At 37.8% G+C, this 274,396-nt stretch overlaps 9 protein-coding genes and 2 long non-coding RNA genes across 19 annotated transcripts; 6 read left to right on the plus strand and 5 right to left on the minus strand.

The window, feature by feature from the left end:
- Positions 1–19,892: 19,892 nt before the first annotated feature.
- On the minus strand, positions 19,893–125,984 carry SNX29 (sorting nexin 29). Of its 4 annotated transcripts, XR_008747358.1 has the most exons (21): positions 125,881–125,984; positions 120,080–120,144; positions 119,156–119,208; positions 115,498–115,622; positions 110,018–110,198; positions 108,084–108,154; positions 107,023–107,271; positions 104,626–104,995; positions 103,761–103,879; positions 100,580–100,658; positions 100,020–100,102; positions 91,506–91,569; positions 90,614–90,742; positions 81,897–81,979; positions 77,612–77,718; positions 64,375–64,491; positions 61,579–61,634; positions 60,552–60,633; positions 42,024–42,164; positions 26,474–26,590; positions 24,323–24,461 (listed from the first exon to the last, which is right to left on the minus strand). XR_008747358.1 is itself a non-coding variant. In XM_005241023.4 (20 exons), exons 1-20 carry the CDS (start codon positions 125,885–125,887, stop codon positions 24,318–24,320), a joined length of 2,325 nt encoding a protein of 774 aa, XP_005241080.3. In that variant the 5' UTR covers positions 125,888–125,984; the 3' UTR covers positions 19,893–24,317. The 4 variants fall into 4 exon arrangements, 3 of the variants coding, with proteins under 3 accessions (XP_005241080.3, XP_055660938.1, XP_055660939.1); XM_005241023.4 differs by lacking the exon at positions 26,474–26,590 and having other exon boundaries at positions 19,893–24,461; XM_055804963.1 differs by lacking the exons at positions 24,323–24,461; positions 26,474–26,590; positions 42,024–42,164; positions 60,552–60,633; positions 61,579–61,634 and having other exon boundaries at positions 64,375–64,504.
- Positions 125,985–127,408: 1,424 nt separating this feature from the next.
- On the minus strand, positions 127,409–129,966 carry TNFRSF17 (TNF receptor superfamily member 17). 2 transcript variants are annotated; one of them, XM_055804968.1, is made up of 4 exons: positions 129,863–129,966; positions 129,281–129,415; positions 128,813–128,944; positions 127,409–127,987 (listed from the first exon to the last, which is right to left on the minus strand). In XM_055804968.1, exons 2-4 carry the CDS (start codon positions 129,393–129,395, stop codon positions 127,731–127,733), a joined length of 504 nt encoding a protein of 167 aa, XP_055660943.1. In that variant the 5' UTR covers positions 129,396–129,415; positions 129,863–129,966; the 3' UTR covers positions 127,409–127,730. The 2 variants fall into 2 exon arrangements, with proteins under 2 accessions (XP_055660943.1, XP_027647601.1); XM_027791800.2 differs by lacking the exon at positions 129,863–129,966 and having other exon boundaries at positions 129,281–129,834.
- Position 129,967: 1 nt separating this feature from the next.
- Positions 129,968–148,031, minus strand: LOC114013104 (uncharacterized). Of its 4 annotated transcripts, XR_008747359.1 has the most exons (8): positions 144,622–145,955; positions 143,979–144,092; positions 141,934–142,025; positions 140,322–140,383; positions 135,737–136,296; positions 135,345–135,407; positions 134,134–134,251; positions 129,968–130,013 (listed from the first exon to the last, which is right to left on the minus strand). It is a non-coding gene; the product is annotated as an uncharacterized LOC114013104 (long non-coding RNA). The 4 variants fall into 4 exon arrangements; XR_008747360.1 differs by lacking the exons at positions 143,979–144,092; positions 144,622–145,955 and adding an exon at positions 147,768–148,031; XR_008747361.1 differs by lacking the exon at positions 143,979–144,092 and having other exon boundaries at positions 144,622–145,952.
- A 454-nt stretch (positions 148,032–148,485) lies between these two features.
- On the plus strand, positions 148,486–175,944 carry GSPT1 (G1 to S phase transition 1). The gene is made up of 15 exons (XM_055804965.1): positions 148,486–148,983; positions 159,828–159,875; positions 160,286–160,327; positions 161,071–161,298; positions 162,323–162,356; positions 163,905–163,982; positions 166,263–166,443; positions 166,814–166,968; positions 168,290–168,430; positions 169,164–169,257; positions 169,592–169,672; positions 171,361–171,534; positions 171,988–172,077; positions 172,421–172,589; positions 173,309–175,944. The coding sequence occupies exons 1-15, from the start codon at positions 148,683–148,685 to the stop codon at positions 173,359–173,361; spliced, it is 1,869 nt and encodes a 622-aa protein (XP_055660940.1). The 5' UTR covers positions 148,486–148,682; the 3' UTR covers positions 173,362–175,944.
- Positions 175,945–178,130: 2,186 nt separating this feature from the next.
- On the minus strand, positions 178,131–181,112 carry LOC114013105 (uncharacterized). The gene is made up of 3 exons (XR_003555963.2): positions 181,047–181,112; positions 179,378–179,482; positions 178,131–179,154 (listed from the first exon to the last, which is right to left on the minus strand). It is a non-coding gene; the product is annotated as an uncharacterized LOC114013105 (long non-coding RNA).
- Positions 181,113–181,128: 16 nt separating this feature from the next.
- On the plus strand, positions 181,129–187,167 carry RSL1D1 (ribosomal L1 domain containing 1). The gene is made up of 9 exons (XM_055804967.1): positions 181,129–181,248; positions 181,357–181,496; positions 182,192–182,330; positions 182,981–183,129; positions 183,306–183,407; positions 183,974–184,067; positions 184,155–184,283; positions 185,047–185,247; positions 186,641–187,167. The coding sequence occupies exons 1-9, from the start codon at positions 181,144–181,146 to the stop codon at positions 186,971–186,973; spliced, it is 1,392 nt and encodes a 463-aa protein (XP_055660942.1). The 5' UTR covers positions 181,129–181,143; the 3' UTR covers positions 186,974–187,167.
- A 137-nt stretch (positions 187,168–187,304) lies between these two features.
- On the plus strand, positions 187,305–197,563 carry LOC129784515 (transmembrane protein 238-like). Its single transcript, XM_055804969.1, has 2 exons — positions 187,305–193,285; positions 197,026–197,563. The coding sequence occupies exons 1-2, from the start codon at positions 192,876–192,878 to the stop codon at positions 197,033–197,035; spliced, it is 420 nt and encodes a 139-aa protein (XP_055660944.1). The 5' UTR covers positions 187,305–192,875; the 3' UTR covers positions 197,036–197,563.
- Positions 197,564–200,387: 2,824 nt separating this feature from the next.
- Positions 200,388–216,009, plus strand: RRN3 (RRN3 homolog, RNA polymerase I transcription factor). Of its 2 annotated transcripts, XM_055806193.1 has the most exons (18): positions 200,388–200,545; positions 200,647–200,755; positions 201,169–201,225; positions 202,285–202,374; positions 202,460–202,589; positions 203,019–203,078; positions 204,102–204,165; positions 204,657–204,726; positions 206,363–206,461; positions 207,064–207,159; positions 207,604–207,739; positions 208,681–208,811; positions 209,968–210,098; positions 210,949–211,133; positions 212,288–212,396; positions 212,802–212,954; positions 213,959–214,046; positions 214,754–216,009. In XM_055806193.1, exons 2-18 carry the CDS (start codon positions 200,663–200,665, stop codon positions 214,910–214,912), a joined length of 1,851 nt encoding a protein of 616 aa, XP_055662168.1. In that variant the 5' UTR covers positions 200,388–200,545; positions 200,647–200,662; the 3' UTR covers positions 214,913–216,009. The 2 variants fall into 2 exon arrangements, with proteins under 2 accessions (XP_055662168.1, XP_055662169.1); XM_055806194.1 differs by lacking the exon at positions 212,802–212,954.
- A 1,059-nt stretch (positions 216,010–217,068) lies between these two features.
- On the plus strand, positions 217,069–224,383 carry NTAN1 (N-terminal asparagine amidase). Its single transcript, XM_055806195.1, has 10 exons — positions 217,069–217,287; positions 218,404–218,506; positions 218,594–218,659; positions 219,273–219,381; positions 220,399–220,472; positions 221,724–221,777; positions 222,594–222,647; positions 223,168–223,265; positions 223,777–223,890; positions 224,074–224,383. The coding sequence occupies exons 1-10, from the start codon at positions 217,207–217,209 to the stop codon at positions 224,251–224,253; spliced, it is 933 nt and encodes a 310-aa protein (XP_055662170.1). The 5' UTR covers positions 217,069–217,206; the 3' UTR covers positions 224,254–224,383.
- A 247-nt stretch (positions 224,384–224,630) lies between these two features.
- Positions 224,631–256,854, minus strand: PDXDC1 (pyridoxal dependent decarboxylase domain containing 1). The gene is made up of 23 exons (XM_055806192.1): positions 256,535–256,854; positions 249,197–249,270; positions 248,576–248,641; positions 247,208–247,291; positions 246,204–246,350; positions 243,706–243,895; positions 241,875–241,943; positions 241,259–241,337; positions 240,366–240,450; positions 239,477–239,525; positions 239,268–239,369; positions 238,953–239,078; positions 237,623–237,673; positions 236,329–236,392; positions 234,883–234,971; positions 234,132–234,237; positions 232,855–233,026; positions 232,082–232,200; positions 231,110–231,231; positions 228,880–228,972; positions 228,697–228,793; positions 227,336–227,440; positions 224,631–226,504 (listed from the first exon to the last, which is right to left on the minus strand). Exons 1-23 carry the CDS (start codon positions 256,553–256,555, stop codon positions 226,242–226,244), a joined length of 2,373 nt encoding a protein of 790 aa, XP_055662167.1. The 5' UTR covers positions 256,556–256,854; the 3' UTR covers positions 224,631–226,241.
- Positions 256,855–258,226: 1,372 nt separating this feature from the next.
- On the plus strand, positions 258,227–266,146 carry MPV17L (MPV17 mitochondrial inner membrane protein like). Its single transcript, XM_055806198.1, has 4 exons — positions 258,227–258,591; positions 260,429–260,499; positions 261,727–261,756; positions 261,924–266,146. Exons 1-4 carry the CDS (start codon positions 258,282–258,284, stop codon positions 262,101–262,103), a joined length of 591 nt encoding a protein of 196 aa, XP_055662173.1. The 5' UTR covers positions 258,227–258,281; the 3' UTR covers positions 262,104–266,146.
- The last annotated feature ends 8,250 nt before the right edge of the window (positions 266,147–274,396 follow it).

A 274,396-nucleotide genomic window follows, 5' to 3' on the forward strand; every position in this document is an offset into this window, starting at 1 on the left:
AACAAACCCCAAAACTGCTTCGAGTATTCCACAGAATCATAACTCTTTTCTGGAAAATATGTTAGCAATAACAGAAGTGAAGAACAGTGCTTTATGGCAATCACTCTTTCTGGGTTTTGTTTGTATTTTTTAAATACTAAGGGCACCTTACTGCACTCCAATAATAAGCTTGATACTGATAGTGATCCATGACCTAAAAACTCAAAAATATAGGTCTTAATCTCAACCTTTAGGAGCTTTTAGATTGTTCTTAATTTTAATCTATTATTTTTAGTTTCCCTAAACATAAAAGAACCAAACCAAACAACACAACAACAACAACAACAAAATCACACAGAGTTGCACAGCACATAGAAAATAGTGCACATGGAAACATAATCACAGAGAGAGAACTGAGACTTGGCATGGTGGAATTAAACCTGTACTCTGAATAAACAAAAGTAACCAAGATGGGAAAATATTTAAATAAAGTACAGAAATTAGTATTGTCAACAAAACAACCAGGTAAATGCTGACTTTGTCCTTGGCAATGAAGACAAGGAGTAATGTTTACATTTAATCCAACACAGAACAGGAAGCTAATCAAAGAAGGTATGACATTGCCCAGTAAATGGCTAAGGGAGCCAGCTTGGGATGCAACACTCTTGATTGATTAGACGGAAACTAAACAAGCACCAGGCTGTCCAGCAAAAAGACGACCACAGTATTTGGCACCCAAAATCACATTTTCTGTTTAGTCAGATTTCCTAATTATTTACTCTGTAAGAAATGAAATAGCAATGATAAATACAGGCTCATCTTTTTTTTTAATTTCCAGTCTAAATTAGGCTAACAGGAAGCAAAATTTGCTACTGACTCCAGTAGGACCTAAATGCACAGCACACTGCTAGCCATGAGCTCCTGAAATTTGGGGTCAGTTCTCTAGGTATCATCAGATTCAGAATCTTTAAAACATGTTTCATCTTGGTCCCCCTCTAATGCAGGTAACAAATTTGCCAATGGGTTCAAATAAAAATAAATAAAATTTGCAATAAGCTTGCTCCTTGCCAGAATATTAAAGAAAAATCAATTGCAGAAAGCCGTGATCAGCTGTGACTGTCATATTGCTGGCACCCATTTAGGTGCAAATCCAGCACTGCAGCTGCGTGACTGGCAACCAGGCAGGAGCAGCTTGGGAGCTACTGGAAGTTCTCAGTTCTCAGCTACACAGAGCAGCACGAAAATGGCTGCTGCGACCCAAAGTATCTGCTTCTGTAGCACAGCTTTTTATCCCATAAAGGAAGTTACTGGATCACAAGAAAGGCACTTCCATCTTTTACCTTTGAACTCACCAGGAAGTTTGTCCTCTCCTTGTCTCTCTAAGTTTTGTGGCTTTCGACCACATGAAGATTCTGGTGTTAGGAAGACCAGCCAACCTTGACACAGGACATTTTATGTGTCTGAATAAACTTTGAACAAAATGGTAACTGAAAAAGCTGCTGAGGTACCAGTTTCCCTGGTTTAGAAACAGATCAATGAAGCATCTGCATGTGGAGGACAATATTACACATGACTACAGTACCAGAAGGCTGTAAGATGATGCAGAATTTTATCTTTGTTAGGGTAGCTCTGCTTTGCAAGCAGCAGGAGAAAAGTCTTAGAAGACACCGTATACAGCATGTGCCTACAATTCCTCCTTGCAATATTACTGTACAGGCCTGAAAAGCAAAGAACTGATGCAATGTGAAGGCTATTTATGCTGTTTGTGGGTGCATAGGTGATGTACATCAACCTGACTGCAGTAACAACAGCTCTGCAGTTAGACAAGGAGCATTTTTAATCATACATACAGCCGCCCTGTGCTTAGAAAACGCTGAGCACTGGGTTTTGTTGGAGCCTTCAGGATTTAGATGCATTTGACTCAGCTATAGCACTAACAGTAAAAATATGGTAAAATATTCAGTCTGCCTGACAATGCAGACCAGCCCTATTTTATTTCCCTTTGGTCATACCTAGCTATTCTCAATAGCTAGTGCTTTGGGATTTCTCTCTTTTAATATGTAGGAGTCTTCTACTGGAAGATTTTTAAAGGAGCCAGACATTCAGAGCTGTTCAGTATTCTTGATTTACTCAGAAACTGTAGTAAGACTAATAAATTAAATCTCTTCTAAAGAATTAATTTATGAGTTCTTAAAGGTTAGAATAAAATTTCAGCAACAAGATTTCAGAGTTAAAATAGACATGGACTAGTCAGAAACAGGCTCTTTGGCTCATTTCGCAGTTCCAAAATTAAGGGATCTTATGCAAGCTGTTTACAAGGCACAGATTTCTAACACTTTCTAGAGGGAACAGCAATCCCTGCAGACCCACATACTAGTGCTTCTCTTTCTTACTATATATCATGCGTTTCACTAAACTCTTAAGTGTAAGTGTTACACTTTAAAAATCTTAATCTAAAAGTAAACCTTCATACTGCTGTTGGTATAATCAAACTCTGGAGGGCTGTGTAATTAATATGTGAAGATTTGAAAAGAAATTACTCTCGTCTACCTTTGGAGACCGTGACATCAGCCATCCCAGTACCAATCATTCCTGTAATTTCTGTCTAAGATTGGGTTATTTTAGCAGGAGTCAACTGAAGGAGCCTATTTCACTATGAAGCCTATCTGCATTACGAAATCTGCAGCTATTCTGACCACATCATCATAGGCAAGAATAGCCTGATGTTATACTTAGACCGATGTTGTAAATACGCAAAGGACCCCAGTCACATCATCCCTGGGTTAGGGCCATACTGAAACAGTATGTGAAACGAACGTGGAAAGGGAATCTAGGCAATCTCTGCACGCTGCAGATGAACCAGAACTGTGTGATGAAGCTACCTCTATTACTTCTGCACAGACCTCAACAGTTCAGGTAACTCTGCATTTCTAAACTGCCATTTGGCCTAATCTGCACCTACAGAGAATGTATTTGGAGACCTCTAAAGCAGTGTAAAGAATATTCCTAAAAATATAGCAACAAGCACTTTCTTTACTCATTTGTTAACGACATGAAGTGATATGGCAGGGAAGTATGCGTGCATATCATTAATTTTTGTTATTAATAGATGAGTGCCTATAATTACACCAAGTTATTCTAGAATCCATCAGCTAACTGCTCATGGATTCTGCTATCACCACAGAAGTGCCAAACATATTAAAATACACCACAAAAATAGCATCTGAAATACAACAGAATTGAATGGACTATGTTTATAGCTGGCAGATTAACAAAACCAAGGAACAAAGCTTCTGTAGGATGTTTTGAATTTCAGTGATGGCCTGTAGCTAATTCATGCTGTTTTCACACGAGAAACTGATGGCTGCTGAAATATTTTTCAATACAAGTTCAAATGAGGAAAAGAAATAACCCACCTCCTTTTGAAAAACTGTGCAGTTAGGCATAAACAAACTTGTTATGGTCTGGATTAAAGCCAAGTACATGCACAAGCACAAAGATACCTCCCTTATGAAGATTATTTGCTTCATGTGTTTGAATGGATGCATCCATTTATCCATTACTGTCAGTGCTACACAGAAAGGAGAATGAATAAACACTGGAAGACTGCAATATAAGATGTATAAACAGATTTTTCTAAACTATATTTTCATGAGTACTCCTTACTGTTTCATCTGCTAAGAGAAATGAATAAAGCTTATATATCCATCTCTCAGCAAAGCCTCGTCCACTCCTCAAAATCTTTTCCACTGTGGAAAAATTAAACTTAATTTTCGGGTTTATTCCCAGTGAAATAAGCATGACAGAACACTATACTCCAAATCTAAAAACACATGAAGAGAAAAATTTTGAAGTCATGTTATGTCATTAGCAAATTGATTTTTTAAAAAACCTGCCATTCTAGTAATTATGTGAAATTTACATATGGGAGTATATTTACGCACAGTGTGTTCTGATGTAAAGAACAGTGTATTTTCAATACTCGTTCTCCTTTGTTTTTCTCCTCCCTAACAGATTCCTCAAGGGCAACTGAACTGAGACATTGACATTTCAGGAGATCCGTAGCAAACAACAAAACCTCATGTTTGAGTTTAGCTTGCATACTTCCGACAATGGATTACATAAATACACTACACCAAAACTGTTTGCAAATGCCATCCTGTGCCAAAATGTCACACAGAACCACCCAATATGAAAAGGGCCCTTTCCTTAATCTGCAGTGATTACTTCTGCACAAAGGCCTGATCTGCAGGCTGCAGAACACAAAGTGCTTGACTGAGGCTTGCTGTGCCCCTCTGTGACTCCCATCAGCAGGAAATGAAAGCATGCAGTGACTTACAGGAATCGTTCATTGTTTTTCTGCATCAGGTATCTTGAAAAAAATACCATTTTCAATTTCACAGAGGATCAGGAAGACAATTTGGTGATAAGACAACGGGTGTTTGGGAACTGAAGAGAGAACACAGGTCTATTGCCCTGACTAAAAGGAGATACAGCTAACCTGTTAGGGCACGTCGCTCAGACCCTGGTTCCTAAACAATAAATACAACAAATCATGTGCTCACTGGACAGTGTTGCTTTTGTATAACAAATAGACACTTACCGGTCTGTGATTTTTTCCATTCTTCCACATTTTAGAAAGTCTTGGAATAAAAGTGATTTTTTTAGATGGTCTACATTGTTGGCAAATATCTCAATCAAGCCTCCCTTTTAAAAGAATTCCAGTTGAAAATGGCAAGCCAAAGACTTTCTCTTGAACATACCCTCTGAATTTAAGCCACTGTTGTTTGTACCAGGATTTACCCGTTATAAACTGTGTCTCTCAATTTCATCACTCTATATGATATTTCTCTAAGTAGGGATTATCTCATTGATCTCCAGACTGAGTTTTGTCCAGGGCATGTCACCCAGGCCCGGCTAGTGTAGTTTTAAGTGATGTATTTTGCCATGCAGACTGGTCGAAGTTAAGTCAGAAGCCCTTAAGTTCCTTTCAACACATCAGAGTCACTCATGAGTAGAAACAACCTCACCCTTTGTTAGAATAGTAGGGCTTCAAAAACCTCTTAAAGTGCCACAGTTGCATGGTATGCAGCTTTCAAATGTATTATAAATACTATATATTATAAATAAGATTATTTGTGATTTTTTCAGTTCCATTAGTTTCTATTCATTCTGTGAATTAATATTTAAATAAATACTTCCTTCTTCAGCTGTACATTTTGAATTTGAATTAAAATAAAAAATCACTAGAAATTATTTGGGCTGTGAGACTCTGTCAATAAATAAAGTACACAATCCCACCTACTCAGAGTCCTCATACTGCACTACCTAGCTGAAATCTGCTTTCAGCTGTATGTAGAATGTAACTTTGAAAATTTCTCTTCCTGGAAATGTCATGGGCTTTTCCAGTGCTCTGCCATTCCAAAAAAGAGATCAGATTTTGGAGCATTTGAGCTATCACTGTACACAGTGGAATAATACATCATCAAAAGGGGTCTCCTCTAAGGCATTGTTTTGAAGATCATGAATGGTAACTAAGGGTTATGGATCCCAGAGCTCTCATATCCATCTGCACTTGCACGTAGATTGCTCTGACTGACCAGATGGCTTCTTACAAAACAACGTGTTTAGATGAACACTTTCCCAAACACTTTCTGGTGGTACACTTATTTCCTGTAAGAGACCTGCAGATGGTTCCCTTCTCCTACCTATACATTCTCAAAAATATATCTCCTGAACTAGCTATTATGCAATCTTCAGCTACATATGTGGATATTTGACTGCGAATATCCAAAGCTGGCAATTTTCTTAAAATAATCTCCACAAAGAGAAACTTAACAGGCAATTACAGATCAGCTAGTTTAAGTGCAGCTGTAGAATAAATATTACAAACTGTTTTGCATGATTTAGTCGGCCAAAAAGTAAGATTGAAAACGACAATTTCATTACAGGGAATTCACATATAGTTGGGCAAGGGTGGTCTTGTTTAACTTGCGTTCTTTGACAATATTGCTGCCATGGCAAACAAGGGTCATTAAGTGGATATCAGTGCTTTAGGTTTATAACTGTCATAAAGTCTGATACCAGATTCTACTAACCAGAAGGTAATGTAACTCAATGGGCAGGAAACTGGCTCAAGAAGCAGCAAATTTTGTGAAAAGAAATAAGAGATATCAGAGGTGTCTGTGGGGTGTACACATGACATGAATAGTGAGGTACCTGCAACAGTCCTGAACAACCATGCAATAAATTGCTCTTATAATCCGCATTTACCACTACGTATTCATTCTAGTAACTGTCACTACAGAGACAATTCTCACCTGCTGAACAGCTTAAAAAATTATACTGAGAAAAAAATTATCTTCATATCAAATAAAAATACTCTATTCTGGCCTGTCTGCTGCTCTCTTATGACTTGAATGCTACATAAAAATATGTATTAGGATGTAACATAATATTCTACGTGTTTACGGACCTTTTATATTGGAAATTCTGTGCCCATTTTAAAATATTATATTAATATCTAGGACTTTGATTGAAAAGGGACAGAAAAATACAGCTTTGGTAGTTTAAAGCATGAGAGCTCCCACATGTTGACAGTTATGTCCCATCACACAGCAGGGACAGCAAATACATCTAGGCATCTGCACTTGCTGACAATCCCAACATTTTAGAACATTCTTAATATTGATTGTTTGCATTGCAAACTCCTCTGTGCTCTCCTCCTCTGGAAAAGTCGGCTCCAGCAGAATAATGGGGCAATTATCATGGACAAGGGATAACTAGGAAATAAAGTGTCCAGATGCATCTAGTCTCATTTACTAGAGAATTTAGGAAACCATAAGGAAAACAAACCACTTTTTCACTAAATTCAGTATATTATTGGAGCAATTTTTCAAAAAGAATCCTACTCGAGTAGTCATGCCAGAAACCGTTTTACATTTTGAAAAGAAATAACTAGACAGTTAGAAACGAGAGTATTAGACTTCGCTTCTTACACAAATCATGCATATTTGTTAATAAGCACCAAAAAATCTGAAACACTGATAATTACTGTTATTTGAACAGGAGGAGGAAAGGAAATGCCCTGTAAGATTTCTTAGCTATTCAAGTAGAAATATGTTCTACATGCTTACAAGAAGAGTTTTTATCAGTCCTGTAGAGATGTAATCTCTTTCAAACGTAAAAATTTCAAATGTCATTATTTTACAACTGTTAGTAATCAGACAGAGACTAGGAGGTTAATGGGAAGCAGTCTTCTACATTGTTTTGTACTTTAACATTTTCATGGTTCCTTTGCAACTCTTGATTATCTTTTGTATGAGAACTAAAACATACATTTGTTTTATTCAAGATTTAAGTATAACACTATGGCATTCCATCTGGAGACAAACACAATACAAATAACAAATTAACCCACTGCAGAGCCTGCTGAACTGAGAATACACCTACCTCAAACTCTCAGTGAGACTTAATTTAACAGAGACTGGTAAATTGAGTTGACAGGCAGACTTCGAGGCTCTGGGCAAGCCTGGGTGAGCTATGCAACATGCACAGACTGAGCAGCGCATGCAACTGAAAGACTAACAATGCCACAATAAATCAGAGATACAAATATGGTCAGAATCAACCATCATATTGCATCTGGAAGAGTTGCTGGTTAGCTTACCTAGGCAAGTGTTTCAGTTCCCTGTATTTTTCCATAGAGTTCATACCTTAGGCCTAGAGAATGAGCACAGTAGCCTGATACAGAAGATATCACAAACGCCTGTATTTAAAATAGTATTAAAATTGCCATCTAGATTTAATTTTGTGAGGATGCACATATGCCCCACACATGCACATTTAAAGATTTTATATATCCATTTACAGTATATTGATACCAATAAACAGAGACAACAGAGTTTTAGAATTGTACAAAGAAAATGTTTCTTATTGAGGAAATACAGATATGAATTCAAAGGTTTCAGGATGAGTGGTGTATATATACTGCTGCATGGGGAAAAAAAAAAATCAATATACGAACTACCATAGACTCTGTTGAATGCTTACATAAGCAAAAATTCATTTAAAAGTACACAGACAATGAAGTTACAGAAGATAGAAGTCATTTGTTTGTGCACTTTCAAAGTTTCTAGTACTAAAAACCAAAAAGTGGACTTTTACACGTAGACATCCTGCATTATGCTGAAAGATTCCTCAGAAGTCTAAAATATGCATGGCAGCATTTTGGAGATCTTAATTTTTAGTTAAATACAAACATAATTTCTTCACTGGAGGTAGACAAATATAAAATAAAAAGAACTTGAAATAGTCTGAATAAAATTCAGTTTTAGTTGCCCTTTATTGGTGATGCTATATCTCATTAACTCTCAGCTTAGCTTGTATATTCAGGATATGCTTTGCACCACTGGAAAATAGTTTATAAAGAGGTATGAAAGTTAAATGTGAGTTAAGCCATGTTGGCTGCAATTGGTGAGTATCATTTGGCCTGGATGTAACATGGACGATATTCTGAAAAAACAAGGATGATTCTTACAAAATTCTCAACTTTAGAACCTGTCATTCCTTAGTTTAAAGGAAGTTAATTATTTGCTATGTAATGAAAAAACAGCATTTCACAAAACTATATTCAGGGTATGAGAAGATGAGAGTGGGAGCTTATAGATCTGAGGACTAAAGGAAGACAGACAGTTTTGGCCCAGTACCCAGAGACCAGGTACACTGAATGATCACCCAGCTGGTCAGACTTAGCAGAGGAATCTCTTCCCAGTCACTTACTTGGCTTCATACATGGGGTAACAACGAATGCAGAATATTCCTTACACCAGATCTTCTCATACCAAGATCCTAGGTGGAGTTGAATCTTTTTACCCAATAAGCATCTATTAACATACCAGATTCACCTATGCATATTTTTTTTCAAGGCTTACTTTCAAAGGAAAGACAAAATACCTTCTAGTGTGTAAGTAAAGATTCTATGCCCATGGTGAGCCTCTTCTTTTTTCACTATTTCAGCTACCATTGACATGTCAATAAATGAAAGCAAATCTCAATCACTTGTAATGAAATGGACTCTTTTCTGCCTGCACAAAATCCAGTAAAAGAAAATAAATCCCCTACAAGCGAGCGTTGCCATGTTTCCGTTTCATTCTTTCCCACCATCTTCCTTTTGCACCTCATTTTCACATACATTCTCTTCGTTCAGTCCTGTCTTAGTCTCTTGCTTCTGTTACTTTTTATAGTGCTCTTCTGCTCTTAATCATTTATTTTCATTCCCCACCTTCTCCAGTTTTTCTTTATCAATTCACACCAACAGCTACAATATAGTTTATTACCCAGGACTTTCCCAGGTATTGTTTGCTTCTCTTCTTTTTTTGCCTAATTCTTCTCTCAACAAACTCCTGTGCTGAGTTGATTCTACACAGCTGAGTGAAACTTCTGTTGCCCAGAAGTCAAGTCATTCTCACAGCTCTCCATCTAAACCAATTCTCCCCTGAATTAATGACCTACACATCGTTATCTCTTTTAAATCAATTCACCTACTTCATGTTTCGGTTTGCCCTCATTTCACTTTTTTCGTTATTGCCATACAGACCTCAAGTTCCAGTTGACTCTCTCAGATCTTCAGCCACCCAGACCTCAATCAGAGCATGACACTGGGCTGCCCAATCTTGGTGAGGAAATCCTGTCTTTGGCACATTTGTATTCTACTGTTTTACCTTCTGAAACATATTTTGTGAAAACTACCGGTTTAAGGCTTTTTTAGTACACTTCTCCAGGCTGAAAAACCTCACTTGAAAGTTCTTACTGGACAAGTCACTCCAATTAAAAGAATGACTCCAGTGAAAAACTGCCTACTGTTGCAATTTGGACTTTTCTGGTTTATGCACTGTTGTTAAATTAATTTAAACGAGAACCTAGATACTGTGCTCCGCATCCTAACACACTATGATAATGACATTCTTGGGTTAAATTCTGCTCCTACATGTCATTACTTAAATACATTAACCAGTGCTGACCGACAGTAAAAAGAGGGTTAAAGTGAGCATAAGCTTATATGTACAAACCCACGATGCTTACAAGAAACATACATTAGTTCTGTATCTGAATGGCAAGTAAAGCTATCATATGGCTAGGCTGACAAGAACAACTTTATTCTTTTATTCACTTAGGAAAATCATGCCACATTACAAAGAAAAGGTTTCAAGATAGTTGCCAACGTTGCTGAAAGCAAAAAAAAGTAAACTGATTGTTCTATACCTTATGCCATAGTAAAATGCTTTCATGCTATCAAAACTGAGGACAGTACTTTGAAGTTCTGCACACTTAATAATATTAGCATTTCTAGTACTCCATTTTTCATAGCTAGGATGCAAAATTTGTTCCAGATTCAAAAGCAGTATAAGGAGCTCTAAAGAATATCAGATCTATTATTAATGAATTAGGTATGGGGAAAATAGAAGTAGGATTTTTCTGTGTGTGTTTAAAATTAGAAATACTTTATGATTTAGCTAACCAAATCCACTTTGGCAAACACGCAGTAAGCATACTGGTAGGAATTAAGTGGTTTTGTTGATGGGCAATAGAAAACAAGTTAATTCACATTTAGAACCTAAGCTATAGAACTCTGCAAAGGGTTTTATACATTCCCTCAGTGCAATGGCTGGATGTCTAAAAACTTGCTAGTCACCACTTTCTACTAAAATAACAAGTGATCTCCACTTTTTTTTTTTAAATATCTGTCTTGCCCTACAAATTGACTTCATATCTGTGTAAGATATATTTGGGAATGGATGGTAGCTACACCTTACATTTTGCAATTTATAGTCTTAAGCAGCATTATTCTAATTTACTGGGCAAATGTGTGCTGTAAAAATCCCAGCACAGAAAACTGACAGCTAATTGAGGTTTTTTACAAACGGACTTCAAAGGAGTGGGGCTCCTTTGTCATTGCTGCCACTAGAACTGAGGTAAAAAACCAATCTGACCTTCAAGGCAGGACTAAACCTTCCAACCACAGGAAACGGAAAGAAACCTCTTTCTCAATAAAAAGACACAAGCATAGAAGCAAGACTTTTCCAAGACAGGGGGAAGGTGGTGGAGAGTCTGAGGAGTCACAGTCACGTGCAGAAGTAAGACACAAACAACTCCTTTCCTGTTCCACAAGATTTTTCCTGTCACTACTCATTGTGGAGTATCAAGAACTAGTTCTCAAATGCATCAGTCTTCCAACTAACTTGTTTTTATTCAAGATAATCTATGATCTCAGCTTTTTGGATATCATGCTGAAACCTATAAAAGGTTTGACTTTATTGGTGGTAGCCTGTACTTTTGAGTACTCAGCATTAAAATTTGTTGTTTATTTTACTAGCTCATTGAAAGAAATGTGAATTTATAATAAGAGCTGATAACTGTAAAGACAGAAAAACAGGGATGGCAGAGATTAAAATTATGTTTCTGTAAGACTGGTTTAATTTTATGCTGCTTGCAAAGTGAAGAAGAGAATTACAAATGTATTCTTCCTATTTTGCTCTGCCTCAAAATTTAAACATCTTTTTTACTGGCTCTAGAACCCATTCTTTGATATCAATTTCAGAAACACCTGCTGCAGTAAAGAAATGCCTGAATATATAGTGTTTGCTTTTTAACAAGGGAGTCCATGTGACTTGCTTGTTACCAAGGAAACAGGATCACTGCTGTAATGACACAAAACTTTAACTGGCTGTGTGCTCTTTTTATGAGAAAAATCTTAACCACTTCTTGCACTGCTATAAGTTTAGCATGTTAGGGACATAAACTGCACAGTTTAGAAAATCTGCCTCTTGCTAGAGACTCGCTGAGTTTACCAGCAAGCAGTGAAAGAGCAAGAGAAAAGGAAGAAGTAAATCCTATTGAGAACAACTCTTCTCTCAGAATGATCTTTCATTACTAAACATATTGTTAACTGGGAGGGAAAATGACAGAAAGTGATGATCCAATTCCAGGGGCCCACTCAAAATAAAGTCAAAAGTATCTTGATCCAGCCAGTTCCTTAGTGAGGCTGACCAGCATCCCATCTTGACCCAAGCTGCCTACGCTAAGAAAAATGGTTATGCAAAATAATTACCTCGTACAAACGGGTAACCAGGCATAATCAAGAGTAATGAAAGGGACTCAATCTGACACTGAACTATTTCTGCATGTTATAAAGGTGTTAAATGAAAATATATTAGGTAAATTGATGATTTCGTATTTTCATGGTAGGCAACTTGGCATTTTTAGTAACTCTTAGAGCCTTTTCTGTTATCTGCAAAAGGCAGACAGAAACGGACCCATCAGAAAATGAACTGCACAGTTAAAAGCTCATTTTGTATAGCACCGAAGTTTGCCCTTACATTGAATGTGGCTTTATTCAACATACTCTCCATTTGTTTCAGAGCTTTATAAATAGTGTCTTTGTAAAGGAAACTGATATATACCAACTAGCTACCAACAGCAACATATAAAGTGCTTTTTGACTGTTACTGCCAATCCACTTGCTTTAAATTTTTGCCCCATTCTTTTAAACTATGGAAAGGAGAACATTTTTGTACATGTCTACACACATGCGAGAAATATCATACCATATCCTCTCCCTCATTTAATTCAACAATTTTAGACACAAAATACCAGGACTGCCTGATTTAACCTTCTTATTTTCTCTAGCAGCATTAAACAAGAGTTTGTTCTGAGGCAACCGTAAAAGATCACAAGCCCTCAAATGCTTCCAAGGGTGACTGGAGAGTATTCAACTCTAATACAGTATACACTAAACTATTCTTCTCATAAGCACTGTAAAGATCACTTTGAATACAAAGAAGCACAACAAAAATCTACTTGATGGAAATCTGCTCACAAATACCTATTTCTGAGGTCCGTTGAACAATTCATAGCAATTAACTTTATAGAGCAAGTCTCACTGTCTTTACTGAGAAGGCAATCGGTGTAAGAGTCATACTATTTGAAAGTGAAGTTAATTTATATTTTTTTAATGGAAGACTCAATAACGAGACAATAAATACAACACATGAAACCCTTCAGTATTATGGAGTTGCTGTATGACATACCAGTTTTATTGCACATCACACCAAGGCAAATGACAAACACCTTTTCTTTGAGGTGTCTTAGTCCTGGAACCATACAACACCGAGGTGTTTCATTAGGGTGACTTTAGAAGGATATGTTTCTGTAACACTTCCACTACTACCCATAATCTGCAGGAGAAAATGTTTTCAATTGTACTTATACTGAATACTGAAACACTTCTGGCTCAGTACTGCCTTAAAAGTGAAAGACAGAAAATGCAAGTGAGAGCAAGAAAGTGTAAGCAAGCGCAAGAATATAAGCAGGCAGGAGTCAGACATGCACATGAACAGATTCTTGCACCTGAATAAAAGCTATTTACACTGGGTACTGCTGGCAAATTTCTCTTAATAAGACCAACTGCTGGAAAAAGAAATACTACCTATAGAAATGCAGCTGAGAGGAATAAAGAACTAAGAAAACCAAACAGTTTCTAGTCCTTTTTACTTTAACAATTGAGAAAAAGATTAACTACAAAAATAGTTTTGACAATATAAAACCATACATTCTGACTCCAGTTTTTTCCTTTGCTTATATTTTGATCTGAAATTTAAAGGATTACATTTGTACATAAAGCAGATCTTATTGATAATTTTATATGCTTACTGTAGAGCATTAGAAATTATGCATAATATTCTTCCTGATTAAAAATTGTCATTTAAGCTGTAGCAAGTAGTTACTTGACTGCTAACTTCTGTAAAACTAAGAGCAAAACTAAGCGGAAGCTGGCAGATATCTTGAGTGCTGACAGGTATTTGGAGTATATCTCCATCTACAGCAACTGTCTAAAGGCTGTGAATGCTGCTAGTAGTATTGTCAGCGTAACTATCCTGAAATTAGCACATCATGGACAGAAAACTCTGACTGGAATGTCTATATATTAACTCAAAAGGGTTATAAAAAGAAAATTGCATATTAAAAAAAACATTGATGGGGAAGATGTCAATTCTGTCAGACATGAAATAGAGAATGCCACACTACAGGCAGGGCAGAGGAGGCGGCAACACAGGGAACATGAAAACAAATGTGGATGTATCATCACTCTGTTCACAAATCAGATTAAGGAGCTTTTCTTTCTACAATACTTTTAATGGCGTCTCTGTACTGCAAACTGCCCCTTGGGATCAAAAGGGAGAAAAGCAAATAAAATTTCTTGTTAGTACAGACACATTATTCTTACCAGCATGGGTGGCATCGTCCATAAGTATTTGAAGGGAGAGGTTTTCCATATATACACTCCTAACTGACATGAGTGTGCTGGAAAAATCCTCAAAGATAAACTAAGATTTGGTCAATTATGTACTCAAGTTGAAACAGAGCTTCCATAACTCTCCTGCAATGTCTTTCACACACAGCAGAATAAAACTATGCTATGCTTTGCATTATGGAGGCAATCACCTTCCACAGATAATTGTCTTCTCCCAGCTCAATTTACAGATTTTTAGCATTTTTTCAGACCATTTAAAAAGACTAACCACTGGTAATAAAGGAAGAAATAATTCTGCAAACCTTAGGTCTGAATGAAATAAGAGGATGCAGGGCAGTACCACATGGAAAGGAGCAGCAGAGTTGCAACAAATGCTATCTGACAGACTTGACACACTTTTCCAATGACTATTCAATAACCTGCCAAATCCCAGACAGATCACTTGTAAAATCAAAACCGACAACCATAACATCACCTTCATTTGTTTGGATAAAACTAGCTTTATAAAGCCAAATGCTTCTAGTAAGCCTCAAGTACCAGTATTTCCCTGTACTTCCTTACTACATTCAAACCACCCTTCCTTCTAACATTAAGCATTCTGTGTGTCTTTCTCCCTGCTTGTTTTTGCCCTCTTTATCACTGCTTCTGCTCCTCCTGATATATTTTTTTCCTTCCTCATTTTCCTCTAACATTCATCAACCCTCCAGAGCAGGGAAAGGCAAATTTAATACATTCGTAGAATGGCATGTAATACCCATCTTCAACGTCGATATGTGCCAGAACACAGAATAAATGACAATATAACATGATAACACAATTCTTGCAGAATGAAGAGACATGAAAATATGAATTCTCATATACTTTGACCAAACAATTTTTGCCCTACTTCTCACATTTCAGTTAGATCAAAACAGGCACAATGCTTTTTTGAAGTTTGATGTCAAGCCTCATAGGTTATGAAAGACTAAAAACAAAACTGTCAGTTATGAAGTGAGGAATGCAGAAAACAAGAATAACAGTGAGACAGCTCTATGTTTGTTAAGAGCAATCCACTCCAAATATTTTAATTCTACCATCCACAAAAATTCCACAGAACAGTACTTTTTTGCAATGCAACTTCATGCATTATCTGAACAGGCTAATCAAATTTCAGATATCAAAGATATTTTTACTTCAACAATCATCAGTGCTTGGCAACACAGTTCTATTGAAAGATAAATACTGTGTAATGTCTCAACATAGTTTTGTAAGTAGATCAATCAATTAACATAGCAATAAATTAGTTCTATTAGCATGTTTCAGGCATTAGGAGGTGCTTTACTAATTAAGTCACATATTTAAGCAAATGCTATTCCCAGTTTGTTCATGTAAATTATATTCCTCTCTATCAGAGTGCTTGCTTACTGTTACAGAATGCAACTGAGATCTGTTAAAGTTCAGTGCCAAGTTGATAACACAAGCTGCTACTTAAGGATCCAACCAGGTAAAAATCTGGCCACTAGCCACAGTTCTTAGGATTCGTTAGCTGAATCCTGCCATCCTGCCATGCCTATTAGAAGGCATGGATATGTACACAGATAGCTTTAAGAACTGTTATGCCATCGACACCTGTGTTTTTGAGAAATTAATCTATTCAAAACTTAATTTAAAACTTTACTTCCCATCGATATTGTTTTGCAGTATTTCAGGGTTTAATTACTTACTTTTAATCTTATTGTTTATCTGATCGTGCCCTAACAGCAGAATACTGGCACCACGTACACTGCAAACTGAACGGTCAGGACAATTTTGCTGCCTCGTTTCCAATCGCCCCCAGAACTTCTGGGCTGCAACTGCAGATCCAATGTGTTACAGAATGTGCAAAACAAAAATTCAGTATAAAAATCATATTATTAGTATTTCCCAAAAAACATATGTAACTGAACACCACATATCCTACATACGTAACTGATGCAATGCCTAACTAAATATATAACCATATTCTAACTATATGGATGTCAAAGAAATCATCTCAATGAGCATTCAGCACTCACGTGTAAGTATCAATACCTGAAAATACTCCAAACTTTTTCTGCAGAATAAAATTATAAAAAACATTCACTGCTGCATTGATACAGGTGTATGTGTGTAGGCTTTTGCTTATTTACGTTATATATAGATAGTATGGAATTCAAATAAGAGGTATTCCCATTCATTCAATGTATAAATTCTGTATTAACGATAATTTCAGCTATTTTGTTTATATGCTCGAGAAACATTTTTTAGAATTATTTTGCTTTTTCATAGACGCATCTGTTGTAGCTTTTCATCCGGAAGACTAGTTAACTGAGAGCTATACTGCTGCTATAAATACAGTACTATCAGCCCAGCTAAGCAAGTGCTAAAAGGAGAAAATAATTAGAATATTTTGGAAACATTTCTGTAGCTATAAAACTTATTTCTTATATATCTAAAAATGAGGCAGAGAACATAACATGACATGAACAGCATAAAGCATAAGACTACAAAAACATTTTTCACCTTATTCGAGATTGAAATTACAAGTCCTGCAAATGGAGAAATTTATAAAACTAAAGTTCCTTTAAAATGTTGATTAGTTTATCAAAACCTTATCTCAATACTGTCACTGGCCAAGAACACAGTAAAAGCATTGTTTTAAAAAGTTCTTCTCCTCTGTCTTTATTGTAAATACATTAATGCCTATGTATTCAAACATCTTATTTAAAATAATATTCCACAAATATTTCCGTGAAGCAATTTTAGTTCATTCTTTACACTAGAACAGTGCCTGTACCTGCCATATAGTAAACCGTCCCCTGTTGAGAGATGAAGCTATTGAATGAAATACAACTGATGGACCAGTTTGCAGTTAAGTACGAGGAAATGTTTTTATCCCTCTAAACTATTTGAAAGTAACTTTGAAAGGGTAAATTTTCAATTTCTTTAAAATGAACTCAGAGATACAATATCCATAGGAACCTCACAGTCATTTTCTTAAAAGATTTCACTTATGCTTAAAAGCAACATTTTAAGACTAGTAATGGTATTGTATAGAAATTAACACTCTTTTTACCTCTCATACCTTTAACATACACATTTAAATGTTCTCAATAACACACTGACAATTGCAACTGAAATGCAGATAAGAAAAACCCCAAAATCCAAACCAAACAAGAATACTTTGACACACTAAAACGAAACATTTATTCTTCCACATTATTTTAACTTTATGGCCCGCAACATCAAAAGACGATTCCTGGCTTTATATACTGTTTAGTGCTAAATAAATCTTAAAGAGGAATATTTCCAGGAAAACTTTTTTTTTTTTTGAGTGGCTGACTGGTTGGTACTGAAATTTGCCTGTCAGTTGGTACTGTGTCTTTCTACCATGCGTCTTGTAGCTACCTTGCAGGAGGGAGGAAGCATTTACAAAATGAGAGAGGTAGAAATAGTGAATTTTTTTACTACAATTTAACTCGGTGACTCAAAGGCCACTGACGCAAAACATCTAAGAACACAACATTTGCTATCAAATATGTTGCCAGTAACGTCATCAGGTGAAACGAAGACAACATATTTTTTGAACATTGCAATCCTCTAATCATCACAGAGAACTGATGACTCCTCTGGTGTACAAACACATACCACAGACAACAGTTCCTCAGAACTTGCTCTAGCCTCTCTTCTGATGATTTACTGAGCAGATTCTCTGCTTTCTTTGAAGTGTATGTTTGAGCAGCTATCACACAAGAGAACAAACACTCAGCTCTACAACTTAACAGAACATAAAACTTATAAATATCTGTAACCTGTTGCAGCATGTAGCTGTGGCCTAGAAATGAGGTAAAACAATACCCAGCAGAGTAACCTCTGAAAATATTCACAAAATTCTGTTTATATCATTCCTGCATATATTTTAATCCAAACATTGGCATTGCCAAAGCAAAACAGTCAATAAAGTGGCAGTATTCTTATTTGAATAACATTGCATAGCTACAAAGTGGAGTACATTTTAGTAGTTTCACACTGCTTAGGCTTTTTTTCAGTTCATATATAACATCTGTTTGGCCAGCTGTGTATTTAGCTAACACCTCTGCCTGGGTTTTATGTGAAACACAACTCAAGTTAAAATTGCAGGTTGCGATTTTGGGGAATCACAGATTTATAGTTAATTTGAGGCTGGAAGGCACCTCTAGAGGTTGCCCAGCCAATCCCCCTGCACAAGGCTGCCCAGGCCTGTGCTCTGTCAAGTCTTTCATATATGCGAGTGTGGAGTGTCAATAATCTCTGGGCAACCTGTTAGAGCGTTCCATCACCCTTACAGTAAAACCAGTTTTTTCTTATTTTCCTTGGTTTTCAGTTTGTGCCAGTTATGAGGATGATGGGAAGAAAATGTTCTTCTAAAAAGTGAGAACATTTGATAAAGAAACCAGAGAGATAGAAAAGTGGAACATCGCAACATTTTAGTGGGGTTTTTATAACTTTTTACAGCTTTTAGCTTTCTATATACTTGAAATCATATAACCTATTATGATGATTTATGTTGAAAGACTCAGTTATATGGTCCAAAGACTTGTGATCCTTGTTGCCAAAGATCCCTCTTGTTCCTCTATATGTATTTACAAAGAGCTAATATGTGTGATATTTTTCCAATAGACTGATAAGAATGTGATTAAAACACAAGTGTACTTGTTATAACAAGTTTTATTTATCTGTAATGTACCAATCATGAGTGTAAATAAACGTTAATTTAAATAAGCATTAACAGATAGGCCTTCACCAGCTAGCAGATGCAGCAATCTAATTCAACAGTGTCAATTCTTGATTTAGGTTTTGCTCTGCATGGACTGGAAAATTTAACTTGTGATGTCAATTTTATTATGACAAAGAACTTGTTATTCAGCCGACAAATTAGCAGAGCTAGAATCTCTTTTTTACATGAAGGCATGAAAGTGGACTATAAAGAAAGCTATTTGACCAAAGCTGTGACTGAGCTAATGCAGCATTAAAATTGGGAAATACGAAACCCGAGATTACAAATGATAGAGAATGACAACAGAAAGAATACATTAATGGCAGTTCACAGCATAAGGAATCAAAACAAATTAAATTTCCATGATTAACCACTAACATTTGATACAACAATGAAGAGAAATGCTTGCAAGCTGATCCATATTATTTTACTGCAAACTGTTAACTGTATCTGAGTTTCAAAATACAATTCTTTCTTTATAACAGTGGCAAACTATTTCATACAGATCAATTAAAATGTTTTGCCTCATCAGAGCTATGCTGATTGTATGAAATTACTGCACTTGGAAGGGAGAAATCCCCAAAGGAACAACCTCACAACAAAAATCTTAGGCAGTATTCCTTCCAGCATTTAATAATCAGTGCATTCACTCTTAGAGACATTAATCTTATTTTCTGATCACCATAATCCTATTCTAGGACCTAAATCAGATCTTAAAAGTGATTAATTAAAAACTGACCCTCTAATTTGTATCTATAGGATGCCTAATCAGACATAACCATTATAGGATTTTTCATTTTCACACTGAAGTGTGGTCATTTAATTTTGCAGTGAGAAGAAACCCAGAGAGAAGACCAGATTAATTATTTTTATTATTTTATATTACATTTCTTCCTAATAGACAGATGTAATGCCCCAGAGACTTTTTATGCATATTAAGACTGTAATTTTTTTCTCCTAGACTGAGGTATCCCTACGTTCTACAGCATAGTCCTATGACTAATATCTCAATGTTTCATAACTGCTAACTCTTCCATTAATAAAGATGTAATTAGCAACTATACACACACCTGTACTATAAAGCACAAACTAAATAGAATAATCATATGTATTTACAGTGTTTTATATTAAAATACTATTAAACCAAAATATTATTAAACCTATAGTATAGAAGTATTGCAGGTAGTGTCCTGGTTTCAGCTGGGACAGATTGAATTTTCTTCCTAGTAGCTGGTACAGCGCTGTGTTTAGGGTGAGAATAATGTTGGTAACACACTGATGTTCCTCGTTGTTGCTAAGTAATGTTTATACCAAGCCAAAGACTTTTCAGTTTCTCAGGCCTTGCCAGCGAGCGAAAAGGCTGGTGGGGCACAAGAAGCTGGAAGGACACAGCCAGGACAGCTGACCCAAACTGGCCAAAGGGATATTCCATAGCATAGGATGTCGTGCTCAGCATATAAAATGGGGGGAGTGAGCTGGGGAGTGGGGATCGCTGCTCAGGGACTGGCTGGGCATTGGTCAGCGGATGGTCAGCAATTGTGTTGAGCATCATTTGTCTTTTTTTTTTTCCCACTTGAGTTTTATTTCTGTTTCTCTTTTTGTTATCTCCCTTTCCATTACTATTCTTATATTATTATTCTTATGATTAGTAATACTCATATATTTTCTATATTTCAATTATTAAACTGCTCTTGTCTCAACCTCCCCCCCACGCCCCGATTCTCCTCCCCATCCCACTGCAGGGGGTGGGGTGTGAAGGAGGCTGCATGGTACTTAGTTGCTGGCTGAGGTTAAACCACAACAGTAAGGTACAGAGGTTACCACTGAATAACGTAATAAGCACTTCAGAGTCCAGCACGTTCAAGATCTCCTGTTGATGAAGCTGAAAATCCATTAAGAAAGGACAATACTGGAGAAGCTGGCAACATGAAGTGAATCTGACGTGCATTTCTTTTAGATGCTTTTTCTTACCAACAGTGCCAGGTCATGACTCTCAGAAAATAAAGGGCATTGAGAATTCAAATGATACCCTAGCAATGATGATACTTTCTAAAATGGGATCCTTCTATCATTGCCTGAAAGATCTTTATATTAGTTTAATACTGCTGCTCTAGCTGCTGAGGAAGTCTGGTATGTCAGTAGAAAAATGCATTTTAAAACCCACTTTATCTGCTGTAGATGAGGTATATAGTAATTTTGCTCAACAGCTATGCTTTTCTGGAATCCCACTAATATTCCAGTGGAGAACTATCTAGCTAAGACAGAATGCCAATACATCTATTATTCAAGAAAAATATCCAAGGAAATAGTTCAGAGATACATACATGAACAGAACCTTTTTGTCATAATGTCCAGATATTAAAGAATATTCTCGAATCCACTACAGTCCATTGCTTCATGCAATGTGTTGAGAATTATGAAATTACCAAATGCAAAACAAGCCTCTAAAAATAAACATAGTCTTTTTGCAACCTATTGTAACGCAAAAAAGGTTAACATCAATGCAGTGTATCGGATTTGTGTTTACAAATTGTTGACAAATGGTGTTGGCAAGTTTCCTTGAGCATATTCCCTTGAACAAATTTCTTTCCTTAGAGATAATTGCTTTATTTTGTATCACAATGTTTCACATACTAAATTGTACTCATACTAAGAAAACAGGTTACTTAAGTATGCTACCTTCTCAATAAAACTTTGCTCTTTCTGTGAAATCAATTGTATCAATCTCATTCAGCTCACTGCATTTATTAGAAGAAAACAGGTTTGGTTTTTGTTTGGTTTGGGTTTGGGTTTTCTTTACATCAGCAAAATAGTGTAATGGTGTTTCTTCTAACCTGTGCATCATTCGTACAACCCATTATGTGGGTTTGCGATTTTGAATATTTTCCTGTGCAGGTCCCTCATACCTGGCTTTTTTTTTTTTTTTAATAAGCAAAAACATGAGAATGTTTAGGTCTCAGGAATAAGGAAATTCTTTTCCCTTCCTCTTTTTAACATAAGTGGCTAAGAGATCATAAACAAACTATGCTTGAAATGTCATTTCTCAAAGTAGAATAAAAAGGTACTGTAATAAAATATTTCTGTAACAACAATGTATTAGGATGAAAAAAACACCTGAAAAGTGGTATCATTGTTTTTAGATCAGTGCTGTATTACTCATAGTTATAATGTCACAGTATGGTTACTGTTGAATTGTACAATTGATGACAGATTTTTAAAAAAATACGTGAAATTCTGACAATTGAAATTTAAAAAAAATCCAAACCCAAAACAATATTGGTTAAAGCAGGAAAATAATACATCACAGTTCAAGTAATGAAGTGCTACTATGAATGCATTTTCCATTGATTAAGGCCAAATTTTCAAATTAATATTGCTACCTAGAGTATCCACAGTATTTCCTAATCTAATGGCTTCTGGTTGAAACCGTTGTCCAATTTTGTCATATTTTAGTATTAATTGTTTTGCTATCTTTATGACTGCTTGTGGAGGTAATGATAATTACTCCAGCAACTCAATGTACACCTGAAACCATAATCATAACTTATTAAAATATCTTGGTATCCCATAAAGCTTGAAATTGAGTTTCTTTCATAATCAAACTGGTTGAGGAGGAGAAACTAGCTACCCTTAACTTACAGATGTTATACTGCATTAACACTTGTTTGCGTGGAACTCAGGATCATCAGTTCTAACAAGCCAATGAAAAGATAAGACCTTAAATAGCACACTGTTTGGAATTTATTTTCCTGCTCTATGTTTAAAGCAGCAAGTTATGAAATGAAGTTGACAAGAAGTTATCAGTTCACTACTTCACATAGCTATATGTAACAGTCTTAAAATGAAATATAACTGGACAGGAAGAGCAAAAATTGAGTTAAAAATTTAATTGCAAATGTATTTTGTAATTTCCCCCTTTTTAAAAAAAAACAAAACAAAAAAAAACAAAATTAAGCACAAAATGAAGGACAATTTCTTTAAAATGACTTAACAAAAAGCCACATATGGGCCCCTCAACTTGAAGTACTTGAAACCATTTTAATCTTCACAGCGCTTAGCCAAATTCTACAAAACAGGTTCTTAGGGAGAAAAAGGTAAGTCTCTTGAGATGTTTTTCTATACAAACATAATTTTGCCATTTATTACATCATCATCATCCTCAAGATGCCTCATCAAATTGATATTTGCTTTTTCAAATCCAGGAAAAATCAAAAAGACATGAAGGCCACAAAATACATCTTGGCATTCTTCCATTTATCTATTACATTTCCCAGTACATCTAGCTTTCTTGAAAAAAAGTTTCAACTTGAAAATCAGAAACTCTGCACAAGACCATGCAAATAGTACAACTAAGTATGTACACTTCTACTGAAACATATTGATTTTAAATTGGGCTGGATTCTGCAAATTGATACATCCATGGACTCACAGGTATGGATGCACTATCCCTGTGCAGAGGCTTGTGGACAGCAAATTTAATATGACGGCTTACTATGAATGTGTTTTTCCAATCTATAAACAATTTGTACAGGTGTAGTACTGAAAAAACATTGTACTGAAAAATTATTAGTGAAAGAAGTTAACACCGCTTTCAAAAACAAACACTCATCAACATTACTTCTTAAATAGTTCTTAATATCATTTACAAATACTCTAGATAATTATGTTTACAGCAAAACGGAAAGATTTTAGCGGATTATATCCATTGTATGATTGTATACCAAAGGGTTTGTTTTGAGATTTTGAACAGATGACTGTATTAAACTATTTCTGGACATATTCAATGTTAACATTAATGAAAGCAGCACACACAGCAGCAGATTGCAAAATTCAGCAAGAAAGAGTTCAATGGCTGGACTTTTTAATTTGGTTGATAAATACTCTAATAAATAGTGCTTCACTGTCATCCCCCCAAAAAATTTAAAAACAAAATACAAACCCCACACAAACAAAAGCAAAACAAAACTAAAAAAGACCAAATAAAAGAAATCAAAATCACCCAATGTTTGAAGAAATGTACGGATGCAGACTTTGAGGTCACTTACATATTTCTGAAAGCTTTACGCAGTGATTTTTGTTCAAATTTAAATAAATTAAAATGACTATATATGTCATATATTCCTTTAAAACATAACAAATACACTTGTAATTTGAACAGGAACGTTCTATTTTAAAAAACCCACTGTTTTAAAGATTTTGAAGAAGTTGGCATTATATTTCAAATTAAATTACGATGAAAAAAGCTTAGTATTTTCTGGACTACTTGACAGATACTTACACAAAAAAGGGCATCAGCTGAATAAGAGTCTCTTTTTTAGGATTGGCTGTGAATTCTGGCACAGTTTGAATAATTTTGTTCATTACGTTCCTTAAGTAATTTTGTAGCTGCTTGCGTCGCTCTTCTACAAACTTTGCATCCTAAAAACAGAAAGGAAAAAATATAATTGGCACAAAGTTTGTTTTTCAACTCTACAATATAACTGAACAGTCCTAATAAGCATAAAATTTAATCTGTTTATGATCTATGTTTATTATGTCTATAGAAATGCATTGGCAATATGTAAAAACCCCTTGACTCAGTCCTCAAGGGAAAAACATGCAAGCTAATACAAAAACATCCACTGTAGGATGCCAGATTTTCTCCTAGGCAGAATGTCTCTTCCATAGACCAGAATTCTTTTACCAACAGTAGATCTCCATAAAATACTAGTGTCTTAAAAAGGCAGTGCATAACAGCAGCATAGGCAATTTATGCGCATAACAATTTATGCAACTCTTTTTGAGATCCAGGACTACCAGACTTCGCAGGAGGAAACACCAACTTATGCCCACCATTTCTTCAGAATTCATACTTTTTCAATATTTGGCACACAAGCTTCAGAATGGATTAATATTTCTCCAGCTTTTTTATTTTGTCAATAAATTATTATTTTGTGATGGAGCTTTCATATAGTAGATTGCTTTTTTAAAGGCTATCTCACAACTCTCAAAAATGTTTTATTGAAGTTCCTATAGTAATTTGGTCTCATGATTTTATACTATATTGGCCCCAATAAACAAAATAATTCTATTAACTCCACATTCTGCTGAGGGACTCACAAATTAAAAGTCTAACAACCATCAAATGCCATGCATCCTGTAATTTACATTTAACTTAAATTATTTCCTGTGAGGGATCACAATCACAGTGACCTATAATATCAAGTGTATGTATTTCACACTAATGTAAGACTATAATAGGTTTACAATGAAATCAGGCGCTGACTGGTTTGTGCTACAGCCAGCACGCTATATCTCAGGAATGCAGGCATCCTGATCACCTAGTTTAAATGTCAAAGTATGTTCTTTTGGCATGAAGCCAAAACTATTATTAGACAACTACAGCTTTCAAAGGAAGACTATTAAGTGTAAGATGTTTCTATCCAACCTGTATTATTTATCTGGGTAAGAAAAGCTGTTGAAACAAATTCTTGTTTCTTGGGGGCGGGGGGGCGGGGAGAGGAGACAACCCACCAATAAAACCACCATAAATACATTTGACTACACTGAATAAATTCATTGTATTAAAAAGGTTTAAACCACGGTGCCATGAATGGGATGCAAATCTGAATATTATCCCTTCCTCAGACAATAGACACTAATTCATCATTAAAGCAGGGATGCTCCTTCGATTTCAGGAGGACTGCTGTAGAGTTCCTAGAATCTTGATTGACATTTCATTCTGTTCTCTCTCATTAGGAGAAGTTAACAGGAACAGCAATATTTTAGGAGACATAAGAAAATGAGGAAAGATTCTGAATGACATTTCACAAAGTAGTAATTTAAATTCATAGAATTAAAAAAAAAAAAATCAACCAATGTTAAGTAAGGCACATTTGCAAATATTGGGAACTAATTCTGTATACTGAAAATAGCCTATTTTTTTAGAATTTATGTAAGTCTTTCTGTTCTTTGACTTATTTGCATGTGATTACTTAATAACATGTAATTGTAATTATTGTAACATTTATAAATGCTGAAAGCATTCATACTTACAGGCTTCAAAATCTTAGGCAGTGCTTGTGTTAATTAAGTTCACAAAATTCCAAAACATACACAGATTTATTTTATTATTTTCTGGATATGAACTTACATAGATGTCCAGCCCTGTTTCACATTCCAGTTTTATATAATTACATGTAATAATCAAGATCGGTGTGAAAACAAAAAGAACTTATGTATTCTATGGTCTACCATTTCCTTTTTATAAGTCACATTGGTTTTTAGCAACATACACACACTACACACAAATTGTATAGCAAGTGATTCTAGTGTTGATTTACTGATAAATGAAAAAATGAAGTCTGAAAACTCTTGGAAACTGGTACTTTATTAAGAAACAAAGCTGCATTGTTGACACTTCATGCAATCCACTCTGCAGAGTCACTCACCCAGTACTCCACAACTGAGTACAGTTACTATTCAAACAGAACAGAGCAACAGCTTGCTCTGTGCCCCGCTTCACTGACGAAGTCTGGACAAATGTGTGGAACAGAAGTCTATACAAGCTGTTGGGAAATGTTAAAGCAAAAATTTTAATATGTGGCGACACACAGTATTAGAATAAAATGGAATGCTAATAATAAATAAAAGTGTAGTGCAATACTAATTAACTAATTGACTAATGCAAATTTTAATTCTTTTTCCTCTTCCCAACTAAGATTTTTGTTCCTACTGGATTCTTTGACTAGCTAAAGGAACAGCCCTGTCTTCCCATCTTTCCACTCAAAGGATTTCAAGTATCACATCATCACATTGATCGGGACACTAATTTGCTACAGCCAACTGTGTGAGGCAGAAGACAAGAAAGTGTGGCACAAGAGATCTCACAGAAAAAGAAGTTGTTTGTGGAACAGCTTTGGTTCTGAAAGCATTAACTATATGAGTAATGGTGATGATTGGCATGTGAGACCGTTTCAATTACGGAGTAATCCTCTCCCCCAGTCTTACTTGACCGTATAATGCAGGAAGGAGGTGCGCTGCTTTGCTCAACAACCCTGCTTCCAGTGCAGACAGCTTGGAGCCATTCCAAAGAACCAGCCTCGCCCCCACTACGCTTCTTTGGTTCTACTTTCCTCACTTCTATCAATTATGTTTTCAAGCCCCCAAGAAAAATCTCCATTTTTCAAGTACCACATTTGTTAGCACTTTTTCAGTTCTTAACACTTTTTGGTCATAAATCCTCAACAAAAGTATTTTCAGTGAAATAATTTCTATTATGTTAAGATTTGCTCTTAAGAAGAAGCTGCATTCTTTTAGCATGACTTCTGTACTGTACATGTATTTAAATAAATACATCTTCCTTCACAGGCAGGACCACTTCGTTACAAACACAGGAGCAAAATGCTGAATGTAGGTACTTTCTAGCCCTCATGTTATTGTAAAGAATCTCATTAACTACAGATAATAACGGCACAAAGGAGTTTTCTAATTAAGACTGCCAGAACATGTTTAGGGAATGCATTGTTGCTATTTAAAATGCATCAAATTAGTGTTTATAATATAGATATTTTTCCACCATTTAATCAAGCGAAATACAGAAAATCTCAGAAAGTAAACTCAGCCTGAAAACAGTCAAAAATGTTCTTTTGGCCTGATGTAAATTTGATCTCTAAAACAAACACTGAGCGATCTACCATGAAATTCTGTACCATGTACTAAAGCCCATTGTCCTTACCAGAAGTAATGTAAACCAAGGTCAAAATGATTCAGCTGTAGGTCTATACTTTATCATTAAATGTGCATTTTCCAACAGCAGGTCAGCTACTCAGAGGACTTATTCTACCACACAGTTGTTACTGCCAAGTTGCTGTAGTAATAGTTTTTGTCACGAAACAGTAAATAGAATAATTGGTAATAGAAAAACACAACTGGTTCCAAGCCTGGCCAATTTTTTCAGTCAGAAATTATAAAAAGGTAACTGTTACCCTCTTTTTATGGGACCCAATTATCTACAACTGAAATCTAGTTAGTATTTTATAGTCCGACTCCTAAATGGTATTTTTATTTATGAGCAAAAAGGGAAAGATTTTGATTTAGATTTGTAGCTCATACTACATGTAGAAAAAACTCATACTTTCAGTACCTATCTTTGGTGATTATATGAGATTGCATCTCTACACAAATCTACACTTGCATATCTGTTCACACAGGAAACAGCAAAAATATTCCCCTAAGATCCGATACACAGATTTATGTATGCTTGATATGAATGTACTCTGGGAACAAAGTAATTCTGTTAAAATTACAACTACATATACTTTTGCAAAAAAAAATTTACATTTTCACAGTATTAAAGGTTAGATTACATAGTTTCATTTTTAGGTAAATGCATGCATGTATGGGAAGATAAAATAACAGTACTAAACAAACACACACTTTCAAGATCTCACTGAAGAGAAATCCTGCTTAATATGGTTGAAAAAGGAGACCTGCTCTCAAAAATATGGATTGGTATTATTTCAAAGATCAAATGTATTTTCTGAAATTCCGGTAAGAAAAATGTATATAAGAAATGGAATGCTTATTAACTTTAAAATGAAAAGGCACAGCTACCTGGCCCTTTCATTTCTTCTAACTGGGGCCAGTAGCAGATTGAACAATGCCACCAAACTTGATGATATTTAACTCTTTACTATTACTTGTAAAAGATCTCCTGCTATATTCATTGTAAGGCTTGTCCCTGATCCCGTGGCACTACAGGGGGCAAAAGAGTATGCAAAGAAGGCAGGAGGTCTGCTTTCAAGATTTGAGATTTCTTTTCAATTCAAAAGATGAACTCTACGAAGCCATATATCCTCAGTGTGAAGGATTATTTATGGACAGCTATTATCACTCTTTGCAATGATGCTGAATTTACCTTACTGTACTTGAAAAGCAGCTCCAATGTGACCAAAGAGAAAGCCTCACATATTCAACACCACCTGATTAACAAACCGTGAAAACATTCTGTGCATAGAAGAGGAACTCGTATGTGCAGGGATGCATTGCCTATAACCATAATCCACTGCGCTTCCTAACTGATCCAAGAATCTCCCAGTTAAAAAAAGGGTACTATGTGTAAAGGGACTCATCGTGGCCACATTTACAACCAATTCACACTGACTAAACTTATATTGTACACAAATTGTTAATTGAGACAACACACTGGCATTCACCTTCAATTTGTAAGCATATTTTCTGAAAAATAAAGCTACTGCTGTTTCTGCACAAACTGCTGAAGTTATTTCTTAGACACAGTTAAAAAGCATATACTTTTGATTAAGAGTCCACAAAATTTCAGGTAACATGCAAAGCTGCTTCAGATTGCAGAAGCATCAAAACACATCTGGGAAAATACTTTTAATCTGAAATTAATGTCTCCCAAATTATTTTATGAAATTTTTTGGCAGAGAATTTGCCAAGTTTCTGCCCACAGCAAAATGCTAATATCAAATTACAAATCTCTAAAAATGAGAATACATAAAGGAAATCTTATAGACTCTCAACAGATATTAAAAGATGACGTTAAGCTGTAAAACTAAAAAGCAGAGTCTTATGTACTGTATTTTACATTACACTTTTTTGCAGGTTTTCATCACAAGCCAAGTTCATTCCAACTTGCAGTTTAAATTGTTTCACACAACTGCTGGTCTTTCATATACTCTGTTAGTATGCAACAGATGGCAAAACACTGATATTCTTCATTATTAACAGGACAGCTCACTTAAGATGCTTCAAGTATTTTCCATGAGCTGTTGGAAATTGTATGATTGCCATGGTTACCTGCCATGATTTAGGTACAGATAAAACACTTATATTCTGGGTTTGGTGCTGTTGCAAGCAACATAAAATGCAATGCTTCTGATGTTCTAAGCATTATTTATCATTCAACTACCCTCCTATTGTTAGTGTTGGGGAGAAAAAAAAACCCAACAAACAAATGCAAACAACAAAACAGCTCAGGGCTCAATCCAACTCAATTAAAATAAAAGGAAATGTGGCTTTAGGACTTTAATGAGAGCTGTATCAGCCTCTGATACCACACAATGCATTCTATCCTAAATAAAGCTGACAATAGCGCTATTCAAAGATGAACCTGCAAATGCAGAAATAAGCTCAGGTTATTCTACTGTAGCCTAATATTTTTCACCATCTTGGTCAACCAGTCTTAGCAAAATCATCTTATCAGTTTTTGTCTATTTACATGGCATCAAATGTTTAAACTCAAAACAAAGCTGGAAATCAGAAGCAGAAATGGGAGCTAATTAAACACTGAATTGCTGAGTCATCCTCACTGTTCTATGATTAAAGAATAGTTAGATAGCAAGTATTAATTTTTACAGGCTAATTGACACCTTTGCAAAGGTCACAGTAAAACATGACTTGAATACACCTGTCCTTCAGTAACTACCGCATCATGAAACAGTTCTACAAAGCTACAGTTTTGAAAACTAAATATACCAAACACTACATTTTATACAAAAAACATCTCGAAATTACTGCAATTACGGAAGTTTAGATTTCTATCCTACCTATATTACCCATTTCTTTATGGCAGAATCAGGCTAGCGTTATACAACAACACAAGGTTACACAAAACTTGAAATTGCCATTTTTGCCATCCCACTGTGAGATCTTCTGTACATTCGCTGGTCAGTGGAACCAAACAGGAATTTAAGAGGATGAGATACAAAGAAGAAATCAGGGAACTGTCAGTTTTTAAAAGAAATCTTTCTTTGAACAGAGATTTACTACATAATTGTAATTACCACTCTGTGTTTCTCTACTCAAATAGTTGATCCATCTCCATTTCCATCTCCAACTATGGGTTCCTTTCCATGATACCAGAAAGTAAGTGATGCTTTTAGATAAAGTCATTTGAAAAAGGCATTGCTGCAAAACCACCCAGCAGCAGACATGCTAAGGGTGAGCTACAGTCCTGTCAACGTCCTCAGTCCAGCACAAATTTCTGTGGACAACTGCAAAATTTTTTCAAGACTTGAGGCATCTCCTGCCAGTACTATGCAGAGCTGCTCAGCACAGCCTACCTGTTCAGTAGGGGAATGGCTCTCGGCAGCTGGGCCAGCCTCCTCAGGTCACCAGAACAGCTGCAAGCTCAGTCTATGCCTCGCAAATATGGGGTTTATTCAAATGTTATTTTTTTGAAAAAAGTCTTACCTTTTATTTTGAGTAAGAGGGTAATTTATTTATCACAACATTACAGCTACTAAGGTTTAGTCTTAGAATACACTGTTGCTGTATAGCATCCTCTAAGCAAGTCCAGAGCACAAGCATGTTAACAGACACATAAAAGCTTGTAGCCCCCCAGCCCTATGGAAACAACAGACAATCCCATTTTGCTGAATTCTTCCCCCATGCAATAGATCTCAGCCAAACTATGTCTTGTACCTCTCCAAATTGGCTCAGACATTTAGAGAATCCTGGAACAAAGTATGTTTCTTAAGATAGCTGGTATTTTCAAGCTAGCAATACCATCCATCCAAAAGGCTAAACTTTCTCAAAACCATTTTTGAGAAAAAGTGTTAAAAATGAATAAATAATAGGAAAAAAAGAAAGCTCATGAATAAAACTAAAAATAATCTCTTTTTAGTGTTGTGTTCAATGGCACTATTAGAAAAAGAACTCGGTAACATTATGCTAACAAAATCCAGCATCATTTAATATTCCATTATTTAAAGACACAAATGCCAACCATGTATCAATTTGTCAACTGGTCAGGAATCAACTGTTCATTAAAAAGCATCATAAACTGCAGTCCATAGCAAGACCCTTAAGGTTTATCTTTTGCTCAGCTACTGAACTGGGAAATTCTATTTCTGTTTTCTCCTCAGACCAAGTATTATCAGTCTATAATCTATATTTTTATTCAGGAGATTCAGGAAACTATGGCAACAGTTCAAGAAACTGAGATCCATTTTTTCACTGGCCTATATTACCGTAATAACTATCAACAATATTAGTTAAAATGTGTCTCAGTTCAGTGCTTCCTCCCAACACTGCAGTTTTCTTACTTGATTTCTTTCTTTCTTTTATCAGGTTTCAAAATGCCCTGAAGACCAGCAAAGACAAATTCTACATTTTAAACAACAGAATAACAACCCCAAAACTCTTTAGAAATGTCATAAATACAGTGCTTACAGTGTACAAGCTTATATATATGAGCTTAAAGTGATGCTTTCCAATAAAATAATAAATTAATTAAATAAAAAAAACCAAAAAGAAACCACAGCAAAGAGCCAAACCCACAAACCAATTAATGAAAATCTGCAATTTCCCTTTCTATTCTCTCAGCAAGTAAAAGAAACTACTTCCAAATTCCCCACAAAGTTCGGTAACAATCATTTCTTTACCACATTTCAGTAAATATTTTCCATTCCCAGTAAATATTTTCAAGCAGAACTTATGCCACTTCTCTCCTGATGGATGGTTCCAGCAAGTCAGGAGGGGGGATACTGAGAGGATACGGACGGGTGCAGACTGCCACAGAACTGCTGAAAGAGGACGGTTACAGGGAGCCACCCAACGCCCCAGATCCCACTCTCTTGACTAACCACTCCTGGTTAAGATTACAGCACTCTTGCTTAGTCTGCTGGAAACCAGAAACATCCAAGACATCTAAAGGAGATCTGCAAGAAAGCTGCTAGCTTCTGACTACTGTCTACACCTGTGGGCTAACAGTATCCAAATACGTTTATTAGAAATGTTTCAACTCTAGGAAAAGTGTGATTTTCAGGGGGAAAAAATCAGAATAATTAATAGAGCAGTTTACCATCCCAACAGCCAAACACAAGGATACAAGATGGTCTTTAAACTTTACTCTCACTCAAAAGACTAGATGCTCCTTTAATAAAAAAATTATTTAGATACACTCTGACAGGGAGATTCCTTTTTCTAAAATAAAAATTGAATGAATGAGGAATATTAATATCAAATGCCTGTTACTTGTAGTGCTTTCAGGTAAAGATATTTAACGTGGCACAATGAGGTAAACCAGATTTTTCAGGCAGGAAGTGTCCCTAGCATCTCAAACAAATATTTAGTTTCTTCCACTTCTTAAAAAAATTAACACTGAGTATGTTTAATACTAGCAATTGCCCAAAAAGCTGTAGAGCAAGTAAGATGAAAATTTACTGATATTTATAAAACAATATTTTGGGAGGGGGGATAAAACCAAGCATATTGATAGGTCCAGAAAGACAGAAAAATGTGGGTAAAATTTCAAATTCAAAGAAAGAAAATTTTAGTTTTATTTCTGTAATCAGGTGTCTCTGCCAAGATCTCTCTGAAAGGAAATTTATTAATCCAAGTAACTTGGTAATTCAGCATCACCATCACAATAAGAAATAAATTTAGAAAAATATTTTTATATTTTTGCTTTATACCAGGAGGCTACTAGAATACCTAAATAATGCATAAGCAGTTATAAAACTGCAATACTTTATCTAACAGTTGTCCAAGCAGCATGTAAATTACATTACTTTTTTTGTCCCCCATAATGTCATGATGTAAAGCAACACTATCTGAACTGTTTCTATGGGCGCTATCTTCAATAATTTGTTAAAATAAGTTGCTTATCTTAACTACGAAATTACAAGACAACAAAAATAAAAACATCTCTTGACAGGCAATTTTTTTTTTGTATGCTGTAAATAGTCTGCTTCCCTTCTTCCTAAACTTCAGCAATTAACAGCAAATTTCTGTGACCTGAAAAGACTCAATATTACACTTCAACACCAAATGAGCACATTAATGAATGTATTAATTCAGTGAGACATTCTGAAAGAGATCATAGAATCACGGAACAGTTTGGGTTGGAAGAGACCTTAAAGATCACCTAGTCCCAACCCCCCTGCCATGGGCAGGGACACCTCCCCCCAGCCCAGGCTGCTCCCAGCCCCATCCAGCCTGGCCTTGGGCACTGCCGGGGATGGGGCACACACAGCTGCTCTGGGCAGCCTGGGCCAGCGTCTCACCACCCTCACAGTGAAGAATGTCTTCCCATGTTTAATCTAAATCTACCCCTTGTCCTGTTGCTTCCCACCCTTGCAAAAAAGCCCCTCTCCAGCTTTCCTGCCGGCCCCCTGAGGCACTGGAAGGTGCTGTAAGGTCCCCCTGGAGCCTCCTCTGCTCCAGGCTGAACCACCCCAACTCTCTCAGCCTGGCTTCACAGGAGAGCTGCTCCAGCCCTCTCATCGTCTTCATGGCCTCCTCTGGGCTCGCTCCAGCAGGTCCATGTCCTCCTCATGCTGGGGGCCCAGAGCTGAAGGCAGCACTTCAGGTAGGGTCACACCAGAGCAGAGCAAAGGGGGAGAATCACCCCCCTCAGCCTGCTGGCCACACTGCTTTTGATACAGCCCCGGGTTCGGCTGGCTTTCTGGGCTGCAAGCATGCTGTCAGGCCATGTTGAACTTTTCATCCACTGGCCCCGCTACGTCCTCCTCAGGGCTGCTTTCAATCCATCCCCCACCCAGCCTGTATCGATACTGGAGAAGTATGAGTTGGCAAACCGTTTACCTCCTAAATTAAACCACCGAAAATGAAATATACTACTCTGCACTATGCTAGCTTTAATCTTCATGCTGAGTTTCAGGTAACCCAGACATTTCATACCACAGAACTTGAAGATGAATTGTTTGCTATAAAGTATTTGTCATATAAAAGCCAACCAATTCCTACTGACTTATTTCTGTTCTCTTAGATAGTGATATGACAAAAAAAATGGAAATGAAGAAGAACTGAATGCTCTTTTCTAAGTGCTGTATACATGAAACATCAACTGCAGTCTTTTCCAGTAGAAACCCCAGAGGATCTGGATTCAAAATCTGGAATATACTCTGTAGTCCCCCTTAGTGTGTAGGTGACAGTGTCAGAAAAGAGGTATGTTGTGACTAGAAATCTTAATAATTATGCCAAATTTGAAATTATTTTTTTTTCTGTCTGTATGGTACTTCAGCTAAGGTACCTATTTGAAAACTAGATTGTATTCATTTAATCTCAACAGCTACCTAAAGCTCATACTACTTTGAGGATTGAATTTTCCAGTTATGAAGTAACTTGGTGAACTTAGAGAACAAAATTTATTTTATGGCTTTAGAATGCCATAAAACACAGTGTTATAGAACTAATGCATATGGCTATACATATATGATTAATTTGATTTCCTTTCCAGATTTGAACACAATACAAATGGATCCCTTTGTTTTCTTTTTAACCACACTACAGCACAAGTATGTCTGTCAAATTTATATTAGCTACATTTTTGTCCTAAAATCCACAAGGCAAAACAGCATATGAAAATAACTCAATATATTAGTTACATCCACTAAGAGCACTGAACATTAAAATCTACTCACTTGGAAAATCAAGAACAATACAGAATTTAAGCACCTATATTACATCATCCAAAAATCAAATTAAGGAAGCATTAATGAAAGCAATCCTTAACTTCAATTTTTTAATATATAACTTAAGGATTTACATTTGCAAAGCTTATCTCCTTTAATAAATGTATTCCAGTTCTGAAACATCAGTCATAATTTTCTACTAATTCTACTTGAAGACATCGGATATCAAAGCTTAGTACTAAGAAATATTATTTAGCCCACTGCCCCAAAGGCATTAGCTAGAAGTTTTGCTTTCTTCTCTGCTTTCTAAGTCACAGCTCCCTCTGACAATATGACTTTGACAAACTAATTTGATGAAGTATAGTTTCTATGAGCTACTAAACCCCATAAAGTACAAAAGCACAGATATATGTATGTCTGATTTCAATGCAAGTCAACAACACAAGTTGTGCATCACTTGGGTTTTTTCCCTTCCCTTTGGATTTAATTCCTTTTCCCTTCTCCCTCCTTTTCATTATAACTGCTATAATTATTATTATTATTGTGTTTATTTTATTTATTGAAGTGTTCTTATCTCAACCCTTGAGTTTTATATTTCTTTCCAATTCTCCTCCTTATCCCTCTGTGGGGTGAGTGAGCGAGCAGCTGCACGGTACTTAGTTGCTGGCTGGGGTTAAACTATAACAGTACTTGTCACTGGGTGGACAGGTCCTGCTGGCCCAAAAGGGCAGATCAACTTTTTACAGTAAGGAAATGCATAACAGGGCTTACACGTCAACAGCATAATGTGAAACCCTTAAGAAAATATTAAAATTGAAACTCTAATTTGAATGGCTTCAAATTACATCATGTATATACGTATACACACACAGAGCTAGACAATTCTTGATAAACTTTTAAAAACCAGTATACATTACAAGCATACAACACAAGCTATGTTGTTTTCTTTTCTTCTAAATAAAATCTTTACCTGCTGTACCTTTTAATGCTAAAACAGTTATCCTGCAGACTGTCTTAAACGCTTCACTATCTTCAGCAAAAGGCAAACAGAGCAGACACTGATAAAAAAGCAGCTGTGCTGAGGGGGTGGGGAAGGAAGCAATCTCCACTGACATAAATGGGAGAAAGATAAAGTCCCTGGTAAATAGAACTTTCAGAATTACAAGATACATTCCAGAAACCAACTTCATATATATCCTAAATGCTGTCTTTGATATTGTCATATGCATATGTGTATATATGTCTATACAAATATATAGCTTTTGAGAAACATAAACGCATTTACAAGCTTTTAAAACAATTACGCAGAGTAACGTACAATTTAGCTTAGTTACTGATAGGTGAGAGGGACACATATACTTTATTGCACTAACACTTGGCCATGAAACAAGCTATGGCTAGAGAAACTGCTCACAGACTTCAGTTGCATGGGATAAAAATGATGAATGATGTTGCTCTCAACATTTTCTCCTAGACAGAAAACTCATTTTAGATTTCTGTATTGTTCCTCCTATGCAGCTGAGGAGTCATGGCAAAGTCACTCTCTCCTAATCTCAGAAGAGTGCTGTATATTCTTTCCATATGGGGTATCCGATGTTTTAAAGGAAAGCAAAGGATATCATGCAGTCAAGTCAGCACTCAGTGGAAAACTACCTTATTCAATTTCTACACACTCAATCACTGAATTCACATTTCCAGTGGAAGCAAAGAACCATTTCTATTTTGATATGTCCTCTATTGGGACAATACCCTTGCAAGAGGAGACTTAATTAGGTGTTTACTCAGTTACTAAAATCCATTCTTTAACTGTTAGAATCTGCCCAAGGCAGAAGTAGCAACCGAGATTTTAAGGACAATGCAGTGTTCAAAAATTAAGAGTAATAGGTCCAGTAAGTTCTCCATATTATTATTTAACCATTAGTCTGAAAGAAACATTTCAACAAGTGAGACATCAACACAGCACTGACAAACTTCCAAAGCTAAATGTAAAGGCTCATTTTCAATGAAAAAACCATAAGCTATATTTCTATGCAAAAGCATGCAGGGATCTCTTTGCAATCATGTATTAATACATATAGATGAAGCTTCTCTTCATGAGCTTCACCTAACTCAGCACACTCTAAACTAGAGCGTGCTGGTTTATAAACCAAACCAGTCCTTTGGACATTAGGAACCTGACAGGAAGGCAGTAGTCACAAGGACTTAAACAGTGGAAGTATGAATGCAAAAGATCCAAAGTACCTGAAGGCTAGCTAAAAGGCAAAAACCTATTTCATGCAAGAAAACCAGCTTGAAATTACAAGTCTTGGTATATACACCTACATTTAAAATACTTAGCAAACCACAAACCAGGCTGATAAGGGGGCACAGTGGTTTAAAATTACAAAAATAAACAGTTCAAATCTTAAAAATACAGTTCAAATTTTTAAGTTTTAAATAAAGTGATCTGCACTTTACAAAAGAAGTACAAAAATATACAATGAATATATGACATTTTTCTTATACATGCAACAAAAGAGAACAAATACATTTCTTGTTTTCACTCAAACAAAACATTGATAAACTGAAGGAAGACACTTATTCTTGTAAGGAAAATTTGTCAACTTTTTGCTACCAGCACTGAAAGACCATTAGTAGAAAATATACAGCACGGGAACTGGTATGTATGAAACTTCAGACATGGTGTCTTGCAAGCATTATTGTTACATGCTCCTTCAGTAATTAAATTACCAGTTCTGGGTTGATTCAAAGCAACATTTATAAATTAATCTATTCTTTTCATTTCTTTGCATTAGTTCTAACTGACTTTATTCAAATGTTTGAACTGATACACTGAAAATAAGGTTACCAACCTGAAAGGCAAATACACATTCTTGTTTGTAATCGGAAAAATGTTACTTTTTCAAAGCAGTGTTCTTCCCTCTTCTCTGTTCACTTTCTACTAGTTGGTGTTCTGTATATTAAATTTATGCTTTCCTCAAGCATAAAAGCTAGTTTCTAATCCTACATACATAATTTGTTGAAAGATCATGAACATGAACTGTTCAGATAAACTGTCCCAACTTAAGGCAAAAACACATTAAAACATAACAATTAGAATATAAATATTAGATTCTTAATCCATTGTTTTACAATAGTCAAATATTTTCAGATGTAACTGCTACTTGATGACAATATATATGCAGTAATAAACACTTGATTTTCTCACTTTTAAGAATCCTCATTCAGCTGAAATTCTGCTTTTGTTCTGCATTTTCCCTGTGTCAAACTCTGCAACTTTGCATTTGAACCTGACCTCCCTGATTTCTATTGCAGTAAGCAGGAAAAATACGCATGTAAATTAATAGTTTTTTCTACATTATTCTCTTCTAGCCAAGTTCCCTCCTCAGGGCTCAAATATTTTGCATAGCAAAACAATGGATAGTATTTTGTGACTCTGCAGCAGTGGTTCTAGGTCATTCTGTAGAGCATGGTGTCCTCTTGTGGTCTCGGAGGTTCCCTCAATCTGAGACACGCAACTGAACACCAAATTTAGTGCTGGGTATTTAAGGGAGAAATCAGTTACAGCAAAACCCTCTTTCAGTGCACTAATATTTAGATATTTACTAAATATTTACTAATATTTAGTAAAAAAACCCCTAAAATTAGTTTAATTTTAGCTAGCCTAAAATTAAACTAATATTTAGAATAAGCATATCACCTTCATTAGCCTCACAGTACCAAACACAGTGTATTGAAGATATGCAATGAGTGACATCAGTCAGGTACAGACCTGAAGGATATAAAAGCACATACCACCATTTTCCAAAAGCTGCAAAATAGTCATTTTTAGCCATTTACATACGGAGGACTATGTTTTACCACTGTGTTATCTGGGCATCTAGTAGCACTGAAGATTTGTGAAGGAGATGAAAACCACAGACTGATGTAAACTGAATAGAGATACTTCTATTAGCAGAATTTAGCTTCTGAAACCGCTCTTCAGGCACTGATTTAATATTCTATTGATTAATCTAGAAATGGCAAGGCAGATGCAATTCTATTAAAAACAGTATAACATCAGAGCGAAAAACTTTCTATGGTAATGTAACAGTATACATAAAAGGGAACATACTTTTGTAGCCACTAAAGTTAAAAAAGTATTGAAAACAGTAGATTGATAATATCTCTTCTACTGTTTATTACCAAACATTTGCACGTCTAACATCCTGCACAAATCCCTCATCCTAAACTGAAAGTTCTACAGAATTCCAAGACAGACATTCCCACATGAATTAATTTTACATGGAGTTTTTTAACATTCCATTTACTTCAACTTGCTCTGTCACGGAAAAAAGGGCCATCTCAAGGCCATTAACTCATCTCATTCAGTCACACAGTGCAATGTGTTCCAAGGAGCTACTACTTTTGCTGGATCTGCAGGGTAATTGTTCCTGAAGCATGATTCACCACGCCACAGAAAACCATGCAATATTCCTAAATGCAATATGTACCATGACATGGTACTAAAAATAGTACCACTAAAAGGACCAAAATTTGCCTACGCAATGTACTGTGGAAATAAACTCTTGTGTGATAAACTGAGGTAAGCTCTTGCAAAGCTGATGTGAAAGCACTATTTTGTGACTTGTAAGATATTTACAGCAGGTACCCAGAAATATAATCACTAATCAATTCCAATTATACAACTAGCTTATGTCTCATCATAGGAGTCTTTCAGGAGTGCAATGGATGGCACCCATTTCTTTCTGTAAAGAACAGATCTCTGAAAAAGTATCTTATATGACAGAAAGTGATCGTGGGCTTAAGCATGATTACGGTAGAATTTTGGCCCAAAGCTAAAGCACTGAAAGAATAAGCAATGCAAATTTTTTAATGAGTTGCTCAACTGATAATTTTGTACGCATCAGTTGTGCAACTGAAATTGTAATTCAATTAGTATTTAAAGTAATTAAGGATGAAAGACTATCAAAAAAAGCTTAAAAGAAGGCTTTTGTAATTTATTGAAGAGGCTGATACTCCATCACTTCAAAAAAGAATTCATTATGTAACAAAGAAAATACATTGCTTTATTACAAAACTATCCATTGAAAATGAAATGAAAAACGCATGATCTAATATATAGAAAAAAGCAGAAAAGCTTTCATAAGTACTTTCATTTACTAGTTCAGTGGGCAATGAACAACTACATTAACTCTGGACTTTATGCCAAGCAAACAGACTTACAGATTTTATTGAAAAATTCCAGATATATTTGTATCACCACCGCTTATTCCAGATTATATGCATCACTACTCCCTTCGTATCATGTGTGCCAAGCTTAACTACTCATTTTTATGGAACACATGGGAAATTATTTGAAGTCAGATCAGAGTTACTATTTTTAAACATTCACTGACATCTGAATGCCATTAAGAAGTTTATATATATTATTTTTTCTATTTATTTTTTAAATTTTGTATTACTTCATATGAATCATCAATTATGATTTTTTTCCTATCATGGACAAGTTGCAACAGATATAATTACATGATTCTGGCATTTTAGTGATACATGTATTAATGTGGTCTTAGGTCAAATAAAATGTCATTAAGATCTTGAAGTATTTCAGTCATCATGTCAGCTTTCTTTTGATGACTTCACTGATCACTATGGTTGGTGCTTCTTAGATATTTGATACAAGAACTCAGTGATAATATGGCAAAAAAAAAAAAAAAACCAAAGGGGAAAATCCCATATAAAAGCTAACAAATTTGATTAACATTAGCAATGTTGATTTAAGCACCCAGTGGTTTCATAGAGATGTTTTTAGTCATAAGCATGTTTTAAATGTTTTACTTATGATAAATAATTTTTTCAGATCATTCTTACACTTTGATTACTTCTCAATCCTTACTGGTTTTATGGTATATATTGCAATGGGTATTTAAGCTCTTGAACTTCTTCATGTTTTGGTGATTAAGGACTCAATTACATGATACTACATATTTACTACATACTTAGTACAATATTTCCTGTATTTCTTGCAAAATCCCTGTGAAAGGAAAACGCAGGAAGGCCCATTTTAAAATGGGAGAACTAAAACACAAAGACACAGATTATGGGAATTAAGAACCCAAATGCCTTCAAAAAGCTGGTTCAAAGAACTTACAACAATTGGTGAACAGCACAGGAAATGTAATGAGTTTAGACTGATACTTTTTAAAGTTTACAGAGATATTTAATTAATTACTGATCGGTGTTAATAGCTGACATTTATTGAAAATAATGGAGTAAAAAATTACATTTTACATATACAGCTGTCCGGTACAGTTATGGGGGTTTTGTGCATTTGTCTACTGTATATGTCATCAGTATTTCATTTAACCAAAAGAGTTTCCTTTTAAGTGAGTAGAAAAATCAATGCATTAACTATATTATCAGTGAATCTGCAGCTGATGAGTGCTGTCTGTATAAAAATAGCAGGGACTGTCTAGCACAGTGTAAAAATAGTGTAAAAAATATCTATGACAGTCACATCTTTTTTGTGTGTGTGTGGACAGGAAAGGTTTTTTTTTCCCCAACTCTTGCTGATACTATAAGTTCTTTTAAGTACCTTGTTTCCAATGGCCTTTTTTGGTGGAAAGTTAAAAGTCCTCACTTGCTGGTATTTATTCTGTAACTTATGATGCAAGCTTCTGAACTCTGCGTATCTTCGATAAACATTCCATTCATCATCCTTTATCCTAATATACACCTGCAAAATACAGATACGGAAGGAAACAATTTAAAGACAAACCATTGAGCTAATATATTCCCTTTACTCTTTACAGCTTCATGGCTTAACACCTTCACATTCATGATGAAATGGTACCAGCATTTCCAGGATTACTTACTCATAGATACATCTCTGACTGTATATTTGCTGTTTCTGTTGTACAGGTCAATCTTCTCCCTTCGTCCTTCTCCTTCTCTTTTCCTCTTTTTTTATTATATCAAACAAGACAAACATAGCTTGCTCATTTTAACAAGACTCTGGGGCAAACATGGTAGCACTTTTTGTTACCATGGTTTCCAGCATATTCTTTTAGCCAGTGACCAAAGGAAAAAATATTTTTATACCACTATAAAATTGATTTCTATGTACTCAAAACAATTTTTCAACTTTGTAAATTAGCTTTGCAGCATCAGAATTGCAAAACATGATTTTACCCAAAGTATGAAATTTAATTTACTTTCTAAAAAAAATTACATTGAAAACTAAACTAGAAATTTTATTGTTTGGAAAATAAACACAGTTCATTCTTTCTGTTTGTATAGGACATTAAGTATAATTTAACACAGCTGTAGTTTTTGTGATTTTCTGTTTTTGTTTGCCACTGAATTATTTCATGAGCATATTACCAATTACATGCTAAATATTCATGTTCTCTAGGAACATTTCATGCAGAAGTGAAATATACTTACAGAAAGCTGAGATTTCATTCATTACTAGGCAATAACCTTTCCTCTACTGAAACAAGCCCACAGTTTTAAAGAATGCTGAAATAGCACAAGTCAGAAACTATAAACCAAGCATCAAAACTCAAGATCCAGACTGACCCTTTCCTTAGCTGCTTCTGTGGAATCTGTAGCTCATTCATTCTCATGTGTGAGTTTATCTCAGTATTTTGCATCACAAATTAAGCTGGAATAGTACTGATGACACTGCATTGCCTTGCTTCTCAAAAAAACCCCAGTAATTTAGTAAATTGTAAGGCAAGTATCAGGAGAATGCTTATGTAAAAAAGCAACAAGATCTACCACACACAGTGGGCAGTAACTGTATTTTCATGAATGCTAGGAAAAAATGAAATTTGGATTTTGAATCCAACATGGAATTGTAGCTTCTCGTGATGACTGAAACATTAACATGGTCCTTTCTCCTCTAGATTTGCCAGGTGCTTAGGAAAAATAAAATTTTACTAAGGACTCATGGTATTTCAGAGATCCAGTGATGTCTTGTCTTCTCCCACAGAAGCAGCTTACGCAGCCTTCCTTTGGTTTGGTCTCAAATTTATAGAAGGCTTCTGTCTTGCCACAAAACAAAATACACCATGCAACTTCTGCCAAACTATTTCACTGTAGAAAAATATTCATATATTCATATATTCATATTATTTGATTCTATTGAATAACAAGTGTATTTTGGGGTTACTATATATTTCATCATGTTTCATGATGATGACAAAAAATTAAATTAATATAGTAATTCCAAAATTAGCACTTCTAAGAATACAAAAGATTCAGAGTATTGTGTGAAGTACAAATGTGTATCTAAACACAAATCCAACTAGTTTTGGTACAAGAATTCAGATAGTGTAATGATGGAACCACTACAACAGGTCTACAAGAAGTATTCAGACCTCCTTTCATTTTGAAAGTAAAGCCTGGATAAAGATAATTAAACACCTACAGGACCACCTGTTTTAACAATTCAGTTCATCTCTGAAAATCCATGAAGGGAAATATGAAATGCAAGTATTTTGCGTATTTTCAATAAAGTTAATTTAATGTAGTAAAAACTGTATTACATATTCTTTATTCACCCAGCTCTAACCTTTCTCCCTCCCTGCGCTCACTTCAACCAGCATACTGACTGAAATTTTTTATACATTCCCAAGATTCATTTCAGCTTCCCTGCAGGGGGCAGGGATGACAAAAAAGCTTGAATTATTTTTAACCAAGTTATTTAATATGGAAATCCTAATTTAACTGAGCAGTTATCTTTGCACATGTGATGCAGTGAATCACACAGTTCAGTATTACCTGATAATCTGTAACCTACAGTTAAATAATTAAGGAATCCAGTACACTGTAATTGGAATTTTTAAGGACTGCAAAAACATAGATTAATTTCTTAGATAAAACTGCTAACAAAATTCTTCCTGTTCTATGTACATCAATATTGATTTCTTTTAGACAGTAAGAAATGAAAATGTAACAACTGTGCCATATTGAATTTATTGACAATCACATAATAGAGTATGAAAGGCATATTAAAGTTCATGATGCAATACACATTTAAAGCTTTGTTATCTCAACAGGGAATACTATTCACAAGCCGAGATACTTCAAGACACTTAATGCAAATTCAGTTGGGAAATCAAACAAAGTAAATCCTAAATATAAAACTGCTTGGATAAACTTATTCTAGGCTAGTCATATAAGGCATATAGTTAGTCTCATTTAAAACAAATACAGATCATACAACTTAATCACAGGAATAACACGGAACAATTATCTTTGTAGACAGAATTTAAAAATAGTACTGAATCAAGCAACTTGAGATGCACTGTTTGAAATTGTCTTAGAAGTCATTATGACTATTCCTACTACCTTTAATGTATCCACAATTTCATTCATGCTGTTTTAATCAGAAATGGAATCTGTAGCTGCCAAGTACATTTTTGTGCATGTTTGTCCCAAATAATTATGCTGCACCCTAGGGCAGCACTACTTTCTACTACTGAAAATACCTTAAAAAATGACACAAATACAGAACAGTATTTTAAGATCATGTTATAAGAAGTTGAAAGGACTACTCTTAGGCTCACTATCTGATCAATTTAAAAATCAATTCCAAATCACCACATTTCCTTTCAAATGCCCATGTTTTCCAGAAATCCACTTCCTAACCTAATTAAGTAATTTTCAAGGTAAAGAAAATTTACAGACCAAATCGAAATCACCACTAGACTGCTTGTTGGACTGTAGACAAAAGATACTACTTCAATATTCTTTTGTATATAAAAAAAAATTAATTCAGTAGCTTTTGCTTGTAACTTAGGAGCACTTTCCAATTGGGTCTGCTATATAAAGTCTGATAGGTAACTTTTTTGTAGCTATGATTTACAGCAGCTGAAAATAAAAATTTCAGTTATTAAGTATATATAATTAATTAGTCTGTTATTTTCTCATCACAAACATGTTTAAAGTCAAAGACTTGAAGAGAAATAGCAAAAACAGTAGTAATTTCCTATTTTGTTTCTCAGCCAACTACCTGCTATCTTAATATTATTGAAATGTCAAAAAACTTCTGAAAACAGATTTGAAAACACTAGTTTAATGACTGCATGCTGAAATGAATAAATCCTACTCCCATGGTACTGGTTTTTGTGCCAAAAGTTTCTTTAATATGTTAAGGAATCTTTAAGCAGTTGAGTAAAAAATGCTGTTAACAAATCCCAATAACAGACTAGTAATTATTCACACAGTTCATCACTACTTGTGTATAAAAGCCTGAGGAGTAGAAAGGACAAATGCCAAAATTCCAACTCGCTTCAGTTCCATTGCACCTTCACAGATTAAATGCCTATACTCAACACTCGTTCTTCAGGTGTGCAGAAGTCTACAATGGGCTCCCTTCATTTTGGATGCAAAATATATGTTGGTATATTTAGGATTCACTTTTTGGGTCTCAAGCATTGTAGATAGAAAGAGATACTGAATGGAATATTAGAGAATCTTCTGTTGCAATGACATTCATTGTTATAGAAATATCAGATTAAGTAACAGAAAGGAACTTCCCTAAACCAAGTTATTCCTGAATCTTCCCTACAAATGTGTCACACATTTCCTGGTAAGATGATCTGAATACATAATGAAAAATGAAATTCTAGCCAGAGAACTCTGTGCATGGGAGCTCCACAAATACAAACCTGCTGAAGTTAAAGACCCTGTGAATCTATATCCCATTCCAGAGGCAACAAAAATGTCAGGAGAGAGAAAATGCTAATGGAAGGTAAGCAGTGAAACTCTACTAAACCGTATACAAAGTTCAATGGCACAAGGTGCGAGAGAAGTCAGAACATTTCAGCAGTAGAACACTTCAAAGGACATAACGAATACAGAGAAAGTTTGTAAAGAATCAGTGATATACTGGACAAAGTCATAGTTTTTCTTACCAGAATGAAAAAAAACTATGATGGGCAGTATAGGGAATGTAAATGAGACTGATCAACACTAAGGAAGCTACTGTGACTGCCGCTGAACTCAGCATTATTGGGGTGGGTGGGAGGGCAGACAAAACAGAAGGAGCTGAGAGAAAAACTATTATTTCTGCATTATTGTATTTCTAGTGTATTACTGTATTTCTAACTTCCTTTCCCTCATTAATAAAACAGGGTTTTCTAGAAATCCTCTTGTTTGTTACACAGGCCTTTAAAATCAATGCCCAAGCATGCAACAACAAAAACAAGAAATCAGCAACTGCTTTGGTAGAGAATGCAATCAGCATGAATACAAAAACGTAACACACAAAGTGGCACCATACTTTTTTCTGAACTTGACTGGTGAAAGTTTTCTTTACATTTGCTTTTAAATAACACTTCAAAAAATTCTGGAATATCATTGGTCCATAGTTTTACCACAACACTTCATTACTCAGTACAGAAAGAAAAAGGAAAGTAGACATGAAGCAGCAGAGATGCTTTAATTTTTTTGCTAGAATTTCGTTCTTGGTAAAGGAGCTATAAAATATTTCCATAAAATGGGAATATTTGCTTCAGATACAGGAATATCTACTTAGATAGAACAGATTAAGATAAAAAAAGATGAGAAGATTAATAATCAAACCTGCTCACGCTAACAGAACATATATATCTTAAGCAGCATATTGCTAGGACTCAGCAGGATAAACCAATGAATGAATGACAGTTCTTAAATGGATTTTATGCATCTCCTAAGACTGGCAATGTGAACATTATGGGGGGATGGGAGAAGAGATTGTACAGGGAGGGACACGTTATGTGCTTAACTTTGCCTCTTTTTTTTTTCCCCTAGACAGGACAAAGTGAGGTTGGAGCAAATAAAAAAGTTACATAGAACAGACTGTTCCTCTGACTACCTAGGTTGATACATCTGTTCTAACACTTTGTTGGGTTAGAAAAGCCAACAAAAACCATGCCAGGAGATGATATGGATGAAGTTCAAACTGCAGTAATTTCAGCCTTTCCCCTTCTTATAGGCAGACTCTACCACCAAAATCTTGCATCTCCTTTACCTCTCACCTTTGAAATACTCAATTTAAATAATTATATATTGTATTATATAATCATAATTTCATGTAAGGTCCAAACTGCAAGACTTGTAATGTCCCCAAATTACCTTCTAAACTACTAAAATTATTTTCTAAAATACCGTAATCCTACTGTGACCCACATTATCTTCTACCAATCTTAACAGTAGGGATAATTTCTCTTTTATTCTTGCAAAAAGTAATCTACTAAACAGCATAAAAAACATCCTCTTCTGCTACAACTACTGAGAGGGAACATCAAGCACGAGACAGGGACTTGTAGAAGTCTAGTTCAGAATTACTGATGGAGAGCTGGAAGTAGTAAGAGGGGAGACAAGATTTCATCTGCATCTAAAGTTCTCCTCAACTACCTAACCCACTCATTTTCACTGCTTTCGCTATGAGTTTCCCATTTATAAAATAAACCCACCTATTTCAGAATGTCTGTTCAATTTATTTATGATATAAAGGAGAGAAAAGACTAAAGAGAAATAATTTCAGTGCTCGGAAATATTAGGCAAAACTTGTTAATATCAATAAAATTTATCTACTGATTCTCTACATTTACTGAGTTTGCTGTTACAGACATTATAGAAGCCTGGAATATTCATTGCAACAACCCCCAAGTAACTGTTAATGTAACATTTGGTTAAACAAACCTTATAACCCATGATATTTCCAGAAAACGAAACTGCCAGTACTTCCATAAAGTATTGCTAACGTAATCTAAGAAAAATGACAGACCAGTCTTTCTGTGGAAAGAAGAAAATGCATTCATTTTAACCTGAGGTGCAACAGGTTCTGGGATGAGCTTCTAGAACTACTACTTGTTCTGTTTCTCAAATATTGGTTTATGATGATAATAAAGTTTTAAAAATCCTTAAAACTGACTCAACTGTAATGTATATCTTAATTATTCAGGAACACTAAGCTAAAGAGATTTTGATCAAAATTTACAATTTAAGAAATAATTGTTTTCAGGGAACTGGACTTTCTTTTTTTCCTATTTCATAGCATGCTTTTCTGAGAGGAGTAATGTGTTTCAATTTATTTAGGAAGCTTTTCTCAAAATTATTTCTGCACTCAAACCATATAGAAGTAGTAAAAGGTATGAAACCGAAGGGGAAGTAAATAGCAAAAAAGGAAGAACCAGTAATATTTCTTGACTTTATAGGACAATGGGATTCTGTTTAGAATATAAATTCAAGCTGAATTCTCCAAAGTTACCTTTGAAGTGTGAGAAAAGAATACAAACGCAAGTTATATTTTGACACAGCTGCAGGACTGCATTTATGGTTAAGTTCCTGCTTTGAAAATGATCCAATTTAAGAATTTCTGCATAATGAAAAACAAACGGAACAATGAAACTTTTCAGCTGTGATATGAGCAGCTTTTTGTGTGCCTTTCTATGTACAGAGAACAGAAATTAAAGTGAACAAGCTTTTATCTCAATAAGACCATTTTACCTACTTGCGCATAGACTACAAATACTGTATTTTCTTATGTTACATCTTCAAAGTTTTGATATTTAGTTCATAAAAATGAACAATATAACGTCAAATATATGAGAGAATGCACATGAAAGCATGGACCTTAAGAACAACCAATATTGTTCTACTAAACAGAAATATGTCATGCATTTTAGGCCTATCCACTCAATTACATACGTGCAGAAGTATGTTCACTGTGTTTCTGTAGCCACAGTTCTGTTTCTATTCACCAAAAACAGCACTAAAGTGACAAAAGCAGTATGCCTATGCTTTTGCTGGAAGAAATAAAAAATGTATTTATTCCAAATACAAAGCAAATCAGCACAGAAGACTTCATTCAATAACATAATTAGCTCTTTTTGACAGTGAAATGTTACTTATAATACCAAAAAATAATTAACACCATTTCACAAACATGCACTTTGAACTGATACAGTCGCTGCAATGCATGACAACCACTGCAGTGAAAGAAGTTTCTGCAGGGGAGAGTATAGGTAAAACGACAGAACTGCTGGCTTTTTCTCCAAATATCGTATTTTGGGTGCTCTGGCCAGGGAAAGGAGGATACCTCACCGATCAGTTTGTAAATACGGTAACTATTATTTATTCTAGATATTTATTGGATAAAAATTATTATCTTCTTTCTGTAGTAGGTATGAAGTAAATTGAAAATTTAATTTCTACTTTGATTTTCTTAGTATTTTTTGCATCCAGATTAGCATATCTATAAGCATAACAGTGTATTAAGTTGTATTACGATTTCCTTTACAAAAATAAATAAAAGTCTCTGAGGACTGATCTCACCTTTGTATACTCCCTCCATCCCAGCGATTTGAATTTTTTTCTCCTTTACCTGCTTTTATGCTTCTCTGATGCTTCCTCCTGACACAGGTCCCATTACAGAAAAAGTGGGACATTCAACTTTTTTGGTTCATGCACTCTCAAACCACTCTCTTTCAAAATGCCACATGCCTCATCTTTCTCTCAAATTCTCCCAATCATTCTAGACCATTTTCTTCTCTGCTTGCCCTGAGCTGCTCTGAGATGGAATATGATTAGAAGACTATTTCCTTCTCCTTTTTGCTTGCTTCGTACTGCAGCTGCTGAAGTAATCCAATTCCTCATATATAAGGGAAACGAAAATCAGCTTTGGGTTTGAAATGTTGCCTACTTTTCAACTACTTTAACTGTCTATCCACTGTCTTCCATTGTTAAGATTTCTACCTTTGATGAAATACTAAGGCTATGCTGGCTCATGTATAAACTAAAGGTCGACAGTAACATCCGGCAGATCCCAGACTTTGCTTTCACTGTTTCATCTCTCACCCAAAGAATTTGCTGGGCACTCTCCCCTTCAAAAACTGTTGAGCATCAGATACTGTTCTCTTCCGTGTCTTTTATGATGCATTTCTGTGAAAATTCTTCCCTCTGTTTAAGCAGGAGCATTCAGGTACTCGCTGTAAGAAAGACACTGAGGTGCTGGAGTATATCCAAAGAAGGACAATGAAGCTGATGAAGGGTCTGGAGCACAAGTCCTGTGAGGAGCCACTGAGGGAACTGGGGTTGTTTAGCCTGGAGAAAAGGAGGCTTAGGGGAGACCTTATCATTCTCTACAACTACCTGAAAGGAGGCTGTAGACAGGTGAGGGTCAGTCTTTTTTCCCAGTTAACAAGCAGTAGCACAAGAGGAAACAGCCTCAAGTTGTACCAGGAAAGGTTTAGATTGGATATTGGGAAACATTCATTCACTGAAAGGGTGGTCAAGCGTTGGAACAGGCTGCCCAGGGAGGTGGTGGAGTCACCATCCCTGCAGCTATTTAAAACATGTGTAGATGTGGCACTTAGGGACATGATTTAGCTGTGGACTTGGCAGTGCGAAGTTAATGGCTGGACTCAATCTTAAAGGTCTTTTCCAACCTAAACAATTTTATGATAATAGCCCCTTCATAGGAAGGTATTATGCTCTTCCATCAGAGAGGAAGCCGAGAGGAAAAACAGCACATCATTGAAAGTAATAGAAAAAGAAATATTTTGAGAAGAGATATTAGTCAATATTAAACAGTAAGACTGAAGAGACTCAAAGGAATAAAAAAGTTGTAAGAGGAGTATGTTTATTGATTATGATCTTAGGGGGTCCTATTCATATGCAAATAGCATCAGTCTTGTCTGATTAGCATATTTCTCTTTAATCTTATTTGGCATAATCTAAAACGTTTATTGCTCCACAAACAAGTAGCGATTCAAATATTGGTATCATTTTAAGAATCACAAAATCTCGGTTTCCTTATCTTAAGTGTCAGCCATTGGTAATTGTAGCAACAAAAGGCATGACTAATGGCATTTGTTGTGTACTTCACAGGAAAGTGGAATCCGAACATATGCAGAAAATAACAAAGATATTCTACACTTGAGAAATAGGATAAAATAATATTATTGCAATAATATATTGCTTCACAGGCACTAAAGAAACTGCAATTAACTATCACCATCTAGAGGTCAAATGTAAATGCAAGTGTTTTTTTTTTATTCTGTCTATCCCGGTGGATATACTAGACAAAAAATTATTTTCTAATGCTAGGCTGACTGAGCAACATCAGCCTCACAAAAAAGGTTCACAAAAAAGATGGGCAGCAAAGTGCATATATCACAAATAACTAGCTGCTTTCTGATGACTGCTAACTAGAGAAGAGAGGATGTGTCTAAGAGAAGACTTGACTTTTGCCAGCATGACCCTGATTTTACAAAGCCACCTAATATTTAGATTACCTGTTTAAAGGACTAGACTTTCTTAACTGTTAGTTAGTACAAAATATATTGGTTTCTTCACACATGGCTAGGTCCTTTAACACTTTTAACTAATCAGTTTACCACTTACAAATAGGCTCACAAAATTTGTAAGAGAATAAACTTTTAAAGCTTCTTCTGGGCTTCAAGTGGATAACTATAATTGTTCTAATGTTCTTGCTAGAAGATACTGTTATGACTGTCTAGTCTGAGCTCCTGTCACAGCCCAAAATTTCATCCAGTATCATCTAAATAATCCTTACAATTTGTTGATTCACAGTAAGGACATCAACTGGTCATCTAATTAATCTTTCTACTCATATGCAAAATTAATTATACTAGTAATCTGTCAGCGCTAATGAATGACAAGACAGTAGTCAAGACACAAACTTTAAGCAAAACAAAGCTGAGCAAGTATAAAGAGAAAGGATGTGCTTCTGAAAACATTAGCGTGAGCTTGCCATGCATAGAAGATAAACACTAGTGGAAGGGAGGAGATTTCCTAATTATACCTATTATTCCTGTTTCAGGACTGAATTACTCATTCTTAGCATAGCATTAAAGACAAGCCATGTTCGGTTAATCCTACCCCATGACCTCCAAGTTTCTCCCATTGTACTGTTACTGCCAAGTATATTGATTTCAACAGTTTAGAAAAATCTTGGGTGAATTATGAAATGTATTTTATTCAGTACACTTAAATATGAACAAAAGGTGTAGTTTTATTTATGCAGAAAAGTTATCTATCATCCGTAATATTGCTATACAGGGATTTCCTCAGAAAGAAGTCACGTCCTTGTGTTTGGATTGATTATTTTTTTTAACTTAAATTAGCTCATTTATTTTCTAGACCCACATAAACTTTCAGTATTCTCAAGACCTGTGGCAAGACGTCTTGCACCCCAATTACACGTTGTGGAGAAAACCGCTGTCACACACTTGTTTTGAAAGTGCAAGCTGGCAGTTTCAATGGATGCTCCAATTTGCATTTTGAAACAGTTAAAAATCTCTCTGTGTCTTTCATTATTTGAAAGATTGCTATCTTACTCCCCTCTCAGTTTTCTTTCTTGCAGGCTAAAAATTTTTAATAAGCTCCTCAAATGAAAAAGCCTCATTTTTTCACCATATTCTTTCCAGTTCTGATATATTTCTTTGGAGAGGACTAGAACTGCACACAGATAAACCAGAGATTATACATGGCATAACAGTTTTCTGGTTTTCTGTCCCTTTTCTAATGATTTCTAACAACTCTCGTTTTAGACTTCTCTAAACCCTTTTAAAAATTGTGTCAGATTACCGACTTTAAAATCTTCTGCTACCTAAGACAGAAGCTATTTATCACTCAGTTTTCAGCTATTTCACCCTTGAATTCCTGGTGAATTGCATGTAGAGATTTATTCTTTATTTGTTCAATAAGATCTTCTACTGGTATTTCATTTAAAACAGACACTCTGCTAATTCTCCACAACGAATAATCCAGAATAGGAATCAGAGTCATAGAATGGTATGGGTTGGAAGGGTCCTTAAAGATCACTTAGTTCCCCCATAACAGCTCCATGGTGAACTGAGATTTTAAAATATGCATTCTTCTGTTACTATTTTATGTTCTGAGACCTTCTTCTTCAGCTTGAATATTTGTCCTGCTGACTTTAGCAAGTGGCCTTTTCCTGACACGTACAAAAGAGACTATTAGATTTTATGCCTTTTGCAAGTTGTAAGAGGCCTGTAACACTGTATCTACTTTTTTCCTCCAGAATGTGTACATTCCTCTATTTTACTTTGGAGGCAACTTAAATGCTTTGATATTTTAAAATTTATTTTATTTACTGCTACTTAGCCATCCTTCTCTTGGTTTTCCCCTCTGTTTTTAAAAATGGGTTACGCATTTCCTGTGAGCAATATCCAAGTTTTTAAATAGTCTCCATTATGCCTGCAAACCATCTTAGCTACCCTTTTAGGGTTTTTTTTAACCATCTTCCAAATTTTTTCCCTCATTCTCTTTTTTCCAGTTAAATATTACAGTAATGAATTTTTGCTTTTGTTGCTCCTTTTACAATAGAGTTTAAATTAATTAGGTTTAGTTTATTTAAATACCTATTCCCATCTCAAACATCTGATTTTCTTTATATGTAAACCTTCCTCTACTTTTCAGTTTATAAATTTTATGATCTTCAAGTGCCAGTAACTGAGTCCTGGCATTTAAATGCATCCCTCATGTGAAAATTTCCTTTATTCCAGAAATATATCCAAATCTTGATGAATCCAAACCCATTATTTCTCCAACATTTTTTCATTCATGCAGCAAAATACTAGATCTCCACCTCTCTGAAGCCCTCATAGTCTCCTTTACCCTATATCACTGGAAACCAAATGGAACATTATCTTCCACACCACAGCTTAGTAGCCCATCTGGAAACACGAAGTTTTCCCACCTTTCTATTTGTCAGGTAAAGTCCCAGATGATACCCGAGGGAATGACAAAATTGAACTGCCCAAAACCTAAAGCCACCTCTTCTCAGTAGAGATCTTTGTCCTCAGAGGACTACTCACAATGCAAGAGAAAACAAAGCCCTAACTGGCTATTTAATTTTAAAAGCACTGTATCACAATGTTTATTTTTTTGTCTTTATTTATTGTAGTCACCATTTATTTATTGTACTCATCTGAAAGTTCAATTATGTGAAATTAAGTTCAATTAAGTGAAATTGTGGTATTTCAGAAAACAAGTGAAAAATACTGAACTTCATAACTGCACTTTAGTGCACATCCAATTCTAAACTGCATTTTCACTTTTTTTTTTTTTAGATTTATATACCATCTAATTGTTGTAACATCCACAGCTGAATGATATAAGTCTATGGCTTTTAATTTTTCAGGCAGTATTAGATAGTGCTGAACTGTGAGCACCGATTAATCTGCTGCTCACAACTGTCCCTTTGAACTCAGTCATTCAAATTGAGCGTAAAATTTGGCTACATTTCTAGACCTTGTTTTTAAATTCCTAAGATTCATAACCAGTACATTCTGCTAGTTAAACATTACTGCAATAGTGCAGTGTAACTCTACAAGTACAGAAGTCTGATTAAAATTTCCACATCTAATAGGATTCATTATAAAATGTTTCTTGCTTTCAGAGCCCACAACCTTATTTCTGAGCTTGCCCAGAATCCTTAATCCTTAACAGAAATTAAGGAAACTATCTGATCGTTGAAACTATGTGACAAGTATGCTGGAGCTGGAAATTCTCCCTTCTGTATTCACCAAAGAATAACATCTGGGGTTTTTTAGGGATAGAAGTTGTACTGATTTTGAACATGACATCTGGAACATGCTGAAATATTAACATGACACAAAAATGCTTTGAAACACCCTTCAAAACAGCATTATAAATCTGCATTAAATTTAAAAAAAAAAAACAAACCAAAAAAACAAAAAGACAAGCACTGTAACAAAAACAAAACTGCTGGAGCCTACTCTTATCCTGTCCAGGTCAGGCCCTCCCGATAGGCAAATTAACATGTGATTCATTTATTTTCCTTGTTTAAGAAGTACAAATGCAAAATTGGCTACCCAGATTTATTTCTCCTAATTCTTATATTCTTAATAATAATTTATAAGTCCACAAAAAATAGATTACAGATATCGTGGAACTGACAGGTTCTAACTTTTCCAAACTATCTGAGGTGCTCGGCAATTCTTTCCACCCTCTTTTGGTCATTCTCAGGGCATGTGATATGTATGCAGTAGTTTATTTACTGCTAGAAAATATGCATTTATAAGCAAAAAGGGACAGAAGAGGCACAACAGTTCTGAAGTGCATCAACAAGAAATGTGACATAGCAAGTGTCCACTGGCACACCACCTTCCTCTCCATCAAATGAAATGCTCCAGAGAGACATAATTTCAAATCAGCAAAGGTTAACAAGGTGGCTCATTAACAGAAGGGTAAAGGAGGACAGTTTCTTTAGCTTTCTAATAACAGAAAATGCAGAAGAAATCAAGCCATGTTAGAAATACATTTATATGAACTGCATTTGGAAAAGCAATGGTGGTCAAGGTCCATGCCCTTTTGTAGTATCTTCATTTGGCAGCAACATCTTACCTGAATAGTATTACGAATGTGATCTCATTTTCAGGAAGGCTAAGCATCTTAAGAATAATTTCCAATTAGCTTTAAGTACAGTCATAAGTGTTTAGCATATCTAAAAATTTGTTTACCTGAACCCAGTTTCAAGCTTTGCCTGTTCCCATCAGCACACTAGCTTTCTCCAAAGTTCGCCTGACAACTTTCTCTCAGAATTAACCAGCACAACCAAGAGTCAGTTTTTACATCTCAAGATACAGTTACTCAAGTACCCACAGAGAAATCTGAACTCCAAAAGGTGTTAGTAATGATCTCGACAACATCAACATTCTGCAATATTGCTACTTTCCTTTACATTGATATACTACAAGCAATTTCTCATGTAGCTGATACAAAGAGTTATACATGGATTTTAATTCTCTGCCATTGGAGAAATACATGATAAAGCAGCAAAAATAATGTTTATTATGAATAAGAGGACTCTCAGAAATTAAATCCATCATTTATCCTAATTGTCACTCCCAGTCCTTGTCTGTTCATTACATACTGGTAGCCTGGTAAATATCCTCTTCCATAATTTCAACATTGAATCAAATTCCCTGTAATCAGGAGCACATGTTTTGGCAGTGATTTAACAAGATAAATGCACAGTGCTGTTACTGAGGCTATTCTGAAGTTTTATAAATTAATGCTTTCCTGGTAGCTATAAAATGCAGAATATATATTCAGCAAGCACATAAGTGTTTCATCATAGTGCTATGATAGAGAATATAGGTCTATTTAGGAAAATGTCTTTTAGCCTTTTTTTTCACATATATGGTGGTTTTTGCTAGTTATTTGCTAGACAGGTACTCTTCCCAGTCATACTCCTAGTTACTGAGATCAAAACCTGGTAGGAATGCCATTAATGTATTCTTCCATAAGGAAAGTTCCCAGCAGGTAGCCAAGATCAAAGTTTAATAAGAACTACGTAAGTTTTAGGTCACTTCTACAGGTAATTCTTGCTCTTTTTTTTTTTTTTTTTATTATTTTTTAAAGTACTAAAAGATAAAGTTGAGAGAATACACAACTGTTCACCACAGGAATTCTATGATATTCTGTTCTGTCCTTTAATTAAAGACAAACTACTCTGACCATAGATACTCTATGCCTATTGTAGATAAACACTTCTAACTTTCCACATTACCTATGTCCCATAAATTGTTAGTGTGAATAGATAATGAACAGAGCATATTCAGAAGAACATTCATATTTTTCAAATACATATACCAATACACAAAATTTTGCACACTACGGATGCCCAACATTATAAGTATATATTGTAGACATAAAGAACTTAAAAGTCTAAAAATTTTCTTTTTGTAAAGTTATAATTTTCAATCTTAGTATCTTGCAGTGATATTTGCTTCCTTTTTTCCTCTTCACAAGAGGTTTAGCTGCCTTTGTTTTCCATTGATGATGAGTAATAGATTAAGCCTATTAAAACCCACTCTGTACAACATATTTTCTAAAATGCCATGCCAATGATAAATAGAAATAAGGTGCAAAAGCACAATAAAAAAACTTATTTTTTGTTCACGTCACTGTAGTTAGGCCCTTAACCAAAGCAAACTGAAAGCAACATCTACCTCTACCCACTTCAGCAGATTTTGGATAAAGCCCTGAACCTCTTACAAATTGGGAAGCTTTGTATATCTCAGTATTGTTCCTATTGAAAAATAATATGCAGAACAACTACAGTATATATGATTTCTATAAAATTTCCAGGTTTTGATGATGCCATTTATATAGTCAACAAACAGTCAAACCGCATGGAAAGTATGGAACTCTTTACACACTAAATTTGATATTGAGTTACAAGTAAAATTAAAAATAAACGAAATTTTTCAAAGAATTAATTTTTTTAAATCCAGTTCTAATAAATCTTAAAGAAAAGCACTTCACTACTTTTTTAAATAAAGATACATTTGGAATATTAGATAGCAACCCTATAAATAAATTGTTTCCGTTTCATGTCTTAGTAGTAACACTAACAAAACTCGAAATACAAAAGCAAGTTTAATAATAAAAAAGGATTCTTTCTTCCCAGTCAACCAAAGAGAATGCAACTGAAAAAGCAGAGAAAATAATTGTTGATAAAAATGCAACTGTTTGCAATACACATTCTCCATAACACCCTTTTTCACGCAGATACATGCCTATGTGCATGGCCTCCCTATGCAGTAATAATGTTACTGTTGAACTCAACCACCTTTAATAGTATACAAAGACAGTTTTCCTCCGACATTCCTTCATCTATCACATCTCCTCTTACTAAAGGGCTGCCCCTATCTAAACTCTGCTTATCCACAAGCAGCTGCAACAACTGTTTTGTTTCTAATTCTCACTAACTAAATGAGGAGGACAACCTGTGTGAGCAACAGATAAATCTGTAAATATAACTGAAAAAGCCATAGTTTACTTCTTATTCACGACTTACACAGAAAAGATTTGAGAGTCCTTTTCTTCACAATAAGACTCCCACTGCAACAATTCATGCCCACAATTTGATAATTAGAAATTATGTTAACTTGTCACCTATATGTGAAAGAAATGTGGAACTGTGTACACTGCAACCATATAGGCTTTCCTGAGTATCAGGAAAAGATATGGTCAACTACTGGATCATATTCCCCCTCTCCTGTCTTTCACGTAACAGCAGATACCAGTAACATTAAAAAGACACAAAATTGAGACTGTACAGACAGTACTGTTACACGTCATATCTCACCATCGTTAACAAGCGTGCCAAGCCTAAACAGTCAGAAATGCGCTTAAAAATTACAGGCATATACACTTAATGCCTTCATTTCAATCTGCACTGCAGATATAGCTTAAAAAAAAAAAAAAAAAAAAGAAAAATGAAAAGCCAGAGAATGTAGAAAGTAACATATTGTTGCAAAGACAACAGACTTCATTGTTCAGACACCAAATATCTTACAGAATGGTCTTATTTTGTTATTTGCCAGAAACTCCAATTTACATGCAACTTCAGGAGGAAAAAAACCCACAAACTACATTACATTCCATTTTTTTCCCAATCAACAGTCTAGATGTAAAAATCCTTGAGGAAAGACTGAACTTTAAAAACTCAAAGCTTTTTAAACAGTACACGATAGGTACCCCTTATTATAACCCTTTAGTACTCATCCACATAGGCAGCAACATTAATTCCAGACAAGACAACTACCAAATCAAGGGCAACCAAACAGCACTGGGGCAATGATGAAGTGCATAGGGTCCCAGCTGGTCTTCTGGATCCTGCTTGGGAGGTCAAAGGCTTGGCACAGGAGCACATGGGTCCTGTGGATCAATACCTGGTTGCACAGCAGGTGCCGCTGACAGATTTGGCTTTTACAATCATGGGACTATCTCCAAGGGTCAAGGACTGCTGGGAGAGATTAAATCCATCTCAAAGAGTGGGACAAGATATCTTTGTCAACATGCTGACCAACCTGGTGAGGAAATGGTAGATGGGGTGGAAAGCAAATGGTGTATGCTGATAGGAACATGAGAAACTTAGATGACAAAGTAGGATGAAAAGAATAAAACAGAGCAACCCAGGAGGTGAAACCAGAGTTTCTAGTGGTCATAGAACTGCATCATTAGATTAACAGATGTAGTGGGGTGGTATATTGATGCTTTGAAGAATTTCTGCAATAGCAGACTCTAGTGTCTGGGTTTGAGAACATGTAGCCAGTGACAGCAGACTGGAGGAATATGTGAGAGCTAAGACACTTGTCAATAAGTTAGGTTTCCACAAACACTTGTGCACCTGAATTTTATCAATTATTCAATGCTTTTGAGCAAATAACTAACTGTTCAGTATTGTTAGCTTTCCTTTCCATTAGCTGAAGTCTTATTTTTCTTTGTCTTTTACTGGCCAAAAGGTGGGTGTTTTCCTGTATTTTTCAACTATCTGCCAACACTTCATAAATAATTCAAAATTCTACAAAAATCATCAGAGTGAGAGGAATATTAAAAAGCTTCAGAAATCTTGTTCAGAGCTAAGTACACGTGGCTGAAACAAAAGTGGAAAAAATTTGCAGCTGCTAATAATCCACAAATAAAGACATGCAGCCTAGGACAGAATATTAAAGTGCTTAAAGTTTGCCCTGCCATTCTATCCATGGAGGGTGTAATTGTTCTGAAGCCAATAATCCAGGAATCAAAAAATAGTATAGGATTTCAATGCTTCAACTACAAGACAGGCTAGAGTGCAAACCCCTAAATTCAGACCCAGCTGAAGAAGAGCACACTATGAACATGTCCAATGACACATAGTGAAGACCTGTTGCACAATTCAAAATATTTTCAAGTGAGCTACTACAGTAAGCCACATATGTCTGTCAAGCAACATTTCTGGTCACTGATACCCCCAAAATTGAAACAGAATAGGTACATGCATATTGAAGAAGGCATTACTGATTAATATTGAATTGTTGTACCCCCTGGCCAATGCACTCATCTTACTAACATTTTTTTAAAATATTAAACTATGAAAAGCCACCCCTCAAAATACACTATTTGGATTATCAACACAATCCTATGGATGAATAATATCTATGAAGTTACTACTGTTGTTCATTACCTGATCTCTAATGAAATGATACTGACATCTTTGATTTATTAAAATGTGCCATATTAGTCAGAAACTTTTTCACAGAATGTGTTAAGATGTATCACTTACCTGATAAACATGGAATGCATTAGCAGCTTTTCCACGCAGAAAGACTGAGGGAATCCAAACATTAATAAGAGCACGATTTGATCTGAGGATGAGAGAGAAAAAACTCAAAATAGGGAATCATATTTATGTATAAGAATTGCAAAGCAACTACTTCCAGTGATTTAGATAATGATCAAAGTGATCAACAAAGCAACTTAACATTTCAATTGCAGTATCAGAAAAACTGTAGTTGTCCCTGAACCTTTTATATCTGCTGTATCTAAAAGTGTTCCTTAAAATTAACATAACTGAAAAAGAGCACTGGAACAATTCCATCTACAGTGGTTTTGGTTTATTTTACAGCAAGCATTTGACAATATTTGATTATATGCATGAAACAAAAATTATTCATTTCAATAAACTCAACATTTTTATCCACAAAACTCAGCAAAAAACCAAGTTAATTAAATAACATAAGAGCACTGCACAATTATGGAGAAACCATTTCCATCCACTCTTTGTAATTAATCTCCACACTTCTATGATTCAAAGACACCAGCTACATTTTTACCCCTTCACCCACAAAAAGCTAGACTCATTAGTCAACTAATGCATGCAAAACTCCAAATCACAACACTTTAGAATGATCTGGGATGACCAGCTGGGATTTTTGTAGTACTATTTGTATGCACTGAGTAGGAGTTATTCTGCAAAAATGAGAAAGTCTATCACATGATGAATAGCATCCAGCATCTATCAACCCCAGAGCAACGGAAAACTAACCTTTTAGTGCTTTGTTAGAATACCAAGACCTAGTGCACTGAAAGAGAATCCTCATAAATCTAAACTCCTTGCATTCAACATTATTAAAAACTACACTGGGGTATTGACTGTGCAGCTCTCCACACTTTTTAACAATAGAACACCACAGCTGAGAATTCAGTTATTGGAAATAATATAGGAAAAGCAAACTACTGAATCTGTTTGCTTATTCTTCTTTCCCATAAAGACATTACAGAGAGAAAAATATGTTTATTATGAAACTTACATTTCAAAATCTGACAAACTCTGGTCTTCAGATGTTTGACTCAAATCTCCAGGGACCTATATTTACAAAAAAGAAATGATTCCCACACACTGGTTATTATGCTTTCTATTAAGGAAGCATAATATTATAAGGAAATTACAATTCAACATTCAATTTTTTAAATGCCAATAAAAACTATTACTGAGAAACAATAAAAGAAAAATAAACAATCATGCAACAGGATTATGAACATATCACCCTTGTGAGTTCTTCATGTTAGAATTTGCTAGTTTCATGAAGAAACAAATTGGCATTTGTAAAAGCATGTAATTTTGAAAGGTATAGGAAACCCAGAAAAAAGTATCATTATTAAGTCTTTATAAGAAAGTATGCTAAACCAAAGTACACTGAGTGTATAAACAATTTATGGGAAGAGACGAAGCATATAAAAACTAGCAATCACTTTATTTTACAACCAACATTTCATTAAGACAGATACATGATCCTTCTATTTTAGCTTAGTTCTTACAAAACATTATATAGCTACAAAAGTTCATAAAGATGGCAATGATGGACCTGCAGAATCAAAAGAAGTAGCAGTTGTGAGAAAATAAGATTGAAAGAGCATTTAGAATTGGAACAGCAATAGCTTTTTACCTTACTTTAAAGCTAGTTAAAACATAAAAGGCTATCTTCTCTCCTTTAAATACTGTAAAATGTAAAAGCGTAAACCAGAACAGTGTTTTGATGGAGAACAGCTAGAAGTTGTGAACTTCCATAGACAGCTTCCACATTAAATTCTGGTTCAGCGTAACTCTATACTGTATGTTACATACATATTACTGTTTTTCAGAATATTTGCTGCCTAAGAAACTTATTGCTAATTGTAAAACAATATATATTTCAAAGGGGACTAAAGAAAATCTACTTCCCACACATTTTGACAGACCGGTTCAAGACCTCCCAATAGACAAGGCATAACTGAATTCTGCCTTCCTAAGATTAAAGGGATACGGCTCAGGAAAAGCTAAGTCATTTCTGCCAGAGAAAGGAAAAGAACTGTGCAGAGCCAAGACAGCTCCAGAGCATATATACAGGGCATATATATGGAAGCCTGAATAGCTCTGCTGTCCTTTTTTAGAGGAATGAGGTGGGAAGGGCCAGTATGACCTCTCTCTCAATTACCACCATCAGCTACTATCTGTTCACAGTCCAGCCCACGCTCCAGTGGCAGCACACAGCCTGGCTTTCAGGGCTCTTGTGCCTGAACAGACATTCTTCTATCTTGCCTACAACCTGCACCCTCTCTTTGCCTGTATCTGAAGTGGCAAATCCTACCACCAGATACATACAGCTACTTTAATTATCTTCAGTAAAAATTCTGCATAAAAACCTCAAAAACAAAGTGCGGACTTTGGAAGTAAGAAAAAGCATGACATTAATGAGTTCCAGTGCTTGCACATCTGTGTTGAAACAGATTGGTTACTGATTTTGAGATGTTAATTGAAGTGTTGCTCATTGTAATGCAAAACAGAGTAATGGAGACATTACATCGAAGTACTTCCTCATACACTTCAAAGCACATTTTTGTTTTTTTTGTGAAACGCTTTTTGTTCTAATATTTCCCTGTTTATTGTAGAAGTTCTGAAACCAAATAACTAGAAATTTGGAAAGATCATTATCAACAATTAATTTATAAATTACAGCCACAAAAATTTATTATCAGCATTAAAAGGAAAAGAGAAAATAGCAAAGAATCATGGAAGCTATTTTTATAACTGACTGTAAATTACATACTATTTTAATAATATATTGCTAAGAACCTGGCTGATATTTTCAAACAAGTCCAAGGGGGATCAAATATTCACATCCCACAATTTTTGACAGTTACACACTTTACCAATTTTCAAAGGTCTAATTAAGGTCTATTAAGTAACAGATAACACTTTCAGCATAGAATTCTGTTTACTAACATAGAAATAAAGTATATCCACTTCTGAGGATAATGCAAAAGTCTTTAGGACTGTATTCAACTTACACTTTCATTTTGGACAGTAGCAACAAATAACAACTAGCATTTAGCTAACCCTTAAAAATATAGTATCACTTCCACTTCTTCAGAAGTTTCAGGAATTCATTTTCTCTCAGTATCTGATACATTTAAATATCATATCAATATCTAACTACTGGATTAGAATATGGAGATAAATGGTTAAAAGCAAATTCTCTAAACAGGGACATACAGCCAAAAATCTCCCAGTAAGAAAGTACAGCTACAATATGCATGTGATTGATTTATCAGTTGTCATCTCTTAGCACAATAATGTGATTGTTTCCATCTAAAAGGCTGAAAATTATAGGTGAAATCCTGCTTCACTAATGCACACAGAACTGTCATCAGCCTCTTTACATAGACATTATGAGAAAACAGGCCTGAATGCTTCCAGTGCAAACAGAAAAGTTAGGAGCAATACCACGTAATCATATGAACAAAAAACTATCAAAATACACTGCTCTCATATGATGGACAAGTAATAGGAACATTCTTGACTCCTGTTTCCTCCCTGTTAATTTCTGAATTTCAACCCAATCTTTCCTTTTAACACAAAAAGCCAAAGTGAAGCAATAGGTGGTAGAAAACAATTTTATTGTCTGAATATATTTATGTTACATTCAACTCTGCTAAAGAGAATCAAACACTATCAAAAATACCAAGTAAGGTGTTCTTGACAGATGTGTTAGTAGCTGTTATTTCTTAATTTCATCACGAGTAATGGTTTTGGGCTTATTCCAAAATGGCAATAAACAAACACTTACCGGCCCTCTCAAATCAATTAGTTCTTGTCTCATCTGGGACACAAGAGCTTCTTTAGCCATCAGAGCACGATGCAGCCTTTCATTGAATTCAATCAGTTCCCCATGCATTTCAGCTACCTGAAAAACAAAGCTAAGAGATAATTGTGCTCTAAACTGAAAAAACCCACACTATGGAATTTCTTAATTGTGTATCACCCTTTATTTATATTTTTTTTTTATTTTACCATACTCTCCAAGTAGTTCATCTCATTGCTAATGCATTAGTTTGAGCTGACCATTAAGAACTGACAGTTACAATAATTTTGACTCATGCCTTGAAACGTAGATACTGATACTGAATTCAACAGGACAAAATACAACTCTACGCCCAATTTTATTCCTATCAGAGGAGATCCTATGGCAACCTATTCTAACAAAACACCTACTAACTTCTGCTCTCCGTTTAATTCTTTGATGAACTCAGCACACAACAGTTATAAACTAATCACAGTATTTTGAACTGGGAATAAACCAAAATGCACAAACTGCATTAAACTTCGTCAATAATTCATGAGTAATATGCTCTGCACTCTTACTTGGGAGTTTTAATAGGACTGGAGCTAGAAGTCCACTCATCAAAGGGTGTCAAAGGAATATAAATACCACAGTTATGCTGTGGCACAAGCTGCTATGCACAGGAAAACAGTATGGCCTCAAGCATGGCCTCTGTGGACATGAAGTCTAGCTATATCTGTGCTCTCCATTTGAGAATCAAAGTGTCAATACAGTACCAATTGATGCATAATGTTTATGAAAGTAAACAGGGCTGGATGAATGTCAAGGATGAAAAGTATACCATTTTACAGAGCAAACTATGTTTAAGTTGGGTCCCTGCCAAGAGAAGCAAGAAACATTAAAACTCAAATCAAGGTTAAAGATGACATTGAGCTCTTGAATTTTTCTTACACGGAAGTGTAAGCCTACAACTTATGGGAGAACTTCGAAAGGACAAGGGTTCCCAAACAGCAAAGATCTAAATAGTAGTAGTAGTATGTTATCATCAAGAGAATGCAATGGGGAAACTTGCAAAAATGAGGAGCAAAGCTAAAATAAACTTAAAATCTGCATTAAACAAGATTTTTAGCTACTCCTATCAGAACCATTATACTGTAAAATTGAATTAAAGTTTCAATTATGATGGATGATCTATCAGTATATAATATACCTGGCAAGGGAGCTGTCTTGAAGTGATAATGCCCCTTGTAGCCTTATAGCACAGAAATTTGAGCCAAAAAGGGTTTGTAGAATTATTTTCTAGAGAAAAGAAAGATACTGCAGAAAACCCCATTGTTGGAAGGTTCCAAGAAAATCCTCCCTATATGACTCCTGTATTAAAGAAAAGGATACTGATGAGGGCCACTATCAGAGGTAAAGAACCAGATGAGCAGTCCCAGGACAGAGCAAGAAAAGCTACAGTTTTAACAGGAGTATTCAGATGAAACCAGCAGCAGTGACTGGTTGGCCCCTCTAATGGGCATAGCAGGCTACCACAACAATATTGTTAAACAGGTTTTTCAGGTTACAGCAGCTCTTGAAATGCCTCCCCATATGGCCATCCAAAGTTAGAACAGTAGAGGTAATGGTGTAACATTATGAAAGCACAAATGAACAAGATGAATATCAATAAACTACCCTCAAGCACAGCACAGGGACTTGGACTACTGCCAAATCTCTTGAGAGTTCACAGTTCCCCTGCTGGAGGCACTTCACTGCTATCTATGAATTTCATGCTTTCCTTTTCTTGAATTACCAACATGCCTTCTCTCTCTTCCCCTGGGAAATTCCCCAAAACAAAGCAGTTTAATTCAATTTGTTTAATTTAGTACCTGCTTTTACTTTAGTGCTTTGTTCCAGAAAACCTGTATCCTACACATAATCAAACAGAAATAACAGCTTCACTTTGACAAGCTAGGAGCTGACATCATTGATAAAAATTTAAAAAATATATATATATACTTGAGTTGAACTTCAAGTATTCTTTTCCAATTTCTTTCTGTATTAGAGGTAGTCCTTCAAATCCAGTAATTCATCAGTGTGGCAATTACACAAAAAGAGCTAAACTAAGCCTAGATATGAATTGTCTAGACCGGTATCTCTCATTAATTCTGAATTTACAAACGATTCTGAAATGCTTAGCAAATTACAAGCTAAAAACCAGTAAAAGTAATTGAACTAAAACCCAACTTTCCTTGCAATGGGACAATAAAAAGTACAAAAGTTAAAGATTTCACAGAGAGATTATTTAAACCCAAATAGACAATCATATTTGTTTGCCTGATTACATAACCAGTTTTAGATTAATATTGATGCTTTATCTTACACATTGCAATACAAAAAGCTTGTAACATGTCTGAATTACCCATTTAGTTGCACCCCTCACTTTCTGAAGTCCAAAGGTTTAACATAGTATTAATACAGTTTCAACAATCAAAAGCTTTTATTATTATTATTTATAGTGTACTAAAAGCAGCTTTAATCTACTGTTTCTCATTTTTTCTTGTCAAGCATTTCTGTTGCACTTAATTCCATTAGAGAAAACAACTTCCCAGCCTCATAATTACTCTCTTCTGCCACCTCCTGATAAAAATCAGAACATTAGGGTTCCCATGTTATCAATGGCACTATATATTCATATCTTAATCATTCATTCAACATCATCCTTGATAACAAAGGTTCTTTGACTTCACTTGTTAGGAATTAGTAAGCTCATTTCGTGAAAAAAAAAAAGATACCTAAATCTGTATGAACTTCTGCATTATGACTAACGTAGTAGGTGCCACTTAGCAAGCAGGTTGGCTTCACAAATTTCAGAGTTATGCACCAAACAAAACTGTCAACTTCACTAGAAAAAAGAATGTCATTAACTCTGTATATATTATTTTCCATACTAGCTTAACCAATCATTTCAATTCAAAGTGAGGGGTGTAATATTTAAGAATATCATAAGCCCATCTCTGATTCAGGTTAATATTAGCAGGTCATTGTTAATTACAGAGAGCCTGGGCTGGGAGGCAGAACCTCCTTGTATTTCACATACAAAAAGATGCAGTACACTACTAGTTGCAAATGCACAGAGAAAGTGATTGATTGGTTATCAAAAGCAATAAACAAATTTATGAATGGATGCAAAACTCAGTAGTTTACATATTTGAAATCATGTTTGATTTTCCAGTGCCTTTCTCTAGAAGAACAAAATCCAATCTGATGTAATATCTAACTCTTTTCTTTCCCTCTAATTTGGATGTCCTTGAAATAACTTTCTACTTGCAGACTCAATTAATATGTAAATTCAACAGCTCTCTCAAAACACTGGAAGTAACATAAAAATTTGTAAGTGTCCCTAGCAAAGTTAAATAATAAAAAATTTAACAGCAAATAAAACAGCAGATCACTTGCTATATATTATCAAAAGGACAAATTGGCAAGGATGTTACTTGTGAAAATCACTTTTATTAGTAATTAAGCTAATTCAACACTTCTTGTCAAACTAAAATGTATAACCATCACAGCAAACCAAAAGGAGCAATGAGATATACTTCTGAATAGCAATAGGTTCCTCTAACTTTTCCTGCATCAAGGTCTGCTAAAAACAATAAAGAGGTCTCCTTATAATTACATCCTTTCAGTTATATTTTATGTTGCCACATCTTCCTTTATTCATTCCACTCTAAAGCTTAAGCAACAATTCTCTCTGTTGGGACTTCAGTTATCTTTACAGTTGTTTTTCTTCATGAAAATATGTTTAAAGCAGAAAATTTAAGTACAAATGAGGTAAGTTTCCTTTGGCCAGATGATCATCCAGATTTCATCCTGGTCATATCAGAAAGCATGCTTAAAGAGCCTAAACCCTCATCATGAAGGGAAAGTGAGGCTAATGTAAAATATGGAGATTCCACACTAACAGAACTCTAAAGACCTATTGTCAAAAGAAAGTCTAAGTCTACTCCTCTGCCTGATAGCACAGCAGCTATGCTGTCCAGCATGACGGCCTTTAAGAGGTACCTCCAGAGAAGTGACAAAGGTAAATACCACTTAACGTTCCACAGCAAAATACTAAGCTGTTAACTTCAAAAATAGAATCACGGAACAGTTTGGGTTGGAAGAGACCTTAAAGATCACCTAGTCCCAACCCCCCTGCCACGGGCAGGGACACCTCCCCCCAGCCCAGGCTGCTCCCAGCCCCATCCAGCCTGGCCTTGGGCACTGCCAGGGATGGGGCACACACAGCTGCTCTGGGCAGCCTGGGCCAGCGTCTCACCACCCTCACAGTGAAGAATGTCTTCCCATGTTTAATCTAAATCTACCCCTTGTCCTGTTGCTTCCCACCCTTGCAAAAAAGCCCCTCTCCAGCTTTCCTGCCGGCCCCCTGAGGCACTGGAAGGTGCTGTAAGGTCCCCCCGGAGCCTCCTCTGCTCCAGGCTGAACCACCCCAACTCTCTCAGCCTGGCTTCACAGGAGAGCTGCTCCAGCCCTCTCATCGTCTTCATGGCCTCCTCTGGGCTCGCTCCAGCAGGCCCGTGTCCTCCTCATGCTGGGGCCCCAGAGCTGAAGGCAGCACTTCAGGCAGGGTCCCACCAGAGCAGAGCAAAGGGGGAGAATCACCCCCCTCAGCCTGCTGGCCACACTGCTTTTGATACAGCCCCGGGTTCGGCTGGCTTTCTGGGCTGCAAGCATGCACTGCTGGGTCATGTTGAGCTTCTTGTCAACCAACACCCACAAGTCTTTCTCTTCAGGGAGAGGAGAAACACGCTAGGAATGTTTCACCAAGCATATGATACAATCTGTCTTAGAAGGACGTGGTTTTAGAGTAGAGAAACAGACTTCTGACAACTGGCAACAAGAAAAAAATAGTAAGTTTTTTTAAAGGTTGTTTGAGTGGAACTCAGGTTTTCTTTAATATAATTTCCACCTAAAATTCATAAATGTTTTTGCACAAGCCACATCTGAATTAATGACTTTTTGTCGGGTATACACATCTTTCCTCAATTGTCACAATATGAAAAAAAATGCGTGTCCCAAGAAATTCTAGACAGAACTGAAAACTGCTTCCATTTGCTCTCAGTGGAAGCACCGAGAAGGAAGGTATACTTTTCCCATGAGGATGCCCTTTTTCAAAAATCAACATACTTCTACATTTTTCACCAGAAATAAAGCCAAAGGTCTTCATAAAAAGAGCAGGTATCCTACTAAATACTAGTAATTTCATTTTTCTGTAAGTAAAAAACCAGTAAAACTCAAAATGACAGACAGTTCAGACAAAACTATTGATATAGCTGTTACAGAAGGATAGAGATTTAATCTTAAGAACTTACAGTTCTTTAAACTTAAGAACTTATAAGTAGTCATGCATCCTAGGTTCGAACAGTTAGTGTTAAGGTACCTCATTTGTTTGAAACTAATCTTTGTATACTTGTAAGCAATAAATTCAGGTTCTAACAAAGAGGTAGCCCTGGAGGATGAAGGAAAACCAGCCCAAGGCCAGTGATTCCAGGGCAAGAAAGAGTAAGAGACCAAGATAACCTGGTTTAAGATGATATATTGGGACTACAAAGGAGAACTCTAGCCAAACTCAACAAAGGAGAACTCAACTGAATAGAGGAGCAGGTGAATTTGCAGACCCTGAGACAACCAAAGACCCCTGCTCTGGACAATTGCCATGCATGAGGGGGAGTGGGAATATTGTAATTTGTTTTGGGTAATCTCATAAATATTTATGTCTTTTCCTGTGAAATTTGTTGAATATGTATACATTTACTGCATAAAAAGAGCTACCTGAGATAAGGAAGCTATGCACATTACGTGGAGCGATCCCCTGTGCATTCAGCACTGCAATAAAGAATGCCTGCTTCATAATGCTACCTTGGTGTTAAGGAGTTTCATATTCCTGATTTCGGTGACATAACCGTAACATGCTTAGTCATTGCTTTCTTTTTCAAAACTTCTATTTTGTATTCTTGATATTCCATCTGCAAGCAAGTTACTTGGTTCAAGGCACACTGAAGGTCCATTTAAGAGTAAGGTTGGGTTTCGGTTGTTTTGGTTTGTTGGGCTTTTGATGTGTGGATTCTTCTTTGGTTGGTTGGTTGGTTTTTTACTATAGCTACATAAGGTAAACACAAGCCACAATTCATCAAAACCAACAAGAAGAAAATAAGCTGTAGCTTTCAATTCAAAATACATTGGAAACTGTGCACATCAGATGAACTACATATTAATGCTTGCAATATTTCACAGGTTTTGTCAATTGTTCACAGTCACCAAGACTAATCCTGACATACAAAAGAGCACTAACAGAAAAGGAAAAAACACTACTCTGACAGGACCTGTGCCCGGCCATAGAAATTGAAAGTAACCAGAAAAAGCAAAATCAGATACACAGGATAATGAGTTTAATAAGCTTTAATAAGAGGGGTAAAAATGACTATGTTTCTACCTGCTGCATCCTTTCATGTATCCTCACAGCAAAAGCCAAACCCAAAACAAAAGTTCTAACCAATAAAGAACTACACAAATCTCTATAAACAACACCATTAACTTTTGCTAGATCTTTTTAGCTTCCCATTTCACACCTAGAGGAAAGTTTCACCTCATCTACTGTGCTGAGACAGCTGTTCTGAATTGCAACTCATTATCCCTTTACCAGGATTATTTTCATGAGCTAACAGAAAATAGTTCGAATGTGCAACCAGCATTCATAAGATAATCTGACATAAGCAATGAAGTACAGAGACACAGTTATTATCAGGAGACCACTTTTCATATACGTTCCATAGCCCACCTCCAAGAGAACAAGAATTGGAGCTAAATTAGCTTTATTATTGGATACTAAAAAGCATGGACTCTTAAAAAAAGTAATTTTGCATGCCACAAAACATCTAGTGTAAATAACTTTGATGATTCAAATTTTTTCAAAAGAAATGTTGGCAGACTAATTTTTACCTAGCAGTTTGACACTAGACCAGGTATTAACTGTCCTCCCATAACTTGCACAAGTACAACAAAACCAAACTGGCACAAGTTTTTATGCTATAGCTACACAAATGCAGTTGTGGTTCCACACCTCATCCAAACCAATTGGAGCTCAGCTGACTTGACAGTGTACAGATCCAGTATTTATTAAAGACTGTGGAGCCACAAAAGCATAACAGAAATGTTTCTTTTCTTGGTCATCACAGTTTTATCCTTGTTATCCCCCATACACTGTGTTTGGATTGCAATTATAAAAAGACTTCCAGCACCATCAGCCAACACCTTTCGGACCCCAGTAGTCCCCCTCCTGGGAGAGGGCTACTTAAAGTCACATCAATCTGTGCTTCACTATTCCAGATACTAATTTGCTGTCACTTTGCCCTTGCTAGTTAACTCTCTGTTACTAAGCTGCTAACCATCCTTTTTTCTTTTAAATCATGATAGATTAACATAGTTAGGTAACATATTCAGCAGTTGTTGCCATCCTCTAGATGCACCTTGGTGTTTGCTGTGTCCAAGGTTTTACAATAAGGAAATCTTCAGCAGTGACCAAAAAATACTGCTGCTCTTCATGTTCATTCATTTCGGTAGACTGTCAGATGAGTAAAGTGATCTGGATGAAAGAAAATATGTAAAAAAATAAAAAAACCTGACCAATGCGTACATTAACAAATGGATCACTGTTAAAGTGCATGATGATTCATGAGCGCATCATTCTTGCCACAGAAAACAAAACACTTCATCTTACTCAGCCAGGACCAGTCTGTCAATGAGAGAGATGCTATACACATCATTCAGCAAACTATGTATTACATTTCAAGAGGTGCACAAAAAATAATTCTTGTCAGCTGACTTTTTCTAGTACTATTGCACTTACTAACTAAAACTGTGCATTGCACACCCTTGGGAGTAAACAGCTTATCAAAGTTGGGGGGGGGTGGTCTTTTGGACATAAATTCTTACTGAGAAAATAAATACATACATATATAAAAGCATATTTCACAATTATGAAATAAGATAAATTCTTTTAAGAAATACAAAAAAAGTCTATCCTTGTACCAAGGTGTACTGCCCAGATGAAAGCACATCTCACTGTATTTCAGTAATAGTTTAATTGGCAAAAGCTACAGAAGGGCTTCCACAGAAAAAGTGCTGGCCAATTTACTAGTTTAAGACACGTTTTCTATAATGACTTCAAACACAGCTAACATCTAGTAACAAAGCTGCATGCCAAGCTAAGACCTTTAAATAAGAAAATAACAATTTCCAGAAGTATCATTGTCTGCTGATGCACTGATGTCATTTGCCTGCTGAATGAAATCTCATGCTGAATGCAAGCATGCTAATAAAGTCAATGTCAGTAAACAGTATGACTGACTCAAGAGATACAAACAAAAGAGATCAAACTTGCAGTGTTTCTTCAATGCTAACAAGAGCCAAAGATTTTTTTCGTTTGTTTCACAAAAGCGTGTTTTTCAATCGTGTCCTCTGAGAAAATGTTAAATCTAAGCAAGCAAGCACTATTATTTAATAATTTTATTTGTACACACTTTACTATCTAGGAGAAAAAAAATCCATGTCTTTACAGAATCCTGTCCAAGAAACAAAACTTATCTTCATTGATTTCCAATAAAAAGGGTCATGCAGTTCAATGAAATGGTGCTCAGAGAAGTCTTCAACTACATTATTTAATATTTCAGAGTTTTTCTTAAGAAAGGGTTCTTTTTATTCCTGTCTTAGAATGTCATTTACAGGTAAGAGCACATACTGTTAATATAGTGGAAGGTTCTAGGTTTACCAATACTTTGTAGAATCACTTGGGGATTGCAAGTAATAAAAGAAGAAATCAAAATTATTATTAGAAGAAAAGCATGAGAAGAAAAGTGACAAGCAGTGAAATAATTCTTCTTAGAGGTGTTTTCATTTTTTAAGCAGGTAACTAAGATGCTCTGTGGCTGTCACAGCCTTTCCACACAATCGTTTCATGCTGAAGAATAAGTAGCACTTTATGCAGACATTACCAAAATTGCTATAATGTCAAAATTCCCCATTTCAGGACCTCAGTTCAGGACATAGTAAGGAAATTGATTACAGTATATTGTTACCTGTTACGCTAAACTGAGAGACAATTCTCCAAAGATGCTGAGACTTTTTGGCAAAGCTTTTAGTGATTTAAGGTACCTTCTCTGACCAGATAGCTTAGTATTTTGAGATGGGATTCTGTAACAATAAAACCCCAAACCCATGCACTGCATCACGAATAATGCCATATCCTTACATTTGAAAATCCTCCAATATTTAGAAACTTTCTTTAATTATCTGATAGGATACTACTCAAAAAATAAATCTGAGGAAAATTAATTTACAATCTATCTCCAGACTTTTTAAGACCTAAAGGCTTCTTTTGAACTTCCATTTACTAACAATGACAGCAGCACAAAGAACCTTAAAGAAAGTCACACAGCTGCTTTTCACATACTATGCTATCTCCTTAATCCATTATATGTGAAAGGAATAAAATTCATCAAAAGGTGTTTAGAAAAGCCACCTACCCAACAAGAGTGATACACGGCATAATTGGTTCTTTTTGTGTAATTGCTGGCTCAAAACCAATCCTCAACACAACTTGAAGTCATTTGAGAAGAAATGAAACTAAGGACATTAAAGTCGAAAATCTAGAAGGCAGTCTGAGTAAAAATAATCAGTAACATGGCCAATGAATTACTTGTTCAACAAGAAAGAGGCCATGAAAATTCATGAAGTGAAACTCTCCAGAATGGTGAAAGCTTGGCTTAATACCCAAAATTACCTTTCATAGATATTGTTTCAAATGCTTGAAACAATTCAACTTTTCAGAAGAGCTGCATAATTTTTCAGGAATTTTTAAAACATTAAACTTAACCTTTTTGACAGATGGCAGATCTCAAGAATATCTAATATTCAGAAATAAACGTTCAACTCTAATCTACTGAGTGTACTTATTTGAACAAAGTGACTAAAATTTTGAGTTCACATGACCAGCATTTGCACCTTCCATGTCAGAAAACTAATCTCCCAATCTCATATACCAAATGCTCAGAAATTATTTTGTCAGGCCTAAAAATACAGTAGTACACCTACCACACAAAAAGGTAACTCTATGAGCTTTCCTATGAGTAGGAAAAGGTACAAGAGCATTTTCATGGTCATTAAAAAGCTAACTGCAGGTTTCTATGGAACTTAAAACCTGAACAATTCCTAGTTAATTTATGTAGAAAAATTCCAGCTCCTAGAAATGTTTCTTGTACAGGCTTCTACATGGAAAACCTTAGAGAGCTGGAAAGGGTCTTTCCGTTTTTTAACTGTTTTTCTCCAACATTCCTGTAAGAGTAAGTGTTTCTGCAGAACAACAAGGGATTAACATACTGTGATACAAGTTTCAGGACATCAAAAGCCTGTTACTCCAGCAGAGGAGCTAGTCTCCTTATTCCCTAGTTTGACAAGAACAGTCTATTCCAGGAAACTGAAAATTCAGTGTCATTGATTGAGTCTTTAACAGAACTCTCTCATAATACTACTTAGTACATCGTGAGCATAACCTACAATTTAACTTTGATGAAATGCAGGTTAAAGTCCATCACTAAAATTACTCTTTATAAAAAGTACAAAATCATCAAAGGCTGAAAGTGCAAAGAAAGTTTAAGTCTTGTTCTCTCTAGATACCTTTACTAGTTCATTACAGCCACAAAGAGAAAGTACAGAGCAACTGGAAACAGTATCTTACAGGTAACAATCTGACCACAATTAAATTTTGTCAGAAAATTTACAAACACTCCAATTGTTTCAGGTTTTTTGTTTGTTTTGCTTCATTTTAAATCCTTCGTGATATCAGGTCTAACACGTCAGCAAGTTTTTAGTAATTGTTTGAGCTTAGTTGCAATGCAAACTATGAAGAACTGCTGCAAGACAAACTATGAAGAATTTGTCTCCCCCTTGGTGCATAACACAGGAAAACGGTGATGTTACTCTGACAAACCTTAATAAGCAGGACAAAGCAAAGAAACATATTTTACCTTACATACAAACTTATGCTAACAATGGATAGCAATGGACCAAAACATAACTTCTGATTACTTGAAGCACACTTTATTATTCATGGCTTGAGAGTTGTAGAATTCAACCTACTTTCTCTTCGAAAACAAACAGCATTCAATTCCCAAAGAATATGAAATCAGAAAATGTGGGAATTGCTAGAGGTATCCAAAGACCTATCAATACCCCAACAAGTTTCGAGTTGGAAGTTAGAAGAAATTGTGGTAGCTAAATAGACGTTCCACTACTATTTCTAAGGAAATAAAATTATGCAGATTTTTTTGTAAAAATGTTTCTAATATTCTTTTAAGCATAACAAGTTTCTTTAAGTTTCTTTACTCTTTCAGAATTCTTAGTTGCAACTTTTCTCCATCCACTTGGTTAAACCAACTGATTTACAGATCATTATTAAATAACTTTGGTAAATACAAACTTTTTTACAAATATGGTAAGAAACTAAAAGTTTCTTCACTATTATGAACAAAATCACTTTCAATGCAAAAGCAGGAGGAAAAAAAAAACCCTACTCAGCAGAACTTTTTTGTCTTTTTTTTCTCTTGACAGCGACTCATTTTTCTGTGGGGAGACTTCGATATCCTGATCAGCTAACAAGAAACTCAAGGGAAACTTTGTCTTCAGTTGAAATAGTCTAATAGGCACAAAGTAACAGTTACTAAAACTGCTTAAAGTCTGAACATTTTTCAGACCAAATTCTAGCTGAATGGAACTGCCAGAATGGCATTCAAAAGTGGTATCTATCCTAGTCCTCAATCTGGAACACCACGCAGGCTAACATTTGAAAGTAACACTTCACATCTTCATTTGCAGAGAGAAAAAGTAGTAATGACTTTTGTTAAATACATCTGAATTGTTATGGGAGTTAAATGCTATTTTGAGTACGTGAAAATACTTTTACAGACTAGTGAGACTCAGATGCACACTTCCTCTTTGGAATGTGATTTGCAACAAGGTTTTGCAGTGGTTGTATCCACTGCTGTGTCATCAGCGCTAGTGCTAACACTGTCTTCCACAAATTCAGAAGTGTTAGCAAGAAATTTCTGAACATGCAGAACAAACTTAGTAGAACTAAGGAGGATGCTTTTAAAGCTGAAAGATAGTTTACCTGTGTTCTTAATTAAGATATTCTTTTGATAAGTACAGAACAGAGGAAAGGAGTCAGAAGAACCCAACCAAAGGTATGCATTAGGGAGGGAATTAGTTTCACATGGTCCTATGAGAAAAGGATAACCAAGTATGAATGTTTTAGAAGAACTGTATTAATCTCTTTGATGCATGACCTGCATTTTTAGTCATCTTCATGTTAATCAGTTAATATGAGTATCCAATTTCAGAGTATTTTGGGGAAGAGAAAGACATAGATAATTGTTTTACTTTTTATAAAAATGTTCATTTAATATTTAATAGGAGATATGGGTATTAGATATTAAATTTCATTACTTTTGTCTGGAAAATCATTTGTATTTAAATATAGGATGAAACCCTAATCTTTCTTTTTTTTTCCTTTTATGAATTTTACATTAGTCTTAAAAGTGAATCTTGCATCAAGAACTTTTTCTAACATGGTCATATCAACAGAACTAGTAGATTCCATCATCCATGTCCATACTGCAGTATTCAATAAGCTACACAGTAAAGCAATATAAAAATGAAGCACAGCTTAGCAATCAGAAAACAATACGAAAGCACAGAAAAAGCTATGGATTTGAGTATGTCCTCGGTTCAAAGCTCAACTGACAAAACAGCAATGCCTGTAATAATGTACTGTACCTTGTACATGAAACCTGTTGTCTGTGATGCTTCCAACTTCACCACCATCACTCACAACCTTAAGGAACTTTTATTTATTAACATCTTCATTTTAATATCGAACTATAAACATGTTCCCTCATTAGAAAAAGTATTTTTAATTATCTGAGTTGCTTTAAACATGCTATGAAATTAAATGAACAAATCTGTATTTTAACCACAGAAGCCTGAAAATCAAATCTTTCATTGTTTTCTTTTTAAAGCGAAAATCAGACATCTCTTTTACACTAACGGGGAAAAGAAAATATCAACTAAGCAAAGAAACTATTTACAGCTTCAAATGTTATGTTACAATTATGATTCCATAAAATTTGTGCAGTACAAACTTTACCTCAATCAATTTTCTTTCATAAGAGCTGGCTAGTTCCTCATTGTTTTCTACTTGCTTTTGCTCTGGAATAGTAAATTCACCATCAGTGCTCCAAATGTTTGACAGAACTAAAACAAAAAAGACACCTCAAATTAAAAGGTTAAATTACATAAATATCTAAGACAAGCTATTTAGAAGTAATAGCTCTAAAAGAAACAATTAGAAGTATCAAAACAGGATGAACTATTAAACAGTGTTATAAGTGCTAAAATACAAATGCTGCAGGGAGCTTTCCCACGAGCAATATTTAGACAGGAACTCTCAACAGAAAAAAATGCAAACTCGAAGCATTTGGTTGTTCTGTGACTACAGCTACCTAATATATTTAGGTAGTTAACTGCAGTTCCTCCCCAAAGCCTTTGAAAAATATGACTATGTTTCAATCTTAGGTCTTTTTTTCTATTTCTCTTCCAAAATACCACTTCATATTACTTGTACAGACTACTTACATATCATAAAAATTACAGAAAATAGGGCTGAGAATGGACATTCCATACCTCATCTAGTATTTCATGGTTTTGCATAAAACAGAATCAGCTGTAGTTATTTCATTCCTGGCAGTTAATTGTCTAATTTATTCCTAGAAACCTCCAATAATGGAGATTTCATGCTTCCCTGCACAATCTATTTAAATTTAAGTATTATTCTCAGAAAGATTTTCTTGATAGCTAATCAAACTTCCTTCACCTGCCATTTAATCCCATTACTTCTTTTCTTATTCTCAGTGAATGAGAACTACAGTTTATTCTATTCCTGTTCCTAGTTCTCATTTATGTATTTGATGAACACTTTAAGACATATTCTAAGTATCCTCTTTTCCAAGTAACACAAAGTCCAATTCAACTTCTCCTCACAGATCATGAATTTCTAAAAAAAAGTTAGCATATATAAAGTAAAGAAACCCTAATAAAAAAGATGTTTAACAAATACTTTAACCATTTTTCAAAATCTAAACTATATATACAACAACTATAAGGTAGATAGAAAAGACACCATAATTCATATGACTAAATACTCTTGAGCATGGGAAGTGACTTTTGCTTCGAATAAGAATATATATATTCAGAAGTTTACTATTATTTTAAGTGAATTTTGAAGCTATTTTAAGAGCTATTTATTGTAAAACTTGCTCAAATTTCTTCAGCTGAAAACTTCCAAGACCAGCATTTTCACATACATAACATTATTGTACCTAAGCAGATCTGAAAAACGGTACACATCCAACTCCTACTGGTGGCTGAGAAATCAGCATGCTCATTTATTAAATACTTAAATACCAACATCATTTGTATATGCTCAGTCTGTTGCAGTGATCAGTCATTTTGAAAGCTGCTATGACATTCTGAAATAGACACAGTTCTGACTTCTGGGCAATTTATTTATAATCACATTTGCTGAGTGTTTTGGGGGGGTTTTAAGTCACTGCAAGGTGAAGTATTATGCCGAGTTTCATTTATCAGCTTAGGAAACTGTTTAAAAGTCATACTGAACAGCATCTGAGCTGACTATTTTAGCAAACAGATTCTTCTCTATTTATAGTCATAAAATAACAGCAAAACCTCAATTTACTTTTACTTTCAAAATAGTTTCACAGAAACTTTAAACACAGTGTTCTAAAATCTACAATGCATTTAAGACTTTTGTTTTGATACCATCTGGAAGAAGATTAAGCATTGTTGAAATTACTCATTATAACACAGGGCAGCATTGAAGTAAGTATGCAACAGTTTACACTGCCCTGATGAAGACAATTTCCGAACATTACAGCAAGAGGAAAATTAATTTTTCCAGATTTAAACAGATCAGAACTCTATGTCCCTGTCTGCATGCAAGGCTGAAAGTCCAGAACCTTAACATATGAGCATGTAAATTAGTATATAAGAAACCAAGAAGAATTTTAACTTAAAATGACAAAAGCAGAGAAAACACTAACTTCTTAATCTTTATTTTCTTCACAAAATTGTCATAATCTCAGAACACAGTAATAAAACAGGTCTTGTAAATATACTCTGTAATCCTTCTAAGCATGTAAGGTAACTAAAAACAAAATTACTTAAGGCAAATTGTTACAGTCACTTTTAAGTTATACCACAATTGGAACTCAATAATTTGCCTTAAGTTACACAATGATATATGTACTGAAAAGTACAAATACCTCTTTGTAATAATTCCAATATGTTTAATTATGGAGGCTCCCATCTGAAAAATATGAATGCCTACAATAAGATACTGCAAGTTATGTATATAAACCATGGGTGCAAGTTTCTATAAATCTTGTAAAAGAAAAAAGTTTTTTTTGTTTCACTCTCCTTTGTTCATGTGTATCTAAACATATTAGTTCTCAGGGATTATTTACATGCTTAAGTATGTTTTTGAGTCAGAGGCCCCAGTACTACTAAAAATTTCACATAAATCACCAAGAGCAGCTAAGAGGAAAAAAATACTGATTTTATAAAAATATGTGTGAAGTTAGAATGTAAGAAAAATAACCACAAATAGTGCATGTAGCTGAAAATTATTCCAGTCACCAATGATAAGTGTTACAGAAAATTACTGTGGATTGATTAAATATCCTTTGAGCATAAAGCATACATGTATGTATTCATTTTTAGAAATGTTGGTACTGTTCCATCCCCCTTTTTCATCTATAAAATCTGACCATCCTACTCAGTTTCTATTCTTATCACTCACTAATTTGCATAATTTTAACATGGCAGAATATAGCTTGCCTTGGAATTTTTTTTCTTTTCCTATAATTACACTCATCATGGAAACTGTCAGTATCTAATGAAGGATAATTTCTGCTATTATAAGAAGCTTAAGCGATGGTTTTCGTGAATAATTCTTAATATGAATCACTACACTCCAGCAAAGTCGGAAGTAAAAACATGTGTTCTCACTAACAAAAATCTTTTCAAGGATGAATGAAGTTTCTAAACTACAGAAAAGTATAGTAACTAGCCCTTAAGAGCAGAAAAAATATAGTATACAATTCATACAGCCAGTTATATGACCACAATATTGACAATTTTATTTTTTTTTACATAGACAGACAATACTAATTTCTGAAAAGCCACCTCATCTCTCAAAACATCTTCTGTAGTCAGTGGAAATACAGGTCCTACCAGATGAGTCACAATCAGGACTCCAATTCATCCTGTCATGGACACCTCATCACCACAGAAAAAAAAAAGGTAACACTGCTGGTAACTTAACTTGTTATCTTTCAGATACATAAAATAAAAAAAAAAAAAATCTGCTTATTAGTCAGAGCAACTTAGCAAAGAAAGTGAAATGTCTCATCTTAAACAGACTATTTCAAACAGTCTGCAAACACTGATCTCCAAAACAAGACTAACTGTATAATTTAGAGATACTAAATTTTCTCTCCTCAAAATTATTACTTCTCTGTTTCAATAACACACTAATTTCCAGGTTATTTTATAAATTACATTTTAATCTGATACTTTTTTTTTTTCAATAAGAAACTTTCCAGAAAAAGCTAAGCCCACCTAATCTACCGGAAAACATTCTGTAAAAGTACAAAAATGTACATCAGTATTTTTCTAAAAAGGAAAGATATCAAATATGTTACTTTCTCTATTGGGAGATATTACTCTACCATAGTTGGAAGCAATGAATAGGGCTTGTAATTATCTCTCGCTAGCCCCACTTTCATGTAAATGATTTCATTTGTTTTGGTGAAGACTCAGTAAGGAAAGCAAACATTTCTCCATTGTTTCCACTCAGCAGTAATCTGATAGTATGCCATCCCATAACATTAATTTTTTTTGTTACTGATCTGCATTACAAAACTGTTCACACAACAGCACACAGCCCAGTTAGAGATGTATTAGGGACAGCTCCCAAACATAACTGTCATCTTTTCAGATGCTGATATTTTCCAGCAGGGGGAGGGGTGATGACATACTGGGTAGCATGTGGAAGTACGAATGATGTCCCCAGCCCCACTAGATTGTTTTGTGTAGCTGAAGTGTTGATTATGGACCAGGGCTTGCACAGGATTGTGTGGCTGGTCATCTGCACACATCCACTCGAGGATCAATCTTGTAAACCAAAGCATGCCTGTTCACTGGTTTTCTTATATTGTCAGTTTTGATACAAGTCTAGGAGTCACTTCCATCATTTGGTTACTATACCTATGCTTCCAATAAACTCTGTCTCAATGGTAACACAAACCCTGTGCATGGATTTATTATTTTTGTTTCCTTCATTTTATCCTTACCTTCCACTGTTTGACCTTCTCTTCTGAGCATTTGGACAGCTCCTACATACTTCTTAAGCTGCACTTTTAGCACCTCATTTTCTCTATTGATAAAAAGAATAGAATAAACAAATATTATTGTTCTCTCAAAATAGATGAAAGCCCCTTTCAATGGAAACAAACATACTATCTGTAACAACAAGCTTTATCTAAGTTGTGTCATCAAGATGAAAAAAATAGTGACTTACACATTAAACAATACATCAACAGCAGAGACCCGGAAAACTAGTTTTCCAGGGCCACAAACACATCAGTAAAACAGATTATCCCATAATCAAAAACTTTTCATTAATTGATGGCAGAAAAATGATGCAGTCTTATCTAAATCAACAGTTGATCAAAAAAATAAGGATGGGATACTAGAGAAGGAAATTCAGAATGGCCAGTATAAAATTAGATAATAATTTTATTAGTTGTCCAAGTATTTAATGTCAAGCAAGTAAGAATTCAGCTTTAGAAACAGACTTTACCGTTGTTAAGAAAATACCAGTACTTCAGCAACATTATTCAAGGTTAGAATTTTCCACATACCATTTCTAAATGAAAACCGTAAGAGAAGAAATTAAGTTAATCTCTTCAACTGTTATATTTCAGTGCCTGTATCACTTTTCTTTGGAATGTACAAGTATTTAAACCAGGTACTACCACAGCTCCACCTAACAACATGAAGCACTTTAGTTTATATTTGCAGGGGAGGAGGAGGCAGGAAATAAAAAGGATTCTAACCAATTGAATTTTAAGTAAAGCTAACAAATTGCATGTCTGAAAATCCAGTTATCTGCCTAAACCCATGCAGTTAACCAAGCATGACAGAAGTGTTTATACAGAAGAAACATAAAATGTGTTGAAAAAGAGTGAATTCAGACAACTTTTAGTAGTCTTCAAGAAAATACCAGAGTAGAAATACATAGGTGCTACAGATACAGCACGTAACACAACAAACCTGCAACTGGTAAGAGAGAATGGGCAGGTCAAAATCACACCAGAGGAGCAGCAGAAGCTCTAGGAATTATGAAAGGCTAAATATGTAACAGATTACAGAAAGCTGTAAGCAGATTATACACAAAAAGGTATGCATTTCATTTACAGGAATGTATTTCAGAAACACATGCAAATATGTTTGATGGTCCTTATTATACAATATATATACACACACACAAAATATACATTTATTATATACATATATACACACCAAAATGAACTGCTGCTGTTAGCAATGCCACATTTACATATAAAAGCCCTAGACTGGTACTATATTCATATTTTTATGAATTTCAAATTAGTTTTCTGAACTACCTAACCTCAATTTTATTCAGTCCTTTATCCAATCTTAGTAGGAGATTGCTAAATAATTGAGAAGAAACTATTGATTACCCAACTATCAAATTTTAACAAAGTCCTTGATGATGTTATGCATTTTGTAATATTTTTCATTTCCTAGACTATGAAGAAAAAGTCAGTTTTTCCACCAGAGATGGACACTGATATTCAGATTAAGGAAAAAAAAATCAGAAACACAGTTTAATTCTATATACTGTACCAAAACAAGCCCAAATAATTCATTCATGAAAAAAAAAATGTATGACAGCTAGACAAAAAGATTTCTCACCAGAAGCATAAATATGCCTGCACAGAAATAACTGTATACAATGACAATATATTAAGCATTCTCATAAAATAATCACATACCATATCATTTCTACATTTGAGAACAGACCAGTGCCTTCTGTCTGTACTGAGACAGCATTAAAAAAAAAAATCCAAACCATTTGTTACTATTGCGCCTATCGACTTAAAATTGTTACAGTACAGATGAACTTCAGAGAGACTTAAACTCACTTAAGGTTTTTGATTCAAGACTGAAATTCAAAAATTCAAAGCAGGATACTATGCCCCAGTCACAATTTTCTAATGTCTCTTTATCATCTTATTATTTCTCATTCTTTCATTACTACTATTTAGCTAGATTTCAAAGAGGGCCCATCCTGATATACATTAATTTATAGAGGTCTTTTTATCAGGGCATGTTTAAAAAAATTTTTTCTTCAAATATTCATGAATGGTACAAGCCACAGAACACCTCAGCAACAATAAACTTGCTTATTTTTTGGAAAGCTATCTGGAATGACAAGGTATGATCAATTATATAATAAATCTAAGTTGTCAAATACCTTCAATTCCCTGCATAATTTTGAAGCAAAAATAATTACACTTCCTCTCTATTCTATTATTTTAAAATTAGCATTTAAGGAAATCCTGCCTAGAAGAAAATCAAACTACTGGAAGAATGGTAATTTTTTTTCATACACTTAACTTCTATGTATGTAATGAATGAAAAGATATCATGCAATACTACTGATAAATGCATATCCTCACCCACAAGTTAATTCATGCCAGGAAAACTAGCAACTGTTCCCTAAGGACTCTCATATCGAGAGGATAAATGTAACAAGCAGCATGTTCTCACATCAAAGCAAGGACAACATGGAAGAGAGCTGTTATTCATATGCAACACTGCAGTGGAACAGCCCCCCAGCTGGGACTTCTGCTGTATTCTTGGAGAAGGACCAAGGGCCCACAAGTTGAGATCTCCCCCACCTTCCTTGTGCTATAGCATCCCTTTCAAAAACCATGGGGAGACAAGGGGAACTGAAGGAGATTCGTTATTTTCCAGTAATGCCCACAAAGTTTCTGTGATAGATAGTCCTGCTTACTGACGCATGTATACATACACCAAACACATATATATATATATACACCAAGCACAGTTAAAGTCTACTATGCAAGTCAAATTAAATACATCTTACGTTTGTCAAAATAAGATTTCTGGCCGTTAATACAAATGAATACTAGTAAGAAAGTGTTTTATGAAAGCTGACTTCCAAAAATTTTATTTAAAGAAGAATATACCTTTAAGTTATGATTTTTGTTGCAGAGCAAGAGCCCTTATAGGACTTATTTTCCTACACCTTAACGGGGCAGAGGGGGAAGCCAACACACCACACAATTGCTTCTTGAAAAAGATACAAAAATTCCTCTAGGGCTTCTGTAAAATCAGAATCGTAAAAAAAAGAATTTGAAAAAAAGAGTACTTTCTCACGTATCTCAACCATAGTGGCGTGAAGAATATTGTAATTAAGTTTCTGGCACAAACATCAGATACTAACAAGTGTTTTCTGTGGAGCTTACTCTTAAAAACATCGTATTTCTAAATCCAGGCTTACAAAACAAACAAAAAAACCCACAAAACCCAACAGATGTCTATGTCTTGATCAAAACTATAAAGGTAATTAATTGAAATAAACAGTGTGCTCCAAGAATATGTAGAATCTATACACAGAGGTTGGTTTAGATGACTTCCAGAGATATCCTTCAACCCAAATTATCTTATGATACTGCTATGAGGTGGTGCAAGATCACAGTTCATTGTAATCATATATACCCTAAATGAAATCAGGAAAATGAGAACTATTAGTCATAGAAGTGGAAGTTGAACTATATACAATATAATGTGATTATAGTATAAAACCAATCTCTGAAAAAAACTGTAACAACAAATAACTTAACTGCTTGTCATGGGCAAAAGGCACTGCAGCTGAGTGATAGCGGCACAGTTGGTTCTTTGGTTCAGCCACAGTGCCTGTCACTGGGGTTGAAGTAGCTGCAATGTCTGTCACTTTGTCATCAGACCCAGAAACCTTCTCTTCCCCTTGAGGGTACTGAACAGTGTTGAACAGGGCTCAGTAGGCATGGGCCAGGCCCCAGCACATTGCAGCAATTTGTGTCTGTCTGGAATTCCCAGGGTGACACCATACATTATCCAAATTTTTTACTAGTTTTTCCAGATTCTGCACTTGTTCACGGGTGAAAATCCAAAACACTGGAGGCGATCATTGTCCTAGGCACTTGCCCATACTATCCTACACACCATGCCACTCACAACTATCCAGCCTTGGGGCAGATCTCTGGGTGGTACTATTAAATAGTTGTTTAACCCTAAACAAGACCTAGAACACATTCAGGAGACATAGCAATAGGAACACGCTGGTTTGAACATCCCAGGGATGTTCAGAATTCTCAAGGGCTATTGTAACTAGCCTGGCGGAGAAGGGGAAGATGGAAGAAGGTATTTCCCCCATAAACTGGCTGTCCAAGGAGAAAAGGTAGAGTGCCATTATTAAGAGTTTCCAAGAGATGGTTCCCAAAGTACAGATGACAGCAATGCTGAGTATAAACACCAGATTAGTATCTTGACCAGTAATTTCATCATAAGCTAGTATTAACACAGTACAGCAAAATGATAACTTCAATCCAGCCCCCAGAAGTGATACAGAGCACAACAGGGAACACACAGAGCAAGTAAGTGTTACATAATGCAACTCCGAGAGCAAATAAATCAACACTGTGACCAAAAACTATTAATACAATGAATGCTTATAAAAAAACCTGTTTTAACACGCTTTGGTCAGATCTGTCACCTCAACCCTTCGTGCCCAGTGCTGGGCACCAAAAAAGACTGTTCTGTTGTGGTTTAGTCCAGCAGACAGCTAAACACTCCCCCAGTGGGATGGGAGGGATAATTAGAAAAAAGTTAAAACTCATGGGTTGAGATAAAGGCAGTTTAAGACAGAAAAGGAAAGGAAAATAATAGTAATGATAAAACAATACACAACAAAAGTGATGTACAATGCAATTGCTCACCACCCGCCAACCAATGCGCAGCCAGTTCCTGAGCACTGGGCCCCAGCCAGCTAACTCCCCTCAGTTTTTATATACTCAGTATGACATATGTTATGGAATATCCTTTGGCCAGTTTGGGTCTGCTGTCCCAGCTGTGTCTCCTCGCAACCTTTTCTGCCCCTCAGCCTCCTAGCTGGTGCGGTGGTGTGAGAAGCTGATAAGTTGTTGACTTAGTGTAAGCACTGCTCAGCCACAACTAAAACATCAGTATGTTATCAATATTACTCTCATCCTAAACCCAAAACACAGCTCTATACCAGCTACTAGGAAGAAAATTAACTCTATCCTAGCCGAAACCAGGATAAACACTGTATGTTCAATAAACTGGGAACTATTCTCATGATAGCTTTACAACATAGACATTCAAGTCTAAATTATGGAAGGATTCTATCTTAGCATTGATATCATACCGAAAAAAGTAAAAAATGATTTTGTGAATAAGAAATATGAGGAAGTTGTTACCTCACAAAATAATGTATCTGACTTTTTATAAAATGTTTTTGTAACTTGTGACATGTCACGTCAACAACTAAATAAGCAGGAAGGAAAAAAAAAAATCACTGAATATAGGAATATTCAAATTAGTTTTCACAAGCAGGGACAAGAGATAGTTTTTCCTCTCTCTAAGAAGCTTATTAAGGTTAAGTGATGTAATCATTTCAAGATGCACAACACATCATTTCACTCATCACTGAAGCGCTATGGCTCTGAATGAAGTGTTGTACAACAGATTAATATAAAATACTAAATCCAAAAGCAATGTGGCTTAAATAACACCGACATTAGGTAAGAGGAGGCTGATTAGGTTACAGAATCTTCAGTAAACAGAAGGTACATAGAAGTGTAAGATAAAGTACCATCAAATTCTCATCCCCCATTTCCCTACACAGTGCATTATCATCTTCTCTTCCTGTCTGCTTTCCTTGCTACAAAGCCTGTCCTTTGTAAAATGTTTTCCTCCAACATTTCTGAATATAGTCTAAGAATATGCAATCCGAGATTATGCAATTTCACAGTCAACTTCAATAAATTTCTTTGCCTTGCAAAGGAATGTAATAGTATTCCATACAAAAAAAAAAGAATCTCAATTAAAAAAAGTCAGCACTGCCAAGAAGTCACTGCCACAGTATGTCCATGCAATCTGAGAAAGGCTCATTGACAAGGGGCAGAGGGAAGCCAGAAGAAAAAAAAAAAAAAAAACAGCTTACAAAATTACACTAGTCAATTTAGTTTATTCTATCAGAAGGCTAGGAAATAGGTTGAATGCTGAGACTGCTCCTTTTGAAACAGTATCATAACTGTTATGAAACAGTTATTCAAATACTTCACATGGAAGAATAAGATTGCCAGTACTTGAAACTAAAATGACCTAAGAATTTTTCTATTTTTCAAAAAGAACTTAGGAAACTCGGGAAAATTCCTCTAAGCTTCTAGAGGTCGGACCAGAGACTTTTCAGAGAATCTAGAAGACCAGCTGAATTAATCAATTTTGCAGATATCCAGAAGTAATCACTTCAACACTGACTGATGTGTCACTGAAATTTGTGTTCTCAGAGCTTTAAGGAAGATATTTACATCAAATTCTTAACAAGAGCTTTGGAGCCACATATAAATATCAGCTCTCATAATGTGAAGCATATTCATTCATCAAATTACAATAGTCAGACCATTACTGAATTATTTTCCTTGCCTTGAGATGTTCAGAATGTTACAGTTGAGGAAATTGCTCTACTCCAGTCATGTGATCAATTGTTTTCAAGGTAAACAGTGCAATTTCACTACCACAAATTAGCTGAAACTTAGTTTCCTCTCACTCACTTAATCTATTATGCAGCACTTAAGAAGCAATTCCAAAATTTTTGTTTCTTCAAATTATTCAGCTTACCCAACTCCTGGTATAAGTATTATTTATTAAAAAAATTTACTACTCTTCCTATTGCACCGGCAACGCCTACAGTGTAAAAAGTGAACCAACAAAAAGCATTTAGAAGAAAAACCTATATTCCAAAATAACTATATGTGAAGTTTCTTATGTTCTAGAAAATGAGTTGCAATTAATTATTAAAGGAATGTATCCAAAGTCCAATGGTGACACAAGAATTTGTTGTACCTAAGCAGCTCCCAACACTGTTTTTACCATGTGACAAGGTAAACTGACTTTCAGAAGAACTTATCAACGCAACATACCCAGCCACTGTAACAATAAGAGAAATTAAATAAACTTGTTTAAAAATAATTAGCTTAAGTGAGCATCTCTTTAAATCTTGTTATAAAAGCTCCTTATCTATTCTTTAAAAAGGTATGTGCATGACAAATATCTGATTCACTCATGTCACTGCAAATTCTAAAACTGTGGGGGAAGTGAGTCAAAGAAATATGAATATACAATTCCTATAACCTGAAATGTGAATATTAAATGATGAAGTATTTGCATTGTCTCCATTGCCCTACATCACATGAATGTCAAACCCACTTACCGCCTATCTTTCCCTCCCTCAAAGTGAGTAGTTCAGTTTGATGTGTCATCAAAAGCTCAATTAGTAACATTCTAAATACTTTTTTTTAAGAAAGCTTTGTATTTATCATTTTCAGATACTAGTTCTGCTGTGCAATAAAAAGCTTATAGAAATCTCAGCTGTGGTAATTCACAGTTGACAAGCACTCTGCCTGCACATGCAGAAAACAAACACCTCTCTGCAATAAGACACAGTTTACTAACTTCAACATTTGGGATAGGTTTGTTGTTTATTACACATGCAAGTGATTCCCAAGATCTCAGGCATTGTAAGTTACTCTAGAGCTTATTTAGAATTTGAAAAAGAAAGTCGCGCTATTACAACTGCATTTACTTTCAGAAGTCTTTCTTTAGCCAAATTACATTTAGACAAGGTGAGAGTTAAAATTCTTTTCAGCATAGCTGCAGCACAAACTTAAGCTGAAGGCAAGTCTCTACTGGGGCCAATGTTTTTTTAACACCTTCATTAACGACCCAGGTGCTGGGACAGAGTGCACCCTCAGCAAGTTCACAGACAATGCAAAACTGGGGAGCAGCTGATACACCAGACTGGTTATGCTGCCACTCAGAGGGACCTGGACAGGCTGGAGAACTGGACTCAGATGAATCCCTTAAAGTTCAATGAGGGGAAGGAAATGCAAAGTCCCGCACCTAGGGAGGCACAGCCCTAGGCACCCATAGCACCTAGACACCTGGGGGCTGGAAAAGAGCTCTGTGGAGAAAGATTTGGGAGCTCTGGTGGACAACAAGCTGACCATGAGCCAGTAATGCACCCTTCGTGGCAAAGAAAGCCAAGAGCGTCTTGCACCACATTAGGAAGAACATTGCCAACAGGTTACTGCCAACAACATTCCCTAGAGGGGTTGTGGAGTCTCCATCTATGGAGATATTAAAAACCTGACTGGAAATGGTCCTGAGCAACCTGTTCCAGTTCTAGACCTTCCTGGAGCTAGGGGGAAGCAGTTGCACCACTTCAGAAACTGGTACTGTTGATACTGTTCAGCAACAACTGTTGCTGATCATACAGTGGCTAATAAAGTGGTCAGCCATGAAAACCTGACAACAGGACAAGAAAAAAAAATCAGCCCAAGGAAAAAAGTCATCCTTAAACAATCAGATAGAAGGAAGATGGATCGGATGGAATGTCACTAAAGAAGATGCATAATCCATTCTTTACCGCTTACATATATATGTGAAGGTACGTACAGAAGGGTATCTGTGTCAGCAGCAGCAGATGCTGACAGATTCTCTATAACTGAAAGCAATAAAGGCACAAATATGCCTAGTCAATTTAACTGACACTAGGACCTCTAAGCACAATTTGTACTGACTGAAGTAATAACCAGCTGAGAAGAGAGAAGGTCACCATACTAATCTCAGTGCGGAACTATACACTTTTCATGACACTTTCAGTGCTTCTTACCGTGCCAAGGCTTGGACTTTTGTGGCATGTCGTTCTTCCTGTTCTGCTACTTTCCTTCTCCAGTTGTCCATTTCCTGCCTTAGCGCTGCAGAATGCTCCATCTCTCCATCAAGCAGATTTCTCAGAGATCTGGAAGAAGGCAGCAGCCTCTGTTAGAACATTGCAAATACTGCTACCTAGGAACTAGAGGATACTCTGCAAATCACAGACTAGGTTGCCCGAATGATATCAATAATGTCATCCTAATATTTCATTATTCAACATAATAAATTCACTTGATTTTATTATACAAAGATATGAAAAGCTACAAGGAAAAAGTACCCAAGCAAAACAGTTGTTAAGTGCTTACTGTTAATTTGTATTACAATCTCATCAACGCGTCCAAATCACAACCTATTATTATGGTATCTACTGTACCACCATGCAGAAAGAATTTATTTCAGAAAACAGTTTATAATGTGATTACAGTGCTTCAGCACAAATCTATACACCTCAGGAATAATCTATAAGCAGTACACTGACACCAGAAGGGGAAAAAAGGAAATTTTCTGACTGTTTGTATATAGACAAACTTTTACTCATTTGGAAAGCTATCTTAACAATCTTTTGGCTACAAGTTTTGCTTTTGGAAAAAACATAACTGGCAAAAGCCTCCAAGATAGGAAGAGTTTTATGTGATTCAAATTCAAAGGAAAAAGTTGACCTGTAAACATTACTCTTCAGTATCAACAGTTGAAAACTGAAGTATTAGGCTTAAATTTCATGGAAAAATAATATATACATAAAAAAAGATTATAAAAAGATTACACATAGCTTTACATAAAGGACAGCTTGTATTACAGAACACATTTTTTTAAATGATAGTGTCTCTTGACTATAAAAGGAAAGCTACCTATTCTGTTCTTCCAGTTCATCCTTTCTATTCATCATGGCCACAATAGCTTGACGAAGTTCATCTAAAGAGAAGGGACACAAAAAGATTAATTTCTGCATGTACTTCTGCTCTTTTCAGATCTAAAAGTCATGGCACTAATTCAGTAACATGCTTAAATGATGTCAATATCTTTGCTACCCAGCAAAGCCATCTTTCAAAAGTGGTATTTAACACAGTGTCAGAAGCATTGATCAAATCAAATTAGTCTGCATCTGGATTTAATACAAATGTTTACAAGTTTGCCTGTAGTTGCAGCTGTTTTGTTTTAATCACAGACATATGGGACAATGCACCTTTTCACTACATGTATATTAATGAGATACATTATTACTTGTTTAACTTTTTCAAATTGCTTGTTTCCTTCGCTATAAATTCCACCACAAGAAATAGAGCTATTACACTGAGACCAGAGTAGAGATACTGCCATTACTTCATGCCATTTCTTCTCAAGTTCAGTCTTCAAGATTGCCTTAAAAATGATGGGATTTCTGAATCTTGTAATTTCCTATAAATAACTTTTTATTTCCTATAAATACCTTAAAAAATACCTTCTGCCATTACATCAAGAACAAAGTTTTTTAAAAAAAGTATGACAGAATTTTAGATTTTTTAAAGGCTTCTTTAGGGTTAGGTTTAACAGTGATACCAGAGCAGCTGAATACCACACAAAGTGCCACCTCAAAGCACTGTCTCACCTAGGGTCCTTCTGCTGTTGTAAAGGTTCTGTCCTATAACTGTAGAGTTGTACTACTACAGTTTATTATAAATTTAAAGAAAATATTAGGACTTAGTCATCTAATCTAAAACAGATGCTGACTTCCAGACCTTGCATGAATACATGAAATACAACAGGTCCTCAAAGATCTGAATGGCTTCCAGCAAACATCAGGATGGATACATAATTTCATTAACTATCTCACATATGTTAATCAATAATTTTACGAGAGCTTCCGCAGGGACACAATTATATTAAAACACCCCTCCCAATAGTTACATGAAACGCTCCTATGTTTATATATAATACATCAGCTAATTCTGTTCCACAAGTATTCAAAGTGATTTTTTTGTGTTTTACTGAAAACATACTAACTGAACTGGTATGACTTAATCTATTCAAGTAAGCAAAGCCACTGGAAAACTTTTTTCTCCTTTACATTCAGTTCACTGATGTATCCATATCTTTCCTAATATTTTCTAGTCTTTCTTAATTTTTTCAATAGTTAGAGAAATTAAAAAAAAAAATTAAGGTTGTCCTGTGGACCAGATTAAGTCTGCAAAACTCTAGTAATGGACAAAATGTGGAAGTTTTTACTGTGTCTATCAAACGTATCAGTCAGTGCAGACACCACAGTTCTAGTCTGGCATTGGTAACCTGCTGGTAAATCCCTCCTTGCAGGATTTGGCAAAATTCTCGTATCACTTGAAACCAGCCAATCCAATTTCTTCATGCTAGATTTTTTCCAAAACATTTCTACTTCTTTGGCCATGGAGAAAGCAGATGATTATTTTCATACCCATTCCACATTACAGCTTGAGAACTAATTGACATTAGCAAGAAACATTTCAGTAGGTCATTAGAGGGATTTTGCACCCCATTAATTCAGCACAGAAAGAATAATTATTTTTCGACAGTAACTTAGCATCTTTACATGCATTCTCTATACAGCTATCAAAAACAACAACAACAGATCTCAATCTTGTCGAAAAGCCAAAAGTGAAATTTGTGGGTATTAAATACTAACATACAAGGGGGATAGGGGGGAAGTCTGGAGACCTGCTTTCTCCCTTGATATTTCTCACATTCAAAACCTGTACACATCAAAAGCTGTGATTATATGACTACTTTAATCAGTCTTCCTAAGGCTGTGCTTTCTGCAAAAAAGACATTCCAGCTTTACCCATCATTGCTACCATCTCCCTTATTCTAGCACTGGTGTTTACACAAATACAGCGTCCTAGCAGGAACTGATCCAGCTCAAAAATGGTTTTGGCTTTTTCTCTGTTGGGCTACTTCTCAGACAAGCAGTTGCCAAGTGATCTTACTGTTGAGTTTAATACTGTTGTTGGCCCAACGTACATAGCAGAAAGCAGTCAGAGCAGAACAGAACACTTCTTTAGTCAATAAACGTGAGGAATAAAAGGTGGAATATCATTTCTGGCAAGAGTGAAGTTCATATTGCATTGAAATGACCAGGTAACCACTGCAATTTACGTAGCAATTGTAGAAAAATTTAGAATGGAAAGATTATATATGACAAACTATGCTGTACTCCATTATTTTCGTATCTGTTTTTCAAAAGGTGGTCTATAATAGCTTCTATTGACTAGCATTTATTGGGCTGGGGGGGGGGGGCGGGACGGACACGACGTGACACAGACTACAATGACACAAAAATCCCCACAAAACCCTACATTCTGAGGATTAAATATTATATTTAGCTATAAAATATCAAACTTGGTGATCATGAAACTCAACACACGATTAGTATTCTTTCAGTCATGATGAGACACTGCCACTTTGAGGGCAGACTGGAAAGGTTGGGGGTTTTGAGTCGGTTTTTTGTTTGGGTTATTTTGTGATTTGTTGGGGTGGGGGGTGGGGGTATGACAATAGAAAACTGATGGGTTATAACAGTTGTGAAAAAAAATACGTAGTGTTGTGAAAATGGACCACGATCCATCAGCCTATCTATGCAATAAAAAATCATGCTAAGGTTAAGGAAAACAAAATAATCCAGTAAGTGTTCAAGCCTTGGACAAATGTACAACATAAGCAAAAAACATCCGTAAAAAGCTTTCAGTACAGTAATATTCTATAACAAAATAAAGATATTTAACTATAAAGCTGAATTCAGAATCCTCCTGAAGAAAGCATCAAGACAATGGCATTTTAAATATTTCAAGAGTATCATTAAAATATGATAATGCACGATCTGAGTTAGTTGCTATTATTTCTCTGACTCTGAATAAATTAAAGCCATTGCTACTTAGACAAGTTATTGTAGCACTGGCTCTGCACTTACATCGGGATGACTACTCTGCAGTAATTGCCTGTATGCATACTCAAGTCTGTTTAAACGTGTACTGATTTATTAACATTTAAACAGTAAAGCTATTATAAATTGTCTCCATTTTTCCAATTTTACCAGCCTATTCAAACTGTAACCTTAAGTTGCCTAATAACTTAATCTTCTTTCCCTTATTTCACTCAGAATCTTCTGTGTGAGTACAGTTGAAATCCCATCTTCTCTCACTTCCTTCTGCAACACACATAAGTAAGCAGAGCATGAAAGCATGGTTTTGTTAAAGACGATGTTTTGCATAAAAGAAGAAGAAAAAAAAAACCTCTTGAAATAAAAGATGTTAAAATGTTTTTTGTTTCCATTTGCCTCATTTTTTCTGAGTCATGGAATTGACAATACTGTAGAGATACAGCAAAGCAGACTCCAAATTTCATTATCACACATAGGACAAAAATCAATGCTTAATTTAGGACCACAAAAGCAAATACACTTCATTCTCAGTATTTAGTTCAACTACAGATAGCAGTTGAGATGTGGAAGGAAGCATCAATGCAAACAACTAGTCTAGGCTAAGAGCTTAGGGTTCAAAGAAGGCCTGTACAGCCTGTGCTTACCCTAGCAGCAACATTGCTTCATTGCTATACCTATGTCATTTCTTCTTGAACTGATGAGTATTAAGGGTCATATTCAATTTTATCTGTTACTTAAAACAAACACAAGAACTACACAGTTCAACACTGTATATCAATACTTCTTTACCCTCTCCATCCACAGTAAATATAAAGGAGTCATTCACTAGTGTAATAAAACGAAAAAAAAGTTACCAAGAAAAAAATCAGAAACTTTAATTTCATAATCTGTTGATGTATGTAACTGAATATAACTAAAAGGACACCATCCTATTTAATTAGATATAACATTCAAAAAATTCAAAAATTGTAATTTCTTCCTCTCACTTATACTTCTTGAAAAATTTTATCACCATGTCGAAACAGTCAGCCGAATGAAAATAAAGTAAATCCACTACCATACACTGCGACAGGTTCACTTCAAATCTGCCAGAACATCCACAGTTCATAAGCCTTTGTCTCTGTGTTATGCTTGCCTCTGAGACAAGTGTATGATCATAATCTAATTTTTTTCAGCAGACTTCTGTCTCATTCATTGTGTGGGTTAGAAAAATAAATAAATAAATAAATCAGGCTTGTAGCAGCAACCATAAATTTGGCATTTTCTGAATTCTGGACTTCACAACCTCAATCTTTCTCCCCCTCCTTTTTTTTTTTTTTTTCTTTTTTTTTTTTAACATAACACAGTGGGAGGACGGCCAAGTATACCCACTTCAGAAAACTGTTTGATGTTAGAGTTTATGTCCTACTTCTAACTGCTTTGCACTTGATATGCCATTTACATTTTGTAAATTAACATTCAAGGAAAGAGCTACACTACTGTTATTAAGGATCAGCATTCAACGCTAACATATGTAAAACTCAAGTGATAATCAGCATTTCATAAAGACATCGGAAGATAATTAGTGAAGTCTTTCAAATTGTGGAATATTAAAATATATTTTTCCCATAACTTCTTACATAAAAGAGTCTCATGTGCAAACCAATAATTCCAAACCAGGTCTTTCTTTATCAGTAATAAAATATAAAAATCAATGAATGTACTAATTAAATTTTTCATATTAAACCTCACTTTTTAAAAGACAAAAAATTATTTTTTATTACTGAAATTAAGCTGTAGTGCCTAATTACTAAGAAAGTAAATATCTGCTCTAAAACACTTTTTAATTCACTTGCATACTACATGCAAAATCTAGCTTCTAGAAGGCTTTTATAAGGTCATATTTAGAGCATGAAATACATTAAAGCACCATGCTTTAAGAAACACCTGTCAATTTCCCAGCAACCTCCAGAAAAGTCATAAGTTTCACAACTCTTCTGCTGTTTAGCCAAAGATTGGGTAAGTATGACTTGCAATCACCTGTTATGAAGAATGAGCTGTAAGTGAAATCATCTCTCAGTGTACACAAGGTCATGCAGCACTCCTCTGCAATCCTGCAGATAGAATATCAGGGTGGGCTGGGAGCAGTCTACAGGAATGATTTTTTTTATTTTGCCAAGTGCAAATTTACACAGATATTTTCAGAGACAAATAAAACTTCCAGCAGACTAGTTACATCTTAAATCAAAAGTCTGACCTCTAAATACATGCTCCCTAAGCAGCCTGCATGAACATTGGCTATTAAGGCTTTATTTAGTGCTTCAAAAGCTTGTAAATATTATCCTGTCACATCATTATTAATAGGGCAAATTTCAGTAGGAAACAAATTTGACAATACAGTGCTGGCCTTCTACTGCATACTAGGGTCCTGACCAAAAAGAAGTCCATAAGATGAAGTGCTGCTTTTTTCTCAACGATGAATTTTATATACCCTATTTTCACAACTGTGCTTTCAGAGAAGTCACAAGAATGTTGTACGTGTCAGTGACCAGTGGCAACCAAGTTACAGAACAGGTCAGAAGCTCTTTAGGGGACAGAGAAAGTACAAAAACATATATCTTATTTATTCACTTACATAGTCAGGACAAAAATACAATATGTAGGTTTGATTATTCACTAAAGTTCTTCAGTGATCATGAAAAACTGGGGGCTTTCTCAAGAATATATGAAAAAATATGGTATAATGTACAATGCTACAACCTTTGCTAACCTTTCTGGTTAAGCTGAACTTTAACAACTGAGGAAAAATATAGTGGAAAAATTAAGTTCCCAATTATTTACTAAAAATAGCACTATAATCAAAGAACCTTGTAAAGAAGGACACAAGTACCATCCTTCTATAATGAAAGTTTTGGATCTTCCCTTTTTTTCCACTGAAAAAAAAATATAAAAATAGGGAGACTTGTGCTGGTAGGACAGATTTTTCTGTATAAAACAATGTTGGAAATATAATCTTCCAATGACAACAACTAGAGGAGACAATTGTTTGTGATTCAACTATGACAAGACAAACACCATTTTTTAAAAAAGTAGAAAATGACATAATGAAAAAGGCGCATAAATATAAAACTAAAACTTAATTGCTTATAAAATTGGTTATAAGACAATCTGTGAAGTAGATCAAGTTTTCAAATGATATCTAATATACACGGTGAAACCAACTCTACAGATTAGGATTTCTCTTGAGGGGTATTAATATACTTTTTTAATGTATCTGCTGATAAGTTAACCTAAAATGATATCTAATATACACAGTGAAACTAACTACAGATTAGGATTTCTCTTGAGGGGTATTAATTATTTTTTTTTTTATGTATCTCCTGCTAAGTTAACCTACACCTTACAAATGCATGGAACAAATTCAGGAAAATCATTCAAAATGGCAGGAATATTTTGAATTAGAGCTTTTTATAACATAATTTTCTAGGCTGCATATCAAAAGAAACAAGAAAAGGTTAGTACTATACTAGTAAATTGGAAAGGAAGCAGGAAAGGAATAGATTTTAAAAAAAAAAATCATTTCAGGCTTTGTCTTCAGAAGAAAAAAGCACAAAAATCCAGCCACTGGAGACATCATGAGCTCTTCTCACTCCACTATTGCATTCCATTTTTCTTTTTTGATGTGTTAGATTTAGTTGCTATGCAACCAAGCTATAAGCCTCAACATTTAATAATTCTTCTGCTAATTGCAATAGAGAAAAAAGAGCTTCAGTGTCTGGCTTTGTCATAGCACTGAATTCTTCCTGTACGGAGAATCTACGACCAGTAACAATGAACTTGAAAAAAACATTTTTGTTGAATGTATCCGGGATCAGCTCTTATAAAGGTATTAACTTATATGTATAGTCAGGTGAATTTTTATTATAATGATAATTAGATTATTTACTAAGTGTTCTGGCTTTACAGATAGTTTTGATGTACTTCCCCCCTTCCTTCCACCAAAACCTTCTCTGAAATGGACAACTAATGATAGTGTGTATGCTTCTGTTGATCCTGTGGTTAATTTCTTTTAGAAATTGCTAAGTATCGAGAATTGAAAATCTTAAGATTTACTTCCTATTTCATAGCTGATTTAACTACACACAGGAACTAACAGAGAAACTGAAGGAGACCAATTGCGGCCCCTGCCGGTACCTAATAAAACCTACGAACAAAATCAGTTTTTGTTTCCCATTAAAATTCTATTACTAAAAAATGAAATAAAAATGTAAGAACGAAAGGATATCATAGTTACAACATAAGCAGAGAATATCTAGTGACGAAAGCATCACAGTAACTACCAACAGAAGAACTCCACCTTCACCTTCAACTACATCACTTACAAGTCTCAAAGCTAGCTCCCTACTTCATAAAGTACTTTGTAAGAAAGGATTTTCAGCTTTGTGAAGCTCAGTCAGCAGATTCATGCCAGAGTCTGAAACAGTACCCAGTTAAAACGCATGGTCTACCTCCTCTAACAAACGTTGACACAGATATTGTTTGAACATGACATTAGAACATAAGATTAGAATATTTTAAGGGTTCATTCATTTTGATGATTTCATAAATCAATTTCAGAAAAAGATCTTGGCTGCATCACTTCTAACTTCCCAAATATCATAATTTAAAAATTTCACATATTTAAATTTATAAAAAGAAACAGATAAATACACACCCTAGAGCTTTAAGAACAGAGTCATATCCACCAGTTCAGTTACAAAGCTTTCTGTGCAGTGAGGAAAATAAAACCATACTGGCTTAAATGACTAGCTGTCTAAACATGTAAGAACTAAGTCCTTGTTCTACGAGTTTATTGGGGGGGGGGGGGTGGAGTTAAAGATGAGGCAAACAAACTGCCTTGCTTCTATTAATCTCTTCCTACAGCAAAGGCTACTCTATCTTGTCCAGCTCAACCTTTAACAACACTGAAAATTTGACTGTCCTCCACCTTAATCTTAGCTGAAGTTTTAGCTTAGGAAAGCCCATACCCATGTTTGGAGCAGATTCCCATATCAAAACTACAGACTGAATATACATAGAAAAAGCTCCAGGTTTTTTGGGGGGTTTCTGTCCAACTAGGCATTAATGAAAGTAGGCAAAATAAGTAAGATCACATCAGAACCAACCATTAGTGTCTTCAGAGCTTGCAGAGATTTAAAGATGTTAATCAAATTAAATCCTTATTGTTCATTTAACTACTCAAGCCACATCTAGTATAAGGATGACATTAGCTTCTCTATGGAAAGAGAATCTAATGTCATACCAGTTGCAATGAACCATGACCCGGGATCTGTCAATTCAAAAAAATTTTTAGAGCAATCATTTCTAATTTGGCCAGCATATCAGAAATCAATGCTGTATGCCTCTCTAAACAGATCTTACTGATAACAAAATAGAAATGAAGAGTTACAGGAATTTCAAAGTTAATTCCATCAATCTAGATACATCAGGAAGTACTTACTAATTGTCATGGATTCTGGCACAGTGGCTGAAGGCAACGTATTGCTTAATGTATTCACTTGAGCTGGAGGACTGACTTCCACTCTAGTCATAAAAGCACAGTATCATCAGTAAATGAAAACAAAATCCTGAATTCACAACTTAAGGAGAAAAAAAAAAGCATTCCAAAAATCAGAATTGTCATCATATTCACCCATATTCAATCAACTTATGTTTAATTATCCTTTAATGTCTCTGTTTAGAGTCTGATTTTAGAATACACACAAAGATCCAAATCAATAGGCCATGGAAAATACAGTAAAAAAACAACATAAAAAACAACATTAAACCTATTTTCAAAACCAAGAGGCTAAGTCTGCCTGTTATTTGACATGACTACATGACTTCAAGCTAATTAGGAAAAGTTCAACATATAAAACTATGCAAAAAGGGAAGTGTAGGCTTTTGCATCTGTCTTTCCAAACATTTGCAAAAGTACCCTGATAGTTCGTTTTCCAGTACTGACTAGCTATGCTTGGGTATCAATAATAAGACAAAGTAAAAAACATATTTGACACGTACCTGTAAGGAAGATCAGATCTTCTCGGAACCAGTTCTACTGCATGAACATGTTCATGCCCTTCTCCATTCTCCAAGTTATCTAAAGTAGAATGCACATACATTACCTCTCTTCAGTTAACAGTACTTAAAATAAAGTAAAAACAAAACCAGAAGGAAAGTAGTTAAGTTTTTTATTAGAAATACTCATCCTTACTAAAGCTTTTAAACACTTTCTTTCTCTAAGGTTGGCTTCTGCACATTCACCCTGAATGGCAGCAGGATTGTAAAGTCCCTTAGAAACACAGACATCAGTTTAGAAAAAGATTACCATTCCTAAATTGCAATTTAGATGTACATTTTACATTGATAACAGTGTTGCAAAGCTATGAGGAGACTTCTTACTGAAGCTGTATTTGCAAGCCCCAGGAGTTTAACCACCACATAGCATCTGGTCCTCATTACAAATCTGTTTGTGACTTGCAGGAAAAGAATTTGTGGTTAGTCACCGGTACATGAAACCTTGTCATATAATATATGGTTTATTATTTATAAACCAATCCTTTATACATTCTCAAGAGAGCACCACAACTTTTCTCTGGCTCTTTATGCCTGTTACCAAACACCAGGAATCAAGACAGATGGTATATTTTTTAAAAAGCATAGATAATATACATCTGTCCACAGATCCAGAACTGTCAGGATCACAATATACACATCACTAGATCCGTCGTTAAGGTAGTTCAGGTGGAAATAAACAAAAAACACATTTTATTGATGTTTTCAGCATTTTTCTATGTAAGAATTACAAAGTTACCATAAGCCAATCCTGAAATCATGAACTAAAATAGCACAGAACATAAAAAGCAAGAATTCTAGGAAAAAAATTAATGGAAAGTAGAGTTATATGAGAATGCCTATGGAGGAGAAAGTTAATTTTATAAGCTATAGAGTTTACTGAAGCTCAGTTCCTAAAATGCATACTCTATTTTTGTTCCAAGGAACTGAATTTTGACTCAGACTTTCTTGTCTCTAGGTACCTGGAGATATGATACACCCTGACACATCCCTGAAGCACTGCAACAGACTCAAACTGAAAACACAGATATTAACATACAACATTACAGATTATACTGTAATCTATTTCAAATACATGTGTCTTGTTATTGAACTGTATTAAGACCTATATACCAAAATACTGGGTTAAACTATGTATTTTACAAGAGCTCATTAAGTATGTTTTAGAAAAAATGTTGTCATAATAATAATAATAAGCCTACCAGCTACTGGGCTGAACTGCTGTCAGAAAAATCTAACCCACGTTCCCTCCAACATAATTCATCTAGTGAAAGTGTAACTTCCAAAGTCAAGCAAACAACTGCCTAGGGCAGCTTTCAGTCTCATTAAATTTTTGTGGCTGGGGAGACGGTGACCATACCCATGTGCATCACTCCCCCTAACTGGCTGGCATTTGGGCTGCATGATGGGCTTTTCAGTGAAGACTGCTTGCCTACTCTGTCAGTTCAAGACTGTTCAGAAGGGCCCACTGACAGCATGGAAAGCTGAAATCAGGGGATCAGCAGAATTTGTGTTGATGTAAATGATGAAGATGCGTTTCACTAGCCTGATGCCATATTGTTCTGGCTTGCATGCTGAATCATAGGGTTTACCACAAAGACAAAGAGGGGCAGGAGGAGAACTGAAAAGATCTCTGTACTGTGCCAGAAGGGATCTGAATGGGCCTGATCATCATTGCTAGTAGTCTGAGAATTGTCTTCAAAAAGTTCTGAGATGAAGCAAGATGAAACAATGGTCTTTGGTATCTCCTTAATAAAAGTAAGCCCTGTTACACTTATTGTTGTCCTCTCTGGTCAACTGTCTACAGTAGGAAGTCTTGGCTTGGTCTCCTGACTTTTGATTTCAGCTACAAAGCTCTAGCTCCTGATGCCTTGTGACATTTGAGTGGCTACTAACTCCCACAGCTCAACTTCAAGCTCCCATTCCACAACCCCTCCTCCATAAATAGGAATGTTTACTTGTATTACAGATTTCGACCTGTTGCATTCAGCAAACACTTATAAACCTATTAACTTTTTCAAAGTTTCTGTATAAAATTTAAGATAACACAATGCCACAAACCACCTAATATTTTTCAAATCCATTCCTTCATAAATTAGAAAATGTGGGAGCACAAGGGAAAAAAAAAAATGAAAACATACTTTCTACTTTTTTTGAACTACTGACATTTCTTAAGATGTACCTATCTTAAAATACAGCAGAGGGCAGTACAGCATTATTTTACGATTCACATTATTTTTATCACTGAACTTACAGAACTGAATTATTCAATTAACGGTCCATTTAAACTCTTGACCACATATAATATATAGGAAAAAATATGACATATTTTACAATTAAAACATTATATGAATGCCACTGAGAAGATTTTAAGTGGTCACTGAAATCAGAATGCATACCCAAAGTTTTATCAAAGCAATGTTTTATAAATACCTAGCAAAATATTAACTTCAGGGGGACAGAGGAGGAAGTTGGCATGGCGTGGAAGTTTTTTTGGTTTTGGTACCAATACAGATACTGGAAAAGCACCAGGTCTTCCATACCTTTGACCATTTTTATTGCTTGCTTCGAGATCTTTTCAAATGGTCCACTTAATTCCTCAAGCGCAGTACCTCAAACTGCATACAATACTGCCACATTGAGGCCAACTGAACCATACTGCCAATTGAGGCCACATCAGAGCCAACTGAACAGAAATTTACAAATGACACTTTCATTTATGCACGTCCATATGAAGTGTGCTTTTACTACAGAAGCACAGCACAAGTAGTTCACTATCAGCTTGTGACCCACTGCAGTGGGTTTCCTGCAGTGCTTGCAGCCCAGAAATCCAATCTAATACTGGGCTGCATAAAACAAAGTGTGGCAAGCAGGTTGAGAGAGGTGATTCTCCCCCTCTATTTTGCATTCTTGAGACCCCACTTGCATACTGTCTCCAGCTCTGAGGCCCAAGTACAAGAAAGGCATGGACCTGTTCGAGTGAGTCCAGAATAAATTTCAACTGAACCTCCCATTCCAGTTGTGCAATATCTCCTATGTCCTTACAATCCCATCGTTTCTTACCATTGCTGCATGTCAGAAATTCTGTCATAAAGTCTGCTGGAATTTGGTAAATTAAAATACCTACCTGTTTGGGAGTAAGAGCCAACAGCACTGACAGGAAATAGAACATCTGAGTCATCGTTCAGGACCTGCAGAGGAGTCCAACTGCATATCCGAGAATTGCATGTTCCTATTTCATGTGGCCTAGATTTAAAACAAACAAAACAACCTCTTTATACAGACAATATTAGTGTTCAAAATGCTTACACTCCTTTCAGAGATATCACTGCAAGAACAAATAATCCGTATTTAAAACTGCCTGTCAACTTCTTAGTCTAGACATACATAAATTCCTTAAAGATCAGACCATTCCAAAGCAGATGAGATAAGCAGCGCTTGCCTCTTTTTCTCCAAAGGGACTTCTGTGTCAGAAATAAAGAGGCCATATTAGTATCCAAAATTATTCCTTGTCTCTCAGTTTTGTCTTGTCTTGTTTAACTACCTACTCTGATGATAATAGGCTAACTCTATTTAAAATATGCAGTTTTACTGTGAAGCCAAAATAGATCTGGTATCATACTAAGGAAACTTCAAATATGCCAGAATTATAGCCTGGCTGTATCATGCAACAATTTCATCAACTGAGAACTTCCAGAAGAACAAGTCTGAAATCTAAAAATTTTGGTTTTCAGTGGAACATAGAATCAAAATACCATCGCCACAGTGCCCCAAATGGTTTAAACAATGGAAAAGAAAAAAAAAGGGGGCAGGGAGGAAAAAAGGTGAGGGAGAAAACAGGGCGCGGGGGGGGGGGGCAGCGAAGAATATCTATGGTTCAGTTAGTTACATAACTTTACTAATACCCGGGGGGGGGGGGGCGGGGGGAAGAAGGGAGGAGGGAAAAAAAAAGCCGTGGAAAATTTACCCCTGGCTCCTGCAACATTACTTACTTTTCAGAAGCTTCTGTTTCACCTTCTGTGTCTTTATTTCCACATGTTTTTCCATATAGTTCATCCTCATCTGCGTCTTCATCATCAATGCTCTTCACATCTAGTTTCTGGTATTCATACTCTCCGTTCATGAATACTGAATTGCTCTTCCACGAATGGTTACTTTCATTCCCATTCAAATTTCTTCTGAGAGTGCTTTCAGATGAGGATAATACAAAAACTGAAGGTCTGTCTACACTCTCCTCTGAACTTTCTCCTGTAATCACAGTCTTTGTGGCATCCCCCAAATTTTGCTCATCTTCCTCTTCATCAAATGAGATAATATTAGTCACTCTCTTCTTCTTTTTCCGATCTTTTTTATATTTCAAATCTAGTAGCAACATAAGGGTTTACATCATTTAGAAGAGAAACAATGTAATGATTTTCTTTTTTTACTGAACATTTAGTACATGAGTTTTTAAGAAAAAAACATTTAGATCTAAAAGGCATTTAATGATTTTTCCATACACAGGAGCTTTTAAATCTTTAACTACCATCTTTATTTCATATGCCTTACATAATTCAGATTTTAGAAGATATTTTGGAGGTGCATTTATATCAGTATTCATTTGGAACTGCAAAAAAAAGTTCAAAAAACTCATAAAATTACATTTAAAATCAAAAGTTCGCCTTCCCATCACTTTCTCCCGTGGCATATGGCTAACATATGTTGCAGAGTATGTCTATACAACAGAGAAAACTTGAAACACTTCTGGGGAAAAAGAGTTAAAAAGATCAAACTCACGAACAAAATCACAGTTTGCAATCAAATTAAGTTAGTTTTGTCTACATTCTAGGAATTGAGCAGTCAATTTTCAGAAAAAGAAATTAAAACTTCCTCCTTCCCTCAGCTAATTAGCTCTTGGTCTAGAAATACACTGAAATCCTCTCTGATTACATCACATCCACGCTGTGACAGCACTTGTTCTTAAATTATTACCTATTCTCACTGATTCAAACATGCAGATGAAGCTAAATGATCTTGTTAAGTTGAAGCACTGTAAGAAATATCAGAAATTTACTCACCAAGACAATCACAATGGGACTAAAGTGTTTTGTTTAATTCAAGTCCAGATGTTATATATCCATAGAACACATTAACATACTTTTAAGAGTAACAGGATGTAAAACCCCATTCTGGATGCAAATAGAATTCCAGCAAAGAACATAGAATTTAATGAAAACATCTGACTTGCTTTAACATTCCACATATAATGGCATTTGAACAAACCCAATTTTTTTTAGAATATAATTTTATTCTAAGTTGTACATTACATGTACTGTATACACATGTACGGTACACACAACGTACATTATGCTGTAGAGTCATGTGCAGCATATGGTCAACTATTCTGTTATTTAGTCTTGCAAGCCTATTCTATATGAACAAAGGTTATCCCAAGTCAAGTATCACCTACTATTTTAATCTCATTCAAAGTGCTAAACAACAAAAGTTTTACCACAAGTTTGTTTCGAAAAAAAAGTCTATTTTAAATGCCAATTAAAAAATAGATTTTATCTCAACTTCTATTCCAACTTCTATTCCAGATAGCAGTCACATGTGAGTTTTCTTTCCTTTTTCTCCTAATGAAAACAATTTAAAGCCTAAATCCAAACTTTGTTTCTTAATCAAAAACCACATACATCCCAGAATCTTCCTGCAGTTTTGTACCTTTACAAAGCAAAACATTCTTTCAACATAACTTCTGGAAATAAAGATGGTAAAATATTCCTTTGATTTTTTGGAATGGGAAATGTATAATGAATATCACGTTTTACTATATTAATTTCAAATTATAAGAGATTAAGACTTTAGGTCTTTGTTCTTAAGTAACATCCTACCAACTGGTTGTAACACTAAGAAGAGCGTATGATTAAATTGTCATTTGTGGTAGTTATCTACTTCATATAGGAATTCAGACTGTAAACATGGGTGCTGCTTGAGGATTACAAGCTAAGATTTTTACCTGATAATATAAATGGCAGTGTATTTCTGACTGTTAATGTGCTAAAATAAAACATACTAAAACCAAAAAATCATTACATCAGAAACCACAAGGCATAATCTTAAGAATACAAAATTGAAATTCAGGTCACAAGCAAAGTACTTTTCCAGTAAGATGGTTTATCTTCCCTCTCATAGTGATACAATAAAGCTAAAATACACGTTTACCATCCACACCTATATTTCTAAACAATTTCATACTTTTTATTTCACACTCAACTAGTTTCTATGTGTAGTGCACTTATTTTTAAAGTTTCTGTTCCATAATAGCACATGAAAATTAATTTTAAAAGTTATTTAAACACACTTGAATATTTTATGTTTCTAACTTACAACACTGCAAAAATGCTTACCAGAAATTACATTCTTTGAGAGAACAGGAAGTGGGTCAGCGTCTTGATCAGGTTTTATCAGAATCGAGACAGCTGATGATGCAGTTATTTCTCTAAGGAGGCTGCTAACACCCTGAGTGGATTCTTTCAGTAACGAGGTTACATTTTGTGTTGATTCCTTTAATAAATCAGACACCGTGGGTGTGCATTTGCTCTGTCCATTTAAATCCTTATTATCAATGCTGATTGCAAAAAGAATGGAGTTCAGACCTTCAGATAAAAGAAAGCAGAAAAAAAGACCAAAAACCCACTATATATTTCATACAAAAGTTACGAAGATAGAACCTAAGGATTAACAAAACTATGACGTAAAACATTTTTCCCCAAAAATTTCCCACAGTCTCCATGCATGATTTTTTATTCTTTCACGTACCATTCATTCTTTTTTAGATTATATCCAAGCTGATGCAATCAGTTCTGAATTTATCTTGATGTCTGTTCAGCTGCACATTAAACAAGCAGTAAGTGTGGAGAACTCATTTATTTATAACCTTTTATCCATTTCACTGCAACTTTAAGTTGGTTCCTATATTCCGTTAAAAAATATTCCTGCAAACTCTATCTTGCAGAACAAAGCATGTGACCATGTACCTGAGAAAAGAGCACTGCTGCGGTCAAACTCTAGAAAAGTAAATTAACTGTTATCTTACTCTCTTTCCATATATTTACCTATAATTTGGGTCTTACTATAAAAGTCTATCATTGCTCTTTCTAGTCAGAAATAACTTATTTTGGTTTCTGTGCTAGTTTTTTAAATAAGGTTAGCCTTGACTGATGAAGAGTTAGAAAATTATGTGAAAGACTTTTGCGCTGTAGGAACCCAGATCTGGTGTTTCAACAGTTCATCAATTCATAGATTTAACTGGTGTAATACATTGACTATTCACCCTGAATGTGCATCTGGCACAAATTCTCCACATAAGCAAAGAGTGTATTAGAGAAGCTCTCTGCAACCAGAAACATATAACATCCCAAAATTAAATAGCTTTCCAAGAACAGTACCATTTAAGAGAAAGTCTTACCAGCTGCCATTGTAGGGATCATGCTAGAACGTTCTTCATCCATCATAAAAGACCAGTCTTCATAGAAGACACTATCATGTGAAGGGGGGAGGGGGAGGGGAAGAATATACAGTCCTATATTAACATACATTCCACTTCTAAAAGACATGAAAACTCCGAAGTGTGAGTACACCAATGGATTAAATTATATGCCACATTAAATCCCTGAAGCCCTGAAATATATAGAACTGTCTGAACACTTATCCAAGACATGCTAAATAGTATTTTTTTTATCTTCAGGTTTAGATCTGCATTTTTTTTAATGGGAAAAAGCCACTCAGGGCAAGGAGGTTCATTACGTGACAATAGCAGTCACAATATTTCTCTACACCTATGCTGCATATATCTGTTTTTAAATAACTACAGGTGACCATAATAACCAAGCCATTTTGTAAAATATTAGAATGCATGAATACAAACAAAAAGATAAATTTCATCATGAGCAACCTGATCTGGTAAAAGATGTCCTTGACCACAGCAGGGGGAGTTGGACTAGATGATCTTTAAAGGCCCCTTCTAACTCAAACCATTCTATTATTCCTGATTCTATGACCTCTTTCAGTATCCAAATCCACTTCAATTACTCTGAATAGTCAACTAGGAATTTGGGTGCAAGAAAAAAAAGTTTACATGAATTTCACTGTGAACACATAAATTTAGTTGTTCTAAACTTGGTGCTTTTTAGTCACAGGATGCTGTATTTTTACTATCAGCATTCAGCCAACGAAACATAAAAACAGATAGCAAGAAAACCCTCAACCTATATTGAACAGTTTTGACAGATTCATTTTAAAGTTTCCAAAACAGATACAAACTGGGGATGTAAAGTAATTCTGCAAATCCCATTTGAATTTTGATAACATTTAAATCTTAAATATTCTGGAATAAGCATTTTTAGAAATAATATTACATGTACAATGCAGAGAGTACTGATAATCCTGATACTGCATAAGTATTGCTACAAGCATGCGAGTAATTAGTGACACTGATCCAAGTCACTAATTTCCTCATAGTGGTTTTCAGATTCTTTTTCCTTTGTTGTTTCATTTGTTTTTACTTGATTTCATATCAAAATCTGTTGCAAGAAAGCTACAGAGGACTGTAACAGACTGAAAAGAAAAGGATATACTAATGAACTCAGTTCTGGCAATAATCTTGTCCAATACATCCATTAATTGATGCAAATGGAAAGAATGCCTTTCTGCTGAATCCACTGGACTTATCATGTTCAACAGTTACTACTAATAATAACCCAGATTTTCAAAAAGAAAAAGAAAATTTCAAAAAGAGCTGCAGATGTATGAGAAAAAAGATAGGACCCAGTTAAGTATGAACTTAAGTGCGTTTTGCACATCCAAAGTACCTTAGAATTTCACACCACATAGTAAGTTATTCTCAGTAACTCTCTAACAAGAAGGTTCACAAACTGCTACAAAACACTTCCAAGTGATCAGCTACATATTACTTGACTGCTGGAGCTTTTCAATTACAGCACAAGCATTTCCAAAAGGCAACAGGCAATTACCACTGATACACCGGTAAGATCAAGGCTGCAGCCGTGTACTATTTTAATGGAATGAGAGGGGCACCTCAAAGCTTGGTGTCAAGGTCTCAGTGAGGAAACTGTTGAAAGACTAAGGGAATTGAGAAAGAGGATGGAAATTAAGATGAGGATAGAAATGTATATTCTCACATGCTAGAATGAAGCCGGTTTCAGGTCACATGTTGATACAGGCACAAGCCACTATCTTCAGAACAAAAGTATGAGGTTAAGTGGCTTAACTAGCACAGCATGGTGTACTATTACAGATGGGGTTTGGTTGGTTGTTGTTTTTCATCTCAGCACTTCATTTGTCAATACACTTCCTGCATTACAAAGATAGCAAATACAGTACCTGAGTCGATTCTTATCTGCAAGCAGCATATGAACGTATCTTTCCAGGGAATGTTCATTTAATGCACAGCGCAACCAAGCCCGGCCTCTACCAATATCTGTAGTAATTGTCTTCAGAGAGTAAAAGCGCTGTAGTTCATGTTTATTCAGAATTTCTTTCACATAGTACCAAAACACTGGCTCTAAAATAAAAATAAAAATATAATTGTAATAAAAACTCCACCAAAAAACTCTAACTCATACCTGAATGCATTTACATGCAATTTTATAAAATAAACAGGTAACTGTATATAACTTCGAACAAAGGTGAATCATTTACCATGTTCATAAAACTCTCCAGTTAAATAGGTTATTTATTTCTACAAAACTTAGAACTTTTCACTTCATTGAAAAAGCCAAACACACGCATTAAAGGATTGTCTCACATTTTTTAATTAAATTAACATTTTAAAGCACATTTAAGCTATTATTTCATCCACAGAACAGATTCATATGTTCAGCTGGGAATATATTATGCAAAGGGAAAAGATTCTTTGAGATTCCATCTTACTGCTGATTGCAAAATGTTATAAACTAAGTCCAAAGGAACAGGTAGCTGCAGAATTTGCAGACATGCAAATGACAAATTCATGTTACTTGAAAAAACAAGTGTGTTACATTTAAAAGGCAACAATACCCCTTTCCACTAAAATATTTTCCTTACCATCCCCAAAAACTGATAGAAAGTTTTTCGGCAGTTGCCTCAAGTTTCTCGATTGGACATAACAGAAATCTATATCAGTAACTGTAAACGTACAAAAGAATACCTAGTATTTTACATATTCCTAACTGAATAAGAACATATTTTAAGGGCATATTATTACAATTCACCTCTTACCATTTTCTCAGGGTGAAAAGAACAACCAAACATCAGACAATTCATCTGAAAGACTTGAATCATGACTATATGGTATCATTTGGCAACTGTTAGTCACTAATGTTGCATCAAATACATACTGCTTGAAAGTATCTTAAACATTAACAATAACAGACATGTGGCTTTGGCGTTTTTATAAATAGAACTACTCAAATAACTAGAACGGTTTGAAAGCTGTTAATGTATACAGTTAGTAACATATTAGGAGACTGAATTTAAGGCAAATAGGATATTTTTAAGAGGAAAAAAAATCTGGAAAACCCAAGCATTAAAAAAAAAAAACTTTAAAACACATCAATCTCTCAAGGAAGACATACTCCTCTTGACAGTTTAAGGACTGTGTTTGCTCAACTTTTTTTTTTTTAACAAAAAAAAGGAGAATAATTCTATTGTACAAGTGAATGGTGCACTATCACCTCAAGTATTACGCTGGCTTTTGATCATAATCTCAATGTAGGCAGCATAAAGCAGATGTTTAAAGACAGGTAAAAAATTTCCTCAAAGACAGAGAAAAAAATGTACACGAGAGAAAATATATTGATCCTGCAATTCCTTGCTTATCACTTTTCTAAATATTTTTTAATGTAGTAAGAATGTTAAGAAAAGGCCATCCATGATGCTTCTCTCTCTCTGCTAAATAAAGTGTATGCAGTCAGAATTTTAGTAGTTTTTCATTACAGCTTGCAACTTCTTTTGGTGAAATATGCTCATGTGAGAGTACAGGGGATTTTATTCATATTTACATATATATCACGGATTTTTAAAAGCTTTTAAATTTGGATTATTGTTAAGTTTTTAATTAAAATCTATCCAATAGAAATAAAGTAAGAGCATTCCATACTTCATAAAAACAGTAATAAGCAGCATTTTCAAATGACTAAGTTCTCTTCTGTGAGAGTACTGGCAAATGAAAATTAAGGTCTTAACTGTTGATATTATTTTTCATAGCAAATAATCCAATACTTTTTATTCAGAAGTAAGATCATTTTATTACCATAAAATATAATTTGTACAATTATACTGTGGGCAAAGAAGACACTGGCCCAATTCACCCAAATATAAATCACTCTGTGAAAACAGTTTATTTAATTTTAATAATGTCGTAGTTCCGATAACTGCAATACAATCAATCCTTAATCAGCACCAAATAGCAATCATGTCTCAAGCTGAGAGCATAGAGATCAATTTAAAGTCTGGTTCATTGCCACCTTATGCAAAATAAAAAGTAGTAAACAATTTAAATGTGCAGCCATTGTGCATTTCAGTGTCTTTCTGTCAAGTAACTAATGAACAATTTCATATTTGTCACAAGTGTCTTGGAGTACAACATTCTTTGCTATAGCTAGAATATTTGTTCTTTCAATTCTAATTGAGAGTATCACTAAATTAAGTTTATATTCCATAAGCCTCAGTCTATGATTTTCACTTCTAACCACAGCAACTAATAATTTTACTATATTAGCTTTCAGCATTAGTCTACAATATCCTACTATTCATAAGCAAGCTCTAAGGTGCAAAGTAGTAGAACTATAAACATATTGTGACTTTGCAACAATTTTGAAATACATTTCCATTTTTGGTATTGATGTGCCATGAGGCTGTGAACAAATCACACCCGTAATTCTGCCATGGTTTACCTATCTGTAAATAGATATTACTATCCTACAGTTATAGCATCAAAGCATATACATCAATCTATGGCAATAAGCAGCACCAGAACTACTACTACTTAAAAAAAAAAAAAAAAACCAAAAAACCACACACGCAAAGACAAAATGTACTTTAGCTTGGAAAACAGAAGGAGGAAGAGAGACACCTAATAGCAGCCCTCTGGTACCTATGAGGAAGTCATCAATAAGACTGATTTAGGCTCTTGGCATCAGCATATAGCAGGCCAGCACACAACAGGTGTAAGTTAAAGCAAGAAAGGCTCAGACTGGATATTAGGAAAATCTCTTTCATCATGAGGACAGTCAAACGTTGGAACATGGTTAACCAAAGAAGTTGTACAGTCTGGAGGTTTTCAAGTCCCGAATGGATGTAGCCCCAGGCAACCTCCTTTAATCTCGCAGACGATCTTTGTAGGACTGCAGACCTCCTGAGGACCCTTCCAATTTGAATTAGCCTATGATCCTCTGATTGAGTGCAGAAAAAACACTGCTATGAACTATTACTGCTACTACTGGCAGAAAGGTTTCAGTGAGTTTGGAATCCCTGATAAAACAGTAGAAAGAGCAGCCAGAGGCAATGGAATCTATGTAGATTCTTTCAACAACATTGTCCTAATAATTTTTAACAAATACTACATCAGCTACAGTGTTCTCACATAAACTCACCTGGAGTTAAATGAAGACACCCTCATATTGTTAAAAACTAAAGACAGAACACAGTTTTATTGTTTGCTGATTTTGTTGATTGCTTAATATAAATGAGCTGCACATGCCTGTAATGACCATGCCATCAATTGATACTAAATCACACTGATATTAGGAATATGTTTACTTGAATATATATTAAAAAATTAAAATATTTTAAATAGGATTTTTAAGTCATGGTTCCAAAGAACCACTACTGGAGTTTTTGTTTAAAACTTTTATTTTAAGAAAAACAAAGAAAAAAACAATGAAGCTTTTAGATGCAAAATGATGCTACACTGTTTACAGTCATTTGAAAGTACAGTTTATCCTGAAGTACCTGTAATTTTCAAATAAAAACCACTGCTGAACATTTTTTTTTTTCAGTTGTCAAAGCCTGAAGGTATAGCCTAAACAGCAGTATTCCACTATGTTGAAGAAAAAGACAACACCTGTGATTATGTTAGAATGGAAAATAAATCACAACAGGCTCATTTGCCTGAAAGTGATAAAAATGTAAAAGCACTTTGCAACTGCTAACAGGAATTAAAAAAAAAATAATAAAAAATATAAAAACAATACACCACTGTAACTCAAAAAGATAAATGCACCAGAACCCAGTAATTTCCACTAAAAAAAAACAACTTCTCTGTCACAGTATAGCATTCATTTTGCTGCAAGGCAGCCACATTTTTGCTCTTGAACTTCTTAAGTTTCTTAAAGATGACGTTTCTTACATGATGTTTTCTTCTTCAATTCTACTTCCTCAGTACCTTAGATAACTTTCCTGACTCTCCTCTTCTTCCACATCATCTCACTGACAAGGCCCCAAATTAGAGACACAATCACACAAACATACAGCTAAATTGTTACTAAGTTCCCAAGCATCAGAGATGTACCTTTGTACATATGGCCACTAAAAGACAGGATCAAAAATTCCATGCACCTTGAGGTTACTAACAGACAAGAGAGAAATCATAAGAATTACACACAATGTCCTCAAATTGGAAGGCACACTACTTGCATAAATCTGAGAGGGTAACAGTGGAGAACATTCTCTGCAACAAAGCATAAGGCTCTCAGTTGCAGTCTGCGGGGGGATCACAAGCAGATAACCAAATCACTACTCATTAAAGAGATGGAAACTACCCAGAGCTGAAAAAGACCACAGAGTACCAAATCCTCAATTACAAGCACACACATGGGAGAAAAAAAAGCATCCAGAAGAGCTGAAAAATCTGTAAAGATTATGTAAACAGCTGAATTTTGCTTGCTTGTTCATTTAGTCTGCAAAATGTCAAGTCTCGCCCATTACTAAGTAAAAGAGGCAAACATGGGAAACAACAAATTCCCTAAAAGCATAGCTATTTTAGCTCCCAAAAAAAGCTAAGCCTGCAGGCTCTGACCCATTAGCAGGAAAGTCAGCATGCAAGACCCAACATTTCACCCTACCATCCACAGCAAACACAGTTACTACAGCAATTTTAAACCACCATTGTATCAAACTACACATTTTGCATTAAAGTAATACCCATTATATGCAGTTATCTGGTGTAACTGGAAGTTATGCTGGAGATCAAAATGTACTAACTGTTCTAGTACTACTGAACATATTTAAAAAACAATCCCCCTCTATGTGTTACATATCACAATTATTTATAGCATGTGTACCCTGTTTAAGAAAAAAAAGATACTGTATGTCAAACTTCACAGCAAAAGTGATGAAGATTAACACCTTCATGTACTTTTGATAAAAAAACAAAGGGAAACTTCAAGGTGAAGAGAAGGCAACAAAAATAAAGGAATCTTTCCTTTAAATGTGGAGAAAGTAATAAAAAACAACCCAACCAATACAGGAAATGTAAATTTGCTTTTAAAATTACATCAATACTTAAACATATGTGATGCTATAGAACTTAACAGCACAATTACACAATGTTTATGCCTACCAGAATTTAAAAGACATTTGCCAATGATATTACTCATGACAGAACTGTAGGAAGTACAGATTTCCAAACATCAAAATTTCTAGAGAAATTTGGTGTGAAAGTTAAACTACATTAAGAAAGCAATAACCATTTTCATGCTGTATTGAGTATGCTACAAACAGTCGGCAGTTTGGTGCATTGCTTAAAACCTCCATTAGAAATTATATCACTTGCTTGTGCTTATCAACTGTTTAAAATACAATAGTTGCATTTAACAAATTACCTGTTTCAGTTTTACTGGAGAAACCTGCTGCTTGTTTGATTGCTGCTGCTGTTAATGCTAATCCTCGGCTCCTCCTCAGACCATGCTGTAACACAGCTTCAAACTGAGCACACAAACAAGTGACTCTGCAACAGAATTTTTACAGAAATCACGTGAAAACAACAATGAACTATGTTTCTACAGAGCAGGTTTATTCCAAATCTCTGAATAGAGAATGTAAAGGTGAACCATGATCTTATATGTAGTTAAAGACCCCTTGTCTACACTAATCTCATTATTTGCAAAAAGTATAATCTACTTATACCCACAGTCTCATCACGACTATCTAAAGCTGGGGCACAAATTACATTCAGAGTTGGCAATCAATGTGAGAAATCATCCTCACCTGCTATAGTGGTTGTTAGCCATGTTATTTCAGATTACCTACGGTTCATGTAATGCAATTACATTTTCATAAGTTTGCTTTGTACTACACATGCAATGAATAATTTTCTGAGAATATACTGCAACTTCCTATAAAATCAACAGAAAATTTTGATAACTCACATTAGTCTATGTGTCTATAATAGAACTATAAGTCAAGCCTTGAAAAACAATAAATCATACATTTTAATATCCTCCAGAAATCCTAGGCATAGGAAAATAAGAAAGATTTTTCTGGAGATGTGTTGAATCTTCAGGTTTTGATGTTGTTCTCTACAATACTAATTATAAAATTCCTGATTTTTTTTAAACATAACCCAGTTAATAAATCAATTTTCACACAGGTACAAACACTGTAAAAACAGCAAGGTTTTAAAATTCAGCCTGCCAAAGGAGTATTATTGTAACCTACAGAAAACAGTACGGCTTAAGGTTTAACAGACATGAATGCCATCTGTTTGTTTGAAATCTTACTTTCTCCAAGTTTTATTTTGCCATTAAACAAACAATACTTAAGCTTTGAGAAAGTTGTCACCTGGCTGCCAAAGTTGATTATTAAAAGGACAGATACTTTAACTAAGTTCAAGAAAATAAATAAAAACAGTTGAGAGAGTGGCTCAGGACTCTGCCCCAGCATTCCAGAAGTACAGAGTTCTATGCAGAGTCACAAAAAAAGCACATCTCAGGAGAAGCCTGACAGAAAAAGAGGTCTACTTACCATAATTGCTCTGGACAGAAGAGCTTTTAACGTGTAATGCTTTCTAGTACATCTATGTTAGGAAACTTTACTTTGTTAGGAAAACTTTACTAGTAAAGCAGAATATAATTCAAACAATACTCAAGATGATTGTGGAGCAGTTGATTCATTTTTGCAAAAAGACTGCTGCTGTTGAAAATGGAAATTCCTGCAGATATGTGACCCCCCCCCAGAAAAAAACCCAAAAGTACTTGAACTTTTCAATTCAGAAAAAGCAGAACAGACACTAGGTTCTGTGAAAGAGCTCATATTATTAAAAATCCATATGCACTGAGAATTAAAGCTGTGCAGCATTTTACAGGAAAACTTAAGCTACTAGTAAAACAAATTAAAAAAAAAAAAAATCGGTATCCTACAATGCCCAATATATGTCATATATTTACTAGATAGCATCATGGGGGCATGTTAAAATTAACAATACAGAAAAACACTGAGAAGTCTAGTGTACATAGACACAGTAGAACTCTGAACAATTATAATCTCAAAGACAAAAAAATCTGCTCGGAGAAGAAAACTTGGAGAATTATGGATTTCACTGGATTTTGATCTAAATTCTCAGACTATTCTCTTTTTTAAAATTATCTCACAATATTTAGCATAGTAACATCCTCAAATATCATGGAATTTAGGGAAAAAAATCTATTAATGTAATTTCTACTTCCTTTTCAATCCTGCAACTGACTAGTTATATTCCATTATTTCACACATCTACTTAATTCTAAGGAAAATATTTATAAGTAAAATTTGGCCAGCATTGTATCTTTGGAATCCTAACCCAGAAGACAAATACTACAGTTCATCATTCAAATTATTAAATAACTGCAGTAAAGCAGTTGTTCAAGCAAACTGAGCCACAAAGCATAAATTTTAGATCCAGGGAATTTGCTCTGCATAGGAGGTACCTCCTTCTAGGCAAGTTCATGCCATGTACTACAAAGGCAAACATCATCAAAACATTCTCTCACATAAACTAAACAGTGAAGATTAAATAACTACCTCTAGTTGGTGCTTCTGTGCCAGCAGCTGTAGCTGCACAGCCAGTCCAACTGCTAGGTGCTTCAGCCCCACCATCCCTTTATCCCACCTGCACCTTCTCGCTTCCTCCCTCGCACTAGCTTCTGTCCAACAACCCCTATGCTGAACAGACCATGTACTGAACTGTTTCCACTATGCTATTTCAACAAAACACTACTTCTGTTTCCTCAAAACACTGCAGGGTGAAACAGCCAAGAGTAGGACAGGGTGACAGTAATAGCTGAAAGTCGGACAGGCTTCAGCTGCCATGAAATAGCATTAGCCTGGAGTTTCACACACAGGTAATGCGCAGGAGCTGCATTACAAGCTCCTCCCAAAACAAGATGGGTTTGCCCTCTCACCCCTTGTTGCTTCTTCCTTCTCATCTGCACTTCCCACAACTTCTAGCTGCACCCTTGCAGCATCTCCAGCATTCACCAGATGTTTTACTAATTTAACTCACTAAAATGGCAGAAAGTTACCCCTTTTGCATTATTTCTTCTTTTATTAAATTAATTCAGAGGGAACTGGATGATCACCAGGCATTGCTTAAGAAGGTGGTGCAAGGGAGCAGTACTGAAGTCAGGGACATTGAGGAAATACATTAATCCCAGCCACCCCTTCAGTAGCAATGAATTGCTATGTTGGCTCTCCAGAAATCATGAAACCATACCCTTAGACATGTTCTTAAAGATTGAATTGGGAGGGGATTGGAGAGAATTTTATGCATCGCTTATAAATGGTCAACAAATAATTAACTTCTTCCTGAAAGGCCAAGTCAAACTTCAAGGACACAAGAAAAAGGACAAAAAAGCAACTGCATTTAATCCTGGTGTTTTATTTATCTGAGATTCTTCAATAGGACAGCTTCTGACAAAGACTCAGTAAGACACAAAAAGCACTGCAATTTTCTGTCTGCCAGTCATCTTCTTAAAAGCCTTAGAAACCAATATGCCATATCCAACAACAAATGAAACTAACAGGAATTAAATGACATTTTTTAACTTACATTACTAAAAAAGAAACATCTTACTGTACAGAAAAAGAAGAAAAACAGGTTTAAAACATCAGGAATAACAAAACCTAAGAATGAAAATTTTCTTAATAACTATGTTAAACACATTTGATGCTTAAATGTCAAGATTCAAGAAACAGGTGTATTGGTAATAAATATGCCTTCATTTTTAAAAGATGTTATAGGGAAGATAAGCTTTCCCAATCTCTGTTCAGACCTCAGAATTCAGTGCTTTTGTCATGAACTCTGCAGCCACTTAAACACTTGTAACTTCACAAAAAACACTCCTAAGCTGTCAAATTTGTAACAATGAAGAATTCAGAGTCCTATGTCAGTGTGTAAACAAAAGGAACTGGGGGTTATTTAAACATATCAAGTGTTTTGTGCCATGTTTTATCTCATTATGATACATAATCTAAGCATGATAAAAGTTTCTTAGACTATTTTACCTGCTATCAGAGTCTGAAGCAATTTCTTTTCTTCCTCCAAATCGTATTTGACACTGCAATAAAGAGATTTTAAGAAATTTCTGTTACACTAACAAACTCGATATTCTGAAATATTTCCAAGTAAGAAACAAATTCATTATTAAAAAAGGAGGAGTACAAAATAAAACATTGGAAAATATAGTCTGCAACCAAGAAGTGCTTTACAGCATCATGTTCTACTAATGGGCTGCTCTTGCAGTTCAAATACGTTCTTGCTAGCCAGAACAACATACCTGCAGGTCCCTCAATAAATTTAAAATTGAGTAAAAGTTAGTACTTTTGAGTTTTAAATGTGCACCCACAAAAACAAACATGCTCCTATTCAGCTCAGTGCTACAATTACAGAAGAATTATTTTTTATAAAACATGTCATTTGCTTATTTTTGAGGCATTCTTTTGCTTCCCAAGTTCTCCTAAACTGAATGCAGTCTATGAAATTCTACTTGCGGAACGTCACATTGATCATATTTACCTGTATTTTGATCATTCACTAAAATCCTAGTGCGAAGAAAAAACCTGCTACTGTAAAATGTTAACAGTTTACCCTCTGCAGTAAGCTACGATTTAGTTCAGTCATAAGTATTACAAATACATATTTGTTTTCTAATTTAGATTATATTTATAATATATAACATCTATTTATAATGTATAATTTATATATTTATAATACAAATATTACAATTACAATTATAATCTGTCAAGAACAAGAACTTTAAACAAATACTGCCCAATAGTTGTTTGCTAGCAGATACAACTCAGTAGTACAGTGTGAAAGACAAGATTTCTCCTTTGTCTGGTAAAGAGAAAAAAGGGGCAAAGATAGTTCCTGCTAGTACTGACAAGTCAGAGTACGTATACTGTGGAAATGCATATCACATTTCTCACCTGTTTAACTGCATCCAGTAGTCGTTCTAGAAGAAACTGTCTTTTAGTGTCACTGTTCTGTGAACCTGAAATACCACAAAATGGTATCATTTTAAAATAAATATTTTTTTAAGAAAATACATTCAGGCCAACACCAGGACCCTGAAAACTTTCTTTCCATGCCAATTATTCTGTTAGATTTCCTAATGTATTTTCTCTAAGTAAAATGATGCAGTGTAAGTCTGCGTTTGATGTTTCAAAGTCGCCTTTCTCTAATATGCACGAATACTGTTTGAAAGAACATCTAGAGTCTTATTCTAGTAAGATTTTGGTTTCATGATATAAGATATATTGCAGCAATACCAAATAGAGTATAATTGTGCACAATCATCACAGCTTATCCCTAGCTTCTTAGCACAACCACCTATGGGGCCATATTTCAAGCCTGAAACTGACCTAGTCTATGTTTTTGTTGGTTTTGAGGGTTTTTTGGTTCGGTTCTTTTTTGTTGGATTAGGTGTATGATGGAGCTTGCACTGCAACCCCATAAATGTTCATACTGGGACAACTATAAGGGTAGTGTATCATCATAGCACAAGAAAAGAATGGAAAATGAGACACAGCAGGAATATCTTCTTATTGCCACACAACCTTACTGCAGGAGTTTTAAGATAGGTGAATGGAGAGCAATTGTTACAATAAATCCCTTAAAATTTAACTACCAGCACAGTTCTTCGTGATAATCTAGTTTGTTACTGCACAAGCAACTATGCAAAACAGTCTTTAACTTCTCATTCACTTCAACAACAAAGAGCATACTACTTTGCTTGTCAGAATATGCTTTATATACTCCCATGAATATGTATAAAATTTATTGTCTAGTTAACCTACATCACCTCTGTTATTTCTTTATTCTGAGCTTAAATTCAAAATATCCTTAAAAAAAACACTATGACCTCTCTGGAATTCAAGTCATTCTATTCTTCTTTTCCTCTCAAAGAACACACAGCTAATACATGCATAGACTAAAAGCCAGTTACCAAAACTCTGCATGACTAAGTTCAGATACTGAAAATCGAACACCATGTAATAAGGCCTCTAGTAAATAGAGATGACATCAAATATACATGTCTCTTCCTCTTGCTGTCCAACACTGTGAGGTCCCAATCCCAGTTTCCTATCTTCATAATCCCATTCAAAGCACTTGCTCCTAAACCAGCAGGAAGGGGACAGAATTTGTCCTACTGAAATTATTCTGCCTTTCATGTTAAATATGGGATTAGGAGAAGAAAAACCCCACAGTAAGTCTGTAACACACAATATCAGAATAAAGAAAACAACAGGACAAATATGCCAATGCAGCTGCTAGCTAGCTAAGCTTCACAGTGCTTATTTAGCTGTTTACAGTGGATTTTCAAGAAGTTGTACTTCCGATTTTGAACTCTGACTCAAACTGCAGACATGTGATGTATGAGGTTTGGTTCTATTAGTCAGATATTTCAGTGCATGCAAACGAAGATGAAGATCAAATGATGTTCAATGCTACTAAAGGACTCCAGAAAATACCTCCATACCAAGTAGGTTTTAACTTTCAAACAACTATGCCAGTTATGCCACTGTGAACATAAGGTTAAATTCATATAATCCCTGCTACTAGTCTTTGTGCTCCTTCAGAGATTACAATTTTATTGAATTATATTCAGTGTTCTTACCACGCTTTCATTACCAAAAACGGAGACACATGTCTATGCATCTAAATGCCTTATAATAAATCACATAACTGTAAAATAAGGAAAACAATTACGTTCCAAATTTTAGTACAACACTTCATGCACAGTAACACTGAATATACACAAATCTGCAGATTTTTTCTACTGTTTCAAAACCCATTACTTCTAAAGTCTTATGCTAGCCACGTACCTGCAAGAACAGACATAACGCAACATTTGTCTCTATATTAAGAATTTGAGACTACTTCAGGAAAAATGCATGGACTTAATAATATCATGATCTGAAAAAACATATATCAAATGAAAATACAAGTATGTGAGTTAAGCTTGTCTTCCAAATGCAATACATGTTAGTTTTTAAATTCACATCTCTTTGGCATCTTTGTATCTATCTGGTAACACAGAAATGGTTTGGAAATAGATACCAGACTGTGAACAATATAAAAAAAATGCATAAATACAGAAAACCTACAGACAATCACTATGCTAACTAATGTTCTAAAACACTAAACCCTGTGATGTCAAACAGCTTTAAATTTACACAGACCGAGTACAGCGTAATGCACATTTTGTCTTCATTTTACTTGTAAATTTGTACTCATAACAATTATGACTACACATGCTTACAGCCAACAATTTCCATAAACAGCTCAGATCACCTTCACCATTAACAGGGCTATGAGGCCACATAATGTATATACGGAAGGCTGGCCGAGGTTTCTGCTCAGTGCATGTCTTCAGAATTCTTCTATTGCTCTGCTTACCATAGAAATCTTGCAGGTAGAAGAAAAAGAATAATCACAAAGTCTAACATTTTTTAAAAACTGTGATATTGTGTGTTTTTTCAATCAGAGGACATATTTTCCTTTGTAATAATCCTAGAAATATTTAGTACTATTTAGCAATGGTTTTGTTTCAAGTAGATGGAAGGTAAAAATAAGTCTTTATCAACTTTATTTAAGATTTCATTCTTTTACAGTCTTCATTTTCTAAAGTAAGTCCTAAAAAAAAGGGCATGTTTTCAGACAAGAGCACCAATTAAGTGTGATCAACTCTAGTTGATTTAAAGACTAATAGTGTATTACGAACTGACCAAAATACCCGTCTACTGATTCAGAATAGCAGTAAAAACTGCAGTAACGCACACACAAATTACAAAACATAGAATGCATAAAAACCACATTACTCAGAAAAAAGGCTATAATTAGACTATTGCAATAAAAAAGGAAGTTCCTACATGAGTCTAAAAATAATTGTGAAAACATAAATATAAGGTTGTGAAACCTAAGAAACTTAAAGAGACTCCTCCTCCCATCAAGTCAAAAAGGGTTAAAAATAGGCTCAGGTACTGCACCTGCCTCTGTGACCCATGTCATTTTTTGTTGTTCAGGGTCATGCTTTCCTATTTTTAAAACAAAATCCTCTCTCTACCCTGACAGAAACGTCCACACCTACAGCAGAAGAAAACTGAACATGCAAATAAAGGAAAACAGGATTTTCATCCAATTCTTTGTAGATACAGCTCTCTTCAGCACTACATGTAGCATATAGGTTAAAAAAAAAATAATAATCTCAGATTGCTCTTACATACTTCTTCAAATCTTGTATGCAAAATTTCAGACTGCAATTACTTTTGCTTGCTCTAGTACAGGTTCTGAGGTTACAAGTTTAAGACAAAACAAACACAGACCTAATTTAAATACTACCTTGTACTACATTATTATGATTATACTGCCTGATCCTGAATTAGTCACATTTTTGGTTTTTTAAACTCATGAAACAATTGACAACACCTCTAAATCTTGACAACTACATAAATGTAGTTTCCTTGTGTTACTTCCCTTTAAAGTTTAGCCTATGCAACACTGTCCAATGCAAGTATGTAATTAGTAAGTAGCATTACTAATATTAAAGTAATACTCTAAGCAACAGGACGTTACTTTCACATCCACTAGAAATACACTGTAGCTAAAAAACATACATTACAAATAATTATAGCTAAGCAACAGGACATTACATTAACAACCACTAGAAATACACTGTAGCTAAAAAAAATATACATTAAAAATAATTACAGCCCTTAGGAACAGCCCTTTTACTTTTAAGGGCAAAAATTGGGCAGGGAAGTTAAGTGTGGACAGTGCTGTTACAGCCACTAAAAAAAAAGGTCAGGGTTAAATTTTGTGATGTTAACATCAGCTATCTCCCTTATCTGAAACAAGCAAGACAACAATACACATTTCTCTGTCTTGATCTGTTCCACTTACATTATTCTGGAAAAATACTTAAAATATTCTAGAAAAGTACAGTACTGTAAAGCAGTAATGTCTGGCAAAGTGCAAAATCAGTGTTCTTTTCATTATCTTGCTGTGTAATCAAAACTGTTGGAAGAGTCATATAGGTCTTGGCAAGGGCTACACATGGGTAGGTTAGCCATGCAATTGAACTATTTGCCTTAACGTCATCTTAGGCATTATTCTATTTTAAGTAATTAAATGTCTTCTCATAAACCTGTATCTCTTTTTTAAAAATAATAATAATTAAAATTTAAGGTATTAAAAATAACTATGTGATGAAGCTTCATGCCCCAAGAAGTGCCACCTTGCCTTTTGAGTCACAGAATTCAAATACAACTCCCAAAGATGAGTCTCTTAGGAAGATTTAGGCTCTGATTTGCACAAGTTTGCATAAGGCTAGTCCCAGTCTGAATTCATCATTGAAGGGCTGAGGTTTTCCATGTGAAAATGCTGACTCAAAAACTTCAGAATTCGGATTTAGTCTGTATCATATCAAGATCTGACACATGTAGAAAACTTTCTTTTCCCATGGTTTGAAAGATTCGACTGTTACTTGCATTTCTCACAATGCTAATGAACAGGTTTCCTCACAATAACCTTTTCTTTTTTCAATGTCATCTCTTCTTCCATAAAAATCTTTTGTTTTCTTCTTACCACAAAGGTGAGAACAGAACAGAGAAAAATACAACTGAAGCGTTTTCATTTTTTGTTTCATTTTCAGAAACAACTGCTATCTGTAAAACATGTAGCATTTACTTACTCTGGTTAACTCTTCAATTTTTTCTTACTATCTTTGGTAACAGATCTCACCATGTATTAAATCAAGGCAGGAGATAAACATACAGTCTAGCTTTCAGGTTCAGAGTGTTGTCTGCAACTTCCATTACTGAAGTTGTATAAGCAGACCCATGAAAGCATTCACTAAAGCACCTCCCTTCTTAAGGAAAACCCAAACAAACCTTGCCAATCTGTTTTATGACATATTTACAGGAAAAAAATATTAAAATTTCTTCCTCCATCCTACCAAATAACTTTCCATGCTGGCCCATTCTTCCAGCTGGCTACGCTTCTTCCAGCCCTTAAGTTTATGGGTCCCAAATCTCATGCAAAGCTTTTAAACGTTTCCCCTTACAAAAAACTCAAAAACCTCAGGATCTGGCACACCCACCCACCACTGCTTCACTCTTACACGCAGGCCAGAAACGAACACATTCACAACCGACTGGGTCCTCCTCAGGACCATGTTAAACAGCAACCGTACACCCTAAATACTGGAAGGGACAGCTCTTTCCACTAGTTGTGCTTCCCACCTCTCACCAACTGCATGCTGCATATTAGTAAGCTCGTATAATTTTTTATTATTATCATTATTGCACAGCTGAGGCAACGGAGACCCCCGAGACCGGCATCGCTTGTGCTGAGCCGGTGTCACGTTCAAGGGCAGGGCTTTAGGACTTAAAACGAGGTAAAACACCACTTCTGGGGTGCTTGGGGAGCCGACCTGAGGAGCGGGGCGTAGTGATGCAGGCAAGGGCTGTGCCCTGTCCCGCGCCGCGGGGCCACAGAGGCCAAGATCCCCTGCGTCTCGCCTCGCCACGCCACGGCCCCCAGCCCCGCCGGGGGGAAGCATGGGGGGAGAAAGGGCCTCGGCCTGCAGGGGACAGGGCCACACCTGACTGAACAGGCAGCGGAGGAGCGCAGAGCCGCACCAGCCCTTACAGTGCCCCAGAGACCCGGCGGCCCCACCGAGCACGCCCTGCTAGCGGAAAGGACCCCGCTGGAGCCCGCCACTCACCACTCATGGTGGCCGCGGGGCTGGCGCCCTCCGTCTGCTGGACCCTGTCCCTCCTCCCGCACAGCCCCACACCGAGCTGGCCTGCGCGCACGCTCCGCCCCGGAACTCCGCCCTGCCGCCCCGGAACGTAAACACCGCTCCGCACCGGGCTCCGCAGTCTTGGCGGGGGTGAGCTCTCACGGCGCCGCCGGCGCCTTCCCGCCTTTCCTCACAGGCGCCGGGCGCGGGCAAAAAGGCGGGAAGCTGTTCGTTTGCTCTGCGGGTGCCGCGCGGGGAAAAAGGCGGGAAGCTGCTCGTTTGCTCCGCGGGTGCGGCGCCAGCTGCAGCCCACCCTTCAGGCACGCGGCGGGCCCCACGCTGCTCGGCCCCGGCGGGAAACGCGTGGGCCAGGCCAGGCCCCCGCCCCCGGGCGCGCCCAGCAGCCCGCACCCCGACCCCCCACCCCCACACCCGCTGTGCTGCGGGGGCCTGAGGCAATACCGGGCAAAGGAAGGGTGAGGAAGATGGCGATAAAGTGTGCTAAGCAGTCCCGTGTCCGTTGTAAGCCAAAAGTCCTGGAAGGTTCCTGTTTCAAAAAACAGCACGGAAATTGTGAAATCTCTTAACGCCAAAAAACCAGCAAAGGAACAAAGGCATTTTCTTAAATGTCGTGCATAGTCTGGCTGGCTTGTGTTTGCACACTCAGTAGAGCACGATGTATTTTCCATATGCTGTGGCATGTGTGGTGCACCGGCATAACTTTGTGAGTTGCCAATAAAGTAATAATAATGAATTTATTGGCTCTGCAGGCCTGTTTCAGAGGGTTTGGCTGTGTGTGGCCAGCCCTAACGCAGCTAACGCACAGCTGGCCCAAACTCCAAACTGGTCAGCCTCCTTGGGGTGCTGTACTAGCAATTGCTCCTAGATCTTGTGCAATGATTTATTAGTCCTAAAACATCTTAATTCATCGTTCATGCAATAACCTGAAATAGACAGTTATCGACAAGTAAAAAGATTGTGGTTTCTTCTGTTCTTGTTGCAGCTTTCCAGGAGTAAAACTGGCCTAATATTAGAAAAATAACTTTAATGCATGGGAGGCCAGGTGACGAAAGTACATTCCTAATTTTATGCTACACAGTAGCCTAGCGTGACTATATCTAATCAGCAGTCCTTGTAAATATGACAAAGGTAAGTCAAAAATTCAGTAAAGTACAAATAAATCTTTATAGAATACAGTCTGAAAAACACCTGGCACTTAAAGGAAAGTCTGCACCATCAGGAGATAGGTTGGGATTGCAGGTGTAGCACCACAACCTCCCCTGGCATGGACCCAGAGATACTATCTGAACTGGGGGGGGAGGGGGTTGGTCTGTACTCTACAAAGATATTAATCATTAGAATGTTCCTATTTCAAGCATCATAGGGGCTATTTTAAATTATTCTTTACAACATGGGGGGTGTAATGTGAGTCTTCCTTTCTGCCTCTTGGAACATTCCTTTTGTACCATCAAGCAATTTGGGGCACAAGATCAGAGTTTAACATAAAATGTATATTTGCAAACGTGTTTATTGATGGGTTTGTGTATATCTGACATAAGTAGATACAATCTCTAAAGGCAGAAAAAGCCATCCTATGTAGGGACTTTCAGAAATTAAAAATTCCAGTAACTAGATTGGTACCTGAGAATCATGGAGAAATACTTGACCAAAGAGATACTAGAATTAGAAATATATGACAATATTAATGAAAGCTCAATGGAAGATCTACAGAGATGATGTACTAGCCTTCTCCACTGACTGCAAGTATTAAGATTAATAGCTATACTGGAATAACTTATTTATTTTATGCAATAAAAATATACTTCTCATAGTCATCCAGCACCCAGAATATAGTTACAATAATCAAAAGATTTTGTGGTAACTAGAACAGTGGCTCCTTCTTCTGTAGCTGGCAATGGAAATGAAGTTTCACAACCAGTCTGAGGTTTTACCAAGCCACAGTCACTGCAAGTGCATTCTTCCACTGAATACATTAATGTTTCTCTTTGAAGTGAGTGTCTGATTCCTTCTGTATTCACACTTCTTTCAGTATTAGCCTTGACAATATTATTCAGCTCCACAGAAGAGTCTATAAATATACAGAAGTTCATTTAATACATACATCATGCTATACCAGACATACAGTTAAAGACCACATTTCATTGTATTCCAACTATGTTCCTAACCTTAGTGAAAGTTTTAAGATATAGTGAAAGTTTTAAGATATAGTGAAAGTCTTAAGAAGTAGTTATAGACGATAATCTTTTGTTCTTTGATAATATACCCCCTATACTTCAGGATAAGCATTTAAGTAATCTAACACATATTTTCTAATTGGTTATTATTTATTGGCTGAGCACTCCACGAATATTAGTATTTGTAAACCATAAAAATAACGTAATTCTTTTCATCTTCCCAAAATACACCACATCTGCTTCTCACAGGCTAGAATATTAAGTAAATTATATTAAGTAAAAATATTAAGTAAAAATACGTAATATCTTATAAAATGGAAAGCTAATACTGAATTTGTATCCTGATTCTATCTGGGTAGAATTCCTTTTGCATTCAGTTAAGAAGAGGATGAAACCCTTATAAACATCTTTTACTATTGAGGGTTCATGAATGATTTCTCAAACACCAGCAAGTAAGCCAGGTATGAATATGCAACAATCCTGACATGATCCAGAACCAACAAAGAGAGATCGCTGCTTTTACAAGTTATCGTCTGGGTATTTTATTCCCTTAATAACTTTAATAACTTCGTTGAGACTATTTGAGAAATACAAAACAATGCAACAAAGACAGTTGTCAGGATCTGGAATATAAATTATATGCAAAATTTATACATGGTAAGAGTAGCTAAAATATACAATGATCTAAAATTATTTCATAAAGAATCTTATTTATTCACCTGTGTTCTTCAGATTTCCTTTTAGTTGCTTTAGGTGCTTCCATTTAAACAAGACCATAAAGGTGAGCAGAGTGAGCATTAAAATTACTCCTAAGCCCAAACAAATCCAGAGAACTCCACTTGGATCAGTACCTTATGGAATAGAAGAGATGCATTAAATTAATTGTAAACAATAATCAATAAACAGTAAACATGTCCAACACATAAAACTTCCATTAGCAAAGGAGCAATTTCTATTTCCATTTTGAGTGACAGCTCAAGTAAAGCTTGAGAGCTTTACTCTTCTTAACACATGTACTCACGTAGGACACACTGCATATGTCTTTAATATTTTTGAGCCCATATATTATTCTGATAAACTCTTTCCAGGTTTTACAGTTCTTTAAGTTTTTATGTTTACAATTCTATGTAAAATACAACGTGAAAATGCCCAGCATAGCCACAAAGTATTGCAGAAATATTACTTACTCTTATCACAGTAGTTTTCACAGGAAGGCGGCGGTGTACTAGAACATCGAAGATGACAAGGCTTACAAGAGAGCAGCAAATTATCATAGTATTCATTTTTGGGGCAGCGTGCCATCAGCGTCAGTAATTATGGAACTGGAAAGCCACAGAAATTGTAAAAGAGTGAGGATCATCTACAAAGGGCTTTTCAGTTCTCAGTTTTAGCAAATCTAAGAACAGCTAGCAATGATAGTTAGACTTTGATCGCAGCTCTGCTACATAGTGTCATGTGTAATAAATAGGATTTAACTCTGAGGCCCCCAAGGAATTACTGTTCCTTTTTTGGCAATTCACAACTGTAGAAAAACTGAACAGCTGCATCAAGATAATTTTAAATGTAAATTTTGTCTGAAACGGAAAAGGGTTATTTATAGAAGACATTTCTTGAACAGGTGCTAAACATTACAAACTGTAGAAAAGCAAGACCTCCAAACAGAAGTTCATAATAATTGTTCTTGTCTTTAGAATTTGGTGGGTTTTTTCAAAGTGATGGGCCACAGTAATTATATTTTCCCTGTAACATGCAAACTATGCAATGCTTACTTCTTGTTCTTCTTGTCCCAGTCCAAGGAGCATAAGATGAAAAAAAATAAAGGCAGGAGGCATAGCAGTAAGAAGATAAAACCAATTCCGTTTCTAGGTTTGCCACTGACCTATTCTACAACTTCAGACAACTTCCTTCATACCCGTTTCCCTGTATGGACAACAATATTCAGAACACAGATGATGAAAGAATTACTTTTTGTAAGTTAATGGTTTTCTGATTTTAAATGAGGTACTGTTAAAGTACAAGTTCAACAATTACTTCATAATTGTGTTGTACAAAATACATCTAAGACCCTCAGTTATAACAGAAAGACAAAATCCAGAGATTCAGTCACTGGGGTATTGCTCCTCAGTTCCAAATTAGCCTTATTAATCCAGTCTATTAGGTTTTGGTCGGATCTTTTGCTTGGTTCACTTTTGGGGTTTTAGCTGGTTTTTTGCTTATAACTATAGTTATGTGAGAAGCGTAATAGGATTACATTCTAATCACAAAAGAAGAGCTATATGAATCTTTCAGTTTTGATTCAAAATATTATCTGCATTTTTTCCCTTACTTTCCCATAATGCAGAACTGTTACTGTACTAAAACTGCAGTACCCAGCATGGAAAAATAGATGAGCCCTAGATTTCAGTGTTGTGGTAGAGGGTATATGAAACCTCCTTGCCAGCCAGGTGATGGGGCACACTGAGCACGCCTAGGTTTGTCTGGGTCAAGGTAGTGAGTTACACTCACTGTGTAACACTTCTGAAAATGCTAAGGTCTTCCTGGGTCTTCTCCCAGGAAAGAAAAAAAACACCTTCCATGTCAGACTGCCACAATGAAAATTATTTACACAGCTTACTTATATCCTGACTTTTTAATCTAACAGAATTTATTTTAAATACAAAGTTGTCCAAGAATATCTAGCAAGTTGCAATAACTGCCTCTACCCTGTATCACTTCCACAGGTAGAGTTACAGGCTTATTTATAGTTAAATTTCTCCTTGACATAATTAATTGCCTTTTTGACTATAGAAAGAGAAAAGAAAAATATTGTATAAGGATTTGTAATTTCATACCACATTACTATGTATGAGACTTATTTTCCCACAAAATGGACCATGTGGGAATACACGAGCTGGTTTTAGTGGAACAGTCTAACAAAACAATCTGTATTCTAGTCTCTAGCAGATGGAACTGCTTCTTGTGGCTTCTGCACTTGTTTCTGTAGGCCAGGTGCACAGCTGTAGGCTATTACAGACTGTTCTCCCTATTCAAGATAAGTGGATAAACAGGAATTGACAAAATCTGATTTAGGCATGACAAAAGAAAATACAGATACAGACTGTGGGTGATGCCAAATATTTCACCAGCAGTCAATGCTGGTTCTGAAGTCATAAAACTGGTTCTGGCTTCCTTCATACATTCACCATCCAGGGGAACAAACCTAAGTTATTACTAGAATATCATTCCTATTTCTGATGAAGCAGTATTTGGTAGCTTATGCATAAAATGATTTCAGGTTTTGCTTTTAAGATGCTGCTTAACCTTTTCATTCATGGAGAAGACAATCAAATTCTCAACTGTGACCTGAAGAAGGCAGATATTCATCGCAGTATCTTCATGGTACCCACAGGTAAGATAAATGAATTTCAGACAAGCTGAGTCCAATGCTTTAATCTTTTATCAATATAATTCCATTAACTTTAAATGAAATGCTCACTAATTTTACTTATTTTCCTTTGCCGTAACTTCCCATTCTTCTTGCAGTTTTATACTCCTAACTGTAACTTATACTAAGACCCCTTATTATTTTAGAAAAGAACTAGCTGACTAATTATATACATGCCTTCTGCATCTGGTTCCAACACTACATATCTGCAGCACAAGTACAGTCTTTACTGTTGTAAAATTCCTTATGAAATCAACATCTCTCAAATTCCAAAACTTTCAAACTATATCACAGCTGCTGACTGTTTCTAACATTATTTTAGTAGTCTAGCAAACTCACATCTCCACTATAAGAGATGAATGAACCAGTTCCTTAATAATTTTCACACTTTTTTTTTTTCCCCAGTTGCACTGAGGGTGGGGGAGAGGACTGTCTTTGTTTCAGCTGCTTTTATTAGTTCTCTTTCCTCATTTTTTATTGTATGATAATGACACTTTTTTTTTTTTACTGAATTGTGTAGGTATATTTATTTGGAGCACTAGCCTTCTTCAACAGGTGTTTTGCTAAACAGATAGGTTTATAGCATTTTGGTATTAATTCACAGCTTCACAAAGAAGAGAAAGAAGTTCAGATTGACAGTGGTGAGTATTTTTGCTGGGAGATAGCAAGATTCTGTTGTTAAATAGCATGTAGAATTCCCAAGTAGGCAACACATAATACTAAGCTTGAACAATGACAATTAATAAACCCCTTAAAGTTCAGTATCGTTACCATGAAGAAAGAAACATTGAAATAATTGCTAGTGATAGGTTCTGTTAGACAAAACACCTTTATGTGCTACTTCAGGTGGTCTTCAGAATTTTTTTAATGGAGGAGGGATTCTACTGAGATGTATTTGTGACTTCTCCCATATGCACCCACATTCTGTAGCACTGACCAAAGAATAAAAACCAATGCTTACTTACCACTCCAGAAGTCAACACATGTAGTTCCTTTACTGTTTTCAAAAAAACAGGCCTAAGCCAAAAATGCACACAGACACTTACAAGGTATCTTCAAAAGGTATTGGCTGAAGGAGGTAGCTTTCTTTGGAAAATATTATTCTTAACTTTCCTGCATACCTGCATGGATAATATTTATCTGCTTCACAGGAACCATGGAAAATAATTGTATTCAAATTCACTAAGTACTTTCAATGAAAATGATTAAACCCATGCAAAGTATGAGTTCATAGAATCACAGAATAGCAGGTTGGAAGGAACCTAAAGGATCATCTGGTCCAACCTTTCTTGGCAAAAGTATGGTCTAGACAAGATGGCCCAGCACTGTCCAGCCAAATTTTAAGTGTTCAGTGTTGGGGAATCCACCCCTTCCCTGGTGAGATCATTCCAATGGGTAATTGTTTTCATTGTGAAAATTTTTCCTTGTGTCCAATCAGAATCTTCCCAGGAGTAACTTGTACCCATTACCCCTGTCTTTTCCATGTGACTCCTTGTAAAAAGGGAGTCTCCATCTTCTTTGTAGCCACCCTTTAAATACTGGAACATGGTAATAAGGTCTCCCCTAAGCCTTCTTTCCTCAAGGCTGAACAAACCCAGTTCTCTCAGCCTTTCCTCATATGGCAGACTTCCCAGTCCTTTGATTATCTTTGTGGCCCTTCTCTGGACCCTCTCCAGCCTGTCCACATCTTTTTTGTATAGCTGGGACCAAAATTGAACACAGTATTCCAGGTGTGGTCTGACAACTACTGAGTAGAGTGGGATAATGACTTCATTACCTCTGCTGGTGATGCCCTTGTTGATGCAACCCAGCATCCTGTTGGCTTTCTCTGCTACAACAGCACTCTGTTCACTCATATTGAGTTTGTTGTCCACCAGGACCCCCAGATCCCTCTCCACAGAGCGACTCCCCAGCCAGGTAGATCCTGCTCCACTCCTGGATTATGTTTTCCCAGGTACAAGATCTTACACTTGTCTTTGTTGAACTTTGTCACATGGTCCTACTCTACTTATTACTGTAATGTATTCTACAACTGATGCATATTTTGTATTATACGATACTATTGGTAAACACTGCAAGGAATGGGTTCAAAGAGAGAAATGCTGATCTAAAAGCAACACAAGAAGTAATAAGATAGGTCTAGAAGGGGTGTACACACTGCTTATAACATTGCTTCTCTATACCCACTTGCTACATCCAAATATGATTTCTAAATTCCAGGGGAAATGTATTGAGGTTATCAATACAACAATGATGTAAATTAATGCTCAATGGTAAGAATACTTTCTCTGGTGCAGTTGATGCAGACATGAGTTCATCCCTGAAACTTAGAAATTTCACTTCTGAAATGTAAAGTGATACCTTTAAAGGGCCTTCTAGAGAGATGACCAGTTTTTAGCTCAGATTCTTCTGAGGTTCAAGACTAAGTCTGAAATCAAACTCCAGGCTTATATGCTCTACTAAAGCAAATAAAAATACATTATTGATAATTTACAAGTAAGATACATTCCAAAATACACTCTTATGCAACAGATATGAGGAGTATTTTCTAGAAAACCAGATGGCTCTCAAAACACCACTCAAGAATTGTTCAAACAACTGTCTTAAATAACTCACGTAAGTCTAAGGTAGCCTGGACTGGTCTGAATCTGTTTAGGATGGCCTGATGAAACAAAGAACTGTAAGTTCATGATGTGGACCTGTGTTTTTCTTTCACAACATCTTTCTGGATGATCTGAAAAAGCCAGAAAGAAAAAGAAGAAAAGGAATAGCATTTCAGTGAGGTGTAAAATACACATTCTATTTCTAAGTTTGAAACTCATATGATTAAACCAACATTGTTTTGCTCAAGCAGATTACGAAACTAGCATTTGTGAAAAAGTAGCTGAAGTGATATATTCAGTAAAAAGAACCCACAGCTGCTGCCCTTGCTGAGGGTGTCACTGGTAATACAGAGCAGTTCAGACTGGTAACGGAAGCAAGTAGATGATGGTAACTTTGTACAGTTTTATGTCCTCCAAGCAATGTACATTCTTTCCCTTTCCATAACCCTCTCTCTGCCCATGTTTTGACAGAGCAACACTGGCAGTTGTTTGGAAGAAATTGTATAGTCCTGATGATAATATTAAAAAAAAATAAAAAGAAGATTCTCAAGGCATACTGTAAACTCAGTGCTGTTATATGGGACATTTTTAAGATGATCTATTGACGCAAGTTTCACCTTGAGGCAGGGATGCTTCCCAGTAGATGTAACCCAAATATAGGATTTCTGGGAAAAATATTAAAGAGAGGAGTGGAAGACTTGACATTACTTTGAGAGACAATTAACAATGAAAGGAACTACGTGATAGAACTTCTACTGTAGGTAGTACTGTTAGAGTCTTCATGACTACTTTACTTTTTGCTGTTAAATTCTTTCCTCTGTTTTCCTAGTCCAGAGGTGCATCTGGTTTTACTTATGGGCAATAGCTTTTCTTGTGTATGCAAAATACCTCTTTCTCCAATACAGCATGCTGTCATTGTACTTTAATACATCTGCCGTATGATATGCATGTGTTAATACTGTGATTCCTAATTGCTAATAACAAGTGTTAATATTGTGATTCCTAAATTATTTTGCCACTCAAATGTAATGATATATATTCTATATCAGACTGTTTTGGCACAAAGATGATTCATGTCTTAGTAAGACTGGTCTGTAGGTCACCAAAGATTTGGTTAGATTATATATGGCTAAGGTGATTAATTGTCTTGGTGTTAGTGAAAGGCGCAGTCCTGCTTTTCACTCTACAGTATTCTGAAGCACAAGAAAAAGTTCTAGGGCTTACCTGACCACATGGCAGCTTTAATTTGTTAATCCAGTCAGTTCATGAAGTTTTACCCCCTAGGGCCTGGAAGAAAGGCCAGAAAGAGAAGAGAAGAGAAAAAAAGAAATAGTTGATTAGCTAGTGGGGATGTGAAACTAAGTCCACCACAGAAGTAAATTTGGCAAACTAATGCACTGATGTCTTCAATTAAAAAGTCCTGTCAAACACTGAGTATGGTATAAGTTAATTTGTGTCTAATTATTTGATGTTGTATATATAGGATCATAAGATATTGTGGCAGATATGCTTACACTTTCTATAACCAGCTGGCCAGAAACAGTTTTCCTATGTGGCTTGTTAGAGTTCAAACACATATATCATAAGACACAGAAGTAAATACAAAGAAGTCTCACCTTTTCAATCAAACGTGTAGATGCAGTGCTTAGGGACATGGTTTAGTGACGGACTTGGCAGTTCTCGGTTAACAGTTGGACCTGATCTCAAAGGTCTTTTCCAAACTAAATGATTCGATGATTCTAAACCTCCCCTCAAGTAAAAGGCTAAATACAGCTCATTTCATCACAGCTCTGGAGAATAATGCTGTCTCTTATAGCAGTAATTTTCCTCCTACAGTTGGACTACTATTTCCCAAAGCTTACAGCCTTTAGAGATAAATGAATTTTTTTTTATAAATGTCCCCCAAAACACAGATTGTGGAGTATTAAGCAAAACATCTTTCACACATAGGAAACTGGGGAGCAATGATAGTAAAGGGTCTCTAATGTGTCATTCATATAAACAACCACCATACAAGTCACAGTCTTTTCTTAGCTATATATAGTTTTATTGATGTATGTAATGACAAAACAGAGGTGACAAATGATAGGAAAAGTATGAGGAATTACAGTTGTCACAGCCCGTTGCCTTTGTTTTCTGCACATCTTAACATTCCAAAGTTCTACTTCCCAAGGATCTGAAAGCAAGCATATAATCAGAAGATCCAGATAAGCAATAATTCTCCATGACAGACCTTGTTACATATCTAAAATACACATTATTTCAAAATCTATGTCCTGTGGTTCACCTACTGTTTTCACTGCCTACATGAGATTCCCCAGAACTTCTGAAGAGAAATATCTATACGGCAGTTTGGAAATTACATTTGGGGGACTATTTCTTATCATACTATAAATATCTATTTTCATAGCAGAAATTAATCTAACATAACTGTTTATCAAGTCAGTAAAACACTGCCATGTTCACTCTCAAAAACACGTGTCAAACTGTACAAGAAAAATTCAACAGAGGATTACTTGCTGCAGTGCGCAGAAAATGTATTTTATATTTATTATGTGTGATGAGTGATGGCACTTACAATAAAACTGATTTGGGGTAATGATGTGCTACCAGGAATAAGGAAGACATTTTCTATCTTAACAAGATTCTTCTGCAACCTTCATTTTTGAGTAATTTTGACAGGAGGAAGTTAATATTTAAAAAAAAAATACAAAAACAACAAACCATTAAGCACTTTGTTGGGAGAAGTGTACTATACCAACTGGCTTTAATTTGACAGATGTAGTACCTGAATTCAGAAGCTGTTTATAAAGTAGAATATGGGATTCAGCCAACCAACAAAACAAAACCCAGAAGCATTAAGAATAAATTCATTAAGTGACATTAAGATAAGGATATTGTTACTTAGAAACTGTAATTATGTTATGTTAATAATTTATCCACTGCCTTGTATAATACACATTAAATCCTGTAAGCGGCACACCATTTTGTTACATGTAGACTATGCACAGACACAATAAAAAAAAAAAGTCTGAGAGGACTGGATACTGATGTTTCTCCTATAGTGATATTTACCTTTAGGGAATAATAAATATATGGCTTATTTACCAGTGAAGTTACATTTCAGCTTTTTTTCAGTTACGGGATTTACAGGGTTTGCATTGGCTTTTCACAGAATCACAGAATGATCAGGGTTGGAAGGATCTCTTGAGATCATCCAGTCCAACCCCCTGCTAAAGCAGGGTCACCTAGAGCAGGTTGCAGAGTCACATCCAGGCAGGTTTTGAATGCCTACAGGGAAGGAGACAACACAGCCTCTCTGGGTAGCATCTGCCAGTGCTCTGGCACCCTCAAGGGAAAGAAGTTTTGCCTCGTGTTCAGATGGAGCTTCCAGTGCTGCACTTTGTGCCCGTTGCCCCTTGTCCTGTCACTGGGCACTGCGGAAGAGAGCCTGGCCCCGTCCTCTTGGCACTTGCCCTTAAGATATTTGTATACATTGATAAGACCTGTCTCAGTCTTCTCTTCCCCAGGCTGAACAGGCCCAGCTCTCTCAGCCTCCCCTCACAGGGGAGATGCTCCGGGCCCCCCATCACCTCCGCAGCCCCCGCTGGCCCCTCTCCAGCAGCTCCCTGTCTCTCCTGACCTGGGGAGCCCAGCACCAGACACCGCACTCCAGACACGGCCTCACCAGGGCAGAGCAGAGGGGGGGGGGGTCCCCTCCCCCGTCCTGCTGGCCACGCTCCTCCTCATGCACCCCGGGACACCACTGGCCTTCTGGGCCACACGGGCACGCTGCTGGCCCATGGGCAACGTGCTGCCCACCAGCACTGCCAGGCCCTTCTCCGCAGAGCTGCCCCCAGCAGCTCAGCCCCAGCCTGCACTGGGGCGTGGGGTTGTTCCTCCCCAGGTGCAGGACCCTACGCTTGCCTTTGCTGAACTTCACCAGGTCCCTCTCCACCCAGCTCTCCAGCCTGCCCGGCTCTCACCAAATGGCAGCGCAGCCTTTGGTGTATCAGCCACTCCTCCCGGTTAGGTGACATCAACAACTTGCTGAGGGTACGCTCAGTCCTTCATCCAGGCCACTGAGGAATAAGCTGAACAGGACAGGGCCCAGCACTGACCCCGGGGAAACTCCACGAGCTACAGGCCTCCAGCCAGACCCCGTGCCGCTGACCGCAGCCCCCTGAGCTCTGCCATTCAGCCAGTGCTCAGCCCACCTCACCATCCATCCACTCACCTAACCCAGGCCTCCTGAGCTGACCTGTGAGGGTGTTAAGGGAGACAGCATTACGAGCCTTGCTGAGGTCAAGGGGGACAACACCCACCACTCTCTCCTCATCTACCCAGCCAGTCATTCCATCATAGAAGCCTATTAGGTTGGTCAGGCATGATATCCTCTTGGTGAGTCCATGTTAACTACTCCTGATAACCTTCTTTTCCTCCCCATGCTTAGAGATGACCTCCAGGATGAGCTGTTCCATCACCTTCCAGGGATGGAGGTGAGGATGACTGGCCTGTAGTTTCCTGGGTCCTCCTACTTGCTCTTTTTGAAGACTGCATTGACACTGGCTTTTCTCCAGTCCTCAGGCATCTCTTCAGTCCTCCAAGACCTTTCAAAGGTGATGGGGAGTGGCTTAGCAATACCGTCTGCCAGCTCCCTCAGCACTCAGGGATGCAGCCCATTGGGGCCATGGATCTGCAGGTGTCAGGTTTGCTTAAGTGATCTCTAATGTGATCCTCCACGACCAAGAGAAAGCCTTCCTTTCTCCAGACTTCCTGTCTTGCCTCCAGGGCATGGGAAGCCTGTTACATTACTATAATTTAAGTTCTAAAACTCCCCAAGATATCCTCTAAGAATAATGCAATTCAGACAAGTTAAGCTGGCCTGCTGTAGTTGACATCATTATAAAGAGTAATGGAATATAATTATAAGAAGAAAAGTGTCAACTGTGGAAACAACAGAAAAAAAGAAAAGGAAAAACAGTTCTCAGATTTGCTTCTGAAATGTTTCAGTCTGACTCAAGAGTGACACCAAGGGGCAATTTATAAAGACCACTTCTTTGCTCTTCTAGTGTGATGATATCAACACTGACAACTCCTCTCTGAACTTCAGAACTCCATCTGGAAGCAGTAAAACGTCTGTTTGTTGTTTAGAATAATAATTTTAGCATATTGTCAATTCTACTAGGGTCTCAAACTAAGGATTTCAAGAAATCAAATATTTTTTACTGGTGAAGGGCACACGGTTAGGTAACAGCACAGCACAGACCAGTAGGTAGTATTTTGGAGCTGTGACACACACACACACACACAGACACATACACACAGACACACACACACACGATTTACAACCTTTTATCATGTGAGCAGAAGACCTAGAGTTACATGCTGCTTTGGCAGAATACAGGCATACCAAACAATGAGCATCCAGCCAAAGCATTTCTTGCTATGAACCCAAATTTGACTGTTGGTTTCCTTGAACATCCGGAAAAGCCTAAGACTTCCAGGAATCCTTGTCAGTGCCCATTCTTAACATGTGTTAAATTGGTATTACTTATGTGACAGAGATCAGTCACCTGAAAAAGGTAAGGAGAATTTTATCTTTCACTAATTTGAAAAAAGCTATTGTGAGTTTCAACACCGAAATAATAAAATGAAAAATCTCACCAGAAAAACAAAGAAAGTAATACTATTATGTCAATAATTAAACATATAGATTGAAATTCATCTCTCAGAACAGCAGCTTAAGGTCTTTTACCACACAACTTCAACAACAAAGCTTTGTTCTAACACTGCTTTGGGGTTTCTCTGCTCATGCTTGTGCCAGCTTTTTTGCCTGACTGTACTTCAGAAATTCTGCTGGCATAATTACATAGCACTTATCAAGAGAAAGAGAGTTTTCTGCTAGGACTATTACATTCCCTTCACAAACAACATTAGCTAGGCTGACAAAGGAATTCTTCTGGCTGTATAGTTGATTCTACATAGGTCATTTTGTGCTGGCACAGCTTTCTCCCCCACCCCCCTCACTAAGGCAACTGACCTACACTGTCAAGTCTTACAGTACGGGCTTGGTCTGAGTCCTCTCCAATTCTCTGAAGTTAGTTACAGAAAAAATCCAAAGAAAAAAGCCCCTTATAAATCACCTCATCACAACAACCCTAAAATTCTGAGATAGCAACGTATGTGTAAAAAATTCACCACTTTTTCTTCCCAAATGTTACTGTACATCAAGGAACAGCAGTCTTACAGGGAGTTCCCTCCTAAAAAAAAATAATTAAAACTTTCTGAAATGCTTATTATCAGAAATCCATATTTTGGTAAGTGCATGTTTTAACTGTATGGCTGGGAGGAGATAAGCTGTTCTAGGAATGAGGTACACACTGCTAATAAACAAAAGGAAGGGGTTATTAAAGGATTCATTGTGTTCTTTAACTTTTACAGGCTGCACAGAACAATGCTCTTTTTAGACACAATATTGTATAATGTCATTTGGGCACAGTGCAAAATCAAGAACAATGTGGATTTTGCCTGTTTAGTTCAGCACATTTTTTAATTAGACCACTGCTTTGAAAAGAGTGATGTTGCTGTTGCTACATCTGGTATTTCCAAAAAAGATTAAAGAACAAAACAACTGAATAGAAAAATGTTCCTTAAAAATAGTAATCAAAACGGCAATCGTATAATCTTTGTCAACTAAATTTCAGACAACTTCTGTATCCCTTACTACATTCAAAGTTTACTTAGCTAGGAACAAAGTTATGGAAAAGATTAAGTGCATAGCACAGACAAGCAGTGTTAACAGACTGTAAACCCTTTGGGGAAAGAAGATACCTTTTCATTTGTCACACATTCCACATGTGCCAACATGGTTATGCAACTACTAAGGACAACGCATAAACCAATAATTGTATAAGCAAGTTTGGATTAAACTAATACTTGTTAGAATGCCTGTGACATTTTTATGTTGGTGTAATAGTTTTTACAGAATATAAACTTCCATTTCTTTCTTCATTTCTTAATGCAAGCACTTACGTTTTGTGTTGGAAAAAATAACCTCCTACATACTACTATTTTAGTAACTTTGAAGATGGGCAAAACAAACTCAAACTGATCAGTGGCATAATGCCAACAGGAGTAAAGGAGTTACAACAAAAATAAACATGCACGAACACCTATGAATGATGTGAAATGCTTGGCATACACTAAAGTCTAACAAAAGTTTTTCTTCTGATAATTTTAACTGGATTCTCTAGCCATTCAGTGTTCAGGACAAGTTTATGTAACACACAATTACTTTATTTCAAATTCCCATCTACAGCATCACAGTGCCAATATGTGCTTTCTCTCAAAACAGGAGGGAAATTATAACTGACTTAGCCATCTCTATTCCAAATAACTCCCCATGAAAATTGCCTTCTCTGGAATAAAAAATACTGGCACAGAATAATTCTGGAGTAATCAGTCCTATTTAGAAACAAGTTCACTATTTCATTCTCACAGTTTCATAATGAAGTAATTATTTTCTGCAACAATATTAACGTGTTAACTATCTGTAGAAGAACAGCTTTAAAAATCTGTTTTTCTTTCTGTTATTCTTTCTTCATAGCAGTAATGCCATTTTGCTATTTTGCTTTAGTCATTACCAGAACTAAAATCTTAAGGGATCTCTAATGGACAACATGCTCCCTTCAGCTGGAGAAAGTGCATGAAAAACCCACATGGAACTAGTTATCTATTCCCACCTCCCTGGAGACAGAAAGACAGCATGTAAAACTTTCCATATGAAACATAACTGTTCTAAAACTCTTACCACATGTATAAGGCAGAAGGATCTGGCCTAGAGATGTTATGGAACCCAACAGTGGACATGGCAACTCCGAGCTTTTCCATGTCAGGGAGTCACTGCAGTAAGACAGGGTGTGAATAAACAGCATGTTACATGCCCTGCATTAACATCCTGTATTGATATTTTCAGTGCTAAGTTCAACATTTTCATTATCTCATAAAAACATTCTAGAAAAATGATATGAGGCACAGCTGAATTCTGTTTGATAGTGAGGAGTCACTTTGTGCATCTGTGTTAGACTGTAAGACCCACTTTAAATACCAGCCACCTTTTCTGCATTTTTTTACCTCTACATCAAGCTATAAGACTGATAATTTGATGGTATCCAGAACTGCAGATTCTCTCTGTTACTTGTCTCCTGCTAGAACAATACTAGCTTACAGCAATGGAAGATCATCTGAGGATCTGGCACTGAAGAGTTATCATTGTTGCTCAGTCAACTCTGCATCCTAGCCCCTGAGGTTCTCAAATTTGCCTCACTTCACAGGGAGCAAAATACCCCGTTTCCATTTATCACTTCCAGAGAATCTACATATCTTAGGCTTGTAATATATACTCTCCACATCCAACAGATTTATAGGTGAAAACAAATTTAACTTTAACAAAGCAGAAAGTTAATTTTCTTTATCAAGATGAAAGCATAAAAACAGTTGAACAGAGGTCTGGATTGTACTTAAAAGATATTTTCAGCTACTTCAGTACCTTAACTGACATAACTCCCACCAGTCCTACACCTGGCTTTCAGATCTCTAAAACCATACAGTCTCTGACCTTCTTCAGAATAGGTTCTCTCCTGTCTCTAACCTTTCCAATCCTAACTCAGTCACTGTATACATCATTAAAGTGATTTCATTCTTCCCTTCCTTGCATGAGCGTTCTTTGCTCAGCACATTCCTTCCACATTAAGCAATCCTTCTGCTACTTACAACATTTTCAACTGTCATAAGGTTTATAAACTATGTATAGATTCTTCAGAACGCACACACCTAAACCCCCATCTTTGTTTATTTTGAGCTTTGATAGCAAAAAACCCCACACATAACAAACAGGTTTGATAGCAAAACTATTTCTCTAAACCACCCTTCCCCTAATATTTCAGTCTGGAGGCTCTCGGTATCAAAACCACAGAAAAAATTCTGTATAAGGAATAAACTTTAATGACTGTGCGTTCAAAAAGAGGCATCTTAAGCAAAGAACTTGCTAGCACCCAACGTAATGATTTTTTCAGTCTGAACAACAAGCTAAGTAAGTAATAGGTAACACAGCTGAGAACTCTGAGCCTCCAGTTAAAGTCACCTGAAAAAAAGGGATAGCACTTGTAAAAGTTGACTGTTCAGTCTTCATTTCTAGAGATATAAAAGCAAGAGAAAGGTTGTATATACAGGCAAAAGTGAGAGACACATCACTACCTTGCAAAATAATGAGCTGAGCTTATGAAGTATCTGAAAGGTAAGGAGATAGACACAGAAAATTATAAACTGGTATTTTAGTCTATGGATCTATGTATTTCTTTTGCTATCTAAAGTAAAAACAATTAATGTTGTGCCCTTTTGGAAGTCTGCAGTATGTGCCTTAACTGTTTCAAAAGACAGGCTTTAACTTAGATTGGAGACCTTAGAAAGAAGAATCCAGCTCAAAAGTACTCATTATCAACCCACAACGAGATATGTAAGAATTAAGTTGCTAAATTCCTTTGAGGATGCCTCTTTGCAAGAAGTAATTCTACAGCTGGACTGTGGAAGAGAGCTTATGCTATGGTGCTACATTCAGAAAACCAAAGACTTTTATTTGAATCTCCTCCAATCAAATAGCTTAAAATACATTAATGTAACACAAATACAGCAATTATGCGGGTGTCCAGCAGAGGGAAAGTAAGAGGTCAGAAACAGCATTTGTTAAATAGCAGGGTTAGAACAAATTGGTGAATAGATGTTTCCAGGTCAAGATATCTTAGTTTGGACTGCACGTGGTCTTATGCAAATATAAAACCTGCTTTATAATTCACTTACGTTTCCAGGAACCCCAGAAAAGCTTAGGATAGACTTGGCTCTTGAAAAAGCCATCATGCTGAAACATAGTCTGTTTTTTGTTCTCTAGTTCTCAGCTACATCTCTACAAGCTACCTGGAAAGAGATTTTGCCAAAGTTTAAGAATATTAATTTATAATCTCCTGGCACTTAATCAAACTTAAACCTAGTTCAGTATTTTCAGTTCTTTGTCAAGCCTTATTAATATTATGAAAGGTATTTAGAAAAACTCTTCCACAGCCTTCCTTCAGGACAGATATGTCACTTGTTAGGGTGCAACCTCAATTCATGTTTTCCACAAAAACTTTCTGGACTCATTTAACTCCACCTACTTCTTCTATGTAATGCTGAACCTAATTTCTAGAATGTCTTTTAAGATTATTCCTTCACATAAACCTCACATGAAGAGGCATACTTCTAGAATGGCACTCTCATAGCCAAGCACAGTTATCTATATTTTTCTTTTAATAATTTACCTTGTAAATTATTAAATTGTCTTTTTCCTCTTTCTAGGTAAATAACTTATTCTTTACACTTTGTTTTTAAAGGCTCATTCTGACTTCAAAGCAACTCTAAATATCATGCTACTCATCTAAGTGCATAACTAGCATATATATTTGAATACCTTTACACTTCAGGATATGTCTCACAGCGCGTCTCCTTTCCTGCTCCTCCTAATCTCAGCCAAACACTTCCTCTCCCATCTTGCAGCAGCTCAGGAACTTATCTGATCTCAAAGTAAACTGAGTCAATTCACTCATAAGCCAGCACCCTAACACTACTCTTCTTCCCCCTTCCACTGCTGCTATTTTATGGAGTTTAATAAGCTTACTCATTGGTGGTGAGCTGTTAAATTCTTGAAGTTGTTAACCTGTTTGAAGCCCTCTAGTGAAATGTATCTTTCTTTTCTGCTTCAGTTCACATAACTAAAACATCAGTATTTCATAACTATACCTGCTAAGCTGTAAAGTGCATGTGAGAACCTTGGAAGAAAGTTACTATATAATACAGCATAGTATTCCTAATATTACATGAATGAGGACCTCCATTTCACTGCTATAGGATTGACATCACAGGCTGCAAACTAGGGGTGAAGCTATCTTGAGATAGTTCAATAAGTTAATAGCTTGCTCTTATTGAAAAAGGAAGTCCTTTTCCCCCATTCTTACTTTATACCAGCTCTGGCATTTGTCAAACGCCTCTTAAGAGTTCATTCATCTCAGTAGCACAGGAGGAAAAAGAAAGTAGATTGTTCTGTAGCTAAATTTAATGAGATGGACTGACTCAGCAAAGGGCCTAGCAAGAGCTAGAAGGCAGCATGAGGATGGGTAGAGCTGTGACTGTAGGGGAGACTGTTTCTCTGCACCCCAGTCCCTCCACATATTAACCATGAGGTGGTCCAGCCTCTTTTCTAAGCAGTGCTTTGATACTTTAAGTCAGTCATGATGTGACAATGGATTTATATGGGTGGTTCTCAGTAAGAAAAGCTTTTTAATATTTATTAAATTACGAGGCTTGTATATTTATTCTAAACATTTTGATACAAAAGAGATTTAAACAAGAAAAGCTTTTATAATGCTTTAAAACCTCAAGAGAATGTGACCATTTACATCCCAGTAGCTACTTTGCCAGTAAAATTATCATCATTCCACCTACGTTTTGTTTTGAGTACCAGCTGTTCATAAGTGGAAAAACAAACTACTAGCCCTGTTAAAAAATGTAGTGTTTGAGTTTACACAATATCTGTGTGCGACACAGCCTGCAAAACAGGTTTGTATGCTCTGAAGGACATCTGGCATCTTCTGAAATGCTGTGGACTAATTGTTTTTATCCTAGCAAGTACCTAGGGAATAAGTACCTGTCAAGGAAGGAAGGAGTGTTGGATAACACAAGTGATTATTTTCCCATGAAATCAGTGGTAATACATGCTTCCATACCTCTGATCAAACACATATTTGGCCCCACCCCCCTACCCCCCCCCCAAAAAAAATCACAACTCAGTACTTTAGGAGCTGACAGAATGAAGCTCCATTTCAAAAACCTTCAAGAAGCCTTTTTAAGGAATGCCAAAGTGTATGTAAGAATTGCTGCCTACATGTTCCATGTGCTGGTAATCTTAAGGTAAGTTTTAATTGCTCTGAAAATATAGTACCTGCCTCCAGTTAAGGCAGGTACTTCCTGACTTGTAGGCTGTGTCAAGGCTCAAACAAAGAACAAGCTTGCAATACGGCACTGCAGTCATAAACCTGAGCTATTAAATGCTCATGATGGTAAAAAGTGTACAATAACAAGCCACCTATCAGCAGAATTCATGAAGCTTGGTTTCCACTGGATTTTTATCTATTATTCAACAGTAGTAACCCATGAGCTCCTTTGTTCCAAATAGTGTTATCTTGTTTCCATACTAAAGGAAATATATCAGATACCTACCGGTTAATAAATATCACCTAACAAGCAAAGGTTAGTATTTAAAAACAAACCAACCTACCTATATTGACGTGTTCCTTATGATGCTTAGGAAACTTATTTCTTACTCCTGTAGCTTTAATTCTAACTGCTTTTCTCTGATAAAAAAGGATCATATCCTATTCTTTCTTCTATCCCAGCCCTCAGTGGGACTGCATGTGACCTTTTTTTCTTTTTTTGAAACAGAAAATTGATTGCCATACACAGCTGAGAAACTTACTGCTAGTTTAACAGTTTAACAAAATTCTAAACTTTAGAACAGTAACACCAGTGAGCCTCTTCCTTAATTATACCCAACTTTGAACAACAGAGGTCCTGGCAATGTGTCTGAAAACTGGAAAGTAACTTGGCACTAGAGAATAACCAGAGTGTCTTTCACAGGGCCTTTAAAACTTATTCTTTTGGCTCAGAGGAGGGTAAACTCTTGGTGCTTGAAGGAAAGGCTTCCACTTAGCAGAGGTGTATAGTCTTTCATTGTGAATTACGTATCTTTTTTCTTTCAAAATGAATTCTCTGTGGTGTTAGTGGGGATTCTTTTTTTAATTTTAATTTTAGAAGTGTTGGCCTGTACACTAGTGTTTTCCCTGAATATGATCAGTTGGAAGCACATTTTTCCATTAACATATGTGCATTACCTGCCACATAGAATTTTTTTGCTTGTCAAGGGCATACATGTTGCTGGTGGTGTGCGGCCAGAAACCATCAGGTTCTTGTGTCAGGATCACATCACAAAAATGCCACTTCAGGAGCATTTGTGTAGTTCTCAACCAAAACTACACTGGATTTTGTACTGAATGGAGACCTTTACAGTTGAGTTTTAAGCCCATTTTCTTTCAAAACAACTCCATAACCTGCCCTGCAGTGTTTGAATACAAGTAATGCTGCAGATGACTCAGTCCTCACATGTAAGCACTCCAAGAAGCTCCCTTCTCCCAAGCACTCACTTTGTCTAGTTATAAACACTTAGGCTGAACCTTCAAAGATAAAACGCTGCCACAGCCATGGGCAGCCTACTAACCAAAATCTCCTTGTTTGCCCTCTGTTTCTCCTGGTCTCCTCCAAATATACCTCACTTCCAGCAATGCTTTTTTGTGTTTGTTGTTTTGTGTTTTGGTTTTTTTAAGTACTATTAGCCTTACCAGTCAAGGGCCTCAGTACTTGACAAGTCCTACCGAACCTGCCTGAACAGGATTTTTTTTAATGATAATAACCACGTCACGGTGTGCTGTAGAGGTGCCAAAATTGGAACTTTTAATGCATCCTGCCAGCTTACGGCTGGACACGTACAGAAACACTTGCTCTCACCTCACGTCAGAGCACAGCTCCACACAAATCTTCATTTGGGGGTTTCCTGACCCAACACCGGTGCCGTCACCGTACTGCCACCGTACCTACGCTTTCTAGGAGTAGGTAGGTGCAATTTCGCATAGATAAAAGCTAAAACAAGCACGCCTTCACCAGACTCCAGCCGCTGAGTCCTTAGGGGAGGCGGGAAATCCAGTGATGGGGCAGCGGGCGCCGGGCCCTGCTCCCCCGCCCCGCCGCGCCCCCTGCACAGTGCCCGATACAGGCCCGGCTCCCCCGGCCGGGCAGCGTCCCACCCGGCTGCCGCCCGTCCCCACCTGGAACGCCGAGGGGACGGTGAGCCGCCACCCGCCGCCGCTGCCCCCTCGCAAACTGCACTTCCCAGGGACCTGAGGGGCGAGACAGGCGCCGCCCGAGGGAGCGCCGGCGCCCGGCCTGCCGGGACGGGTAGTTCTGGCCCTGCCTGAGGCGTTTGCGCCAACTACACGTCCCGTCCATCCCGCGAAACGGGAGGCGGAGACGGTAGAAACGACAGGCGAGCGCAAAGGCTGACAGGAATTGTAGTTTCCTCACACGCAGAAACCGCAGGCAACTACATTTCCCATCTCTTCCGGGGAGGAGGGCCGCGAGGGGCTGGCGCAAGCCACGATGGGCACCGTAGTTCCCGCGCCTGGCCGCGGCCGTACTACGGGGCGAGGCCCTGGGGGGGCTGAAAACTACTAAAATGGCGGCGCGGGAGGCGGCGGGGAGGGGGTACGGCAGCCCCGGGAGGCCAGACTGCGCTCGCGTCGGGGTGGTGGAGTACACGCGGAATCGCCGGAGCGAGTGCTGAGTCGGTGCCGCCGCCGGCTTCCCCCTTACCCCGGACGCTGGGAGACGCTTCGGGGCCGCAGAGGCTTGTGGGGCAGCCACAAAATGGAGGCGAACGGGAGCGGCAGCGGGAGCAGCAGCGACTCGGCTCCCGACTGCTGGGATCAGGCGGACATCGAGCCGGGCAGCGGCGCCGGCCTGGGGTCCGCCCCGCCGGCCGCGGAGGCCGAGGCCCAGCAGGAGCTGCTCGGGGCGGCCTTCAGCCGGCAGCTGAACGTCAACGCCAAGCCCTTCGTGCCCAACGTCCATGCCGCCGAGTTCGTGCCGTCCTTCCTGAGAGGGGGCCCGGCGCCCGGCCTGCCGCCACCCTCGCCCCCACCCGGCCTGCCGCCGCCGCCGCCCCACGGTAACGGCCGCGCCGGGACGGGGCTGCGGGCGGGTGGGCGCCGCGGGCGGAGGGATGGGGGCCATGTTGGAAGGGCGCGGGGCCGCGCGGCGGAGGGGCCGGGGCGAGGCTGTGGGGCGCCCGCGGGGGAGGAGGGCAGGGCCACGCGGGGCCGGCGCGCGGCGCGGAGGGCCTGCGGCGGGCGGGGGCCGGGCCGGGCCGGCGGGCGGGCGGCAGCCCGGGAACCGGGTGAGCCGGGGGGCGGGGGCGGGCGGGGCGGCAGCGCTGGAGGGGGCGCGGAGGGCAGCGCCGGGCCGGGGGGGGCCGGGAGGCGACCCGGGCCGGGCTGGGGGTTGGGGCCCTGGGTGCTAGAGGCAGGAGGGTCTCGCCAGGCGGGGTGGGGTGCTGCGGGGCAGGGGTGCCGCGCAGGAGAGGGGTTTGGGGGAGGGGGGTTGCGGCGCAGTCCGGGCGGAGGAGCCGGTTGTGGCGGCTGAGGCGGCCCCGCGAGTTGGGGGGCCTGGGAGGGGGCCCGCAGCCGCCGTGGGCGCTGGGAACCCTGCGGGGGGCCGAGCCGTGGCAGCCGCTTCGCGCTCTGGGTGCGCGGCCCCGGTGACTCCCCGGGCCTCTCCCCGGTGCCGTCACTCCCGAGGGGTTGCCCGTGGCGAGGGGCGACTGCGCGGCTCTCGCCCCCCTGAAGCACTAGAGGAGTTGTCAGAGGGTTTGGTGGTAATAAATTAAGCGTTGCTGGGGAGAACAGCACTGCTTCAGCCACCAGTGGCTCAGGTGGATCCTAAATGTCTCTTTGAAGCTTCTATCAGGTAGTTACGATTTTCTAGTACAATGCTGACAAGTTATTATTAGGAAAGGTGGGGGTTGTCAGCTGGCCTCAGTCAATGGAGTAACTTGAAATTCACCCTGCTTTTAATTTCAAAGGATCTTTGTGTACGCAACGTTTATACTAGATTTGCTTTACATATGGGGAAATGAAAGGAGAGCTGCTTTTTAATTTTCAGCTTCAGACTGAAGGTCCTTCCAAACATCAGACATGCTAGTTAACTGCGTGGTACTATTTTCATGTCCCTCTTGCAGCTAAGGAGTTTGAGACCTGATTGAGTATAATAGTTTTAACACCTTCCTATTTTTTTCCATGATTTTCTGTATTCCTGTTGGTACAATATGAAACAAGCTAGCATTTCAGATGTTGATTCTAGTAATTTAATTTCACTAAAGCAACTGCTTGTTACATTATGTTTGTCAAGTTTTCCTGTTGATTGTGGCTTATTTATTGCATTGAGATTTAATATGTTAATTATGTAGCTCTCCCTAGTATTTAAAGTTATCAGATGTTAACAGCTAAAGTCTGGGGTTTTTTGATTTATGAAGGTTTAAAATTTTCATAACAGAATATTAACTTGTTTTTTCTGTTAGAGCAAATGTTAGCTTACATGTTCTCTACAGCTATTCAGCAGTCCTGATTTTTATCAAAAATTGTAGTTCATGCACTATGCGGGCAGGCAATGTCTAAGTGCATTAAAATATTCATTCTAGTGTGTTTTTCAACCTTTGCAACCTGAACATAAGTCTTTTTTTTTAACTATGTAATCAATACTGTGACTGAAAACTTTCTTAGGGTTTTGAATGTTATTCTGATAACTTCGGGTTTTCTCTGTGGCTGCTTTGTAAGGTTTCTTCTAAGGCTTCCTATATTTAATTTTATAATTTTTTTTTGTAGGATTTGAACTACATTTCCTCATCTGCTCATTATATTTATTTCTTCATGCTCTCCTTTTCGCCACTCTTTTGCTACTTCTGAGGCCTATGATGAGCTTTGTCTTTCCAGAGACTAGAAATTACTTACAGTTTCCTGGTCATCTGGAGTGATGAGGATAGCTCTTCTTTCCATCTTAGTTGCTGAGTGCAATTCTTACATAGTGCTATAATCTACCTGGTTTGAATTCACCTTGCTTCTATATCTTCTTTAAGGTTTAGAATTTTGAGTTTCTGTAATTTGACTTGGATGTCCCTAAGATTAAGCAAACAAAAATCTGCAATTAAAAAAGAAAAGATGAGGGGAAAACCCCAAAAAAACCCCATACTACAAGCAAAAAACCCAAAACAGTTTCTTTTTTAACTGCAGTGCTATACTTGTTACATACTTTTCCAGGTCCGATGTACTCTATTACAGAAAGTAATTGACAGGCTTGCCCTTGCAGATGTTTGTCTAAGGTGACAACTACTTTCCTGGCTAGAAGAACTAGGTGGAGCTTGCTCTGGAAATAAGTCAGAACAACATGTGATTAGACAATGGTGCTGAATAAGTTGCTTTTCAGCAGCCCAGTTTGCTTTTGCTTCCATAGGGAATTAGGTGTTTTGTGACACTCATTCTTCGTTATTGTAAGAAAAAAAATACTGTTTGTCATCTGTATTGAGGTCTGTACAAACACTGATTTTACTGGAAAGGCTAAATTAATCTTGATTCTTAGGAAGAATCTAAAAAGCTGGGCATAAGTTTGAGGAATTAAGTGGCCTAAAGTTAACTTCTAGTAACACTTCTTGGAACTTTCTCTTGGTGAGGTTTTGTTTCAGTTATAATTCCTTAGTAATTCAAAGGATGTTGTAGGTCAAGATAAATGTGTAACAGCAGCATATAGAAGAATTCCACAGAACTCCTCTCCATTGTGTGGCTGCAGTGTGTAATAGTGTTTCCTTCTATGCACACTAACTTAATGTTTTTAGTAATTTTTATGAAATTCCTGTCATGTTTAGAGCACTGAAATAATGCTCACAAAAACCATTCAGAGAAGATGTGAACTTTTCAAAATTGGGAAGCTTGTGAGACCTGCATTCCAAGTATTTGACTTAAAAACTTCTGGTATACATGATTTCTTTTGATTGCTAATTGTATATTAGGGAGAATATCTGACCAATGTTTACCACTAATACAATTTTTGCTTGCAGATAGTTTCAGAATTAGTTTGGAATTAAATTATCATTTGATTATATGCAAAAGGCATATGTTGTTTAAATTTTTGAACCTAAGGAACAGATTAAAACCAACATGTTCCAAATGTTGTAGCTGCCAGGACTTGCATTTATCAAATTGTGTCCAAGTTGAAACTCCTTTCTGTAGAATCTCTCTTTGTTGGAGTCTATTTGAAATGTAAAATAGAGACTTCTCGATTTTTCTGTCTGCAACAGACATTGCTGTACCACAGTGCCTTCCAGTGAGCACGTCAAGTATGTCATGAACAAGTTGTGCTTCTAGGGAAACTTACTGTAGATAGCAGTTGCTGGACTAGCAAACTCAACTAAATTAAGGCAAGGTGTGATAGTCAATAAAATGACATTAGATTGTGTTAGGGCATCTAAACATTCTTAGTCACAACTGCACCTTGCATCTTTGCTGTTCTGTAGCATCTATGAGTTATTTTTATACTATGGTTTATTAATTTTGTAAGTGTATATAAGATGTAATTACATTTGGATGGATTTTTGTTTGGTTTTGTATCAAGGCATGGTTCAGAGCTGTAAGGGAATAGTTAATACACACACACACACATATACCAGATTCATAAGATTTCTACTATTGAAGTTTTGTTTGGATCTCAGATATGAGAGAAGTGAAACATTTCAGAAAATGTGTCAACCTGCATTCTTGTGGTTCAGTTTTTGTCGTAGTTCTTGAATATTCACAGGCTTGGTAAAATTGATCACAGCTTCCTTGTATGGGCTTTACTGTATTTTACATTAGTTTTGCTTCTTTTAGAAGTCATTTTTAAGTACTCACTGTTGACTTTGCCTGGAGCAGGAGACTGAACAAGGTAACTTTCTGGGGCCCTTTCCAGCCTGAACTATCCAATGATTTGAGGTATGCACTGGTTGTGGTAAGAAAAAAAGTGTCAATAGTACAAAAGTAACAAGAACAAAGTGTGTGACAGCAGCTAGTGTAAGGAAAGATAGCATTTATCCTTTTGATGGTATTAGTGCTACTACTTCCTTTAGTAGCTCTCTTGACCACTTAAATTTCTGAACATATTTGTTAATGACTACAATTTAGACAGCTTGCACCTGCAGTCTTGAGCCAGGCAAACATCTGGCTTAAGATTCAGTGCCCTTTAGATTGCTTCACTCCCTAAATATCCTCACTTGCCTGCTTGAAATAGTTATGTTTGAGCAGCTGGACATCCTCAGCCTTCAAATGCTGTAAATAAACGGATATAGCATCTATACGGCTTTCCCTGCCCTCATTTTTCTTGACCTTGTAGCTAGCTGGACATCCATATATTCCCCCCTGCCACCAATCAGAAGCAAAAGAAGGCGTTTCATTATCTTCTGCTTCAGTTCTGAAGCCTATAATCTCCAGAGTAGGATGATGACTTATCTGTATCATAATGTTCCCCAAAATTGGTCCTCTCTTGTTCTATACCATTCTCTGCAGACTGTATTTTAAGACTCTTCAGCAATTCAGAACTTAAAGAGACTTCACTTTGCATATGAACTTGCTAAAGAAGTCTTGTTTGTCTAAAACTAGTCCACCATTCAAGAAATTACCATATTAAAGGATTACATAGTTTATTCATATCAACATTTGAATAGCCATATGCTGATGATTTCCTCACAAGTAGGGTGTTAGTAATGCTGCCGTGAATACTTTGTAACTGTAAACTTGACCTGCTTACATGACAGCGAATCAGTGTCATATTGTGAATGCCAGTGTATGCTATAAATTCTTATTATAAAAAAATTATAATCTTGATTTGAGTTATTTGACTGTCTGGAGCAGTGTTCCTCTGTATCTGCTTCTCTTGACAGATGAGCTGCACGACCTCTTAAAACGGTCAGTGCAGAGAAAGGCTGTATGTCTTGGCACTGACTGGTCGGATGATCAGATGTAATATACCTGTGTGATGCAGTCAAGGTGCCAGCATCCTACACAGATGTCCTTTGTCTACATCTGAACTGTCCCCAGGAAGGCAGCCAGGATTGTGTTGCTCCTGTTAGAATAATTCATAATGTTTGTGGCCTTTGCTTGACTCCGATAAAAGAAGAGACAGACCACTGGGAGCTGGCTGTGGACTAGACAAACGGTCCTGGAGTCTGCAGGTAGTCTGCTGACAATGCGTTTAGCACCCTGGTTTGGGCTACTGATTTATTATACTTGAAAGCATGATCTTAAAACTTGACTGCTCTATCAAAATGAACACAAAAATAATTTGGGATAGTTCTTGGATTCTATTAGCAATCTAATTGTACAATTCCACTTTCAGAATTTGGGGATTTTCTCCTGTTTTGTGATGAGACACATACAAGCAAGAGAAGCAGATGATTGTATGAAGCCAAGATAGAAAAATGGGTTTATCTTGTTTTTTCATTATGAAGAAATAAAGCAGTCAGAATTTTATCAGTGACATTTATGACTCTTTTGAAGAGGTCTATATGAAAATGACACCGATTTTCAGTACAAAAGTTAGTTTAGACAGGTGATGCAATATTAAAAACGTGTTCTCTACAACAGTCTGAGATTTTATGTGTAAATTTTACTCTCTTTATGTGTAAATGTTAAGATCCTGAGCTTAACCTGCTAAAAAATCCATAGTACTTAGATTTATTTTGTGTTGTGTTTTGTGGGTTTTCTTAAATTTCTATTCCCACTGGGTTATGAGGGATCTTTGGTACAGAGTGGAATCCTTAACTGTTCTAATATAGAGCTTGATTTCTTGACTGTTTGTCTCAAAAATCAAGTTATCAGCTGAGCACAACTACTTGGCCTTTAAGGAAAAAGGTTTTTCATCATATTCCCTGAAAATCCCCATAAGTTTTCTTAGACTTGGTTGTGAAGAAGCATGTCAGTTTTAGATAAAGAGAACTTAAGGTGTGTCCTCACTGGGAAAGGAAAAAGGTGGGTATTTAATTAAGCTAACATCTAGTAAAATCCTATGAATACAAAGCAAGTACTAATTTTTTTGTTAATTTTACAAATTAATGTTAAAACTATTAAAGGTGCTCTTACAATGGTTGTTTTAAAAACTGGGTGCACATCTCAGTATCCACTGGTGAAGCTAGGGCAAAGTCTCTGAAGCAGGTCATAGACCAGAAGAAAATAATTTTGGGTTTAAGTTAACTTACAAAACACCTCCCTTAATTACAGTGAACTCCTCAAAGCCTTTTCTTGATGTATATTTTAAAATATTGAATATTAAATACTTTGTTTAGCTCTAGCACTTACTTGTGTTTAAAGTAATTTTTTGTGGGTTTTTGTTAACTAAGAATCTCTGGTGTTGTTTTAATTCTGATTCTCATGCTCTGTGTGTTTGACTTGGACCTTTATTTTTTACTGTGGTGTAATTCCCTTTATGCTTTTGTTAAAAATAAAAAGGGGGGGGGGGGGAGGCAAACATCTGCTATGGAATTCGTGAAAACTGTTACTATTGTGTAAATATGTACTGAACTCAGGTATGCAGATCACACATACAAAAAGGTGATGGAAATCCTAAAACAGGTGTCGAGTTTCTTTACTCTTCAGCCTTCCAGGAATTCCTGTGAAGGAATTTGATGCCTGTATTGGATACAGACCATCTAAGTCTTGTAGATAAGACAATTCTTTCAAACAGAATTTGCCTTTTTTCTTTTCTTTTTTAAAATTTCTCTCTATGCTCTGTTGTGCAGACGGTTTTATTAACTCTGTAGTCTACCTCGGTTGTTGCATTCCAGTAGTGCCTAGGTTCTTACCACCAGCAGAGCAGGCTGGGAGCTGGGAGTGCTGGCCTCTCATCACTTCTGTGAAGGCATTTGCATTGTGGCTCAGGTAACTGATACTGAGGAGTTACCAGTTAACCACTGAACAGTATCAGCTTGTGTGGAGGCATCTCTCAGCTTATTCTGTGCATCTGTTAAATACTGCAGTTTATGTAAAGATGGCAGTTGTCATTACTGCTTAGCACTTTTTACTTCAATATTGCATTGTAACTGCAGTTCTAATATTGATTCCTAGTTTACCAGCTATACTTGCTTTATGTACGAACATCTTGCTTCATCCTAGTATATATTATAAAGCAATTTTCTATTGTATCTGTGCAAACATTCTAAGCTGTTAACGCTGTGAAGTTCCTGGCTTGTACTGGTTTAAAACAATATTTGCAGAGGTTGAGCGGTAGTCATTCTACCTGTGCAGCTTTAGTTACTGTACAACAAAAATGCATGCAAGTACAAAATTATGTAATACACACCAAACTCATCAGCTGTAGTAGAATGCTGCATGAATGAAATGGGCTGAGTGGATTCTTGCAGTATTTCTTTAGGACATTAACTATAATTTAAAGAGACTAATGTTCTTAAAGTTGGGCAATTTTGTTTTCTTTATTGGAGTGTGCATAGTCCTCCACTGAGTTTTATATTAAAAAAAAATAGTATTTTTTACCTTATTCAGACAAGACTGAATTACATAATGTTGTTGTCTGATGGTTTACCAGTAGATAAATGCATTTGTATGTATCCATTTTTGTCTTTGGCACTGACATCAAAGATATTTCAAAAGATGTCCTAGGGCCCTGATGCTCAACAGAACTAAAGATGAACTGCTCACCTCATGCAATACAGCAAATAAGGTTGCAACAACAGTTCTTGATTTAGGGTTTGAGGAGAGACAGAGTGTGGAGGACACTATATAAAAGCTAATTGTTTATCGCAAATAAATCCAAGAATTTGAAGCAGTACTTAAAGATTTGGCATCGTTTAAGACATGTTCTGACTTGAAAACTCATACAAACTACATTTTGAATCCCTCTTACATGACAGGATTCCTATCTGAATGATTTTCACAGATAAGGGTCTAGATTTTCAAGCTGAACTTGAAACATTACAGAATGTTTTCCTGTATGCGATGTTTTCACAACAGTAGTAAACTATGTTAGACTTATATGTTGTTAGTTACTTCCCTGACTTCCAGGAAACACAAAATGAGAACCTTTGCATATCTACTCCAGTGTTTTGGAGAGGTCAGGATAAGTTACAAGGACTACTTGGAACCTTCCTCAGTTTCCCTCATCTTAAAAAGTATTTTGTTACAATGACTGTCTTTATCTCATGGGCAAAATAAGCACGGTTACATCAGTTTACTGGATTTGTGTAAATGTTTTGCCACAGGGACAGTGTGGAGTTGGGACTTCTTCTCGTGTCCTAATCCAGTATTGAGGAGTCCTAGGCAGTTCGCAACCATATTCGGAATTGTCATCTCCTTTTTATGTGATCCAAAGATTCCCTAGTTGTTTCAGAACTGAAACTTAAAGGTGAAGTTTTTTTCCTTGAATTATTGAGATTGCCTTTCTGTCCTCTCAGCCATGGCACCAGTAGTGCTCTTCCACTCAGCTGATAACACCACTTCAGAGCACTGACCCACCCAAAAGCTGGTAGGTTCTTTACAAGTTCAGTTTTTGGTCAGACCAGCTCCCTTTGTAGAGCTTCAGTGGTTACACAGGCACTAGGGGCTGACACAAGAGAAGAGCAAAATTCAGCAACCCAGTGGTCTGAGAAGCAGTGGGACGGCATCCTTCTTTTCAGGTGTCTTAAAGGCATACTTCAGGCAGTCTGTTTGTTTCTTTAATGTCAGAGTTCTCTGGTGTATTTGTTTGCAGTGTACCAGTGCCTGAAATAAACTGGTGTAACCTGGAATTGTTTATCAGAAGTAAACAATTACTGAAGGGGTGTTTTATTTTTGTCACTTAAAGCCTGTTCTTTTTTAAATTGATTCATTATTTATTTTTTACTTGGTTTCTTTAGAATGAACTTGTTTAGAGAGCGGTTTATATTCCTTTTGTGCTTTGAAGGAACAGTGTATGTTTCATGTAATTTAGGGTCCCCTCCCAAAGCATGTCTGCCACTTGTGGGCCAGAGTGACCAGAGTTTAAGAAGTGGCTTTGGTCGTAACTGAGTATCTGTTGCCCCTGATTGTGTATGGATGCTAAACAGTACTAAAATACAACGCAAACTGGCTTACTCTCTTGTGTGCTAGCCTCATACAAGATTTAACAGATGGACCTTTTTAGGTTAACAATTTCCTACCTCCTTTCTGTTATGTGTGAAGGAACTTTTTTCCTGTCTACGTGCCTGCTGTACTACAGACCAGAAAGTAAAGACAGAGTTTATTACAAATGCTGTTGATAATGTATTTCTAAGAATTAAATAACTTCAACCACTTGTACAGTTTCTGTTTCAAAGCAAGCGCATAAGTACTGTAATTTAATACATTTTTCATTATGGACAAACCAGAAGTGAAATCAAAAGCTTGTTGAAATGATCTTGTAATGAAAATATTTATGCATTCCAACCATATCATGTGTGAAATAGCCAACAGTCTTCTTATGTGTTACAAAAGGGAGGCTTTAGGTTCATACCTAGATTCTGTGCCACCTGTTTTACCACACTCGTAAATTTGAGTCTTTTCCAGCTCTCAAATGGGAGTAATATGTCATTTCTTACAAGGAATCTCAAGGTATTCTATTCTTACGCTTTTACTTACTTTATTAAATCAATCTCTTGAAGTTTTTTAACTGTGGTTTTTGGGACCCTGGAGCACAGATCGTGTATGATAAAACACATGAGTATAGGGAACAGTTTCCTCTTCTGTGGTGCTGTGCCCACTGTGCTATTCACTGCTGGTCACTGGGTGTTGTGCTGTGACCCACATTCACCCTGCCTGCAAGCTTTGTCCTCTGGACTTCTTCCAGCTTTTGCAGCACTGCTCCAGTTTATAGAAGTCTGCAGCAAATACGCAAACAGTGCAAAAGCAAAGAGGCTTACAATCAGGACCTTCTCTGTATGTTTTTGTTCTTTTGAGGGGATTTGTTTCATCTTTAGGTCCCATCATGCATGTAGAGCAAGTAATGCTGTAAGGTCTGTGTTTTTACAATGGGATTGAAGGACAGCTGGAGTACAGCTAAATAGAGGGTATGAATTTGGTATGTGGCTGAAAAAAATAATTAGCTTGTTTCAAAGAATTATAAAGTTGAATTTATACCAAGAGAAAACTAAATAGGTTAAGGTTTTAGGGATACTCATAAAAGTCCTCTTAATCATGTCAAACAATGTTCCGAAACATCAACTGGTGTAATTGTTAACCTACTAGAAGTGATATGTTCCAATTTAGTTATAGCTCAGCATATATAACTGATTGAGTGATCTGTCAAAAAAACATACTTGTGGGTTTAATATGCACGTGACTGGTGAGACTGCCCTCTTGAGTAATGTGACTATATTATGGTATTTAAGAGGACTGGCAAACTTACCAGGCGTATGAATGAGCTTATCATCTCTTGACCCTAATAACTACAGAAGATCTTAAGAACTTATTCTTAATAGTGTGTTTCAATTTTCTATTTAATGCTTATGTGAAATTGAGGTGCAATAGCATCGTAAGTATGCCTATAAGCTGAAGCTGGCGGAACCTTTCCATGCAGTCGTGACACCACATGCTCATTGTTTCTTTGGATACAATGAAACTGGTTTGACATATTTAAACACCAGTTAAGATACTAACACTTAAAATAGCCAGTATGCCCAAAAAGGATGGGCAGTAAAATACTATGTACAGAAAAATCACTTCCTTTAAAACTTGCTTTGTAAGTTTATCTTTCCATGTGGGGGGGGAAAAAATTGGAACTGTTCTTAGAACTGGTGTCGTATTTTAACAACTTCTAGGCAGCATTCTGTAGAACTAATTGTGCTTGGAGGCTACATTTAGTAGTTTTCTGGGTGGGGAGGTGTTTTTTTCTTAAATATACTTCTTGCAATAAAGTTGTGAGTCTTTTATGCCTAAGTGTCGAAATTGGTTACGTCAGTGTATTTTAAAATTTAAACTTCTTTCTTTGCAGGTGTACCTGTAGAGACTTCTCCAGAGGAGCAGACAGCCTCTTGTGAAGGTAATTGTTTTCATGTTCTGATGGTATGCAATGCAGCCCCATCAAACCTAATTTTTACAAAATTTTTGCAATCTCATTTTTTAAAATCTGTGAACCTTTTCCAATCTTCATTCTCTTTATCCTCATACTACTGTCGTAAGGCAGTGTGGTTATCTATGGTTATTTACAATTTCATAGCCAGTCAAGCAAGGCACATAAAGACCAAGTGGTTTATTGAAGGTCATAAAGCTTGCATGAAGCAGAATTTTTTAAATTGAGTCCGTATATTAAAGAGCATTGGCAAGTACCCAGACATTTAAAACTATCCTTTTATTAATATAGTCACTCGGTGGTTTTTTCTGTTCTTGAAACTATCATGGTAAATATGTGTTCTCAATGATCCCTTTTTATTTCTTTTCTTTTTCCCTTAGGTTCAAATGCTGCTGTTAACATGGAAATCTCAGAATCTGTTGGTAAGATGATAATTGTTCCATTTGACTATGACAGTACTATAAAATACCACAACAGTGCTTTTGCTGAATCATTGCAAACAAAATTGAAGAAAACCTTCTTGAGCCTTGGCATTTTTGGTCTCTACTAATTTTTGGTGTGTCTTTATACTTTGATTAGGAGAGAGGTAATCGAACACTAGTATGTGTTGACAGGTGCAGTTAGATTATCTGGACATTGAAAAAGAATCAGTGCTTTACTAAAAAATAATACCGTGTTACAAAACAGTCCCATTAATATATGTGGAATAGTGATTAAGAAAAAACATTAAAGTGATCAGTAGTATGAGCAATCAGAACGTGAAAATTGTATCTTTCCCCTTGTATTTGTATGGCTTCTGAGAGAACTTGCACCATTATCCCTCTCCATTTCTTTCTAAACAGACGTTAGCATGTGTCTGGCTTCAGACAAGTATGATGGTCTGAGTGGATTTTCAGATATTTTTTTCCTTGTAAAATTGTTGCCTTGTTAAAACATAAGTCTTTTAATTTCTGCGAATCGTCTTTTTCTGATGTCAGCACACAAGGTAGTTTGAAAACTCCTTGTAATAATAATTTCAGAAACATGCAGCAGTTGCCCATTTTTACATAGGAAGACGTTAACAGACTGGATAGTTGAAGTCTCTTGATTGTATCTTTGGGGCAGGGGCTTTTCTCCATAGTCATTGCTGTTAATTTTATTATCTATTTGAATATATCTAATTTAGTGGAAAATGGAGAGACAGAAATGTCCCCGGAAGAGTCATGGGACCACAAAGAAGAAACAAGTGAAGCAGAGCTAGGAAGTGGTCCTGCAGGGGATGCAGGGCCTTCTGAAGAAAGTGCTCAGGAAATGATGGAAGAGGAGGAGGAAATACCAAAACCGAAATCTGTTGTAGCACCACCAGGTGCTCCTAAAAAAGAGCATGTAAATGTAGTATTCATTGGGCACGTAGGTAAGTTGGATCTTTGTGTTATGTATTATCTGGAACTCTGAGGCTTAGACATTAATCCTGCTCTTTGTAGGGATGCATGTATTCACTGTGTCTTGAGCTTAACAAGAGCATTTGTTCTAATGAAGCTGCTCTGGAAAAATTCAAAAATTTAAAGATGGTCTTTCAGGGATAGAGTGCTTGTGTTCTTTTGGGCACAACAGTGTCTGTACTTAAGATTTCTCAAGTATCTACCCTATTAAGTGCCCAAGCAATGTGTCTTTATTTATGATCCAAAGAACAAAACTGGAAAGCAGTGCTTCTTTACTACTTGTTTTAAATGTTTTCAGAGCATTCTTTTTAATTAATAAATTCAAAGATGATTATTCAAAATATTAAACACTGTAGAGCTATAAATAATAGATGAACATAATTCAGGGTTAAAAGAAGCAGTTACAGCAAAATGTCCCAATTGAATAGCTTCAACAAGCTTCAGAAAAATCTTAAGTGGTGTCAAAAGTACAGAAGAGTTACTGAATCACAAGTTTTACAGGGAATTCTGTGTTTTCACTTCATTTTCATAGTCTCTTATCACCTTAAAAGTACTGTAACTTAGTCCTTGGGTAAATTCAGGATGGAATCCCACAAAGTAAAGAGGCAGTGGGCAGAGATATATCCCAATATTGAAGAGCAGCCTACAAAAGTTAGGGACAAGGGAGAAAGGAAGCAGGGGAAGGGATTTTGCAAGTAAGTTTCCCACATTGTGAACGTACACTTTTGCTGGATCATTGCTTGTTGAGGGTTTTTTTAGTTATTGATAATGCCAAGTTTATATGTATGAAAACAGAATTTTCAAAATCCCATATAATTGAATTGACAATTAATTATTACAGAAACTAGGTAGGCTGAAAGATGTAATCATAAGTTTTTTAATACAATTAAAAATCACATCTTTGAAAATAAAGTAGTTGTTCAGAATTGTTTTCTTATTTTTCTAGGATTTTTCTTTTAGACTGTGAATGACTTAATTTTTCATTTTATTTTTTAGATGCTGGCAAGTCAACTATCGGAGGACAAATAATGTAAGGAAACTTTAAATAATTTTTTTTAGATTTGCTGTTCTTGTGAATTAAAAATACATTAAGTAAAATGAGTAATATTTTCGTTATGGCTTTAGTCAGCATAGATTAATACTTTTATAATGAGAATGTTACTCTCCATGACAATTTAGTTACTTAATGTCTTTGGAATGTCTTAATTCCAGCAGATCTAATCTTACATCGCTATAGGAGTTTCACTTACTTAGTGGAAACAACAATGCAGAAGTATACATTATTAAATTAAAAAACCTGAATCCCTTTCTTAGAACATGACTAGGTTTTGTCATTTTAAAATGCTGTTTGAAATTGCTTTCTACCCTTTGTTAAACTTTGTCCTTTTTGTGAAAATTTAAAAAAGTGAATATCCTTATTCCCTGGTGCTAACATTGTCAGGCATAATTTGATTTCATAATGCAAAATTATAATAGTTAATCTTTTAAGTCTCTTTTAGAAACAGTGGCTAGAGACTGCAGTATTTTTATGAGACAAAAGTAAATAAATGCAGCTAGATCTTAGTTTGTAAAAAAAAAAACCCAAACAAAAACAAAAAATGAAAAAAACAAGCAAGAAGTTGTTTTGAAGTACATGAAGAAATAAATGCTGTCCTGCTGATGCAAAGTATTTCTGTGATTTTAAAATAATATTCTCAGCAAAAGTGGGAGGTCTTTGTCTTGGCATTTTCATCTTGTTTTGTTTTGACCAAACTGGAATGTTGAAATTGTCATGCTACATTTAACCTTCTAGGTCATACTAGAGTAAATTAGCATTTTATTACATGATGTGTCTGAATATTCTCCTTGTACAAGGAAATGCCTATTCTGAACACTCCTACTTATGTGTAATGTTCCTAAAGCTTTTTGTGGTATTTTGTTTTTGCAGAATATCCCTTTGTTGTAAGGGGCACGTGCATGGGAATTGGGTGCTTGTACAAACTTTGTCATTAACGCTTTATTTACTGATATCACTAATTTTTCTCATAAACTAGGTAGATTACTGTTATTAGGAGATCAGGTAAAAATATCTGAGGGAAACATATGCAAGTTTTAATGTAATAAAACTGTACACTACTTGCTGCTTTTCATAACTGATAGATCTCTCTTCAAGTATCAGTTTCCTTGTTCTATCTAAAACCAATGAAACCATACATATTTTTCTTTACATTTCAGGAATGTGTGTGTGTGAAAAGTTCTCCTATCACTATTTTGGCTTAATTTTGAAATACTGGATTGGTCTCAGAAATGAACTTAACAGATGTGGTTCCTTTTCAGAACTTGGCTCTGTGAAATATTTTACAGTTAGACTTAAAAAAAAAGACATTCCTCATAATTCTACTAAAGTGGTACTGGTGCACTTTTACATACTAGATAATGGTGTGGGTTTTTGTGGAGAAAAAAATTCCACTGCTGCTTGCATCTGGCTGTTGCAGTTTTTCAGAATAATCTGTAGGGATTGTGTAAGTGTTTAACTGTTTGGAACTATGTTTCTGCTTCATGTAAAATGGCATGTTTTTCCCCTCCTGCTCCTTCTCAGGTATTTGACAGGAATGGTTGACAAAAGAACACTTGAAAAATATGAAAGAGAAGCTAAAGAAAAAAACAGAGAAACATGGTATGAACTTACTGAGGTTAACGGCATGCTTTTCTCTTTGCACTGTGATGGAAGTGGCAAACTTTCTCATCTCTGTCCCTGTAGCACTAGCTTCCTGCTGGAATGGATTTCAAGTGTGTGGGGAGGAATCTCTTGTTCTCCTCCAGTATTTCTTTTAACTAAAACTGTACGAGACAGTGTGATTCGCACTGGAATGGGTTTTGCTGCTGCAATGCTGTGGTAAACCTAGTTGGTAAAAGGAATACAAGACAGACTCTTTTTTCTCAGGCAGCTCTTGGGGTCATTCTATCTGTATGCCTTTCACCTGTAAACAGCAGAGAGCTATTTAAGGGACAGAGATTAAAGCTGTCAGTTTGGCAGACATAAAGAAAGAGGAAGTGAATAGTTCTGGCTGTCAGCTTGAATCTTATTTTTATATTGAATAAAGATAGCATCTGCAGTTAAGTTTCCTCCAAGCAAGACAATGCTGCTGTCATGTCTGGGGGTTTTGCAGGCCTCTTGTTTGTTTTGGGGTTTGTTATTGTCTTTTGGTTGGTTTTTGGTCTTGTGTGTGTGTATGTAAAGTACATAGCAGCCTGTTTTTTCCCTCAAACAGCTCCTGGAAAATTGCTTTTCCTTTTAGAAACTTTCCATTTTTGGCTATGGTAGAGGCAAATAGGGGTTCAAAGGGCTCTGGAAAAAAAGCAGCTAAAGACTTCCTTAGTGGTAGAGCAGCAATGGAGCACTTGAGGGGTGGGCACTGACCTGAATTGATTGTTTTGTGTGGGAGGGAGGAATAGGACGGGTGATATACGTTCTTTTTATCAAGCAAGCATCATTCCCATGTTGGGAGTTGACCATAGTAATAAATATTTCAGGACCTTCCTCAAAAACCCTGGACAGCTTGAAAAACAGATTTCCTGTTCCCCCTCCTCTTTTAGAGAAAGTGTTGCAGGAAGTACCTCCTTGAATGCTATTTTTATTCTTTAAAATATGTCGTGATATACAAAGTATGATGTATCTGTGTGTCATTATCAAAGATCTTGTTAGCTCAATTCATGTGTTGAATGTCTTGGAAGTCTTAGCAGTTTTACTTTGTGATTCAGAAAATTCCTTACTGTAGTGCAGAGTTGACATTTCAGTCAGAAATGCATCTTTCCTTAAAAAACGCTATGTGCAAAAAGGGCTTGCCATCCACCTACCAGGTATAAAGTCCTGCTTGATTCCAGTTCGCTGAGTAAAACTTGATGTTTGCCTTGGCTGAAATCTTCCAGAAACACAGGCCATGGTGAAGACTACAACGTATAAGAGCACACGGACTGGTACAAACCAAAAGCCATCTAGCATACTATCTAGACCTCAGTCACTGACAAATAGGTACTGCCTGGGGAAGAGTGTGATTATATATCCATAATTCCCAATGTTTAGTGCTTTCTCTGACTCAGGAACCTCTTGAGCTGGAAAGGACATCTTTGTGTTTAATAGTCCCTGATGTTCCCTGGTCACTGATCAGCTGAGTTAGCAGTATTTGTTCAGACATTATCCAGTCAATACAAAAGACAAGCTAAAGGTCTTTATAAGCTGCTGTTAATGGTGAAAAATATTGGTATGTTAAGCCAGTTCAATTTAGTTACTACTATTTTTTTTCTTCTTAGTGAGAGGATTAGTTTTTTTCTCTCTATTCACCAGTTTTCACAAAACCTGAAGGAGCTAAATAATCTTTTTTTGAAATTTCAGTTCATCTGTCTTACTTGAATCTAACTTGTCAATGGCCAATGGGATAAAATATAATTAGGAGGGGACAATAGTTGACACAATCAAAGATGGGGTGACTAAAGGGTGGTGTCGATTTCATAGCCAACTTCTGTTTTAGTATGTGCAAATAAATGAGAACTGATTATACTTCTCATAATATTAATATGTGCAAATCAGAAATAATATTTTAGTTAATTACGCTGAGAAAGAAGAATTGTTTTGTATTTGATCCAGAGGTATTTTTCAAAGAAAGTATTTGAGGTTAGGTCATACCTGGGGAACTTAGTAACTGGAAATTGTTTTTTAGAATTGCATCCCTCTAGGTATGTGAGGGAGAGCTAGCGTTGGGCACTATATATACACAAAACATTCGCTAAAAAGTCATATTGGTCTTGGAAATGCTTAAGTTCAGTAATGCTGAGCTGGTTAAATAGTTGAGCAGGAAAAAAAAAAAGACATTTTTTGATGAACAAATCATCATACAAAAATTTAGTAAGTTTTAATACAAAAAATAGAATATTTGGATTGTTTTTTGGCTTCTTTTAGGTACCTTTCATGGGCCTTAGACACAAACCAAGAAGAGCGAGACAAAGGTAAAACAGTAGAAGTGGGTCGTGCCTATTTTGAAACTGAGAAGAAACACTTCACTATTCTAGATGCTCCTGGACATAAGAGCTTTGTTCCAAATATGATTGGTGGGGCTTCTCAAGCTGATCTTGCTGTGCTGGTAAGAACAAAGCAGATTGTTATATTTTGGATACACTGTGGAATTAAGCTTTTTATTTTTATTTTTTATTTGCTTGTTTACTCTTTTGGTTAATTACAGTGGGCAAAATTTCCACTTCTTAGGTCTACCAAGTCCAGTGGTTTTTGGAGTAACTTAACAGATTCATAAAATTGTCCACAGGTGTCATGTGACTTTTATTTATGTCAGTGCAGAAACTAATGGGTAATATTGAGGACATAACAGTGCATTTTAAAAGCTTTTACTAGTTTGACTACTCAAAGTTGCTTTTCAATAAGGCAGTATTGCCCATTGTTAATTGTTCTGTTGTGAGAATTTTAGAACTTTTATTAAAATGTGTATTTTTAATTAGGTTATATCTGCAAGAAAGGGAGAGTTTGAAACTGGATTTGAGAAAGGTGGACAAACAAGAGAACATGCCATGTTAGCAAAAACAGCAGGTGTAAAACATTTAATAGTTCTTATTAATAAAATGGATGATCCAACTGTAAACTGGAGTAATGAAAGGTGAGTTTATTTTAAAATAATTAATCTTCATGAAAAGATATTGAAATAAAGTAGTTCCTAAGTAAAGTAACTCTTTGTATCCCATTTTTGCTGAAAAAATGGTAGACTGGTGGACTGAAGACAGGTTATCAAAATTGCAGGGAAACCAAGCATAGTGCCTAGGACAGTGCCTCTCAACCAGGCTTGAAGTTCCACACTACTCTGAAACATTCACTTTCAATGTTTGGATCCCTGCAGCCGTATCTAACAAATTCTTGATTGCCATGTTGTTGCTAAACTCCTAGCGTAGATATGGTGAGAATAGCATTATCCTGATCACCTTATGTGTCCGCCCTGTAGTATTTTAAGTTGGGGTTTATGATAAGCTGAATTGAATAAGCAAATAATGTATTAAAGTGGTCTGTGATTAGAGTCTGAGAAGGGGGGAGGGAGGGAATCTTGCAATGATATAGGCCAGGTAAAAATAACCAGAAACTCAATATGTAATATTTAAGTAATAAAAAGGATTAAGTTATTCTTTTCTGCCTTAATGCTCAAGTGTTACTAGAGGGTTTTAATTTTCCTAAGGGTCAAAATTCAGGCCTTTTTATGGCTTCTGTTACACCTTTCTTCTCACGCCTTTAAGCTGGATGTGAAAGTGTAACTTGTTCCTTCCCTAGAGATACTTGTGTAATGATGGGATACAGCTTTCTTCTGCAGTGTAGTAAGAGTTGTCAGAGAACCTGCTGTGCGATCAAGAATCATGCAAGTTTTTGTGGAAAGCTATGAGGGACTACGCAACTTTACATCAGCCTAGTTTGCTAAGAGAATAAGGCATGCCCAAATGTGCTGTCTTGGTCCTGCCCTAACCTTCTGACATCATTAAATTCAGCTGAAACTGGCTGAGGGGAGAAATAAATAGCATTACATCTTAGGAAATGATGTAGGAGATTGGAGGACACCAAGTCACCATTGAAGTGAAAGCCTGCAGCATGACCTCAGTTAGCTGTCTGCTTGGTCTGTCCTGCTATCTTGACCTGGGTGTCTTGCTTAAAAGCAGATACAGCATATGCTGCTGCTTACCCAGCCCAGTAATTGAGGTATATGGAGAAAACTGATGCTTTATGGAGCAGAGGAATGAGGGGGAATAGGCAAGTTGTGCTGGAAGATCAGGGAGAAGATGCAAACAGGCCGCTAAGCTTTATGATGTTTGGTTGCTGCTTACATAGTAACTTAACTGATAAAAATGAAATGCCTATGTGTTTTGGGGTTTTTTGAAGTACAGTATTATGTCATGCTGGAATAACTGAAACTTACCTTGATCTGCTTGTCATTTTAATAGATATGAGGAATGTAAAGAGAAACTGGTGCCATTTTTGAAGAAAGTTGGCTTCAATCCCAAAAAAGATATTCATTTCATGCCCTGCTCAGGACTGACTGGAGCAAACCTTAAAGAACAGTCAGAATTCTGTCCTTGGTATATGTACGTATCTGAAATTGAACAACTTGGGTGTTTGTTATATTTCAATAAATGTAAACGCTGCAGTAAAGCTGGGAAGAAATATAGCATGGTATGTCATCCGTGTCCAAGTAATTTTCTAAAGTGCTTGAGGAAATAGTCAGGGCAATAAGAACACAGGTGTGATGAGAAGATTAACGTTAGCAGACTCTTAATAGTATTAGCAGTATTCTTTGGCTTTGCAAGTTTGAGTGCCATGCTAGCCCTTGAATTTTACAGTGATGCTGCAGTTGACATGTTGCTAGAATGAGTAATTGTTTGATGTGAACAGTTTGCTTGAAGCTGTATTATAATTACTGACAAGCCATGTCTCTCACTGGATGTCATGTTTTCCAGTATTGTTCATGGCAGTTAAAACACATTAATGAAAATCACGTTTGGACCTAGCTTATGGCTTTATATTTCCAAAACATATCACATATCTAGCAAGGTTCTCAAAAGAATAAGTAATTTGTAAAATACGCCTGTAACATAGCTTAAAACCTACATGCACTTCCTGGGTATTAACATGTTAGCTAGGGTAAAGTGGGCACTACTATGGGATGCTATAATAGATGTAACTGTCTTAGAGGTCACTGTTCTTAATGATGACAGAATGAAAATCATTCCTTTTGTTGGACTGCATTTATCCATTCTGAGTAATTTTTAAATAGAAGGGTGCTCACAAAATTGAAACAAATGCCTTCTGCTCTTTTAGTGGATTACCATTTATTCCATACCTGGATAATTTGCCAAACTTCAACCGTTCAGTTGATGGACCAATCAGGCTGCCAATTGTGGATAAATATAAGGTACACATTAAAATAATAGGACTGAAAGTGTAAGTGGACTGTTTTCAGAAAGCAGTAAATAGTCTATTTACTGTGTTTTTAGAGGGTATCTTTTTTTCTTTATATGTCTGCATTTCCAACTGTAGAATAGAGGTGGGGAGGCAAAATAAATAATTTTGGCATTATATGAGACTCTTAAACGTAGTCTTTCATGAGAACAGTTTCCCAAACGTTAAGTGTAGCAGTGCTAAATAACTTCATAGGGTTAAGTAATCATATTTAATAGTTAAGTCATAAATAGGGCAGACTCCATGAAAAAATGTTTTCAATTTTAATGTAATTTCTTTTTGTCAAGGATATGGGCACTGTGGTCCTTGGGAAGCTGGAGTCAGGCTCTATTTGCAAAGGACAACAGCTTGTGATGATGCCAAACAAGGTATGGTAAAGTTTACATAAAGAGCTTGATTCTTAAAGGTACTCATTATTTAAATCAGAAGTTTCTCTATTGCTCAGCTGAACACAACTAAGCTTTCATGTTTTGCACAGGTGATGTTTCCAGGGTGTGTGTGGATATGAATAGTTCACTTCCTCAGCATTTAGACCTCAGGTTGCCTCTCTGTAATAAACTCAATCACTCAGCTACAAGTCATAGTTTATTGGAACTGTGTTTTACTTTGCATTTTTACAGTTGGCCCAAAACACCTTTTTCCTGCTATGGGTTAATATTACTGAAAACTTTTGTTCTTTTTTTCTTTTTTTGTTTTCCCTTGCCCAAAGGGAAATAGGAAAAAAACGTAAAGGATACAAACAGTACATAGTGTGTTCCAATGAAAAAAATAAAGCTTGCTTTAGTTAAGAATAGGTTGTTCCTGCAGGTAGCTAGCTGTTCCATAATGTGAGATCACTATTTAGAACCATTGTGCTGTCCTGAAGAATATGAAAATATAAAAATGAAGGATGTGAAAACATAGTTGGGGAGAGGCAGCGGATGAGAGTAGTGTGCTCTACTAACAATGGTATTTGTTTCCATTGGTTTCTTACCAAAAGGGTTTGGAAATTTTGTTCTTATCTATTCATGTCATCTTCATTTTAAGCTGACACATTTCTTCCAATTCTGTAGGCTGAGGTAGTTTGCTAGTCTCAATGTCTCGATACTCAAATGTACAGTAAATCTACAGCTTATTGAAAGTTGGCATTTCCTAATCAAAATACGCTATTTAGATTGACTTCCATGGCACCTTTCTAGAAGCTGCTGAAACTAGACTTAGACAGTTTTTGAGATTATGCTTTTCAGTTTTTAAGGTAATTTAACACAGTGGCTTTTTATAAAACTGCTTGACATGCATCTGACACCCTTGTTACTTCGGGGTTGATTAGGAGAAATTAATAAACTGTAAATGGCTTTAAACAATACAGAATTTGTATTCAGTAAATAGCCAGTGCTTTGGATGACACTTTTTTCCCCTGTTACTTTGGCAGCTAATGAAGTTGAACTAAAATGAACTAAAATGTCAAGAATTCAGACATTTTTCTGAAACTACTCCATTCTTAATTTCTCTGCCTTCTCATTATTAATTTGGTATCTTTTAGTACAAAGATACAAATGTCAGACAGGATATTGCAACATATAGGAACATCAGATTACGGTGTTTGTTGGAGAGCAATCATTAATATACCCCTTCTCCAGGAAATCTTGTAGGATTTTGGTATTCTAGGATTTCCTGGATTGTGTTAATATTCAGACTGTCATATTTTGAATGTAACAAGTCTATAAAACAATGTGGCTTTTGCATTCTTCTTAGATATTATGCAACCATTTTATCTCTTGTCTCTTTATAAGTTTTAAACTTGTTTCACTTGAGGAATAGTGGATATTCTTGAAATTTGCTTTCCATTGTATACATGCTATAGAATTATAGTAAAATATATTTCTTAAATTATGCTATTTTAAATATCAGTAACTCATCACTAACTTATTTTAAATATTCTGAAGCTTGCAGAACCAAATATAATGAATTAAACTGTAACAGAATTATTTATTGAAATCCTATTGTATTAAAATTATTTTTGTACCAGACTAAAATATTCACAATACAAAACTGCTTTTTTTTTGCTTTCTTTAAGCACAATGTGGAAGTTCTTGGAATCCTTTCTGATGATGTAGAGACTGATTCAGTAGCCCCAGGTGAAAATCTAAAGATCAGACTGAAGGGAATTGAAGAGGAAGAGATCCTTCCAGGATTTATTCTCTGTGATCCCAACAACCTGTGTCATTCTGGACGCACATTTGATGCCCAGGTAGAATAAATAGCATTTAATTGCTGTATAGATGGGTGTAAAGCATTAAAATGTCATGCTTGTGTTTCACCAAATCTAAACTTCAGCAGTTTGAAGTTTCAGTTGAGATTTCTTATTCACAATCATGTCCCTAAATTGCCAATAATATATATACCTAACGCTCTGACATGATTCATTGGACTTTTTAAAATACCATTTGTTTTGAATGTTAACTTCTCAATGAAGTTTTTGATACCTACAGTCATGAAAGCAAGATCTTGTCAGGCCAATTCTTCAACTTTGTACTTTATAAGCAACCAGGTTGTTTGTAATATGAGATTTTGTTTGTTGCACAAAAATTTGTTGTGTTTGTATTGGTCAACTATACATTTTAATATAGTTCTGTATTTGGTTATTCTCTGCTCTTTCATAATTGAAATGAGGAAAAATGCATTTATTTTTATTGTTTTACAGATAGTGATAATTGAGCACAAATCCATTATCTGCCCAGGTTATAATGCTGTGCTGCACATCCACACCTGTATTGAAGAAGTTGAGATAACAGTAAGTGTCCTTTTCAGTTGCGATGTGAATATAGACAATCCACTTGTTGAGGTGAGGAGTTCTGTCATGACATATATCTGCAGAGCAACTATTGTAACAGAACTCCAGCCTTGAATGGAATCTGTGGTCGGTACTGTGACACAACCAAAAATGGCTGTAATTGTTAGCATAAGCTTGCCGAAAAGGGTGGTAAGTCATGTTTGACTTCTTTATGCAGTAAATCTTAGAAGTTTTTTTGTTTATTTCTAATTATTTTCTTTCTTAGACCTCTTCAGGGTTTTTTATAAAGAAAAAAATACCCCTTACTTCAGCACTCACAGCTATTAATTTTTTTCTTATACAGGCCTTAATCTGCTTGGTAGACAAAAAAACAGGAGAAAAAAGTAAGACACGGCCCCGTTTTGTGAAACAAGATCAAGTATGCATTGCCCGTTTAAGGACAGCAGGAACTATCTGCCTTGAGACATTCAAAGATTTCCCTCAGATGGGTCGCTTTACCTTAAGGGATGAGGGTAAGACTGCGTGATCAACACTGAAGTGCTGCAAAAATAGTTATTTGAATAGGAAATCATGCATGGCAGTGAGGTATTAAAATGCTGGTATCTAGTAGAAATCACTGTCTGGGTAGCAACGGAAAAGTAAATCTAAGCAAATTGTTGTCATTGCACAGAGTTCTTGCTAGTAACAAAAAGCTTGGTTTTATTCTAGAGGAATAATGTACAAAAACGTGTGCCATGAAACAAAAGGTTGAATTTGAAGAATCATCATCACTGTTTTCGTAATGTGTCCTGGAATGTCCACCTACAATATGAATACCATAGTTTCTCTGTAGAAAGTTAGAAAAGTTAGGGGGGTTGTATGTTGGGCTTTAACTCACCCTAGTAAAACTTGTGGATTTGTGGGATGCATTTAAAATAAATTAACTTTTAAAAGCAGTAAACAGATCTGGTAAAATGACTCTGCCTTGCCTTCTCCTTAGATGAATATAGAGCAGGCTTTCCACAATCCACATAGTGTTCTTTACTGTGAGAATAGCAGGTTTACTACTTTGAAGATTTTGCTGTGCTTTTAAAATACACTGGTGGTTTCATTCTGCAATACAACAATTTATTCTCTGTATTATTTCTAATGCTCTCGAGAGCCTGTGTTTTTGGGGCAAGTTTTCATGTTCTTAGACTTACACATTCTTTTCCCAATATATGTAACTCTGCTGTTTGTCTCCTTGGTTTAGGTAAGACCATTGCAATTGGAAAAGTTCTGAAACTGGTTCCAGAGAAGGACTAAGCATTTTTCTCAATGACCCCCGCACAATACTGTGAGGAAAATCGACTCTGCAAAAGCCTACTTCACACCGCCTTCTTATTTTCTGCCCATTGATAAACTTCTCCCCATATTTTGCAAAGACAAATTTCACAGCAAAGGTCCACATTATGTCAGCTTTCTCATATTGAGAGCTCTGCTATGCCACTGTTGAATTTTCCCAAAAATAATTTTTTTTTTCTCCCAAATTCTGCTTCCTTGGAAAGATTCGGCAATAGCTTTGTAAGTGATGTGGACATAATTGCCTATAATTATGAAAATCTAAAGGATTTTTAATGTTTAATTTCCCCCAGCATATATATTAAGACCTCTTTTTTTTCCAGGCAGATCATTCAGAGTGTGCGAGTGTGTGTGCACATGTTACAAAGATGACTACCATGTTAATAAACTATTCAATTTGAAATCTTTTTCGGTATTTGAATTGCTTTTGAATAATGTTTTTTATCCGGATGTAACGCAGTTGCATTAGCTTTTTAACTTTCCAGTAACCTAGATACTTGGTTACTTGGACTTTTCTAAACTCCTCAGCCTCCCCACACACACAGTTTTAAATGAGGCAATTGGGCACTCAACCAAGTTTGTATTAAAATAATTAGGATTGCCCCTTCCCTTTGTTGAATGCATTCTTAAAATTAAAAAACATTCATGCAAATGTGGCACCTTCATTAGCTTTACATTTGTTAATATCTTCAGCAAATTTAGGTTGACTTAACATCATTACTAGACACAGTAAGTCAATTTTGAAGGCTAGAACTACATATTGTGTCTTCATAAAATTTCAGCATTAATAAATTCTTAACTGCAGAAAATGTTAACAACCAGTACATCAAAGAAACTTGCAAAAATAAGAGAATTTGTGGCAATAGTGCCTATTAGTATTTATAAGAGCTGCATTTTGTGGGAGAACTGGGCCAAATAAAAAGTGCCAGTTATATAAATTACTCAGTTCAGTGTGACTTTAATTTAGAGGGCTGGATAATCCTTGCTGTTTTAAAGATCAGTCTGAACTGAGAAGGAGAAAGACTATTTAAATCCCTAATAGTTTGCACATACTGAAATATGGGAGGGTCAGAATCAAGCACAGTCTGTAAATTTTTGCATATCAAAAAGCAATGGAAGCTTATGAGGACCAGCGAAGCTTTTCTTTAGAAATTAAAGCAAAACTGGTTCAAAATAAAGCTTACTCAGTACAACTTGAAGGAGCTGCATAATGAAACTCTATTTAGTTGCACTTTGAAAATGGACTGTCTACAATTGCTATCCTGGTTCTAGCAATTAGGATGAAGGCTAACGGAATATTTTTTTTTTCATTTCCCAGAGCTATTAGTAGTAAGTATTAAAAGATACCTTCACAGCTTCTTCAGAATGTCTTAAACTAAACATTTTCAGTTGTACAATTGTGGTGAACCCATTTCCTCCCCAAAAAGTTTACAGTCTAGTAACTCTATCTGAATTCACAGGTAACTCAAAACTGAAACAGATTTACCTTTTTTGGGATTTTTTTTTGTTTTGTTTGTTTCTTTGTAACTGTGGAACTCCCATTCATTTCACTTACAGCTACATTGTATGGACAGAAAAAGTTATTGTCCTTCAGTTTCATATAACTACACTTGTAGCTACCGTAATGCATGGAATTTAAATAAATTTTATTATGTCTGCAAATCTCTGGGCTTTTATTTTTTTGGTAAATCAGAGTTTAAAAGTAACTTTATTTTTTTTTCCTACCAAGTGAACAAAACCCACAGTTCCTTGGATCTTAAACTAATGAAGAAATTAAAAGCCAAGGAAACTTACAGTCTTGTTCATATTCTGGATTAACTTAAGATTTCCACATCTTTCCACTCTTTTCTTGAAGTAAGCTCATGGATTTGAAATTTGCAAAGACCATTACAATTCCTAAATTGTTAGACTTTTTAAAACTTTTTTTTTTAAGTGTTGACATGCATATCAAGACTGTATGATGCTTCAGTAGAATTTTTCTGCTTTTGAGCAAACTTATAAGGGATTCTAAAATTTCATTATTTTGAGGCTGGACTGAGTATTTATTACTAAACTGAAAAATCATCTGTTGGGTTGAAACACCAGTAGATAGAAGGTCTGAGCATTTCCATTACTCATCTAGTGTATTTGATTACCATTTCCATAAATCCAGTTAACCTCACCTTGTCTGTAACAGGAGGCTAAATTATTTCAAGTTCATTAACAGAATGTACATTATACAATTAAAGATATTGCTAACCTGTAGGAGGTTTTTATTTGGGTATAAAATACTTGCATTTTGTAACAAATATACTGATATGAAAATGTAAGGCATAAATCTACACAAATTGGATGCATTTTGGGCAGATGAGCTGAAAGTACATTGTGTTTGAGTAGTCCTCAGATTACATCTCAACTTTTTCATTTCATCTCCATTCTACATTTTGTAGTCCCATTTTTACTACTATTCAGTACAATTAAATCTAGATGAAAGAAGAAAAAAAGATAATGTGGCTTTGTTTGAAATACTTTGCTGATTCACAGATGTAATAAACTTTTTTAAATTACTATTTTTGAATACTTCCTTTTGTGAAAACGTGGTATGCTGCTTGGAAGATTAAAAAAATAAAGGAGCTGTGCAACCACAACAGTTGAAAGGAAGGAAGAAAATTAAAAAAAAAAAAAAGGGGGAAATAGAATTTGGATTGAAGCTACAGGAACCCTAGGGGCACTGCCAGTGTAACTGTACTAGCATATGATACTGGCAGAGTGTTCCTGGGTCCTGGTGTGGATGTAACTCATACCAGCAAAACTGCGAGTGTTTCTGCAGAAAGAAGGGATTTGGGATAATGACATTTACAGCAGTCTGTATGTGCGGTGTGGTACTGATGAGGATCACACCTGTTCTTCCTGATTGTTGGCCAAAGTTTGTAGTGTAGATAAGGCTTAAGTGTATAGCCATGACGTAACTTATAAAAACATAAATTATAATTCTATAAATTAAGACCTTGTATGTCCTTGAACTGAAAGCCTTGGTTTATGTAACAATAATTAAATGTTAAAAAATAAATCTGAATATGCAGCAGCAGTACTAATTATTTTGCAACAGGAAAATAATCACTTGTTTCTGCAAGTTGCAAGAAGTAAAGCACACTACATGGAGGAATGGGTACACCAATCAGTTGGCTAACATTGCTATCAACTACCTGCTTGAAACCATTCCAGCTACCCTGGTCATCTTTGCAGACAATCGGGAACTGATACATAAACATGATGGCACTGGTTTCCTGAGACACTTATTCTGGTAGTAAACTGTATTCTTGAACAACGAGCTATTGATGATGGTGTAATAGTGTTGTAAGAAAAATGGCTGCTTTAAGGAGGTTTATCTGTGGGGATATTTGCTGGTCCTGAATGTTATGCCCCTCTACAGATTTTTTTCAGTGGCATAAAAAGCCCAGCGAAAATTGCTCAATGAAGAACCTCTGTTTTAGACTACTTATGGCACCAGTCCATATATTAAAAACTATGTTAATTGAGAAATGTGTTTTTATAAGTGTTTATTACTGAATATTACCTAAGAAAAAAAGATTGTTTCAATGTCCCAAGTATTTGATTCTGTATTACTCTGGCTTTTTGGTTCTTAATGAGACTGTTTAAATGATGATGTTAAAGCAGATGCAATGTACTCCAGACAAGACTGTTTTCTTCATGAACTGATACTTAAAGGCTCTTACTTATTCTGCTGTTTTTGTATACCCTATAGAGGATTTGGTAAAAATATACCAACAAAACTGTAGTTACTACTGAAGATTTTATATTGTGAACCTGTTTCTTTCCTTGTTTCCTTATTTTAACACACTCTAAACCAGACAAAGTATTTCTTTTCCTCTGAAGAAATGCTAGAAAGGAATCTAGTCTTAATATAAAATGGAAATTCATGCTAACAAACCCAAAATCTGTTGTGTGTATATACTTTTAATAATACTTACTTTTTCATTGGCTTTCGTTACTAAAAGTCTCAACTTCCAAAGTAAACTAGATTTTTCTACATCTCCTCTCAGTTACATATGCCTAAAAAAGTCCATACTTCTGAGTAAGAGTAACAAGAGATACGACATACTAACTGTTGGATGAAAAAAAGGTACTTGAGGCTGTGTTCCTGTCATCCGTTAAGTCTGCAGAACTGATGATAGGCACAGGATTATAACAAGAAAACTTTGCGGTTTGTGTCACAAAGACAGGTGCCTCTGTTCTTCTGAAAAAGTAGTCTTTGAATAACTTGCACTGTAAGCATCCATCTATATGACAGTTAATTAGATTATAGCTAGAGGCTTACACTAGGATTACAAAGGAACGCAATCTAAAGAGAACTAGTGCTTGAACTCCAGATCTAGCGGGGAGATTCTCCTGAGATCTCTTTTGTAAGGCACTTCTTAGTCCTGGTTTATTTTCTGCATATTCTTTGTGCTAGTTTTCTTGCAAGAAGTACACCTGGGATTTTGACATCTGCCATCAAATAGTCTGGAGGAACTTTTGGGGTTCATGCTAAGAGAATAATCTTAAACCTCAAAGAGCTGTTTACAGCAGAAACAATTGCTACTTGTACATCCCTTCTGCTAGGACAAAGTATAAAATTAGGAATATATAGAAAGATTCTCGTAAATAAGTAATGAGGTAGAATAGCTTGCAATTATGTCATTTTAAACCTTAGCACTTCAGTAAGTGTGACAAACGGCTTAAGGAAAAGTAGATACTTTCATAATCAGGAAAGTTAAATTGAGGGCTACAGCAGAACAGTGTACAGCAATAACATTGATGAAAGTAACAAACCTAATTTCCCTTGTAAAAGTAACTTGATTTGTGAACTTGCTAAATTAAAAGCACGTTCTTTACAGTCACTGTATGCTCTATTAAGCTGAAATATTTCTCATCCAGAGATTTGTTATTTTTCCAAGACAGCTCTATTAGCTACATCAAACACCTTTCAAGAGAAAATGTTACCAAGTCAGTTAAACCACATCTAGTAAATTTAGTCATGTCAGACTTAAAATGTTTCAGAGGAATGTACTTGGATGAGACTGATAAGTGAAAAATTTGAATTTGAGTCACTAATAGTTCCTTCAGTTTTATCATATTAATGCTATGCTGACCCAGTAGTGTCAAGCATCAAACATATTGTTCAATCATATCTTACAAGAGTAGCCTGGCATATTTTCAGAGACATGTCCCAGTCATCTGACTTTTGTAAAGCCTATGCAGAAATAGGAACGAGGCTAATACAATTATCAAACTATAAAACACCACAGCTAGTATCATATGCGTAAGTTCTACCAGTGCTGAAACCATTTTAATGAGTCTGCCCTATTTGGCTACTCCGCATGTTCCTAGCCTTTCAGTAATTTCTCTAATCAATACTTCATACAACTACCTGGCAACAAGAACAGCTTTTCTTTTTCTTAGCCAGTTTCATTTATTTCGTTCATTTGTACAAATCACACAACAGAAAATTAAAACTTCTGTTTTCCAGGATTTTTTTTCCCACTTTTTATTATCAGTATATGACCATATAGTTCTTTCCTAAGTCTGGGGAAGTCATGAAGGCATCAACTGTTTCACCATGAACGCTACCAGCAGAACAAAACCATAGATAAATCATTACATAAAGCAGCTTGTCAAGAGGCTCTGGGATTTCAGTTCCTCTCTCTTTGCACTGGTGTGCTGACAGAGCAACAACTTTTGCTGGAAGGTATCTGATGAGAAGGAATACAGCCATAACTAGAAAGACAAAAAGCAGGAAAAAGTCTGGAGAAGAGTGAATGACTAGACCTCCTAATTTCATGTGTATTTAACTCCGGGTTGTGCATAGCTGTGTTATCCAGGTAGCATTTACCTGTGCGATGAACGTAGACAGCCCAAAGCTGCCAGGACATGCACAGCACTGTGAGAATGAGGCCAGAATAGTTCCAGGCTAGATCTGATCTCAAAACAATGCACTTACCCAGCATGGAACTGGATGGAATAAGCATCCCACAATTAAACTACTTCCATGTGGTCCAACAATGCATTTCGAAACAGCAAGGGAGATGCAGCAGTTCTGCCTTTCCTGTTTGCACATAAGGAATAAATGGTTTGGCATGTGATAATCAGTGGTAGTGACCTGGAAATAATGGAGTTCTGATGCTGAGAGGTGTGTGAGGAAGATGAGTTAGCAGAGTACAGCCCTGGACTTCAGGAGACTTTGGTTTATTCATGGGAGGCAGCTCTGAAGGGCAAAGGAGCTCAGAAAAGCTGGCAAAAGTTCGTTAAGTTATGACCTCCTCCGGTCATAAAAACAGTCCCTCCTGATACTCGGGAAAACAAGCAGACCTATCAGGAGACTGGCTTGGCTAAACAGACAGCGTACGACTGCACTCCAGTGCAAAAAGACAGTAATACTGGAGGTAAACTTAGGGAAGAAGGAATTTAGAAACTGCTCAGGCACGTAGGGATTGTCTTATGAGAAGAAAAGCTCACATACCATTGAAATGAGCCAGGATGACAAGGGCAACAAGAACAGCTGCTATAAAAGGCCAAACAGGGACAAGCAGGATGGTTGCTGAGTGGGGCAAGCGATTTGGGGGCCAGTTGGGCTGCATTCAAGGATGCTGAGAGCTGACTGAAGTCAGACCAAGACTGAATCTTTGAAAGGCAATCTGAGGGAGGGTCCCAATGGATGGAGAAAAGCAAATGTTCTCCCACGTTCAGAAAACACTAAGAGGAAGATCTAGGAACCACAGACCGGTCATGCTTACATGGTCCCTGGGAAAATCATGGAACAAGTCCTCTTGGAATACATTTCTGGGCACATGAAGGAGGTGCTTGGGAAGAATCAGCATGGATTGGCCAACTACAAATCATCCTGACCAACCTGGTTACTTTCTATAACAAATTTACTAGATTTGCAGATGAAAGGGAAGGAGTGGATGGCATTCACCTCAGCTTCAGCACAGCTTTCAACAGTCTCCCACAATCTTCTTGTATCCTAAACATTATGGTCTGGGTGGGGGGCCAACTAGATGGATAACAACTAGTTGGACAATGGGACTCTCAGAGCATAGACAGTGGCTTGTACTCTACCTGAAGGCCAGTAACAGACAGACTACTACTGGGGGACGTGGTCTATTTAATATCTTTATCAGGGACCTGAAGCACGGTCACATCATGTTTTCAGATGACATCAATCTTGGGGATTGGTCGATATGCTTGAGGGCAGGGCTCCTGTACAGAGGGACCCAGACAGGCCGGAGGGATTAGGCAACACAAACCTTTAGATATTCAGCAAAGGCAAATGCAGTTTTGCATTTGGGAAGGCGGGAAAGGAAAGGACCTGGGGGCCGGCCAGCTGAACACAAGCCACCCAGGCGTGTTCCCTTGGAGGCAAAGGCTGCCAAGCAGCATCCCGGGCCGGACCACTACATCAACAGACCAAGGCGAGTACGACAAAAACCTGTCTGTCACCGTGAGGACGCTCAGGCATAGGCACCGGCTGCCCCGACCGCGAGCGCAGCTCCCGTCCCCGGACAACCCGCGCTGCCCACGGCCGGCCCCGCCGCCCTCGTCCCCGCTGCACCAGCCCGTCCCCCTGCCCCTCATCCGGAGAGCTGCGCGACACTCCGGGGCAAGGCTACCTCCCGGGGCACGGCGGACCCGCCGCGCACGGCCCCGCGCAGTCCCCGCCTCCTCGGGTGCGGCCCCGCCCCGCCCCGCGCGCGCCCGCCACCGGACATGCCCCGCCGTGCCCCGGAAGGCAGCGTGTGCGCAGCCGCAGGGGCCGCACGTGGCGCCGGCGGAGCCATGGGGAAGGAGCCGGAGCACCTGGAGCGCGCCCAGGTACCGCGGGCCGGCGGGCTGGGAGCGCGGCCGGGGCGGGCCGGGCCGGGCCGGGCCGGGCCGGGTTGGGTTTTAACCCCGGCTGCTGCCGCTGTTGTGCTGTTTCAGGTGAAGAAGGCGGTGGAGGCCCTCCTGGCGTACGCCAGCAGTAAGGCCAAGGGAGACGCGCTGCTCCTCAACGAAAGCGAGAGCGTCCACCTCCTGGTGACCGTCTGGAAGGTCCCGCGGGTGGCACAGGTCATCAAAATGTAAGGCGTTCGCCCGCGGCCGCGTAGTTACGCGGGTTGCTTGTGTCCTTGGGCTGGGGCAGGAGCGCTTCGCAGAGCCCGAGCGCCACGGAGCGGGCGGCGGCGGTGCTGGTTCCTGCGCACCCAGCGCGGGGCTTGGTGGTTACCAGTCACAAGGGATGTGATGGGCCTTTCAGTCCCGACGCTCCAGAGCAGAAATCAACCTTTTATTTGCCTTAACCCACCACCAAATCATTAGAAAGACCCCTTCTCCTTTCTTGTGACACCCAACACTGAATATGAAATATAAGTTTTCTTTTAAACCGTAGCAAGGCTATATTGAGAAACTTGACATCTGTTTGTCCGGGTCTCAGTATTACAGAGACTCGTCTAATGAGTGGATGCGTCGATGGTGTACGGAGATGCTCCTCCTCCCAGGACCTTTGTGGTAATGGTGCCTGGCAGGACAGATGGATTCAGCCGTGTATCTGACTGGAGCCATGGTATAGGATTTTTTTAACGTTCACAGTTCTACATGCTTTAAAAGGCACAGGTTCCACTGAGGATGTTTAGTACTTAACAAAGAACAGAATCTAGATACATAGCTTCCCTGTAGTACTTGTTAAAGGGTGATGATCTCTCAGTGTAGACCTAGTTGTGAAAAAACTTATTTCTCCTCCTAGACATTCCCTGTCCATCCCATATTCTCATTGCAGACCACTGCCTCATGGCATTCGACCAGAAACTGCTGAGGTTTGCCTTTTCACAAAGGATGAACCAAATTTATCAGCAGAACAGACTGAAAATTTCTACAGGAAACTTTTAATCCAGAATGGGATCAGAAGTGTTAGCCAGGTAAGAGAGATACATGATGGTTTAGTGCAGTACTGCCATTTCTTTCCTCTTGTACACATGAAAAGTAGTTGTTTTCTGCAACTTTTAATATTTAAAATTTTTAATAAAAATTAAGTTAAAATGTTTTAATACTACTACTAGTTTAATCTCAGTGGTTCTGAGTTAACAATTGCTAGTAAGGTTTTTCTGCCTAGTGAAACTGCAGGTTTTCTAACGCTCAAAATTTACTCAGAATAATTTCTTCAATCTGAAACAGGATCTTTAGAAATAAGATGTAATTGCTAAATAAATGCTCAATATTTACTTTGACTAAGAAACTGGAAAAACTTACAATATAAAAGAATATTTGAGTTCTTTGCAGCCAGATTGGATAGTTTATGCTACTAGCAATACAAAAATTCTACTGTTATACTTAACCTTGATTTAGATGTTACCATGTAGTCTAGTTCTGTTTCGTGATTCCCAGTTACCGTGCAAGAGGCCCATATTGTTTGATTCTTAAAACAAAATGTACTGTATCCTTTTTCTTTTGTCTTCAGCATTCTAAAATAATGCACCCACTAGTGATGCAAGTTAATTCTGTGCAGTTCCAAGAAGTATTCTAAGCGACATTTTCAGCAATGGGGACTAAACTGTTACTTGCATTGCAGATCATCTCATACAAAACTCTCAAAAAAGAGTATAAAATGTTTGAAGCAAAGCGTCGCCTCCTGAACAGATTTGATCTCTTTCTATCTGATGACCGAATTAGAAGGCTCTTGCCCTCACATCTAGGAAAACACTTTTATGAAAGGAAAAAGTAGGTCTTTAAAATCTGTATATCCATTTTGTATTATGTTTTTTAAGATGAGATGATTCTTAGTAAAGTTTTGGTTGGGTGTGTTTTGGCAGGGGAGGTGGGGGGTTGGTTTGCATGTTTTATGGGGGTTGGTTTTAGTTGTGGGGTTTTTTTAATCCCCTGCCTTTCTTTTTCAGGGCACCTTTATCTGTAAACCTGAAAGCCAGAAATCTTGCTAAGGAAGTACAAAAACGTATCCAGGGGACTACACTCCCAGTTACCAACAAAGGGTGCTGTTAGTAAGTATGAGTAGATTAATATTTCACTTAAAATTCCTATAGTTAAGGTATAACTGTCCTTTAAGTGAAGTATTTTTATTCCATTAATATGTCAATAAAAGAGGTTAAGGGTCACCATTCCAGATATGGGCCATTTTGAACCTTAACCTGAATAAAGGAAGTGGTAGTTCTACTTAAGTTTTACTGTAAAGGTTTTCTATCTTTTTTTCCTTCTGCCTAAGGAATTTCTAGGCACCTGTCACTGTCAAAGAGCATGTACAATCTTAGAAAAATATTACTGTTAAATTAGATAAAAACTACTTCCAAAGTGTTCTATTCTTGTAAGACTTTTTTCATTTATTGTGCACCTAAAAGGATCTAAATTGGTGATATGCTTAGCAATATAAGGCAGAAGTTGCATAGTCGAATACAGAAAACTTAATCCAGGTAAATCTGTTCTAACTTTTATTACAAAAGACTTCTGCAATAGCCAGCCATCCTTTATGAAAGTTAATAAAACTGCATATAAGTGGGCTTTTTTCATTTCTGGGTATGCCTAAACCCAAGTATGTACTCTTCACTTTCAGTACAGCACGTATAGGTCACACTGGAATGAAAGCTGATGAGATACTGGATAATATCATTGCAGCAGCTGAGGTGATTGCTAAGAAGTTACCAAAGGTACTGCTGATTGATTGCATTAAAGCCAAGCCAGTTCATAATTCAGCCTTATTATTTTTGCATCATATACTGTGTTTGTTGTTGCAGAATTGGAAAAATGTAAAAATTCTTCACCTCAAAACACTTAAATCGGTTGCACTTCCGATTTTCACTGCAAATATCTCCAACTTGGATGAGCTTGACAGCCAGCCATCTCTCAAAAAAAAGGAAGTAAAGGTAAAAAAAAAAAACCCAAAACAATTCCTCACACTTCTCATAAAACCAAATTAGAACGACTAGTTTTTTGGCTTCCTTTTATGCATTGTAGTGTCTGATGTGTTGGGTTTAAATGTTTTAGCGGTTGATCCAAGGCATTTATGGCTACAGGTGCGTTAGGTGCTCCAGGTTCCCGAGTGCTTCAAATACTTAGTAATACTAACAAAATTATGGTGAGTCCCTGATGGGTTGTAAAGCAAACTGGAAGTAAGTTTACTTTCTAGTCTTAAACTGTAGGGAGCTGAGATTCTTTCTTAGAATTTTGTATTGTTTATTCATATTTGCCTTCTCAAAATACTAATTAGCCAATAAATAATGAATGCATAGTCTGAATCCATATATATGTTAATCAGTGGCGTCTGAGTAATTCACAAGCTCTTATATATGTATATTTGGGGGGGGTACCTACTTTTAAAAAGAAAACAATTGAGTATTCATTTGTATTGAGTTCTTCTTAGTATATTCTTTTGTCCAAAATAAAATTAGAGCATGAAAGACTGTAATCTTGACATTATTATTGCTTACTTATGAGCTATGTATTATAAACTTCTGAAAGTAATGTAGTTTTTTTCATATTTTACATACAGTTGACCAGTCCAGGTCTATTGAACAACAGTATTTAAATAAATGTTGCTAGACTGTCTTATTTTTAACCATATTAAAATAATTATTATATATTTAGAGATGTTATGGGGATTTGTCTGAGATGTACTTCCAATTCTAGAAGGGAAAGAACAAGAAACCAAAGAAGGCAGCTAAAGAACTGAATTCAAGCCAAGTGACTCTGGCAACTGGAATTAATGCTGCTGCTACCCAGGAGCCTGTGATAAAAGAAAAAGTAGTCCAAGAACCAGGTGGTGGTGATGATGATGAAGAAATTCCACAACTGGTACCTATGCAAACAACCATCTTAGCTGAGCTGAAGGTAGTTTAATAAAACTGAGAAATTCACATTTCAGTTAAAACTAAAGATTTGCAACTGTTCAAATCATTTGTTGCTTCTTAAGGAACAGTGCCTGTTAACACACTGTAAGTGAACTGGATTTTTTGTGACTATATCTTGAAAACAAGAGCTGAGTGTAGGCAGGGAGGGGTGCCTTGGGGACATGGTTAGTTTGGGGATTTTTTGGTTTTGAGATTTTTTTTATTACTTTATTTTTTAGTTAAACCCTATTACAGACAAAAGCAAGCTAGTGGGTTTTGTCCTTACATGTATTTTTCTGAATAGCAGCGATTTTATCTAGGTTAAATAGCAGGCCTGAAGTCAGAAGAAATGGTAAATTATTAACAGCTTAGTACTTTAAATTATAAAAGTTTTAATTTAAAAAAAACCAAAATGTCTTGCAAAAATTAAAATTTGAATGTATCATGTTCTGCCTGGGGTGCAAAACTTGAGGGAGAACACATAACATTCTCTACATAGTAGTATGGAACGTTAACAGTCACATAATATAAACTGAGAGCTAGCAGCTTGCATGAAGTACTGTATGGACTTACTCTTGCCAGTGTGGTTCATACGATTAACATGTCTGCAAAACAACCAGACTGATAGACATTTCAAGTATCTTTCCAAGATACTGGTTAATGAATAAAACAGTAACACTTACAAATTCGACTTGCTTATACTGCATTCATGATGGGAGCATATCCTTAAACCAACGATGTACCTCTTCATGGATGCCCAAACTAAAACTATGATTATGTGCAGGCGCACCAAAAACATTCACACAGTTTGTTTCAAGCTGCCCTTGTGCAACAGGCCTACATTATCTCACATGATGTGATTGCTAGAGCCCTGTTTCCAGAGACTTGGAATAGATGCAGGTAGAGCTGGATTGTATGAATTGTTCTGATGACAGCAGCCTTCTTTCAAGAGGGTCATTTGGGAATATGTGATGAACTCTAGGGAATGCTAAGCCTCATGCGCAGGTAAGAGTGCAGTCAGTTGTATAGCTGGACTTCAAATAGAGCTGATCTCTCTTTCCGGTATATTAAGCCTGGAAATGCAGCAAGAGGACTGTGGTTTACAACTGTGCCAGCAGAGGTCAGTGGCTTGACTGGCTGAGAGGATCCTTATGTCTGTTAAATCTATTTAACTTTCTTAATATTTTGTTATCTTTTCATTATTTTTGTGATGTCATTCTGTGTTTAATCCCCTGCTTCCAGACTGAAATGCTGAATAGATTATTTGGGCTAGGGCACAGCTCAATTAGTGGAAAGCATTTGTCATTTATAATGGTTTGCATTGATCTTTCTTGAAAAACAACAAAGATGTTTCTTAGGTAGAATAGTAATTTTTTTGTGTGTTTCAAATACAGAAAATGGAACAGAGACCAGAAAGAGGTGAGAACCTGGGTAAGAAAGCTAAACCACGCCTCGGTAAGAGAAAGAAACAATCTCTAGCTCAGGAGACTCCAAAAACAAAACATAAAGTTACAGAAGAGTGTGCAGACTTGCAGACATCACCGAAAGAGAAGAAAGCCAAGCAGCTGAGCCTGCCAAAGGAAGCAGCAAATGAAAAAGAGATGAAAAAGACTCCCAAAAAGCCTGAAGCTAAGTCTTTTGCAGCACCCAAAGCTGGCAAATCAATACAGTCAGCCAAGAAGTCTTCAAAAGCACCCAAGAAAGCACGCAAGCCACAGTCAGCATGAATGTTGTCTGTTTTAACATGCTTTATATAGTCATTCAGTGCTGTCTTTTTAGTAGGTAAATACATTGATGAAGTAAAGTACCTTCTTAGGAAAATTTGATCCCAAGAGCTTGTTTTTTACTGAGACTTTGAAACAATTCCTTTTTGTTTCTTAACTGATGAGCTGGAACAAATAAACTCACAATCTTAATTGGCTCTTTTTCTTACCTTCTATCTTTCCTTGGCCCAAACTAAAAGCACTCAAATTCTTTTAAGTGTCAAAGGATAGGGAGGGGACTAGTCCAAGGAAGAAAACTGAGAAATATTTTGTAAGATATATCTTCCTGAAGCATCTGTTAAGACTGGAAAAGACAAGAGCTGAAGCAAGAAGCATGCATAGCAAGGGCAGCTATCTATTTAACGTGATTTAAAACATGAAATAGCTGCTACCATTTTTTCTTGAAATTTTCAGTGTCATGAAAACAGATTGACATCTATCGATCTTATTCCAGATATGTAAGTTAGCAGCATGGTAAGAAGCCAAACAATGAAACAATATATTTTTTAGCTGACTTAACCTAGAGTTTTTATGCATGTTAAAAAAAATAACCAAGCACAATTTTACTTTTGTTGTTATATGCTTTCACCATTTGTACTTTATGACATCAAGCAAAATCTCCTTACCTTCACTTTTGGGCTTTATTTCTCTGCATGCTGGTCACAATATTGTTCCATCTGAAAAACACCAAAGGCTGTATGAATTTCAGGTGTGGCAGGTAAGTGAACCCACCCCATAAAAGCATAAAAAATATACACTGCTGAACTGAAAGGTGATTAATTTTAAAGTTTTCAGAATAACCAAATTGTTGCTCTCTGTATGATTACTTCCCATTCTTTACAAAGTGAGAATACAAGGCAGATGGTGTTGAAAAGTCCTAGTGAAGTCCTAGAAAGATGATAATGATGAAATTAGCAGTATTTTACTCAAATCTAAAACCTATCCCATCGCCTGTTTAGGACATCTCATATCAATAGACTAGCTACCTAGAAAGTAATTGGGTGTTGAATAAAAAGTGGTAAAAGAAACAGTAAAGAATAAGAAAAGATTCTGCTTCATCAATAGCGTGAACTTTTTGTAGCTCGTGACCTCTTGTTCTAGTCTACCATACACATTTTTTTAAATCAAGAAACAAATTAATCTTAGCCAAAAAAAGTAAGTCTGACTCAATGGTCCCTGTTAGATCCATGCTAAGAAAAATAACTCATCTTGTCCAGAAATAATCACATCCCTTTCTGGACAGCAAAATACTACTTCACTTCCATAACGGCAAAGTAAAAGAACAGAATAGCAAAGAAAAGAGAGAGAACTTGCCTTTTTGGAAATGTGTTTTTGCATCTAACAATGTTAAAATGCTTCTTAATTTGTAGATGTGCAGAAAATTATGAAATGAAGATCATAACTTCTGTATGAATAATTGATAGTGAACCGTACTAGCTTGTTGGTGCTGCAAAAACATCCTTCATGTTAAAAATTCTAAGTACTACCTTGAAATTCTGCAGCACCTTGAGCCAACCTATGTTGGGACTGCAGTAGTTAGTCTTGCTTTTTCTTTAATAGCAGCACTGGAATTCATACAGCTAGGTAAGACATGTAGAGCATCTGATTGACACAGCTACAAACTAACCCATTGGGGGGGAAAATATATATATAAAAAGTATAACTGAATTTTTTCCTTTTATGTTGCAGTGTATCCAGGATTTTGACAGTTAAATAAGATGTAACACTACTGATGTGATTTTTATTCTTCCTATGAGTAATGTACTCTTTTATTAAAAAAAATATGTATTTAGAATTCAGAAAACTACTGGATAATAATTTGACAAAGCTATCACAGATCTTCACTTGGAGGCATTTGCAGTAGTCACCCTGGCTCAGATGCAGTAAGTTACTATTGTTGCAGGGAGGTATGTTGCTCAACTTGGTGGACTGTATGTACTGAAGGTCAGTGTTGAATGATGGAGTTAAAACTATTACGTTTATTCAGGAAACTATTTCTTAGTAATGTTTTTATTGCTTAAGAGACCTGGGAAAGCCTGTCACTTAGCTAATCAAGAAGGGAAGAAATACGAAAAACTACATTCAGATTTAAACTGTGCTTATTCCTGATGCATTACAGAATTAAATTGGGTGTAAAACACAGTTGTTTTCAGTGAACTGATTTCAACTGACAAGCTGTAAGGACCAAATCACCACTTCATGTTCTTAGCACAATTGCCCTTCAAACAAAGATAATTGTATTTTCTGTGTTGGCAGAAACAGCTAAGGTGGAAAACACCTCCCTGAGGGCTGAGTTTGTTTAGCTCCGAAAGGCACATTGGAGAGCATTAAGCTCAGTCTTATATAAACAACTAGTGTGCAGTACTTATGTCTGAGCCTTTGTAAGGGCATTTCTGGGAATGACCATCAAGAGACTAAAGCAAATCCTGAGTGTTTTATGTATAAATTCTTACAGACCAACCATTTTTATTCCTGTAATATTTATTCTGACTGACTTTAAAAATCAAAGGTGAAAGGTTTAGTAGACATCTAAATAATTACTTATGGTACTACCTCTTTAACCTTACAACCTTTATCGTATTTAAAAATTGAAAGTGGAAAGAACTGTAAAAGCCATTTATGGTATGGCTAGTAAAATTATCAGTCTTACAATAAAGCTGTAGTACTACAAATTCTATTGGAGCCTCATAATTCTGAATTTAAACGAGGGCTTTGGTTAAATTCTTATGCAACATTTTCAATAGTATTATTTGTCCTTAGTTAAAGCTTTGGATTTTTTAATAGAAAAATCTGTCTGTTAGTTTTTTCTCTATTAAGAGTGTAAAATAATAGTATTTTAACATACACAATTGTCAAGACATACCTAAGCTCTTTAAACCCTTCAGGAAATAAAAACAGTGTTTTCTTTATGGAGCTGCGTATCCTTGCATTGAGTGCTTTGTGGAACCCAGGTAATAGCCAGAATTTTTTGTGTATCATTAATGTGAGCGAGTTCATCATTCATGTCCTTTTTAGAAGTACTGAAAGCAGAGTGGCCGATGGAGGCTAGAAGGGAAGTCAATAACTCTCAAAATACCAACATTCTATTTTTTTTATTAAAGTATTGTTTTATTATTAAGATTTGCTACCTGTGTTAAAAGTAAACTCTTAATTAGATTAGGACAAGCTTCTGCAAGGAGTCACTAACAAAATATTTTCTCCGAAGTGGGAACTAACTCATGTTCTGCACAGAGATAAACTGGCATCAGGAAGCTAGTCTTTCAAAAGACTGCAGTAACTATTTGAAACAAACTACAGTGAAACAACTTAGTGCAGCCACCTTGCAACTTACTACTGCACTGGAGCCAAAGTGCCTTTCTTTCCCCAAAAACATCTGCTGAACTACTCCTTTTGCAAGAGGAAAAACTTCAAAACTACATTAACTTCTACTATGATTTATATGGCTGGGTGCTTTTTTAAAAAAAGAATTGGCGATAAATTAATGTGTTAGTAACTTCAACAGTGTTATGTTTTGAACAACGTTGAGCTCTTGCTGAAAAAGGAATTTCAATGGACAGATAAATAAGGAGGAAAAATACCATCTGTCTAGAAAAAATGAGACTAGTTTATGCCGTAGCTGGTCTGTAAGCCTTCTGCCATGCTTATAAAAAATCATTATATTTGTATGCATGTTTGGTAGGATGAGGGTGATAATGTAACTTATACATTCAAGTTAGCCCTTCAGTTTAGCATTACTGGGAAGAACAACAGCTAATAATAAAGCAAATATCTGAATACTAACAAACCAAAACCTTGGCAGGAGGAATGCAGGTAAGACAATGGAAACTTGTTCACAAACTCATTTTTGTAGGAGTTAATTACATTGTGGGCCCTAAGGGGAGGTAAGTTTGGTGTGCACATAGTAAGAATGCCAGAATGCTAGAACTATGACTTAAAATAGCTCTTTTTTTTCCCAAGAATCAGAGTTAAGATTATTAAAACTGAATTCTGTTTAAAATTCCCTCAGTATTTGTTATTTTATTGTAATTAGATCTGCCTTCTCACCCTGTCAGTCTTCAAATTAAGCAAAACTGTCATGATTATTTGTTTCTTTTAGGACTGTATATGATTATTAGAATTCCTACTGCCATCAGGTTAAGTATGTAATCTTAAAATTAATTTGACTTCCTAGGAGTTATTCTGATTCTAATGGAATAAACCCCCCTAAACTAAGCAGGTATATGAACCTCACTCAAACTTCGCTAACTGGTACATTATCTTCTCTCTCTTGTGCTTTTGAGAGGAACAAAATTTAGAAGGTTATTTAACACTGTAACACAAGGCTGCGGTAGAACCATAGCTGTTATATAAAGCAAGGTTTAAACTTTAAAATACAAAAGATATTTGAAAATAATCAGGAAGAGTAGCAGCATAGGCTTTTTGGTACTATAATTCTCAAGATAGAAATGGTACCAGTTATCAAAGTGAAAGGTATTTTATTGTTGAAGTACTTAAAATGATTTTAGCTTTTTTTCTTTTAAGAGGATTTCAGCTTGTGATTTCCTAAGGACATCACTAACACAGGCAGTCATTGATGAAGTGGCTTTACCTAGTCTTGATTCTCAATGTTCAGCAGGAGCAATGTAAGTGAGCCAAACGCTATGAAACGAATTGAGTCTGTAGTCTTGTTATAGTAAACTGATAGCACTAATTGTCATTGGAAGAACAGTCTTCTTCCACGGCACCATTCTTGGCACACTGTACTTCCACAAGTACGTGGAAGCTGCATACGCTTTTCAGCCTGTCAGACTTTCCATTGGCTTGGTATTTCTTGTTATTAGAACAGTGTGACTTACCCATCATTAAACAAGCTGTCACATAAGGGCCTCATGACAGTATGTGCACAAGAGCCTACAGCCAAATATAGTTCTTGTACTTGAGGACTTGGGAGTGTTAAAAGATATGTACGAGGTCATTAACTGACACAAGAGTGAACTGAAATATCCATCTTGCCTTTTACATAAACTGTTTCACTTGCTAGATGTTGCATTCACTAGTTTCCTGCTTGTTAACCTGCAGTTGTATTCTAACTACACATTCTGAGCGAACCTCCTCAAGCAGGTAGTTAGTCTATATGACTTTGCCAATGCACATTACAACTGCCTTGCAAATCACTGATGCCTAATAGCTGCCTCCTTGTCCAAGTGTGGTGGTCTCCAACATGTACGTTTGTCTCAAGACCACCTGTGTGACGCACCTCCCTTCCAAGGAACTTGAGCAAACTCAGGCAAAGGCCTCACAAGGTGATGCTGCCTCAGCTGGAAACAGCTACACGGGTCCAGCTGCGTCTGCCTCCCGCTCACCTGCACAACGAAGTGGAGACGACCAGCACTTCCAAGGGATGCCGCGACTCCAGGACGCTGACAATCACTACAGATCCCTCTCCAGCAGCCGCGCCTGCCGAGTGGAACGTCCAGGCTTAAGAAGCGGCAGTGCGCCGGCCTCAGGGCCTGGAGGAAGGGGCGTGTGAGCGACGTCTAGACACCACTGGCGAGGAGAGGCCAGCTGCGGAACCGGGCCCCAGTGAGCGAGCTGTCAGCTCCCCCTAGGGCAGTTTAAGGTAAGAGGAGGAGAGGGCCCGTGCCCGTCCCGCCCTCCCTCACCTCACCGCGGCGGGCGACGGCCCTCCCGCCTTCCCTCACCTCGGCGGGCGGCCGCCGGGGCGTGGCAAGAGCCCCCCCGAGGGGGGCGTGGCCCCGCTCGCAGGTGCGGGAGGAGGGGCGTGGCCTGGCCGTCCCCCTCAGGTGCGGCGCCGCGCCCCGCCTTCCCCTCAGGTGCGGGCGGCCCGAGGCGGCGGTTGCGCCGCTGCTGCCGCCGCTCCCCCGCGATGGCGGCCCCCGGCGGGCTGGGCCGCTGCGTGGCCGCCTTCTGGCTGGCGCTGGCCTTCGACGCGCTGGGGCTGGCGGTGCTGCTGGCCGGCGTGTTCGCCGACGTGTTCTTCTCCGACCTGCTCATCTACGCGGGCGGCATCGGCATCTTCCTCAGCCTCATCTGGTGGGTGTTCTGGTACGCGGGCAACCTCGAGGTGCCGCCGGAGGAGCTGCGCGACGACGTGGGGCTGGCGCTGCCCAAGGGCGGCGGGGACACCCTGCTGCGGCGGCTGGTGCACGGCCTCAGCCTCCGCCTCTCCTCCGCCTTCGCCGCCTCCCCGCGCTCCCGCGCTGCTGCCGCCGCCGCCACCGACCTGGAGCTGCAGCGCGCCGGGGGCCTGCGGGGCCGCCCCGCCGACTCCAGCAGGTGAGAGCCGGGGAGGCCGGGCCGGGGCGGGCCGCCGGGCTCCCGCCACAGGGGCCGCCGGGGGCGAGCCTGAACTGTGTCTAACGCTTGAGAAAACTCTTACCCGAGGTTCGATTAAAAACTTGGGATTCTGAGCCGCCTGCTCCCAGCTGACGCTATTTTAAAAAAATGTTGTGGGACTCTCTCTCAGCTCGGGTGAGAATAGAAATGGAGTGGGACAGGCGGGCCGGGTTTGATCGGGCAGGGGAGACGCTTCCTGTAGGCGTCTGAGGGTGGGAAAGGCGGGGAGGGCCGTGGGAGCCGGGGTGCTGCAGAAGGCACACAAGCCATGCGGTTCTGAGCTGGACCCGACGGTGGCCCAGAATAAGTGTGGGGTGATGAAATAACCATTAACCACTTCCCACTTGAGCTCTTCTGAGGGGAAGCTCCTTTTTCCGCAGCAGCATCGTTCTTGGAGAACAACAACAACGAAGGTGAAATGCTGACTAGCCTTTAACTTGAGGGTAGAGTTGTAGCTACTAGTCTGAAACTCATCGATGCAATCAATAGTTAAACTACTTGTCTTGAGCCTCAGTCTTGTGAAAAAGACGTGCTGCTATCCAGTATGCAAAGAAGAAGGTGTCTAGGTCCAGCTTTGAAGTATGGTTGATGATCATCCAGCCTTTCAAAGTATCTCCAGCGTGTTCATTAATATGGCATGTTTATTTATGAAGAAAAGTATACTTAATGTCTTGAAAATGGGGAGGGGAAAGTCAAGCTTTCACTTCACTATGTAACATTGTTTTCTGAAGGAACTGTAAAAACAATTTGGTACTAAGTGGCTGAACTATTCAAGGATTGTGAACGTCTTGTAGCTCTGTGTACAAAGCCAGCTTTTTCTTCTGCTCTTAGAAACTAAATCTTGAAGCTACTGTTGGATTACAGAAAAGTTCAAGTAGAAATAGTCATCTTTCATGAAAGTCAAAGAATTTTCTTGAGAGGAAGTTCTAACAGTAGGGAGATAGCTGTTAATAGAAAATGCAGGTGGAAAAGAACAACAGCAACACAACTTTAAAAGATTTGTAACTTCTATTTAGTTTATTATTAACTATATCTGCAATTAGGAAACAGGCTCTTTAAAATGAGTCATTCTCTTCTTTGTAGACTTTTTTTCTGAAATGGGTCTAGAATTGACAGATAAAGATCCATATTTGCAGGGAAGAAAAACACTTGTGAATTACTATGTCTGACCTTTTTCATGTAAAGATTATGGCAGTTATAGGTATTGAGTTCAGTAGCCTAGTGGTTTGACTGTGACTGGATGCCAGGTGCCCACCAAAACAGATCTATCACTCCCCTCCTCAACTGGACAGGGGAGAGAAAATACAGCGGAAGGCTTGTGGGTTGAAATAAGGATGGGGAGATCACTCAGCAGTTACCATCATGGGCAAAACAGACTCAACTTGGGGAAATTAATTTACTACCATTCAAATCAGAAAAAAAAACCCTTCCTCACACCCCTCCCTTCTTCCCGGGTTTAACTTAATTTTCAATTTCTCTACATCCTCCCCCAGAGTGGTGCTGGGGGATGGGGGTTACGGTCAGTTCATCACATGTTTTCTGCTGCTCCTTCCTCCCCACGCTCTTCCCCTGCTGCAGCATGGTGTCCCTCCCATGGGAGACAGTTCTCCATGAACTTCTCCAACATGAGGCCTTCCTGCAGACTGTAGTACTTCATGAACTGCTCCAGCATGGGTCCCTCCCTTGGGGTGCAGCCCTTCAGGAACGGGCTGCCCCAGTGTGGGTCCCCTATGGGGTCACAAGCTCGGCCAGCAAACCTGCTCCAGTGTGGGCTTCCCACAGGTCACGACCTCCTTCAGGCATCTCCCTGCTCCAGTGTGGGCTGCAGGTGGACATCTGCTCCACCATGGACCTCCATGGGCTGAGGAGGACAGCCTGCCTCACCATGGTTTTCGGCACAGGCTGCCAGGGAATCTCTGCTCTGGCACCTGGAGCACCTCCTGCCTCCTGCACTGACCTTGGTGTCTGCAGAGTTGTTGCTCTCGTAGTCTCACTCCTCTCTCCTGCTGACATAGATTTCCACCCCCACCCCCCTTCTTAATACGTTATCCCAGAGGCGCTACCACCGTTGCTGATTACCTCGGCCTTGGCCAGCGGTGGGTCCGTCTTGGAGCCGGCTGGCATTGGCTCCATTGGACATGGGGGAAGCTTCTGGCATGTTCTCACAGAAGCCACACCCGTAGCCCTCTGCAACCAAAACCTTGCCACACAAACGCAATACAAGTAGATAATATGCTCTCTCTGTAGATGGTCCTACTTTTGATGTGCATACGTAGATGTGTATTTTGTTGTAATGAACTTCTGGTAGTGGAAGTTATCCATGATTTTTAAATATTTCAAGTCTTATTACTGATTTTAATTAGAAATAATCTATGGTTTATTATTTCCTATAAAGGCAGATATATAGAGTGCTTTGTTGTAAGTTATGACAAGTAAACAGCATCTTCTAGTGCTGCAGTAAACAAACTTAGGTACAATTGCATCAGTAATTCAGAAGGAACCAAAACAGAAGGAGTTATGTTACACATTGTAATGCAAACCATGATTGTAACTTCCAAGGTAAAATAATGGATAACAAACAGTTGTACCTCCAAAGGTAATTCAGGGTTCCCTTTTGAAGTTAATCTGAAGTACTTTATAGATTTTCATAAATATCTGCCTGAATCGGATCAGACCTTACTGATAGACTGAATCCTCTCTGCATCTGGAGATATTTATGAACTTCACCAAACGGGTTAAACATGTTTGGGCAGATATTGTCAAGGGGAAGAAACACCACCACACACACATGAAAAAAAACAACAAACCCCAACCCTGAAAACAAACAAAGCCAGCAAAACCCCCTACATCATACTGGCCATTAGAAAAGCTTCCCAAGCCATTAACTTCAGATTTCTCACAACCTTAAAAAACAAAGTGCAAGTGTTTGGAAAATCAACTGTTGCCTTAATAAGGAAGTTTGTTCATTACAGAAACTATGCGTTTTTGTCATTTTGATAATTTTCTGGTTCCTGCCTTTAATAATTTTTGATGTTATTAATGGAATATTGCATGCTGTTCTGATTTCCTATCCTAAAAATTATATAGTAGAAGTGAATGAGAAGGGTGAGAATTCCCAAGATACGGAATGATTCTATTAAAGGAATAACAAATAGATCAGTGTCCCTGAGCCTAAAGAGAGATGCAGAGTATAAAATACCCTGGAGGTCTATACAGTCATAAGTGGTATGGAAAAGGTACATAAGGCATGCCTCTTTCAAGACAAAGCAGGAACCAACAAGTTGTCATGTGCTATGTAACTAAGTGTGGGATTATTTGACATGGGACGGTGTGACAGAGAGAAAATTTACTGATTCAAAAAGCCAGAGGCAGAAACGGAAGAGACGCAAAGATAGTATGTTTGGTTCAGGAAGACCTGGGGCAGTAAGTGTCAGCTGAAATAATATCCTGAGGAGATACAACTTGCACGCTCTATTCTTATGCCTTTATTGAGACATCCATGCTTGGTCACTATTGGAGATAGACTGTTGATTTGATGGGTCTTTTATTTTGGTCCCAGTTGACTGTTAAACCTGAGGAAAAATACTTTTAAGACTGACTTCAAAGAACAGTTTAGAGTGTTATATGATTTTGTTCGAAGACTATGTTGGAGTAACCTTTTCTCAATGTATTCTCTTCAGGGTCTGTTGAAGACACGACTATCAAAGTTCCTGCCTCTAGAAGTGGGGGAAGTGCTGTGAAACGTGGAAAGAGAATTGCCTACTCAATGCAATAGGATTCTGTCATTATGGAATAATGTCTGAAAACATTATGGACTCTGTATAAAATGGACGCATAGAGCTGTATCTCTGCCAAACACACCTATTTCAATGTTGGACTGGATATACCTTGAACTTGTGAAAAACACCCACAGAAAACCTAAATTAGATCTCTTAAGAAGTGAGAACCTGATTCACAGAAAAATCACTGCAGCATGTAATATAGAACTTTTTTATTTTTAATAACCTGGGAATGTTTGGATAAAAAGCTCTTGCACAATGAAAAGCTCTTGCACTGTTTTACCAAGGTCTGGAAGTTAAACTTACTGTGAATTTTTATGATGCCAGTGCAATACTTTTGTTTGTAAGGGTGCTTTTAAAATATCTATGTTAAACTATTGATGCAAAGTTGCAAATGTAGTAGAAGTTGTTTATAGTGTAAATACACAATTTACATTGACTCTTGTAAGTTTCATAGTTATTATGGAATAACTTGGATTTTAAGATTTTGTAAGTAGACAAGTAAAAATAGTGATGTTGGCATACCTGTACATTCTTCATAGTTGCAAGTGACGTAATGATGACTCTTAAGAATAGGCGGGTTTCGTCCAGTGACGTTGGGAATTATTTTCATAATGCTGAAGCATTTGGGGGAGGATACACCACCAAAACAGATCCCTTGCTGATGAACAAATACTCTGATGCTTTATGAAATATTTATGACTTTATATTTAGATGTAACTGAGAAGACAGATCTATATTAATGATCTAGATTAATGATACCTAAAATTCTTGTGTGGACAAATTTCTTGTGATTTCTTCTGGTTTTGAACTAACACTAGTTTGAGCCCACCATTAGCAAATACGGTAGGTCTTAAAAATCTAATGTACAATTGGTTTTATGCCACACCTTATCGAATACTAGAGGTGGATTTAAGGAAAATGTTTACTCAGAATACTGTGGTTGTACTTCCTTGTGAACTCATGTCTTTCAATGTTCTCTTGTAAATTACTGGACTAACTTCTTACTTTTCTATGTATACTCTAATTTTTAAATGTTTTCCAAATTGGCTCAGTTTTTCAGCGTTAGATGAACACTAAACTTGAAGGTCTGTAATGTGATTTCTTCTTTACTAACTGGTTTTTAGGAGGTATGTAGAATTGTTACCTCCTTTTAGAGAAAGTGCAATGTGATGCCATCATATTGTTAAAATGGTCTGATCGAAAAGAAAAAGCCAAACATGCTCCTCCCTTAACTTACAGATTACTGTTTCTGTCATTCGCAAGATTTTTTTTCATTTCATTGTTCTGAACAGAGAACTGCTTGTTCTGATTCCTCACAGTTTCACTTGTAAACTGAATTATGAGATGTAATGTTTAATAAGTGGAACAATTACCGGCAGCCAAAAAGAAAAAGCCAAAACTTTTGTGTGCAGCCATTCACATATATAGTCTGGTGAAAAAAAATAATTTCAGATCTAGTGTTGCAATCATAATTACTGAGTGAATTTTGAGCAGGGCTTTGCATTCACTGTAGATTACAATGTAATTGATCTTAAATATTAATACTTAATGACTTGTGAAAGATGGTAGAATGTTGTTGGCTGTTGCAACTTCACACAAAAATTGTACAGGATTCAAATGTTTGGTTATGAACAGTATGTTTAAAAATTAAATTAGGAACCGACATAAGGATGTTAATCATAGAGAAGCACTAGAATGTTACTCGTGTGGTGTATCTAAATGATGAGAAAAGATTCTTGCTTTGGAACAATGATAACTATTGTAAGCTATGTTCCTTTCCTTTTGAAACTATAAAAGTTACTGTTTCATAGAAACTATTTGCTTTCTAAATAAGGAAGGCCAATACTAAATAGAAACTGGCAACTGAATTATTAGCAGTTAAACATTAACAAATATTTGACACTATTTTAGTCTCCTGGTAGGTATCCTTATCAGTGGTAGCTCAGTGCAGCACAAAGTCCATTCAAATAACATTTATATTGTTGGATTGGAAAGAAGCTCTTGTACATGTTTAGGACTGCTGCTTGTGTGAATGCAGAGTTCTGCATCTAAAGCTAGAATTCCTTTAGACTTAAAAGGACAGTCCTAGGCACGCTGTTTAAAAAAAAAATAGGCAAAATTGCAAAGAACCAAACTCTGGATAAAGGAGTGTGAGTATACGTGACTTTTTTTGTAGCTGGTTAAGCCTTAAAACTAGCTCAAACTGGCATCCTATATTGCACTAAAGGAAAAAAGCCAAACCCCTAACTTCTAGCTATGTAGAAGGCTTAAATGTTTGTTAGATTTTTCACATCTGGACTGTACATGAAGTTTTAATGTGGTATACATGGTTTACTTTCCTTAAAAGGAAACATTTTCTCCAGGGAGAAATGAAATTATTGGTAAATGCTGCAAGAATCTGATGTGACCTCTGGGAGGAAAGTCATTATTGCAGTAGCAGTTTGTGTGGGGCTTAAGGAAGTACATGCAGCTGGTTAGGAGGGCGAAGGTCAAGTCATGTCATCTGCTGCTGTAACTAGTGTATGTGAATGGGAAGTGTTGAATGGGATTCAAGCAGTGTTTTGAGCAGATTTAACATTGCTGAAGAACTACACAGAAAACGTGTGTTTCCATTCATGCTTACCCAGGTGGCTCTGAAAGTTATTGAGGGCTTTTATGTATTTGATGTGTTACTCCTTTTGAATTATGTGATCATCAAGCTGCTCTATCCTTTATGCAGTCAGTTGACATGTATTAAAAAAAAAACAACAAACCAAAACCAAACAACAAAACAAAAAACCCCAGGGCCTTTGAAACAAATTATGCAGGTCACGATTTTCACGGGTGTGTGTACAGGCCATGTCTGAGGGGGGAGGCAGAGCAGGCTCTAACACATGTTGTTCGGAGTCTTTGAGGACCGTGGTAGCTGACGGGGCCCGACTGCAGCCCCAGCCCACACCGGGCGGGTGCAAAGGCCGAGCAGCCGCCGCAGGTCCCCGTGCCAGCGAGCCCCCGCGCCCCCAGGCCCAGCCCCGCCGCCTGTTCTCGGCCCCACCGACTGACTCTTGACTCGATGCTTCGCGTCGTTTCGTTTTTCCCCTTGCGTCAACGTTAAACCAGACCCGGTGGCGCCGCCGGAGCTCCCCGCTGCTCCGGTCCCGCTCCCCTGGCCGTGCACCCGGCGGGAAAGCGCCCGCCCACCGCCCTGCCTCGGTCCTCCCGCACCACCGAGGGCCGGCACAGAGCGGCTGTGTGCCTTCCAGCCGCCGCCTCTCGATGGTGCGAGCGGAGCAGCCCTCCCCGTTTCCGGCGGGGCGCGCGCTCTTTCCGCCCGGGTGCGGCATGTGGCGGCGCAGGCAGGCAGCGCGCGGGGGGCGCGGCGCGCGGCGCCGCCTGCCCCGGTAGCGGGGCGCGGGCTGCGGGTGGCCGCCACCACAAGGTAAGTGCGCGGCGGGGCCTCCGGGCCCGGGTGGGGGGTGGCTCCTGCCCGAGCGCGGCGGTGAGGCCCGCGGGGGCTCAGGCGGCTTCGTTTTCCCTCAGGCGCGGGGCTGCGACCATGCTGCGGGGGGACGAGTTCATCAGCTCCCCGCCCAAGAAGACGGTGCGGTTCGGCGGGTCGCTGACGGACATCTTGCTCAAGTACGAGAAGGTGAGCGCGGCCCTGCGCCGCCGGCTGTCGGGGCTCTCCGGGGCTGGCGCGGCGCAGGTGCCTGGGGCGCCGTTCGGCGGGAGGGCTCCCTGCCCCTCGCACAAGGCTGTGCCTGAAACAGCAGGGAAAAACCGCTGGAAGCTGGTGCCAGGCGGCCGGCGTGGCGGTGCTGGTACCGAGCTTTCCCTGGTGAGTCAGAGCGAGGGACGCCCGGCTGGGTGCGCAGCCCCGGCGGGGCACGGCCGCGGGGGCCCGGGGGGCAGCGGCGTTACCGCCCGCTTCCGCCTCCTGCGGCTTCCTCGGCTTCTCCGTGTTCCTGCTCAGCAGTATCGGGTTGTCCAGACACGTGGATGACATTTGTGTATTTTGTTGGAAAACACAGGAGTGTTATTTATTTTTCTTTCCCCTGCTAGGGTGATACCACGGATTTTGAGTTGTTAAAGCATCAGCTGTCAGATCCAGACATAAAGGTAAGAGTTTGGGTGACATGAGGTCTGATGATTTAAAGTTTGTCAGAGTGTAACCATTAGACGAGTCATTCTGGTGCTTACCCAAATCCTTTGAATGTTTAGCTGCATTTAACAGTTTTTTGCTTTGTGGAAACGCCTAAATGGAAAAAACCCCAACGAACAATTGTCTGTCAATATGTGTATATATCTTATATGCAGGATCTTGATGAGTGCTTACTGACTCTGCTCTAGTGAGAAACTTTGATTTGTGACAGGGTCTTTGTTCTGTATGCTATCTTTCTAGGTCACTGGTGCTTGTTTTTACAGGTGCTTCTGTAGTTCAAACCATGGTTTCTGACTTTCACAGCTTTTAAGTTACATGAGTTTTTATCTTATGTTCTCACTAAATACTTGCTCAATTAGGCAGTAAGATACATGCATTTAGTCATACCAAGAAGTATTGTTTCACAGCTCTTCTGTATATCTGTGAATACCTGCTACGTTTGTTGTCCTGTTTTTTCTCTTCTTTTTTGTGCGTTCCTTTCAACAAAACCACAAAAGCCATGAGAAGAATGCTGCAGGAAGCATAATGCTATATGGAATTCCTTTTTCTTTTTAAAGAGGACATTTTGTAAAATACTTTGTTCTTATCAGGCCTTTTTGAGTGTACAGGCAAAACCACTGTAAAGTTTTCTGTGTAGATTTGCTACTGTTTCAGTGTCTCTCTTATTTCAGGTCTTGAATGTCCCCTCTGCTTAAACTAGAGCAAAAAGAAAAGACAATTAAGGTGGAATGCCATTTGTTTTAAGTATGTTCTGTGTGAGTGAGGTCTCCATGCTTTGCTCAGTCTTAAGCCTTCCAGGCAGGCTGCTGGTGTAGGAGTTGGTATGCCTTTATTCTTGCATTTGAGAACTTTTGATTGGTGAGGACACAAACTTCAAAGAATTTCCTTGCATGTTAATGTGAAAATAATTTCTACTTACAAACTTAATCTTTGAATTCTAAGGATTTTGTTATTTTCTAGTAAAAAGCAGTACTGTTTACTGGAATAGTTACCTATTTTCTTCTGCTTATTTTAAGGATGTCCAGATCATTAATTGGCTGCATGAATTTCGAGCTTCCGTTGCGTATTTGACCAAAGAGCTTGAACAACTGGTCAGCATTTTGCTGGTAAATATGTTTGTTACATGGGAAGATTAAGAGTTTAATACTCCAGGCATCTTTCTTTGACATCCTGGTTTTTGCTTACTTTCAGAAGCTGCCATGGTTGAGAAGAAGCCAAGAGGTAGTAGAAGAATATCTGGGTTTTCTTGGCAATCTAGTGTCAGCACAAACAGTCCACCTTAGGCCATGCCTTCGGATGATTGTATCACAGTTTGTCCCCGGTAAGTTACTTTTCTCTTACTTTGTTTGCTTATCAAAAAGCCTTTCTTAGGTAAATTCTGTATAAATACAGCGTGACACAATTCGTTACTGGGTTGGAGTTTTTTCCCATTGATTACTTTCTTAACTTGGATAGCTGAATTGTGATACAGGTAGTTTTATGAACCTAGATTTCAGAGGACATATTCTGGTTTGTAGTACAGACCCCATTTATGAAGGTGTCTTGGAAAGGGATGAACCATATAATGTTGTTACTAAAAAACCAAAAGCTGCAGTGAGGATCATGTGAGATGTTCTCAAGAACCTCTTAGTTCCGTGAATGAAGCAGTCGTCTTGATGAGCTTCAGTTGTCCAGTGTGTTTGATGTGGCCTTGAAACTAGTACTGGTGTGACTTGTACAATTTTGACACAATAATCTCACTTCTTGCTAGCTCGAATAACCATCACAGAAGACGATGTGGATATTTCAGATTCTGATGATGATGATGAAAGTGAGTATAAGGGAAGCATGGCTTATATATGCTGCTGTAATACCTTTACTAAAGAAGTATACAATGCATGTTGCTCCATTTTCACAAAATTAACCTAGCTGAGTTAATGTAAAACATTAAGAAACAGTATATCCTTGAATTCCCAAATTAAAGACTTTCTTGTACTCTGATCAGTGGTGTGGTGACCCACTCCTTGTTACTTTCGAAATGTTCCTGTCGGCGCAGTATCTATAGGAATAAGACTGAACACACAGGAAAACATTCATAGTCCTAGATTGTTTCCAAGTCAAAGAAAAGTTAGGAGTTTTTCATTTTCCATTTTATTTACCTCAATAAAACTAGGTAGTTTGGGGGATTCTTGACTTTTTTTGTTGTTGTCTGCCTGGAGTAAGCTGAAATACACATTATTATACACTGAAATACTATAACAAAAATGCCACATAATTAGTGTGTTTGTTTATTGATAAGGCAAACAGCTAAATGTCTTTCAAGAATTTTATGTTTTCTTATTTTAAATGCTGGAATAAATTTCAGTTCTGCTTGTGACGACCTAAGTATTCTGCTGCTCACTTGTGACACCATTTGGATAAAAAAGCCTGCTACAGAAGCTTCATTAGCTGTTCTTTGGACTCTTGTGTAAATGAGGCATAATCTTTTAATAGATTTTATCTAGTTACAGACTTGGATTTAAAATATCTTCTAAATACTTGTGTATCTTAGAATAGATTTTGGGTTTCCAAATTTAGCGTTCAGTATGAGAATGAGTAACAACAATACCTGACCTTGTAGCTGGCAGCACGTTCAGAGTTTGACTGTGATGCCGTGAATTTTATTTGGAGTTACTTTTTGTGCTTATTTTGCTAGTAAGGCAGTTCAACTGAAAACAAGAAAAAAAATATTTTTTTTGCAAATGCAATTTCTTTGGGAATCTTTGGAATGTTTAATTGATATGAACTGCTTTTGCTGGTTCCTGATTTAGTTTTCTGTAACCAAATGTATAAGAGTACTTTTTTCTTTCTCTAGACCTTTCTGAAAACTTTAATACATGTCACAGAGCATTGCAAACTGTTGCAAGATATGTTCCTTCGTAAGTATATGATCTCATGGAGTTTTTTACACCATTTCTTTGCAGATTTAAAGCTTGTGAACTGATGAATTACAATTTTTTACTGTTAATTGGAAGTATAATGCTTATTTTCATTGCATGATTTTTTTTCCTGATACTCACTAACTGGTGGAATGCTGTTTCCAATCATTATGAAATTTCCATAGGCATCAGTAGCTGAAAATCCTGTTAATAGAAACAGAAAGTAGGAAAATTTGTTTTTATAGCAGCATATTTGAAGTGGTTTCTAATCCACAACAAATCCACAGTGAAAGTGCGCTGCTTATTATCTGTTCGGTGATCCCTACAAAACCAGATTTTACACAATTACTTACCTTAAAAGAAAGTTACTGTGAAATAAGCTTATTTCAGTCTGTCTTTAGAGTGCTGGAGTTTCAGTATTTGCTCTTGTAATAACCTGTAACTTTTGGGTTTGGTGGGGTTTTTTTGTTTGGTTGTTGTTTATGTTGTAGGACACCGCAATTTCTCATGCCGATACTTGTGGAAAACTTTCCTTTCATTAATAAATCGGAGAGAACTCTGGTAAGAGCTGTGTATGTTTTTGTTTATTTGTTCACTTGTGGGTTTTTATGTATAAATATACTGTAGTACGACAACTGATTTGGTGGTGTTGAGTGCAGATTTTTGACTATATTGTTATTTTTGTGTATGTGTGTGTGTGTCTGTTTAGTATAAGGTTGTCCAAGCATACTTAAGTTCCTTGTGCATAAGCATTATGCTAGTCTTTAATGACATAGCTGCATATCTTTTCCACAGGATTGCTTGCTTAATCAATGCACAAGATGGACCTCTTTGGCGATGAATCTCAGGGTTGTATAGTAAGGAGACGGTAGGATACCTGTCTCACTTTTTGTCAAAACTGGAAAGTATTTATGAGAACAACGTGAAATTTATGATAAGCAGACAGAAAGCAATGAATATTACAGGTGAAATCTAAGTTGCTGGTAGTGTAGGGTGTTAAGTTGTTTTATTTCATCTTTGGTATAGTGCTTATATGTGGTAAAAAACAAGTTGGAAACTTCTGACAGGTTACAGTTGTTGTGTGATCTTTATAGGTACTTGTTCCAACTTGATATGTTGACACATTATTTTACAGAAAGGCAGAGCCCTGCTCCACCAGCCAAGTTCAGTTGGAGCTGTAGTTCAAACTCGCCAGGTGCTGAAACCCCTCCAGAGTTCTTTGTATACTGTGCTAGTTTTTTCAATTTTTTTTAAAACCCAAGAACTTTGGCCATCAGTTCCCTGTGTGCAAAATGAGGGGGATAATAGCTCTTAGTGGTGTTATGGGATTATTTATTTAGCAGCTCAGTGAGGAGCAAGTTGTGAAAATATTTGTAACTGTGTTTTCAGGGTAAGATCCGAATGAAGTGTGATAAAAATGTGGTCCATGCATTTTTGCTAAATATTTCCAATTCATATATTCTCATAAACTAACACTATCCATTTTATGTACTGAGTGAGCGAGATAGCCTGTGGAAAAATCATATGTGTTCATGTAATTAAAGGTTGTGTTATAATGCATATACACAAAGAGACTATGGTGTACTTAAATGTGGCACTTCACCTACTTTTATATATTGACTTGTCAGTTTTGCTGTGCGAAAGTTGCAATGAGTTCTTTTGTGCGTGTGTGTATACATGGGTGGGCATAGGCACACTCACAGAACTTGTCTGTTAACCTGTTGTAGTTCTAATTAGAACTACTCTGAGGAGTCTTACCTGTGGAATTTAGAATTGTTGATATATTACAACATCCTGGAATGATGTTCAGTATCGCTTTAAGCGGTTCTACTAGAGCTGGTTCTAGATGTAACAAGGAATATGCTTGTCTTATTTTTCCTATAGAAAGTTTAGACATAAACTCCTATGGAAATTAGTAACTTCCCATATAGAGTATTTATACTCATTCAATCTAGAAGTAGCTCGGAAAACTTGCATGGAAATAGTAGATCAAGAAGTTAATGATAACACAGCTTAACAATTGAAAGTTGATGTTTGGCTTATACATTAACTTAATCTAGATTGAATACAGTCTGTTAAAACCTATTTCTGGCTCTTTAGATAACAAATTAAGAAATTTGTTTTCTAAAAATCTGTGGCAGAAATTATAGAGTTTCTATTAACATTATTATAGATATCAATTAATTTTGTGTTGTAGGAATGTTATGTTCATAACTTGCTACGAGTTACGGTGTACCTTCCAACTCTGAGGCTTCGAATTCTGGAGCTTATTATTGAAAAGCTGTTAAAATTGGATGTAAGTTTGTTCTGTATCATTTTTTAAAGAAACTTGATGTTAGAATATGCAGAGGAGGAAATTACATATGCTTCAGTGTTAAACTCAACAACAGTAGTGCTCATGATTGTGAATATAAAACTAACCACACTTACACTCCCATTCTCAATCTGAAGATGTTCCCATACCTGAGGGTAACTGTTGGATGTATACTGGTGTACCCTGCGTGGAATCTCCATGCCAGAGTCAAAATAACTGTTTCATGGTCATCAGTGCTGATGTGCAGAGAATGTGCTTCTCTTTGTGTGGTTAAACGGTTTTATCATCCCTTTGAAGTAAAAGGTATTTATGTTCTTAAAAAAGACAGGAGGGTAGCATTGAAAATGATTTAAGTCTTTGTTTTGGAGCATATAACAGTCTGGGAAAGCTGATACTCTGAAGGTAACGTTTCAGGCTGTTTGGAGTGTATGTTTGTGTATTACATACACATAATTTCCCTCTAAAATATTCATTTAGTCAAGGACAAAATGTAGTCTAGAAATTACTCATGTTGTCATTTCTTACAAGGTTTCATATTATTGTCGCAGTCTTACAAAAATTGAATCTCTTGTTTGCAACTTTAGGTTAGTACTCCACACCAAGATATTGAAGATGCTGAAGAAACTGCGAATAACTCTGATAGTGAGGAAAAATCTACAGAGGAGGGACTTTTTGACATGGTTGGCTATCTTGTTTCACTTAAAGTTTTTGGTTTTTTTTAGTAAAATTTTCACTTTTGAGGTGGCTATGAAGTAAGATAGTGTAGAAATACATTATCGCTTCGTTACTGCACTGCCTACAGTTCTTGAAACCTGAATAGCTGTCAAATGATTAATGTGTTCTTTGGGTGTTGACTTTATTCATGTAAATACTCAGCATAAATGCAATGAATCAGTTTTGTTACGTAAAATCACAAGCAGCTATACATAAAGCTAATTAAGAATTCATGGCAGTTGGCTTAGTTTACAAAAAATTGCTTACAGTAAGCTGTATAATTAGATACCGCGTTTAACAAAAAAAAATACAAAACTTTAGCATAGACATTCAGTTTTACTTCTCCTGTAATTGCTGTCTTTATGATGTTGTGTATGCAGAAGGTGTCTGACTGCCATTTTATTTACTAGGAGGAAGATGAAGAAAGGAAAGGAAACAAAGTTGTCTCTTCCAGTAGTGAGAGAATGGCCCATCCGCTTGCAGAGCGCCTTGACATTTTGATGACCATCCTGTTTTCCTATATTAAAGATGTTTGCCACGTGGGTGGTAAGAACACTTGAACTACAACCACATTTATTGTTTTGCTAACAAGTAAGAAACACATAAGAGGAGTTCTTGCTTTCTGCTGCTGCAAGATAGAGCCCTCACTCTTTAGCAGCAGAATTCTGCCATCAGCAGGCTGTGTAGTTCACATTCCTGCCCCTGCCCACTTGTATTGGCAGAGGACGGGAACATACATTTATGACTTTAAAGGTTTGGTCTTCAGTTGGAGACATTCTGATTTTATAAACATGATACTCTATCCAAACTGTGGCATTACAGTTTATAAGGTTGAAGAGAGTTTTGTTTTTTTCATTTTGCTACAAAACTTGGGGGATTAAAATACTTTATGATTAACAACAGTGTTTTATCATTTGCTGTACTGTGTTGCTTTGAATATTAGAATTATGGATCCTCTCACTATCGCAAGGACTGGAAGTAGATTAAAACAACCAGCTACATGACTCAATTGGAATTGCTACAGCAAGGCTTTGTGTTGCAGGAAAAAACGTGAAAGAAATGTCTTACACTGGCATTTATTAGGGGTTTGAATTTCTTAATTTATATATTTAAACCAGTATATTTAGAAACCGTTTTGCTGTCTCTTCACGCAAGTCTAGTGATTAATTTCTTAGTGTTTTCTTCTGGCTCTTCTGAATTAACACATTATTGCAAAGTTTGCCTGTCTGCTAGTTTTATACACGTGTGCGCATGCATGCAGATAAACTCCCATGTACACAGCCATGAAAAGCTGTAGCAGTGATGGCCTAGAAGGTCTTCCTATAACTTTTTTTAGATGGCAGATAAGACTGGAAGTCAGCTTGACAGTGTTTCTTTAAATATTTCTTACTGGTTTGAAAAGATACAGATTCTACTTTTTCAACGTGAGGGCAGGAAAAACACCTGAAACGGCTCATTTTGTTCTGTTCTCTTTTTCTGTTGTGTAGGCAAGCTTGATATCAACAACACAAAGGATTTGTATCGGGATCTGGTTTCTGTGTTTGACACGCTCATTTTACCAACCCATGCTTCATGTCATGTACAGTATTTCATGTTTTACATCTGCAGCTTTAAATTGGTGAGTAGAGGCTGTTCTTAAAATAGTGTCTTCTGTCATTTCTGCATCCTTTTTTTTTGGCTTCGTTTACAAAAAAAAGTTGTTTTCTTCTGTAATTCTAGTCTGAAGATAGTATGTCAGGATTCGTTAGCATCTTTACTTTCTCTGTCATTCCTTTGTTCAAGTTTTTCTTTGTGGTTGTTCTTCCCATTTGTTAATACACTGCAAACAGAATCTAAGCTGGTGTGATGGAACTTGGCTAATGGACATCTTTTACAAAAATCAGTTGGGCTCTGGAACCCAAGATACAGTGCTCCAGCAAGTTTCTTCAGCATCCCAAAACTATCTTAAAGATACTGTGTCAGCTTTTCAATTCGAAAATTGTGTCTGCTGTTTGTTTCCCCGCCTCCATGTTCCTATCTCTCTCAACGAACTATTGTTCTTTCTTTTACCGTATATTAAAAAAAAAACCCATGCAGACTTTTTGCGTGACAGCAGCTAAAAATCGAGTTCAGCTAACATCTTGTTTCTGACAGTCATGAATAGTGAATGTGTTGGAAGGAAAATCAGAATGGGGCAAACTTCTTATGATTCTTTGCTAGAATACCGTCTCAGCCTACAGCAGCAGTCTGGTAATTTCCTGAGCAAAACTGATGTTCTTTTGTGGTAGCAGCCCATGATGAACAAATTCAATGAGAAACATCTCATGATATCTTGCTTTTTGTAGCGATGTGAATTTTTGACGTCATGAATCTTTGTGGCAAAAATATCCACAATATAACCATTTAAGGTGAAGAATCACTTTTGTTTCTCTTAACTTGTCTTGCTCTTTCTATTAGGTGTGCCTGACCTCTTCTGCTACAAGAGATAGAGAAACACTTCACGTTCACCTCCTTATGCTCCTGTTTTTAAACACTTCTTGTGTATCTACTTTTGACTCTCTTTCCTAGCCTTCTGGTTCCATTTGCTTTCTATAGCTAAGTATAGAAAAAGACACAGAAAAGAGTGCTCTCCTATCATGCATAGGAGTAATTATTTACTACAGTTATAGGTAGAAGTTTGTGGTTTTTTTAATGGTTTAGTTATGGAAATTATGGTAATGGAGTATTAGGAATCTCTTACTTAAACAGTGGCATCAGCATTAACAGCTCATGATTTCTGTGTGTCTTGTTTCCAGGGGTTGGCTGAAGCATTTTTAGACCATCTTTGGAAAAAACTGCATGATCCAAACAATCCTTCAGTCATCAGGCAGACTGCTGGGAGTTATATTGGCAGCTTCTTGGCAAGAGCGAAATTTATTCCAGTTGTGTAAGTTGTTTTGCTATATGAGCAGAACCAAACAATTTATGATAATTGCTGAGGTTAAGTACAGAATTCACAGAATGCACGCACAGTGGTCTCTATTCCCACTGCATTGTCAATAAGCCTAAATCAATAGTCTTGTTTGTCCTTTCTGCAATACTGTTTCAGTGTTGTCTTGATGTTTCCAGGGAACTTTTGCATTTACAGGATGCAGGCTAATGATTGCTGAGATTCATGACTTGCTGTTTAAGGCTTCTCTTACCAAGAAATGCTGAGCATGGGTAGGTTGTCTTGACTTCAGGCAGTCATGGGTGCCCAGTATAGCTGATTCTCAGAAGGACATACTATTAATGCCCTATGCTAAGCATTTTATGTAGACTCTGAGACAGGGAAGTCAAATGTTCTATTTTGATACAGAGGGATTAAAATACTTTAGCAGATGGGTGAAAATGTCATCTTTTGTATGTGCACATTCTCTATTTTTATGCCGGTCTGGGTGGCCTTGGTGACTTTTAATGTTTAATTGAATTTGATATTGGAATTACTTGTTGAATGTGGGAGGCATCTCTCTCTGTACTGTCGGTAGCCCAGGATTCTAATTGTTTACTGTGCGTTTTGCATGCAGCGTTCGTGGATTCATCCCTTCTGGTGTCTTGTGCTTTCACTGACTGGGTTTTCAGTGCTGTTAAAGGAGAAAGTTTGTAACAGAATCTCCTTTTTTTACAGTGAGATTTTCTTACTGATGTTTTTATAACCACTGAGATCCTTGAATACTTGTTTAACATCTTTTCAACACCATTTTGGGTGCTATTTTTACACCTTTTTTTGTTGTTTTTTTCCCTCCCTTCCATTATAGTACAGTAAAAGCATGTCTGGATCTTCTGGTGAACTGGATGCATAAATACATTGATAACCAGGATAAAGGGGCTAATGCTTACTGTGATGTGGCTGTTCACGGGCCATTTTATTCTACATGTCAGGCAGTGTTCTATACACTTATTTTCCGTCATAAGCAAATTTTGGATGGCAACTTAAGGAAAGGTGAGTATATCGGGTTTGAATGATATTGGGATTCATTTGCAAGTTTTACTGTTGATGTATTTTCTAACGGTTAGTTCAGTCAGGTATCTTCTGGCAAGTTTATGTTGTTGTGCTCTAAATAAAATGAGATGGCTTGTACACCTGTTCAGCTACCATGCTCGGTGATCTTTTTTTTCTCCCCCACTGTTGAAAACAATACCAATGACTCCTCAGCATTGATACTTGGCTGTGCTTACTGAGCATGTTTGAATTCCAGTGTCCTGGTTTCAGCTGGGATAGGGTTAATTTTCTTCTTAGTAGTGGGTACAATGCTGTGTTTTGGATATAGTATGAGAATAATGGTGGTAACACTGATGTTTTAGTTGCTGCTATGTAGTGCTTGCTCTAAATCCAGGACTTTTCAAGTTTCCCATGCTCTGCCAGCGAGCAGGTGCACAAGAAGCTGGGAGGGAGCAGAGCCAGAACAGCTGAGCTGAACTAGCCAAAGGGACATTCCATACCATAGATCATGCTCAGTATATAAGCTGGGGGGAGTCAGCCAGGAGCTGCTGATCGCTGCTCAGGGACTGGCTGGGAATTGGGCAGCAAGTGGTGAGCAACTGTATTGTGCATCACTTAATTTCCTTCACAGACACACCCCTTGGATTTAATTCCTTTCGCTCTTTCTCCTTTTCATTACAGTTGTTTTTACTATTTCAATTACATTTATTTCAATTATTAAATTGTTCTTAACCCACGAATTTTACCTTTTTCTGATTCTTCTCCCCATCCCACCGGGGGCAAGGAGAGTAAGTGAGCAGCTGTGTGGTACTTAGTAGCCAGCAGGAGTTACACCACAACATCCAGCTGTATAAAACTAGTGTGAGCTTCAATTAATAATCTGGCTTGATGACTCTGCGGCTGTCAGTCCCTATAATGGGTGTGTAAGTGTAGTGGCTGTGTTAGAAGGATCCCTCAGCTGTTGCAGGTTACCATTTTTGCAGTAGCTTTTCTGCTGAGTAAACTGTGGGCTAGATCTCTACTGTAAGAGAGCGCCCTGGGATATGCTTCTGTGGTGGTGTGCAGAGTGCGGGCTGGTCAGACTGGAAATGCTTAGAAATTAAGTTCAATTTCTGATACATAATCTATATTTGTCAATTGTTCTTATTTTCAAGGTCTGTCATATCTGCAGAGTTTAAATTTTGAGCGCATTGTCATGTGTCAGCTGAACCCCCTGAAGATTTGTATACCCTCTGTTGTGAATTTGTTTGCTGCCATTACCAGGTACCTACTCATTTATTTCAGTTTCAGCTTGATACAGGTCTGTGTGTGTATCTGAAAACAGCGCAGTACTTAAACCATGGGTTTTGTTAGGCACAGTATTGATATTGTCCAAGACTACTCATACAACACTGCCCATATTCTAGGTGGGATAAGTTTGTTTCTGGTTGAGTTTAATGAAATCCTACAGTACTGTGAAACTGATTGCTTGGAGTGAAGTTTATAGGATTGTAGAGGAAGAGATAGACTCCTTACGTTGTGACTATCTTAAAGACACCTACTACCAATTGAAAAATGGAAGATAGAAGTGATGTTTGTTAAAAAATAACCTTGTATTTTAATACCATCTGAAATTCTTGCTTTCGGTGTGCTGGAAATGCTTATATTTTCTTTATAACCTTTTTAAAGGAAATACCAGTTGGTGTTCTGCTACACAATTATTGAGAGGAACAATAGGCAGTTTATACCAGTTGTTCGGAGTGGCACTGGGGGTGACCTTGTGCAGACTTGCACCAATCCACTTGACAGTTTCTTCCCCTTTGATCCCTACGTGCTCAAAAGGTATAGTTTAAAAATGAACAACTTTTTTCTGCCTTGTAGAAAATAATGAACTGAAACTAAGAAAACATCAGTGTTTCCACAGTTCATTTTCGTCCCTGATCTTTAGTACCTTTCATGTTGCATGTTTTAACCAGAAATTGTCAAAGGTTGGAGTTGAAATTTACCCCCACTGTGACAGATAGTGATGAAGAGGGAACAAGACCCAGTTTCCTGGCAGATCTAGTCGATATGTTTGGTGACTTTTCTTGTAGTTTTCCTTGTTTTAAGCAGTCTGAAAATACAGTGTTAGTATAATACATATTTTGTTGGAGCTGTGGTGGTGGTGTGTCTTTTTTTTTTTTTTTTTTTTTTTTGGATTTTGGGTTTTTTGCACCTTGAGTGTATTACTTCTTCATTGTAGACTTCAGTTTATTTAAAATACCTTGCTTTTTTAATGAATAGTGGATTATTTTCAACTTTTCAAAATTTCTAGCACTATGATGCTTTAATTAGTTTTTGATGTTAGAGGGTAACATTCTCTTTTTTTTTTCCCTCTTTAAAAAAAAATGTCTCCACAGGAGGGAGACTTCTTAGAAGTAAAAATTATTACTATTAATAATTATATTGGCATGTAATAACTCAAATATACATATAGCATATATTTAATTACAAAAATATTTTAATAAATAATAAAATTATCCATCCAATATCCAGACATTTGGAAGAAAATTATGCTTGTTTGTGAGCGTAGCCTAGCTGTTAACAATACCCAGAAAGGAATTAGGAGACCTGACTCTGTATCAGAACTCCTCAAGCAAACAATTGTAATTTATACTTATCAACAAAATGTTGATAATATTCTTCATGTGATTAATTGGGGATTACATAGAGATTAACTGAATAGTTTGTAAAACCCTATAGAGGGTTTTACAATGCCAAGTATTTTATATTGTGTCATTAGAATTAAATACATATGACTTTTAGCAAATACCTTAACTCATACTGTGTTTTAATTCCTCTCTCAGATCAAAGAAGACTATTGATCCTCTTTATCAGTTTTGGGAAGAGCTGAGTGCTGAAGATCTTGAGAATCTGAAGAAACCCATTAAAAAGGTAACCTTTTCTGATAAAAATGCAGTTCAGCTTTTGCCAAATCTTTACCAGCTACTTCTATTGCAGGATTGTTATTTTTTTTAGTAGACATGAATACACTAAACATTTGGGGGAAACTCTTATTGAAATTAGGAAGCTTTAGGGATTGGTCCATCCTTGCATTAAGAGCGCTTTTCCCCTCATCTGCAGAGGAGTTAGTTTGGCAGCACAGGACCACTGTGAATGTTTATGAACATTTAGAATGTGGACGTGCTGATGTCACTGGGAAATCCACTTTGTAGGTATGACTTAGTTCCCATAGTTCATAATGAGAGTAAATCCAATTCTCTTTACCATTCCAACTAGTCGTGACAATTCTAGCACAACCCAAATCCTAAATTATGCCATTCTGAAGCTCCTATGTAAACAAATTTAGCTTCTTGCAGCATGTCTATCTTATGTCAGGTTTTTGAGACCTTCAGATGGTGTGATTTTTTTTTTTTTTTTCCTGCCTGTGACAGCATGTAAAAATAACTTTGCTTTGTAGCTTTAACTGGTAATTTGTAAACTTTCTTAGTGCATTTTGAAAAGCAAATTTGATTACTGCAACATTTCAGAATTTATTTTAGAAATACCCTTTTTAGTTTCAGCATTTGTTACTTCTATCAAATCTTAATAGAGACCTGGAGTATCTTTCTGCTCTCACTGATCCTTTTAAATTTATGCAGGGTACTTCTGAAGATGAAGATGATGACTTTTTGAAAGGAGAGACCCCTCAAAATGATGGCGTGGTTGGAGTTGCTGCAAATTCTTATGAGTCAAATACGCGGAGCCCAGTGAGCAGCATTGGCTCCCCTCCAGACTGTTATGTGCCATACCCTCAATGACACGGAGAATCAGAAGTGAAAAGGTTGAAAACTGTGTGCAATTTTTTGTTCTGTAAAGAGACTCTAGCTCAACTTTCCAAACTGGCAAATGTTTAAGTAACTAAATTTAAGAAAACAATTATTGTTTCTTAATCGTTGGATTTCTACAGATATGTTATGATAAAGTCATAAGTTGCTAGAAAAGCTTAGAGAATAAATAGGGTGATATTTTACAAATTTCACATTGAAATGGTTTTTATGACTTAGATGGATTTTTTTTATAGTTTTTCCTGGCTCTTAAAAACTTTGTGTACTAATTTTTCTGTACAAGGTTTTATATATTGGGGTGAAATTCTGGTCTTTCTTCCTATTGATATGTGTAGGGACCAGAATTCCATTGTCAGTATTTAAACTCTACTCTGGCTGGTTTTGAGTTGGTTTCAAAGTAGTGGTGTGACCCCACGATAGGGAAGCCATGAATCAGGTCTGACAGCGATTCTTTTGCACACATCTCTTAAGCTTTTCCTATCTGTAGAACAGTATTTGGTAAAGCCACTTGATAGCGGAAAGTGTTAACAGATGATAAGCGTTACTGCTCCTTGATTCTGTAGCTGACACGCAGCTGCCCCAGTGAAAGTGCAGACTTGTAAAAGTGGTGATTGTTGGAAGTGTTGAAAATGATGGAGTAGCTGAATGTATGATTTGTAGGTAAGTTTTCTTTGCGGTGTTTGTGAAGCACTCAAAGACAGGTATTTATTTTCAGGGTTTGAAGTTTATATGTGAATGGTGAAAATACAATCAATCAATCTTCCCTCAGAAAGGAAGTGATGGTGTCGCTGGTGTCCTTGTGTTGTCCGTGTGTCAGCATAGTTTCTCTGTGTAGGTTTCTTGTCATCTTTTCATGATTGCAAGCTTTTAGATTTGAGTAAGAATATAAACAGTAGAAAAAAATTAATGTTATCTGTGTAACATTTAGTTGAAAATTTTATGCATTTGGGACTAAACTCTAATTGCCCTTCTTTAGAATCTGAACTTGGAGGCTTTCAAGACAACATTTTTGTTCAGAGCCAATAAAGATTGTAAACAGTGCAATTCTTACAGCTTTGCAAAAAACCACATCCCTCTGGAGCTAAGGACTTCTCTGTGTAGTCTAGCGTCTTAGAGTTAAGGCGTTTGTTCTGAACAACTGCAAAAACCTGAGTTGTGGAGATGATACTGCAAAATGCATCAGTGGATCTGTTCATCACTGGATAAATTGAGACAGTTTTTGTTTTTAATTTTAGTCCTCTTTACTGTCAGTCCTGAGTAATAAACAATAGATTTCCATCCAAAATAATTGCATTCTTTTCTGGCATGGAAGAACCCTTCTCAGGTCAACAGCAAGGAACACGTTCTTTGGAAGCTGCTTTTCTCTGTTCTTTCATGTCTTTAGCAACGTAGTCAGCCACCCCTTAGAAAATGAGGCTGTGTGAAGCTTCCAAGTTGTGATGGCAGGTACGAGATTCAGCAGCTTCCACGACTTGTTAAATGCAAAAAAGGACACATGTAAGTGATGTGAAGTATAACATCAAAGAATATGCAGACATGTGACCTGCTCCAAACACGGGTTCTGTGGGAAGGCTGCGGTGTTTCTGTGACTCCGTGAGCTGCTCCTCTGCTCCTTGGTGGTGCTGCTGTGCTTAGCGCAGGTGCAGGCGGGTGCGCTGGCAGGTGCTGGCATTTTGCGAGAGACTTTGTTGCGTAAATACTGACGGTGGGGAAAGGAACGGAACGCCTGAGGTGAGAAACACGATGAAGGAAGTGGCTGCCTGGGCTGTTTGGTGCAGGTGCAGCTGGGGGGCTGTGTGTGCGTGGGGGGAGCAGTTCCCCTCCGCTGCTTGCTCTTGTGCCTGTCCCCCAGGGCCAACGGCTGGGAAAACCTGCTCTTTAAGGGAAATCCGTCGTCCTTGGGCGTGTCTGGAAACTTGGTTCGGTGGGTGCTGGGGGAGGATGGATAGCGGCGCGGGTTTGCGTGCGCGTGCGGCCCGTTACCGTGCTTATTTCCAGAAGGATTTCTTACAACTGCGCGGGGGCAGCGCGGCAGGCGAGGGTGCCGCTGCCGCACGGCCGCGGGGCGGTGCCAGGCGCGCAGGCCGGGCCGGGCCGGGCCGCAGGCGCCGCCCCCCGCAGAGCCCGCCCGGGCCGGGCCCCCGGCAGCGCCCGCTCCCCGCCGCCGCCTTTCCCAGCGCCCCGCGCGGCGGCGCCCGGCCCGGCCCGGCCCTGGGGGGGAAGCGCGGAGCCGCCGCCTCCCGCCGCGGGCCCGGGCGCTCCCCGAGATGCCGCTGCTGATCAACGGCGAGCGGATCGACCTGGCCCGGCCCACGGGCGACATGATCCGCGCCTACCCGTACCTCGAGGTGAGGAGGCGGCGCGAAGGGGCCCGCCGGTGGGGCCCGCCCTGCCCGGCGCGCTGTGCGGAGCGGCGGGGGTGCCCGGGGGGAGCCCGCTGCCTCGGCCGGCCAGGGCGGGTGGCGGAGCGGGGCGGCCCCGTGCGCGGGCTGAGGCGGGCCCGGGCCCGGGCTGAGGCGGGCAAGGCCCGTGGGGCGGCCCCGGGCACCGCCGCATTCCCCGCGTTGCGGTAACGGAGCCAGGGTTTGACTGAGGAGAAGGCGATGGATGTCCCCGGAGGGGAGCCGCGGGAAGCGCCCTGAGGCGACGGGTGGCTGGCTGGGGGGGAGCTGCGGGGCGGGCGGCTGGGTGCGTCGGCCGGGCTGGGCCGCCCCTTCCTGTGCGAAGTAACAAAAAGGAGCGATAAAATTCAAGAATGTAACTTCTAGGAAGGTATTGACCTCGCTTTCGGCATATAAATGTTGTAATCCTAAGGGCAGGCTGTGAGCCAGGATCGGCTGAGCAGAGCTGGTTGGGAAAATGTTTCTCATCAGAAGATGCTTCTTTATAGAAACTTGAGTTTTTGCAGAAAGCTGGTGCAAATGTGATCAAACTGTGCAGTGTTTTTGAGCCCCTGGATAGCAATCCACTGCCTGCCCAGCAGGGCTCTGACAGAGCACTGCGGTAGTCACAGCCCAGGAATCTACGTTTTCCGTTTACTAAGCAAGCAAAAAAATAGCGATACTTTGATATGTGCTCAATAAACGTGCTGGATTGTGGCACTAGAAAACTGAAACTTCAACGTTTTAAAAGTTCCCTGTCGTGATTAAACTTCCAAGATCAACTCTGGTATTGTCTAATGTACTCTTTGCCAAGTCCTATTGCTTTTTTGCATACCTCCATTCTGTTGTCTATAAAGCAGGGAAAAGGAGTTTGTGTGTCTGTGGAACGGTGGGATTTAACGATTAACTAGATCGCTGGCAGGAAAGCAAAACATTCTCAAAATTCTAAATACTGCATAATATAAAATATGTATGTTTCTGCTTGACCTGGGTCCCTTTGCTCTTCAGAGGTGATGTTTCTGTCGAGTAATGGATGCACCTGAGAATTCAGCCACTGTAGTCTCTGTTATCATTTATCTTTAGGAAAAGGCAAAGCTTCTGCGAAGTCAGCCTGCTCGAATTGTGGAACCCAAAGGTCTTCTGTATGTCCAGCAGAGAGAGTTTGCAGTGACCACCCCTACAGATGGTGTGTAGGAACATAAATATTTTTTTTCTTTGACTGAAGCAGTGATTGTGAACAAAGTTCTTACTGTGTTTCTCTCCTTTAAAATAGGTTCTGTTTCCATTCTTGGATCGGATGATGCAACTACCTGCCACATAGTTGTGCTCCGGCACACAGGTATCTTTAAAGGATGTTCGGAAAAAAACGTGTACCCCTGAAGTAATGAATTAGTACTGCATTATGCTGTATTAATAAAAACCCCTGCAATTATGTTTATATGAACTCGAATCTCAGACAGTCGCGTGATGTCTTTACTAAGTGACTTGTTCAAAGAGTTGGCTTGTTTAGTGTCAAGAGGTTCTACGTTTTGGTTGCTCAGTGAGTAGATCCTAAACTTGATCCACTCCGGTGGCCAGTGGGTAGTGGCAGCTGCAGGCCTTGGCTGTGTTCAGCAGCTTGGGCCTGCAGGGCTTGGTAATAGCAGAGGCAGAATTTGAATTTGTAGAAGTTGCCTGGATTTCTGACATTAGAGATGTTGCCTGGTCCTGGGTAAGAGGGCACCTGTGCCTTTCGCACAGGTTCTGGTGGTTGTGTAATGGGGCACACAAAGAGGTTATTGTCTCATTCAGTCAGCCCGTATGTTATGTCAGAGACTGCTGTCCTGAGAGGAAGCGAGGGGGTGGTGTACGTAGCTTTTATGCTACTATAGTAGTGTAAACTTACAAAATTCAATTACGGTAGCTAACAGCCTCCAACAATGTCATTCACTGTCTTCTCATGTTCTCCTCAGGCAGTGGAGCTACCTGCTTGACACACTGCGATGGATCAGACACGGAAGCTGAGGTGTCACTCATCATGAGTTCAGTAAAATCTTTCTCTAACACTACAGGATATGGAAGGTCAGCTCTGCTCTCACTTCTTGTGTGCTGTTTTTCACAAAAGTCACTAGTTTGTAAGATGGGGAATTTTTATGTGATTTTATGGGGTTCAGAGAAGGTGATTGTGCAGGAAATATTTATTAATCAGGAACTACCTGTAAAGTGACGACAGTTTCCTTGATGAGTTTGAGGTAGTTCTTAGCACTGGTTCGAAGTGTGGTTCTGTTCTGAATAGTGTGTCTGTAAAAGGCTGTTGTGAGGTTTTGTGTTTACTGTTTCCCAGTTAGCTTTTGTTTCAGATGTGTGAGATTTTCCAAAGAACTGGTTTTGGGTTTATGTTATATTTTTCCTTTTAGACCATTGGTCTTGTAAATTCCTTTTGGGATCTGATAATCTATCTGGGATTTTTTGAAGTCCTGCATTTAAAAAAAAAAAGCAAAATCCGGGGGTGGGGGGTGGGGTGGACAGTGGGAGGAAAAAAGCCTGAAACAGAATTTAGCAAACAAGGTTCTTTCTTGATGTGGAGATGTTTTCCCCTGTAGTTTGATAAGAACAAAAAGTCTATGAACTTAGAAAATACGGTCTCTGAAAACTCATGATTTGTCAGGATCTGTCTTTACATAGACACTTCTCAGAGAAGAACCCTGCTGTATGGTCCAGAATAGTTGTGATGGGGTCACAGGAGCAAAAATCCTCATGTTTAATTAACCTTTTCTTGGGAACTGAAAGGTGGTTACTTAGTTCAGTCCAAACCAGCAGTGCCGACCGTTGGAGATACCACTGGGTTGGGTAGAATTGCATGCATGTAATGTCTCTTAAAGTTTCTAATCTGTGCTATTTCCTGGGTGATCCCTGAAACGTTCAGAATGGAATGACTGTAACCTGCCATGTAATGCAAACCAACTTGGTGCATGCGACTGGAAAAGCGAGGCTTCTCTTAATGATTGCTTTGCAGTTTGGGCTGGGGATTATTTTGTAAAGCTATTCACTTTGGGATGTCTTTTTAATTGCTGTTTCCTGTTATTCCATCTCTGTTAGGCTGGAAGTGCACCTAGTTGGAGGTTTCAATGATGATAGGCAGTTATCACAAAAACTTACTAATCAGCTTCTTAGTAAGTTCACGTTTTTTCCACTCTCATGTCCAAAAAAAAATAGTTCTGACTGGATTTGGGTAAAGCTTGTTTGTGATCTGAGCCCCCTGACATTTAATGGAAAGAAATGTGGCTTCATTTTGAAGGATGTTTTCTCTACCTGAGAACAGGGTGTGGAGAAGGGTTGGGCTTCTGAGGCTCACATATGGCCAGTACGTGGGATGGAGGGTCTACACTTGTAATTTCTTCCTGGCTTATATTCTAGCGTGTAGAACTGGGGTGCAGTTTAGCTGGGCTCAACTCCTGGCTCTGCTGCCGATAGCTATGTGATCTTGGTCAAGTGTTGTCACTGTCTAAACCTATACATGTGGGTGACTTCATTAGTTACTATTAATTTTGTGCCTTAATGTGATGAGGTAAAATCTAATTATTGTTTGGAATTGTCTGATGAAAGATGCTAAGCCTGTTCATAAAGTCTGTAGTCCAGAGGAGTGATTGCAGTGCTTTACAAACAAATTGGAAATGTAAAGTACCTGCTCACCTGTAAGCGTATGTCAGGATTGGAGGGAGGTGGCCAAGGGGATAAAGTAAAAAGAAAACAGACCCAGCAAAGGTCCTGGGGTGCACCCTCGTGGCCATTGCACCTAGTGATTCCTGTTATTTGTGTTGTATGTTGTGTGAGGGTTCTGTACAGAATAAAGTATTTTGGGTAATTTATTTTTTCAACCTTCTGATTTTCACGCATCAAGTTACAATTTGAAACAATAATGCTGTATTGCTATTAGAACTTCGAAAAAAAGAGATTTTTTTTCTAGTGTGTGGGATGGTAAAAAACAGAATTAATTTATAGCTAATAAAAGTCTGGGTTTGCTTACTTTATATGTAATGGTTTAGGTAAACACGAAATAGAAGCTGTTAAATGTATAGTGAACTAAAGCAGAACTGGTGTGCTGCTAGAGCTAAACCGGTGTCAATAAAAAGAGCTGTGGCACAATGCCTTTTTTTTTTTTTTTTTTAAAGCACGTTTTTGCTATGACAAATGGCTACTCTGTAAATTTCTGTTTAGTAGCTGTGGCTTTAATTTTATAAGTTAGTTTGAAGCAAATCTGCAAAATGCTCTTTGCTCTGTTGCCTTATCTAGGAACAGTGCATTAGGTATCTCTGCCCATCTATGCTGCAGTGCACAGCACTGGTAATGCCCCCTCGTCTATATACAGCACCTGCTTTGCCACCAGTCAGTCTTATACATTGCTGCTGTCGTTGTTGCTGTAGGAGCATTTGATGTCCAACCGGATGATGTTCATTTAGTGACTTTCTGCGTAACAGGTAAGAAAATGTTTCCTTAGTTTTTGAAGTATCTTTAGCCACTGAAATCAAAGTGCAGGGGTCTTTCACACGTGGCACTTTTAGCTGTCCTGCGAGAAAGAACAGTGCAAGTCTTCCATCGTGGTTTGTAATTCTTAGTTTTACTGCTGGTAGTGTCTGTGGTGATGGCAAATAGTGCGCTGAGGGTGCTGCTGAAATACAACTGACAGTAGAACCACCTGGGATCACTACCAGGTTATTTTGCCACATTTGTCCCATGAAAAGAGGGGTATGTATCCATGAAAGATATCCATGTGTACTTACGAATATCTTGAGGCAACTGAGAAAGGCACTCACAGGCCTTTGACCTGCCGGGTTGTCAGACCTGCCTCCCTGCAGGTCCAAATGAATTGATAAATCACTTGGTTCATAGTGCAGGATGTCATGTAAAGGAAGAATTGATTTCCTTTTCTTCATATTGTGTTCAGGTCGTATTTCCATCATCTTTGTGCTTCAGTGCTGTTGGTGACTTACAGCTCTGAAACTTGGCATCCCTGTGGCTTTGGATTGTGTTTTTCCCTGTGAATTGCCCGTGCAGGCAGTGGAGCGGCAGCTGGCTGGCGCTGCCTGTGCTGTTAGGAGATAAGAGCGCTGCTCCAGGCCCCCAGCATATTGTTACTGACCTCTGCCTTCTCTTCCTTATTTCTTTTAGGCTTCTTTGGGTGTTATTTCTGTCTTTAAGCAATATCAGATATGTTCTTCTAACACACAACTAGATAAAACATTGCTGAGAAAAACATTCAGAGCCTTACAAGTTTGACTTCTTTTTTCTTACAGAACTCAATGACAGAGAAGAAAAGGATATTCACTTTCCAATCATTTACGGAATAGGTGAGTTACAAAAGAATAACGGAGTTCTAATTTAACTGGATTGCTTTTCAGATTCCAATAGTAAGTGGGCTGCTTTTAATGAGAAGGTAAAGCCTGTCCTGTAAGTTAAGCGCTGCTGTTGGAGGCGTAGGTAGAAATACACGTTTTCTTCTGGTACCACACTTAGGGAGCTGCACACGTGGAATTGGCTGTGTATAAATGCGAGCAGATTTTAGCTGTACTTAGGATTTTGTCAGGATCGAGTTACTGTTAGTATTCAACCTTCTTTTCATTGTTTATTATGTTTTTTCTAATAAAAGTATCTCTGAAAAATGTTCTTCTGAAACATTGAAATGCTGCCAAAGCAAAATAAGTAGAAAATGCGGTATCACAGGCTCAGGGGTTCGTGGTACTGCGAAATACAAGAATAGTATTGACGGGCGCCAAGTCCCTGCAGCGTAGTAGTGTTGGGCACATGGTCATTTTAAACAAGCGTTTTCTAAGAATTAATTGCTGCTTTATTTAAATGATTTCCTGCCAGCTGTGAATGTTAAAACAGCAGAGATTTTCCCTGCAACCTTCCCAGAAAAAGGACCGGATGAGGATTTGCGTTCAGCCCATGTTTTAACAGGAGCATCAGTGAGTAAAAATAACAGGGGTGAAAAAGGGTGTTTTTGCTGGAAGGGGAGTCCATCTGGGGGCGATGAAATGTCGAAAGTTTGAGGGGGCGGGGGGGGGAAATACTTTGGTAGCATTCCATCCGTAAGGAACAAATGAGAAGGTGGAAGAGCAGAGGCAAAGGGCAACAGTGGAGATCAAACCGCTCCTGCCGCGGTCAGCCTCACCTGGAAGTACAGCTCTTCCACCTGCTGGTGCCAGCCCTGCGCTGTCGGCGGGGTACCTTACGTAAGGAGATTCAGGTCATGGGCATAATCCCGGCAGGATCTTTCAGTTCTGGGTTTGTTGTTACAGTTTCATTTGTCAGAATAATTGGTTAACCTTAACGCAACAGGCGCGAAGCAGAGCCGAGTTGGCAGGCGGCGTGTCTGAGAGAGAAGCTGCAGCTTAAGGCCTTCCAGATGAAGGGAATTTGCTGTCTGTCATCGGTGTAAGCATTCTCTAACTCTTAAGGCTCCCCGTGTCGTTACAGCTGACTAATATTTATGATGCAAAGAAGGAACAACTCCATATTGGGCCTTATTTCTGGAGGCCTTTCCCACATGTGGATTTCTGGCTGGAACAAGATGATAAACAGATTTTACAGGTACCTGAAACTGACTTTTTTTTTTCCTTCTAGCTGTGTAGAGAGTGTGGTATGGTCTGTCAAAACTTTTCCCAGTGTGCTGCTGGGGAGGGTGGGAAATAAGATTATTAAAAAGCAGAATAATTGAGAAGTTTGTTTTCTGAATATCAATATCTTGTTGAATATGAGTATCTTGTTTTTCAGAATCTTTCCACATCGCCCCTGGCTGAGCCACCCCACTTTGTTTCCCACATTAGGTCTACATTAACATTTTTAAAAGAACATCCTTTTCCATCTCGCTCCCTGTTTCCTGACAGGAAACCCCGCATCTACAAGAAAAATGAAGAAGGGTTGTGGGAACAGGTTTGTTCTGACAAGATCTAACCTGGCACCAAAGATCACAACTGCTTTAGGGAAGTAGTCTTGCAAGAAAAGCAATTTTTTCCAAAAAGCGTATTGCTGGTCACAAATACCATCCTTCCCCTGCTTTTCAAAATAAAATATTTTGACAGAAGTAACTTGCTTTTTCTGTATTACTTTGATCTAGGAATCACTGCTACTTTGAAGTAAGAATTTGGCTTTGTTTATGTTCTGTTGCTCCAGTGCAGGGATTTGATCGGCACAGGTAAAGAGAAGGCGCAGTGCTGAGAGCTGGAGAAGGTAAGTCAGGACACTGGTGTGTACTTTAGAGAATGATTTTTCACACAAAGCTGCTGAACCACAGGGATGTATCCTTCAACAGTAACTCCATGCAAGAGTAGTAATTTGAAGAATCTTTATTGAAACATTCAGAGAGTATCTAAAGAATGAAGCTCATTCCAACAAAACTACTGGTTTAAACACTTCCAAATATAAAAACATTAAAAACTAATCCTTGTGGCGATAATTTTATCGCCAACAAATTACTCTTATTAACATACTTCATTGCACCAAGAAACCAAGGAGGAAGACTAGTCAACTTAATTGTTTTTGCACTTTAGAAAAATTGCACTCTGATTTACATAAGTTACCCCAACAGCAAAATTAACTTGATTCACGGCATCCCAGCCCCCAGCGTCTAGAAGCTCAGAGTCAAATCAGGTGACAGAACAATTCAAAAACCCCAAATTCTTCAGATCATCAAAGTCAGCCCTGCTACCACTACAGCCATGATGGTGTGTTTACCTTTTGTGGGGGGAAGGAAAAACACTCATCAGAACACAAAGCAAAGCAAACTACAGTTACTTGCATCCAGTTCTGTAGAGATGGGACCGTTTTCCTCAGCAGCTCCCTTGGGAAAGCAAGCTTTGGCAAAGATCTCCTTTCTCAAAGAGGCTCTGGAAGGTTGCAGCAACATTTGGGAGGGGGAAAGGGGGGGACAAAGGTTTTACACCTCAGCTTTTGATTTACCCAAAGCTTTGCTTGTGCATTAAGTAGTCCTAGACACTAAGAAGTTGTGCTGTAGTGTAAGTAACCTATATAACTTTGTTGAGTCTGTACAATTCCTACCATAGGTAAGTTACCATTATTGAAAAAATAAGTGTTGAAACCATTACAAATGTATTGGTTTTTCAAGCTTTACTAAAACTATCTTTAAAAATACACAACAAAGAACTCCAGTTACACTACATAGATGTGTTCGATCGTATTTGGTTTATAAAGGCCGTGCAAAGGAAAATGATGGTGCATTGGTGATGCTTTCTGGCGGCAGAAGCAAGAAGCCGTTGCAGCATGCAGAGGCACTGTTCCTCTCTAAAAGCCTTAACGCTCATTAACTCGGTCACCAGTGTCCCTGGGGCCTTAGCTGGATGGGTCAAGTCATACAACAGCAGGAAAGGCGAGTTCATGGCAAAACACTACTCAGTGACTCCTATATACATACCCTAACACTCGCCGCACCGCGACTGCTTGGCAATGTTATTTATAAGGTTAAAAAAAAGGAGCAAAATGGAGCTAGCGTGCGTTCAGGAGATGTTTTGCTGGAGAGGCTAAACTGAATTTAAATGTTCAAAAGGTGAACAATTGGCAGATTACTTTGAAGTGTATTAACATAAAATAAGGTCATTTTACTATTACTGGGTGAAGCTGTATTAATTGTGTGTCCATGCTTAGCTTCCTAGAGGAAGGATAACTGCCAAATGTTTTTATAAATGTTTATGAGCACTTAATAAATTTCATTAGTACTTTGGTGACACCGACATGTAGAGGATTAACAAGTGTACAATAAGACAAATCTCTGTCCCATGGAGGGGGAATTTATATTTGTGCAAAATCCCAGTTAATAAGTTACAGTAGTTAGTACTGTAGTGTGTGGCACTCTTCACATCTGAAATGTATCATTACTACCCGGGCATGGGCGTCCTCTGCAGAGTCTGAAACGCACAGTCTGGACTTTATCTTTGACTTCCATGTTCCTCTGCCTTCATGCAGTCATGTGGCGATGTGTCAGTTGGAACATCCTCAGCATCTGTCTTGGTTACCTGTGCCACCACCTTCTGCTCCTCTGGTTTTTCCATCTCCAAGGATCCTTGCTCTTGGCCAGGGGGTTGAGCTGGGGGTCTCTGATCCACCTTCTCCAGGTCATCGCAGTGGCTGACTGAACTGGTCTCACTGAACGCATCAGAACTTCTTAGAGACCTTTTAAAAATTTTCTGTCCTGTGAAGTGTTTGAAGAATACGGTACCAATGAAGGCAGCAGATACAAAATGCGCTATGCACAAGTTAAGTTTCAAAGAAAGTACCTGAATTTTAAAACTACAAAGACTTTATTTGGGTGCTCGCTTGTACCCTAACCACAGACATACTTTCTTGCAGTTGCAGATACGCAGGCAAGGCAAGAGCACCTGTTACGTTATCCTGCGTACAGAGACTGTTAAACATTCAGCTGAAACACAAGCTGCCCGCACGCACAGTGAAGTCATTCTAGGGTAAAAGCTTCCACTGAAAACCACAGGCTGGAAGCCAACCAGCTCGGAAGGTGAGTGAAAACTACGGTTTTCCTGCCAGTCAAACCAACAGTCATTACTTACAACTACACAGAATAGATCTCCACCTTAGAACAACTCTGTCCACAAAATACAAGGCAGCAATAGAAATGCAGTTGCTCCAATAAATGATTATACACTATTTATGCTTTTATTTCAAATTGTAAATTAGCGGGTAAACAAGCCAAAAGTTTTACACTCAATAACCTCATTATATTCCACAGGAAGATTCTAGACTTCATGGGCAGTTGTCAGTTAATAGGATAACAACTTTCTGTAGCCCCAGGAAGAATTCTTGGGGGGGAAAACAGACTGTGGTGGTGTTCTGGGCCATGTTTAAATTAAGGTTTTCAAGGCAGACAGAGTGTGAGAAGATGAGCTGTAGTTCCAGATATTATGAAAGATGGAAAATCACGTGGGTCTTCCTGTGTCACGCAACTCGGATGGCAAGATGTTTTGGCAAGCTTTAGAAAAAGAAAAGAAAAAAAAAGGTAGAAACTTACCAGGAAGCCTTTGCTTCGCAAGGCTGGAAGTAGGAGTTGGTGGTGGAGTAGTGCCAGTTCCTTGGGCTTTTGATACATAAGTAGATTCTGTGGATTCGAGAGAGCCTGCAGGTTAAAAAAAAAAAAGAATCAAGTTGAATATAGCACAAACCAGACAAGTTTTCTGTTCATCTGTATTTATAAGGTATGTAAAAGCCTTATTTTTAATGCACATTTCTGAAACTGCATGTGCTAGGTTGAGGTGGAACTGCCACTTGATGGAAATCCATTGCCGAGTAGCTAGGGGCAGGAGTGCTGAGCCTTACAAAGACGGATGGTTTCCCCTCGCCCTCACTCCACACCACTGCCCCCAGCAGCCCTTCTTCCCTTTTCCGCTGGGCACGTGACACATCCCCAGCTGCAAGCTGCTGCGCACTGCACATGGAAGGGGTATCTAGCTATGGGGGGGGGGCAGAATTCCCAAGGCCACCTTGCTGTTCTCTGCCATAAGAACCTTCCAGCTGGTGCATCAGGAATTGGAAAGAAAGATCCTAAATACAGCAGGAAGCCTTCCTCACTGGGTGCAGGGCCATGCAGAAAGCTTTGCCGAGTTCAGGAATGTTCTTAAGACTCTGCCACAATCTCTACAGTGACAATTTATAAATTCAGAAATACTACATTAGTACATCAGCCTTAGTGATGTAAAAGCACGACTCTTATTTTCACATCACCAGGCATGAATTACAAATATGAGTCTTTTACACTGTAACATTCCATTCATTACTGTCTCCTGCAAAGCCAGGTTCAGGCCAGTGCTCAGCTGGTTGTAGCCTGCCCTTGTCAGCCCCTGCGCACTCCAGCACGCAAACGAGCATTTTATCAGTGTGGCAAGAGCCAGGCGGTGTCACAAACCAGGCTTTTGGGCAGAGGCATCATGTTCCAGTAGCGCAGCGGAACATCCCTGTGCCGCTTGGCAAGCACACTCAGGAGGATACATGTGCCCCTACATGGGAAAGGGACGTTCCAAGAGCGGTGCCACCCTGCTAGCTTATGTATTTGCGAAGACGGGACAAACACCAAACTTGCAGCACACATAGCCAAAAGTCACAGGAATGATTCCTCTGTTAATAAATGCCAGCGTCCAATATAGCTTCTTTAATGTGACTCAACATGCAAGAACGAAATGTAAATTGTACAAGTAAGGTCAGAAGATTGTCTTACTCGGTGCTACAGGAATAGCAAAGCACATTCTTTTACATGCTGAGGGTGGATTATGTCACTCACAATCAAATCAGCACAAGAAAGTGTGTTGTAATTTCAGTATAAAACAGGAAACCATTCTGATGACAGCACAAGGTGGCTGAGGATGCAGCATGTCCTACCTGCCGTTAAATTAAATGTTCTTCCTTTTGGCGACGCTTGGAATGGAGAGAACCAGTTCAGCACAGAGCCTACTACAGGTATTTGTCGCAGCAGTCCCTGCAAAGTCACAGCCAAACACTGGTCGGTGAGCACACTCCCGGTGTTGTGACAAGCCCCCAGGTAACAAATGTTTATAGCCTTACCTCTTCCAGAAGTCGTTCTTCATTTGCCTTCTGAAGCTGAAGCTGTGCTTCCTGGATCCCTTTCCTAACAACTTCAGTCATGTTTTCCAACAGCTAATAAAAACCAGAAATCACATTATTATGTACTTTTATATATATATTATATATATATAAATTTGGACTTGAAATTGTCTTTTCAGTTCAAGTTTTGAGGATGTAGATGTGGCAGTCAGGTATTTTTCTAATCTGAGACAGTATTAGACAATCACTATTTCATTATGACTGTAAGTTAAAGAATGTACAGGCTGACCGCAGGATTTTTACAAGATATACCGGGAGGACAGAATGTGATTTTAAACAGGAACGGTACGTATTTTTCTTTTACTTAGAAATGAGTCTGCGACCCAAATTTTTCATAGAGCTGCACACTACGTAAGTGTTGAGCAGATGCTGAATCTGACTGGAAAGAATTTTTAGGTTGAGAGAGTACATCTTGGTTTCTGGAAGTACCCAGGACTTGAAACCAGCCTCACAGTCAGTCTGACCTGGTTTGTGTCACTCCAAGTTCAACTTTGTTTTTCATATTTAATGTATGACTGGCAGCCTGAGCCCTGTGACATCCTACACCAGCACCAGTGATGGTTTATGCTGCAAAGGACAAGCAACTTACTGGGAGAGTTGCGGGGGCAATAAATGAACAAACCCAAAAAGTCAAAACACAAAAGTCACAGTATTGTCTTGTGCAAGACAAATGCCGATTTCCATAACTTAATAGGGGTTTTAATATGGCACAAGGCCTACATGACAGGTGCTTCCTCCAAAACACCAAAAATCTGGGTTACCGACAGTTAATAAAAAGCAATAGAAAAAGAGAAAGCTGCTGCTTTTTCCCGGGGGAGAGGGAAGCCAGGAACTGACCACCACAGCAAGCTACACATGCCCACAGTACCAGCTACAGAAAGCAGTGCAGCGGGGCTGCGTTTGGAGTACAAGGAGGAACCACTGTGTCTTCTGGTCCAGTCAAGATGTTTGTCATACATTTTGGTTCTGCCTTTCAGTGCATTTATCGGTATGTCGTAAGGGCTTGCTGATCCTGGCGTAGTTTTTTTCCCTAAAAGCTTCCCTGCTGTTCCAAATATAATTTAATCTAAATGATGCAAACATCATTTTAAGTCTGCTTCTCAGTTTTGGATCAAATGGTGTAAGATCCTTTCAGTACCATAGATCTTTTGTCACTGCTTCCAAGGACTGCACCTTTCAGAGTCCTCCACTACTCTTTGTTCCTCCCTAGAAGCTTCAGGATCAGAGTAGCCCATATTCCAACTTTCGGTTCCTCATCTTTCAACTACAACAGTTAAAAAACTGCAGGTACTCTACCGGTGAGCCACCTTTCGTGTTGCCCTCAAAGCAGCACAGGGAGTCAACAGTGGGCAGAAAGTCTCCAAAAAACACTGCTAGAAAAAATTTCATTGCCAACGTCAACATATTTCCATGGGCAGAAATAGGCAAAGGATTTCTGAAGTTCAATTTATTTTTCACATGAGGAAACAAAATGCCCAACACCAGAGGAACAAAAGGACAGATGTTCATTTGTGATGCAGGTCACTGAGGAATTCCACTGTAGAGAACACTTGGAGAACTCTAATCGGGTAAATGCTTTTACCAAAAGGAATTGCATCATCAGCTTTATTACTTCAGTAGGTAATTTGTGATTTCTGGTTTTAATCCACCAATTTAAAAATTTTTCACATTTTAGGGCATAGTCTTAAAGCTGGTATATAAACAATCTCAGTCCTACTGCATCTAGCAGTGATGGGAAACACCAGCTCACAATCAGCCCCCACCTTCCCTTTTCAGTTTTGCTGGGGTTTTTGGGGGTTTTGGGCGCTTTTTGTTTGTTTGGGGTTTTTTGGGGGTGGGGGGCGAGGACTGGTGGTGGTGGTTTGGTTTTTTGGGTGTTTTCTTTTTGACAGTTTAATTTTAGTGATAGAATGAACTTATTTCAGTACTACTGAAGTTTTTCATTGGAATTTCTGAACATAGGACCATAAATCAGGACCTCCTCAGAACGTGATAATCCTGTAACAAAAGTTCTCCATATGTGGACACAGATTATTACTTCCACGGTAATTCATACAGTCTCTTGCCGGCAGCACAAAGTTTACTTTCACAAAGAACAAAACCATGTCCTGAAGCCAATATGGAAGGGGAAAAGAAGAGGTGCTGAAATGCTCTGGGATTTAATACATACTCTTGAATTTTCTTCAATTTCTCTGCCCGTTGCTGCAATAGTTTCAACTAACTCTGCCACGTCCAGATCCTCAGTTACCATGCCAATATAAACACAGTTCTTCTGCCCTCCGAACTCCGGACCTGTGAGCAGAGGGAGAATCAAGTCTTTGTGATGTACAAAAATGCATTCTCACAGTAGCTGCAACGGTCATGCTCGAGAGTCTGGAAACTCTAATACCTACACACGCTTCAGTAATGAAGGGCAGTGTATGCACAGGTATACATTACGCAGGCTAAAAAAGCTCAGCCCTGTGGATTTTCAAAAACAGAAGAGAAAACAGTATCTAAACAAGAAAAACTGGGTATTTTTTACAACCAAGGACTTGTACAATAAGTATCAGTGTCAAATATGCTTCGAACTCGTTACTTTCTGCCATTTACATATTACTTGGTTCCACAATTCTAGGGCACTTAATTTTTGAAAGCTGACTAGAAAAAGATCAGAGTTCTGAGTAGGCAAATTAATATTATTGCAGCTATAATGTGGCACTATGTAAATGTGAAAGTGCTGCTAATTACCATCAAAGTCATCTGAAGCTTTTCATGTAGCCACAGAAAGCGGTGATCTGGTCAGTGGGCTTTGAATGAGATCTGCTTCTCACTAGAGAAAGCACTAACTGAGAGAACACTGCAGCTCTTACTTCTGACAAAGAAACCCTTTGTGGTCTAGCTGCTCCTCAGGCAGTTTTCACAAGCACTTCCTCGCAGGGTGCACCCTGCTCACCCTGCTGAGCATTTACCAACCCAAACAGGGGTGAAGAGGGAACAAAGTTACAGATGTTGTTTCCACAATAAACATACAGGCAGCAGTGTCATTTTGCATGATCATGACCTATGTACGAATGACCCTGAATGACCTACTGAACCATTGTAACACGGCTGGTAAAATTACTATTGGCTTGAACAGAAGTTTTTTAAATGGTGCAGTTACCCAAAGAAAAAGTGAGATCCGACTCCAGTTCATTTAATTTTTTCAGTAGTTCTGTATTGATTTTTTCTAGTTCTTTTTCTTGTTTGTCATCGTTCTTCCCATCACTGTGATAGCTGTATCTTCAAACCAAGCCAGAAGATAGTAATTTCACTTTACAGTACATACAAAAATACATATACACATTTAGCATATTTCTGCAACGTCTGTATTTCACAAACCAAACATCTCAGGACACTACAGCTTAGATCAGGAAGTTTACTGGCATCTGTAATCAGAGATTTTGGGGTGGGGCGAGCTTGCTGCTGCAAACTGAGCTGAACCCAACAGATTTCTAGGCAATATATTGATTATCCTTCAGCTGTTCTGACTACATAATCCTTCCCAGAAGGCTGTATCAGAGCATCAGAACAGACACCTGAAGGGGTTTTTGGAAGTGGTATTCCATATATAGGTGAATCCCATTATAAATAAAAACATGAGTTATGCTAAATACCATAGGATGCGCTTATATATTACACATCCATCTAACAGATCAACACGCTGCCTTCAACATTAGAACTGTTGCCCTAATTTTGCTAAGATAACTCTTCAGCTTTTCTTTAAAAGAAATAATCAAGAAACATTAAAAAGCACTCAAAAGCTTCAATGGGGCGCAAAGCCAGATAATAATCAGCAAACATACACCCAGATCACCACTGAAAAGACCATGTATTCCTTTCTGCTCGTGCACAGTCTATCCAAACACATAATGAAGAAAACATTGGAAAATTTACCTTACAACACCTAATCCTGGCCAGCTAAGATCTTCAATATACAGCAGGCCTACTGTTCTTCTCACTTCTTGCTCAAACTCCTCTCTCAGTTGCAGTGTACTTGTCAACACTGGTATCTTCATTTTCAAGCAGTCTACTAACTGATCAATATCTTGTATTTCAGTTCCTAAAACTAAAGAGCTGCTGTGTTAGTGTGTGACAAAAGTGAATGGATATCACGTAGATGTCTGAATTAAATCTGTAAAGACACTCTTAAGTCAATCATAAATACAATTTATAGATAGTATTGAAATATCTTGATCTGTGTGTTTTTCCTTCAGTCATCTATTCCCTAATACACCAAAATGGAGAGTGCTAAGGATTTCATAATAAGTAAGCTAATAAAAAAGGATTTTTCTGATGTTACAAACTAATAAGGACAATACCCTTTTTCATTACTCAGTAGCTAGTATCAGAAAAACTCCTCCTCCCATAGACAAGCAGAATATGAATTAGCTTCCGTGCCCATTTAAAACAAAACCAAACCAACCATCACAGAATAATTTTATTCTAAAATCTCCTTTCCTGCGTGCACCAGGATCTTCCCACATCAGCGTCAGATGTTTGGATAGCCTAAGGCACCCACCCCACACAAGCTAAAAGGAGGTACCATGCATCACCCTGAGCCCCTGCGAGTTGCTCTGTGCATCTGCTGAGTCTAAACAAAGTACATACATAACACAGGGCTGGCTGAAACATGAAACTTAAGACACTTTCCAAAACACAGATTTTTATTTCCCCCTCCCCCACACCAGTAATTATAGAGAAACCTAGAGGTTTAGTAAATAATTCTTCTAGTTAAGTAGCTATGTTTTGAACACAAGCACCATTTCAGTGTTGAAATACCTGTGCAGAAAGGTCAAGCATCTTGTGTCAAGCAGCCGAGAGAAGGAAAGGTGGAGACAATTTATACTTCATATTTCTTTTATAACTGTTAGAAAGAAAGAGCTTCTCCCCTTGCTTTTCCTAATTAATTTAAAAAATAATCTGTAAAATTCATTCTCTGCAGAAATAGTGAGGCAACATCACCCGTAACAGCTGAGCTACCACTAACGTACTGGCTGCCAAGGCACAGCAGAACAATACAGCTGAGAGAGTTTCATTTGTAGGAAAGTTCTCACCATAGCAGAATATACTAAAGAGTTTCTTGAGTATATCTGCTTTAACAGCAGGAGATTGATGTACAGTTCTACAGCAAATCCCAGTTTTTACAAGGGGCTGAATTAAGTGAGCATTACCTGCAGATGTCATTAGTGGGCTAAAACGCACACATGTGCCTTCATCTTCCAGTTCTACCACATCAACTCCACTGGCAGGAACCAGCTGTGCCAACTGCTCTCCTAGCTGAAGGGACAAGGCACGGTTAAAGAAACATGCAGAGCATGACCTCCCGCAGTCACTGACTCGGGCTAGGCTCTTCCCGCAGGGGAGGAGAACCACACACTGAAGACTTTTCTCCGTTGCTCAAAATCACTTCTTGTAACGAAAAAAGTCAGGACAAGCTCCAAGTGTTACAAGTCAAAAGTCTCTGCAAAATTGTCACTGTCATTAAGTATGTGTGGTTACTACGCATTTGATCCAAAATAGTTACGTGCTCAGCTCTCTGAACGCACAGGTTTCTAGAATTCTCTTAAGATCTGAAAAAAACCCACCTGTCTATTCATAAACACACAGACACCGTTCAATGAAGTACCTAGCCGATTACAAAGTTCTAAAGTTTTCACATATTCCCACAAGACCAACAGCTTCAGATGCAGTAATAATTTCAGAATTACAGGTAAAATAATCTGAAATGTCAAAGCAACTTTGCTTCAGAACAAATCCGTCTTTTAGATCCAAAATACCCGATATCCTTTTGCAGAGGATATTGTACCAAGAATAACTATCGAACTAGTCTACCAAAGGTTTTATTACCATTATTGATGAGCCCCTGGAAGCATCCCACTGCCCCTTCTTTTTTTCCTAAAGAGAGAAAGCATCCATTCTTACCCACTGATTGAAAGTGTCGTAAATGTGTCTTTCGTTGCTTATTATGGGGTGCTGAATAGTTGAGGCCTGTGCAGCATGTGAAGTTTGATCTGAATCCAAAGATACAAGAACCACAGAAGTGGATTTTTATTTACTTAATTAAAGAAAAGGCAACCTAAAATTTAGATAAAAGACAATTACATTTCCTAGGTAATGCAACGCATCTACACAATGTACTGGACCTCTGGCAGACTAGCAAGGATTATGTATTTTTTTTTTTTTAAGGCATCTGGAACATTTACTAGAAGTAAAATAGAGTTGAATATACTAGTTTTAAAAATAACCATTAAAATACTTCTCTCAGTTTTGAGGTTCAAATGCCCCAACAGAAACAAAACCAAAAATGTTTTCACAAAGCAAAATCCTGTCACAGCAGGCTGCAGTATTTAATTTGATACATTCAGCTACCTTTTTTATCAAGTTTTAATGATTACTTCCTGTTCTAAACCACACAAAAATAACACTAAGGATTTAAGAGTCCAGTATATGCATAAAACATGCTGAAATAGCTAAACATCTCATGTGCTTATAATTCAGGCGGGTGACTTCTCCCTAGCAAAGCTTTTCAAATCAATGCTTCGATGCACAAAGCAATCCACCAAGTCACTGGACCTGGATGAGTGGGTTTACTTTGTGAGTGCCACCACTGATTAGACTAAAACCAAAACAAATCCTCCTTCATGCCCAACGCAAAAAATCCACAGACAATTAAAATCCACACTCATAACAAAACTACAAAGTTTTCTAGGAGTCTTCTGCCTCCTCCCAGCTGGACGTGTCCCCGCCCTCACATGTGCACATACGAACAGCACATCTTCTGTTTTAACTCAGATGACAAAAATCCTCTTTCCCAGAGAGCACGTCTGAGTAAGTAAGTTCTACTCAGAGCCATGTGTGGCGTGGCTACTGCACACCCGCGACAGCATTTCCGGAGCGGTTCCGAGGCTCTTCTGCTGTTTTTAAAACTATCACAACAGCAGTTGTAAAACAGAAATACATGGTTCTTGCAACTAGCCACTAGAAGTTTAAAAGGAACAGAAAGCCTAAGCAAAACCAAGGAAGATCTTCCCCCATCAGCACACTCAAGCACAGCTTGCAGCTTATGAGGCTTCCATCATCTGCTCTCAAGATCAAAATCATATGCAAATCTCTCCTCACTCAAGAAAGCAGAAAATTACTTGTTATGAAAATTTAAACCACTGCAGCCTAGCTAAAAATAAAAACTGTCACACGTATGGATTCTATTCACTGGACTACAACCAGAAATCACCATCTTTTTTTGAGCATGTTACACAAGAGAAGTGGGCTACCTAATGTTTACCTCATCAAAATCATTTTCTGAATTAGTAGATTTAAAAGAAAACTTAAGAGTTTTTTTTTGTTTTGTTTCTAAAATACATCACATACCTCTAGCTGAATATTCCCGGAAGAACTTGAAAACCACCACTGGTGAACTCAGTTCATCTTCAACCTTAACAAAAAACAAACAAAATACATTTTCATGTTATTTTTTTCAAGACTTAACCCTGTGTATAATTCCTTAGACTTCTGAGCAAAGCAGATCATTTTGCTTTGACAGCAATAACAATGTTCACATTAGCTTAGTATCAGAAGTTAACTCCAGGAGTGCAGGTAACCGTCTCTGTAAATACACACAGAAAAGTAAATCATAAATCCATACAATTCTGCTTTAACTGAATAAAGATATGCATAATTAAAATTTGGGCACTACAAAGCAAGAAACCTAAGCATGTTCATTAGCAGATATACTGTATTAAATAGTTGATTTAGCTTCACGTATTTCCAGATAGTAACACTAAAATAAACACTCTTGGAAATCACCCCAGAATCACTGGAGAACATCAAGGATTACAATTGGTCCTACTTTGGGGATAGGTGAAACGAACTGGGCAACTTCTGGAGGCCATCTGAGGCTACTTTTCACAATCTTAGAAACACAAAACTTTCTCCCCACTACTGAAATAATACTTTCAGTAATTTTAATGTATGATTAATAAATTATAATAAATAAAATAATAAATTCAGTTTAAAAAGAGATAACGCTCTTAGAAAAACAATTTTTACAAAAATGGTTGTTGTCACTCAGAACAATCCATGAATTATCTATTGCCCCAGAAAACTAAGCTGATTATGTTTTCTATACATTAAGTGTCAATTAAAACTGGGGGCAGAGGGGGAGTAAACCCACCAAGCCCTGTTGAACAGGACGTCTCACAGAAACTTGATTTGGAATGAATACATTAGATGTCATTTCTGAAACTATTTCTGGTGTAAATACCTCAGTTGGGATCATTTTTGCATGCCATTTCACAGGGTGCGCATTATCTCAACAGCAGGGTAAGATGCAGCCAAAACGTATTAGAGAGGCTTATGCAAACTGGCTTCATAAAAGTATTACTGAACAAATTCGCAGTTTAAATGGAATTAAAATCAGCCTCTGGAAACAAATTCTGGATGTTGTTCTGCAGGCTCCACTGAGAGCATGAGTGCACTGCAATCGAGCAAATACTCACACAAGCCACACAGTTTCACTGAAGAACAGAACACAGAAAGATACCAAGTGTCTTCAACACAATGGCTATGATTTAAGTAATATTTTAAAAGAGTTTTTAAAAAACAAAGTTATCCTTATTTAACAAAGACTAAGCTATACAACCAAAATATTAAATGCAGACTGTACCGAAGTTTTAATGAAATCCAGGTTTTTCAAGTTTTCCAGCAACCTTTGACTCTAAAAGACCGCAGCAGAAGGGAAACAAAAGGAAGAGACAAATGCACAGCTTTAGAAGTTGAAAATTATTCTGAAAAACATTAAATAGTCACTATCATAACTTCTATTTCTGAACAACCCCCTACAACACATCAGACATTCATCCAGTTCTTACTTGCAAATTTAGAATGCAATGGAAAAATATTTTCTAGTTTTAGTAAAACACTGACTACAAAGCGATTTTCATTGAAATAAAGTCTTGGTGTATTTGTTGACAAAGTTTCAGAGCCACCACAACTCCACAGACTAACTAAAGCACAGCATGTAGCAGAACAGTTAATTTTCTCTGAGCTACCATAGCAACCGGTTATGATGGGGTTTTAAATTATTTTCGTAGAAAAGACATTCTTACATTTTGGTTTAAGTCAATAGACTATTATAAAAGCTAAGATCCATCTTAGATGCACAAAATCTTAATGACTAATGATACTTTGTCAATCTTTTAGGACATTCATGCCAATAGCTTCTTCACTACGCATTACAGAAACCTTCCATTTCCATTTTGCTCTTCTTTGAATGTTCTGTAAGTGCTTTTACCTTTAAGGAAAAAGGGTTTGCATACAAAAAATGCATTTTTTTAACTAACACATTATATTGGACCTTAATTTTTAGAAGGGTAAGGACTCAACTTCAAAAATAGTTCACTTGCCACTGTATCTGAAGAAACGTTTTGAAGTACTTTTTGTCAGACATTTATAAATTATTATTAAGTCCATATGATGGCAAGTAGAATAGCAAAATGAGCAAGTCCCTCTCTGAACAGCTTTCAAGCAAAGTAGTTAAAATAGAGAAGTAACAAAAAAGGAAAGGATTATGTTACTTCACTGTTTAGAAAGTAAATTTTATTTGGTCTTTTTATAATGAGAAATGCTTAATCTTTTTTCTATTAGATTGTATAAGTACATCCTTCCCCCACTTTACTCTGCTTTCACAATTGTAACACAATATGAACCAATATCCTATACTCAACAACGACAGTATTTTTAGTTGATTCTTCTACAGTGCATCACAGTAATCAAAAACATTTATTAACAGCTATCATAAAAACATTCCTAAGTATAACAGTGTTCTGTGATAGCCATCTGGGTATTGCTGGTATTATGGTTGCTATCTGAACTTTGCTGCTGCCTGGAGATTCAAACTGTTAAATCAGATGGTGAGGACTCTTAACAACAGTCTCCAACCCATACTCGGAGAAGCAAAGTATCCATAAACAATGTGCCACCAAGCTGCTGCTTACTAGTTGTGAGGCACGCTTTATCCTCTCCACGATCCCATCATGGCCCAGGTACTGCAGGGACAGCCACAGTGGCAGGGCACGGAGCTTCTCCACGGGCTGACTCGATGTCAGCCCAGCTGCTAAGGACTAAAAAGGAAAACACTATTAACGTCTCCAGTTATCCCATTTTTGCCAGCTTATGGAAAATGTCACAGCTTAAACAGGGGAGCTTTTGCAAATAATAACTTAGATAACTTGATGAAGAACAAGACACTACACCATGACAAAAATAAAGTCTCAAGATCATAAGAACAGTGACTGAAAGGCTGAACATACCAAAGATGGATCCTCATGTCTGTAGAGTGTCACTGCAGGTACAGCTGGGAGACCCAGCCAGGAACCCAGAGTAAGAGTCATGCTGTCACATTTTGTAGCAGCCTGAAGTTCATTACAATAAGTAGAATATAAGCCATATATTATTTGATTAAATCATGACCTTAAAATCTAGAGCACAGTATTAAATTTTTAGATATATTAAAACATACCAGTACAGAAGAGGAGACATAACCCAAAGCCAAAGTTGCCAAATTCACACTAGAAAAAGAAAGCGATTTTTGCACATATTAAATGTGTATTTAAGAGACAGCATTTTGATCTTCAGTTTAAATATTTCATGTTGATGTGTAAAGGGAGGTAATTTTTGTTCATAGATTTTTCATTAACAATGCAATAAACGTTGCTACTTGGTATTCCAAGACTGAAAACCCAAAAGTAAAAACGCATTTTAATCTAAAAACGTTTCAGATCAACCTTTGAGAAAAATCATCCCCCAGAGTCCTATCCATAATTCAGCATCAATTTGGTATCAGAAATAAACAGCATGCAAATACAAAACTACGCAATGACATATCAGGAGAAACAGAGCCTCTGCTCCAGGCTCAAATAAAAATAATCTTGGAGCACTGAAGCCTTCAGGAACGTTGTCTGAGTTCCTGGAATTTCCTCTCTGTTTAACCTTCCTCCCAGTTATGTTGGCACTGTGCTTGCAACCTTCATTGAAGTGTCAACTCTTTCACACTCATTTCTTTCTTCTTTCTCATTCTCAATCATTGCTGCACAACACCTCCCCTAACTTGTCCTGTACGGCCTTTTTATTCATATTCCAAGCCCTTCAAAGCAAGGGCAAGATTACCATCTGAGCAAAACCAGCCACGAACACATGCTGAAATAATCACTCTAATTATTCCTGTATATGTAAAACAATTTGTATCCCATACAGTGACACAATTATAACCATATAAAATGCTTAATATGACAAAACATGAAGATGATCCTATGGTGCTCTACTAGCTGGTTAGCTGTAAAATTTATGTGCTGCCCATTAGTTAGACTTTTTAATGAATATAGTTATACAGAAATACATAAGTTTCATACCCTTCTACATGGAGCCACATATTATACTGCTCACAAAGCTCCTTCAGTCGGCCAAGTTTATCTGTGTGCCCGGCACCTGGTGTCCCTTTGTTGAAACAGAAAAAAAGGCAATGACAAAGGATAAGCATGCAAACTAGGACTCTACATAAAAGAGTACCTCTGGTACTGTTGTCAAAAAAAGTCAGACAAGAGCAGAAAAGAGGATGTTTAAAAGAGCCTGCTACATAATATTCTTATCTGGTTCATCGTGATTTATGAACAACTGGAATTCTAGACAAAAAATAAAGATACTTGTTTTGCTTATCAACGTACATTAGAAATACTTAGAAAGTTAGATGTCCCAAGCACTAAAAGACTCAGCAGACTCAGCTAAGAAATGCAGACATTCTTAATTTGTTCAAAGTATGACCTCAACTAAAGGAAACGAAACCAAGATTAACATCTCAGATATTTTTCCAAGTCCAAAGCAATTAACAGTCACCTCCTTCATTTGTACTTAAAACAAATTTTGTTCATGAGTAGTTCCGTTTGACTAACTAGAAGAAAAAAACCATTTCTAAAGCTAAAGTTGATGACACATCCATCAAAAAATCCTGAAGTGTTAATGTGAAACTGATTTTCAACAAAAGATCTGCACTTATTAAAGTAAGTTCTAGTCATATTAATACATTGACTGACCTACGCAGAACCATAGCAGTACAATCTAACTTTAAATCAGTTAAAGAAAAACCCCTCTAGACAAATAATTATTGTGAGGTCATTAAAATATTTCCTGATATTTCTTGACATGTGACCACTAAGCTGTTTAAGAAAGTATTTCTTATTTTGGATTTTATAAATACTCATGAAATAGCATGCTGCTTTTTTTATTATTCTTTGTCCATAGCACTTACCAGCATTGGCCACAAGCAACAAAGGCAGTTTTCCAGACTCAACATCATCTTTAATCACTCTGTCCAACAAAGCAACATCCTGTTATCAGTAAGAAAAAAGATACGTATTCATAAATATGTCAAACACCACAGAACTGTTTCTGCTGAACTGCAAAATGCATTAAGAGTGAAAGTGGACAGCACTCAAGTTCTGGAAGACATTCTTAAAATGTCTTTGTCTGTGGCTTGCAGTTTCTTCTTCTCCAAGGTAAAACAACCTGAAGGTCAGTGAAAAACGCAACACAAATATATCACGTAGTTTGTAAACATACCTCTGACTACGTGTATTCTAGAAATCTTGGACTAAAAAGATTTTTAGTCTACTGCTTTGTCCTACTATATGCCATTAGAAGTACCTAGCAAATTACAAGACCAAGATACAAGCTGCTGGCTTTTTAGGAGACTTCAATCTATGATTTGTACAGCTGTAACATGGAAGACTCAGAGGTTGAAAAAGTAAGTACATGAATAAGCTCCTCCTAACACCTTACTTTATATTCATTTAATGAGGCTTTTCAAAAAACAAAAAGAAAAAACCCTACAAAACTAAAAGAGCTCTTAAGGAAGACGAACTTACCATTTGGTGTTGAGATCCAAACATAGTGTTACAAGGCACACGGCACATGCAAGAAAGGGGTAACCCTAGCTGCAACAAAAATGATGGAATTTCAACAGCTGAGACACACTCATTTCAAACATTCACAGAAATATACAGTGACACAAAAAACAGTAAATGTGACAATAAAGAGATGGATATTACATTATAAAGTAAATTTCGTGCTAAAACTTATAATCAGATTAATAGCAGATAAAGCACAGGAGAAATGGGAAAAAACAGTCAACTTTTGGTTAGCACGCCAACTGTGTTCAGTTTTTCTAATGAGATACATGTGCCCTATGCAACAGCCTAAACTCAATCCTCTTTCTTGGCCACCCCCACAACTAATGCATTCTATAAGCAAACGTGGGATTTGTGCATGGGCCATGTTCCACTGGAGGTTCACAGTCACTTCACTACTGAGTAGAGCACAATCTGCCTACACTGCTCATACAGCTCAGCTGACTATTCATGCTGGTAAGTCTGAAGTTCTTCCTTTTATATGGAAGCAAATTCCAGACAATTTTTGCACTGTTAAGGGGGAGCTGGGGAATCAAGGTCTCTTACGTTTTGATCTTTACCCTGGAAGATCACTAGAGAAGTGAAATCTAGTTGATTACACTCATCACTGCACAGAAAATTCAGCAAATTAGAAGAACTACGGTTACAGATTATTTTTTTTATCCTTTCATTTAACAGACACTGAATTAATGTCTGACTACTCAGTTCCAATTGTCTGCTCTACACCGTACACTAGTTCTCAACATCTAAGATAAAACGCTATCGCTTTTAAGTTCAGTGATCTCCTAATATGGACAGGTTACCTTATAAACAAAAGATAAGGTACCACTGTTATTAGCAGTATCTCCTCTGTACTCTGAAGCAAAGGACTCCCAAAATACTGATTCTTACAGTATTTCTTGTATCAAGAAGTTTCAGTCAATAACTACATGCAACACTTGGCTTACGGAAGACACAAACTTATTCCAATAAACTTTTACTACCTATTTCTCAAGTCATTTTGTCTGAGACCAGTTCCATCTACAATACCATTTTTTTTCTCTGCAGTCTGTATTAAAAATACAGTTAAAATGTTAGTAGTACCTCTCTCTGCCTTCTCCAAAGACTTGAAAACCAAAGACCCTAAGAACTCGACCAAGTATGGTTTTACCTCAGACCCCCTTCCCCTCCCATCCTCCATAGCGTTGCTGTTTAGTCACGTTGCTGTTGTTTCTACCACAAGGAAAAATAAGTCTTCAAAATCACCAAAGTTACGCTTTTCCTAAAATCAACTTTTTTGAGGCCAAACCTCAATCCTCATTCCTCAAAATGCCCCTTTTCATACTGTGCTTCAACAGGCAGACACACCATCCTAAGTCTTAGAAATGTGTGTAATTTTATAAGCTATAAAAAACTACTATGTCCATGGAAAGGCAAAGAAAGCGAGAAGGATGAAGGGAATCTGCTCACAAGTAACATCAATCAAGCGAGCACGTGGAAGGAACAGGAGAGCCGCTGAGAAAGCCAGCTCAGCTTGCATGGGGATACACATATTCAGTCAGCACAGTAGCATTGGGAAAAATCTCAAGAAGCTTTACTTCAACCAGTGGAAGTTCCAGGCAGACACAATGATCTAAAGGAAAATTTTCACTGGCCCCAACCAATTTACCAGACCGCTGCCCACAGTGTACCAGGCTACCACAAGTACCACTCTCTTGCAGGATAAGTCTGAATATATTTTTTAAATCTACATTTCAAGTAAGCAATATGAAGCCAGCTTGCAGCTAAAACCCCAACAAACTCACTTTACCTGATTGCAGAGAGCTTGGCCCAAGCCTGTTCTAGCTGCAGAACTAATGTATATGACAGGCTGCTTAGCATATAGCACGTTAAATCCTTCTATTGTATAATCTTCATAGCGTGTGTGAATAACCAGTCGACAGATTTTTAGGAGACCTTCACGATCATCTTCATGGTAATATGCTGATCCATTTTCATACCTGCAAGAAAAGCCAAGTAGATATAACTAACAAAACCAATAGCCAGTTTCGTGACTAAAATAACGCTGACCAGCAAAATAGCTCACAAGAAGACAAAGAAGATAGAAGAAAAAAACCCTCTTTTCCCAGGATAAAGTAGAGGAAACTGATGAGACAGGCTGAGATTAACAATGAGGGAAGCCTAGTATATACTTTTATTTAGACTCAGAGATAGAGTAAAAAAGAAGAAATATCTGGGTTCCTAAGGACTGCCTTTATAGAGCGCAAAACCTTGCTTACAAGGAGTGGAGCAGGGGAGGAAACACACAAAAGGCCTCATCTGGTTTTAATATGGATGATGTAAATTCTAGACTGTTAATTTGAAAGAGAATGCAACCTGACATGCTTTAAGCTGAGTTAGTAAAATTCAAATGAGACACATGAAGTCAGGTAAATGGCCAGAAACTTGCAAACTTTATTATTAAATCACAGATCAAGATATTTTGTAATACAAATGACATCAATAAATTTGGGTATGTTAGAGAGTTTGAAAGTAAGACCACAATTTAGTACGATCTATTCAGACCACTGCAAGACAGCATTCCAGGTGTTTTAAAATACATGAGTTACACAAGTACCTTTTTCCCCAGGAATACTGTAATGATTTTATGGGTATTTTGCCTTCAGTCTGATTTCTTAGGCATGTTTCCTTGGGGCTCGTGTGTCTGCTCCTCCCCCACCTTTTTAAACCTTTCTATGAAACTCAGATCAGCACATTAACATTTACAGTCAAGAAATGGGAGCAAAGTAACCAAAGAGATAAGGTATGAGTGTTCCACACTGAGGGCAATTCCCTCAGCTGTCTTTAACTACAGAAAAGGAAACAGCAACAGTGAAAGCAGCAGGTATGTCAATTTATTAAGCAACTTGCAAGCTAGATTTTTCTTTTAGCATTTTTGTACAACATGTAAGTCAGTGGTATTGCACAATTTAAGAGTGGCATCTACCAACAAATTTACACAAAGGCCCTGAAACATCTTGGGTTATCACAGACTGATGCACAAATACTGCTGAGTATTCCAGAGTTAAACTCCAGAATGACCCACATGCAAATGTTTACTTCACCTTTACACAACAGTTCTGTGATCTAACATGGGCAAAGGGAAATTCCTTTAGTGTTGCTCATAGCCACATAAAATGTCAACAAGTATGAAGCAGTTCACAGCACAGTACTTGTTCAGTGCTTTTGCCTATAGGTCACAAAACTTTGGGGACCACAGTACAATAGATACCCAGCATTAACCACAAAAATCACAATGTTATTAAATATTTGATTCAAACCAGAAACACTTATTTTTGTTAGCCATGCCATTTGGAAACATCACTGACATGCTCCTTCTATATGCATACATTTGTCGAAATAGCTGGATTACCTGCAACTTCTCAAATTTCATCATTGCACAAGGTTTCAACATCTTTAAGTCAAAGACATAAAGATAACCATTGAAAGTATCAAATAATTGTGATGGAAGTGAGCCCATCAACATAAGAAAAATCCTTTGGAATTCTAACAACTAAATTTGGGTTAAATTCAGTTATATTTTTACCATTTCATCTTGCACTGTGCTTAAATAGGCAAATCTCCTCAGTAGCACGTGCAAGATTTACTGAAAGATACAGTATGATGAGAGGGAGAAACTGATGGGTTGTGGGGTTTTTTGGTGGTGGTTTAGTTTGGGGTGGGTCTTTTGCGCTTCAGGAAGAAAAAAGGATTTTCTAATCAGTGAATCCCCCTCCAACACCAAACACAGCTGATTCCCATTCTTCTCTCATGGAACAGTTTAAGACCTCTATGCTACATGATGAAACAGGCATTTACAGAAGATTTCACTGTACTCTAAGTTTCAGTAGTGTCACCTACCATACCTGGAAAAATAAACTAGATCCAGAAAGAGCAAAGGAAAAGTTAACTGAAAGTATCTTTTAAAAATATGAAGTACCCTAGGGCTCAGCAACACAGCATATGCCTCAAGAATTCAGTCAAATGTTTGACCAACTGTATGTCTGCTACTGTACTTTGGCCCTTAGCTCCACCATATAGCCCCCATAAAAGGATTTTTATGGCAACCATGTTCCTAACAAATTCCTGCCATTCAACAAGCAGTCTTTTTTTTTTTTTTTTAAATTATGTGATATGTTTCAGGCCTTTCAAATAATATTTTTAAGTCTGTGGCACAGTGGTTTCTTTTGTTGATATCTTTAGTCCAGTCACACATATTTTTAAGCAATTATTACTACCTAGTCATACATAAGTTATTCAGTTACTCACCTGAAAAGCCGGCAGAGCCAAAGAGTAGTATCAGAAAGTATCCTTGTTGTAAGTTTTCTCAGTCTTTCCCTGTCCAGCACTGATATATAAGCAGCCAAACTATGTCCCAGTAGAGCCATGTGACCCTGTTCACCAACGTTTTGAAGTCTGCAAGCCAGAACAGAGTAACTGCCAACTAAATACAAGTCATGAATATTACTGTAATTTTAGGCTTGTGTGTTGTTACTGTAGAGTGGCAGAATTTGCTGACAAGCAACCTGAAATATTTAGGCGAAGTACAGCATACCACAGCCACCTTCCTGCCATTGCGTATTACATACTGAAACACCAGTGCAGACAAAACCACTTTCACTTGGGAGCCAATCAGCCAGCATGAGTTGGAACTAAGCACCTTATCTGCATTGGGACTTTAAAGTGTATTAAACACGTACCTTTCTCTCCTCATGCAGAGAAAGGTCAGTAGACTTATTAATATTTTTAGAGGCACAGCTTTCATTAGTTGGGGGTTTTTAGCTTGCATTTATTTGTATTATTTATTTTTTATCCCCAAAGTGTTTTTCAAATGTTAGTGTTCAATAATCTTCTGCAGATTAGTTAGCATTATTTCCATTTTACAGAAAAATGGAAACAAATATTTTTCTTTTTTTCTTTAAAAATCTACCACGACAGATGGTAAAAAAAAATTATCGGTATTCAAAGTTTTATAAGACTTTCAGACTTAAAACAACTTTCAGAAAGTAGAAAACAAAACCAGCTCTGTCACATCAGGAACAGTTCCCCTGTATAATTCCATTTAGTAATTAGTAATGAAATTTTTATAATTTTAAGAAAGTGAAGCCTCATGCATTATTCTGGTTCACTATATAGTGTATGTTGCCTTTAAAAAGTTACATGGTTGCACAGTATCTTTACACTTTAAAACACGTAAATGTCCAAGTTCAATAATAATCAGACTATAACAAAATCAGGTATCCTCCACATACAATAATTCACATTGGCTTTACCGGTAGGCCTGTGAAGTTTCCTCTTCCTCTTCTCCATGCATTAGGTTCTGAACTAACTGAAGTATGCTCACCATATCCTGGCCACTGGCATACCGGGGAGGGGAAAACAAAAATCCCATTAAAAAAACCCCAAAAACACAAAAGAAAAAGTTAAGCACCAGCATCTAATGAAGAGACCATTTGGAATATCCCACGAGAAGACATGAAGACAATACCGCACTTTTACAGAATGCTGAATATAGCAGCAAAAATAATTTCTTCCTCTCAAAAAAACAGATCATGAAGATGAGGTTGCTGAATCAATTAATTCAAAACCCTACTTAATTTTAACAGGACACTTCAGTGAGTACGAACTCAGACTCACAGAAAAACAAATCACTGAAATCTGAAAATTTGGACTGAAAAATTTGACTTGATAACATTTAATTACTTATTGCTACACAGCAAAGTAAGGTAACAGCTAAGGATCCAAATTTCTCTTCACGAGATCCAGTTTCAGCTCACAAACTCAGTGCATCTGTTAAACAATTACCTACAAATACTAGTTTCTGGCAAACAAAAGCCTTGTAGACTTCTGATATGATGCACTTTAACATGGTAAAATTGGAAAAGACCCACAACACTTCAACTTGCAAAATTTGAACTAAAGCTTACACTCTGACAGCTGAAATTGCTTTTTATTCCTAGAAAAGCTAATTCAGTGTCTCCACTCAAAAACAAGTTTCATTTATGTACACAGAAGACTTAGATTTTGCAACACTTTCTGAAGTGCTAGCTTGGGCTCCTGCAGGATGGTCTTCCAAAGAGACTACAACCAATTTAAATCTTACACTTTCAGATACAATGACCTTACTTGACTTGTGCACAAGAGCTCTGTATTTTATTTTATTTTTTTTAAGACAACTGTGCTGAAAAGGTGGGGGGTTTTGTTTTGCTTTTGTTTTGTGTATTTTTGGGAGCAGGCAAGGGGGTGTTTAAGGTTTTCTACCTTATCAGACTCAGGTGGGTTTTTTTTAACCTGGGTGTTTTAATGAATCTTTATTCTGTAGCACAAGCTTATCTATGTTTACTTTAGGTCTCAATCACAGCTGTAGACACCAATATTTCATTAGATTCCAATAGCTCAAAGTTTCAGTCACAAAGGACAAATAGTTGTTTTTAATTTTTCCTACGTGAGTATGGAAAAAGTTGGCGTGATGACAATATTTTTTTCTCCCATGTGAGTACGGAAAAAGTTAATATAATGCCTGGCCTAGTAAATGTTCACATTTGCATTAATATAGAAGTTGCTTGGAAAACAAATGTGTTACATATATTTTACAGATCCTGAAAAGTCAAGAGTATTACTTAAAAATTGTTGTTGCCTACCTGCCTTGGAGTGGTCCAGGAATATCCTTCCGTGCATACTTCTTTTCATTTTCTTCCTCCACTTTTCTATGTTAAAGACACAAGAATAAACTATGTATTTAGTTTGTGGTTTATAACATCAAATATGTAGTTGACATTGACTTGCAGAAATACAAACTGATGTGTTTGTGATCTATTTCACTGACAAGAGTTTCATAAATAAATCAGATGAAACCAACACAATAGTTTAACTCAGGCTTTGAATTAACAAGTTCCTAAGTTCTGGAGTTTTAGTTCTTTAAAAGAAACATGTCAAACTTACAGAAGAGCCTCATATACATCGGAATTAAAAGTTACTTGCACAGCAGTAAGAAAAAAAATAACTAACTAACATAACTGAAAAAACAGACTCACTGGACTTGCTCTGAAGATTACAGAACATGCATTAAAAATGCACATTTATTTTAACAGTCCCATCATTTGAAAAACAATGGTGATTTATATAGGTGTAAGCTTCAGAATGACAATATGACCTTAAACTACTACAATGTTTATTTAATATTAATTAATTATCCACCATTAATAATCCTCCCCTTAGCACAAACAGCTATTGGTTTTGTAGTTGTCATCCCTTGCACATACCTTTGATTGTCTTCTAGCATCTTCATTGCTTCGTTCAGATTCTTTCCCATTTCTGCTAGAGTAGGGTCGACCATCTTTCAGGGAAAAAAGTAACAACTTTTAAGAGACCAAACCCCACTTATCTCACTGCTATCCCCACAACATCCTCAATACAAATTCATGCATCATCCAGATTCTTGTAATTCATCTGCGTGTACTCATTTAAAAATAACAGTATGTTGACTATCCTGAACTCAAAATGTACAAAATGAGAACACATTAACTTAAAATAACTCAAAAGAAAACTCAATTATGATGCAGATTTTATTATTGATAGATCAAAATTTTTTCTCCACAAGGAAAGCCAGAACTTTCTCCAATGAATAATGAAAGGCCATCAGAAGGAAGAAGGATTTGAAAAATACAGGGTGTTCAAGTGCTCATCATGCTTTAGCTAAAAAATTAAGTATGTGCCACTTTAGTCCAACTGAATGATTGTCTTTTTCATAACCATTCTACACCAGCAATAAAATTTCATAAAACTTCAACTATTCCCTTAAACGTAAAAAATTCACATGCAGTCCTACCCAAAATGAAGAAAAAAACAACCACCAAACAATAACATAAAACCCAGATACAAAAAAACCCCAAACAAAATAAAAAACCTGCTAAAGGACACCCTAATATTTCTATAGAGTATGGAAAACAGATCGATACCCCGAATACAATCACGAGTCTTTCGGATCTTTCAAATCTCATTGTTCAGAAAGAATCCTTTTACTTCACTTGAGAATTTGTGTTTCCACACCAAGAACTCCACTACCACGTTCTCACCATGTATAGACTCTCATTTAAAAAAAAAACCAAACTCCCCAGCCCCTTTGCCTAACAGTAACGGGAATAAAAAACCAAACACCACCCAATACCACCAAACCAGAGCGATCAGTGAGTGGTTAAGTACAACACTATTCTTTCAAGAAGCTTACTTTCTAGAAAAGAAGTTTTTTGGGAAGCTAAACACTGAAAAATTTGACCAAGATAGGGTTTAGGTCACTGAGTTATGATGCAAATTCAAGGGGAATTTGCATAAACTGACAGCTGGGTGTTCTTTTTTAATTTATTTTAGATTGCCAATTCAACTAAAAGGTATTCAAACATGTTCAAGTCATAATTCCTAGAAGGGGTTAAAAAAGCCAACATTTCTTACCTAGGCAACACAAGCAGATATTTAAGACTGCTGTAGCAAAGACACAAATAAAACAGCAGCCTTCCCTGCCACTTTCAGGTTTCCCTGTCAAACTTTTAAAACAGCAGTTTTCAAAACAGATGAGAAAACACCTAATCCAAATAGTCTTGTAAATATTTTCCTATTTCTGGTACCTTTAAACCAATTTTTAACTTTAACTTATTGGAGAGATGTCCTTTAACTAGACAAAAAGAGTAACACTGACCTGGCAGAGCAGGCAACTTAAGCCAGACTGATGCACAGCAAAGCTTACCCCGCAGCAGCGACAGCCCTCTAGCTGCACAACGTGGGTCAAAAATCCTGATTTCACTGCTGAAACCAGGTAACAACAGATACTTGTTACAGAGCCTGTCAGGATGGAGGAACTTTAAAAATCATTCAACTTACTTCCCCTGAACCAGCGACAAGTTCAAAGACAACTAAGTAGCATTTTTTTTAAGATCTCCTTTTGCTTTGAAGAAGTCTTTTATGAACTTTAATCCAAGAAGCCTGGCAGATGCTTGTGACACTGACAAGAGATCTGGACAGGAACGTTTATACATTTAAGGATTAGATGCCATCTAGAAGCTTCCAGAGAATGTGAAATATATCATCTGGCAGAGTCTGATTTACCTGTAGCTATCGATATTAAATTATATTTGATAAATTAATACACCCCAGTATGAAGGTAGAAGGTAACACCACTGATAAGACCCGTCACATTAGACGGCAAAAAGCCTAAAGATACTCAGGTGACCCTGTTACAGAGTCCCTTCTTGCCTCCTCTGCTTCCCAAGTGTACTGCAAGCATAGCCTCCGTAAATTCAACATCAACCCTTTTTTTCAAGGGATTGCCCCACATACCAAAGCCTCTAGTAGTTAACTCAAACTGCTGCAAAGACTGGAGGGTGGGGATGCTGGCTGTTTAAAAACCAAAACATGTTTAATATTTAAACTTACACTATCCACGCTGCAGGGATGTAATAGCTTGTCTACTACAGTATTTGAGAAGACAGTATTGCTAAAGGCCTGCACATGCTTTCCACCACTGCCAGTGGAAATGCACGCAACTGTTGCACACCTGCAGCACTGGCAAGTATGTTTGTTAATTCAGATGCAGACACAAAACCAAATTTAATCACAGCATGTAGTGGGATTAATTTACATGAGGATTTTACACAATTTTCATCAGAGAACTGTTCAAAGACTATTTTTACCAAAAAATTTAGAGATTTAACTCATATTATAGCAAGTGGTAGGTGGCTGAAAGAATCAGTAGCCAGGCACGGTCACAATGGATCAAACCAAGACTGATAGCTCTCTGTAGTCTGTTGCTTTAGAAGTGGCCAGTAACAAAAGTTTGGGGGAAGAACAAAAGAACAGTGCAAGTATTCAGCAATACTTTCGCCACAAGAACTCACAACATTCAGCAATAAATGTTTTTTTTACACTTCTGGCTTCTACAACACCCATGGGCTACGAGGGTCACAACTTAATTAAGCACTGAGTGAAAAAGCAATACAAATACAAGAAGTTCAAGACCTCATTACAGAGATTAAAAAAAACAACTCACACACTGCAAGCACTTGATACTCATAATATATATATAGCTAGAATAAAAATCTAAATATGGTCATTGGCAATATTTCCATATATTTTCAGTGGTTTGCAGAGTCATACCACATCAAAGAAACTCTGAAAAGAAAACTTACTTAAAAAACAAAAAAGTTTTGCTCCTGAGAGCCTTAAGGGAATAATTGACTAGAGACAATTTATTGATTGTGACTATCTCACATACTTTAATTCAGGTTGCCATAAAACATGATCAGTGGCTGGAAGGCAGTTATTTGCTTGAACCTTCCTCAGCATCACATGCAAATATTCGAACAGATCTGTTGTAGATGAAGACAGAAGATGCAGAGGCATTACAAAATGGGGTCTGAGCTGCTTTTGTTTGTTACTAACACAAAATTCACCTGCTGGAATTACATAAGATGTTAAAACCTGCACACGCTTACCTTGTGACTCATCCCATCTCACTTACTAGTAATTGCAGATGCATTAAACCCTTCTGCCAATAAGCTGGCAGAATAAATACATAAAATACAGTTTTAAGTGTCCTAAGAAGTTACATTAAGCTCCATAAAATGCTATGAAATCCAGAAAGTCTCCGAATTCTGATGTGGGCTTAATTGGAAAATTAATCTCTTGTGCTTTTTTCTACGTGCTAAGTGAATATACAGCAGCTTATTTTCTCCTTCAAATTATGGGAAGCAATAAAATCCCAAACCCTTTTACCGTTGCATACTGAGTTTCATATATGCTTCCTCCTCTGCTCACAGTAGCAGGGGCACGGTGGTGGGAAGCAGACTACCTACTTATTTTAAGCAGCAAGAAAAACGGGTGTGGCAAAGTCACAGCAAGAAACCATTCATTTAACAAAGGCTGCTGAACACACTTTAATAACATGCCATAATAAAGTAGTATGTTGCTTTAGTCTTCTCTGTAAATGAGATCAAGTGCATATAAAATCCAATCAGTAACAAACTGAGTACTTTTTTCATGTTCTTGAACCGTTTTTAGGACTCGTGGACGAGTTCTTGAATTAACTACCTCCTGAACCACAGGACAACACACTTTTTGAGCTGGTTAAAACAGCTACATTAAATACTACATTAACTGCATTACTGCATTAAGTTTCTGTGCTCAGTCCTTTCCCTGGTATTACAAGATCTGACTCTGATCACAGTTAGGTGATCCTTTTGACCAGATGAGTTACAAGACATGCAATGTCCTTTCAAGCTCTAAGGAGGACCAGACATGGCTTCTTCCTTCAAGGTGTCCATTCAGCATCCTAACACCCTCCTGCCTCCTTCAGCCCTTCAAGGACCCTGACACTCACTACCTTGCTGTGACTTTTATCATTTATCACCTTCAAAATGTATCAATCCAATTCACTAAGGTTAACTTGCAATAGGTTACTTCCCTATTTTGTAACTAATCCATTACTATTTTTAAGCACTCTGAACTGTAAAACTGTTTCTGGTTTTATAGGCACAATGTCACACCTTGCAGTCACCTGGCAACTGGGGAAGTTGTGATAAGACTGAAGGGTAATTACAAATTCAAAAAGGAGAATGTTGCTTCTTATACCAATGTTTTACAATCTTGATTTTGCATTTCTGTAGACTGTACTCCTAATGTAAGAAAGGGATGTTTTTTCAACAGCCCACATAAACTATTCTGTGTGCCAGGAAACTCACAAGTTCATTACATATTTCATGATAAGTACACCTCGTTTTCCCACTACATTATTGTATTTGCCCACAGGGAAACCCTACCATCAAAACCTGTTTTCAATGCAAATTAATCTCAAACAATATCAGTATTCTTCAGCCAAAAGAACAGTGTGTTTATTCTTCAGGGTAAGAAAAGTTTTAGCTAACAAGAAAGCAGCCACTTCATGACTGTTAGGCTTGAATGAAAACGGCACTGTATCACCACAAAGCTTCTGCTTATAGATATTTGCTCTTTTATCACTTCCCTGACTTGCAACAGGATTTGCATGCAGATCTGCTGTCACGGGTTTTCTGTTAACTACCACAACATCCTGGTAACTTTATGCAGTAACAAAAGACAAAAGTCACAAGAGGAAAAAACCAAAAGAGGAAAAAAACCAGTTTTTCACATTTAGGAAAAAGACTGCTGTAGAGACAGCAAAAAGTTTCAAGGAAAGATTTTGCCCTGTTTTACCATCGATGAAGTCACCCAAGTTGAAACTTAAAATGTTAAAATCCTTCAGAAGATTGGTCACTTTATCAACATAAATGTTTGCGTTTGTGATAGATTGATTAGCCAAACTTCTGAAATTTAACACAGGCTTCCAGAACAACTTAAAATTGCAGTTCACCCCAAAAAAAAGTTTCTGGATTTCAAATACAATTCATTTAATTATACCACTTATGACACACATTATTAATACATTTTAAAAAACCCAAACAATTGTCTGATAAAAGAAAGTTAACGTGCAAAAATCAAACTATGAGATTGTTGGTGTATTCTCCTGTGTGTCAGATTCTACTACAGTTTTCCTCACAATCCTATCGTGCAATATTTTCAATTCTCAGGAAGTTTCTCATCTGCTAAAAAAATATTTTTCCATTCACAAAAACCTTGTAGTTATCCAGCATCACCAAGCATTACAACCAATTGAGTGATTCTACCAAAATGCTTTCTTCATTACGAAAAATACAAAATTTTGTCAAATTTTAATAAAAGCTAAAAAGTACTTATTAATGGCATCCCAATAAGCTACATGTATAAATGCATGAGGATGAGAGAATCCATGGTTCAAATAAGAGTCCCAGATGTATTATGATAACGCTTAAAATAAGCAGACACACATTCTCTGAATATAAACATATCCCAACTTGGATGAATTTCAAATTTATTTAGGAAGAAGACTTGTTATATATCATGCTGATGACTAGATAAAAGTGCAGACTGTACAGATTTACAACAGCCTTAACCAAAGATTATTTCAGGAGGGCATTAACTGCTAAACGGCTAGAATACAATAACTGTATCGTGGCATGTTATTACAGAGAGGACTACAGGTTTTATCATACAGGGGGAAAAGCGCCATGATAAACAAAAGAGAAGGTAAAGCAAACAATAGCTCTTCATACACGCCCATTTGCAAGTACGGAAAACTCAGACATGCAAGTTTTTGCAGGGCCCTCATCATCATAGACTGTTCCATACATCAAGAACACAAGTAACCAAAATGTGGACTTTTATCCTGCTAGGATGTTTAGGTATTTAATTCTTAGATAGTGTTTTTATTGCTTCTTATGATGACCTATTCAAACACAGTTTATGGCAATTTTGTTGGTACTACGGAACAAACACTTGCCTTGTACTAACCTGTCTTCTTTAAATAACTGCATATTGTACCATTATTCTGCCAGAGTCCAGTTGATAGAGACCATATTCCAAACTAGCATATTCAATTAAGTTTTATTTAAGTAATTAAAAAATTTTGGAACAAGCAGCAGTCACTGTAACTTTTGTCAGCACTAGTAAAGAACTAGAGCTTTTAAAGGCTACCAAATGCTCTTTTAACACTGTATTTTTCAAGTGGATTGTAACATCTCAAACTATTTTGCTACCAACCCATTAACTGCATCAGGAAGACACTTCCTGAACTTCCTATTAGTTTTACTAGAGCACATCCCATTCGAACTTCTCTAGACAATTCCAAAGATGACATAAAACTGAACATGTTGCGTACAGTAAATGATGCAAAGGCGAAGAATGCATTGATATCTCTTAAGCACATAAAGCATAAATTATTTCAAGCGTATACTGTCCTCAAAGACATACAACAGTGGCGATAAGCTATAGTAGGAGCAGCCACTCCAGCCCAACACCCCGGACAGCTCTGAAACACCGCAGGTGCCATGACAGCCAGCAGAAGCGTGGCAGGTCCCACATCGCCAGATTCTGACTGACTCACAGTGACAAAGGCAAAATAAGTTTTGTGGGTCACCTGCAGTATTACAGAATCAATATTTGCCTTGTACAGTACGTTGGACAGAGGAGCGCAGACACAGGGCAGCAAACACCTCCAGGGTAAAAAGGAACAGCAAAACGGCGTTTTCTCTACTATCCTGCTGAAGGCTAACATTCCCAGGAAATAAGCTCCATCTTCCTTTTTAAAAAAACAAATAAAAACCCAGTTCCTAAAGCTTTTCCTGACCTAAAGTTATTCGGACCTTCCATAATGTGGGACGCTGCCAGAGCCGGCGCTGACCCCGGCGGCGAAGGCCAGGCGCGGTGGCCGGGGAGCGGGGGCACGCCCGTGGGCTCCGCGGGTGGTCCACGGCTTCCCGAGACGAAGTTGGCTCGGGCCGTGCGGCACAGCCCCCCTCGGCAGAGACGGCCCGGGAGGCACCACACCGAGCCCCGGACCCTCCCCGGGGCGCGGCCCCACCGCCCCGGCCCCGCCGCGCCCGCTCAGGCCCGCTCGCCCCTCAGGGCCCGCCGCGCCTCGGCACCCCTCCGCCCGCAGGTGCACCCGCCCCACCACGCCGCCCCCTCCCCGCCAGCTAGCCCCGGCGCGCCCCGCAGACCTTCTCCAGAGAGGCGTCCATAGCCCGCGGGGTCCCCGGTGCGCGCCGCCGCCCCGCCGGGCACTTCCGCCTCAGCCGCGGCCGGCTCCACGCTGGCAGCGCTGACGAGGCCGCGGCGGGAGGGGCGGGAACGCGCTCACCTAGGGAACGGCGGCAGGCCCGCACCACCGCGGCGGACGGGCGGGGAGGATGCGGGGCTGCGGCAGGCCGCGGCAGCAGGGGCTGGGGGGAGCGCAGCCCGCTCTTTCTGCCCGGCACGCCGCCCGCTGCCGCTTCCCCCCCGCCCCGCTCCGGCTGGTGGAACAGTCCCGGAGCACGACCGGGGAGGTGACAGGTACTGGCGCATGCGCAGTGAGGCGGAGCAGCGAGGCGAGAGCTGCGCGGGGCGCTGTGGGTTGGAGTCCCTGCGGCGCTGGGCCGCGGCAGGACGGTACCCCGGGAGGGGTCGGCATGGCTTCAGCCTTCACAAGCCTCTCGGCTGCCACCCCGGTGTCGCCAGCTCGGTCTACAGGGGCTTGTTACGGTGGCACCAAAACCGTGCCTCCGCCTCCGGGTCCCGCAGGGGGACGCTGCACAGCCCCGAAGAACGGGCCTCGTCCAGGCTCAGGGGGAGCCCGGGGACACCGGGCCGCCCTGCCCCGCCTCCAGGGCTTTATTTTTGTTCTTTCAAGCTGGAGCTATTTTTCGGTATGCATTCCTCTGCCTTGTAGCACTATTTGTATTCTTTAACAGCACAACCTGCAGATACCACCGATGTCCAGGGCAGCCCACGGGCCGGGGCGCAGCGTGTCCCCCAAGCACAGGGCACCTCGCTCTACTTTGCTATTAAAACATAATTAAATCTACCAGCCATCCACGCCTGTTTATAGTTATTCCTGGAAGATTTCATGATCGTTTCAAAGGCATTTATCCCGGTTACTATTAGGACCTAGAGCAAACTCCCACCTCTTGCCCGGAGACAGTTCCCGAAGCCATGGCTGAGCCCGCTGCCCGGCCGGGGTGAGGCTCCCGGTGCTCCCCCGTGGGCTCCTGGTCTTCCGTGCCCAGGGGCTCCCTGCAGGACACAGGCCTCCCCAGCTGTAAGCTCACCGCATGGAGCTCAAATCTGCTTTGTAGCAATGGTTCTGTGTATACAAAGCTGTGTACACAAGTCTCTTAAGTAAACTACACATCCCTTACGGCTTTCTTCTCAAATGGTCTCAATAGCAGAGGGCAAAGTGGGGGAACCGTGGGGGCTGCTGCTGCTCAGCAGGCGTGTGCCAGCCCTGTGCAGCGAGGTAACAAACCAGGCTGCAAAACAGCAAAACGGAAAAGACAGACCCTAACCTACTCATGCAAGCAAGCAACAAGGAGGTAATGAAGAAGGCTGTAAGCAAACAGTGCCTAGACTTCACTTGTCCCTTGACTGCTGCAGCAGCACCGCACGGTGCCTCCGTGGTGCAGCTCAGCCCAACGCCCGGCAGGCGCAGCGCCCGCCGCATCCCAGCGAACGCACAGCCACTCGCAAAACCAGCCCACCTGCCGGAGCCCGGGTGCCCAGCGTCCACCCGCGGGCCCAGCGGAGACCGGCGCGGCCAGACTGTGGCGTGCCGGCCTTCCCGGGCAGGGGCAGGCCCGGCGGGGGGGGAGCACTGAGGGGCGCGGGGGCGGCGGCGATGGCGGGGCCGGGGCGGCGGCGGGGCCGGGGCGGCGGCGGGCGGGCCCACGGGGAAGCGGCGGCGGCGGCAGGCGGAAGCGGCGGCGGGCGATGGCCGGGGCGCTGCTGCGCGGCGGGGTGCGCCGCTTCCCCTGGCTCTGCAACGTGCTGCTCTACGGCGGGCTCTTCGCGGCGGGCGACGCGGCCCAGCAGCTGTGGCGGCGGCGGGGGCAGCCGCCCGACTGGGCGCAGACGCGGCGCGTAGCGCTGGTGGCCCTCGCCTTCCATGGCAACTTCAGCTACGTCTGGCTGCGGGCGCTGGAGCGGGCGCTGCCCGGGCGCCGCCCGCCCGCCGTCCTCGGCAAGGTGCTCTGCGACCAGCTGCTCGGCGCCCCCGTCGCCGTCCTCGCCTTCTACACAGGTGAGTGCCGCCGGCAGCCCCGGTGAGGGCTGCTCGCCCGCAATGGACGGGGTTGGCAGGGTACGGGCGCCTGCGGCAGCGCCGGTGCGGGGCTCGGTGCGTGCCGGGGGGGCGGGCACAGGGCCCGGGCAGCACGGCGCACGGCCTCTGTGCCGTCGGGCAGCGCGGGGCCGAGCGGGGTCCTGCCGTGGGCCCGGGGCTGCTGCTCGGTGACAGAATTCAGCGCGCCTCGCAGGGGCCGTACCGCGCACCTCTGCTGGGATCGCCCCCTCGGCGCTCAGCACCGGCTGTCTCGTTCCCAAAACACAATTAACTGTAAATCTCAGGAGATGCTATAGCTCAGCAAATAAACTGTACTGCAAAGACAGCGTACTACTAATGTATGGTCTCCAAAGCTAGGAAGATGAGACTTTAGAGAAGACGAGTATCTATTTCAAAAATAAACATGATGGAGTCAGAAGAGTAGGTGAGACGGGTGTAAAACAAGGTGCTCACTTCATTTAAACTTCATGTGGAAGAGGAACAGGACAGGTGCTCTCTTCCCTGGCATTGGGAGTTCTGCATTTTATGACATCGACAGGGAAATCATTCAATTTGTGACTGAAGATAAATGAAGCGAAGGAAGAAGTCACACCCCAGCTACTCTCGAAGTCCTGTCTGCCTATGTCAGGGTGTCAGCAGAGAATTGCCCGAGGTCCGGAAGGATTTTAAGGGCCACAAAAGGGATGGTAAAAATCCTTACACTGGGTAGCAGCATGATGGATTCAGCAAAATAATGCATTCATTGAGAGAGGCTCACAACTGCGTGACGTGAAAATATCTAGAAAGATACATGAGTTGGACTAAGGAACTTTGGGCCTCTGCTTATGTGCGAATGCATAGCTTTTGATTTTAGATCAGTTTGTGAAAAACATGTTGTCTAATACCTTTGCTTGAGATTGGTCACATCTTCCAGCTAAGGTGGGTCATATTTGAGGAGCTGCTACATCTCTTAGAAAGATGTGGCCTTAATTTGACATCTGAATATTCTCATCACATGAAACACTGTTTAAAGGGTTTATTAATTTGAACCCTTTAAATATTTCATGCGATGGGAATTCATTCATTTAATTTATTTCCAGTTTGTATGTGTCTAATATGTAATTTCAAGTCATACTGCTTTTCTCTTAATCTTGGGTGTAATGATGGGAGCCTGTTTTGAGGCTGTGTTTTCCTGGAATCAAGAGGAATTTGGATCAGCTAGAATTTATTTAAAATTTTGTAAAGCTGTATGTGGAGGGTTAAACAAGTAGTTTTGGAAACCGTTCTGCTTGTCAATTCTAGAATTTGGATTTGATGTAGTTATTTGTGAAGGTAAAAATATCACATATTGATTATGGCCAAAATAATAATAATAAAAAAAAATTGGGTGTCCTTGTCCACTGACTTCAGTGATCTGTAAACACCTAAACTCCTTCAAGGATCTGAGCCACTTCTGACAATTCAACAATGCACAAGAATGCTTTATTCTCTGTATCACAGGGGTGTAAAAGGTACTTCCATCATATCTGTTCCGCTGCTGTACCACCGGTGAATTATGTGGCAGTGGAACAGATATGATGCACCACCTGTACTGTATATTCCAGCTGACTTATGATGTTAGTGCTAGAGCCAAGTCAATAGATCAGGAAATTCGATGCAGCACTATTAGGTAGCCAAAATGGTTTTTTTCCTTTGTAATGGGATCAGCTTTTCTTTCAAAGTTATTATAGTTTGAGAAGAGTTTGGGATAGCATTGGAAAAAGTGAACATTTCATTTTTGCATTTTTTCTGATTGTTGTAAATATTTTGCCATTAGGTATGAGCATCCTTCAGAGGAAAGAGGACATCTTTTCAGACTGTAAAAAGAAATTTTGGAATACATATAAGGTGAGGCAAGCAATTAATTTATCTCCCAGCTAAGCATAAAAATATTATTATTGGATAGAATACTAGAAATATTCCTTCCTCCAACAGCCTTTCTCTCACTCAATTATTTGATTATGTGTAGGAGGCTTTACGTACCAGCAGTGATGTGAAGTCAGGGTAGTCTGGATCAGGCACTACTGCCAGATGGGTGAAATGATGCTATTTTAAAAATGTACAATGTTTATATATATAACATCAGTTGCACCCAGCTCTGTTTGAATGAGAGCCCTACAATACAACACTGATACAGACTGTACTACCTTTTCTCTTAAGAAGTACCCACAGTAATGCTGTTGACAACACTTAAATGAACACCTGTTAAAATTATTAGTTACAGAGACATCTTTTTTTGGAATCGTTTTCAGCCTATACCTTTTGGTGACAGTCTTCTCACTTTCAGAAACACAATCCCTTGTCTTAAGATGACTTTGGTATAAATAGCTAGGTTTGGTTTGCATTTCTGCATACACAGGAGAAAATTATCCATGTTACCTCAGAGCTGAGTAAATTAAGAATTTTAAAGATATCTCAGGTGCAAGAACGATAGAATAGCAGAGAAAATACAAGAGAAAGAGAAACTGTGTTGCAATGTGAATTTCTCTTCACACTGTGGAACTATATAGGTAGGATAGAAAAGGATTATTTTTATTCCTATGGAGGATGATTCTAAAAACAGTGCCCACTATATCCTATCAAAACATAAGGTTTCTATTGACCTTATGTTCTATGAGTAAGTTATCCACTGATTTTTCCAGAAAAGCCTTACATGTATGAGTAACTAGAAGGAACGTTGCAAATAAATGCAATGAGTGTGAAATAAGTAGTGTTCAGTGGTATTTCTCATTCATAGCTGAAAAGAATGTTCACATATTTAAACATTTGTCCATCCGTCTGGTAAATGTGCTTATGTATCTGATGTCAGGTGACTATGAAGACCTAACCAAGCTTAGAGTTTTGTATTTAAAAAGAGTTAGAATAATGTGTTTGAGAAACTTGAAGCAGAGAGGCTCATGAAGATGGTTAGAAGTTTAACATTGCAACTTCTAAATTACGCAGCTTAATTTACAATTTAACAGCTTTTATTAACTTTACTTAAATATGGTTTGGTCTTTGCTAAGTGTGGTAAGAAAAGAATGAATCTTTGTGATTGAATCTGTAAGAATAACACACGGTTCCTTTTCATTTCAGACGGGACTGATGTACTGGCCTTTTGTGCAGGTGAGTTTTTAGGGTAACTCAGTGAGCCTTTCTTTCTCAGAAAACCTGGTCCGATGCATTCATAGTATATCTAACCCAGTGAGAAGTCAGTGGAGTCATTGGGTGTGTAGGTGTAAGACCTAACAATGCCTGGAGCACTAACTGAGCTCTTTCTCCTTCCAACACAGCTGTCAAACTTCATTTTGGTCCCTGTTTACCTGCGAACAGCTTACACTGGGCTCTGTGGCTTTGTCTGGGCTACCTTCATTTGCTTTTCCCAACAGAGTGGAGATGGCACAGCAAAGTCAGCATTTATGTGTCTCCAAAGAGAGAAGGTCAATGCAGATGAAGAATCATCAGAGGAATAAGAACTTTAGTTCTGAAAACATTCTAAATTGTTAAACTGAGTTTATGGAAGTCAGTAAACCGCACTGCAGCCTCATTGCTATATTTAAAATAGGCATCTCAACATTTGTTGGTTAGTATAAGCAGCGGAACAGTTTGTCTTTGTGCCTGTTTATTTTTCATAAAAGAGGCCAGTTGTATATTGGCATTTAATTATTTTCATGCTGCCAGCCCATCTCTTCTGGGGAGAGCTGACTTACAGGGCAATGTAAGCATTTACACATCATGTCAGACCGCCTCACTGGGGAGAAATATTAACTGTAATTTCATTTTCAAGCAACTTGTAATTGCTAGAAAAAGCGGAATAGAACATTAAATTATCAGTTGTTGGATTTGAAGTTGTTATCAGTGCGAGATTGCTTTTGCAGAACAAGATCTAATGGATTTCTTATCTGAAAAGTAGCATTGAAAATGTTTTATTCCAAGCAAATGGAAATACTGTGTTTTGTAGGACCACTTTTCTATAGGGGTAAACTTGCTTTATTCTACATGAAAATCTATATAGCAAATTAATTATTTCATAGAATGTACAAACCTGAAATATATTTGTAGATCTTTTATCTTTACTGGGAGAATAAAGATGACTAACTTTAGTCAGAGTTCCTTGGGATGGATGCTGCATATTGACACTTGAGGGTAGCATCAGTCATAAGCAGCTTCTGCCTGATGGAATCAGGCTAAACACTGCAGTGAGCTCTTGTTATATGTGTCAGTGACTTCTTGCTTTGGCCCTCGAGGGTCAAAGTACTGAAGAGTACATGGGAGTCTTGACACCTTGAGCCTTTTCTGCTGTTTCATTATGTTGAAGATATAATTTCAGATTTTGAAGAAGAAGAGCATAGGAAAAAAGGTAATGTGAATGCCAGAACCCATCTCAAAACAATCCAGCTATATATAAGGAACTTCCATTTCTTCTGCAAATGGCTTTTAAACATTCCTATTCATAAAAGACACTGGGTAGCTACACATAGGGAACTAGGAGGAGGTGAAAAGTAATTGTAGATGTGCTTTGTCAGCTGAGGAACAGGTGTGCTCATCAGTATTTTTTAAATGTGCATATGTATCTTGGAATAGGAACTGCAAATTTTTGTGGTTGCAGTAAGTTGAAATCAGTAAACGAGCCCTTCATTTATTAGAATGGGATTTTATGCCGGGAAGTTACTAAATTGTAAGCTTGAAACAATACCTGATTTAACCCATCTTGATGATGATTGTAAAGAGAAGACTCAACCCTCTTTGTTACAACAATAATAAATCACTTTGAGGAATGTCTGAATTCATCAGTCTTGTCTCAATAGTAAAACAAAGCCTGCGGCATAGGCTGTAAGTATACATTGCTTTGGCCAGCAGCTGTACGACTTAATATATTGCTTGCCATTATTTGTCACTGTGGGAGTCCAGTGCTGCTTAGCTCAGACAGGGAAGGGGATCATGCAAGCATTGCCCAATCTATTCCATTCCAGGTAAAATCAACTTGTTTAGCATAACCCCGTGTTAGAGTGATGCAAGGTACCCATATAGCTTTGACCACAGGACTGCAGCAGATGGGAGGAGGGTAGATGGCAGCGGGAGCTGCTTCTACAGTCTGTTTTGCTAGCAGACAGGTGGAGGAGGTAGCTTCTCTCTGAGGATAGACAAGTCACTGCAATTCCACCTTCAGTTGTACAGGCTGACCTGGAAGAGGACACCTGCCTGTGATCTGAAGGTGGAATTAATTTTAATTGACTTTTGACATCTGTAGTATGGACACCTGCAACTTGGCTAATCAGTTTAAGCTCTGTTTGTAGTTAGTGGAGGAAAATAGGCTGTTCAGACATCTGTTTCAGGGTATGATGAATTGTGCGCTCTAAGTGTCTATTTCTTTGCATGGATAACAGAGAGTCTCAGATGACTGGGCTGCTATGTAGTTTCATTGTAGATGCTTCTATATGGTGAACTGAATTTCCCTGCTTGGTGTCTATCTTACATGTCCTTATGGGAGCAATTTAGTGGGTGTTGCTGTATGAATCCCACAGTGTGAATGGGGCAGTCCTGATGCTGGACATCCCAGTAGGAGTAGAAATCCACAGAGGAACTAACTACATTTTACCTGTCTATTTAAAAAACAAAAGGTGAGTGAATAGAAGTTTCAGACAGCTATAGCTGTTAAATTGTTATTGTGCATATAAGTCCTCAGGATAAAGAAGCAATTTCAGTAGTGTTTTTTCTGTTGATATTTTTAGGATCAGAATAGTGTTTTAAGGTCTGTTCTATTTCCTGAGACTTAAAAGTTTCAGGTAAGGTGTGCTAATTAAGTATTTGACTTTTTTTAGGGATGCTATTTATTTTTATTTCTGCTTGTGCCTTAAGTGTTTAATGATTAATAGAATTCACTTGGAGAACGGAACTGGAAAATAATGACATTACAAGGGGAGTGAAATAGTGAAATGGCATTGGTTTGCTGTAAGCAGTATGCGATGTTTCGCTGCAACTGAGTGCAAAAAATATTTCTGCATGGGTATAGTTGGCAAAACTTAATCTCCAGATGAATCAAGAATTTAAAACTATTCTGGTGATCTGTATAATGCTGATGCTTTTCTTCAGCAGGAGTCTTTAATGAATGGAAGATCTATCTTTTATTTTCAACAGCTTAAAAGCTTATACAAGCTGTGCTTTATTGCTGTATGCTTTTGTGCTGCTAGCTTTTTGCTTGGGAATTTGAACTAAATCCTGCTTTGTCTTCAAGTTTCTCTGACTGTGGGCTTCAGGGTTTCTCTCTGTATTTCTATTACTTGAAGTACAGTTCTTTCATGTAGTGGAAGCCTGTAGCTCTTATATTTCTGTAAACTTTACATTCTGTATAATCCTTTCACTTCCTCTGTTTCTCATGTCAAGGTACTTGACAGTTAAGTAACCCAGGTCCCTTTTCTCATAAAAAAATAGTTTGTTCTTCTGAACACTGATTGGTCTTACAAACATTTCAGATCCACGTAATGCAAATAAATGAAGCTGCGTTGGAACAAATTCTCAGTATGCATAAATTAATGCACCTTCTAAAGATTTTCTGCCTCTGTCAGTTTAGTCTGAGGACCTAATCCCTTAGTTGTTAAAGACTTTATTATTTCTTGAAAATTTTGGGGCTTAGAAGATTATTTTCATGGTATAACAGAATGGTTGAGGTTGGAAAAGACATCTGGATGTCCAGCCCAGGTCATCTAATCCATCTCTATTTTGAGACATATAAACTTGCTTCTTCTAGTAATTCAGTAATTTCTTTTAAAAAAAGAAAAGATGGGTGAGACTTCAGTCGTAAGGGCTTTAAGACTATTTCAAGGAATTGCACTGATCTTATTGCCAGCTGAACATGCAGATTTCCATAGCCAGAAAGATGAACAGAATTATACATGTTACATAGATGCTCAGGAAGGAGGGAACGTACTGCCAGTAGCTACTAGGCACGCATTCAGGTGACATTTTCATGTCATGGGTCCTCTCTAAGAGCAAATGGGATGAGAAGACATTTTTACCAGGTGCAATTCCAGCTTTGTGTTATTCTGAATAGCTGTGGAGATGTAGAGTCGGAATTTGATAGAATGAGAATTTAAAAATGTGTCTTTCTGCTGCAAATCTTTTATGCAAATGCACCTCCTGTGCTTACTAGTATGCGAAATACTTCCTTCTAGGCTTGGAAAATTCACCAGAAGGCATCTGTCTTTCACACTAGAAACAGCCATCCAGTAACACAGCATAAAATAACCAGTTTCAATCTGCACTGAAGGTGAAACTGCCTGTAGTTTGTTACTGTATCTGATACATCAAGTTCTCTGAGATCTGTGCAGCCTTAGCCTTCTGATTCTCTGTTATAAGCGCCAATGCTTTCTGCTCATGCTGCTGCCTCTACTGTTAGTGCCAATCCAGTAAGATGTGCAAGAAATACTTGAATTTGACTAAAATAATGAATTTCAAGTTGACTGAAAAATGTCTGTGTTTTTGCAAAGGCTTAATAAATATTAAATGCTCTTCTTTGGCTCTGTCTGATTTTAAGTAGTGTGTGTATAAACAAAGCCAGGTCTTATGCAAATTTCTTACGGGATCTTCAAGGACCACAGGCAGCAAGAAGCTCAATGTGATGTCATAGACCTCTACACAGCAGCAGACTAAAAGACAAGCAGGGATTATTCACTCACTTTAAAGGTTAGTTACATATGTTAAGTCATCTGCCACTTCTGAACAAATTCAGAACAGAATTCCCATCTTCACAACCTTATGCTGACGACAACGGACTCAATTTCTTTTACTGAAAAGAGGTAAAACTTCGATACAATTATCTGTTTAGGTAACCAATACATTTGCAGAAGGAACTGAGGAATTCAGGTAGGGAAAAGATTAAAAAAAACTTTAAAGAGAACAGAGGTTAGCAGTGGGTCCTTACCAAAGAACTGTACTCAATGTAGTTTGTGTGGAATACTCTTGGGAAGGAAATGGTTCAGAAAATTTGAGGCTGAAAGGAGTAATGTATTCCACAACTGGAAGAGAGACACCACCTCCACTCCCTGCTGTAACTTCTTGTATATTTAGAATGAGGAGGAAGCTTTATGGAAAGTTTTCAAGTTGAAAAATTCTGTTTCATAGACTTCATGGCCAAAAGGGACCAAAAAGACCATTCAGTCTGAATCCTTGCATAATGCAAAGCAGAATTTTTCCTGAATCAAACCAGTGATGTTGAGTCTCATGCCATCTTCTAGAAAGGTATCCAAAGCTTCAGATAACAGAGGATCTTTTGTATCTCTAAGAAATTATGTATGTATTTTTATGAAAATATGTATCACCTATCTAAACCAATCTAGGCTTAATATTCAGATAAGATACTGTTAGTCTTTTTTTTGACAAGATTTAAAGAACTTGGTACAGCATTCCCTTACTGAGAAGATTTAAAGAGTTGGTACAGCTGGCAAAGCCTTCTGTATGCATGTAGTGGTAAACTTAAAAGTTTTTGTTTATTCCTCGGACAAGCTACAGTAGGGTTAGCTCTCTTAGCCCCTTGCTAAATCATTCTTCAGGCTCTTTTGTGAACCCTGTTGCTGTGCAACCTCTAATTTGAAATGCAGTCAGTAACACTGGGAAGATTATATATATATATATTATATTATCGCATATGGATCACATAGGTAATATTTTTTCCACCTCTGCTTAATATTCCTGTGCTTAAGCAGCCGAAGATTGTGCTTCCTTAATCTCAAAGTTGCACTGAGAATTCACATTCAATTGCCAGTCCACAATGACCAAAATTACTGTAATCCATTTTAAACAAGAACGAAGAATGCAGATTATGTATCCATATGTGTTGCATATACTCTTCAACATCATCCACCCTAATAAATGCTGCCACCCCCTTTTTTGCAGTTTATTAATTGAATGTGGCAGTGCACGAAAGGCTGATACCATGTATCCAGATAGAAAATCAGACTTCATTGCAAAGAGAATAGTAAAATGCATCATTCCCCTCTATGCAACACTAGTAACAATTACAGTTTTTTGTGCTGAGAGAAGTTGCAGCACCAGAAAAGACTAATGAGGTGTGGAGTATGTTCAGAAAAGACATTGTCAAGGACAGCTCTGCTGTGGTAGCGGGTACCTGAGAGAACTTCACAAAATGAAGAATGGGCTTTTTTGCTGTGTTCAAGGAAAGCTAGTTGTGAAGTGGGGCTGTAAAACAACGGGGAAAAGGACAGCAGGTCAGAGTCTGTGCACACACTCATGTTTTTTGAAGTGATGTAATGTGGGACACCTGTGCATATGCTCCCTCTGCCAGGAGAAGACCTTAAATATGGGATCTTGATGCAGCCACCCATCTCTATTTTACACTGTCAAGACTGACTAAATCAAAGGGAGACCGAGAGGGAGCATGAATATACAGCCTAGTAGGTAGTTCAGTCACCAGAGATACAGGGAGAGTGGGAATATGCTGTTCCCAGTTCTGTTACTGTACTTCATCCAGTTACAACAGAAGTAAAATGCATAAGCACTCAGATGGCTGTGATAAATAGTGTCTGGCCCATATGCACTCACAAACCATGCACAAAAAGTTCTACACCACATGAGATCCTTTATCTGTGGAGGAACTGACAGCTTCATTCTGAATTGTGTGTCCTATAGGGCATAATTTGGCGGCAGGGTAAATTAAGTTACAACATTCTTGCCTGGAATCAGTATATAGCTAAGTATCTCACTATGAGATATCCACTTAGTGTGTGCTACATAAGATTAAACCCTCACGCTGTATCTTCTTTGATATGTCAGGAAAACGGCCCTCCTCTCATTGCACAAATACTTAGAAAAGAAAATAGAAGTTTTTTGATGTGTTGTTCTTTTTCCACCCCTGGTCCTTTCCTGTCTCTTGTTCTATGCTGGCCTGGAGAAACCTACCTCTCAAAGCCTGGTTCCCTGTGGTATTCTTATCTTGCCATTGCTTATATCTCTCTGTGAAGTAAAAACTACCTTTATGTATCTACTAAGGGTGTTCAGCTACTTCCATTTCATGCATCACGTACTTTTATATCCAAAATGTAATAAGTCTGTTAGCTGCAGCTGATTTGCTGTGATATGTCAGTGACACTGAAGGATTTTGCATTAGTTCAATGTCTGGCTCAGAATGGTCATCGTACAGTAATAAATTGTTACATGTTCTTACTAATTACACCTGGTATGATATGGCAATTATCTATACAGTGTTTTGCTTACTGTTCTGGGGCAGGAGTAGAAAATACAATGGAATACAGGTTCTCTATCACTGAAGGCCAAATCTGGAGAGAAATTCAAGTCATAAAGAAACCCTGTCAGAATTCAGGGCTGTGACATTATAGCTTCCAAGTCCAGTGAAGGGTGTAGTGATGGGCATGCCTGTTAGGATGCAAGGGTAGTGGAGCATGTATACTGTGTAGAAACATGGAGTGACAAGATGCTGATACAGTCTTTTTGTGTGCCTCACAGCTTGTAAGCAGTTTTGAGCTCTCTGCCAAAGATACAAACTTGTGAAGGTAAAGTGGAGGCTTACAGAAAGTCACCTTTACATTTTGGACTAAATGAAATGAGGAGAGGCTCATGCCCTAAGAGAGCTGTGCCTAGGGATGCGTGCTGCTGTGTTTGCAAACTTTACAGCATGTTTATTACTCTGAAATGGGCATGCCCACATACACACTGAAATATTATTTATTGCCCGTTGTGTTTTCAAGTCTCCTAAAATGGCCCAGACCAATTTAACTCAACATCTAAATTTACAGAACTCACCTGTTTTTCTGTGTAGCTATGGCCATCTGTCACTGATACAAAAGCCACCTGCACGACAGTCAGTCCAGTCATCATAGCACTGGAGGTGGCTCCAAATGCCAAAAATAAGACTCTTAGATGGACATCTTCACTACTAAAATGGGAAGGAAAGGCATTTAGAGAAGTATGTTTCTGAAATCTGTGTTATGGTCACAACTACAGCCATTGGTCTGTGCAGATAGTTTTCCATTCTTTCTACCAGAGATATATGCCCTGCCTACTGCATCTCCTGAATTTGTGTTGTTTTCTGACCTTCTATACTGAAAATAGCTGAGGTAAATCTAAATAAGTGGAAGGTACTGTGCCAGCTTTAGTGGTCTCTATTACTCACCTCCCAGGAACATTTGCAAATAGGCTCAGTACAGGTACTGACATGATTGTCAAACACAGACACTTTAAAAGTTGCCATAGCTAAGCACAGGCCATTGATTTGTTAGTTCAGTTTCACCCAAACCATATTTTAAACTGGCCAAATGTTTAACAAGCTATGTCCAGCCTAGACTGTGTTTTGGGAGCTCAGTCCTGCAAAGCTCACTCTTGATTTGTCATAGAAAAGCAATTAAGTACTCTTCCACCTTAGAGTTGCCTAAATATTTGCTAGCTCAGATCAACTTCACAGTCTCAATCTCCAAAGCTGGATAAGAGATAGGCAGTCAGATGCTGTAGCTCCAGTGCTGCCAGTTAACATTTATTGCACAAGTCAAATTGTAAGCAGCAATATGCAGAGATTTTAAAAAACAGAAAATTTCCCTAGAAAAGCGGTTTCTAGGACACAAAGTACAATACTTTAGTATAGTTTAGCCCAGACCCTGTGAATCATGTCATATCTAACACATAATTAGTGGCACACCATTCACTAAAATTTGCCATTAAATGCTCATCTTTTGCTTCCATAGCTCTACTAGCAACCCAGCTTTGGAGAAATAGCAAGTTGAATATATAGTCAATTTTTTTCTAGGCGCATGTTTGATGAAAGACCTAATGACACACAGAAACCAGCAGTACATTCATAGAATATGTCACATGGAAACATTATTAAAAATAATAAAAAAATCAAAATAAGATGACTTTAATAGGTTCGGGTAGAAATACATACGAACACTCAAATTTTTGGGTCACTATTATAGCTCAGACTCATGACATTAAATTCAAGGCACCTCATTTGCCTTTTAACAAGCTCATTAGAATGCCTTGTTTGCCTGCAATACACACTGCTTTTAAGCTACAGATGCATTTTTCTACCCTGACAGAGATGTAGGGTAGCTGTGGAAAAGGACCAACATCCTAGTTACATTACATCAACTACTGCGAATTATTTATGAAGTTACTTCAGCCTAAAAAATATTTTAAAGGAATGGTTAATGTATGGAAGGGCTGTAATTCTAAATAAAGAAGTAAGTATAAAAAGGGCACTAACTAAACATGAGCTAGGATTCATAAGAAAGGGAACAATATAATAAGGACATACATTGACTTATGAATCCAGGGCCTCATTCTGCACAGGTTGTGCTACAGCAGATCCTCTTTCAAGAGGGGAGTGGCAGCCCAGGCTTCTGAGAACTCTATCATGCTAGCATGACATTGAAGGCGGAAGCTTCCAGCAAGAAAGTATTTCCTATATTATGGATCTTCCTGCAATTTTAAGCTATCCCATTCCCCTCTTTTTAATTAGATTGTATTTAATTATGATTCTGTGAAAAGCCAATGAGATTTACTCTGGTCTAATACATAACTTTTAGGGAGAGTGATAATACAAATGTGTAAGAAATATACTTAGAATGACAGACCTGATTTTCCGCGATAACTTGAATTTGTAATAAAATAAGATTCCATTTACTCAGATGAGCTCATACTGTGTTATGACACAGGCTAGGGACATGAGCACATTAGAACCGTCTTCCCGTACCATGTAAAGCTGTCTGTATAGACTGGTCATAATGATTTGGGAAAAGGTGAAATACAAGGTACAGATTTAACACTACAGCTCCCAGGACAGCACACTGCTGCCATATCACATCATACAGCCCTAGCCGCAGAGCTGCACAGATCCTTCATTCCTCAGTGAGCACCGTGCTGAGTGAAGCTCTGTCCATTTAGCCACAGTGCTCACCCTGGCCATGTGGCACACCAGGATGTAGTGGGGATTCTGGCTGCAGCAGCCCTAGGCAACCCCTGTGCTAGGTTGTGACCCTCTCATTTCTACCCGAGCCATAGGGTGAAGTTGGGTCCTTGAAAAAGTAATGACTCGGCTGAATTTCAAGCACAGATAAAACCCATTATCGCAGGGATTATTTCATGTGGATGGTGCCCTACAACAACCCTGTTGTGTTAAGGGCTTGTTTAGTAAGGTAAGGGCTTTAGTGTGATTGAGGCCCTCTTTGTCATCATCCCACAGCAACTCTGCTGCCTAGGATAATGCAGGGGAGGAAGCGTCATGAAGCTTAAGTGTGTGCCTTCTAAAATGTCTTTGCCAACAGACAGGCATTTTCCTTCAGTGCTCTATCACAGCCATTCACCTGTGCCAGGACATTTTTGTGCCATGCATATGCCTGGCAAATGATATCTGCAGTAGCACAGCAGTGTGAATGTGTGGAAGCTGACACCCTCCCAGGCTCCTAATGCATTGCTGAAACAGCTTGTGGGATGCAGGGTCAGAGGTTGCACAGGATACTAGGGGGGAATTCTAAGGATCTGGAACTACAGAGAACCCTGACAGTTGAGGAATGAAGATTCAAGAGGAGGTATTGTCACAGGAAATAAGATTAATCATGACATTGAATACTAAGGAATTATGGTAACTCCTTTAACAGAGAAATGTTCTGAAACAAGACTTGGAGTTTAAAAAAAATATGACAGGACAGATTCGTAGAAGTCCCATAACCTGTGTTACGCAAGCAGTCAACATGAGCACAGTGACCCTTCTGTCCCTTCTAGATGTGAATCTGGGTATTTATGCATCTACAAAATGGAGTAACTGTGCATAATCCGCTTAATTTCATTTTGTTTCACCAGCTGAGTTGCAGTTTTTTATTATGATAAATCAATGAAAAACCTGGGCAGAATTTCAACACACTGTTATTTTTGTTTTAAAATGACTATACTATCTGACAAAGAATGAAGACCTTGATTTTCACCTTCACTGCAGCCCACCCCAGATGCACTAAGCAGCTTTAGAAAACCCTTTTGATATGCTAGATGTGCCCATAGAGGTAAGAGAGCTCTGAGAACTTCAAGCCAAGAAATCTAAGATGCTTGAGAAGCTCCATGAAAGCAAAGGCCATTTTTCCCCGGCAGATTTACAAGCCATACAGCCTTTAGGGATTTCTGCTGAATAAAGTGTGCCATGCATGCTGTGGGACATCAGTGATGCCTAATGGAGGCCAAAGAGCAGTGGATAGGAGAGTGGATTTGCCAGCTGCTGCTGACCAACTGTAGCTCCTGATGGCGGGACTTAATTGAGAAATGGGAAGTAAAGTTGTCAGGGGAAATGACTGCAAGAGCAAAGTGCACCTCTTTGTCTTTCTAGCAGGCTTTATCTTACAAACAGTGAGAAGAGACCTGAATTTTTAATTTTCTTCCTGAGCAGTGCTTTCAGCAGAAGGAAACCAACCTTTGTGAGTAAAGGAATGCACATATATTGCTGAGGTGCACTGAAGGGCATAAGTAGGGGAGAAATTGAATCCCACCTGCAAATGCAGCAGTGACAATGCTCTGAAGTCCCAATAGCAAAACCACTAATCTTAGAACATCAGCAAAATAATAGGTACATACTTGGGCCCTAGTCTTGCAAAAACTTTTGTGCAAATGAACTTGGCAAACAGCATCCACATACTGGCTCTTAGGTAGAACAGTCTGCAGGATGGGGCCCTTACTGGATTTTGTGACTTTTTCAAAATGGACAGGTCAAAACTTCCTAGTTACAATAAATCACCTTATACATTCTTTCCTTTATGTAAGTAAACTTTGTGCATCTGAGTTTCTAGCTAGTGGGCGTTTTTCTCCCATACTAACAAATGCAGAGCTTTAAATACTGAACTATTTCTAGGATCATTCTTCCACCTCCTAAACAATGCACTTGGATTATAATTACCTAAAAAACTTGAAGGGGTGGACTGAAGTTAAATAGTCCTCAGATCCAGCAAAAATTGGCCCTTCTTCCTAATCAGCCTGTGTCCCTCAGTCCAACTCTCATCCAGATCCCAGATGGGCTCTTATGTTCCTCCCACACTTGTGTTCCTCACTGCTACAAGTGAGTCAGTCCAGCCCACCCCAGCAGGCAGCTGCACTGTCGCCCAAAATCAGCTGTGCAGAGCGCTGCCACCAGCTTTTCTGCTTGACTCACAGCTCTGTTTGGGCTCCATCTCTAAAGGCCAAAACCAGCAAGGACGGAGCATTGCACAGTCAACAGGAGCTCTTCCAGCATGTCTGGTGCTCTGGTCATGGCATATCCCTGGGGAAGCACAGCTGACACAGAAAAAATCAGAGTGCCCTGAAGGCCTCCTAAAACATTGTCCGACTCATTTTGTTAGCTAATTCCAATTCTCAGAAAAAGCAGAGAAATTATAACAGAGAGTTTCAGTGTTACAATTTTAAAACTGATGTGGAGGTTTTCTCTCCTCCAACATGTGAAGAACCCCTCAAATAAAATTGTTCATGAGTACAGCAGCAATGTGCGTCAGCCCAATTAGTAAGTACATCACTGAATATAGAGGTAGTACTTCTGAAGTGTTGATGATTGACGGGCAAGACAAAGTTTGTAGGCAAAGGTAGGTGACAAACAAACAAGCTTTCATGCACCCAGTATGTGCTTAGCAGTACCAGTACCCCGTGACTCTTCAAGAATCCAGCAAGGAGCGCTAAAACCCTGTGGGGCATGGCACAACCTGCCTAGCTCCCGAAACAGTACCACACACAGTAAAGTGCAAGAGGATTTCACTAGGAAAGGTACTCT

This window comes from Falco peregrinus, chromosome 5, assembly GCF_023634155.1.
Source record: "Falco peregrinus isolate bFalPer1 chromosome 5, bFalPer1.pri, whole genome shotgun sequence".
NCBI classification, from domain to species: Eukaryota; Metazoa; Chordata; class Aves; order Falconiformes; family Falconidae; genus Falco; species Falco peregrinus.

Bases quoted from the DNA above. Each gene is read 5' to 3' on its own strand.
- NTAN1 (XM_055806195.1), top strand. From the start codon at position 217,207: ATGCCGCTGCTGATCAACGGCGAGCGGATCGACCTGGCCCGGCCCACG. The intron at 217,288-218,403 runs GTGAGGAGGCGG...ATTTATCTTTAG, and splicing joins GCGCCTACCCGTACCTCGAG to GAAAAGGCAAAGCTTCTGCG. The intron at 222,648-223,167 runs GTGAGTTACAAA...ATTTCCTGCCAG, and splicing joins TCCAATCATTTACGGAATAG to CTGTGAATGTTAAAACAGCA.
- RRN3 (XM_055806193.1), top strand. From the start codon at position 200,663: ATGCTGCGGGGGGACGAGTTCATCAGCTCCCCGCCCAAGAAGACGGTG. The intron at 204,166-204,656 runs GTAAGTATATGA...TTTATGTTGTAG, and splicing joins GTTGCAAGATATGTTCCTTC to GACACCGCAATTTCTCATGC. The intron at 214,047-214,753 runs GTAACCTTTTCT...AAATTTATGCAG, and splicing joins TGAAGAAACCCATTAAAAAG to GGTACTTCTGAAGATGAAGA.
- RSL1D1 (XM_055804967.1), top strand. From the start codon at position 181,144: ATGCCCCGCCGTGCCCCGGAAGGCAGCGTGTGCGCAGCCGCAGGGGCC. The intron at 184,068-184,154 runs GTACTGCTGATT...TTGTTGTTGCAG, and splicing joins TTGCTAAGAAGTTACCAAAG to AATTGGAAAAATGTAAAAAT. The intron at 185,248-186,640 runs GTAGTTTAATAA...TTTCAAATACAG, and splicing joins CCATCTTAGCTGAGCTGAAG to AAAATGGAACAGAGACCAGA.
- GSPT1 (XM_055804965.1), top strand. From the start codon at position 148,683: ATGGAGGCGAACGGGAGCGGCAGCGGGAGCAGCAGCGACTCGGCTCCC. The intron at 159,876-160,285 runs GTAATTGTTTTC...TTTTTCCCTTAG, and splicing joins GCAGACAGCCTCTTGTGAAG to GTTCAAATGCTGCTGTTAAC. The intron at 169,258-169,591 runs GTACACATTAAA...CTTTTTGTCAAG, and splicing joins CAATTGTGGATAAATATAAG to GATATGGGCACTGTGGTCCT.
- TNFRSF17 (XM_055804968.1), bottom strand. From the start codon at position 129,395: ATGGCACGCTGCCCCAAAAATGAATACTATGATAATTTGCTGCTCTCT. The intron at 128,945-129,280 runs GTAAGTAATATT...CTATTCCATAAG, and splicing joins TGAAAACTACTGTGATAAGA to GTACTGATCCAAGTGGAGTT. The intron at 127,988-128,812 runs GTGAATAAATAA...GTATATTTATAG, and splicing joins AGGAAATCTGAAGAACACAG to ACTCTTCTGTGGAGCTGAAT.
- MPV17L (XM_055806198.1), top strand. From the start codon at position 258,282: ATGGCCGGGGCGCTGCTGCGCGGCGGGGTGCGCCGCTTCCCCTGGCTC. The intron at 258,592-260,428 runs GTGAGTGCCGCC...TTTTGCCATTAG, and splicing joins CGTCCTCGCCTTCTACACAG to GTATGAGCATCCTTCAGAGG. The intron at 261,757-261,923 runs GTGAGTTTTTAG...CTTCCAACACAG, and splicing joins TGTACTGGCCTTTTGTGCAG to CTGTCAAACTTCATTTTGGT.
- LOC129784515 (XM_055804969.1), top strand. From the start codon at position 192,876: ATGGCGGCCCCCGGCGGGCTGGGCCGCTGCGTGGCCGCCTTCTGGCTG.
- SNX29 (XM_005241023.4), bottom strand. The intron at 110,199-115,497 runs GTAATTTGTTAA...TTTTTATTTTAG, and splicing joins CTCCAGTAAAACTGAAACAG to AGCCAGTGTTTTGGTACTAT. The intron at 61,635-64,374 runs GTAAGTGTTTGT...TTGTAAATATAG, and splicing joins TAATTGATTTGAGAGGGCCG to GTCCCTGGAGATTTGAGTCA.
- PDXDC1 (XM_055806192.1), bottom strand. From the start codon at position 256,555: ATGGACGCCTCTCTGGAGAAG. The intron at 248,642-249,196 runs GTATGTGCAAGG...TCTTTAACATAG, and splicing joins ATGCTAGAAGACAATCAAAG to AAAAGTGGAGGAAGAAAATG. The intron at 228,973-231,109 runs GTATGTATTAAA...GGTTTTTATTAG, and splicing joins AAATTGAAGAAAATTCAAGA to CTGTTGGAAAACATGACTGA.